Below are 288,358 nucleotides of genomic sequence, written 5' to 3'. Positions count from 1 at the left end.
TTTGGTGTGGGTTTGGCCTACTCTTCCACGCTGGCCCGACACCTTAGAAGGGGTGTGGAGTCACCCACACTTTACGCCATCGCATGCTACCTGCCGACGTATGTACCGTATGTTCAACTTCTTTCGCACCGTACGTTACCAACTGTGTTAATCGGAGGTGGTGCGGGGGTCCAACTAACTCTGGTTGGTACCCCATTTATACTGCAGAGTGGACAAAGAAGATGGGATTTATGAAACTAGCCCTTTGCTTCAACTGCGATAGAACTGGCTGCCTCTGGATTGCAACTGCAGTGTGCTCACCACTGCTCGATGGGCAGCGTCCGAGTTGCGTGGAGACGGATGAAGATCGTTCTAATGCAGAGATTGACGGGAAGTGTTTCTCATTAGTCGTACTCATTAGCTTAATGCGCTTCCTGAGTGCTCAATTATTAATTGCGCTCCCGACCAAAATTACAGCGATAAGTGAGTGCCATCAGGAGCGCCCACTGCTAAGGTGGTGGAAGATCAACGTCGAAGGGCGAGCGTCTTCGCACAAATTCATAGTCGCACTGTAGTCTTAGGTTTTTTCGGTAAAGTCACGTAGGTAAAAAATTCACATTAATAAAAGTTAAATAAAATAAAAATCACGACGTTTTTATTTTAATTTACTTTCATTAATTTTAATTTTTTACCTAAGTGACTTTACCGAAAAAGACCTAAGAATATGAATCCTTGCAGTCACGAAAGCTTCAAATCTAGAATTAGTCGCACTGTAGTCGCCGTCCGGGATGCTGCCGTGGTACAATAATTAGCGGAGTGGACTTTCAAACCAGGAGTTGCCAGTTCGATCTCCCAGCACGGCCACTGAAACTATGGACACGTTTCTTAACCCCCCCCCGCCACCTCTCTTCACCCAGAAAAATTAACCCGTAAAAACAAAGTTTTTCACTATAAATCCTTTATATGCGTGGCGGCTAGAGTCCTCTCGTCCTCTGGCTTGAGATGGCTGCCACCTATGGGTCAGATGATTGCCTGCCACCATTAAGCAATTGGTAATTAAATATAAAAAAAAAATCCTAAAAAGTGTAAAGTTATGGAAAAAAATTTTCACGAAAATAAATTGTCACGCACAACGAGTCTGTGTGCAAAATGTCAGCTCGATTGGATCACGGGAAGTGGGTTAAAAAACGACCGAAAGATTTGCACGGTCGTAAGCGCGCAAGCAAGCAAGCAAGTGAACTTAATATAAAGAATTTAAAAATAAATGAGTGCCCCAGTTAGACGACCATCAGGTCGCATGTGAAGAGTGGAAAAGTGTGGCTACTTCCACCGCTTGCAAACCGTCTGGCCAGTGTGAGACCAAGGTGCTCTGCAAACCTCCTGGCTACCATCAAAGGTTTGTACACGAAGCCATACAAATATACAAACACAGACATCATTTCAACCGTGATGATGGTTACAAACTGAGTAATCATTGGAAATATGTGATTAACCATGCAAAAAAGATTTAATTACACTTATTTGACAGACAACTATTACAGGTTATTGATAGACAGCCAGTTTTGTTTTACCAGGTTGAGTTTTTTCTTTCTTTTCTCACACTTTTGTTATGTAACTAACCTCGTCCGGTGTACAGGAGGCCAGGGGTTCGATCCGGATCCCGACCCTGACACCTGCATATTTGGTCTCTCTCCCCGTGGTCGCGTGGATTTTTCTCCAGGTCATCCGGGTTTTCCCTCCTATTTAGAAACATGCGTTTAGAGTATTTGGCTGCTATACATTTCTACATGCTAAGCCACTTCATTGGGCTATCATTTGTGGCCACATCGCGTCTGAAAAAGAGTTACATAGCTCAGTGGGCCTTACCTCATTAAAAAAAGATTGTTATTGTTGCATTAGCGGTGGACTAATGGAAATTTACCTTGCAAAGAATAACCCTTGCTCTGTCCAGCAGTGATGAGTGGCTGCCTAGATCATTCAACATGAACATCATTTGCACTGACAGCCTGTAGAAGAGTAATGGCCAACCTTTACACGTGTCTGTGTGTCTTTTGTCTTGCACGTGTGTGGATGTACGTGTGTGGATAGCAAAGTGGTTAGCAAACTGCCCTCCAAACCTAGCGACCACAGTTCACTTCCCAGCGATAGCTTACATCGGAGGTGAATATTTCAACCAGTTCTGGGATCTTCCCTCCATCAACTGAGCCTTGAATGTGTACGGCAAACCCTTGCCCATTCCGCAGGTTACGTCTATTAAAATAGCCGCAATTGGCAAATCCGCGATCCGCAAAATCAAAGACAAATGGGAAAACGAGGGTTTGGTTTATGCTTCTTAATACCCCCCCCCCGCGCGCACCTTCCTTTTGTTTTACGTTATCCTATATCAACCCAAACAATTAACAGGAAGTATATTATATTCTTGGTTCTTTCGGTAAAGTCACGTAGAAGGGAAATAATGTTTTATATTTGTATTATTTAATTATTTCCCTTATACGTGAATTTACCGAAAGAACCAAGAATATGAATCCCTGCAGTCACAAAAGCTTTAAACAGGAAGTATATTGTACGTAAACTATGATAATTTATTTCTATTTCGATGTAAAGCTTTCGCGACTGCAGGGATTCATCTTCTTGGTTCTTTCAGTAAAGTCACGTAGAAGAGAATTGTTTTATTATGTTTTATTTTTATTATTTTATTACTTCCCTTCTACGTGACTTTACCGAAAGAACCAAGAAGATGAATTTATTTCTAGTGTTAAATATAACTTGTACGGTAAATGTATAAAATGAAAAAAATAAGTGGAGCGTACAATATTGTAGAACATATCAGTGTACAGGACTGTACGACTCCATTTGCCTCCTCACTGGAGGCTTGGAACACGTCGTCTGGGATCCACAACGGGCCGCTTGGAAGACAAGGTGGTGGAGACAAGAAAGCGTGTGCGTTCTTCCGCGGCAGCATCGTCGCGAGCAGTGCAGTTACGACGCGTTCAGGAATCTCGCGGCCAACCGCGGATGGTGGAGCCACAGGGGCGCGACCGGCGAACCGAACCTCAATACATTTGGGCGTGAAACCGCAAAAGCGCGATAGCTAAACTTGCTGCCGTGTGTAAACATCAGCAATTGGGAAACAAAGGTTGGCAGGTATTGTGCTGGCCACACTCTTGTGCCACGCTGGCCTTAATAGGTGTTCATATTCTTAGGTTTTTTCGGTAAAGTCATGTAGGTAAAACATTTAAATTAATAAAAGTAAAATAAAAATACAATATTTTATCTTATTTAATTTTTTATTTTACTTTTATTAATTTTAAGTAATAAAAGTAAAATTAATTTGAATTAATAAAAGTAAAATAAAAATTAAATATTTTATTTAATTTTTATTTTACTTTTATTAATTTGAATGTTTTACCTACGTGACTTTACCGAAAAAAACCTAAGAATATGAATCCTTGCAGTCGCGAAAGCGTCAAATCTAGCATTAATAGGTGTTTTCAAACAGGATTTTCCCCAAAAAGTCTGCAGAAGGATTTTTTTCTTTATGGCCGTAACAATCAATTCTCCGAGGTTCAGAAATGTGAAAACACCGTAGAAGAGTTCTGATTGCCCTTCGAGGATATATTTCCACCCACGCTGCCATCCTTGCACCCCAGACTGTGATGATCGATGGCCTCTGGCAGCTTCTCCATTATGGCTGCTGTGGTGCTCCACAACGGGCACGCAATCTATGGCCGCTGCCGCAGCGCAGCGACCGACCGTGTAAATGCTTTACCAATAGCACAACAACAAACATACGAGCCTTGCTTTCAACACTGCTGGATATCTAACCCACGTGGCAAAAAGTTAAAGCGCAGCCTTGCAATTGCCTGCTCGTGCCACTGCTGGCAGAAGGGCCTCCACGAGATGGAGCTTTAGAGAGCCCCTGAAGAGAGTATTTGGTCTACTCTTTCACTCTGGCCAAACGTCTTTGAGAATGTCTGGGGACCCACACTTTAGCCCACCACACGTGACCAGCCGATCTACTGACTGTGGTATAACCATTTATATTTTTAAATCCTTTATATTAAGTTCGCTTGCTTGCTTAGGACCGTGCAAATCTTTCGGTCGTTTTTTAACCCACTTCCCGTGATCCAATCGAGCTGACATTTTCCACACAGACTCGTTGTGCGTGACAATTAATGTTCGTGAAAATTTTTTTCCAAAATGTTACACTTTTTAGGACAAAAATATTATATTTAATAACCAATTGCTTAATGGTGCAATGCAATCATCTGACCCATAGGTGGCAGCCATCTCAAGCCAGAGGACGAGAGGACTCTAGCCGCCACGCATATAAAGGATTTATAGTGAAAAACTTTGTTTTTACGGGTTAATTTTTTATTTGTGTCACAGAGTCGAACTGGCACTTGTTTAGATCTGAAATCTCAGACTTGTCCAGGGTGCCCTCCTAGTCTGCGGCTTTGTGAAGCTGCACGAATTCACTTTGACATCGACGCTGAAGTTGTTGGCATGGCATCTGCGCAGAGATTATGCCAATGAGCCCAGCACAAGTTGTTCAGAAAAGGGCGCTGTGTACAGCGACGTGGGCGAGGATTAGACTTTAGAAATGTTTTGGAACACCTTATCTAGACAGAATGATTCCTTTTATTTTTTTATGTTCTGGCTTTGTTTCTTTTATGTCTGTCTCTTTCCACAGTTAATGTGTGTCTATGTGTGTGTCTCTGTGTGGGTGTCTGTGTGTGTGTTTGTGGGGAGCGGTAGTGGAGTGGTTAGCGCGTTGCGCTACGAACCTGGCGACTCGAGTTCGATTGCCGCTCACGGCCAACACCAGTGACAATTATCTGAACCGGTTTTGGGCCTCCCCTAGGCAGACTCAGCCTCAAATGAGTACTTGGTGCAGTGTGTAAACATCACGACTGATACTGGCCACACATCCTCCCATGTGTCATGCTGGCCTGAATAGGCGCTCGCTAACAGCGCTCGACCCAACAGTCTGTTAATGTTCCACGGGGGATCTTTGTGTTATATACAGATGCAGTGAATTTCTCTGATACAGATACCATGCATCGGAGTGTTATGGATGACGTCCAAATATTGATTAAAGAAAAATAAAAAGCACCGACGACGAACTTACGTCGAAATCACTGGCAATGTCCCCATGTTGTTCAAACACGACGTGAATTGAACCATGAGCATGCAATGCAATGTAACACGTGGTTGCTCAACATTGTATGGCAGAAGTAAAATCTCAGTTTGGAAAAGTATTCCTTTTCGTAAATTCTCAATCTCTGGATTTAATTTAGTCATTCCCCGAGTCTTGTCGACTAAATTAGTTCAACATCTAATCCACTCTAGTTATTAAATGTTGGTGTAAGGAGCCAATATGAGGTCAACTAATTGTTGAACTCAGTCAATCTTTTATCTACATGTGCTGCTGTTATAGCCACGCATCCATGTTTGGCCTTCCTCAGTGCCTTGCTGTCTCTATTAACATTACGATATGATCTTAGTCTGTGCCTTCATACTGACTCATTAAGTCCACTCACAAACATCGTTGACTAGAATAAAAGAAGCACTTAGTTGACACATATATTGGTAGCTAATTTCGTGAAGAAATTAGCACCGGCGAGTCTAGGACTCGTCAGAGATACTGATGGGTCAGTGGATAGGTCTTCCCCACCTCTGCTGCACAAAAAGACCCGGGACATATCATAGGAAGAAGAATGTCACACAACACCGGAAGAGGGGCGAACTGGACGTCGGTGCAATGTATTGAGTGGTTTATTATTGCGTAACTGACAAATCCCCTGGGAGAGATTGTTTTTTATTTTGTTTAAAGTGCTGGGAGGATGCAAATTTCCCAGGACAGCTTCCATCAAAACAAGAGGACGATTTTGGGCAACCAGGACGGGTGGCAACCGCTCACCCGCTGCCCGTTGGCCGCTGAGTGGTGGCGTTATTCACGCGCAGACTTTTCTTTTTACTCCATCGGTGAACAACACCGAAACGAGCAAGATGTCTCTTGGCAACGTTTGTCCTTTCATTGAAGTTAAATTTTGTGCATATGTATTACGTGGCTTCATCACAAAGCTAAGCAATGTGTGTGTGTGTGTTTTTAAGTGAATACACAACGGAAGAAACGATACATTATTTTACAGGAAATGTGTTTGGGCGCGTAGATAATTGTGGCATTTAAATGCCATGCAAAATTTGCAATTACTAAAATACCACGAAAGTTAATGTCATGTACAGTAAAATATAGTTTGTAATTCAATTTTGTGTGTTGCACGAGTCGCGTCATGATCGAGAAAATGAATCATGGGATAGTAAAAATCAGAAGCCCCTCACATAATTGTTAGCGGAAATCTGCGTAAAATATCGCATCAAAGTTACGTCTGGAATCCCATCAATAGGTATGTCACTCAATACGACTCATCACTCACTCAACACGAGGCAGTCGTCATTTCCCCTGAAGAGTGAGTGGTTCGCCAAATGTACATCATCAGACCTGGACAGGCCAAATTATGATTTTATTTTACTCTATATAATGTTTATTTTTGTACTGGCTTAAGACCAGAGTGCCTAGATTTAAGCACAATATTCTATTGATTCTGGCTAAGATCAGGGACACGACGCATTAATTTCCCTAGCCACTGAGCGATTTCTATTGTGAAAATAATTCCCTATCAAAATTGCTCCACCTCATTAAAAAGCCACGAAATATTTGCTAGTGAGATTTAAAAAAATTATACCTTAAAGTGCTGCATGACAACTCTTGACAACTCACAATCACCACCACTGGCAGCAGCAGAATCCGCACCATCACTACCACCACCAGCACTGCCACCATCACCACCAGATTCACCTCCGCTAACAGCAACACCAGCACACTTTTCTCTATTTATCTGGTTCCTGCCATCCTGCGGTGCAGCCTGAGGAAAAACCCCTGCAGTCAAACAAATTTTCTAAATGTATTGCGTAATTATATGCTCGTGAAAGCCAGCTGAGACACGGTATCTGCAGGATGCATTTACATATGATTGAGTTTACTGGCGAATGGCCTCAACACGCTCTACAGGAGTTTACTTTTCCTCGGCTTTTTTAATTATATGTTTATTCTCTGACACAGTCGTGTGGTGCTCGCAAAAAGCTTATCTGACACACACACACACACGGCTTATAGCTAAGGTGTTAAATATGCCACGCTTCTTTGTATTAACGACTTTGTCCTTCAGCAACATATTTGATTAAGCGGGAATATTTTTCTCGTCGTTGAATGTTTCAAGTCGGAACAGCAATAAGTTGTCCCGACTTTGAAAGAGCGCTAAAGGCAGCTTTGCTTCACACACACACACACACTTTACGAAGCACTTTTCACACGAAAAAAATCAGTGACTAAGGGCAACATGATCGGGACTAAATGTCAAGCACATCTCTCTGGCTGATGAGAGGGATGTGTAACTTGTTCGCCCACCCCAACTGGACATCTGTGGAAAAGAGCTTCGAAGTTCATCGGATTCCTTCGGGATAAATACAGATTCTGATTGTGCTGATGAAGAAATCAAACAGTTATTAAAACAATGAAACAACTTATCATATATATACACAAAAAGATGTCTTCAACAGAAAAACCATATCAGTAGAATATCTGATGAATTGCCTCGTCAATGAAAGGGCTTAGATTTGGTTTGTTGCTGCCCTTAGGCTGTGTTACATTTGTACCCACAATACAGCGAGTGGGCTACCCAATGTAAGTTCCACAGGCAAAAATTGTGTCGGTAGAATGATGGCTATATTGCAATGATGAGCCCTAATTTGAGGATAAAACCGGTATACAATTGTCTAGTTGTGTTCATATTGGTGAAATAAAAAAGCCACAATCTCGGCTCTTTTGAGCTGTCGCTTTCACAAGGCCACATACAGAATGGGCGCTTGATTGGCGGATGGTATCCTGACATTCAAAGCAGTGTTGGGTCTTTTAGACCCATCATTAGCATTGGGGCCTCACTCAAGGACATTTTCCTATCTCATATTCCAGACTTTGACCTCTGGCCCCAGGACATGGCTTAGAAACACCATCCTTCATCAAGGCATCAGCCTGGAGGATCCGGCCTGGACAGACCTTGACACTGGCCTTGACCTCAAAGGCTCCCAGCCTTGGCATCATCATCATCATGAATAAACCATAATTAACATCTTCTTAAATGCAAAGAAAACGTATGCGCCTGTAATAATCACTGCCCACTGGTAGTTACAGATACATTCATACAATATAAAAGGTGACATTTGGCTGTTGCCTTCTTTACTCTGCCATGCCATGTAGAGAATAAAAGCCCAACGTCTGTTCACAATGTTTCCCCACTTTGAGATCGTTTATTATTTCCCCTCTATTTGATTTGCTACGGGGTTGCCTTCTTATGGTTCACTTTATTTCGCATTGGCGTGCACTTAAACGTAAATAATAGGATGACAGTGCCTTGAACGTCGCGTGCCATTCCAATGTTTAAATGCATTTTGTTGTTGTTGTTATCCTATCAATCGAAATATGAAACCTTACAAAAGGAGATTCCAGTGCGATTCATACATTACGCCTTTGTCCGGTAACAACGACGACGATGTAAGGCGAGGCAATGATGTGCAGGACAGACGCCACCTTTTGCCTTGCCCCAAGCGTCAGGGCCATCTGCGTGTTAGTTTGGGCCCCGATTGAGGGAGACGTGTAGCTTGAAATATCAACTTGGGATCGCTATTCAATTTCCAATGCCATTTTAAATCCCTTTGTTGTGTCGCCGTTATCTTCGCATAGCAGACTTCACTCTCCCTGCTAAAATAGCCCGGAGTCACTCCCGGTGGAGCGACTTCTCACCCGCCCTGCCCCCCACACACCTCGGTGGCTGTGAGCAAAGGGGGTATTGTGAGGGGGGCCGGGCAGGGTTGGCGCAGGAGAGGGCATTTTACGGAACCAATGGTGGCAGGAGAGCGAGAACCCCTTCTTGGGTGGGTGGGTGAGCACACAGTGCCATCAGAATTATAAATGAGGCCACTGTCGGACAGAACTGCATTAGCAAAAAAAATTGCAAGATGTTCCTACTTAAAACATTTCGCCAAATTATTCAGTTTATTATAATTGTATCGTACACGGTAAAAATCACCCATATCCCAGAGAAATAGCCTGCCTAGAGCCTACTAACTACTGGCTGTACATGTCAATTAAATATCATCATCATCATCATACGTGATCAATTCACGAGTGAGATTTAAAAAAAAAACCCACTCCGTCACGCAATTCAGCCAATGCAAATAATCCATCTGTCATCTGCACGTGAGTTGATTCTTTGCTCCATCTATGATATGGATGTCCTCTCGGGCGCGTGTCCTCCTGTGGCTGCCGTTTCGTCATTAGTCCTGACTATCAGCCATCATCCTTGCCAGTGACGTGTGCTGCCCATGCCCACTTACATTTCTGAACAGTCAATGCAATGTCTCTAAACTTGCGTACTTCTATGTTCCAACGTTAATGCTCCCTGCCTTCAATCCGTATGTCAAATCCACCACTGGATTTGACAAACGGATTGTACAGGTACATGTACACAATCATATTTGCAAGCGTGTTTTTTTTTAAATGATAGCTTTAATTAATTACTGCGCATCAAAATTAAGTAACAGAGGCATAATAAATTCGTTGGTTATGACTGACACATGGTATGAGCCAGCCAACGGTCCTCTTCATCGCAGCTTGGAGTTGAATAATAATAATAAGCACTCCTCACATAATTCTATCTCTTGGCCTGTCCTCCAAGGCTTGCTCGGGAATTATGACAATGGGGGAGGGGGGGGGGAAACTAATTAAATATATCCAATGACAAAATACTCTACACGATAACCCTTCTCTTATCCCAGGAATACACATTCGTTTTGCTGACTGGGTCGGTTTTGCCATTCTGCGATTTTTACAGAATGCAGCCTGCGTAATTGTGGCCGCGGGTTAACAGCTCTCAGAATAATTGCCATAATGCAAATCTGTTATGCAACGGCCTCCATAATAGCAATGCTTGCTCGATCAAAACTTTGGCAAGGCAGTTGCTTTGGCAGGGGGCAGCTGTTTGTGTTCGACAAACACGAAGTAATCACAACGCGAGCCCTCAACACATTCCACAACGTGGTAACGCCGAAACTAATCCACACTACTCTGCCAATCTTGCTCTGAGAGCGAGCATTATGACCTGAAATCAATGTCGCTTTATGTTTACATTCTTGTGCATAAATACGGTGTTAGCTGTTCATTTCAACGAGGCAATTAAAAACACGTAACTGTTATTGCCATGAGCAGAGTGCATTGCGTGCATTGAGCAGGACTCTGTGATGAAGGAAATTGAGAGAACTGACATCGATAACAACATCTCCACACAGAAATTACAATATAGTACATAGATTTGCATACCTCTGTCAATACACGACTGGATGTGAAATCTCCCCCCCCCAACCCCCCACGCTGTGGCGGTCATTGTTTGACCATACTTCACCATGCTGGTGAGTGTCCTGCAGTTTGGTGAATGGGAAGCCAAGGACTGGTTCTGAGATCAATTGCCCCTAATGTTAGTTTAGCTATGACCGGAATTCAAACTCGGGTCACTGGGTTAATAAAGCAGTGCGCTCGGCTACTGTACGTAATTGGGATTGCTGTTGTGAAACATTCAGTTAATAGCGGTTACAGTATAGAGAAGCACATATTTTTGTGGGCATCGTTTTTTTCCCCCCTTAATGTCTTGGCGATGAGCATTGCCCAGCATGAATGCCCGAGGTTTTTTTTCTCTCCCCCTTCAGTTTTTTTTCTTCTTCTCTCAGTTACATAACAGACTGACGGCATATGCAAGACAAAATGTTAACACTGTCGACCAATTCGAGTGCCAGGACATTGATTTAAACGAGCGGCGATAAATAAAAAAAATCATGGACAGGTAGCAAATCGCCCGGAGCCAGGTGCATTATGCACGGGACTCGCCGCGTTCGGTAAATATCCGCTGAGATATTTATGAAGGCACCACTGTCGCCCACTGTGTCGCAAAGTCATCACTCACCTGCCGTCTTGGCCCCATTACAAGTGTCTCACTTTAACGCCAACAATGCAGCGACGCCACAGGCGACGTGTTGCTCTCGCTGGAAAAAAACGCAGTTCACTAACGATGCTTTACGGCGCTCCGAGAATTGAATTTGTTCCATCGGACCACGAATGACTCGGTCCCAATTACATCTACAGCATCGCGCGCGCACACACACAGCGCACACAGACAATGTCCTCGCATTCAGCCTGACTTAACGTTGCAGAAAGTTTCGTTTGTGGGCACCCATCAAGGGCGGCACTGCAAATGGGTGAACGTGGTGTGACGGTGTAGAATTTCTGGCCACCTTTGTCTTCCCAGTACTTTACGATGATACGCTGTACCGTGTTTTTGTTTTAGGCTGACTTCATCAATGGGAAGTAGCATGTAATGGTGTCAAACTGCGTTGGTAGTGCACAAGCGCAAATGACAAAAAAAACGTAGCACGTTCGTCAATAATGCCGCGCTAAAAGGAACTTTTATATAGTGATAGCAGAGAAGAAGGGCCACTACCAATGCCATCGCCTATTATATTGTTTTTTCCTTTCAGAGCAGTGCTATTGATAAATGTGTTGAAATTTTTGTTTTATGGGAAGCACAGGCAAAACGTGGATGCAATTGTCACTTTCTGCACGGCTCGCAATTACATCAGGGTCAGTCTAGCGCGAGTGCGATAACCTCCTATCATTGGGAACAGAATGAACGAAGCATCCTAATCAAGAGCATTGTGTTCATTTACATGCAACTACGGGGGAGAAATAACCACGTGTCGTAAAGGTAAAGGTGCAGCCCTGCAACTGCTCGCCCACGCCACAATTGCTGGTGGAAAAGCCTCCAAGAGAGGGAGTTCGAGAGAGCCCCTCCAGTGGGATATTTTTTTGCTCACTCTTCCACCCTGACCAGACATATTGGCAGAGGTGGCAATACCCGCGCATTTCCCACCGCATGAGACCAGACGATCAACGAATTATGGTGTAGCCCTTGATACCGGTGGTTGGACAGAAGAGGGGTCATTGAAGAAATATTTCACCATTGTTCAACTACCACACTCGGAGATGAAATAAAACTGTCAATCTCTGGGTTGCAAGGCCAGTGTGCTCACATTTTTCACCACGGCAACATCATTTGTGTTGTATGTATGTTGAACTTCTTTCGCACTGTGCGTCGCCAACCGTGCAAATCGGGGCTGTTGCGTGTTTGTACAATGGGAGTTTCCAACGTTAGTCTTAAACAGGTAGGATATTCACAGGCTGTCTAATGTGAAGTAACAGACCACATATAAATTAAGGAGCTGTACAATAGACGACAGCGAACACCACTCAGGTTAATAATTCAGGAAAGAAAAAAACTCTATTGAGCTGGTCGTATCCCAAGAGTGCCAGACTGAGAGGGTTTTTTTCCGGGGTCACGTTAGTCCACTAACCAGGAGGAGAAACGCAGCGCGGATGATGGAAGAGGACGTGGGGAGGGCTCTTATTGAGATGAATTTGACAAAAACTAGGTTTGTCTAGAAGTGATATTGAAAGCAGCCAGCAATGCATACAAGGGGACCTCATAAATCATCATGATGATCATCATCATCATTACTATGATATATTAAATGGATTACAAGTTTGTCATACATTGTGGGATTTAAACTAACTTTTTACAGCAATTTCAGAGGCATTTTATATTCTATTTTCCCTGTTTGGAGATCCTGTGATTGCATCAACGGTGTCTGCTTAGTCCACTTCCAACCCCGAATTCCATTATCCGATTGACATGGGAAAATACATTTTTCTGACATAACTCAATTGGGTTTATCAGTCTGACACATGAAGTCACATAGCTCTGATCTATGCCGCTGTCATGCACGCTTGCTACCCATAGATCTCATTTATCACACAACACAAACATCGCAGAGATGTCTGCAAATGTTTATGTTATGACAGTTTCAGGCCATTGCTTCACACAAATTTGAGAAGTAAAATTGGCCCCTGGATTGGGGGTGCCATTTGAATAGCGAGCCGCATTCCATTCTGCATCGTTAGGCGCTCTACCCCGTGGAGTATTTCATTGAGTACCTTTCACATTCAACAAAGCTCATTTGAAATCTCACAGGGATGTTAGGAATGGTTCTGAAGCGCGGCTACGGGCACTGACGATCTTGCGGGCTCGTCGTGAATGGGTGACACGCACTCACGAACAGTTGCACTGGACCATATTACTCCAAAGATTAGTGAGTGAATAGCACACAAGCAAAAGGGGGGGGGGGGGGGGGGCACGCAAAGGCTGGTGAAACAGCTGATTTGGAGAGCCCAATCAGGGGCTTACCAGGGATTGGCTTAGGGCGATTCACTTGAGCGCATCACCCAATTAGCATAACCCATTAAATACAGATTTCTTTTTTTACTCACAAAGCAATGCAATAATAAACGAAATAGATTTCTCTAAGACGATGGTACTTTGCAAGCCTACTGGCGATCAACAAAGATTCGTTCATGAGCCATCCATATATACAGACACAATTTCCACCGAGAGGATGGTTATAAACTTTATAAGCTAAGCAATCATTGCAAAGATGTCATCAACCACTTTTGGTCATGACTTGCTTTGTGTTTTCTTGTCAACCTCCACCGTCAGCAGTGTGGGTGTGTGGAGCGAGGTGCAATGATTGCCTGGCGGCCCTCTGATTGGTGTAAACCTACTGCAGGTGTCGTTGTTTTCTCCCACATTAACAGCTGCCCCGCCCATGCTGCTGACACACTTGGGCTACGCCCATCTCTAAACCTTCATAAACAGTTTGCCTTTAGAGGCTAATCCTGCTTCTTCCTTATGACAACCGCTTGTGTTGCGATCGAAACGTCATGGTTTTTGTTTTTAATTTTTACTTTATTTTTATTACCGAAAGAACTAAGAGTAAGTCTACATTATAGACTGCCAGTACACTCACCAAACTTAAGAACCAGGCTACAGTCTACATTACAGACTGCCAGTACACTCGCTCCGATTAAGAACCAGGCTACAGTTCACATTAGTGTTTTGTTTTTTATATTTTTTTCTTCACTTTATGTTTTATTCTTATGTTTCTACCTACGTGACTTTTACCGAAAGAACCAAAAAAAATGCAATAACATTTAACAATGTTATATAGTTGTAGTAATATATACCAGAGACAAGATTTCGGCAAATTCTCCCCCCCCCTCCCTTTGTTTAATTTAAACTGCATTGAAATGAAATATTCAGGTCTAATGCGTGCATTGACACATTTGGTGACAAGTGGTACATTGAATTAGTATTATAATATTCATGAATATGACCGTTTTTCTTTCGAAAGCGGTTCCTTACTAACATAGGGCCATTACAATAAGGTCATTAGAACGGACGCGTCGTTTTAATTAAAAAAAATATAACGTCACCGTTGTATTTATTATTGCAAAGTCTTTTACCATTCCTCCCCAGGCACGTTCACAAAAGAGATAGCGAAATCTCAATATGCGCCAACCTTGCTCTAAATAAAGGAATTCATTAATTCACAGCAATGAATCACGGTGAGTGACTGCAGCTAGTTTGTGCTGTAAAATAAAAGCAGCACCGTGTTTATCTTCTCTTACCAAATGTTATGAGAATGCCACTGCACGGGCAGATAAATTCAGCTCGTCAAATGTAACATACTCGGTGTTTTTGTATGCGCGATGAAGGGCCGTTGCCCAAAACGTCACCTATTTTTTTCTCTTTTACAACAACAGTGTTAGTGACGAACGTGTTGAGTTTAGTAATTACATGTGCTATCAAGGGCCTTTGTCTGAAACGTTGCCTGTTATGTTTTTTCCTTTTAATGCCAGTGTTATTGACAAACGTGTTGAATTTTTGTCATCGCATGTGCTTTGAAGGAGGACCAGTTTTGTTGCTATTTGTAATATAGTTGGAATGTCAGAACCTATTATAAAAACACTTCATGGTTCGCTACGACACGTCAAGGTTTGGTCTCCTTTTGTTGACTTATTGCTTTGATCCACTCACCTCGTTGTGGAATTACCGCCCTCCACGCTCTTAATTTCCTCCTTTACTCTCGCTATATTTAATTCTACTCTTTTCTTTATTTCTTTGCCTTTCTTCATGCTCTACGTTTTCCAAGATCACAACTAGGGGCACCTACAGTTTCGTATGCTTATTCCACTTGCTCCCGTGCACTTTGCTTCCACTCTTTTGTGCACGTGTTGTTCAAATAAATGATCTAACACATATATAAAAGAAACCCCCCTTTAAAACGTAAGCCTATTGGAACTTAAACCAGGCATGTGCTGGAACATACGGGGAGTGCAGAGAGTGTGGGGGTAGCTTTGGTAAGGCGCCAGTTTAAGCTGCATTTGCTACGACGTACACCGCCATAAATGAACTCCCGTTTTTTTTTTCTTCTGTTCATGGCAGGGGAAATGGTCACCGGAGTGGCAGTTCACAGGCTTAGTCACGGGGGCTATTACTCGCGGTAATTGTTATCAATAATCTCGACGAGTTCATTACCAAGTGCGTCTTGCCTCCTCGAAAAAATTCCAGATGATAAAAATTGAGCGGCAGTGCAATTAAGCGAGGAGGCGTTCGCGTACTCAAAGCAATCCCAGTCGAGTTGATTGAACTCGTTTATTTGTTATTTGAGCAGAGCCGGGGCACGTCGGCAGCTCTTGCCGGGTCTTGCTGGCAAGAGCTGCTACGATGTCTACTCCAGGGGAAGAGGGGGGGGGCAAGGCACAAATTGTAAACGCCGCTATGCGATGACATCACCGTGTTGTTCTTTGTTGTTCGTCTTCGGTGGGGGAAAGTGCACGGGCGGTAGTTAAAGCGCAGGTGGAGGTTCATATTGAATTTCTCCACGATGCACGGTCAAAAGCGTCAATTTTAACAACCGAACGCACTTGCCTTCGCTCCAGTAGATGCGCTTGTCCGCCTTCGTTGTTGTTGTTGAATAGTGCACTTCAATTAGCTGCCATAATTAAAGGGGGGAGATTCAACCTGACAGCGTTTTTTCCGTGAAAGGAGCTAAATTATAAGGACGGATTATTCGGCTATGGGCTATGTAGAAGTAATCTCTACATGAGGTATAAACAAAAATTGTGTCCGAGATATAAAAAAAAAGACATGACAGTCGGGTATTAAAATTATTAATATCTTGCTAAGCACGCGCAAGTGATTTGCATTAATGCGATGTAATGCCGCTCTGCTTTCTCAGGCACACCAAAGTGTGGCCTCCTTTAGCCATGTATTATGCATGCACCGACGTTGTGTGTTTTTGTACAATTCCCGCACGGCCGTGCGAATAAATACAAACACAAAGTGTGTGTGTGTGTGTCGCACGAGTTTATAAGGGCGCGTGCGATCATGAATGAACGAATCAGCAAAGGGACGGCTCCATTAATACTTCAAATCAAAAGTGCCCGACGTCGAGTAGCTATGGCGCACATCGTGACTTGTGTGCATTTGCATGGGTCTGGATGAAAGCTGTGGCTCCGTGCCCTGTAGCGACCCCACGATGCTCGCCGCTTCAATTATGGAGGAGGAGGGATTGCATTGGGGCTCTCGCACTGCGCTAGAGCATGAAATACTGCCTTGGCCGCCGGTCGCTGTCCACTGGGGAGCGGGTTCTGAAACAGCAACCCGAAGCAGAGTATCCGCGCATTCTTCGCCCGTCATTACAATATTAAAACGCTGGAGTATGCTGCTGCTGCTCCTACTGCTGCTTGATCACCAATCGATGCCCCTTGATCGATGGGGGGGGGGGGGAGAGACCTTTGTATTAGCACCGGGCCCGTTTCTGCCGAGTTATAAAGAGATTACGTAAAACCCATGCAGATCCATACGCTGAACCTCAATTGTTGTTGTGCTCGGCTCAGCGAGTGCGAGCAACGGTGCGCGATTCCTCCAGGAGCGATTTCTTGGTAATTGGAGTTGTTGTGGTGGTGTTTGTAACGTAATATAAACAGAGGGGGGTGGGGGTGAATGCTATCATGCCAAGTTGGTCTCGTCTGCATGGTTGAGCAGATTGTGGTTTAGGTGAATGACAAAAGCGCGTTGCATTCTGCATATGCGGAGTCTATTCACTTGGCTAGGATGCGTGGTTTTATTGCGAGCGCCGTTCCGCACAATGAAAGCCTCCGTCGCAGAGTGGAAATGCAGATCGTGCAACAAGGACCTGGGGACGAGGCTTTGGAAACCACTGCTATAACGGTCACCTTTCAGGCTCCTCTGGCATTTAATACCGAAAGAAGATTAATTCGCCCCAATCAAATCACTCGCGCGTGTGGTATTAGCGCCAAGAGGGATGGACGGGGCAATGGAAGTTTACGGAGAGTTGGGCTGAAAGGCGGATGGTCGGAGAGAGATGAGGAACAGCGAAGAGATTGTTGAGCAGAAGGGATGTGGGGGACGTTGAGAGGCGCATGATGGGGAGGAATAAGAGAGATAGGCAGGGCGTGTATAAAGAAAGGGGGTGGAGAGGGAAGAGGAGAGAAAATCCGCCGCCAATTTTCATCTAAAAAAAAGGAAATCGATGTCTCAAGGTACTCTTCCACCATTACTCAGCGGGGGGGGGGGGGGGGGGGGTGGTGGGGGCGGCTCGGGGCCACGTTTAACCCTTTCGGGGGCCGTGTCCTCTCCCATTGTCAAAACACGGATGTTCCCATTCACACCGCGCACAGGGCGCACGGAGAGTTGCCTGTGCACGCCTCCTCCAACATGCAGAACATGTGGAGGCGAGGTGAGTGAATCACACGGAAAAGGAGCCATCCCGGTTATTTTTCGCCAGTCGCAATTACAGATATTGTTTTTTTTTTACAATAGTAACGTCGCGAACGGTGAGCGCAGGATGAGTGAGTATAGTGTGAATGGCGAGGTCATCACTTGGCAGAGAACGAACTTGAACCCACGCTATCGATACCACCGAGCACTGCACCTTCGATAGCTTTGATACGGCGCTGATCAAATACTGTATCATCTTGTACGCATCATCACTGGGGAAGAGCGGCTGCTCAGTGAATTAGCGCACCACTCGGAAAGCCGGCGAACCGAGTTCAATTTCACGCTTCGGCCAATATCAGCGGTGAGTGACATCGCATCCAGTCTCGGGCGTGCGTCATTCACAAACCCGCACGAGCTTGGGGGAAGGACGACAAAACAACTCGACATGACAGACAAGGCGCGGAAAGGGATTTACAATGGACCGTAAATTGTATGGGTGTACAGTATTTATTAATCGTGAAGTTTTAAAAATGGAAATATATTGTAACGTGATGGCTGTTGAATGTAGTTAAGGAATTGTCTTCCCAACGCTTATTCTCAATTGACGCTGAGGAACTGACACATGTAATTGAACTATATCAGAGCGCAGCACGCGCATTGCCTTTATACCCGAGGCTACCCGTCGCGTTGTACATCAAGGACCGTGCATATAGTCAAGGAGAACGCACGGTATCACACCGAGAGTCTGTGTCCGAATACTGCATCGGCTTGATAGCAGGTGTGCCGTATAGCAGCTCTCCCGATGTGTTCTGGGTTGCATTGGCTGTTCGGCGTATTGTCAGACGTTTCGCTCTACGTACTGGCAGCTTCAGGACCCCAATTAAACGAATCAAGAGGTTCTCAGTGTCAGCAGTTTCTGTAGCAGCAGTAACAACATCATCATCATTCACCAGTAACAGTAGAACAATAACACTGGTCAACACACTTTTTCTGGCATAAGGTATTCCAACGGTTTTAAGGTAATTTTGGGGTGCTGATTCCAAATCTGGCATCAGTTTTTGTCTATCACATCAGGTTTTTGAGATATCAAATATTGCATTTTCAATAAAAACTGCAGAAGAAAAATATTAAATAAATGTGGATATCTACATAAATGATATTATAAACACACTATCCTAAAAAATACAGCACCATATTTTAACACTAAAGCAGTCACTGACTCGCAACAACTTGCAATCATAAGTGACAGAGTTAATTTCGGGTAAAATCAATGAAAATGGGGTATGCCGATAGCATAAAAATGAGATGTGATAGAGCAAATCTGAGATCAGATTTGGAATCAGCACCCTGAAATTAGTCTAAAACAGCTGCAAAAGTCCAGGCCAGAAAAAAAGCTTTTTTTTGTTGACCAGTGTAAATATTCGTAGCAGGAACCGGCTTCAGTTCCGACAAGACACCGCACCTCCGGTAAGCACGGTTGGCTACGTACGGTGTGAAAGAAGTGCACCATACGTGCATCATGCCAGACAGCTCGAGGTGCACCCCGAACACTCATCGGGGCGCGAGGCTGCGTACTCTGAGCGGCTCGGCCACGTGACTGCGTGCGCGCTCAGGCGTCACTCCGCAGACGACTTTGCTCACGGCAACTTCTCTCTGCGCCAAAGCGCGGGTTGTGATCGGTGCTGCAGCGCAGCATCCCCCGGCTTAGCCCCCCCTCCCCCCACACACACAACCTCCCATCGCCCCCAGCCCCCCACCACCCTGCTCACCGACCCAACTCCCCACCACCACCCCACACTCTTCCCCGCCCCTACAAACGCAGCCACACGGGCTGAGCCCACCCCCTACGCCAAACCCACAACGCAGCGACGGCTGCAGTCGCGTCTCCACGGAGCGTTCCGGTAGCGGGGGGGCGACTCCAGCGCGGAGAAGCGAGAGCAGCAGCGGTTAGCGGCAACAGTGGCAGCAGTGTCATCCTTAGCAGCAGCAGCAGCAGCAGTGCCATCCTTAGCAGCAGCAGTATCACCATCATCAGCAGCAGCAGTATCACCATCATCAGCAGCAGCAGTGCCATCCTTAGCAGCAGCAGTATCACCATCATCAACAGCAGCAGTATCACCATCATCATCATCAGCAGCAGTGTCACCCTTAGCAGCAGCAGTATCACCATCATCAGCAGCAGCAGCAGTGTCATCCTTAGCAGCAGCAGTATCACCATCATCAGCAGCAGCAGTGCCATCCTTAGCAGCAGTATCACCATCATCAGCAGCAGTATCACCATCACCATCATCAGCAGCAGTATCATCACCATCATCAACAGCAGTATCACCATCAGCAGCAGCAGTATCATCATCACCATCATCAGCAGCAGTATCACCATCATCAGCAGCAGTATCACCATCATCAGCAGCAGCAGTATCACCATCATCAGCAGCAGCAGTGCCATCCTTAGCAGCAGCAGTATCACCATCATCAGCAGCAGCAGTATCACCATCATCAGCAGCAGCAGTATCACCATCATCATCATCAGCAGTGTCATCCTTAGCAGCAGCAGTATCACCATCATAAGCAGCAGTATCGCCATCACCATCATCAGCAGCAGTATCATCATCACCATCATCAACAGCAGTATCACCATCATCAGCAGCAGCAGTAGTATCATCATCACCATCATCAGCAGCAGTATCACCATCATCAGCAGCAGTATCACCATCATCAGCAGCAGCAGTATCACCATCATCAGCAGCAGCAGTGCCATCCTTAGCAGCAGCAGTATCACCATCATCAGCAGCAGTATCACCATCACCATTATCAGCAGCAGTATCATCATCACCATCATCAGCAGCATTATCACCATTATCAGCAGCAGCAGTATCATCATCATCACCATCATCAGCAGCAGTATCACCATCATCAGCAGCAGCAGCAGTATCATCATCACCATCATCAGCAGCAGTATCACCATCATCAGCAGCAGTATCACCATCATCAGCAGCAGCAGTATCACCATCATCATCAGCAGCAGCAGTATCACCATTATCAGCAGCAGCAGTATCATCATCACCATCATCAGCAGCATTATCACCATTATCAGCAGCAGCAGTATCACCATCACCATCATCAGCAGCAGCAGTATCACCATCATCAGCAGCAGCAGCAGTATCATCATCACCATCATCAGCAGCAGTATCACCATCATCAGCAGCAGTATCACCATCATCAGCAGCAGCAGTATCACCATCATCATCAGCAGCAGCAGTATCACCATCATCAGCAGCAGCAGTATCATCATCACCATCATCAGCAGCATTATCACCATTATCAGCAGCAGCAGTATCACCATCACCATCATCAGCAGCAGCAGTATCACCATCATCAGCAGCAGCAGCAGTATCATCATCACCATCATCAGCAGCAGTATCACCATCATCAGCAGCAGTATCACCATCATCAGCAGCATCAGTATCACCATCATCATCAGCAGCAGCAGTATCACCATCATCAGCAGCAGCAGTATCACCATCACCATCATCAGCAGCAGCAGTATCACCATCACCATCATCAGCAGCAGCAATATCACCATCATCATCAGCAGTATCACCATCACCATCATCAGCAGCAGCAATATCACCATCATCATCAGCAGTATACCATCATCAGCAGCAGCAGTATCACCATCACCATCAGCAGCAGCAGCAGTATCACCATCAGCAGCAGCAGTATCACCATCATCATCATCAGCAGCAGCAGTATCACCATCATCATCAGCAGCAGTATCACCATCATCAGCAGCAGTATCATCATCACCATCATCAACAGCAGTATCACCATCATCAGCAGCAGCAGCAGCGTGAATATCATCGCAGCAGAAGTAGCAGTATCTGTACCAGCGGCATAGAGGAGCAGTGTGTTCATGGGCCGTCCTGGAAATCTTTCCGAATCATCTGCACCCGTGCCTTGCGTGCTTCAGTAAAGGCTGCCCCCCCCCCTCTTCACAACCCGCCCCCCTTGTCAGCACGCGAGCTCGCATCTGCCGAGGTGCGCGCGACTCAAGCTACATAGAGCGACATTAACCCGCGGCTGCTGCTGATAGCGGGTGGTGGTGGTGGTGGTGGAGGCTTCCTCCCTCCCTTCGAGGCTGTGCCTGCAAACTTCACTCGTCGCGAACGCCTTCTCGTTATCCTCTCCCCGGGCTCCTCCTCATGCTGCAGATGCCCCTTGCTCCATTGCGGCGCTAGCAGTAGCAGCAGCAGCATCGCGCTCCATCTGCGCTTGAGGTGAGAGCTGTGGTGGACGCGAAGTTGTACACACACACACTGTGCAGTCGTGTACATACACTTGCATGCGTGCGTAAGAGAGAGAGAACACACTGCTAAAACAATTAGCTGGGCTTTATGCCATACTGCCGCAAGGTAATTCATGACATGGAGTGATAATGATGGATTAATGAATGCACTTTAACAGCGATGATGATGATGACTGCCGAGTCAGGATGATGATTGATGATAATGGAGAGTTGCCACAAGACAATGCTCCTGTGTGCACCTTAACACAGAGGCGATAACTACGACTGGATGATGATGATGATGATCACCGACTTCAGATTCGTTTATTACGAGTATCATGTCGTTCGCATCTACATTGTATACGATTCTAACATTTACAGATGGCAGTATAATAGCGAATACAGAATTCGTACCTTCGTCAAGACACCTTAATCGACTAAAACGGTGTTCAAACGTAGAGAGACCACGTACTGTCAAGCTAGTGGATACTGTATCAGTCAGTACTTGACACCGCTAGCGGGTATTGTGTGGTTACCTGTCGACTGTAGGGTCCCACTTAACTTGGTTTACCGATGACAGGAATATGATGTTTGTAATGGTTTAGCACGATACCTAAAGCAACCGAGGATCTAAGTCAACTTAGGCCGACCCTGCCACTCGGTGAGCAGAACCAAATCAACCTCTTGGCAGTAAATGTATATCTTTTGGCGGGGGACCCCAATTCGAACAAAACGGATTTCAACTTTCGAGACATTAAGAGACCCGGATAGAGTGGCCGGCGATTGACGACACGTTTACAACAACCCAAAAAAACCCAGATGAAATAAAAGTACAGCAATGAAGCAAAGATCAATCAGAGCAAGAAGCAACTGTGCCAAATGGGCAATATTGCACAAACATAAATCTGTGTTCTCGAATACATTTGGGTGCCGTGTCATCAGCCTTCTCCTATCCCTTATAGAACAACAAACAACATTAGAATTCAGTGGCGATGCGCTGCCCGTCCTATACGTGTGTGTGTGTGTTTGTATAAAAACATACCCTGCAGAGTTTTGCGCACACGGTTACATAACGGCCCTCGGTTCGTGTCACACTCCACGTTGATTCACTCGCGAGCGGGAGCCGCGCACTGCCTCTGAGAACTCTGCGTGCGCGCGCGTGTCTGTGTGTGTGTGTGATATCATGTGTATTGTGTGTGTGTGATAGTGTATTGTGTGTGTGTGATATCATGTGTATTGTGTGTGTGTGTGTGATAGTGTGTATTGTGTGTGTGTGATATCATGTGTATTGTGTGTGTGTGTGTGATAGTGTGTGTATTGTGTGTGTGTGTGATAGTGTGTATTGTGTGTGTGTGTGTGATATCATGTGTATTGTGTGTGTGTGATAGTGTGTATTGTGCGCGCGTGTGTGTGTGTGTGTGATATCATGTGTATTGTGTGTGTGTGTGTGATAGTGTGTATTGTGCGCGCGTGTGTGTGTGTGATATCATGTGTTTTGTGTGTGTGTGTGATAGTGTGTATTGTGCGCGCGTGTGTGTGTGTGTGATAGTGTGTGTATTGTGTGTGTGTGTGATAGTGTGTATTGTGCGCGCGTGTAATATCTTGTGTATTGTGTGTGTGATAGTGTGTATTGAGTGTGTGTGATATATAGTGTGTATTGTCTGTGTGTGGGGAGCGGTAGTGTAATGGTTAGCGCGCTGCGCTATGAACCTGGCGACCCGGGTTCGATTCCCGCTCACGGCTAACACCAGTGACGATTATCTGAACCGGTCCCTGGGCCTCCCCTAGGTCGACTCAGCCTTAAATGAGTAGCTGGTGCGGTGTGTAAACATCGCCACTGGGGAGACAAAGGCGGTCGGGCGTGGTGCTGGCCACCCCACCCCCTCGTGTACCGTTCCGGCCTCCATAGGTGCTCGCTAACAGCACTTGCCCCTACAGTCTGTTAAGGCTATACGGGGGGCCTTTATCTTTATTGCGTGTGATATCGTGTGTATTGTGTGTGTGTGCATATAAGGGGAGCGGTGGCGTAGTGGTTAGCACGCTGCGCTAAAAATCCGGCTGACCAGAGTTCGATTACTGCTCACAGGTAACATCGGTGACGAATGTCTGATCCAGTCTTGGGCCTCCACAAGGTTTACCCAGCCTTAAACGAGTACATGGTGCGTTGTCTAATACATCGGCATTGGAGAGACAAAGACGGCCGGGCGTGGTGCTAATCACACAAGCCCCTTTCGTGTGCCGTCCCTGCCTTAATATGTGCACGCTAACAGCACATGCCCCAACAGTTTGTTAAATGCTATATGGGGATATTTGTATTGTCTGTACAGATGCTCACGAACAGCACATGCCCTCAGTTCACACGGCTAAACGGGAGGAAAGAGTTTGTTGTGTGTATCTCAGTCCGTTAACCCATATCAACTTGTGTCTGTCCCATGATCTCCATCTAGCCAGCGAGGTTTCGACACTGCACGTGGATTTCAGAGTGCACCTAGCCTGGCACAAGGTCCATCTGGGGCGACGCCTCCGCCACTTTAGCGGCGAACGTCAGCTCTTGCTGCTGCGTGCTTGTATGTGTCGTAGGGGATGAACGTCTTGCACCTACGAGCTGAGTGATGGAGCGATGCCCTTGCGTGCAGATGCGGGAATAATGAACGCATCGATTGGAGGTTACTCACCGTGATCCGTGCTCCGGGATGATGTGAATGACGCATGGGGGGGGGGGGGTTCGTGCGTCGTAAAAGGCGTGGTTACACATATAGTACATATTTATTTTTCACGAAAAAATATAAAAGAAAATATAAAAAAAGGATTTTTATTTTTCCAGGTGAGGCCCATTGAGCTGTATAGCTCTTTTTCAGAAGCGACACAAATGATAGCTCAACGAAGTGGCTTATCATGTGGAAATGTGTAGCAGCCACACGCTCTAAACGCACGTTTCCAAATGTGGAGGGAAGCCCCGGAGAAACATCCACGCGATCACGGGGAGAGAGAAACTCCAAATATACAGCAGCAGGCGTCAGGGTCGGAATCGGACCCACGACCTCCTGCATACCAGGCGAGGGAGTTAACATCCCGCCACCGCTGTAAAATATCAATCCATATGCCATCTTCACGGTTAATACCATGAAGGACTGGATGCTGTATTGTTGCACATCGCTGGCGTGTTAAAGTACAACTTTAAGAGATTATCAAATTGATGAAGATTGCTTCTGTAGATTATGATAAAAATGAGCGTGCCCAGGCGCGTGTATGTGCGAGTACATGTGTCGATGCGTTTGAATGCTGTAGGAGCACTTGCCCCAATAGTTTGTTATGGCTATATGGAGGGGGGGATCTTTGTCTTTTGTATGTGTTGACTATGTGTGTGTGTGCGTGTTGTGCATGGACGTGGTGGTGTGTGTTACACGTTTGCGTGGTATGTGTACATTTTGTACGTGTGCCTGTGTTGGCTATGTACGGTACGAAATAAGTTCAGCATACATACATACTCGAGTTTAACAGTACTTGCCCACAGAAGGGAAAAAAATGTGGGGAAGCAACTCGAATTAAACTTGAGGAAGCTTCCAATCTCTGTTCGCGTGTTGAATACTGACCTGTCATTCTGTCTGCAGGAGTGAGATTTATACCCTCGACAAATTAGCTCTAATTAATACGGGACTTCGCCCACGCGACAAACGATCGCTGTACTAACAGCAGCGAGGAAGACGGATCACGTTTACTTAGCACAAAAGCACGACACGCGTCTGCGAAGCCGAGTTCAGATCCGGACCTGGATCAAGCCGGGCCATCATCCTTCTGCGGTCGCTAAAATGAGCATCGCCTGGTGACCGATACGCGAATTGGTAATAAGTGATTTGACAGACAACTATTACAGGTTATTGATAGACAGCCAGGCTTGTTTTACCATGTTTAGTTGTTTATTTTTTCACACTATTGTTATGTAGGCCAGGCTTAGTCACAAACCGTACCTCTCCATAACAAAGGCTCAGCCTCTTAAGCCTCACCTTACCATATTAATAAAAAGTGTGCCGTACTTGGCCCTTCCCCCCTCTCCAACCATTATATATACGGAGTGGTAGCTCCTGCAATCTCTCATTTACTTGATACAGCTGTCGTGGCTGTGACGGTTCCACCTGAAGACGGAAGCTTGTGTTGCCTCCGAAACGTCGTTATTTTTATTTTATTTTACTTTTATTAATTTTAATGTTTTACCTACGTGACTTTACCGAAAAAACCCTAAGAATAAGTGAGTAATAAGGACGAGAGAGCCCACGATAGGACCTGGTCTTGTCATTGGAACGTGGAATTGTATACTCACCAGTATAGAGAAGGAGGAAGTGGTGGCACCCGCGCTACGAACCGGGCGCCATGAGTTCGACTCCCAACCACAGACCGGGGCACGCGCACACCCCTCGACTATTCGCAATGAGAAGCTTCGTGAAGTATGGTCAGACTCCATGACAAATATTGAGTGGGAGGCCCTTCTCCTTCGTCCAGAAGTGTGGATTTACAAATACTCTTAGTTTTTTCGGTGAAGTCACGTAGGTAAAAAATTAAATTAAAATTAATAAAAAAATAAAATAAAAAAATTCACGACGTTTCGGAGGCAACACAAGTCTCCGTCATCAGGTGGGACCGTCACAGCCAGATTTGCTGTATCAAGTGAGGCTGGATTTACAAAGTTCCAAAGAGCATCCCAATTTGAGTGGCACTGTGGCATAAAGGCAGCGGGCGCCTACTTTGTGTGGTTCGGTCGATTTTTTTTTGGTGACCTCAAGGGAGGCTCTTATCCGGTGTGTTTAATTCAGGGGTTCTTACGTCATTTTCACTTTACAAATGAAGTCATTACCGACTTGATGACTGCTCGACACGTTCCACGCGATGTTACAGCAAGCCGATTGGCCTGAATAAGCGCCCGATAGCAGATCGCGCGGACGCACAACGGCCCGCTCAAGATCTCTCTCTGCCTTAAATCGAATCAGCTCTGGCGACATCACGTGGGAGACACAGACACAGACACGTGATCTCTTAATCCGACTCAGCACTCTCCATGGCACATGGGGTATGTTTAGCAATCATCGGGCGCGTGCAGCGTGCACACAATGTTGCATCTGAAAGTAGGTGAATTGGTAAACTCGAAAATAGGTACCGTGTTGGTGCGCTAGTCCTGGAGTGCGGGATATCTGGCTTCAAAAACACAAATATGGGGTCAGAAAATGTATTGACTTCGAAGACCCACGTTTCAAGTGAAATCTTATTTGCTCTTCCAAATGCCCGTGGCACTTGTTACTCGCACCGCACTCGAGTAGAGAGGGGGGCCCTCACGAGTGTGGACGTGGATTTGTGGGGGGTGGTGGGTGGGGAGTGGACGCGTTATTCTCTAGGTGAGGGCGACACGAGAGATCGATGGAAACGCCCGCTCGGGAATCCTGACGTTAACCCTGATCTCCAGTCACGCGTGTGTGTGTGTGTGATTGAACGTGTGGTGTGTGCGTGTGTGATTGAACGTGTGTGTGTGTGTGTGTGATTGAACGTGTGGTGTGTGTGTGTGTGATTGAACGTGTGGTGTGTGTGTGTGTGATTGAACGTGCGGTGTGTGTGTGTGTGTGATTGAGCGTGCGGTGTGTGTGTGATTGAACGTGTGGTGTGTGTGTGTGTGATTGAACGTGCGGTGTGCGTGTGTGTGTGATTGAACGTGCGGTGTGTGTGTGATTGAACGTGCGGTGTGTGTGTGTGATTGAACGTGCGGTGTGTGTGCGTGTGTGATTGAGCGTGTGTGTGTGATTGAACGTGTGGTTGTGTGCGTGTGTGATTGAACGTGTGGTGTGTGTGATTGAGCGTGCGGTGTGTGTGTGTGTGATTGAACGTGTGGTGTGTGTGCGTGTGTGTGATTGAACGTGCGGTGTTTGTGCGTGTGTGATTGAACGTGCGGTGTGTGTGCGTGTGTGATTGAATGTGCGGTGTGTGTGTGTGTGATTGAACGTGCGTGTGTGTGATTGAACGTGCGGTGTTTGTGCGTGTGTGATTGAACGTGCGGTGTGTGCGTGTGTGATTGAATGTGCGGTGTGTGTGTGTGCGTGTGCTCCTGTGTGTAGCGGTTAGCGCGCTGCGCTACGATTATCTGAATTGGTCCTGGGTCTCCCCTAGGACGACTCAGCCTCAAATGAGTACCTGGTGCGGTGCGTACACATCGCCACTAGGGAGACAAAGGCAGCCGGTGCTCGCTAACAGCACTTGTCCCCAACAGTCTGGGGGATCTTTGTCTTTGTAGGGCCTGGTGCTGGCCACCCACCCCCTTGTGTACCGCGCCGATATCAATAGTTGCTCGCTAGCAACACTTGCCCAGTCTGTTCAGGCTCTACGCCGGATATTTTTCGATGTGTAGTGGTGATAACTACTCGCTGTTCGCGAGCGGATCGTAAACAAGGTTTTCCCGCTCAATCAAACGGTCAGGGTCAAATGGGGTGAGGTAGGATCCAAACGCCAGATTGGGAAGGACCAATCGGAGGGTTCCACAAGGTGGCCGGGGATTGGATAACCCGGCCACGAACCGGTATAAAAGCCAGAGCGCTGAGAGCTCTTGGCCAGTTCTGCTACACGAAGACCCAAGTCGGCCAAAGACATCTAGGACCCTGGACCAAGCCCTCCAGCCCTTATCAGGGCTAGGGCTCAGAGTAACCAGTGGTCGGGGAGAGATCCCCTAGGTCCAGCCATAGGACGCTGGGATAGCAGGGAGATTAGATAGCCTGCAAGATCCGCAGGCTGTACCTCCTTAGAATAGGAGCTAAGCGTGAGTGGAGCTGTACAAGGTCCGGAGGCTGTACCTCCTCAGGGTAACGGGTGAGGGGACCATATACCCCTTAGTGTGATAGGGACTGTGTATTAAGACGATAAACAGTGTGTGCCATAAAGAAGTTTAGAAGTCAGTCCTTTACAACACTACAGATGTAAGGGAGCGGTAGGGTAGCGGTTAGCGTGCTGCGCTCCGAACCCGGCGAGCCGAGTTCGATTCCCGCACACGGACAACACCAGTGACGATTATTTTAACTGGATCTCCCCTAAGTCGAGGGCAGTGTGTAAACAAATCAACACTGCGGAGATAAAGGCGGACGGGCGTGGTGTGGGCTCCGCCACCTGGTGTTTATGATGACAGCACTTGCCCCAACAGTCTATTTAAGGCTGTACGGAGGATCTCTTTGCCTTTTGTGTTTGGGGGTGTACCTGTCCCAGGATATGTAAGTGGGTTTCTTGGCCTTAGTCTGTGAATGCGTTTGAGCGAAACGATTCTTAGAAGGGAAATCGTAAACGTTGCATAGACCATGTTGAATTCATAACTAGGCACACGCTATTCTGAAACAAATTAGCAATGTTAGAGACCATTATTTAAAAGAACACAGGGTGAGAGTGAATAGGTTCATTTTCAATCAGAAATATAATACACATCATTCAAAGCAGCAACATAATTTGAAACATCACCACTCCAAGTTGTTTCTTTGATTCCTTAGATTAGGAGTGGGAATCCTTTGTCTTACTGAGGGCTAAATAGTGCTTTCAGATAGCTTTTGGCAGACCACACATTAACACACAGACACCTCAATCACTTCTGTGACATCAAAAGGCCCCTTTCAACGACAGGGACTGTGTTGCCAGATAAAAAGTACTCCCCTCTCTTACCGGTACCTGAAATTACAGAGCATACGAGCAAACACTCTGCTGTACAGACGTAACAGCAACCTTGCTACAATGTGACATTTACTTGTGTGACTAAATCAGCAGCATTTATTTCAAATTCCTGATACCGCTGATGACATTCAGAAGGTCCAAACCGGTGCAGTGTTTGCAAGCTCAAACAAATAGTGCTCGATGAGATCGGCCTGAAAAGCCTAGAAGGCCAATAGCCTAAAAGGTTTGTTTCCCATTCATCTGTAGACAGGGAACAACACAATTACATTTAGAGTATATACTCTTTAGACAGAACATCGCACTACAACACTTGGGGTGTTGTGTGTGTGTTTTTTTTATAATACAACGTAATGAACCCAAACGTAGGTCCAGGTCACGATGAAGCTGGAGAGACATGAAGGGGATTGAAACACGGATTAGATCCAACACCACCCACCGCACATTTGACTTGTGTTGTTGTGGGAGTGTTAACGATGCATTTATTCACGTGTTTTGTTTCAGATTGGGTGGTCGAGGTGTACGCACTCTGTCTGGTTCATTGTGGAAATATATATTTCCCAGATCCTCCTTGTTTGGTCGGTTGGCCTCTAAAATGTACATTATTGGGCTCCATATGATATTCGTGAGCGGTTTAAATCCGTGTGAGAATAAGCCGAGGGTTCTAAAAATAGTTTTCATAAATTTTTGTTCTCAGAATTGACAAGAACGATTGCGCCATCATTCAACGATTGAGGCACTGCATTAATGTGAACATCTTTAATTGTTTCGATAGCTGGTCCCACTTCTTTTATGATGTCCGTAGTTATTCTACTCGGTCGAGAACATTTTCCTTTTTCACGCGATGGAAAGTGGTGACTACCATCATCATCATCATCCATACGTCACATTATGATACTTAAAGTTACGTAACACTTTCCAATGCGTGTCAGTACAATAACAATCACAGTAGTAGTTTAACCAGATGCATTATTTAATCAGATGAAAGAACACTGCACAATCTACTCTATTAGAGAGATTGCTGGGGGGGGAGAATATAAATATAGTCACGTGGAGTAACAGTTCCAGAATTTTTTTAATTTCTGAAATTTGGAGGCTTGCTCTTACAAATGTGCTCACAGTCTCTAAATGACACACAGATGGCATCAAACCGGTACATTTTCACAGGAATCTTTGGCTGCTGCCTACCGCAAAAACGAGCAGCCTGCTGAGTAAACCGACTTGGTGGAATGCATGTCAATCCTTGAGAGAAGGTCACATTGCCACGCTCCACGCATCCTCGCTGCACAGATTGCTTTTTGAAGCAGTTGGATCATGCACCTGTCACACCGCGCTGCGGGACCTGATGTGACGCATCACGTGGTATGCGGCAGCCGCTTGGGCTGTAAGCTCACAGACGACCGCTCCATAATGTACCCCAACCACGCGGCACACGCGCGCGAGTGTGCCGGAGAGAGCCCAGATTTGTGAGCCGCTACACAATCCTGCATGCAGATCAATCGAGGCAGGTTATCGATGCGTTGAGTCATCGACGAATTTGCCACTCGTGCAAATGCTATGCTATCGTTACATTTAGGCAAATGGAGCGGACACAATTTTACAAACGAGATGGAGAACAATGTACAATAATCATACGAATGAGATGATAAAAACGAGACGAGAAGCAATTGAATTGTGACCTGCGTCTCTTCTAAAGTATCCAATGGCCAGTTGCATTCAATTCCTTCAGTTACATAGCCCCTTTAACTTACACCGACTTATATTGCGTACTAGGATTAATATGACTTAAGATTTGTTATGCAACCCATCACAGACCAACTCTCGTCTCTCCTCAGGTCTCCACTCCCCTTGGCCGATTCCTCTCGGCGGGTCCAGACCATTTGCATTACTCAAAATTTTCAGGGGATAAAAGCCCCTTAGCTGCCCACCTTGGAGGCTCAAACCTCTTAGATTCCTGTGTCCCATCAGTAGTCCAGGCCCTTTGACATTGCTATTAGCCGCGGCTGTGAACTGAACTCAGCTAATGGAGTTTATAATGCAGTGCGCAGACCTCTGTTCCTCCGCCACCACCACCACCAGCAGAGTGATTAAAATGCCTCATTATTATACTCAGGATTCATACATGCCATCGTATGTTTACGATTCACGTCAAGTATATGGAAATGGTAAATGGTATGCTTATGTTCATCGATAGAGCAAACAAATGGGTAGAATAAAGCAGAATAAATAAATACAAACAAGAGAGTAAAAAGGAAACAAAAAATATTCGGTAAGAATCCTGAAGCTGTCCTTGGCTCAGTAAACCTTGGGAATGAGCACAGAACCCTAATACTCCTTGATGTATACCTTGGGCCCAAACTTCTGACTCTTGTCTGGGTCCAGGTCTCTTAACACTTCATAAAAAGGATGACAAAATATAAATCGTAAAATGAGTCACAGCAACTGGCTCTACGCCCACAGCTGACACCCACCATCCACATTCACTGATAGCCACAACAATGTACAGCCACAGCAACATACAGACAGAAATCCAGAGCTCAGAGTGAACGGCAAATGGCCAATCATCCAAATTCAGACTTGGTGAGATTTTCCTAGACAAGTAAATGACATCGCTATTACGATGTTGTTGTGGTTGCTGCTATTAAAGCCAACGACCAACATTGAACAACCGACAACCTATGGCTCACAACCTGCAGAAGCAGAACTTAATTAAGTGGATGTTTTAGTATTATATTTAAAACCAGATTATTCATGTAATTTGGATTTTTAAGTGTTTGCTATTAAACGTCCATTAATGGGAAACTGTTAAATGCCAATTAAACTTGACGCTGTACCGCCACCGCAGTCACGTGAGAGATGCCGACGGACTGAGAAACCCTTCTTCAGTCAGCACGGCTAAAACAATATTCCACTTTCTCTAAATGTGACTGTCCACAGGGCCCTACTTTGCCGAGTGCAAGCACACAGAGACAGGACTGTCTCTGTCCTATCTCTGTGTTGCGCACACTCTGAATAAGGGCCGCTGTTCAAAACATCAGCCTACCATAATCTATCTTATGCAAATTTTTCTCTAACCCCTCCCTCTCTCCGCCCCCGCCCCCTCTCTCTATTTAAGGCCTCGTCACAAAGACGTTCTCTCTCTGTGTGCCGATGCGTGTCCTCTCTCTATGTATCTTTGTGATATCTGCCTGCTTATATGTCTGTCTATAGTTTTCTGGTTAGATTTTTGTTGCTATTACTTTTATACCTGATGATGATTGCTTGTGTTGCAATCGAAACATCGTAGTATGCTATTATTTAATTTATCATTTCTAGATTTGAAGCTTTCGTGACTGCAATGATTCATATTCTCAGGTTTTTTCGGTAAAGTCACGTAGGTAAAACATTAAAAGTAATGAAAGTAAAATAAAACAAAACAAAAATAAAAATAAAATTCACGACGTTTCGGAGGCAACACAAGTCTCCGTCATCAGGTGGGACCGTCACAGCCAGATTAGCTGCATCAAGTGAAGCAATGATTCAAGATGTAATCCCTTATAAGCAAGTTGAAGGGGGGAGGAGAGGGGGGGGGGGGAGTTCATCAGAATGTGGTAGCCAATGAATGGAACGTATCGGGAGGGGGGGGGGGTGGGAGGGGGAGGGAGCCAACAAAACATTTGGCGACGGCTTGGACGCGGCTGCTGCGCACGCCAACACAATGGGCAGAAAGGGGGGAGGGGAGGTCTGATACACATGATAGAACAAAGGAACGAAAATGCCCATGTTTATACCAATGCAGGCTGAAAAATGAAGAGAGTACTGTTAAAAATAACTGGGGATGTTAACACTCGGTGAAGTAAATTAAAATAGTGCCTGTCAGATAAGATGGTCCAAAAAGTGTAATTAAGTCTTTTTTGCGTGGTTAATAACATCTTTCCAGTGATTACTGAGTTTGTACCCATCATCACGGTTGAAATTATGTCTGTGTTTGTATATTTGTATGGCTTCGTGTACAAACCTTTGATGGTAGCCAGGAGGCTTGCAGAGAACCTTGGTCTCGGAAAAGACAATTTCATGAGAGCCCGCCGAGTTGTAGCAATGATCGGCAACGGCCGAAGAATCAGTTCTGCCGTGTTTCAGATCTGACTTGTGCTCGCGGACACGATCAGCAACATGACGTTTTGTTTCTCCAATGTAGCAATCACCACAAATGCAACTCAATTTGTAGACTCCAGGATACTGTAAGTCAGGAACGACATCCTTCACAGATGGAATCAGATCACGGATTTTATGCACTGTGCTGAATCGGACTTGGATCTTATGTTTGTTTAGAATTTTGGAGATCTTTTTGGTCACGCCTGCTATGTATGGTAACGTGATAGTTTTGGTCGGAGTTTCATGTGGTTGTTTCTGTGTGGTGGGAGAGACAGCTTGGCGGATAGTACGGTCAGAGTATCCGTTCATCCTGAGGGCCCGATGTACATGTCTTAATTCATCAGTCAGGTGGTGTTGGTCAGAAATGCCATGGGCTCTGTGGTATAGCGTTTTGATGAGAGAATTCTTTTGAGATGGGTGGTGGTGGGAATCCGGTTTCAGGTAGGAATCTGTGTGGGTGGCTTTCCTGTAGACAGAATGTCCCAAGGATCCGTCAAGCCTCCTCTTAAACAGAATATCCAAGAATGGTAGTTTACCGTCTTCCTCCACTTCCATGGTGAATCTGATAGATGGGTGTCTAGAATTGATGTGGTCCAAGAAGTGGTTCAATGCTGGGAGGCCATGTGGCCAGATGACGAAAGTGTCATCCACATATCTCTTCCACAGGGAAGGACGCAGGGTGGATGTCTGGATGGCGTCTGATTCAAACTTTTCCATGAAAATGTTGGCTATAACTGGTGACAAGGGGGAGCCCATAGGGGTGCCCTCATTCTGTTTGTAGAAGGTGCCATTCCAGGTAAAATAGGTGTTGGTGAGGCAATGCCTAACCAGCGCAGGTACATCAGAATTCAATCCCTGTTGGACTAAGTCCTCAATTATTGTTAGGGTGTCCGGTACTGGGACTTTGGTAAACAAAGATACTACATCAAAGCTGACGAGAATGTCATCAGGAGATAGTACCATGTCCTTAACCATAGAGACTAATTGGGTTGAGTTGAGTACTGCCGAAGAGGTCTTGCCTGTGAAGGGGAGCAGAGTATCTGATAGAAAACGGGCTAGTTTGTACGTCGGAGAGTTTATCGTCGACACGATGGGTCGTAGCGGGGTGCCTTCTTTATGGATTTTAGGAAGACCATAGAGTCTGGGAGGTCTTGCCGCCGATGGTTTTAGAGAGGGACGTTTGCTTGGTTCGATTAGGGAAGTCGAACTCATGATGATACTGTTGGTTTTTGTCGTTAGGCTTTTAGTGGGATCGTTTTTAATTTTGGAGTAACTCCCATCATTAAGAAGGTCCAGGATTTTGTTGTTGTATGAATCTTTATCCATGATGACCGTGGCATTGCCCTTGTCTGCCGAGAGGATGACTATATCATCTCTCTTTTTTAAATTCGCGAGTTCAGAGCGTTCGTTTTTGCTGATGTTACTAGTGGGTTTCTTAGCATTCTTGAGAATAGTAGCTATTTCAGCTCTTGCTACATCAGCATGGATGTGTCCTATGCCTCTGAGGGCTACATCAATCTGAGAAATCATATCCTCTACTGGTATATATTTAGGGGTGACGGCGAAATTTAGTCCTTTGGCCAGTACCGTTTTTAGATTGTCAGAGATTGGAATGTTACTCTGATTAATCACGGTCTTGTTAACATCCAGCTTTGCGATGTGTGGCTCTGGTTTCTTTTTAGATAGGAGGTTGAATTTAGAAATCAGGTTAGCTTTGCATTTGGCTGACATTGAGTCAGCAGAAGCAGAAGTCATGTTATCAACGTGGTTCCAATCAGAAGGTGACATTTTTTGTGTTAACATTAGATGTGTTTGTAAGAGAGTCTTGTCTAAATTATCGAGTTCAGATCGGAGTAACCTTATTCTCTCCGAGATTAGTGATAGGCTAGCTTTAAATAAGATCTGTTAAATAAGATTGCAGTCACGAAAGCTTCAAATCTAGAATTAATGCCCTCTACGGGGAGGAATTCCACCTATCTGTTAGAGTTTTTAACAGACAACGAGACAAGAAGTCACAGCTTCTCGAGACGCTGGCCTTCCTCAAGAGATGCCGCGATAACAAGGTAATACCCATCGCTTTCACACTCACATCCGCTGCTGTGTCCTCACCGAACTCCAAACAGATCTTATTTAAAGCTAGCCTATCACTAATCTCGGAGAGAATAAGGTTACTCCGATCTGAACTCGATAATTTAGACAAGACTCTCTTACAAACACATCTAATGTTAACACAAAAAATGTCACCTTCTGATTGGAACCACGTTGATAACATGACTTCTGCTTCTGCTGACTCAATGTCAGCCAAATGCAAAGCTAACCTGATTTCTAAATTCAACCTCCTATCTAAAAAGAAACCAGAGCCACACATCGCAAAGCTGGATGTTAACAAGACCGTGATTAATCAGAGTAACATTCCAATCTCTGACAATCTAAAAACGGTACTGGCCAAAGGACTAAATTTCGCCGTCACCCCTAAATATATACCAGTAGAGGATATGATTTCTCAGATTGATGTAGCCCTCAGAGGCATAGGACACATCCATGCTGATGTAGCAAGAGCTGAAATAGCTACTATTCTCAAGAATGCTAAGAAACCCACTAGTAACATCAGCAAAAACGAACGCTCTGAACTCGCGAATTTAAAAAAGAGAGATGATATAGTCATCCTCTCGGCAGACAAGGGCAATGCCACGGTCATCATGGATAAAGATTCATACAACAACAAAATCCTGGACCTTCTTAATGATGGGAGTTACTCCAAAATTAAAAACGATCCCACTAAAAGCCTAACGACAAAAACCAACAGTATCATCATGAGTTCGACTTCCCTAATCGAACCAAGCAAACGTCCCTCTCTAAAACCATCGGCGGCAAGACCTCCCAGACTCTATGGTCTTCCTAAAATCCATAAAGAAGGCACCCCGCTACGACCCATCGTGTCGACGATAAACTCTCCGACGTACAAACTAGCCCGTTTTCTATCAGATACTCTGCTCCCCTTCACAGGCAAGACCTCTTCGGCAGTACTCAACTCAACCCAATTAGTCTCTATGGTTAAGGACATGGTACTATCTCCTGATGACATTCTCGTCAGCTTTGATGTAGTATCTTTGTTTACCAAAGTCCCAGTACCGGACACCCTAACAATAATTGAGGACTTAGTCCAACAGGGATTGAATTCTGATGTACCTGCGCTGGTTAGGCATTGCCTCACCAACACCTATTTTACCTGGAATGGCACCTTCTACAAACAGAATGAGGGCACCCCTATGGGCTCCCCCTTGTCACCAGTTATAGCCAACATTTTCATGGAAAAGTTTGAATCAGACGCCATCCAGACATCCACCCTGCGTCCTTCCCTGTGGAAGAGATATGTGGATGACACTTTCGTCATCTGGCCACATGGCCTCCCAGCATTGAACCACTTCTTGGACCACATCAATTCTAGACACCCATCTATCAGATTCACCATGGAAGTGGAGGAAGACGGTAAACTACCATTCTTGGATATTCTGTTTAAGAGGAGGCTTGACGGATCCTTGGGACATTCTGTCTACAGGAAAGCCACCCACACAGATTCCTACCTGAAACCGGATTCCCACCACCACCCATCTCAAAAGAATTCTCTCATCAAAACGCTATACCACAGAGCCCATGGCATTTCTGACCAACACCACCTGACTGATGAATTAAGACATGTACATCGGGCCCTCAGGATGAACGGATACTCTGACCGTACTATCCGCCAAGCTGTCTCTCCCACCACACAGAAACAACCACATGAAACTCCGACCAAAACTATCACGTTACCATACATAGCAGGCGTGACCAAAAAGATCTCCAAAATTCTAAACAAACATAAGATCCAAGTCCGATTCAGCACAGTGCATAAAATCCGTGATCTGATTCCATCTGTGAAGGATGTCGTTCCTGACTTACAGTATCCTGGAGTCTACAAATTGAGTTGCATTTGTGGTGATTGCTACATTGGAGAAACAAAACGTCATGTTGCTGATCGTGTCCGCGAGCACAAGTCAGATCTGAAACACGGCAGAACTGATTCTTCGGCCGTTGCCGATCATTGCTACAACTCGGCGGGCTCTCATGAAATTGTCTTTTCCGAGACCAAGGTTCTCTGCAAGCCTCCTGGCTACCATCAAAGGTTTGTACACGAAGCCATACAAATATACAAACACAGACATAATTTCAACCGTGATGATGGGTACAAACTCAGTAATCACTGGAAAGATGTTATTAACCACGCAAAAAAGACTTAATTACACTTTTTGGACCATCTTATCTGACAGGCACTATTTTAATTTACTTCACCGAGTGTTAACATCCCCAGTTATTTTTAACAGTACTCTCTTCATTTTTCAGCCTGCATTGGTATAAACATGGGCATTTTCGTTCCTTTGTTCTATCATGTGTATCAGACCTCCCCTCCCCCCTTTCTGCCCATTGTGTTGGCGTGCGCAGCAGCCGCGTCCAAGCCGTCGCCAAATGTTTTGTTGGCTCCCTCCCCCTCCCACCCCCCCCCCCTCCCGATACGTTCCATTCATTGGCTACCACATTCTGATGAACTCCCCCCCCCCTCTCCTCCCCCCTTCAACTTGCTTATAAGGGATTACATCTTGAATCATTGCTTCACTTGATGCAGCTAATCTGGCTGTGACGGTCCCACCTGATGACGGAGACTTGTGTTGCCTCCGAAACGTCGTGAATTTTATTTTTATTTTTGTTTTGTTTTATTTTACTTTCATTACTTTTAATGTTTTACCTACGTGACTTTACCGAAAAAACCTGAGAATATTAATTTATCATTTTATCTTTATACGTGACTTACCATAATCTATTTTTACTTTACACGACACCATGGGACGAAAGCAACGCTTACATCCAGTTGCTCACAGCTTACTCTCTTAAAACTAATTGGGCAGAAATGCACAAACAACATATAATGAATGACTTTTACTTCACCAATTGAACAGCTTTTGGAATGAAACTAAATATATATCAGGTCTCAAAATCAATCTATAGAGACAGCAATTTTGGTTATTTTTGAAAATAATTAATTGTACATTTTAGTGGAATGTAGCATTTCCACTATTACGTTCAGTGTTATGAAATACAACTCAACACGATAACTCAATAATCCACACATTCATAAATATGCAGATATTTTGCACACGCCTCAATTTGTTGATATTCAGGAATGGAGACTCTTTAATAACTCTGCAAAAGCCAAGGAGCTTACTCGCAAATCTACAAATCGTTATAGGCACTGATCCCTTGCCATCAAAGTGAAACAAAGTACGTGGTGGAATTGTGTTGGCATTGGTGCACAATCACAAGTAATAATAAAAATATTCGTCAATAACACTGTGGTCTTAAAAGTGAAAAATTCATATAACATGTGATAATTCTGGAATTGGCCTTCTTCACAGCACGTAAATTAAAAAGCCAGAGAGAAAATAAAAATTGTTGGAGATTGCAAGTATACACCATAAAACATATTACATTTTCTGATAAAATTTAAGTTCACATATGCAGTGTTAACTCTTAGCATTGTAGATACATGTATTATGTTAAAAGTATAATATTGGCACATTGCGTTGTGGCTAGCCATGTAGTCGCGTGATATCTTATTTAAGAGAAGCCCATTGCATCACAGTGAGTAACGGCGAGTGTGCTAGTTTTAAATGTATTTGGTCACACACACGAGTATATCCCCAACGTCATCATCATCCATAATCAATCTACTGCTGGATGGAGATTTCCCCAAGCCGTCGCCTGCCATCTCTCACGATGCCGTGATGTGATAATCCACCGAGCATCTACAGAGCGGATTTCGTCGCTCCATCTCCATGGTTGACGTCCTCTCACGCACGTTCCATCCCTCGGCTGCCACAAAGTCGTCATTCACGACCACTGTGCCATCATCTTTTATATCCCCCCACCCCGCCAATTAGCCCCATGCTTTGCAAGTTGTACAAGCTGTGTACGATCATTTTATTGGGTTTTTCCCCTTTTTTTTGGCAACAAAACTGAAACATTTTTTTACAAGGATTCATGTCTGCATTAACCACAATACTTGCAGTCAAAACGCAAACAAAAAACATACTCTGATAATATATGCATTTTCCTTGAAACTGATTGGTCCACACCAGGGACGGCTTTCTTTTTTAGCCTCGACCCAATTGGTGCTCGACCAAATAACGCCAAAAGGCGTAAAAAGGGGAAAAACCCCTATTATTATATTTTGGTACTGGCAAAGGAGGTCTAATGATGAAGCTGTGTACGCTCATGTACAGTATTGTGGCATTACTGCCAAAGCAATGGGAACACACATTATGTGTTGCTGGTGTTGGCATCACATACGCTAGGGGAAAAAGGGGCATTGCAATCATGATTCACCCCTCTATCAGGAAGTCCACGGAACAATGGCAATACATGCATCGCCCTTTACAAATGCGACATTAGCGATATTGACGACAAATCGGTCACGGATAATAGAGTAATTTGTCACCGGTTGAATTTCGCGTATGTATGTATATCATATATATACATTACGAATAGTATCATGTTCATACTATTGTGGTGACCTAGCCTTGAAACTCACTGGCAATTGGTATGCTAAATTAGCCTTCGCAAATACGACTGCATTAATCATCCACAGTTAATAGTATCATTTGTCACCGGTTGAACCGTATGCATATATACAGTATTACACATTCTAGATTTGAAGTTTGAAGTATTACACATTTATGTATAAGGGCACGTTACGAGAATGAGCCAAGCCAGGATGCACGTACAAGTGGAAGAAGATCGGAGGTGGGGGAAACAGAAAGCCTGGAGGGGGTACATACAATGGGAAAATACCGAGAGGACAAGGGATTGAGATTGAACACAGCGGTAATGCTGGCTAAAGAAAAATAATCGCAGAGATTGGTTTAGCCCTATCGTCGTTAATGAGCTGAGAGAAGGGAAAGATGATGATGATGATTAAGAATCGGCGGATAGCGGATAGAATCCTACCGACCGAAGCTTTAATTCCTAGCTGTGCAACTTGCTGCCAATTAATACGCCAACGTCACCTTAGCAAATATGACCTGCATGAATACTACAGTGTACATGACAGCAGGGCAGCCAGACCGAACGGCAGGTTTTACAAAATAAATCATTCGCAAAATAGAGAAGAAACCGCCGTTGTGACGCTGACGCCCATCGCTTTGTCATGGGTCACGCCTGGAACGTGAACCGGGTGATCTGGGTGCTTGGCCAGGGCACCCTACCGCCAGGCAGCCCGAATCCCACCCATTAGCACCTTCATTAACGTCGGCGCTGCTTCCCCTAATCGAATGGCCCGCGTGGCACGCACTCGGCACCTCGGAGGGACGCTTGGTTGCGCCGAGCCCATTTATATGATCGCGGGTGCGCGCACGCGGGCACGCGCGCGCGGACAGACGAGAGCGTGTATGCTCGTGTCATTATTGACGCGACGCGTGTTAAATTTCGATTTAAAGCTTTCGTGACTGCAGGGATTCATCTTCTTGGTTCTTTCGGTAAAGTCACGTAGAAGGGAAATAATAAAATGATAAAAAGTAAACATAATAAAATACAATTCTCACGACGTTTCGGCCACAACGCAAGCAGCCGTCCTCAGGTGAAGAACATGTCTGTCGAGAAGACAGAGTCTGAATGACTCTGAATGACTCTGTCTTCTCGACAGACCTGTTCTTCACCTGAGGACAGACCTGTTCTCCACCTGAGGACGGCTGCTTGCGTTGTGGCCGAAACGTCGTGAGAATTATTTTATCATGTTTTATTTTTATTATTTTATTATTTCCATTCTACGTGACTTTACCGAAAGAACCAAGAAGGTGACGCGTGTTGTTGAGGCGTCCGCTCGCTCGCGCCGGCCAGGATTGATTGATGTAATGAGTGAGCACGCGTGAAGCCCCGCGGCGCTGTCGTTTCGCCCGCCAGGCGCTTTTTGCGGAGGGATGAGACCAACTCCTCCAGCGAGAGGAGGCGGGTCGCTGGGATTGAACCTGGGTTCATCGATGGCACGGCTCAGGCTTATTGGTAGCACTGGGGAGCAATGACAATGCTCTGCTTGAAGCTACAGACCCTCAGAGGTTATTGGAGAACGAACACAAACAGGGCAAGTGACCGATGCTTCGCAACAGCCCACTTAGTAGGCACATTAACTATTAATTGATGAATTACTTATAAATTCAGTAATTATCTAAATATACAAGTGTTTTGTCTTTCCCCCCAAATATAATGCAAACTGTGCTATCGGCGTCATGCCACGAGGCAATAATCCATTCGGATATTTCTGTGTTCGAGAACAGCCGGTGGAAGCGGATATCACGTGACCTCTGCTGCACAACGCAGATGGTATGCTAGTTCTAGATTTGAAGCTTTCGTGACTGCAAGGATTGATACCCTTAGGTTTTTTCGGTAAAGTCACGTAGGTAAAAAATAAAATAATGAATGAAAATAACTCAATTAAATCACGACGTTTCGGAGGCAACACAAGTCTCCGTCTTCAGGTGGGACCGTCACAGCCAAATTTACTTGATACAGTCAATTTGGAGACTTGTGTTGCCTTCGAAACGTCGTGATTTCATTGAGTTATCTTCATTTATTATTTTTATTATTATTATTTTACCTACGTGACTTTACCGAAAAGACCTAATGGTATGCTAGTCTTACATGTAGTTCATTAGAGACATTAACACTGCAACAAATTAGTCAACAACAACAAAAATAACCAATATACAACGACACGGTAAACCGGAGATAGAAAATGAATAGATTCTTGATTCAACCGGCAACCCTGCATCATAATTCATTAAAAAAAAATCGCTCGGAGTCGAAATCATTCCGCGCATCCGAGCATCCCACTCCTCATCCTGCGGACACGTTTATGCAAATTAGGAGGAGAGGGATTAAACAGGGAAAAGTTGATGTGCAGAGGCTTTCCGTACCCAGCAATCATTCATCCGCTGGAGCTCGTACAATTTGACGGGGATGAATGCCTTTTCTGGGTTCCAGCGCTGGGCTGTGTGGTCCCAGTGAGTGTTCAAAAAACGCTTATTTTAAAAGTATTATAATTGCATGCAATTTTTCACATTTGGCACCGTGAGTGCCTCGCACTTTACGCCAATTAAAGTTGTACGGAAAATGGGCTGTCACGAGTCCAAAGCTCAATTTTTTTGGACTGCTAGAATTGATTTTCCATCTGGAGCACGGCAAGTTAAAACTTATTTAAATTTATGCCATCGACAAGATGTTTCTGGAAACAGAGATTCTATTTAGTCGACAACAACAAACAACAAACAACAACGTGTTTACTTTACTGTACCTGGAAAATGTTGTCTCGTTAACGGGTACGCGTGATGATGAAGACGATTTTGCGGGCGAAAAGAGAAGAGAGGAGGAGGAAGGAAACGGATCCGTTGGTGGCACGATGCGAGAAGTTGGAAGGCACTCTTCATGAGAGACACCGGAGATCACAAAATATGGAGAGCATCTGTCGTAAGCATCAGCCCTCAGTCACGATGAAGACACTCGACAGACAGAACGGGTGCATGGAGAGGACTTTCATATCCCAGGATGTCGTGTCAGACAATGTATTCTGAACCCTCCACCGCCTAAAGCACTGATGGTTTTTCGCGGTACAATAGCTCATCTCAAAGGGTTTGATATGAATACTGTCGTACAAATAAGACCCATTATCCTTAATATTGTTGGGAAGTCACCGAAATACCGTTTAAAATATATTGCTCATGAAAGAACAACTAATCATTTCACACAATTTCGATGTATATGTCATCTAATACAAAAACGTCACAAGACGTTGTACATGGGCATTACGTGGACAGTGATATACACACATTATATATTCTAAAGAAGTGACAATTAGTGATAGCCAAAGGAGATGAGGATGGTCCTGAGCCTTGACTTGAACAGGGGCCATGGAATTGACAGCACGTCTGGCTGGGAGGAGGAAGTTCCATATTGCGGGGGCAGCAGAGGAGACAGAGTGACCTTTAAACTCCAAACAAGAAACGGGTTGATTTGAGATGGCCTACATGGCTCAGAGCACTGAGCGAGCAGTTCCAAAATTCTGGGCTCACATCGAGAGACCGAAAGACGAAATGCATGGATGACAGAACAAATGAACAAGGTTAGAAACTTAATTCAAACAGGGATGCATGCACCATAATAAAAAAGGCTTTCTATTGAACCAGTTCAATGTTCTCAGCTTACTCTGGGACCTTTTTGCCAGTATCCAAAATGATGAAAAATAAGAAATGCCAGAAAGGGTAAAACCTATTCTTATGTTTCATAATTTTGTTCTCAGCCTGTTTACCAATTCCTTTACAAACAAACCTTCATGTATGTCTTTTTACTTAAGTTGGTATATGTCCAGGTCTCGCTTCTAAAAAAATGATTGTCACATGACAAACTCCTTTACAGCAGGGCATGTGAGACTCTGCACAGTTATCTGTAAAGAAGGCAATTGTTGGAACCTCAGTAGTAGTTCTATGATATCCCTTCCCAAGAGGCTATTCTCTAATAAGGGGTTGTGCGCTGCTTACTGCGATGGTTCCAATCGAGATTTCTTCATCGCGTGACATGATGCCGATACTAATAATCATCATCAGCCATGGCCACTCCACTGCTGGATGAAAGCTTTCCTAAGTCGCTGCCATCTCTTGCGATCCTGCAATGTAACAATCCGCCTAGCACCTGTATCACGAACTGATTGTGTTGCTCCATCTCCTTGGCAGACACACTCTTAGACACGTTCCATTCCTTGGCTGCCGATGATCCTCACCACAGCGAACTGTACTAAGTTTGAGTTGCGTATTTAAACTGCGCGTTCTTCAATCCACGTGCTCCTCTTCCGATTTTTGTTCCACTTCCTATTTCGTGAACGACCACGTTTCTGCGCCATGCGTCGTAGCAGGCAGCACGCACTGATGGAAATATTTATCGTTGTGTACCGATGGTATAATCGGTGATATATATAAAAAAAATTAACCCGTAAAAACAAAGTTTTTCACTATAAATCCTTTATATGCGTGGCATCGGTTTTATTGTATTATTCATTTCTGTTTTTCTTGAGTAAGAGTTTCATTTTTATCACATTGGTATTTTAAATTAAATATGAATTTTTTTTTTCCTAAAGAGTGGAAAATTTTGGAATTTTCTTTCACGAAAATAAATTGTCACGCACAACGAGTCTGTGTGCAAAATGTCAGCTCGATTGGATCACGGGAAGTGGGTTAAAAAACGACCGAAAGATTTGCAGGGTCGTAAGCGCGCAAGCAAGCAAGTGAACTTAATATAAAGGATTTAAAAAAAGACACCAAACAGCCGTGACGTGGTATTCACGGTTGTAGATGATGGCCACAAAAGGAGCCTACGGCTCAGCGAGTGTGCCACGCATTGCCAGGAGCCAGACTGCCATAGGAGTGAGTTTTCTTGGGCTGGGCTATGCACACACACGGTGCCCTCTGTAACCACACATCCAGCGCTGGCGCTTGCACGTCGAGGCCGTGTTTAGCTAATGAACGAGCACGACCGGGTGCAATTACACAGGTAAGATCGCCCGTTCCCCGTAAAAGATCCTCGGTGTAGAGACGCGCGCGGAGAGTTATGCGCGACGCTTGGCCAATGCCCTTGGGTTTCCTTTGGGCAGCGATTGGCACCGGGCCATTGAATCTCCTGTCAAAGCACACAACGTCAGCCCGCACATACAAATGCAAAAAATACCGCGGCTCTCTCCGGGAAATAAACACCGAGGCATCGATAGCATCAGCTTTATAGCTCAGGCGTGCAGTGTTAATGATAATGCTTCATGGAAACGGCCGAGGGCCTTTGGGGGACAGATGTGAACCCACGAACGTGGCTTCCCGTTCACGCATGAGGTGTGCTCAGCGTGAAAACTGGAGTGCCTGAGCGTGAAAACCAGCATGTGGTAGCCGAAGTGATGGAACAATCCATCTATCCCCTGCACACGGGCTGATTGCATAGCAACATCACTCCGCGCAGGTTCATGATGATGATAATAATGAGTTGTAGTAACTGTAGATGATACATTATAATGTACAGTAATACAATTTGGGTTTATGTATCTAAATGCATTGGCACATGAAGGCACCACACACATTGGGTGACACACGCATGAGGATGATTGGAAAAGAGCAATTTTATGTTTATTTTCGGAGGAGAGTGCAAAAATGGCACGGAGATGGCCGTACGGTGAAGAAGTGATGACAGTGTGGTGAAGAAGTGATGTTAGTGTGGTGAAGAAATGATGACAGTGTGGTGAAGAAGTGATGTTAGTGTGGTGAAGAAATGATGACAGTGTGGTGAAGAAGTGATGTTAGTGTGGTGAAGAAGTGATGTTAGAGTGGTGAAGAAGTGATAACAGTATGGTGAAGAAGTGATGTTAGAGTGGTGAAGAAGTGATGGTAGTGTGGTGAAGATGAGATGGTAGAGTGGTGAAGAAGTGATGGTAGAGGTGAAGATGAGATGTTAGTGTGGTGAAGAAGTGATGGCTGTATGGTGAAGAAGTGATGACAGTGTGGTGAAGAAGTTATGTTAGTGTGGTGAAGAAGTTATGTTAGTGTGGTGAAGAAGTGATGTTAGTGTGGTAAAGAAGTTATGTTAGTGTGGTGAAGATGAGATGTTAGTGTATGGTGAAGAAGTGATGTCAGTGTGGTGAAGAAGTTATGTTAGTGTGGTGAAGAAGTTATGTTAGTGTGGTGAAGAAGTTATGTTAGTGTGGTGAAGAAGTTATGTTAGTGTGGTGAAGAAGTTATGTTAGTGTGGTGAAGATGAGATGTTAGTGTATGGTGAAGAAGTGATGTCAGTGTGGTTAAGAAGTGATGTTAGTGTGGTGAAGAAGTTATGTTAGTGTGGTGAAGATGAGATGTTAGTGTATGGTGAAGAAGTGATGACAGTGTGGTGAAGAAGTGATGTTAGTGTGGTGAAGAAGTGATGTTAGTGTGGTGAAGAAGTTATGTTAGTGTGGTGAAGAAGTTATGTTAGTGTGGTGAAGATGAGATGTTAGTGTATGGTGAAGAAGTGATGACAGTGTGGTGAAGAAGTGATGGTGGTGTGGTGAAGAAGTGATGTTAGTGTGGTGAAGATGAGAGGTTAGTGTGGTGTAGAAGTGATGGTAGAGGTGAAGAAGTGATGGTGGTATGGTGAAGAAGAGACGGCTGTATGATGAAGATGCGAAATTAAATGTTTTAACATTTGGGTTTCGTCAATAAAGCACACACGCTCCAAAAGATGAAGCGATCTGATTTAAAACGTCTCTGGACAAGGATGTGCTGACTTTGACACTTGAACAGAGACGGTGATAGTCGCCGAGGAAACATCTTGAGCCTGGATTTGAATTGGGCAGATGACGTTAGCGTCACAGCGATGGATTCATAATGATGAGCATGATTAAATCAGACAATACTCCGCGTGTGTTATGATGGCGATGATACTACTTTGTTTTCATCGTGTTGATGATGAGGATTGAATAACATGCTTGTAGATGTGATTTCATGATTACGATAATGGTTACTTAAATTACTCACAATGACAACACCATGTTTGTGCTTTTCGCAACGATAATTTGATGAATGGCTGCTGCTGATGATGATGCAATGAAAATATTAAACATTAAAGTGGTGAAAATTATGATAATGTTGAAGATGATGATGATACAAAGACACGTACGTCTTTGGTTTAGGCAACTAAAAATAACGGAGACTAACAGAGGCCATCCATATGAAGGTGGAAGATTTAAAAGATAAAACGTAGTTCCACAAGAATCAATCGCCGTGACGAAAATAATGGAAGGAGTGAAAGAAGTTTGTGTAGCCTCATCGTCAGCCGCCGTTTGGCAGCTGACGAAAGCGAAGCGAGATATATGAAGATGGGCAGGCAGGTAATTCAAGCTGAATGTTGTGAAGAGCCACATTAATCAGAATATGTATTTATACCGGAGGAATCCGATGAGCTAGAAAGCTCTATTTCACAGATGTCCAGTAGGGGCACGGGGTAAGAAGGTTGCAACAACAAACGGTACAAACACACGACAGTAGCGCAAAGCACAAGGGGGGTAAACAGATCACCTAAAACACACAAACACACACAAATACACAAACACACAAATACACAAACACACACAAATACACAAACACACAAATACACAAACACGCAAATACACAAATACACACACAAATACACAAACGCACAAACACTGGTGGGGGGGCTGGTGGATGGGTGTGTGGTGGGGGGGTGGTGGGGGGGTGATGGGTGGGTGGCTGGTTGGGTGGGTGTGTGGTGGGGGGGTGGTGGGGGGGGTGGTGGGTGGGTTGGCTGGTTGGGTGGGTGGGTGGTGGGTGGATGGTGGGTTGGTGGCTGGTGGGGGGGTGGTTGGTGGGTGGGTGGGTGGCTGGTTGGGGGGGTGGTGGGTGGGTGGGTGGCTAGTGGGTGGCTGGTGGGGAGGGGTGGATGGTGGGGGGGTGGATGGTGGGGGGGGTGACTGGTGGGGGGTGGATGGTGGGGGGGTGGCTGGTGGGGGGGTGGATGGTGGGGAAGTGGCTGGTGGGGGGGCTGGTGGGTGGCTGGTGGGGGGCTGGCTGGTGGGTGGGTGGGTGGTGGGGGGGTGAATGGTGGGTGGCTCACGCAAACCACCGCACATCCAAGCTCCGCGAACCAGGCATGAGGCCGCACGACCGCAAATTCCGGCTCTCGAATTAAAGAACGTACGTTTGACTTCTTTCGCACCGTACGTAGCCAGCCGTGCTCATCGGAGGGCCTACAGACATTTTGATTTTCCGCGGCATTTGAACGACCGGTTTTATACCGTGCTGGTTGTTGCTTTTATTACAGCAACACGCGAGCTCGTTAGTGCGCGCTGCGAAGCTCACTCATCCAGGCGACAGTTCGCGGAACACGATCCCAACGCAACTAAACAATTTAAGAGAGGTGGGGGAGAGGGGTTATTCTGTTTAATTTGTTATAATAACGACGGTAATACGAATCATTATTTTCAACTCGTTGTCAATACACTGCTCGTTAAGCGCCTCCCACGCCATGCCAATCGTGGGTGTTGTGTGACCATACTTCACCACATTGGTCAGTGGGAGTTGGTGAATGGGGACCTCACGACCAGTTCCGATTACACTCTCCACTGATGTTAGCTGCAATCAGGAATCGAGCTGTCGCCGAGTTCGTAAGTGCATCCCAATTATGTCGACTGCCATGGAAATAGTTCTCCACGATGTTGGAGACCTGCTGGCAGTGAAGAATTAAGCAATTATTTTAGTAATACATGGGGGGCATATAATTAGATTTCTCCCTTGAAAGAGAGCCTGTTAGTCTCAATGGCCTCTAACCGGGTGTTATATGAGGGTCATCTATCTTCCGTTAACGTTGTATAGGACCAGCTGTTACGATGTACATGATGATTATTGTGTGTTGTGTACGCGGGTACCGGTCTGCGTGTGTGTGTGTGTATCGAATGCCCAACAACGTGCTTGGTGGCACACGAAGGTGGTCACGTAACCACAAACACGCAACTCAGATTCGCTCACCGCAGAGACAGTCAAAAGCGCACCGAGTCAGAGCCATTGCACACCCAAAAAAAATTTACCCGTAAAAACAAAGTTTTTCACTATAAATCCTTTATATGCGTAGCGGCTAGAGTCCTCTCGTCCTCTGGCTTGAGATGGCTGCCACCTATGGGTCAGATGATTGCCTGCCACCATTAAGCAATTGGTAATTAAATATTTTAAAAAAATTCCTCAAATACTGAGAATTTTGGAGAAAACAATTTCACGAAAATAAATTGTCACGCACAACGAGTCTGTGTGCAAAATGTCAGCTCGATTGGATCACGGGAAGTGGGTTAAAAAACGACCGAAAGATTTGCACGGTCGTAAGCGCGCAAGCAAGCAAGCAAGTGAACTTAATATAAAGGATTTAAAAAAACAACCACACGAGCTCATTATATTCCGTCTTTTACAATTACAAGGCAGCGTTTTATCAATGACACGGGTGCTGCGGCGAGCCTATTTGTATACACAATAGCGCACGTTGCATTTTGAACTCTAACCCCACTACCCATTGAGAGCGTGCGAGCACTGCCCACGGCAGAGATGGAGCCAGGAACTCGACCCACAACGCAGGTGCGAGGTGGCTTGCTACTTTTCAGGACTGTGAGAGCTGGCGACGGCTTGGGGGAGGCCTTCATCCAGCAGTGGATTGATCATGGCTGCTGCTGATGGTGATGGTAATGATGATGATGAACCCCGCGTATAATGCAGGCAGCTGTGCGTCTGCGCTCGCAATGTGCATGTCCACGTTGTGCACCTACGTGTAATGTGTGCACCGCACGTGCAGCACAATGTGCGTGCTTCACTCCACTAACCCGAGATGCCTCTTCCTGTGTCGCTGTCGGGTGAAGGGATCCCTGGAGATGGATTTGAGGCTTCATCAGTCCACCGGTACGTAACGGCCTGGGGGGGGGGGGGGGGGGTGTGGGCGAGACGGGAGGGGAGGCACGGCACCCTTCATCTGTTTCATTCTCTGTGCCCACCGCAATCCCTCTGCACCTCCGATCATCACGGTTGGCTACGTGCGGTGCGAAAGAGGTTCAACGTACGTGCATGCACTCCTAACCATCCACCCTCTAGCGCGAAGGCTGTGAGCCAGGACAAAGAGATTATTGTTCGCTCAGTATCGTTCACTTCTTAAGCTGCTCTTCCCAAACACCCAGGCCATGCTCATGTGTGTGCGTACACAGCACAAGTAAAAAATAACTCACGTGCGCGTTTATACGCACTATTTAGAAGATCGAATCAACGAAGGAAAATGCAACCGCTTGCGAGTTGACAGTAAATGTGCGTGCCGTTTAAAAAGTGAAATCTCGCTGACCTCAAAAGCAAATAAAGCAATTGCCAAAAAACAGCGGGGATGCTTCGCTGCATGGAAGGAAAACAAATTTAAATCTTAACAGCTTTGCTCTAAAGCACAGGGGACAAAACAACTTTGGGTTGCTTTAGTGATTGCTACAGTCAGTTAATTAACACTGAATCCAAGCGGTCTGGCCATGATAATTCCTTACGGCAGGTGTTGCCAAGACAGGTGATTTAAAGAGCTCATATGCTCGGCACGGTGATTCGGTGCACTTCACGGAGAGCAGGGTTGCGTAACAATACGCGCGGGCTTCAGCATTCATCTTCATTTACCCTGACTGGAATCGAATATGACGCGATAAATAAATTGGGCCCCCGTGTCCCGGTGGAGCGCTTTTATATTTATTTTAGGTATCGATCAAAGCGCGCGGGTGGATTTGCGATGGAACTGGTGATTTTATTGTTTTAATTGCGCAAAAAGCCAGCGGATCTATAGGGACACGCGTGGGGAACACTCCGAGGCATCCCCGACGGACGGTTCAGTCGGAGATGTCAAAGACACACAAAGCGCGGGCATCATTGGGGCTGTTTCCACTGAAATATCTCAGAGAAATTAGCTGCTAAGTGCATCTAAAATCAGACAGCATTTTAGGTGGTTACCTTTTACGCACACAAAACTATTTTCATGAACGACCAATTTGGATGGAGCGGTAGCGAAGTGGTTTGTTTCACTATGCAGTGAATTTGACACCCTGAGTTTCGATTTAAAGGGTTTCATCTTCTTGGTTCTTTCGGTAAAATCACGTAGAAGGGAAATAATAAAATAATAAACATAAAACATAATAAAATAATTCTCACGACGTTTCGGCCACAAATCAAGCAGCCGTCCTCAGGTGAAGAACAGGGCTGTCGGAAAGACAGCATCTGAATGAAACTTGTCTTTCTGACAGACTGCGATGGTGTCAGGTACAGGAACTTTGGTGAATAAGGAAACCACATCAAAACTGACAAGCAGGTCGTCTGAGGACAGGGCAATCCCCTTGATTGTCGATACCAGGTCAGTAGAGTTTAGTACCGCAGAGGTGATTTTTCCAGTGAAAGGCCGTAGGATTTCAGACAAAAAACGAGCCAGTTTATAGGTGGGGGAGTTGATAGTCGTGATTTTTATTTTACTTTTATTAATTTTAATTTTTTACCTACGTTACTTTACCGAAAAAACCTAAGAATATGAATCCTTGCAGTCACGAAAGCTTCAAATCTAGAATAAATGTATGACTTGGAGCAGTAACAAAGCCATTATGCACATTGTGTGGTGGCTCCTCGGGTTGACCTCAGCCGTAGCAATGAAGGCTCTTGGCTGCCGACAGTAATTGTGCCAACGGATTACCGGCAGCCGGAAGCTACTGGCTACACGGTGGGTTTAACCGGCCCCGGTGCCTCGGCTGTCATTCGTGTTGACGTTATCATAACAGTGGAGATGTCAGTTTTGTTGCCAGATAAAAGGGTAAAAAAACAATTCTCATATTTTTTTCTTCTGGCAAATGAGGTTCCGATGGTGTAAATGCTTAGCCCCGAGCTCTCATACTCTGATGGTGCGTTGTCTTTGAGTTGTGCGCCTTTTGGCGTCATCTGGTCCAACACCATGTGAGACTAGGCTCTAAGAAAAGCTGTCTCGGGTGTGGACCAATCAATTTCAAGGACAGTGCATACATTATTAGAGTTATGTTTTTTGTTTGCATTACGACTGCAGGTATTGTGGTCTATGCAAACATGACTCCTTGTAAAAAAGGTGTCAGTTTTGTTGCCAGATAAAATGGTAAAAAACCAATTATCAGTGGAGATGTATGTATACTTTATTTATTGAATGACACTGTTGGGATACGTGAATTGATACCATTCTGATGAAAATTTGGGAATACATTTTCAGGGCATTGTCAGTGATAAATCGAGTGTACATCAAAGGTTGTTCGGGCTCGTTCACCTAACTGGACTGGCTTGACAATTTGTTTCTCTTTTGATTTAAAGCTTTCGTGACTGCAGGGATTCATATTCTTGGTTCTTTCGGTAAAGTCACGTAGAAGGGAAACAATAAAATAAATATAAAACAATACAATTTTCACGACGTTTCGACTGCAACACAAGCAATCATCGTTAGGTAAAAAAAACACAGCAAGAAAAAAATCTTGCTGTGTTTTTCACACCTGACACAGCAAGAAAATGTTTTTTTCTTGCTGTGTTTTTCACACCTGATGATGATTGCTTGTGTTGCAGTCGAAACGTCGTGAGGATTTTATTGTTTTATTGTTTTATATATTTTTTTATTTTATTGTTTCCCTTCTACGTGACTTTACCGAAAGAACCAAGAATATAATTTGTTTCTCCTTTGGAGTGTGTCCACCATGAGTCAGTAGAGCACACTTAGGAGTTACACTTAGGTGTGCGCCGTCCTTCAGAAGGGACGGCGAAAGGTGAAAGCAGCGTTTTTGGCGTCTCCTGACGGGACATTTTTTTTGCATCTTTATCGGCCATCGCATTTTCGTTTCATGGTCTATTTAACCGAGTGTAATAAGTAAAAAATCACTGACATAAGCAAGAGGCCCTTTGTGGGCAACATTTAGAGCTACTTATAATAAAGCTGCGCTGCACAAGTATAATCAATCAATAAGAAGCGTTTATTTAACGCCAAGAAATAATTTCATATTCCGTCGCTTCGACGAATGTATGTTGTTGTCTAGATCGTTGGTTAATAGAGGCTTGCCTGCGATTCAGCTTTCCTTGTTTGCAAATGTAATTGCACTCGTAATAGCGGGGTGAAACAAAACAGTGGTTTTAGATGTATGAACACCCATAAAGAGATTGGCTGAACAATGATATTTTTAGATTTAAAGCTTTCGTGACTGCAGGAATTCATCTTCTTGGTTCTTTCGGTAAAGTCACGTAGAATGGAAATAATAAAATAATAAAAATAAAACATAATAAAATAATTCTCACGACGTTTCGGCCACAACGCAAGCAGCCGTCCTCAGGTGAAGAATTCTTCACCTGAGGACGGCTGCTTGCCTGAGGACGGCTGCTTGCGTTGTGGCCGAAACGTCGTGAGATTTATTTTATTATGTTTTATTTTTATTATTTTATTATTTCCCTTCTACGTGACTTTACCGAAAGAACCAAGAAGAACAGTGATAATAAACGCGCCTCCGTGTTTGTGGATTGCGCTACGGTGTGTGAGGCAGTAGCATCTGAAACTAAATATCATTGTCATTATGCACAGTTCATTGACCTGAAGTAGAGAACAAAATACCCTAATATCTCACCATACGAATTGCAAGTCCCTTTTGCTTTGTAATAAAACAAATATTTGAATCGAGCGAGTGAAATAAAGGCCCGGAAACGGGGTACGACAATATTTTATTGGAATTTTCTTTCGGACAGCACATACCAGGGTTTGTTTCAGACACCACTGTGGCTATGACACGAAATCACCTATGAGTTAATGTAATGAAACTATGATATATTAAAAACATTTCATTACAATCCACTGCTGGATGAAGGCCTCCCCATGCCATGTGGATTGAGGTTGTTTAACCATGCTTCACCATGCTGGGCAATTTGGGTTTTGTGAAATGAGGCTCAGGGCGTTCAGATATAAGCTTGCTACTGGTGCCAATTGGGGTCAGAAATCGAACTCAGGTCGCTGGCTTCGCAGTTCAGTGCACGGACCACTGCACCACCGCTCCACCCTCAATTCAAGAATACTGAACATTAACCGCATGGCATTGTTGATCGTCGGACGTGAAAAAAACGGATGCGTGCACTGCGTCACCACTTAAAATATTAGCATTTTGGAATTTCCACGGGGAGAAGGGGGGCTGTTTGAAAGTAGAGATTTTAAATTTGATGCGCTTTCAAAACGGAGCTCTTTGCGTTGAAACATTTGAAGGGCACGCTCGTTTTTAAGTCAGCGTGCAGCTATGAAAGCTCTTGGCCAATAACCGTGCAAGGCGTGCGTGGATGCGATGGAGAAAAATAACGGACAGGTCTTTGAAAAATATAAATTGCAAGGCATGGCAAAGGAAAACCTGGAACACGTCGACGCATGAGGATGTACCGTCAGACACCTGCCGCTTATATTCAAACATGAAACGCTTTGTCAAAATAAGCTCTTCTCAAAACACACCCCATAAAGCATCGGCGTGTTATTTTCACTGGGATCAGTGAATATCGAAGCGCCCTTTGAAAGCCTCATATGTTGGAAGTTGGCTTTTTTTCATCAACATGGGTTATTTGCATTTCTTTTATGTACACGAATAGAGGACGTGGTGTGTGTGTGAGCAGCGGTAGTGTAGTGGTTAGCGCGCTGCGCTATGAACCTGGCGACCCGAGTTCGATTCCTGCTCACAGCAAGCACCAGTGACGATTATCTGAACCGATACTCGGCCTCCCCTAGGTCGACTCAGCCTCAAACGAGTACCTGGTGCGATGTGTAAACATCGCCACTGGGGAGACAAAGGCGGTCGGGCGTGGTGCTGGCCACCCCACCCCCTTGTGTACTTTTCCGGCCTTCATAGGTGCTCACTAACAGCACTTGCCCCAACAGTCTGTTAAGGCTATACGGGGGACCTTTTTTTCGGTTTGTTTTGTCACGCGTTGAGGCCCATAACAGACACACGGCAACGCACGCGTGCGGTCTGTTTTGTTGGTTGTGTGCGTTTTGTTGCGAGGTCCAGATTTTATACGACCCAAGCTATTGGCGAGTCGGGATTTGCCCCTTTTTCTAAGCACATTTGAATGTCCCTTTTCAAGCCGTTAGCGTAAATGAGAATCTGACTCATCATTCATTCATGAGAACAATTTGCACACGGGTATTAATGCATCATATATTTATAACGTTGCTGATGGAGTTCACGAAGGCCACCCATCGTTGAGGTTCTCTGAGGAACCGAATTCCAACAAATGTGACCAAATAACAGAAAAGGCCCTACTTGGATGATTTGTTTAATTACAATTTGTTATCGTATTTTTTCCCTCGTGGGAGGAAAACAAAGGTCTGGATAAAAGCCTACACATGAGGGGGAAACACTCAAACCCACACGAAACAGCTCATCAATAGATCTACTTGCTATACTATCCCCATTGTTCAGGGGTTACAAATAGTACGGTTAAGTTTCGAGTGTAAACACAGAGCGCAGTTCAAGCGATGCATGAAAGAATTCCAGTTGCCAGGTGGATGGATCGGAGAGATGGTGATGAGGTGTTGATTGAGCAACAGCTGTGAAATCTGGCAGGAGGAATGAAGGTTGCCGACATTACAAGGTCGTACTCATCACACACAAAGTGCTTGCCACAAATGAACCACAATACTTTGATGATCTCGTCAAGGAGTATAAACCATCACGCGAACTCCGGTCATCCTCGCAGCGGCTTTTGGCTTCGCCATCGAACAAAGACGGTCACCGCATCGCGCGCTTTCAGATGCGCTTCTGCGGCTGTCTGGAACGCAAATAACTGGAGCTATGCACTTTTACATCTAGATTGAAAACGTATTTCTTTAGAATTTATTTTTGTGTTTAGATTGTTGTCCTTCCACCACACCTCCGATTACCACGTTTGGCTACGTACGATGCGGAACAAGTTCAACATACGGTGTATATACGTAAATAAAACTTAACAACGTCTTGTTTTACCAGATAAGACTCACTGAGCTACACAGCTCTTTTTCAGAAGCGACCTGGCCACAAATGATCGCTCAAACAAGTAGCTTATCACGGGGAAATATATCGCAGCCAAATACTTTGAACGCAATGTTTCTAAATGTGGAGGGGAAAAAACCGGAGGACCCGGAGAAAAATCCACGGGACCACGTGGAGAGACGCGGCAAGTCCACCGCAGCGTCCCTACACACATTACCATTCTAGATTTGAAGCTTTCGTGACTGCAAGTATTCATATTCTTAGTTTTTTTCCGTAAAGTCACGTAGGTAAAAAAAATGAAACATTAATAAAAGTAAAAAAAAAATCACGACGTTTCGGAGGCAACGTGACTTTATCGAAAAAAACCCAAGAATATGACACATTACCATGGCCAACACTTTCATCAGCTCGACATCCCCTTGTTGGTGGTGGAGAGAGGCATGTGAGTGGCGTCGGGGGGGGGAGGGGAGTGGGCACCAGCACGCTCGTTTGTCCACGACTCCACCGCTCCACGTCCGTGTGTGCGATGCCCACCGCAGTGGTGCGAGAGGTGGGCGGCTGGGAGGCGCCCGTGTTGGCGCTGGGCGCGCTCGCCATCGTGCTCGTGGCCGCCGCCAACCTCTGGCAGTTGTGGCGCTCGGGGGCCTCCACGCCGCGGGCCGCCCCCTTCACCAACTTCGACTGGCGATACCTGGAGGCCAAGTACGGGCGCGCGTGGGCCTCCGGAGCTCAGAGAGTAAGGAGTGGGGGGGGGGGGAAGGTGGGGAGGGGGAGGTGGGGGGGGAAGTTGGGGGGGGGGGAGGTGGGGTATGGAAAGGTGGGGGGTGGGGGGGAAGTTGGGGGGGGAAGGTGGGGGGGAAGGTGGGGGGGAAGGTGGGGAGTGGGGGGTGGGGAGGAAGGTGGGGGGTGGGGGGGAAGGTGGGAGGTGGGGGGGGAAGGTGGGGGGGAAAGTGGGGTATGGAAAGGTGGGAGGTGGGGGGGAAGGTGGGGGGGGGAAGGTGGGGGGGAAGGTGGGGTATGGAAAGGTGGGGGGTGGGGGGGAAGGTGGGGGGGGGGGAGGTGGGGGGGGGAAGGTGGGGGGGGAAGGTGGGGGGGAAAGTGGGGTATGGAAAGGTGGGAGGTGGGGGGGAAGATGGGGGGGAGGTGGGGGGGAAGGTGGGGTATGGAAAGGTGGGGGGTGGGGGGGAAGGTGGGGGGGAAGGTGGGGTATGGAAAGGTGGGGGGTGGGGGTGGGGAGAACGGGGGGGGGGGGATGTGGGTTTGGGAAGGTGAGTTGGGGAGGGAGATGGAGGGCGGGGTGGAAGTGGGGAAACACCTCTGAGCAATGCTGTGTGTATTCTTGGTTCTTTCGGTAAAGTCACGTATTATTTTATTATTTCCCTTCTACGTGATTTTACCGAAAGAACCAAGAATATGAATCCCTGCAGTCACGAAAGCTTTAAATCAAAATTCAATGCTGTGTGGTTGTTTTTTTTATTTTACCATTCAATAAATGATCACCATTGAGCCATAACGTGCATCACTGCGAAAACCACACGCAGGAGATTCATCACCACGATAAATACGCAATGCACTGACAGGTTATTGTCACATTTTCACTACCATCGTTAAGAGCGTGGTCGAGAACTGTGCATTGCCATCATCATCGTTTTAATCATAAACTTACGTATCGTGGTTTTTAATCAATTATCGTCGTCATCATCAACATTCTTATTTGACCCACTCGTCCAAACAAACGGGCAGAATACAAATACACAACCAACGACCCGCCAATTTAAAGCATGCGGCTCGTGATGAATGAACGAAGCTGCGCTGATCCCCTCCCCGCGGTCTCCCACCGCGTCTTGCGCCATCAGTGCCACGCGGCCAAGCCGGCGCATCATTCCCGCGACCACGCGGTGCGGGTGGTGGACGGGGGACCGCCGTACATCCTGGACCCCGCCGCCGCCGAAGACGACGACGACGACGGCACGGACGTCGTCGGCGAGCTGAGCTCCACCGCCCTCGACAGCTCCTTGTCCCGCCGCGGCTCGCTCGGCCGCTACGGCTCCATGGGCCGCTCCTTCTCGGCCGAGTCGCTCAATTCGGTGTCGTCAATCGGCCAGGACTTCGGCTGCTCGGATGGCCCCGCGGCGCAGCTCGAGGTGTGCGTGGAGATGGAGGCCCGCGCGGGCCTCCTCGCCGTCACCCTGCTGCAGGGCAAGGAGCTTGGGGAGGCCGAGGGAGTCCCCGTGCACCGCTGCTTCGTGCAGCTCGGCCTGAGGCCCGGGAACCGCGTGGCGTGCACCTCCAAGGTGGGGGGCCCTCACCGGGACGTGGCCGGAGCCGGCCCAGGTTTTCTTCTTACCACCCGCCGTGGTTTTTTGTGAGCCGGGTTTCTCGACCTCGACTCTCTTGGCCCGCTGGACATAACCCAGCCTCATGGCTTTGGGCCACGACCATCGTGAGATGCTGTGATTTTGTAGGCTTGGGCTGAGATGCGGCGAGGAGATGGCAGAGCAGCTATGGATTTTGTTATTCCGTTTGTGGAGAGAAATATGTAAGCTTCATTCCATGTGTGGGGGTTTCCGCAGCTTCTCCAGTTTTCTCCTGAGGAATTGGCCAAACATCCCAACGCAGAAAAAAAAACTCGATGAACATTTTAGCCATAAATGCTATGTTTAAATTGATATCGCGTCATTCATGCCAACAGCAACCCACAACAGATGTAATATTAATACTAGCATAAGTACCCGGCGTTGCCCGGGTGAAAAATATATTTCTTAATAACCTTACATATATACACAGATGGGCTGCTACCCCTGCCCCCCCCCCCCCCAGCCACGATCTCCTGGGCCGCTGTGCAGTAATATGTACGGCCTATAGTGTGGTGGGGTGTCGAGGCCTAGTACCGTGCAGAGCCTCCGGCCTCGCCTAGATTGCCCACCCGGCTGAGGCTGGGTACCGGGGCCGTTACCCCCCCCCCCCCCCCCGCGCTACAATAATACTGTGTAATCGCTATAATTTTATTATCTACCGACCCTATAATAGTAATTGCACACATTGTGGTGGGGGGGGGAGTGAAGAGGACGTGAAACTTTGATGAATTTACCTCAGAGTCGCGTGTTAATGCGTGCGCATATTTTTAACGGGAATTAAAAATGGAGTCCACCCCGCAGCGAATGCGTCGTTACCCGTTGCCAGGGGCAACCGCCGTCCAATGAAACTGCGTATGGTCCGGCGACACACAGACACACACACAGACAGACAGACAGATTTGCGATTTTATATATATAGATTAAGACAACATCCAAATTCACAGCGACATAGCAAGATTCCCATGGGCCTTGGTGCAAGGTAATCAGAATCAGAAAGGGTTTTATTCGCCATGAAAGTTGGCACAGACAAGCAATTTACTTTGGCAGGAAGGTGCATACATTCAACATATAGGAATCTTAAATAAGTGGTGTACAAGTGTACAAGTCTAACTAATGAAACGGGTCCAACGGTGGCCGGCACCTGTGCGCCCAGCGCAATGGCCCAGGGTGGCACAGTCGACAGCTTGCTCTGCTCCTACGACACCGCACGAGGATCCGACCCCCGTGTGTGTGCCCGCGCGCGCGTGTGCAGGTTCACCACAGCGCCGCGTCCGTGCCGTTCGATGAGCGTCTCGTGATGCCGCTGGATGCGGCTGCTGCGGACGACACGACGCTCGCCTTCACCGCTCTCGGTCTGGACAACAACGGCCGCCAGTTGAGCATGGGGACCGCCGAGCTGAGGCTCGGAGACCTGGATCTCTCCGTGCGGCCCTTCAGCACCTGGCTCTACCTGCAGGACTCTAGCCAGGTGGACTGCGTCCCTAATGCCCACACGTGAACGATCAGTTCCGCAGCCAGATCGCTCTCACAAACGCGTAACTTAATCAACAGCATCTTCTTGGTTCTTTCGGTAAAGTCACGTAGAATGGAAATAATAAAATAATAAAAATGAAACATTTAATAATTCTCAAGGACGGCTGCTTGCGTTGTGGCCGAAACGTCTTGAGAATTATTTTATTATTGTTTTATTATTATTATTTTATTATTTCCATTCTACGTGACTTTACCGAAAGAACCAAGAAGATGAATCCCTGCAGTCACGAAAGCTTTAAATCGAAATTTAATCAACATCTGCAACTGCTCGACTTACGCGAGAGGGAATGTATTATTTAGCATCGATATATGTTCGCGCTGTACTGTCTAATTCTCGTGCGACGCAATTGTTTTTGTTGTTTTTCCGATTTCCCGGACGCAAGTGAATCAATGTGCGGTGACATAAACTAAGAGGCGTTATGTGAGCAAGGGTTGCACCGTGTGCGCGAAAACTGCACAGGTTTCTTTTTTTTAAATACACACGCGCGCGAAAAAGACAGGCAAGAGCATCGCTACTGAATTCTAATGTTGTTCTAAAAGGGATTGGAGGCTGATGACCCATCACACAAACACAGTCGAGAATATTGATTTATTTTATGTAATATTCTACAATTACCACATGACGCATATGGTTTTATTCAGATATTTTATTAGCTCCATTTGCTGTACGTTAATTTAATCTGTTTTGCCCTTGTCATTTTGGTGACCCCCAGTCACGCTTGCCACTGAGACTTCTAATCCTGGTCTCTTGAATTATCACCTGGTTAAACAAAATAGCACTTGAAAAATAATCGGTTTTACAGTCTCTGGCAATAAAACAGGTATTCATATTCTTGGTTCTTTCGGTAGTCACGTAGATAGCAAATCAAAAAATAAATTAAAATAAATTGAAAATAATCAAAGCCAAAAAAAACACAATAAAAAATAGTGAAATAAAATGTATTTTTTTGATAATTTTATTTGAGTATTTTTATTTGGTATTTTTGCTTTTATTATTTTATATTTTTTTCAAATTTGTAATTTTAATTGTATTTTATTATTGTTATTTTCTATCTCCGTGACTTTACCGAAAGAACCAAGAATATGAATTCCTGCAGTCATGAAAGTTTTAAGTCAAAATAAATTTTTTTTAAGATGTTCAAACACCAAATAGAAACATTTTGACAAGGAATCAAGTCTGCATTAACCACACGCGGTACTGGTGGTGAACATGCAAACAAACACACTCTGATAATAAATGCATTGTCTTTTAAACTAATTGGCCTACACCAGTCAGCCTTCTTTATGGCCTAGTCTCACCAGTGCCAGGCCAGAGAACGCCAGAAGGCGAACAGCACAAAGACAATTCCACTATCAGAGCATTCATAGCTCGTGAGTTAGCAACTACAAAATGGGACCTCTTTTGACAGTGTCAAAGTATGAAAAGTAACAATAGGTTTTACCCTTTCTGGCCAATATTGATATATTTTATTTGTCCGCATCCGAGCGAGCAGTTGCGCAACAAGACAATTAAAGAGCGCGTTTAGGATTTCAACGACCAAAAATCACTCAGCGGATTCCTCTGCTCGACGCAACTGGTTCATCAACCGCTCGTAACCGGTTGCAGATGTCCACGAATAAGCGTTTCAGTTGCATGCAACCAAGTTTGCGCACTGGAGGAAAAGGCAAATGAAAAAAAACTGAACAATACTTGTAAATGTTTGAGTTATTAAGTTTACAAGATAGTATGTGTAATCATACGAGTGATTGCGTGACATTCCAGGGACATGACTAAAGTGCTATAATAGCGCGTCTGACTGTAACGTCAAAATCTGTTCTTCTCATGAACATAACTTTAAACATTGTCAGCCTGGAACACAGCCTAGGTTACTCATCTACAAGCTGAGACACTGTGCGTGCTTTGGGATGTTGCTTCCTTGAAAGACGTAAAAACTAACAACACATTTGTTTTAGTGATTCGCTTACCGTTCCTATACTTTGCATTCCTATCGGTTGTTTTTCGTATTGTTTGTTGTTCTAACTTTCCAACCCTTCCCCTACTGGACATCGGTGAGAAAAATATAATAAAGAGCTTCATAGCTCATCGGATTTCTCCAGGATAATTATCAGCGAAACGTCGTACTACTCAAATTTTAAAATGCTGTTGATTCTCTCTACAGCACACCGGTGCTAAAGAAGTGAATTATTTTGTCCTTTGAAAAACGTGACACATTTTTTACTGTTTGGCCGTGTCGGGTGGTGGAGGGTTACGACACATTTATAAATAACGCGCTCTGACCCAAAAACCTATATTATGAATAATATTGGTCGCGAAAGCCTACGTGTTAATCTTCTTGGTTCTTTCGGTAAAGTCACGTAGAATGGAAATAATAAAATAATACAAATAAAACATAATAAAATAATTCTCACGACGTTTCGGCCACAACGCAAGCAGCCGTCCTCAGGTGAAGAACAGGTCTGTCGATAAGACAGAGTCTGAATGACAGACCTGTTCTTCACCTGAGGACGGCTGCTTGCGTTGTGGCCGAAACGTCGTGACAATTATTTTATTATGTTTTATTTTTATTATTTTATTACTTCCCTTCTACGTAACTTTACCGAAAGAACCAAGAAGATGAATCCCTGCAGTCACGAAAGCTTTAAATCGAAACCTACGTGTTCAATTAAACTTTCCCGACTGACGTTTACCCCCTTGTCATCGCCGACGTTCATTTTATTCAAGTTCATTTATTCAAGTTCATTGATTAGGTATAGCCCTGTGAGCCATTCGGCTCTTGAATCGGGTGCAACCGCAACAAACAAAAAACAAAAACATGAACAAAAAAACATCTTAAAGTGAATATGTGACTGAGTGCAAACAGAAAATCCAAGAAAAGACAGCAAAATATTGCAGAAAAAAACACCGTACACCAACGCTGTGTGCAAAAATCCCAGTGGGATGCAAGTCAAACAACAACAACAACAACAACCATAAGACAACTTAGATTAAGGCCATCAGTCTAACTCTGTACTACAACAAAAAACATGGCTAAACCAATACACTTTTCGAAATCACCAAAATAAAGCCATGAAAGCAACGAAAAAGCAATCATAGGAACGTGGGCGACGTCTGACTCCGCGGCGGTGCAGGCGGAGTGCTGCGGGGAGGTCCTCCTCTCGCTCAGCTACCTGCCCACGGCGGAGCGTCTCACGGTCGTGGTGGTCAAGGCAAAGGGCCTCGAGTGGCCCCAAGGCCGAGAGAGTGGCGGTGAGGCGTCGCTCTCTCCTACGTTCGCGATGCGTGCATCTGATCACGGACGTGTGCGATGTCTTTTGATTGCAATGTGTAACAATAACATGTTTTTGTTCCTGGGTAGTGTTATTTTCTAATTGCTTATGCCTCAAAAGTACAGAACATTGATATTATTCCCCCACAAACTTTGCTTTTGTGACCAGGACGCAAAAGCAAAGTTAATAATCCACTCTATTAATAACGCTGTGTAACACATTTATTAATGTTTTGTTCCTAGGTAGTAAGTGTTATTTCCTAATTGCCTATGCCTCAAAAGTACAGAAAATGGCTATTATTCTCCACAAACTTTGCTTTTGTGACTAGGACAGTGCTATTTTGAAACCTACCTATTTTCAATGACAAAACGTGTGCATTTGTGTCATTCCTTCACGTAAAGTCCCGGTCACAAAAGCAAAAAATCGTGTGACATAGTGTGTTATTATACGCTGATGGTGAGCGGCGGAGAGTGGTGCATGGCGCTTCTCTGCTCTCCTGCCTTCACTAACTCGCGCTGACCAGCGTGGCGCATGATGGGAAGGTGATGAGTGATGATGTTGTGCTGTTGGTAACCCCATCCATTCATCCACACGAACCCGTGTGCGCGTGTGCGTGTGTGTGTGCCACCTGGGAAGCGGTAGTGTGGTGGTTAACGCGCTGCGCTTACTGCCAACACCAGTGACGATAATCTAAACCGGTCCTGGGCCTCCCCTAGGTCGAGTCAGCCTCAAAATGAGTACCTGGCGCTGTGTGTACTGGGGAGACAAAGGGGGTCGGGCGTGGTGCTGGCCACCCACCCCCTCGTGTGCCGTTCCGGCCTTCTTAGGTGCTCACTAACATCGTTTGCCCCAAAAGTATGTCAAGGCTGTATGGGAGATATTTTTAAATTCTTTATATTAAGTTCACTTGATTGCTTGCGCGCTTACGACCGTGCAAATCTTTCGGTCGTTTTTTAACCCACTTCCCGTGATCCAATCGAGCTGACATTTTGCACACAAACTCGTTGTGCGTGACAATTTATTTTCGTGAAAAAAATTTCCATAACTTTACACTTTTTAGGAATTTTTTTAAATATTTAATTACCAATTGCTTAATGGTGGCAGGCAATCATTTTTTTTTCATATTTAATTAAAAATACCAATGTGATAAAAATGAAACTCTTACTCAAGAAAAACAGAAATGAATAATAAAATAAAACCGATGCCACGCATATAAAGGATTTATAGTGAAAAACTTTGTTTTTTACGGGTTAATTTTTTTATCTTGCGTCTGCCATCTGCCCTGCTGCACGCAGCCCCCTTCGTGAAGGTGTACCTGCTGCAGGGCGGCCGCAAGGTGAGTAAGAAGAAGACGGTGACCAAGAGAGACGAGAGGAATCCCGTCTACAACGATGCCATCATCTTCTCCGTGCCCGCCAGCACACTGCAGGCGAGCGAGCACTCTTCTGACGCTGACGGACGCGCATCCCCCGTCCTGCTTGACAGACTATTGCGTCGAGTGGTGTTTGCGAGCACCTATAAGGGCCAACGCAGCACACAAGGAGATGGGGCGGGGGAGGAAGGCACCACACGTTTGGGTATGGCCCTGGAAGACGATATCATAGGGCGATTTCTGGATTCACTTCTGCATTAGACCGGTCACTCAAAGCTATAAGCTGCTCATTCATGCACATCAAATATCTTTTCACATTGTTTGGAACCAGTCCATAGCGCTCTCTCTCTCTCTTATGTACGGCTGTATGTTGAACTTCTTTCGCACCGTACGTAGCCAACCGTGCGAATAGGAGGTGCGGTTGAATGAATAGCAACTGAAAGTCTGTGTCTGGATTAGTTCGCAGCCAGGAAACGGCTTGGGTCGATGGCTGCAGGTGATGTGTGGTGGAGTGCTCCGTTTACTCTCGATGCTTCCACAGTGGTTCACTGCGTGGTCGATGGTCTGGTCAGTGTGAACGCAATCACACGCAGGGCTATCTTTTGTCGAGCAATGGGTGTGCAAATTGGACAGCAGCATCAATGGTGGTGCTCTACGTAAGTAAACCAAACCAAGGCGTAGGGCCCAATTAGCTCAGGGTTGAGGGTCGGAGCTGGGTTTAATGACAAAAATAGTGGTGTATCAAATATCAGCTCCAATTCATACCGTGATAAACATATCAAGCGAATGCATTTTCTCTCATTCGCTCCAGCTCTATTTATATTTATCTCACTGCATTTCTATCGCTTGTCGATATCTCTTCTTTTGATTTAAAGCTGTCGTGCCTGCAGGGATCCATATTCTTGGACGGCTACTTGCGTTGTGGCCGAAACGTCGTGAGAATTATTTTATTATGTTTTATTTTTATTATTTTATTATTTCCTTCAACGTGACTATACCGAAATAACCAAGAAGATGAATTCCTGCAGTCACGAAAGCTTTAAATCGAGATTTCGGTTAAGTCACGTAGAAGGGAAACAATAAATAATAAAAATATAAAACAATAAAATTCTCTCTTCTGTCATCTCACTAGGATTTTCATTGCGTAGCATGAAGGTCATCGTCACGGCTTTTTGAACATTTTACCAACGTTTTTTTTCCCCCTCCATGCAGGACATCTCCCTGCGGGTGACGGTGGCTGACCACAGTGAAGGCACGAGAGCCGAGAACATCGGCCACGCGGTCATCGGCCCACAGAGCTCAGGGGTGGCACTCGCTCATTGGCAGCAGATGCTGGCCACGCTGCGCAGACCCGTGTCCATGTGGCACCCGTTGCGTAAATCCCACGCATGAGCCACAGCGCTCAGCCAGGGGACAGGGCGGCTCCAGCCACCACCCAACCACCCAAACACTCAGCGCCCACCGTCGTTCATACGCACGTCGGGAAGACGCGATCGCCAAGGGGAGATACCACCTGCAGCCAGAACGCTGAAACGACAGCGTCTCGCATCCCCCGAGAGACTCGCTGATGATTCGGGCGGTGTGGGTCGGGATGAGATTTGGACTGCTCGTCATCGGGCGCGAAGAGACGAGCGCATCGCAAGTAAATCGTTGCGGTCCCCTGCCCAACACCCGCGCGTTGCTCGGTGGGCTTTGCTCACGCCCGAGTGCAACGAAGCAGAGACTCACGAAACTCGCCATCAGCACTTTGTCCCTGGTAATAACTTAAGTCCAATGTGTTATTGCAAGGGTGTCTAGCCAGGAGTGAGCAATGATATTAGTTCGAACTTTCACGTTCTCGCTAATACGAGAAAATGACATAAAATACGACGGAATCCCAGCGGTAACTTTTCAACCTTTGTTTTTAAATTAAATTTTACTCCGAGATTACTTTTTTTATTGATTTTAAATACCGTCTCATCTCAGCTGATGTCTCAGTGATGTTATTCTACAAAGCCCATTGAAGATTTCAAGAATGTATTGTAACACAGACTTGGTTAAGTGTGACTGGAGATAAAATGTTCTGTAACAACACTACCTACGAAAATGTCCACTTTAAATGCGAGTTTAGGATTTATTCGTTAATTTGGTCACTACTTTATGGTTGATAACAGATGGCCCAGTTCTAATCCTATATAATTAACATTTGCTCATTTCCCCAGTTACCGTTTGTGCATCTTTCACTTTCTTCCATCAGTTACCCTGTGTGCATTACAATTTACCCCATTCCAAATCGTCCATTTACATTGCAGTGTACGTTTTAATCAGTCAACTTTGCTCACACTTCTATCAGAGAAGGAACAACAGGATACATGTTGCCTTCTCATACACACGGAGCATTCAAGAACGACAACTCTCACCACTACACCAAGGGGTTGTCCGGAGTCCACAAGGCAGAGGGCCTCACAGTTTGACGCCGCATACGAGCCACGTGACATAAAGAAATGTCCACTCATTAGCAAGCAAGAGGGCAAAAAGCAAGGCAATTATTTTACAGTTGCAACGAAGGGAATGATAACCTGAATTCCACGTATTCCCGAGGTGCTGTGATAAGCACGGGCGTGTGCTGCTCCACAACTCCTTTGGTGACATTCAATTACAGCAGCCCTAGTTTTTTTTATCACTTGTATGCATTAATCACAAACAAAGGGACAAAGAATAGTACAGTGGTTGGGCAGTGTGCACTCAGCGCATCGGGCACAACACGATTGGAAAGAAAACAATTCAAGTGGCAATACCCAAAGCCAAATGAAGTGCACGAGTGATAATTTAATCAAACAACATTTCATTAATTCTCTAATTGCCAAACACAAGCCATAATAGCAATGTGCAGGGTCTGCCTGCATTAGAGTATTCATGAGAACGTCCTCATTGTGTGTGTGAATAAAGCCATTATTTTAAAGAGGGGGCCTTTGCTGAGTACCATGGTCACATCATTGTTTTGGTTTCCAGTGGTTAAGATACATTTATCAGTCGCCTGCTAAACAGGGATTTAAAGCAGGGGCTGCAATGTGACACTGCTACACCTCTTGCACTGGCACATCTGAGCTCCAACGGCGTGGGGCTCTCGTTGTACGTATGTATATTGAACTTCTTTCGCACCGTACATAGCAATTCATGCTAATCGGAGGTGTGCGGGAAAGGACAACAAACGAGACATGAAAAGCAGTTCTAAAGAAAGGGTGGTTTTCCACTGGCCAAGAAAACGAACTCTGGCCTCACAGGACATCTGGATTAATCATTATGATCCAGACTCGCGACTCATTCATTACGTGTGATGACTTGGATCCTGCAGTGGGGAAAAAAACAACCTATAGCGCCTCCTGTAGATGCGATGGACAAGCTCGGCATGGCCCCAGCGTGGCTTGAATGTGGGAAAAAGAGGTGTACACCTTTGTTTTTGTAAGCAGGCAGTCCTTGCAAAAATGCACTATTGCGGTTAAACACAAGCTTTCAAATGGAATTTCTAATATGGACACAATTTTACTCTAACAACCCACATATGCTGAAACTGGTGTTTTATGTCAAACTGTAAATGGTAAAATGTTGTGCTGTTTAAAAAAAAAAAACAATACTGGTGCTTAATATGGTAGTTTCCTAATCGGTATTGTATTCAATACTAGACACTCAAAATATTCCAATGGAATACTACAGACGGTGCAGTCTATAACACCTGTTATGCATGGTGGTATCCCATCTTATCACAGTCCAGGTTCAAACCTGATTAGGTTCCAAGACTGGATGAAGCCGGGCACATCCTATGTGGTTTGGTCAAGGTATAAAATTGAACCAAAATAACTTTTCTACAAATGATCAAACGAGCTTTGTGCAATGCTCACAGTTAATTCAGAGCTAGTGATGGAAATTAGACTTTCCTATGGCACTGCCAATTCCGATATCCACTGGTGGTGTTTGTTTTACTGACCCTGGCGGAATCATGGGCTGGATTGGACCTGGCAAAGTTGGAAATTAACTACAGTTTTTTTTTATGAATGACAAAAATTTCGCAGTCTCTAGTTACAACAGTAGTCGCGTTACATGTCAGCTCCTTAATTATCAAATCCATACGTGAATGTTAAGAGGCAGAAAATATCAGCTAGGTAAACAAACTATTATGAGATAATATCCAGTTTTGATAAATTCTGGAGAATAAAATCTGCACTACAAGGTTTTGAATTTTGTAATGTAGATAACGCATTGAAAGTTGATACAGTAGTTATTTTGCTGTTATAGACACCTTTTACCTACTGAATGTCTTGTAATAATGTATGGTATAATGATGTATGGTAGATTATATAACATTTCCTTGATTTTTTTTGGAGAAATATATTTAACGATCCATATTTTATAAATAATGTACATTTAAATATTGTGTACGTAAAATCTCCTTTGGAAATATACCATATACACGATGCAGAGGTTTACAATGTTTTCATTTGTATGAATATATTCAACATCATTGATATCTATAACGCTCCCACAGTACTATCATTTACAGGTGTCCTGCAAATTTGTTCTGCATGAATGTCTGATGGTGTAAGCGATAAAGGCCATTAGCAGTGGAATGGTGGCTTCTGTCATGAGCTTTTCACCCAGTGCAGTTCGCGAGCAAATGTTTAGTTTAGTCTGCACCAATTTTGTTCAAAATTAAATACATCTGCCACCTCAAGACAGCAGCTTGCGTTGAGGCTGAAAATAATACATTCGTCCTTGGGCCAGACCAGATATGGGCACTACCCAAGGTGTCAAAACGTCATTGGTGCCATTTTATTTGTTACATCAACAGAAGTTAAATAGGACATGATAACCTTTCCAAATGAGAAGCTGTTTAATTTTTCTCGCAGGAAAACCTGTTTTTGCACCTCTCGCAATCACGCCTATTTTCCCGGACGTTACAAATAAAACATTCCAACACCTCTGCTTTTAATTAAGACAATAAATAATTTACAAAATGGATGTTTGTCCCCAAGGCATGTATTTCATACATATTCTTGCATTTATTCACGCTTGTTCTTCAGTTTCAGTGACTTAGTTAAGTCTGGAATAGATTGGCGCTATCTGTTTTCATTCTGTTTCTAGAAGCTTGTTTGCTCATGATCATTTACTGGTAGGTTAGGCAAGTACTGGTGGTTTTGTATTATTTCTGTTCAGTAAAGATATCTAAAGTGCTAACTTTACCCTCAATGTATTGTTAATGTACCTGTTAAGATTATTAGTTAAGGCCAGGGACTTAACTAATAATCTTAACAGGTGGCTCGCTATGGGAAAGGTCCGGCATGTTGCGAGTTCATATCCTGGTTGGGGGTTGACTCAGCCCATCATCTCTATGGGATCAATAAAATGAGTACCACTTTGTGGGGAAGTCAACAGTGGTTTTGTCCTTTGAATAGACTCGCCCCCCCCCCACACCCTGCCATAGGAATGTGGAATTTACATCGCTGGCTCAGGGCTGTAAACGGGAGATGAGCACCGCCTCAATTCTCAGCTGAGCAGGACATCGCTTTGATAATTGTTCAACGTCGCGATGTATACATCTCGTAGTATCACCACATCTATGGCTTGTCGAATTCAATAGAAGTTAGACCAGGTCAGTGCCCATCAGCTGGCCTTCAGGATGCTGTTTGTTCCTCCACGGTATCGTTGCGGTCAATGCGGAGTACACGCAGTGCCAGCCGCTGATCTCGGTCCGCGACAGGGGGACACAGAGGCACGTGCATGCCAGACCGGTAGGGGTTGCCACCTCTGAGGTCCGTAGAAATAAATCTGGGACGTAAGCACCACGGGCAGAGGAATGCCTCACAATTCCCAGAGGAGGGGAGAGCCACACAAAAAGGGCGCCGTTTTGACTGTGGCAATGTTACACAACTGGCAAAAAAAAAACTGGGACTTTTAGCGTTCCAGAAGACTTAAACAGATTTCCCTGGGCAGCGGTTAACCGGAACAAAAATAATGTTCCTGGGAAAACCAGGGCAGGTGGCAACCCTTGGTGACCGGCTAGACTCCTTGACTTCACTCTCAAATTACGTCTGGGACCCCCGTCAGAAAGGGCTCCTCTCGTCCAAGGAGGGCGGCAAGTGACCGTGAGTGATAAAAACAATAAACGCATCAATTCAAAACCCGGCGTGGATCTGCTTGGGCTGTCCCGTGAATTTCCGGTCCGGGAAGTGTGGGGGAGCCCAGGGCCACGTGGCCCCGGTGGTGGCCTGGAGACGGCGTGAGTCCTCGATAGGTCCATGCAGAGCTTGGGGAAGACGGTGATGATAATGGTGGGGTAGCAGCCGGGGGGGGGGGGTGCGACCACTTCCCTCCCAGGCAAGAAACAAGCATATCCCGGGCGCTAGCCAGCTCCGTTTTGTTTCGAACAAAAAAATATCCAAGCTACGTGGATACAATTGCACTCTCATAGGTGGGGATTTCGTTGATCGAGTCTTGCCTGAAGTTTCGTCGCCGCAGCACCGACAGTTGGGTTTACGACTAAAGTCGTGCACGCTATTTGTGTTTTCTCGGCTGTACACCAAAGAGGAGGTTTCCAAAGAAGAGGTTGCCAGCAATGAAAATAATGATGCTGCAGCCCGGTACGAAGCTGCTGTGAATCAGTCATACAATCAGCTGTTCCTCTTCATCAGGATGGAGCTTTTTGGCAATCCTCAAGTGATGACGATGACTGATCTCACTTTTAGACTGGTTGGTTCAATGAACTCCCTAGGCATTGTCCAAGTCAAGGAATCAACAAAAAAGCACATAATGCGAAAGCTGGAGAGTGCATTTGCTGGAGCCTTGCACATCTTCCCTGATGGGAAAGGAAAACTCCTCCTCTATCCAGATAACCTGTCCATTAGGGAACTTGGCAAATAAAATCAGTCTCTCAAAAGGGAGCCGCGGACCCTGAAAAGTGTTGGTGCTCAAGATGTTATAGCCAAAGCAGCCATTACATTGAGAGAGGACAGGCAAACCTGTTCAGCCCCATGATCCTGGTGGCTGAAAGCAGGAAGGTGAATATGAAGGATGTGCTTGCCCACCCACTGGGCCCACTGCCATGGGCACTGCAGCATGCTGATGGGTCCCTACGAAAAACAAACAAGGCTGCACTTGCCAGAGAGCTTGAAAAGAATGTGTCTCCTGCAGAAGACATCCCAACCCCATCTACTTCCATCATTGATGGGATGAGCCTGGTCCAAAAATTAATGGCAACAACAAAACCTTTGCACAAGTGGCAGAGTCAGCCCTGACCCAGGTCCTCCACGAGGGGGCACAGAGTGAGAGGATTGATGTTGTTTTTGATGTCTACCGACAGACTTCGATCAAAGATGCTGAACGACTGAACCGGGGTGCAGACACCACTCTCCAGGACAAGAACCTTGCAGGGGGACACCACGTCCAGCAGTGGAGGAAATTCCTGTGCAGTCCCTCCAACAAGACCAGTCTCATCATGTTTCTGGTGGAAGAGTGGAAACTCCCACGATACAGAGAGATGCTGCATGGCAAGGTGTTGTACATGACCTGTGAGGAAACCTGCTATAAGTTGACAGAAGATGATGTGTGAGGAAGTAGCAGAGCTGCACTCCACGCATGAAGAAGCTGACACCCGTCTGCTCCTGCATGCATTGCATGCGGCAAATGTGGACTCAAAGGCAGTTATCATCACAGCTGAGGACACCGATGTCATGGTGCTTTGTCTTGGCTTCCAGAAGGACATCACCTGTCCCATCTACCAGAAGTGTGGGACACAGAACCGCACGCGGTTTGTCGATATCAGCAAACTGGCAAGGTCACTTGGAGACAGCATCTGTGACAGCCGAATTGGCTTACACGCATTCAAAGGCTGCAACACTGTCGGTGCATTCGCCGGTCGAGGGAAGCTGAATGCCCTGAAGATGATGAGAATGGACACTTCCTGCTAAGAAACTTTTAGTCGACTGGGGCAGTCATGGAATGTGAGTGATGAGCTGTTCCAGAAAATTGAGCAGCTCACCTGGCGCATGTGAAGTACCGGTGAAGACGCTGGACACCCAGGTTGAGGCACACGTATATTTATTTCAGCTTGTCGGTACAGGACAACACTAGAGGGGGTAGCGGCCCCCTCACCCGGATAACTGGGGATACCCCCTAGCTAATCTCACCTATCCCCAAGTCCTCCTCTAACGGGCTAGGGGAGGCTAACTGGCCCGACACTGGTGAGTCGGGCTACGGTCTCCGGAGTCCCAGGGTCTAACCCTGGTTCACGGAACCACGCCTCTGGCTCGATCCTCTGCAGCCCTGACAAGGGCGGCGTCGAGGGGAGTCCAGGGCTCTAGCTAGAGGATCTTCACTCTTCCTCCTTCGTTCCCAGACTGAGCCCCGAGCTCTCTCTGTCCTCCCCCTTTATACCCCTCACCAGGATCCCAACCCCCCAGGCTGCCTGACGCGGACGTCGTTGCGGGCACCCCCCCCCCCCGTGTACTCCCGTAACTCCGCCCACTGTGTTTGTTACCCATTGGATCGTATGCACTTACAGCCCTCCCGTAACAGCCCTACATCACCCCCCCCATTACAGCTCGCAGCCGTCCCGGCTGCAACAATTCCAAATAAAGGAACATTTACCCCTCGACCCCGTGTGTGCCTCATTTTTTTCAACAAAATGCAAATTGAAGAACAACAACAAGAACAACAACCATACCCCCGAAAGGAATGTCCGACGCACCCCCCCCCCCGCATAAATACGAAATCCGTAAAAGCACGTATATACAACTAGCCAGGAACTCCCCCCAGCACACACAGCACACCCACGACACACACGCACCCACAACACACACACCGCGCCCACACAACACAACACACACAGTGTGCAAGGAGCACACCACCGACGCAGCATACAGTAACCATGACACGTGAAGGAAAATAAATAAAAAAAGTTTTTTTTTTTTTTTTTTTTCTTCCTGCTGTATATTATAAGAGTCTGCGCATTTTAGCGCGCGTCCTTGCCGCAGGCCCGTCACACGGGGCAACCCCGGACGGCGGACCATCCGGTGGCGGCTGTCCCATTCGAGGTGAGGTCGCGATTGAAGTCGCGCGACTGTCGGCATCACCTGTGTGGGTTCCAGGGCGTGAGCCCGTCATTCCCGGTGCACCTGTGGGTGGGACAGCCGGCAACACATCAGGCGAGAGCAGCGACGGACCCTCCGAGTCGGTCGACCCCCCACATGCTTGGCCTCGCGTGCGTGGCGTGGGCCCCCGCACCGCAACAAACGGCTTCAGCCTAGAGGGGTGTACAAACCACCGGCGCCTCCCCCATTGGATTCGAACGCACTGAGGCCTCAAAACCTCAACAACCTCGACGGGGCCCCGCCACGGGCGTACGAGTTTAGAGGAGGTCGCGAGTGGTACCTGGGGACAGTGCAGCCATGCCCTGTCCCCCGGCTTCCACTGCAGCACGTGCGCGCGAGCCAGTCTGAGGCGCTCGTTCGCCTTCTGACGCCTGTCAGAATTTAGCCTCGCCGCATCCCGCGCCTCAGTCAGTTTGTCAAGGTTAAATTTAACGTGATCGTCCAATTTAGATTTGCCCAGCGGCACGGGGATCTGCAGCTGTGCCCGAACAGGTGGGTCGGGTTCGCGGCCATACATAAGAAAGAAAGGTGAAAACCCCGTCGCAGCATGGGGAGCCAATCTGTATGCCGCTAGAACCCCTTGAATTTGTAAGTCCCAATCAGCCTGTGAGTCCGAAACTTGCTGCGACAACATAGACGTGATGGTGCGATGCAGACGCTCGACCATCCCGTCCGTTTGCGGGTGATAGGGAGAGGTTCGAATTTTTTCCGTTCCTAGGAGATCACAGACTTGTTTTAGGAGTTTCCCCGAAAAATTTCTACCCTGGTCGGTCAACAACCGCTCCGGGGCACCTTTGTCCATGACATAACCTTGGACAAAGGCGTCGACGATGGCTGCTGCCGACTGATTCGCCAGGGGCCAGGCCATAGGCCAGCGTGTAAAATATTCGACCCCAGTAAGCAAATATTTATTTCCCCTGGAGGTGGCGGGGAATGGCCCCAGAATGTCCAGTGCGACCAGTTCATTTATTCTGGAGACCTGGATGGATTGCAAGGGCGGGTTCGACTCCCGTGCCGGTGGTTTGCGCTGCGCACACTGAGGGCATGCCGCCAACAGATCAGCGACATCCCTTGTCATACCCGGCCAAAAAAAATTCAGCTGGAGCAAGGCGAGTGTTTTCTGGGTACCTAGGTGGAGGAGGCGCTCATGAGCAGCCCACACCACCTTACCCCGTAGGCCAGAAGGGACCACCAGCCGGTGACGCTGGGATTTCCCGTCCCAATGCATAAGCAAGCCCGCATGGGTTTCCCATGCGTCGGCATGACCCGTCACACGCCCCCTCTCCCCGGCGCGACGACGCAACGCGAGGAGGGAGGCATCCTCCAACTGGAGGCGCCCCCATTCATCAACGGGCAATCCAAGCAGGGAATCTCTCCCCTGTTCGGCGATATCAATGGGGACCACCGTTTCATCGTCGGCGGCCGCCGCCAGGACCGGAACCATCATGTCCCCTACTGGCTTGCAACGCCCCGACCCCAGGAGGCATGCGCATTCGGAGGCGGTTGGCATCCGCGACAGAGCGTCAGCGTTGGTGTGGCGAACGCCCTTACGATAAGTGGTTTCAAAACTGAAATCCTGGAGGACCTCCAACCATCGGGACAATTGTCCCGATGGCTGTTGAACCTTCAGGGCGTACTGCAGTGCCGCATGATCTGTGCGGACGGTGAAATGCCGACCGTACAGATATGGGCGATACTGTTGGATGAAATAGACGATTGCCAACAGTTCCCTACGGGTGACACAATATCTTTGCTCCGTTGGAGACAACACCCGACTGCCGTACGCGACCACCCGTTCCACGCCGTCAACCACCTGGGAAAGCACGCCTCCAATACCTGTGTTGCTCGCGTCGGTGTCGAGCAAAAACGGCCTCGAAAAATCTGGGTAAATCAAGGGAGGAGCCTTCACCAGCGCGTCCCGAAGGGAGCAGAAAGCGGCTTCCTCATCCTGACCCCAGTGGAACCGGACCCCTTTAGATGTTAACGCGTGTAGGGGTTTTGCAATCGTTGCAAAATTAGCGACGAAGCGTCGGTAATATGATGCGAAGCCAATAAAACTCCTGACCTCTCCCACCGTGGTGGGAGTCGGCCAGGAGCTGACACACTGCGTTTTGGCGGGATCGGTAGCAATACCCGAGCGCCCTACGATGTGCCCCAGATAACGCACCGACTCGCGTAACAAATGGCATTTCTGGGGCTTAAATTTCAAATTAGCAGCCCGCATCTTTAGGAAAACCGCCCGCAACCTCTGGAGATGTTCGTCAAAAGTTTTACCAAAGACAATAACGTCATCCAAATAAATCAGGCACGACTCCCATTGCAATCCAGCCAAAACCAATTCCATCAATCGCTGGAAAGTTGCCGGCGCTGAGTGTAAGCCCATCGGCAACCGGTTGAATTGGAACAGGCCGTGCGGTGTACGGAAAGCAGTTTTAGGCTTAGAATCATCGTCCAGAGGAAGCTGCCAGAATCCCGAAAGTAAATCTAGTGTGGAGAAGAATCGCGCTCCCGCCAAGGCGTCCAGCGATTCGTCCATCCGTGGGAGCGGGTATGCGTCGGCAACCGAAATTTTATTAAGGCGCCGAAAATCCACGCAAAACCGCAACGAGCCGTCCTGTTTTTTAACCAGGACGATCGGCGCTCCCCAAGGGCTGGTGGAGGGAGAAATGATGTCGGCGGCTAACATGTCATCAACAGCCGATTTGACATGGTCCTTTTCGGCGGGACTTAACCGAAACGGATTTTGGCGAATTGGCGGGCTGTCACCCGTGTCAATATGGTGACGCAGCAGGTGAGTGCAACCCAAATCATATTTATCTCGACTGAAAACGTCGGAAAATTCCCTCAGTAGCGTTCTAAGCTGTTGGCGCTCTGAATTTGTCAGGTCCGTCGATCCCGCACAAAGCGCGTCGATCCACCCTTCATCGCTGTCTGAATGTGGGAGCATCCGGGAAGCAGTGCCAACGTGGTTCGCGACAGGTTCCTCGCAGGGCACTGGCGTCGCGTGAGCGAGCACCGTCCCTTGAGGAACCACCACCGTCTGCGATCCCACATTGAGGACCGCGATGAAAGGGTCCCCGTCCCCTCTTACGACGGTCTGGGCCGGAATCAAATGAGGCCCATTAACCCCGGCCCTAGACGGTCCCAGCAAAACACCCTGATCCCCTATGCCCTTAGCGAAGGGCTTACGAAGTTTCAGAGGCACTAGCATTTGAGCTCCCGGCGGCACACGAACAGTTTTAACGACGAACGCCGGTACCGTCGCGAACGCCGACCGAGCCGCCGCAGGGGATGGCAGGAACGCCATGCGCCGCCCCGATGGAAGCTCAATGCATCCTTGGTCGATCAAAATACGAATGGGCATTTTACCTAAGAAATCCGTCCCCAGCAGGCACGGAACCGCCAGCGAGGAGGAAACGAAAATCGGCCCCGACAATTTGATGTCCCCAATAGAAATTTGCGCTCGAATCTGTCCCATGATGCCGAGAGAGCCCCCGTTAGCGGCATAGAATGGGACGTTAACCGGCAGTAAAGGCCGGCTTTGTACGGGCAGAATATTGTAAATTAATTCCGAAATGATTGTCGCCGATGCCCCCGTATCGACCAAGATGCGTACTTCTACCCCGTCAATGTGTCCGACCACGGCCGACGACCCTGACGACGCGGCTACCACGCGATGGGCCAACACGGACCACTGTTTGGGCTCGATTTGAGTCCCCGCAGTGATCCGCGTTGGCCCCTCGCAACGCGACATCGGCCCCCCGTTTGTTGTGGTGCGAGAGCGTGCAACGGGTAGGTGCTTTGGCCAAACATGTGTGGTGCCGCGACTCGCCGGGTCATGTTGCTGGAGCTTGGGAGGAGGAGGCCCGGCGTCCCGTCGAGGCGTCGTCCCGCGCTGTCGAGGAGAGCGGCACCCCGAGGCGACGTGGCCCCGGACGCCGCAGTTGAAACACCGCGGGAGCCCCGGTGGAGACGACGGGCGGTTGAAACGGCTTGACCCGTCCCGGGCCGACCGTACTTCTTGCGCCTGTTGCCGTCGATGGTCGACGGCGAAGAGCTCCTCCGTCGGAAGGGTGGCTGCAGCCACCGCACGCCCTGCCGATGCCCTGCTGGCTTTCCGCCGCAGGGACAGAAGGTTGGCGTGAAGGAGGCGCGCCGCCTGAAGAGAGGTCATCTCGGCGTCCTCCTGTGCGACGACAGCGATGTCCAGGTCGTCTGCCAGGAGGAGTATTTTCTCCGTGACCATCGCGTCCACGCCATCGTCGTCCATACGGGGAAAAGCCGTCTTAGCCAGCGCTAGGAGGCTCGTCCTGTATGCCAGGGGCGACTCCTTCTCACCCCGCTTGCGCTCGTAGAACTGCTCTCTGCATTCCGCTGAAGGTCCATAGACCCCGGCCAGCAGTTGTAGTGCCTTCGGCAGAGTAGACCGCTTCTCTTTCGGCGCCGATGTGAGGGCGGCGAGCGCGTCTGCGTCGAGGAGCGCCGGCAGCGCGCAGAGGGCTTCATCGTCGGACCACCTTGCCATTTCTTGGTGGGCGATGAAGCGTCGCTGGAAGCCGCCCCAGTCGCCCTCTGCACCAACAAATTCTTTCAGCGGAGGCAGCCGTTGTTGCAGCGCAGCGTTCGCCTTGGAAGTCTGTAGGCTGCTATCCCCGGGACTCGGCTGTGCGTCGGCGCGAATGGCAGATGGAATCGCCTGTCGCGGATGTGATGACGCTCCCTCCGCTGGAGATGACGCAGCTGTCCCAGCGAGAGCGGTGTCGGACCCAAGGTTGAGCCCGGCCACGCCCTCCGCAGCTGCCGTAACGATGGCGGGAAATTCAAAGTTGGAGTCTTCAGAAATGGCGGGAAGGCGCTCAGGTCGACGACTCCCCTCGCCCCGTGGTGGACCACCAGCCCCCAGCCGCGTGATGTTTTCCAGCGTGGCGGCAGCGGCGTACAGTAGCTCCGCCAGTCTCTCGTGAGCCAGCCGTAGCGCGTCTGGCTGCGGCCCCTCTTCATGCCGATGCCCCGGTAGGAACGCGTCGGCCCCCGGCTGCGCCATGTCTTGGTGAGCCGCCTCGGGCTCAACGACTTCAGCAGTGTCCTCCTCCGGTACTCTGGCTCGAGCTGTCTGACGTGTTTCCATGTCCGTAGTACTTCTGACACCAGATGAAGTACCGGTGAAGACGCTGGACACCCAGGTTGAGGCACACGTATATTTATTTCAGCTTGTCGGTACAGGACAACACTAGAGGGGGTAGCGGCCCCCTCACCCGGATAACTGGGGATACCCCCTAGCTAATCTCACCTATCCCCAAGTCCTCCTCTAACGGGCTAGGGGAGGCTAACTGGCCCGACACTGGTGAGTCGGGCTACGGTCTCCGGAGTCCCAGGGTCTAACCCTGGTTCACGGAACCACGCCTCTGGCTCGATCCTCTGCAGCCCTGACAAGGGCGGCGTCGAGGGGAGTCCAGGGCTCTAGCTAGAGGATCTTCACTCTTCCTCCTTCGTTCCCAGACTGAGCCCCGAGCTCTTTCTGTCCTCCCCCTTTATACCCCTCACCAGGATCCCAACCCCCCAGGCTGCCTGACGCGGACGTCGTTGCGGGCACCCCCCCCCCGTGTACTCCCGTAACTCCGCCCACTGTGTTTGTTACCCATTGGATCGTATGCACTTACAGCCCTCCCGTAACAGCCCTACACATGTATGTTGCTAATAGCAGCACTGGTGAGGTGAGCGAACTGCGCTACCAGCTCTTCTGCACCAAAAGGGGAGAAGTCGAGTCCAGCCAGCTGCCACCATGTAGAGACTGCCTCTTCACGCATGTTCAACGAGCCATCAGGCAGCAATCTGGAAGTGCTGTCTGCAGGCTAACCCTGTGGTGCCAAGCCCTGCTGAGTGTGGATAGACAGATGATGATGGCAAGCTGGCCATTTACCGGATGCGCTCCCCAGCCGCACCAGATGTGGTCTTGGAACTGCTAGCAAGCAAGTGTGTGCATTCATGCAAAATGCCAAGTTGTACGTGTCTGGCAAATGGACTGACATGCACAAACATGTGCAGGTTACAGACCTGCAGTAACTAAAAACTGCAGGATGATCCAGAACCTGACTTTGAACTCGGAGAGTCAGATGACGAGATAGACGAGCAGTTTGATGAGTGACACAAGGTGGTGATTCTGATGGTATTACTGTGGTGGTAGTATACATTGATGCACAGTGTGGTGATTCTGGACTTGGTTACCCTTGTTAACACCATCTAAATACACACAGAGCTTGATAACAATAATGTAACCTTCTTCACATATACCCATCACTAACGATATGTATGGGATTACATGTATCATTGACTAAGTATATGCGGATGTCAATGTTTATCATATTCAAGTAGTTCCTTACCTCACTATAGTATTCCTTATTATCCTGTGTTTTCATTGTGTATTTAAACCAATGAAGACCAGTTTGTGACCTAACTGGCTTTGGTCCAGGTAGTATTTCAGTAACAATGCCCATTGCATCGTTCCAGACGCCTGTCATAGGGTATGGGTTTAAAAGTCATCGTAACTACAACTAAGCTGCCACTCCGCAAAGGTTATCATATCAGAATGTCCCACACACATGGAGGATTACAAAAATCATTACTAGACTTTGCCACCTCAGGTGGTACCAATAAGTGATTTCCTTTTTTTGGTCTCATGGATTACATCGTGGCACGCATCCTGCAAACCGAAAAGGAAATTTCGATTTAAAGCTTTCGTGACTGCAGGGATGCTACGTGACTTTACCGAAAGAACCAAGAAGACGAAAAGGAAATGTTTACTTAAAATGTGCCCCGCATCACATCAATGTGACACAACGCATTTGCAGTCTCTTGTCTCATCGTGCTCACTAAAGCCCACGAGTCACCCCAGGCCAGCAGCACGTATGTATGTCCTTGCGCGATGCAATGTTTTCTCTGCAGGTCATTCCAAGGCAAAGAGAGGATTTTTTTCCCCCCCTTAAACCAGTCAATATGTTTTTTTTGTTGTTGCGAGAATGTGTCTTTGGTTTCCAAAATCACATTTAGAATTCTGGAGACGTCACCAACCCTGGGCTTGTGTAATAATTGTTAATGTATTAAAAACAGTGTCTGTGCATACCAATGTGGAGGTAATCTACCCCAACCGATTTGCGTAGCAGGGAAATATGTTTGCAATATGTTAAATTCTTCGTTGACGTTTATTTAGTTTTTGCTATTGCCATTTTTGTGAACCAGGCCACTCTTGCAAACGAAACTATCCCTGTTTCTTGAGTTATCACCTGGTTAGACAAATAAAGTGAACTGAACCTATTATATACATCACGATAATGAGCCAGGATCCTGGTGTTTGTATACCTTGAATATGCTCTCTCTTAACACCAATACCTAATAATAACACAGCCCTATTTCGATTTAAATCTTTCGTGACTGCAGGGATTCATCTTCTTGGTTCTTTCGGTAAAGTCACGTAGAAGGGAAATGATAAAATAATAAAAATAAAACATAATAAAATACAATTCTCAAGAACAGGTTCTTCACCTGAGGACGGCTGCTTGCGTTGTGGCCGAAACGTCGTGAGAATTGTATTTTATTATGTTTTATTTTTATTATTTCCCTTCTACGTGACTTTACCGAAAGAACCAAGAAGAACAACCCTATTTCTTTTCCATCAACTCATTAAACACAGAGAAGCGCTCGCCCACGTAAATACTTTATCCACTCTCACGTCTCATGTCTTGTCACTCCACTAGGCTGTGTTAATTTACTCGAGTGCGTATGGGGATTTCAACTGTTCCCTGCACCTACTCAACATGATGAACCTTGATTGATACGACATCGACGCTGGTGGTGAAATATCTGTGCAAGTATGCGCACCCTTGTCGGAATCTTTGGGTTTGTGGAGCTTATTTGAGAAAGATCCAAAAAGCTAATAAATCTTATACTCTTATATAAGCACACAACTTTATCTGTGATGAACGCTGCACTTTCCGTCGTTTTCATGCAGGGGGCGCTGCAAACCTATGCGCCCCCTGCATGAACGACGGAGGCACAGGGACAGACGTTCGATTACGTTGCAATCGATCTGCAAACGGCGGTCTTCTCGCACGGCCAGCAGCTCCATGTCGCCTTATCTCGATCCCGCAATCCCAAACAGGTGAAAGTCCGCATCGAACCGAACCCCCAGCAAGGCCATCGACTTAACGACGAGAGAAAATTCACACTAAATATCGTTTTCAATTAAGTCCTCCAGATGTAAAATGAGATAAACTTTTAATGAACAAATACAATTATCTAATTCAAAACATAATACAATTAAAAAATGTTTCATTTAAAAACTTCACAACGGAGCATCGGGTGCTTGCGTGAATGCGTCGTTCGTGTGAATTTTTTTTGTGACATTCCTGGCCAAATGGTTGTGAGGGGCACCACAGGCGCCCGCAAAACAACCCCTAGTTTTATAGATATTGACCAAAGCGATGTGTCCTGGGCTGTTCAAGGTAAGCATGACGCTTGGTTAACAACGAAGGGGAAAAATCACTTAAAGTTATCGGTGAGCAAGATGCCAAAGCATTGTGGGTAATTACTAAATGTCCACACCCAACCGTTTTGTCAATCCACTGCTGGATGAGGGCCTTCAACATCCCACGGGAGCCGTGGGAGGCTACGTGGCAATACTTCTCCACGCTGGTGAGTGCAGGATGGTCGTGAATGGACGATGGTGCATGGCAGTACACTACAATTTTGCTGCGCTACCCTCTGTTGTCCAGAACGTAGCCCTGAATTATTAATGATGCTGAGCACGTAAAGTACAAGAGTGGCGCTACAGTGACATGACTCGGTTGGTCGTGACTGTGACTTTAAATATTTAATCTCATTCACAAACCTTCCTACTCCTGGCGACCAACCCAGAAGACGGAGCCTGGATGCTAATCTACAATTTTAGAGTTTGTTTGTATTCTCCTTTGTGCTTTTCCGCAATATTGAACAATCTGGTCACCTTAAGAGCTGGCTGAATAAAGGCTGGGTGAAAAACAAACCTCCGAGACAAAACGGTGAGAGTGGGGTCATTGTAACAGCGTGTGCCAACAGGGTCAATCTGTATGCTCCTGTTGCGCAAAGACAAATTGGTGAATTCACCAGTGGATGTAATCCATCTCCCAGAACAAATGGTACTGAAAGGGCAACATTGTGCTTCGACTTAAAACATTGCTTTGCAGTTCAGGGCGACTTGATGAGTTGATGGTGTGCGGCATAATTCTTATTTTGGACCAAGCTGAACTACTGGACTTGATTTACAGATTTCAGGTCACCGATTCCTGAAAGCCTGCAAGCAGCCACATCCGTAGATACAGGCTACAAATAGCATCCACATGTCACTGGGTATTTGAGTCAAAGACTGGACTTTAAATAGTTATGCTCCAAGTTTGAAGGAGGTGCCTGGTACTGTACAGTAAACAGAAAGCCAAATAGAGGACATGGCACAGAATCCATGGGCCAGAGTAGAGACTGATGATGCCAGCTAAGGGGACGAGACTTTACTTGTACTGAATGTTTTGATTTAAAGCTTTCGTGACTGCAGGGATTCATATTCTTGGTTATTTCGGTAAAGTCACGTAGAAGGGGAACAATACAATAATAAAAATATAAAACATAAAATTATCACGTTTCGACTGCAACATTTGTATTATTTTATTGTTTCCTTTCTACGTGACTTTACCGAAAGAACCAAGAATATTGTACTGAATGCTTTACATGTAAGGTGGTTCGGGGATGGCATGAAAGCAACAGATTCTCAGGATTGTGCAGAGGTTTGAGTGCTGTCCTATCAGATGTGTCGGTGTCCTCCAGGTACTCGTCGAGTTTCCTCCCACACGTCAGAGGCATCAATAAAACCGGCCAAATCTACTCACACAAGACCCTCCTGGAAAAGAGTCACGGTCAAAAGTGTGTTAAGAAGACAGTGACTTACGGGATAACCCACTCATTCCTAAAATTCACCTATATCTGTCATATAAAGATCATTAACCATTCAACTTTTAGCCTCCTCAGGTGGTAGAAAGGGAGATAACGGGGTCTGTGCCCATGGTGTACGGTGCTTTTTTCTGGAAGACTTTGCAGTTTTTTCCTGGATTTTTCTGTTTGCGCATAGTCACTTTAAGATGTTTTCTTGTTCATGTTTTTGTTTTTTGTTTGTTGCGGTTGCACCAGATTCAAGAGCCGAATGGCTCACATGGCTATACCAAATAAATGAAACTGAAAACTGAAACAGCACAGAAACATTCACCAGACGACACAAGGCAACGTTTTTGTCTCTGATGAATACATAAGAGACAAAACTGCACCACCATGACCCGTTCTCTCTGGTGGGTGGATGTGACGTGAGCAGCGGTGGTTAGCATGTTTTGCATTGGGAGATTAAATAACCTCAGTGTTACATGTTGAATTGCCATCGAAATACTCAGCGTGTTCCTGTCAGTGGGAGTGCGGTGGTTACAGTTACTGTTCCGAGCTGAAATGTACAAAGTGAAGTCTTTTTAACAATTAAAGACCCTCATCCAATGCCACGGACTGCAATAAGATTTTCTTCGTTATTTGTTTTTGTGTATTTTCATACACGTGTAATGAGCGACTTCCACGACACGTCGTATAGAGAGTACTTCTGTATTACTCACACTGGGCACAACACAGGCCAACACGTGTTCTTCCTCACACTTGAGTATAACTCGAGGTAACGAGCCTTTTGCCCGTCCAAGGACGGGTGTATTGCAGTAAATCTGAAACTTGCACGCGAAAAGCAGACCGCGACGTGATATTCATTGCATCAATTGGTGTGCACTTTGTAAGGGTGGGTGACACAAACTTATTTCATGTAAAGGTTATAATCCCTTGTTCATCATGACGTTCTTTTTACTTCTATGTCTCAACAGCGTTACGGAGATCACGTGACGTGAGGGTTCTGCCTTTGTAGTGAGGGTTGTAAGTTGACGCCGAGGGGGGAGGAGGCGCCTCGCCCCCCCATGTGGAGTGACGTCACCTGCTCATGAATATTAATTAGGGGGCTGTTAGATGTGGAGTGACGTCACCTTCTCCTGATTACCGAGGGCTGGGCCCATGATTATTAATAAGGGGGGGCTGGTCGACGTGACTGACGTCACGCACGTTCCACACTGACATTCTTGGGTAAATATAGTACTGTAGCATGCAAACATCTGTCAAAACTTGACCCCCCCCCCCACCTGCGCACGTACGCTTGACGCACCCCCCCCCCCTCCAATCCTATAGAACAGCCGATATTGAATCCACGCAGAAACGATCAAGAATTAATACAGTATTAACGTGTTTAAGCAAACAGATAGTCCACCGCCGAACTCATTTTAAGGCCGATATAGACAAATTATTATGGAGGCTTCACCCCCCCCCCCCCCCCGTTTCCTATGCGTAGTCAGTAGACCCCCCCCCCCCCCCCATACGCAAGCGTACGCATTTGGGTTAACCCCCCCTCCCCCCTCCCATGCATACTAAATGGATGGTCCCTAAATAATAATGGGGGGGGGGTGTCCATTTGGAGGACGTCACCTGCTCATGATTATTAATGAGGGGGGCTGGTCGATGTGGAGTGACGTCGTGAGCGTTAAGGACATTCCTGGGTGATTATAGTAGGTATAACACCTCCACTGGCTACACTGCAAAACCGATCACGTGGTCCTCTTGCCCTCGGCTACGCCGCTGGCTGGCGGCGTGACGATAACGGCGATGGAAACCACGCAGATCCTCCACGTGGCCGGACGACGGAGCGAGATGTTGGTGAACAGCGACGCAGCCAGGACCCAGGACCCCACTCACGAGCCCCGAGTTCCGCTCCCCCTTATATCCCCCCAGGCGTGGCTAGGCCCCACCTCCGGCCACGCCCTCTCGTGGAACCTTCGAGCAGGTTCCCAGAGTATCTCGGCTAGCCCCACCTGTTACCTTTGCCCCAGATACTCATCCTTCCCTGATTGGTTGTTACTTCTATGCCCGTGCCCGTGAATCCCTTCCCAGGCCAGCAGGTGTCACCCTTCACGACGGAGCGAGATGTTGGTGAACAGCGACGCAGCCAGGACCCACTTTTTAAAACTATTTTTTAATAGTACTAAAAATGGATGTGATGGGCCTGGAGATAACAAGGAGTTGGTAGTACAGTAAATGGCTTCTTAAATCCTTCTGTGTGGAACTTGGGAGTCTTATCTCCCCATCTCATATTAATGGGTTTTCTCCGGATTTTCTGGCTACATTCCAGAATGGAATTTTGCAAACAACTCAATGCAGCACAACCCTCCTCTAAAAGAGTCTCGAGACTCAGTGAGGCTTTCCTAGAAAGGGGACATTATTTTTACAAAACAAAATCATTACAGACACCTTTCAAAAACACCATTCTCCTTTTAAAATCAAGCAGCAAATTCTACTTATATGCTACTCATATAACGCACGAATAATGTTAATCTGCATATAACTTTATTATACCGTGTACATAAATTATACATTCGGCTTGCAATTGTAATTGTAAAAAAAAATTGTGAGTGAACATCTCAATGTGCATTGAAAGTGACACAGGTAACCATGATCTGATTGCCGTTCCACGTCACCGTGGTCACCATCTAAAATGTCGTACTTACCTGCTCTCGATTTTCTTTGATAGGTCTCAGTTGCTCAATCTCAGCTCAGGCGAAAATTAACGGAGTGGGAATAAATGTACAGGTACTCGTGCAGCCCTCTTTTTCAATCCACTGCTGGATGAGGGCAAGTTTGGTGAAGGTGGGGAGCATACCCATGGGAGCATAGTACAGTACAATGGATTTTTCTGTACTGCCCCCTGCTGTCCACAATGTAGCCAAACTGTAGTCTATAACGCCTGTTTTATGCACAGTAGTTGCTCATGCAAGCACTATCCAGGCTCTTGCCTGCTTAACTTCGATCTGATGAGATCGGGTACATTTCAGATGATATAGCGAGAGGCATATGGATTAAATATGCGGTTGCAATTCAAGCCAAACATCAACCAAGAAGCAGACACTGAGCTGCGAAGTGGAATGAGTTAAACTTGGCGACATTTGGCTGAGAAAAGAAACTCAATGCAGAGCTATATTTAGGAAGAGCCTGGGGTGATGCTGTCGTTAGATATACTGTGTGGCCCTGTGCTCATTTCATTAAACAACTACTGGGAGTGTTTCCTTGTCCGTCTTCATGACATCCATCCTTGCTGAGTTATGATCCTATTATGTAATGCCTTTAAAAACCCCAATTTTAAGAAGGCAGCATTTTCTATTGCAAATGAAAATTCACGTAATCAGATTTGAAGGCGTCCAAAGAGAAAATACAAACGGTACCATGCATTTAAAATGTACAATTTATTCAACAAAGTGCAAACTGTCTTAAATTCCTTTTTTTAATCTACAGCCTTTTTTCAAACAACTGCCGGATGAAGGCCTACCCATGCTGTGTTTGTCATGGGGGTTACTCTGACCATACTTCACCATGATATAAAGCTAGTTTAACATTGTGGTGAGGGTAGTGCCCTCTAGTGGCTGTAGAGGGCAATGTAAACCCATCCCAAGATAAACTAAAACAAAAATAATGTCGATGGTTTTATCACTCCGGGATGAAGGCCTCTCCATGCCATGCCAGTCATGACGGTTGTTCAACCATAATTCCCCACAATGCAGTGCAGGTTGGAAAAGAAATGGGGAGGGTCCAGGAACAGCTCATTTGTCACTCTCCACCGATGTCAGCGCAGCGTGCGAACCACTGCGCCTCCGCTCCCCACCCCTTAAGTGAGTAACATTTAGCAGATTATACCTTCGCTGCTGTTCAAGAGCGGTGCACCTCTGACTGATGCATCTTAAAAACAACAGAAACCAAATAACAAAAATTGAAAATCAAGAGACCTGCGCGGAAGCTGCCTAAGTGGGCACGAACTACGGAGTGCTCTGCCGCTATTTGTCCTTGTCCTTTTGCTTGGGCTTGCGCTGGCTCGCCATCTCGTTCATCTTCTTCTCGAAGCGGCGCTGCAGCTGCTGGCGGCGCGCCGGATCGGAGGCGCGCTCCCTGGGACCGCTGCCGGGGTAGAGAACGCCATCGCGCAGCACCGCACGACGCGCGTGCACCCGGGCCTGCTCGCCACAGCCATGCACCTGTGCGTACGAGTCCCGCGGGGACACGCGGGCAAGCGCACGAGTCACTGGCTTGTCACGCTGGCGAGATGTTAACTACATCGCCTGGTATACAGGAGGCCGTGGGTTCGATCCTGACCCTGACGCCCGCTGTATACTCTTCCCGTGGTAGCGTGCAATTTTCTCGATTTTTCCCTCCACATTTAGAAACATGTGTTTGGAGTATTTGGCTGCTATAAATTTCCACATCTTAAGCCACTTCGTTGAGCTATCATTTGTGGCCAGGCCGCTTATGAAAAATAAATATGTAGCTCAGTGGGTCTGATCTGGTAAAATAAGAAATGGTTTAGTTTCAGTATAAAGGTTAAAGTGCAGCCATGCAATATCGAGCTCACGTCAAAGCCCTCCCTGCCGCCCCCCTCCCCATGTGTGACCTTAATAGATGCTCGCTAACAGCACTTGGCCCAGCAGTCTGTACGGCTATACAGGATCTTTGTCTATGCATGTCCTTCTGTGGAATTCATTTAAGCCGATAATTACCAACACAGTGGCATTATCAGCTGATATTACCATGACAATTGGACTGTGGTTGCAATTTATTGTGACAATTGCAATTGTAACGAACCCCAGATCTAGCAAACTGCACTACAAACATGTCGGGGAATGGTTTGAGGGCATGTCTTGGGCCTGCCCTAGGTTGGCTCATCCTTAAAAGAGTACCTACTGTCATGCGTACACATCAGCACTAGGGAGACAAAGGTGGCAGGGTGTGGTGCTGGCTACATCAACCTCTTGTATGCTGTGCCAGCTTTAATAGGTGCTCACAAAAAGCAGTTGCCTCAAAAGTATGCAATGTCCACATGGGTATCTTTGATTTTATAGTCTCAAGTGTTCTTGTTCAGGACTCCCCAAAACCCAACGCCTTATGGACCCCACTGAGATTTTCAGATTATTCACGATTAACAACTAATTCACATGCATTGCACACACGAGATAACTGGTAAAAATGGAAACGTATGAAGTGTGATGGGTCATGAGGACTACAGTTTGGAAAGTCCTGAGCATGTGTGCATGCAATAAGTCATTATTACTGCTAGAATGTTCAGCACCCTGGAGCAGCTTGACATGAAACGAGTTCTAGATGTAATACTGCATGTGCATGTTGTTTTCTGGAGGTGGAGGAGAGCTTTTTTTAAATGAACACCTCAAAGCAAGGCAAAGGTCAGGAGAGGAAATCCTGCCATATGTTGTTTACATCGGCCAGATGCCAAGGTGCAGACTGTGCTCTCTGAATACATTATCACACAAATGTGCCCTTTAGTTGTTACTTTATTCCCGTGAATTGCATCTAAAATAAAAAAAAGGCCAATAGTTAGTAGCAATATGATATCAAATTACAATAGAAGGCCACGCTTCGTTCATAATGAGGCACAAATATTGCAACATCGTTGCTTAGTTCCATAGAAATCTCAAAATGCTTCTGTTTCACAGATACAGGCACAGCCAAGCACATGCATTATGAACCACAATTTGGAATTCATTTTTGTGAAATGATTAATGTAAATCGCATTTACAAGCACAAACGAATAAGTTACCAAAGCACAGTAACTTCTTTCATAATCTCTGTAGCTGGTAATTTGGTTATAATCCACGAACCTGCAATCACAAAGTGTTTTTCAAATCCTTCAATAAGTCCATGCTACCCCCTGGGGATAAGATCAAATGAGGAACGTGTTACGGCAAATTACCATTGAGTATCTTATAAAATGATTTATTCCCGTCATAGGAATGTAGAACTTCATTCATGGCCCAAGGTTTCAGACAGGAGATGAGCCATTCCCCACCGCTTGTTTGAGTTTTTTTTACTTTTAAAGTCAAACACGAGTGAGATGGCTGGGTGACTCAGAGCACTGAGCCAACACCATTAGCAACCTGGATTCAAATCTGGATACTAGCCACTGGTCACTAAATTAGCTTCTCATGTGTTGCCAGTTAATGGTCTCAGCTGGTCACTGGCCTGATGATTAAAAAAAAACCTGACTACATTTAATTTGTAACTAAATGCACCTTAAATTTAGATTTAAAGCTTTCGTGACTGCAGGGATTCATATTCTTGGTTCTTTCGGTAAAGTCACGTAGAAGGGAAATAATAATATAATAAAAATATAAAACAATAACAATTCTCACGACGTTTCGACTGTAACACAAGCAATCATCATCAGGTGTGAAATCCACAGCAAGAATTTTTTTCAAATCCACAGCAAGAACATTTTTCAAATCCACAGCAAGAAAATTTTCTTGCTGTGGATTTCACACCTGATGATGATTGCTTGTGTTGCAGTCGAAACGTCGTGAGAATTGTTATTTTTTACATTTTTATTATATTATTATTTCCCTTCTACGTGACTTTACCGAAAGAACCAAGAATATAAATGCACCTTATTCCAGCTCAGAGAATTAGAAATGTTGGTTTAATCGACTTGCAATGCACCCTCTTGGCACGGAGCACAAAGTTGTGCCCCCCTGGTGCAGATAAATAGGTGACTCCAAAGCATAATACTCCAAAACCTTTTCTCTGACACAAGTGGAGCACTGCTCGCTGTATGAGTTACAGATGTACATTTCTTCGTCTCATAACACGACTTCAAAAGAACAATTTTAATGTAATTGAGAGGGATTTTTTCTTAAGGAACTCAGGTGCATTCACAAAAAAATGTCACCTGAACTTGAACTACTTTCGCCCCGTACGTAGCCAACCGTGCTAATCGGAGGTGCTGGATGTCGACGCGTGAAATTACCTCCGGAATGTGGTGACTCAGGCAGTAGAGGCTCTTGCAGAACTGACAGTGCTGGCCGAGTGTCTGCACCGACGTCTTGCACTTGGCAAACGCGCACCTGCTGTTCGCCTTCACCATGGCGGCGAACATGGCGTCAAAATCCTCTTCCGCCTTCTCGCCCGCAACGCCCGTCTTGCCGCTTTTGCCTCCCACTTCTCCTGGGTGGGGATGCAACACGTACAAAGCAACGTGGTCAGTGTGTAACTCTACACTACGAATATTAGGAGTAGACTGACGTGCAACTTTTCTTACGTGACGATACATATGGAGTTTGCCGAGCAATGACGCACTGCGCTATCAACCCGAGTTTGGTCCTTGGCCATGACAAAAGTCAGTGGCGGGTGACATCCGAACCGGTAAAAGGTCCTTTCCCACATTCACCACCCTGCACTGACCAGAGTGGTGAAGTATATTTAAACAGCCCCCATGAGCGTCATGACATCTACAGGCCTTTGTCAATCTACTGCTGGATGGAGAGGCTGTGTATCATGTAATTTGCATCACCTAAAAGCTGTTTGCTGTGTGGAACTTTGAAGGGGACTGTATAAATGAATGAAAAAACAATTTACCTCTGTGCAAAAGAAATTACACCTTGAGCTGTTTTTACTTTTTTGCTGGCCAAAGCCATTTTTGCAAATATAAAAAATGCTGACCCAGAATTTAAAGTGGTAATGTACACCAGAAACAATGCAATACAATAACTTTCAATTGGGCACATAAAAAAATGTTATGGCCAATTTCACTATATCAAACTGCAATGAATCAAAGACTTCCACTTGCATTGGATAATATATTAAGAGAATACATGGTGCACATATAAAAAAATATAAAGCTCACCATGCTAATTATAAACTACCTTGTCTATGCAACAACCGTCTCTATCTCAATTAAAAACTGTTCATATCAACGCCTCCTTCAAAGTGTTGATGGCACACATCGATGTCACAACTAGCAATCCCCACTCGAGAATAAGGAAACGAGGAGATAACGAACGAGACAGATTAATTAAATATATAATGACATTGAACAAAAGGGTACAAGTAAGACTGAAGCAACAAAGCTGGCAAAGGGTAAAGAGGATGGAGTTATTTGACCCCATCGCCACCGCTCTTGATCTGAAGTGAGGGAAAGGAAGACAGAATAGAGAACTTCAAAGTGTCTTCCCTTCATACAAGCCGGACAATCTTTGTCCTCCTTCTACTCTCTCTACTCTGTTCATAATGGACCATTTAAAGTAGAACGTATATAAAAATTATCCCCTATTACAGCAAAGTGTGTGTGTGCGTGTTTGTGTGCGACTACCACCTTTGGTGTGAGCTGGCCGGGTCTTCCCATTCTTGCCAGGGTCCTCATTCTGCTGCTTCTGCTGCCTGAGCTTCTCCTCCTGCCTGGCATGCTCCCGCTCCACGCGCTCCAAATGCAATGATTTCAGGTCGACGCCGCCCGACGCGGCGGTCTGCTGCCGACTGCTTGCGGGGGAAGCTGGTTTGATGTTCGTGGAGGCCTGCAGGGGCTTTTGTTCCAAAGGCCCCCCCACCAATGCATTATTTTGCGAAGGGTCTTTCTCCGAGATATCCCTGCGCAAGGACTTCTCTTTCTGCAAGCCGCCCGCGCGTAGGGACTCGCTCTCCACGCATTGCCTCTCTGCGCTCTTTTTCTGAGACGCCTTTTTCTTTGGCTCCTTCCGCGAGGACTCCTCATCTAATTGTTCGGCCTCCGAGCGGCCCCCGCGTGTCTCACCGTTGGCGACACTGGGCTTCGCGACGGCGGGCGCCCCCTCGCCCTGTTTCCACGCGGCGACGTGCCGCTGGTTCCCCAAGCCAGTGCTCGCGTGGCCCAGCCCCAGCTCCTCCGCCAGCTGATGAACCAGCATTCGCTCGTGGGAGTTCAGCGTAGCTGGGAAGTCAAGTCGATTTCTCGCCGGGTCGGCGACAAACCCCTCGATACGCTTGCGCAGCTCTTCCAGGGTGCTGCTGGAGCTCACGGACGGCGCTATTTGCGTCGCAGTTTCTGCGCTTCCTCTCGGCATCTTATGCGTTGAAGCGTCCACTCGTTTGTCCCGAGTTGCGGACACAGCCGCCTGTACTTTGGAGTTTGGCGCGCGACCCCCGCTGGTCTTGTCACGGATTTGCTGAGGCTTTGCCCTCGCACCACCGCCGCCCTCTTTGTCGCCTTCGGTGCGAGGCTGGTCTGCGGACTTGACGTGACTGAAGTTTTCTGGTACGATGTCCTGCCCGCACAGAACCCCCCACCCACCAAAACAATACACCAGACAACGCTAAAACACCAGCAGCGCTGGAAACCTCACTGCAACGCGGGAAAAACAAGAGAGAGCCGAGACGTTGTACCCGGAGTGCCAGGCACTCGGGACAAACCTGCAGGTACTCGTAGGCAGTTCTCGTCTCGCCGCGCCGTGCCATGTGGTCGAGCAGCGTGCCCAGGAAGCCGTGCCTCCGCACAGTGCAAGAGTCGCACACCACAGCGAGATGCCTCCGCGCGCGAGTCACCGCCACGTTGATGCGCCGATCTTCCGCCAGGAAGCCCACCTCGCCTGCATGACACGCACGGGTGGCACTATTCACTTCCTGCGTGTGCCGGCAATCGCAGCAATGCACACCACTGGGTGCAAATGCATTGCCCTCAATGAGCACAACCGTTGGATCGGCTTCATGTGTTGGTGAACGTTTCTTCGAGTAAGATAAACACTGCTGATTGGCACAGTTGGCTACGTACAGTGCGAAGGAAGTTCAACATGCATACACCTCATAATTCAACCATTTGAAAATCAGCCACTCCTTAACCATGTACAGGGTTCTAAGATACATTTCATTTTTATGTATATTTTTTAAACGAAACCTCAAACTTAAAACCACAACTGGCTCTTCCTTTAGCAGCTGCGCCAATGGGAGATAACTCGGTTTATGAGCTAAAGTTAAACCTATGCAAAACCTTTAAGAAAACATTGACAAAACAGGTCGCAAACCCTGAGATCATTTTGACTTTTCACTTCCATCACTGCCAGTGAACCAATCGTGCTGGAACAAAACCCCGGCCTCCAGATCAGCGGCATCACCGGTACCTTTGCGATTCGAGCGGACGAGAGACAGGATGACCGCCTCCTTCTCCCGGCCCTGGAAGCCATCTACCGAGCGAATCTCCAGCTCCGGGTGGCGATCGGACAGCTTCTGTCTCAGCATGTCCACCTGCATGCACACAGGACACAGGGAGCTAATTCATCATCAGGCAGTGTTATGGGGTCACGCACGTTCCCTCCACCTCATCCAATTGCAAATCTGTTGCACGAGGTGCTGTTGTTTTTATTGTAGACATGCATTGTGCCGAGTCTCTGTCTGCCACGTCTTCCCATCTGCTCCGAGTCCTTCCTCACTGTCTCCCGTATGTCGGTTGCTGTTGCATCAGTTTCCATGGCAACCTCATTGCGGTACTTGTAGATCTCTGTGCCATTGTAAATTTATTCTTCTTGATAATCAGAGTGACTGCCTCCTGTCTCGTCCGCTTACCGACTTGTTCATTGCCTACTTTCGTTTGTCAGTTGACTCCTAGAAATGCATGCGTGGAACTTCATTGTTTACTGAAGCTTTTGTTAAGCATGACAAACGAATATCGACAAAAACGTATTTAAATATACATGAATGACAATGACATGCTGGCAGTACTGGAAATATACAGTAAAGAGATGGAAATTCATGAGTAAATCCGACAGTGTTCGAGTTACATTTTTATTTGAAAAATCCTAAATGACTCAAAATACTGGCAGTGCCAGGTGAGGTTGCTTGTGAGCGGCACTGCTGGCTGCGAACCTCAATGGTCATGTGTTCCGGACAAGACGGAAGAGGTGGCAGATCATAACGATGATTATGAAGCAGGAGTTCTGAACCACTGACGAACCTGCAGGTTGTAGGGGGCGATCACTGCAATGTCTTCCGCCTTCACTCCCGCATCAATCAGAGCTTGCACATGAGCCGAGACAATGTCAACTTCCCCTGCAAATGAGTCGACAATTTTACACATTTTTTTCCTGTTATTTTCTACACAATTTATTTCCATTATCAATAACATCATCATTCACAATCATTAACGAGTGCACATGAATTACATTCAATCTGTATGCAAATGAACTACATTCTGTTGAATGAAACTTTTTCCTATTATTATGTATGTATCTATGTTGAACTTCTTTCACACCATACGTAGCCAACCATGCTAATCGAAGGTGTTACATATTCAGGTGAAACTTAAGCCTAAGCTGTATGGCATCATGGGTAATAGCCACAAGCCACAGCACATTTATGCCCAGCAGCTAAGGGCAGGGCAGGGCCGCCTCCTCACCGGGATTGCCCTTTGACTGCTCGCCCGCCAGCTCCGTCTCCAGGAGGCCACACCCGGCAGTGTCCACCAGCAGCAGCGCCAGCGCCGTCTCGTCCGTCGTCTCCACGCCCGGCAAATCCCTGCCGGAGAAACACACAGACGTTCACCGCCGTGCCCCTCCCCCTCCGTACTGCCACCTTTCCCTTTACACCGGCGCTTGGTTCTGCGACGGGTTTTGCTGGCAGTACATGCAACACAAAGACAAAGACCACCTATATAACCTAAACATAGTGTTGTGGCAAATACTGTTAGCGAGCGCCTATGAAGTCCAGAGCGGCACACTCGGGGTGGGTGGCGAGCACCACTTCCGGCCACCTGAGTCTCTCCAGCGGTAATGTTTATACACCACACCAGGTACTAATTTGAGACTGAGTCAACCTAGGGGAGGCCCAGGGCTGGTTCAGATAATTGTCACTGGTGTTGGCCGTAGGCGGGGATCGAACTCGGGTCGCCAAGTCCGGAGCGCAGAACGTGACGCACACACGGTGGGGCACTCACTTGAGCAGATGTGAAGCCACGGAGGGGTGGGCCTCCAGCTTGCCTTGGTAGACGTGCTGTGAGGCCCAGTCCATGATGGCCGCATTCATGCGGTACTGCACGGTGAGCATACGCACGGCACTTGAGCCCAGCCGCTCGACCAGACGCTCCATGAGGCTAACGGCCAGCCCGCCCTCAGCCGCACTGCATGCACGCAAAGACAAAGATCCCCCGTATAGCAATACCGTACTGTGGGGGCAAGTGCTGTTAGCGAGCGCCTATGAAGGCCGGAACAGAACACGAGGAGGTGCATGGCCAGCACCACGCCCGACCGCCTTTGTCTCCCTAGTAGTTTACACACCACACCAGGTACTCATTTAAGCCCGAGTCGACCTAGGGGACGCTCAGAATCGGTTCAGATAATCATCGTTGGTGTTGGTCATGGGTAGGAATCGAACTCGGGTAGCCGGGTTCGTAGCGCAGTGCGCTAACCGCGACACCATCACTCCACACACACTTGCACACACATGCATGCAGGCACACACACACTGAGGTTAAAGTTTTTTTGTGAATGATAGCCGACCTAGGCTGCCAACACTTATCAACACCAAAAGTGAGGATACTTGCTATCAGCATGTGATAAAATTATACCACGAATATTTGTATAAAAAAGTGTTTGTAGGCGCTCTGTTTTACTAATTCATCAACCTGAGTTCGATTGCTGCCTATGACCAACATAACTAGCAAATGTCTGCATCACCTAAGTTGACTCAGCCTGAGACCAGCCTTAAATGAGTACTTTAATCAGTGCTCAACACTCTGCCACAAAAGTCTGGTAAAGGATGGTCTGTGTCTCACGCATACATCTGGGCATCTTTCAAATGTATGTTCAACTTCTTTTGCACCATACGTAGCCAAACATTGGAGGTGCGGGGGAAGAACAACAAACTAAACACAAAAAGCAGTTCTAAAGAAATAAGTTTTCAATCCAGATTTAAAAGTGCATCGATCCAGTGGTTTCCTAACATCGGAAGGAAGAGCGTTCCAGACGGCCGCCGAAGCGCATCTGAAAGCGCGCGATGCGTGTGAAAGGCGAGAGGGGGGCGAGCACCTCTGGGACACGATCGTGGGCGGGAGCTGCCGGTGGTCGCCAGCGAGCACGCAGCGTGGGGCCTGCAGCAGCGGCAGCCACGACGCAGCCTCCACGGCCTGCCCGCACTCGTCCACGACCGCCACGGCAAAGTGCGCCGGGGGCAGCAGCTTCAGCGGCCCCCCAGCCCACGCGCCTGCATCGCACCGCACCCACCGTTACGACACACGCGTACAGGCCTTTCCAACCCAGCTTATATATATGCTCCAAGCACGTGTGCTGTTTCATTCAGACGCTGTCGCCTCGACAGACCTGGTTTCACCTGAGGACGGCTGCTTGCGTTGTGGCCGAAACGTCGTGAGAATTATTTTATTATGTTTTATTTTTATTATTCTATTACTTCCCTTCTACGTGACTTTACCGAAATAACCAAGAAGAAGCATACAGGCCTTTTGCCCATCCTCTGCTGGGTGAGGGGCTCCCCACGCGGAGAGGGTCATGGGAGATGTTTGACTGTATTTCACCAAGCAGGTCAACGCGGGTTCGTCAAGGCACAAAGCATAAACGTTACAGGTATAGTACAGTCAAACAATGGCTTTTACCGCATTGTCCTCTGCTGACAATGTACCCTGACCTCATCGTAATTATAAAAATTGTGGAATTTATTTATCCAGGAAAGCTTCACTGAGAGACAAGACTCATTAAATACTTTATATTAAGTTCGCTTGCTTGCTTGCGTGCTTACGTGCTTGCTTGCTTGCTTACGACCGTGCAAATCTTTCGGTCGTTTTTTACCCCACTTCCCGTGATCCAATTGAGCTGACATTTTCCACACAGACTCGTTGTGCGAGACAATTAATGTTCGTGAAAATTTTTTGTTAAAATTTTTACACTTTTTAGGCAAAAAAAAAATGATTTTACATTTATTCAAATACAACTCATTCATGGCTTTGGCTGAACGTCACAGTGTAGGAGCCCAGAGCATAACCCCTCCACAGGCCGTGGCGGAGTAGCGCAGTTGGTAGCGCCCTCGCTTCCCATGTCAAAGGTCGCGGGATTGATCCCCGCGTCCTCCACAGGCGAATATATTTTTAAATCCTTTATATTAAGTTCACTTGCTTGCTTAGGACCGTGCAAACCTTTCGGTCGTTTTTTAACCCACTTCCCGTGATCCAATCGAGCTGACATTTTGCACACAGACGCGTTGTGCGTGACAATGCATTTTCATGAAAAAAAAATTCCAAAATTTTACACTGTTTAGGGACATTTTTTTAAATATTTAATTACCAATTGTTTAATGCTGCCAGACAATCATCTGACCCATAGGTGGCAGCCATCTCAAGCCAGAGGACGAGAGGACTCTAGCCGCCACGCATATAAAGGATTTATAGTGAAAAACTTAGTTTTTACGGGTTAAATTTTTTTTAGATTGAGATGTTTGCACATTTCCTACATAAGGAGTGTGTTGTGTGGCAGGAACCTAGACAAAACCAATGCAGGTGAGGGGATAATGTTCACGCACATTGGGATCATGAACCTTGTGGCCCAGCAGGTTTGGGAGGTTCACAAATTATGAGCCACCAAAGCACTGGATTACTTGAGTGCACCAACCCTGGCTTAACCATTGATGTCTCGACACAACATCATGTGGAGCTCTCATAAAAGAACAATGGATTTCCATCAATAAATGCCTTTCACTTCACCTGACAATCATCTATTTACACACATTATCTTTGTTCTTACAAGCAAGACCTGACAAATCATAGTAACATATTTATGTTTTAAAATGTTATCAATTTAGTTTTGTGTGGCAGGGACAACGTAATCGTCTTTCATACCCTGAATTTCGCGCCCTGAAGTGTGCATGCAAGGAACCATTACTTATATGATTTAGCAGATTTTATACTCAGGCAAATTGAGTGGAAAAAAACTGATAAAACACGACGGAAAAAATAAGAAACAATACAAATGACATTGTGAAAAAATGTACAATAAAGATTTGTTTTTAATTGAATCACGATACCAATTCAATGCATCGCTGAGAGCACAGGCTGAATCATTACATACGTGCTGTATTCTTTGGAAAAAAAACATGACAACTCAATAAAAACTCCGGGCCTGACGCCATCACTAAAAGTCAATAAAATAAATCACCTGTCGGGCATACCAGTTTAAGCTTGTCAGTGACGACAGCAGCTTACTTCAACCCGGTCACCTGGTGGGCGTCCTGATTTGTGACGCCCGTGAAGTGTGAAGTTTAAATGTGACAGACGCTGATGAGGAGGAGGAGGAGGAAGAGGCTGAGTCACCCGTGGTTGTAGCGAGGATGACGTCAGCACCCTGCAGGATGTTCCTCATGGCAGTGTCTTCGCGCTCCCGCAGCTCCTTGCGGAGGCTCCTCATTTCCGCCTGTAGCCGCGCGCGCTCCCCTCGCTCCGAGCCATTTCTCAACTTGGCCTGCGTGAGCAGCAACATACGCACACGCGTACGTACACACATGCACAAAGAAAAATATCACCCTTATATCTTTAATATACTTTCGGGACAAGTGCTTTTGGCGAGCACCTCTGAAGGCCGGCATGGTACACGAGGGGGTGGGTGGCCAGCACCACGCCCAACTGCTCCCCAATGGTGATGTTTACACTCTGAACCAGTTACTCATTTGGAGGCCCAGGATCGGTTCAGATAGTCGTCACTGCTGGTGGCCGTGAGTGGGAATCGAACATGGGACACCGGGTTCGTAGCACAGCCCGCTAACCGCTACACTACCCACAAACATCACACATGCATACACACACATATGCATGAAGATCCCTCGTAGAGCCATATATACTTTTACATAGTAACACAAACCTGGATTTAACGTAGACAAATACGATTATCATTCGAACTAATCACACATTGGCAGAGGGCTATGTAAGCCTCATGTAGGGTTCCAGATCATGGGAGAAAGCGGACCAAGCTTCCCGCCACGCTTAACTGGCCACAACCCAACGGGTGAACCGCACCGCCGTATCCACGTGCACTTGGCGTGGTGAGGATTCGTGCCCTCGCGTAGAAGTGATGGTGCCCAGCAGGAGGGCTCGGCGTGGCTCCTCACGTGAACCTTGTCCATGTCGCTGCGCACGTCGCGTACGATCCCCGCGTCGTCCCCGCGGGCAAGCATGGCGTCCAGGCAACGGCTGCGCACCGAGTCGAGCAGGCGGGCCGGGTGGCCGAGCCGCAGCACTCGCACGCCCGCGCACGCCAAGCGCTCCACCAGGTTATCCACGGCGACGTTAGACGGCGCGCACGCAAGCACCTGCGGGCGCAACGGTGACGTGAACGCACGTCCGATACGGGTGTGGTGGTGCGAGCTGAACAGGTGCAGCTTGCACGGTGAGCATTGTGTCTTGGTATGAGCAGGGAGAAGTCACCAACAAAGGATTGAAAATTGTTATTATTTAATCTTTCCAGCACGTACGCTACCCCAGAGGCTGCTGGCTACATGAAACAACACAATGTAACTCTGGAATACCTTCTCTCCACGCCGCACTGTCTGCTGGATGATTTCCACCACGGTGGTCGTTTTGCCCGTGCCCGGCGGACCGTGGATGATGGCCACCTCTCGCTGGGCCAGGGCGAAGATCACGGCCTCGCGCTGAGAGTGGTCGAGAGCCGTGTTTAGAAACTCCACCTGTCCTGCATGATGCACAACAATCAAGCAAGGATGATGATGCACGAGTACTTCATTAACCCGAGGCAAGTCAGAGCTTGCTTAGATAATGTATGATACCATGTCTCTTAACACAAAGGGGTGTAAACCATGATTATTATTGTTAATATTTAAGTTACTCCATCAAAATAAAATTAGTAAAATGGTATAATTAGCAAATTGTTAATAAAATAAGGAAATTTGTATAGAAAGGAAGTTAAGTTATAAAGCACAATGGATGGATCTTGAATCTTTATAAGTTACAATGGATTAAATTTTAAAATGAATTTAATCCAATAATTAAAGACATGACCTGATCAAATTAGTCTCATACTGGTATCCAACCGGTTACAATTGTTGGCCATGTGTATTTTGATCTTGACCTGGGCCTCCACTAACATTGGCACCTGCACTGAGAACACAAAGGTGACCTCATACGGTGCTACATCCAGTAGCATAGAGTGGTTTTCATGGGCATTGGAGTAGGAATTAAGTTAGGCCCTGTGTAAAATACATCCCTTTCTTCGTATTCCGCTGACTGGATCCCTCCTAAGCTCTGTAAGCCCTGGTGCAGTATGGAGCCTGCATATTCGATAGCTACACCGCTGTGGTGATGCTGATAAATGTTCAGAAACAGCATGTTGTCTGCAACGTGTGAACGCCGCAGGGCACCTTTTGTCCCTGTACCTGTGTGTGCCAGAGGAGCACTGGGCTCGGAGATCCCAAACAATACGGAGATCATCTGTCCTGACGATCCCCCATGGTGATTATTGAGGGCTGCGAGGGCACTGCAACACAAACAAGGAGGCACAATTTACGTTTCATTGTCACAAACACAAAGCAAGGAACAACCAACAAAAGCTGATATTGCTCATCTAGCAAGATACGGATGTACCGACGCTGTGTCCCAGGCTGCCAGAAACAAGTTTTGAACGTTATAATTGACAAAGCTGCAGACACGTCATAAACCCCATAGTGCACAGCTAAGCTACATTGACTTATAGATCCGACGTTTTTTTCAAGAGAATACATTCTCAAGATAAAAAAAAAAAATTATCAGAAAAAACTGATGAAACTTAGCACATACAAAGTACTTTTCATAATTAATTTACAATTTATGTTTTATTCCAAAGAACACTGTGAAATCATCGGATTATATAAAGTTAATCTGACATGAACGTGTCAAAGTAGCAATTAAAGATTCTCCATGAACTTCATGGCCATTAGGATTTTATTCAACCCACTTGAATTTGTTTAAACATTTAACCCTCAGTAAGAGAAAGGTTATTTCGGTAACCACATAGTACTACAAGACATTGGCAAAGACACCTACATTTAATTATCGAATATCACGAGAATATCATTATAATGAGATTTATTTACATCCACTAAAATATACTTATGTAAACAAATACATTCACTCATGTTTCCACAGCATGCTATAAGGGCGCTAAGGATTGATTTCCAATCTCTTAACCCATAATGACAGCAACAACAATAACGTTATTTTTCGATTTAAAGCTTTCGTGACTGCAGGGATTCATCTTCTTGGTTCTTTCGGTAAAGTCACGTAGAAGGGAAGTAATAAAATAATAAAAATAAAACATAATAAAATAATTCGCACGACGTTTCGGCCACAACGCAAGCAGCCGTCCTCAGGTGAAGAATACGGAGGACGGCTGCTTGCGTTGTGGCCAAAACGTCGTGAGAATTCTTTTATTATGTTTTATTTTTATTATTTTATTACTTCCCTTCTACGTGACTTTACCGAAAGAACCAAGAAGAAGAACAATAACGTTATTGATCAAATCACCCGGAGTGGGCACAACGTGTGTGTGACGCCCGTGCGAGCTGCAGGCGCGCACGTTTTGAGGCGCTTGTAGGTGATGTCGTTGGCCAGCTTGAGTAGGCTGTAGGGCCCGTCGTGCTTCAGGTCGAGAGCGTCGTGTGCCTCGTCAAACGCCACCGTGACGGCCGACGCCGAGACACGCGTGACCACGCCGGATGCCAGCTGCTCCTCCACCGCGTCGCATGCGCCCTCGTACAGGCCCACGATGTCGCCTGCAAACGCCGCCAGCGCCAACACGAACAGCGTACGACAACTGATTTGACACGTTGCTTTCGCGACCAATATCATGATTCTTGGGTCAGATCACGTGGGGAGTAAATTGCCAATGTGTCGTACACATCCTCCTCTACCCGACACAGACAAATTCATAATTTCTTCAGCAAAGCCAGTACGTTAGAGAACAATCCACAATATTTAACACAACAACACACCACCACTATATCCCCTTTACCACATGCATGAATACCATGAGCAACACCGCGAGCCCCTTACCACCACCAGCACAACCACCGCTATAAACACAACAGCTGCCACGCAGCAGTATTGTACCCTACCTGGTCCGAAGTCATTGCTGGGGAGCTTGGAATCAGGCGCACCGCCCCGCGCACCGAATTTCAGCAGCTGGCGGCCGTAGAGGCCGGTCCGCCTGTTGCAGAGGTGTAAGCGCAGAAGGCAGATACCACGGCGCTGCAGCTCCTTGAGAGGCACTCCCTGCTGCCATGACCTGAGAAAAACAGTCAACATGAATGAGTTGTACAGCATTTTAGCTCAATAATGTCAGCGTATATAACGTATTGCACATACAGCCGTGCTTTTTTGAGGATAACTCAACTATTTTTTGGAAGAAAAACGATTGAAAGCAGCACTCCCAAAGATCACAAACTGAGTCGTGTAGTGTGCAAAGCAAAGCTGACACGTTGTAAGCTGTCTCCACACTCTGCAGAAGTGGCACATGCCATGCCGTCCTAGTTTATTATCACACAGTCACGAATTTTAGCAGTGGATAGTGCATTCCAAAAATCGTTATCTTCAGTGTAATGTTTATATTTTTTATATTGGTTAAAAAATAATATAGATTTGGTTTTCATGGAAATAACACTCCACCTTTAAATTATCCCTGTATTTCCAGTGTAACTAAAGCATCATTTTATCTTATCATTGGAATTCATTTAACCCAGGACCCCATTGCCAATACGAACTTGTTTCACTCTGTCTTCACGGTTGTTTTTCATCTGCTGCAATATGAATCCAGACTTAACACCACACAAACACGTTCAATGCATGCACAAATAAAACTATCAGCCACATCCAGACCACCAGCTCAAAACAATTGAACGCGTGGCCATTTGATGTTTTCTAAGTTTTGACCAACAACTCAAAGAGTGGCCCACTGTGAACCCGCTACAAAGGTGAGATTCTCGGCCACGGATTTAATCAGTGGCGACTTGTATCTGAAACAATCCTGCCCCCCCCCCATTCACCAACACTGACCATAGTGGTGAAGTATGGTCAAACAACCCCCACGGCCGAAACGGCGTGAGGAAGAAAGCATCCAGCAGTGGATTGACAAAAGTGATCCCAAGTTATTGGGAACTCATCATGAAATGTGGACAATGGCAACATGAGATGATTACTATTGTACATTATAATTACAGCATTGTGTGTGATTACATTGTACAGCATTGTTGTGTATAATGATACATATTAACGCAAACATGTTGAGTTAAATTTTGATTTAAAGCTTTCGTGACTGCAGGGATTCATATTCTTGGTTCTTTCGGTAAAGTCACGTAGAAGGGAAATACAATTGTTTTATATTTTTATTATTTTATTATTTCCCTTCTACGTGACTTTACCGAAAGCAGCAAGAATATGTTGAGTTAATCCATGAGATTATGGTAGTTGTTGTGGTAAATTGACAGTCCACGAGTTTACAACTATTGTACGCAATGTAATGTGATTTTTAAGAAGTGTATACTATTATAAGTGTTGCTACATTATCATGGCATTGCACATTATACTTAAACATATCACAACAATAGAATGAATGACTGCACAAGCAATTAAAGAGTCAATAGAAGGGCCTTACTTGGCTTGTTCTATCTCAGCTTCTCTCTCCTCCTTCAACAGCTCCTGCCACTTCAGAATAAAGCTCTCCATGGACACCATCGTTAATAATGTTATAACAGTTGTTGTATGTTTGTTACACGATATAAGAGATCAGGTTAAACGAGTTAAAATGTTTCCCCTTCTGTCTACATTGTACAGTACACGCACATCAGGGCACTTGCGATGTTTTAACACTCAAAACGAAACTTTAACTAAAAACGCGAACAATATTATTATTTAAGAAAACAAGTTTAACTGTGGTTATAATTAACTGAAGTTTTTGTTCAATAACTTAAAGATGTTAAACCCCGTTAAAGACTTTCAAAGATATCGGCCAACAGCTGACCCGGAACCTTAACACCGGTGTCTGTAAAACAGCGCAGTGCAGCACACAAATACAAATAAATCGTTTACATTTACGGATTTAACTCTGATAAATATACATGTTACCGATACCCATTGCAGGTGCAAATTTACACCGTTACGATAATAACCAGAGTAATTTATTTAACGCTTTAAATAAATTAATGTGCATTCATAACCCTATAAACAGAGCACTGGGGGTCGAATGACCTTGCCAACGGAAACCGTTTCCGCCAGACAGTGCGAGGTGGTCATCCGCCATCTTTGTAAGGGAAGACGATCCCCCACCCGCTGGCGCGTGCTGAGGGGGGTGGAGATGGAGGAGAGGGGGGGGGGCAGAGGGGGGGGGCAGGGGGGGGCAGAGGGGGGCAGAGGGGGGTGGGAGGAGAGGGGGGGGGGCAGAGGGGGGTGGGAGGAGAGGGGGGGCAGAGGGGGGTGGGAGGAGAGGGGGGGCAGAGGGGGGTGGGAGGAGAGGGGGGGGCAGAGGGGGGTGGGAGGAGAGGGGGGGGGCAGAGGGGGGTGGGAGGAGAGGGGGGGGCAGAGGGGGGGGGGGCAGAGTGGGAGGGCAGAGGGGGGTGGGAGGAGAGGGGGGGCAGAGGGGGGGCAAAGGGGGGGGGGCAGAGGGGGGTGGGAGGAGAGGGGGGGGCAGAGGGGGGGGGGGCAGAGTGGGGTGGGAGGAGAGGGGGGCAGAGGGGGGGGGGTGTTTAGGAGGAGAGGTGGAGGGGGTGGAAGGAGGGGTGGGAGGATAGGTGCACGAGGGTTGGTAGGAGAGTACTCTTAGGTTTTTTCGGTAAAGTGACGTAGGTAAAAATAAAAATACATAATAAAAAATAACAAAAATAACAATAGAAATAAAATAAATCGTCTACGTGACTTTACCGAAAAAACCGAAGAGTTATGAATCCTTGCAGTCTAGAATTGGTAGGAGAGGTGGCGCGCGACACTTCCGGTGACGTCACCCTCCCTTCGTCTCCCTGAGTAAGATGGCGGCGGCGGCGACGGCGCGCGTCTCCCCGTGGTGCCCGTGACACGTGCGGCCACTGTCACTATCGCTGCTTCTGCTGCCGCTGCTGTCACCGCTGAGCTCTCACACCCGGAGGAGATGTCTACGCCGGGCGTGAGGCTCGTGTCGTTTGTGCTGAGGCCGCTCTGCTCCCGGGGCCGCCAGCTTCTCGCTCCCCTGCAGGCGCCGCAGCAGCGAGGTGAGGGGGTGGTGACGCAGACCTCAACCCGCCTGACCTGACCCCAAGGGCTTGAACCTTAACCCAGGGTCTTAAGTCATAGCCGAACACCATCACCCCATGACTTAACCCTGACCCATAAGCCCCCCCCCCCCAAGCCTTCATGTTAAGCCCTAACTCCGAACCATTTCTCATAGCCCGAAGCCTTAAACCCAAACATCGGATTCTCAGCTTTAACCTTAAACCCCCACACCCGAAGAGTTAACCTCAATCCTCAACTCTAAATCATAACTCGTAGTCCTTAAAACGTGACTTTAGCCCCAAACCTTGACTTTAAACCATAACGCAGAACGCTGACCCATAGCCCGAAGCGTAAACGTATACAATCTGTCACTAATTGCCATCAGCCCTGGCTCTTATTTCATAGCTCCATCCCCTAAGCCCCAAACGATGACCTTAAACTCTAGATCTGAACCCTAACGCAGAATCACAGCTTCAGGGATAATTCGTAGCCCCAAGTAATCCTTAACCAGAGACCTGACGACCGACACGTGAATAGCAGTGGATTGACAAACTTCCTGTACATTGTTTTATTGCATTACCATTATTGTACATCTGAAAAGACTGATCCCCGTCATCATAATGTGGAATTGCCACTACTAGCCAAGGGCCAGCTACCCTTTGCCGGCATGAGAAGGGAGAGTTTGACCTTTTTATCCACGTCAATTGCTGATATGTGAATATAAGATAAGATTGCAAGACTCTTGAGTGATTTGGACAGGTTTGAGGAGGCCTGCATTTAGCAGTGGATCGATCACGGCTGATGATGAAGCTTACAGTGGTTGTTGGTCCACAAATGCCATTGACGGTATGACTTGTTAATCTGTCGGTCGTGTTGAGCCGTGTATGTGTCCTTGTCCTCCGCAGTGATTGCGAACGTGTTCGTGAGCAGGCATCAGTGCTCCAAGAGCTCACAGAAAACCATCACACTGCCCATGTGAGATCATCCCCTTCCTTCACCTATTGTAATTGTTTAAGGCGATCCGACAGAATGGAGTTGAGATTAATTTTGTCATTGTTGTTATTAAAATACTAGATAATTATTTTATACAAAAGTGCCATTTTTTATATTGTCATTAAAAAAAAGATTTCGGTTTGGTCAATGTTGCTAATGTGCAAATGTACTCCGTTAAGTAGGCTCATAATGATTATTTTATTGGAATTGATGGATATGCTCACAATGCATGAGAATAATTGTCCTTGTAACACTCGCTAATTAAAAATAATACAAACCACACGGATATCGGTTGAAATTATATGCTAATGTCACACGCTCAAGGAGAGAAGACAACTGTGCGATTAATACAAAAACCAGAGTATTGAGAGGACACAAAGAATCAATTCTTATATAAAATTACGACCCCCAAATAAAGAAAATTAATTAATTGACTGACCGCTAAGGTTTTCGCGTTTGTGCTGTATTTATCTCTGCGATGTCGTTCTCCGGTTGTACCGCGTGTCGTTCGACACGATGAGTGATGAACACGATGTCTGATCAACCCCGTTGTAACAAGCTAAAATAACCCCCTGCCCCGATTAAACCCGGGTATAGTTTGGCCCAGGCCAGAGTATACCCGGGGGGATAAAGTGTCCTAGGCTAAACTATACCCGCGGTTTCATCTTCTTGGTTCTTTCGGTAGTCACGTAGAAGGGAAATAATAAAGTAATAATAATAAAACATAATAAAAAACAATTCTTACGACGTTTCGGCCACAACGCAAGCAGCCGTCCTCAGGTGAAGAACAGGTCTGTCTGTTCTTCACCTGAGGACGGCTGCTTGCGTTGCGGCCGAAACGTATTTTATTTGTATTATTTCCCTTCTACGTGACTTTACCGAAAGAACCAAGAAGATGAATCCCTGCAGTCACGAAAGCTTTAAATCGAAAAATATACCCGGGGGTTTAAACTAGACTGGGCCAGAATATGCCCCTCCAGGCCAGAATATGCCCCATGTGAAAGTTCAAAGGCAATTATCCGTACAGAGAATAGCCGACAACGAACTTCAATCGATATCTAAAAAGCGTATAAATGGAAGTAAGAATCTCAATTTGATCAATTGAAGCATTTTTAGGGTTAGGGTTATTATTAAAGTTTTTCTGGTTGAAGCAATCAATGTCTGTGTTTACAGTTTAAAATAAAATGTTGCAAAAAATTCGTAATTAATGTATTTCGCTCAACACTTACTATCATGGGGGAGTGATTTGGCCTAGAGGGGTATAATCTAGCCGCGGCCGCTTTAACCCCGGGTAGCCTACGGCCTGGGGGATACTACGGCCTGTTACACCGGGTTACGACCTGAAAAGACATCGTAGAGATAATCATCGGCTCGTTTTGGGGGTTGAGTCGTTTTTTGGAGCATATGTGACGATAAATGGTGGTGTGCTTTGTACAGAAAAGAAGCTGTGACATCCCTCTCCAAACCTCCGTGGAAAAAGGTGACTTTACCAGACCCAGAGGAAGAGAAGAAATACCACCAAGGTAATAACCGTGCCTTCCTATTTCATACAATGACAAAATATGAACACATACATTTCACTTGTCGAGTAAGGGAACAGTGGTAATAAACTAAACTATTTCAGTTATCAGGTACAGCCCACAGAGCTATTAGCTCTTTTTCAGAGGCAATCTGGCCACACGGGACAACTCATCAAAGTTACTTTATTATCATATGTTGGAATTTATTGTAGCAGCCAAATACTCTAAACGCATATTTTTTTAACGTGGAGGGAAAAAACCAGAGGACCCGGATAAAATTCCATGTAATCAAATATACAGGCAGCAGGGTCGGGATCGAACCCACAACCTCCTGTATACCAGGAGAGGGAGATAACATCTTGCCACCGCGTGTTATGAATCCGTTAACCCGAGTTCGATTCCTGGCCAAAACAGACGTGAGTGGCGAACTATTATTTGGCGCACCCACCCCTTGACTCGCATGCACTATCCAGTGTGGTGAAGTATGGTCAAACAACCCCATGACTTACGCGGTGTGGGAAAGCCTTCGTCTAGAATTGGGTTTAAATAAGTAATATTTTAAAAATACTTTTTTCAAAACACGCTTTAATGAAATGTACCGTACGAGTAATGGCAGAACTTCACAACTCCAGGAAGTGGCCCCGAGGCTTGCCATAAGTAAGGGACCCTGGTGATTTACAGCCAACGTGAGTTGAGTGTGGACAATTCGACCCAAGCCGAAACATAACATATAAAAATGAATGTTTAAAAATACTTTTTTTATTTTTTTGGATAGATTATAGTATTGTCATCAGTATGACATAAGTACTCCAAGTTTGCAGCCGATACCAGATTGGGAGGTGGGTTAAAATTTAGTTACAAGACTTGAGGATACGACAACAACAACAGACAGAGTGAGTTAATAGAAAGCGTGTAAAAAGATTGTTTAAAATATATGTATATATTTTATGATAGAATATAGTATTGCCATCAGTAAGTCATAAGTTTACCAAGTTTGCAGTCAATACCACATTGGGAAGTGGGTTAAAATTTAGTTCAAGATTTGAGGATACGACAACAACAACAGACAGAGTGAGTTAATAGAAAGCATGTAAAAAGATTGTTTAAAATATATGTATATATTTTTGTTATGATAGAATATAGTATTGTCATCAGTAAGTCATAAGTTTACCAAGTTTGCAGTCAATACCACATTGGGAAGTGGGTTACAATTTAGTTCAAGATTTGAGGATACGACAACAACAACAGAGAGAGTGAGTTAAATAAAAGCGTGTCAAAAATCTGTAATTATTCTTGTCTTAATAAAGTTCACATTTCCCAAAATCTGTCTCAGTTATGCAACGCTTCTTACAATGCTTTTGGGTACTCCATTACATCACCGCGATGAACACCAGTGTTCCTTTTCATGCATACAAATAAAAATATACAACCGTTTGGTTCTGAAGAAAAATGGTTTATGGATGAACATGTGCTTAAAATATTTACAGTACAGTATAAGGCAGTTTTAACCTCTAATATCATGGCTCAAAAGTGTGCCAATTATCGATGGCGGTGTAGGTAAGGGAGGTCGTTACCGTGCCAACACACTAAACCGGTATTGCTGGTAGAGTGGGTTTGAATCTGGATAAACGCTCGTCATTAACAAGGGTTTTTAGGTGTAGTTGTTAATGGATTACATTGTTGTATAGCGCTTTCGGCAATCCACTGCTGGATGAGGGCCTCTCCACGCCGTGCGTTCCATCGCCGTCAAGGGAGTTAGTTGACCATACTTCACTACTCTGGTCATGACGACGCCGCGATGTTTGTGTCGCAATACCGTGCGGTTGCCCAGTGGTGGTCCAGACGGTGAACGACCAGATCGCGGGGGGCGATTACGGCCGCCTCTTTGCCGTGGTGCACTTCTCGGGGAAGCAGTTCAAGGTGACGGCGGAGGACCTCATTTTGATCGAGCACGAGTTTCAGGCCGAGTGCGGAGACCGCATCCGCATGGAGAAGGTGAGGGATCCCGGTTGGCGGTATTTGGTTAAATTTGAAATGCCCCTCGCAAGAAACACGTTATTTAAAGTTGAACGATGAGAACTTAAATATGAATTAAATATTAATTGGGAACGCATTGATTTATTCAGAAACAATGGGAACGTAATTATGCAAAGGGTGCAATGTGTTTAGGGGAACATGTGAATATGATGATTAAATGTGAGCATAATGATTCTTTAGAGCAATGGGAACATAATGATTCCCTGGGAACATTGTAAGCCATCATTTCGACTACATTGAAGTCATACCTGATCACATTAACAAGAAACAGCATACGCTGGAAAGGACAAACACTGAACATTTTAAAATCTGAAACTGTGAACAATTTACATTCGACAGATAGCCTTGGTACAAGCAGATGATGCATGAGTAACCCTTGAAATATATAATTGACATGGACAGCCCTTTTGTCAATACAGAGCTGAATGAGGGCCTCCACATGCCATGAGGATCACGGGGGTTATTTGACTGCACTTTACCATGCTGATGAGCCTGGGTTTGTAGATCTGGGAGGATAGATAGTACAGTACAAGTGTGTTTCACCACACTATGAAGCCTTACAATCTGCTGTGCATAGTGGTCATCCTTCTAAGCAGTCCAAGCTTAAGAGTGCTTAGCTTCTGAAATCTTAACGAGCTTTGTCGCATTTTGGGTGATTTAGTCATAGGCTTGATGTCATTCACATTTACGACATCAATGGTCTGTGACGCATTGGAGGGTAAAATACAGGAACATGTGCACATTGTTATGGTTTATACAATAAAAGGATATTTTTTTATGACGGGATCTCAGAGGTAGGTCTGTGATATCTGCTTCCCGGGGTCATTCTCTAACATGAAGGATTGCACTTCTCTCTGTGAGAGAGATCGCAATGGATAGTTTGTCCCATGACATGCTGCAAGTAGTGCAATTTGGATAAAATGTGGAAAACTGTATATTTGTGTTATTTACTGTCATGCTAGAACATCATTTTGTGAAATGATTATCGCGTGAAAACGGTGTCTTTTATTGTCAAATATAAAGCTTGACTGATTTTGTTATGCTTTGGTCTTGTCTTCTTTTGACATTAATGCACAGGTCATGCTTGTGGGAGCTGAGAACTTCACACTGCTGGGCCGACCACTGCTCGAGTATGTGTCCAGGCTACTGACTTGTGCGATAAATATAAAAAAAACGAAAACGTATAATCGCTAAGTTTACACACTAAGAAAAACGCCAACATGCTAGTCGGAAAGATTGTCAAAGTCGCACATCAATATTTGCACACGAACTCGCCCAAGACTCAAATTTCACTTAATAAGTTTGCAATATACATCTATTATAAGTTGATGGTGTGGGTTGTCACATTTTTTTTCCTGGAAAGGAAAAGTTGCAATGGTTAAGAACTATTTTACAAATTGATTTAAAGGCGACTTTATGTGCTTTAGAATCATTGCTTCTGCCATGGAAATGGATAATGTTGCGTAATATTGTCTTTAATAAGTAATTTGTTTAATGCCATCATAATGATCATGACCATTTGAGGGCCCAGCTCGTGTAGCTGGATGCATTATTGCGTCGCGGGACCTGAACAGATGCCGATGGCGATGGCTTGGGGAGGCCTTTATCCAGCAGTGGATTGGCCCTGGCCGAGGATGGTGACGTAGAGTCCACTAAGAGCTGGGTTTAACCAAACCAGTTCTGGGTGCAACCGTTTTCAATGTGCAGAGCATAAATAGGCTTTCAGATTGTGGCTGCACTGGCTTAACCTGAGCCTCGAGGAAGCATCTGTAACACGGACAGCTCTTAACACTGCGCTACGGAAACACAAACACGCGCAGCCGAGTGCGACGAGCCGTCAACGGCAAATCACGCACGTGCCTGCCATCCTGCCGCTTTCCAGGATGCCCGGGGCAGTGAAAGATTGATCATTGTGCCTGCTGGGCTCGTGAGAATTGAGCTAGCAGTTGCCCCCGGTACCGCAGAGGCCAAAGACAAATAAGCTCGGCAGATACAGCTTCTTAAAGCTGCAGCCGTGCGCTCGCCTCCCACTGTACGTTGGGTCACGGACCTTTTTGGTTGTTTCTGAATGCACGCCAAGGCCGCGAGGTTTTCCCATGCCGTTTATAGAGAAACCATTTATAACGAGGCTCCCCGGTGTACAGCACACCAGGCAGTTGGCACTGGCCAACTCCTCGCAGGATAATTGTTTTTGTTTGTTACGGTTTTTTTTGTTGTCAATGTGGGAATGGCCACAGGTATGCTTTTGCGTGTGGTGATGTGGGCATGAGCAGGGAGGTGTAATTTAAGGTTGCTAAATATTGTGCCCCTGCATTATGAATTGGCAGATAGACGACGGTTCGTTCAATGCTGTGCTCATAAGCATTGTCCGTTGCGTATTTATGTTAATTGATGTGCCCTTTTCTCGTACAGTACTGAATAACCAATTTAAACGACTATTTTCAAACAAAAACCTGGCAGAAAAGTCGGTGGATATGAGCCGGCAAAAACAGAATTAGTTCTGAAGTTTTAGATCCATTCCCTGACCTTCAAAGGAAGATACGTACCACTGCCTTGGTATGTGTTTTGTTGATATTTACCTTGCCAGTGCACCCAAGGCTGCTCAGAACAGATTATGTAACTTACAACCTTTGTCAATCCACTGCTGGATGAAGGGCCTCCCCACTCAGTCTCAGTCATGGAAGATGTTTGACCATACTTCACCATGTGAGTGTTGGTTGGTGAAGGTTGGTAGTATACACAAAGTAGAGTATTAAAATGGGTGTTGCTGTACTGCCCTCTGCAGTACACCACTGAGCCCCGCAGTAGCCCGCAACAACTGGACACATGCTGGTCACCCATCCGATCACTCCAGACTGAACCCAGCTGAGCTTATGAGATGGGGCGCATTCCCGGTGATTTAGTCAAAAGCCGTTCGGGGGGTGCACATTTACCCCCTGTGTATTAATAAAGAATTCTTCACCAGTACTCTTAGGTTTTTTCGGTCAAGTCACATAGCTAAAAAATAAAATTATTTTTATTTTTTACCTACAAAATAAAATTATTTTTATTTTTTACCTACGTGACCGAAAAAACCTAAATGAAAATTAATTATATTTTTTACCTACGTGACTTTACCGAAAAACCCTAAGAGTATGAATCCTCGCAGTCACGAAAGCTTCAAATCTAGAATTAATTATTCACCAGCTTGACGCCACTGATGGCAAATGCCGCGTGTTACGTGTGCTGTGCGGTCCGAGTAGCAGGGACCTGGTGCGCGTGGAGGCCACTGTGATTGAGAAGACGCACTCGGTAGAGAAAATCCGCATGTTCTTCCGCCGGAGGAAGCGATGGCAGCGCAAGTACGGTGAGTGCCGCGCACTGCAGGCTGCGGCGAGCAGTGCCGTACGCTGACAGTGCCCGACGACACGCTGCCGAATTACCGAGAGAGTTCCTGTAAAGATACCTATTGACTATTTTGCCAGGTAAGGCCTACCGAGCAATATAACGCTTTTGCAGAAGGGACCTGGCCCCACATATGACAGCTCAACGAAGTGGCTTACCATGTGGAAATTTATAGCAGCCAAATACTCGGTGCATGTTTCTAAATGTGTAGGGAAAAATCCGTGTGACAATGGGGAGAACATGGAAACTCCAAATATACAGGTGTCAGGGTCGGGATTGAACCCGTGATTTGTATACCAGGCGAGGTAGTTAACGTCTTGCGACTGTGTGGCACCTAAATTGGAGAACTCATTCAGAGTTCATCTCTTGTGTTGTTATGGAAGGGGGGAAAATACTTAACTTGTATGCTTACCTCTACCTTAAAACAGAAAAAAAGCCTGCTAATGTATTGGGCACTGGCCAAAACATCAGTGGGTAACAGTTGCATTAAGTAGGAAATCACCTGTGTATCAACACGAGTGCTGTATCCACTTCTAGCATTTTAAACACATTTGCCCGACTGTGCAAGATTACAGCAGTGGTGCTGGACCGCTGCTTTCACGGCGAATGTTTTGTCTTGGTGACAGTGAGGACCACGCCGCAGACCGTGCTACGGATTAACTCCATCGACATCGCTCCCACACTCGCTTGAACCTCCAGCAGCACACGCATCGTGACAAAGCCTGGCTCGCTCTCTCTGTTCGTCCCCCGCTGCAACTGACCAACAGGGACCTCCCACGCACGCACGCGCTGGCACGCCCGGCAGTTTCCATTCTCCACATCGCGTTCGCTAGGACATTTGTATCTTGAAGGTGCCTCATAAAGAGACTTGTGTGTGTGTTCTCTGTGTCAGTGGCAACATAGGACTGACTGTCTCATTATGGCCAGGCCACTTTGTGGCCATTGACATTATGGTAACTGTATCGTATAATGTTGTCTCGTAACTCCCGCTGTTTCATAAAAGATGATTTTCAATGCTTCGCCTGTTGAGGTATGTTCGATGAATGCCGTCCATGACCATGTTACGTAATGCGACTAAAAGTTTGCCGTGTGGTGGTGGCACACAGTTTTAGTTTGGGATTGTGAGAGATGGTGGAGGATTGGGGAGGTCTTAATCCGGTCGTGCATTCACCATGGCTAATGGTGAAATTGCACCGAGATCGTGTGCACAACACATACCCACCTGCAGATGCTCGTATGTTTGATGTGAGATGCTCGTATGTTTGTTTTTCTCCAGGAATTGCAGTTTTCTCCCACACATGTAACCAATAAGGAATTGGCACAAAATCATCCCAAGCAGGACCTAAAATGGTTTTGGGAATCACTGAAGCTATTCTGGATCAATAGAGTTTGCTTGTTTCAGCCAACATTGTAATGACATAGGTAACCTACTGTGTGAGTGGACTAGTGGCCACGGGAGGTAATGACAGGGGAGTCAGCCTGCAGTACGAATGGACTGGTGGCCACGGAAAGTAATGACAGGGGAGTCAGCCTGCAGTGCGAGTGGACTGGTGACCACGGGAGGTAATGATAGGGGAGTCAGCCTGCAGTGCGAGTGGACTGGTGACCACGGGAGGTAATGATAGGGGAGTCAGCCTGCAGTGTGAATGGACTAGTGGCCACGGGAGGTAATGACAGGGGAGACAGCCTGCAGTACGAATGGACTGGTGGCTACGGGAATGAGAATAGCATAGCCAGGTGACGGAAGAGGACAGCCGAGTGCTGCTAGAGCGAGTGGTCGAGAACCAGCGAGAAGATTCGGGAATGGGGGCGTGGCCTCGGACCGTATATAAAGGAGATGCGTCGTAGACTCGGGGCTGTTGCAGTGGGGGTCTCCGCCTGTTCCGAGTGTGATCACGTGACTCCTTAAATACAGAAACCATCACAAGACAAGTGTATCGAAGTCGTCTTTACACAATCATTACACCAAAATGCTGCTTCAGTGATTTCAAATCATATTTGCCCTCGTTAACATTAGTTCTCCCAAGCCACACACAATGCATCCATTCCAGTCTAACGGGCTCACATTTACCTAGTACAGTATTGTATTATGACTTAACATTGTGGATCAGTGGCACGGATAGCGCACTGTGCTATGAATTTGGTGGTCTGAATTTCATTCCTAGCCATGGCGAACAGTTGTGAGTGATAGCTGAAGAGTTCCTGCCCCCCTCCCCCCCTGTTTACCATCCCGCATTAACCTGCGTGGTGAAGTATGGTCAAACAACACCCACGATTAACAACGTACTGGGAGGCTTTCATCCACCAGTGCGTTGATAAAGGACTAAATTCCAATGTATATGCAGTGTCGTCGCCCCCCCCCCCCCCCCCCGAGGCAAATCAGTCCGATAAGAATTTGGCAACTTAAGCGAAGAGTGCAGCTGGGTTTTTTTTACTGAGATTGCTTTTTTTCCCCCAGCCAATATGGATTCAAGTCAGCCAGAAAGGACGTTAGTGTGTGTGTGTGTACGAGCGAGTTTGTGCATATTTGGACTGCGTGATTACATTATCAAGTATAGGCATGCGATCTCGCTGCCTTTTATCATCAATTGTGCATATTGGTTTGCGCATGTGGAATCCCACCAGTGATAAACATGCTGTGCCGTTTTAGTACCCTGTTTTGAAAATGCCTTGCACACAAATTGCAACATTGAAGATGCGGTGAAAATGGCACGGCTCGAAGAGTATAATGAGCCATCGCAATTACACAAATCCCCGCGAATGCAATGCAGCAGTGGTTTAAGTTCAAAGCCAGAGTGGAGATTGATTATAGAGCTGGACTGGTTATTTGAGTAATCAATGACAAGCGTTTATCAGTTTGATTACTCGACGAATCAGATAACATTAATTAGTTGGAAAAAAAAGTCTCACCGCGTTAAGTTTGTTTTTCAGTACTTTTCGGAAGTGAGAGATTAAAGCTGATTTTTTCGTGTCCTTCATCATACCAACGTTTTAAAGCCGAGAGAAATTTGGCATAGCCAGCTGGCGGTTACGAGTACAACTTGCAAATAGAATAAAATAAGTATGCGCGATTCAATGCATGTATTTCAGGCTCAATAACTGATATTGATGGACACATCGGTGCATTTTTCCACCGCAGCTAAGTAGCTGTTACCATCTCCAACAGCAGAATTGATCTAACAGTGCTAATAAACTATGACATAAAGCCCATCGAATTTTTTTTTATTAAAACACAAGCCTGCATTAAAAAAAAACAAATTCCACAGGCAAGACCGCAGACAAATAACATTGCATGCCAAGCTTTAGAAATAAATGTGAGCTTGCTGGCCAGCAATGAATAAAATTAGATTGATAATTATCAGTTGCTGAGCAGCACCAATTTAAAATAACCTGCTATTTGCTGTGAAATGAGTGGGGCGTTTATCGTCAATTTGCCGACAAATGTGGCACGGTCATTATTACTGAATAAGTGCACTCTGTCTCCAAAGTGCGTCGCTGTAAATGGTCCCCATGGCATGAATGAAAAGAGTAAAAGCCATTGTGTGCTGGTGTCCTGAGCAGATCTCGAGATTTGCCTGCAATTTGAATGCTGTAAATTGCTATAATGTTGCACACATCGTACACCAGCTGCTGTTTGTAAATCAGTTTACACAAGAAGCAAAACTAGCAACCCAGGTCTACGGTTTCGGAAAACATTTCCAGTAGCAATTAGACACATTCTTTGAATGCAACCCCAAGACAATGTCAGACGCCAAAATATGATCGACATGGCACTAGCCAAGCAATGTGCTGGAACACAAGATAGAATGTACAATAATCATGAATCCGATAGGGAGCCTCACCAGCAGAATTTAGTTTGACCTTGTTCAATGGATACACAACACATTTAATAGGAGGCATTTAATCGAAGGATTGTTTTGTGGAAGTTGACACTTTGTAATTCAGAAAAGAGGGAAAATTCAAGGAACTTTCAATCATGGTTCTTATAATAACGCTGTGACATCGCGGTGCTTATGTAAAGCGTCCGAGGACATCCGAGTCGAGAGGAGATGAAGCGATGAAATTGGTTCGTGTGCTGGTGCTACGTGGACTGTTACATTGCAGGGTCATGAGAGATGGGGACAGTAGGGGTAGGCCTTCATCCAGCAGTGGACTGATCAGGGATGACGATGGTGATAATAGGAGCGCTGACGGAAATGACCCCATCAGTGCGGCCAAGTGCAGTGCAGATCTCCACCAGACAACGTCACGCATCGCCTGTGAAGAATTCACTGCCACTGACCCAGCCAAGTGGGCGGACGGCGCAGCGTCACATTGTGGGTCCGTCAACGTAACGTTCAGTTCTAAATAGAGAAAAATGAGAAGACGCTGCAAAACGACGAGGACCAGGGGTTGTCGACCTGCGGCTCCAGAGTCGCGTGCGGCTCTTTCAGGACTGCTTTGTGACGTTTTTATTAAGGACCACCACCGTCTTCTTGGTCCTTTCGGTAAAGTCACGTAGAAGGGAAATAATAAAATAATAAAAATAAAACATAATAAAATAATTCTCACGACGTTTCGGCCACAACGCAAGCAGCCGTCCTCAGGTGAAGAACAGGTCTGTCGAAAAGACAGCGTCTCGTATTCACCGCAGGGCATCGCGCCTCTTGAAATATTGAGAGGGTTTTTTTTTGTTTACCGAATTCGTACAAAAAATGGCACTTCTTGTTATTTAAGAGTGAGGACAGTACAGCTTGGGCCAGATGTCTTGTGACCCCCCCCCCCAATTAATTAAACCCTAACATTGTTTCCTCTTTGTATATTCATTTATATTTTAAATAAACACTACTTTAAAATATTTTTTAAAATTCAAGAATTTAATGGTGGTCACAAGACATCTGGACTACCCTGGACAGTGAAATTGAGAAAGATGAAGATTGGACAGGATGGAGGCAGTTTGAGCCAAAGATTTGACATTTATCCTTGGGGCGATTGGCCCAATATGATTATTGGTACCACCCAGGGTACCAAATGCTCGCATCAAATTTTTTTACGGCACGTTATCTCGAGATAACGTATATTTATGATAGCAAGGCCACCGAGGTAGTTTTTTTAATGACAATGTCATTGAAGGGTAACCGTAGCATTATTGACAATACCATTTAAGCAATTAAGGAACGTGATATGAAACATCTGCGGAATATGAAAATACGTGCGTCTCTCTCTCTCTCTGCAAACGTTGTACCCAACAATCCTGTCGTCCGGGACTAATTGGGCAGAGGACGAGAGCTGATGGCATATTTTTTGTTTTTTAATCTTCCGTGGCCCTAAAAAGGCGACCAGCTGCCACCAGAGGGCTCTGTCACTTGGTGCCTACTCGCCCGTGTCGGCGGAGAGCCCAGAGGTGGCGGTGGTGCCCCCCCCCCACCTTGGCTCCTCGTCCTCCCAGGCGTTCCCCGCCTCCCGTCGGCACACACACACACAGACACACACACACAAACCCACACTCCTCCGTCGAGCTCCCATTCACCCGATTCCAGCGGGTTTCTAAGTGGCGCAGCTCGTCCTCGGCTGTCCCGCAGAGAGAAGAGCAACTCCTCGTCACCGTGACCTGCACCGAGGCCCCCTCTCCCCACCCTCACCCTCGAGAAAACAACGAGTCCTTTTTCACCGCTGAACCTCCCCGTTCAACAGGTGTGGCATTGGATCCTCGCCTTTGTAGAATGGGGGTGGGGGGTGGAGTGCCTCGGGTTTTCATGCGAATCTCTCTCTCTCAGGGCGGCTCTCCCGTCAAACGAGGATGACTTCTTGAGCAGAGCGGGTACATCGTCTCCGTCGCTGCTGCGACGGCCACACATGTTCTGAGCCGAGCTGGCGAAGTCGGCATGCGACTACGGATCTTCGACTTCTCTGCACCTGTGGTATCATCATCAACATCATCATAAACAACAACAACAACAGAGTAGCAGTCGGAACGTTGCAGAAGAAACCGGCTCCACTACCACGGGACGTTCCTTTGGACACCTTCTGCAGGTGTCAAAGCAGAGAGACAGAAGATCGTGAATTCGTTTCGCTCCTTCTCCGAGTGTCGCTGCTTGTTTTTTTTTCATTCACGATTCACTTGCTCAGCCATAAAACCACCAACCTCCCACTCACTCGGAGGAGTGAAGTCTCCGCGCCTACTGGGTGGACTTTACACACCGGGGTGGTGCTGGTGGTGGTGCTTGTGGTGGTGAAGAGAAAATAAACCCCGGCAGGAGAAGAAGCAGCAACAGCAGCAGCAATCTCAGCTCGCAAAAAAAAACCTCGGGGGAAAGGCAGCACCGGCACCATGAACTCTCCCTTCCCGCTGCCCAAGCCGCTCAAGCGAGGCTCTGGGGGGGCAGCTGGGAGGGCAGCTCGTCTCGTGGTGCTGGGGCAGAGCGGAGTGGGCAAGACAGGTGGGTGAAGGTCGTTCGTGGTGCCACGTGCTCCAGCGCTCGACGTCTGCACGCCCGTCAGTCTTGCTTGGTTTTAGAGCTGTTACGCCTCTCCATCCGTGTGTATGAGAATGTGTACATGTAGATCTATCTGTCTGTCTGTCCGTCTGTGCCTCAAGCTGTTATATCTGTCCGTCTGTCTCGTGTTAAAACTGGTATATCCGTCTTTCCAACAATCATTTTGTCTTGAAACTTCAACTGCTATATCCTTTCGTCCGTGAGACTTAAAACTATACTCTTAGGTTTTTTTCGGTAAAGTATGAATCCTTGCAGTCACGAAAGCTTCAAATCTAGACTTACAACTGTTCAAATCGGTGTATCTATCTGCTTGTCTGTCTATCTTGTGACGAGCATGTATGTCCATACACCCATGAGTTTGTCTAAAACACTGCGATGTGTGTCCATCCTTTTGCCAGGGTCTTTCTCTACCTTCACACCGGTACAGCTTCTAGTCATCGTCTTTCGAACTATCAATTCGTCTTTCTGTCTGTATTACAACTGTCTCACACCTGATAATTGGTTTTTTACCCTTCTATCTGGCAACAAAACTGACACCTTTTTACAAGGAGTCATGTTTGCATAGACCGCAATACCTGCAGTCATAATACAAACAAAAGAACATAACTCTGATGATGTGCACTGTCCTTGAAGTTGATTGGTCCACACCCGAGACAGCTTTCCTTAGAGCCTAGTCTCACATGGGTTGGACCAGATGACGCCAAAAGGCGCACAACTCAACGACAATGCACCATCAGAGTATGAGAGCTCGGGGCAAGCATCTACACTATGGGAACCTCATTTGTCAGTAAAATATAATTGGTTTTTTACCCTTCTATCTGGCAACAAAACTGTCTCACACCTGCCCATTCACGTGTCTGTCCCTGCAGCTGTTCATCTGCCTGCCTTCCTGCCTGTCTGAGATGTGGTTATGCTCATTCACGGTGGAGTCGAAGATGTGTCAACCAACATTTATGTCTTTTGTATTTCAACTACATCCTATTAAGAGCGTGCCTGTTTATGGCAGCAAAGACGTTTGGAAAACACAACAAATGTGTTGTGGTAAAGAAACGTCTGTTTGGTACACACATAGATTCATTATCTTTGACAAATGGCAATTGTGTTAACATTTTTTGTTAAATAACATTTTTGTTTAATAATCAGCGAACAATTGCATACAATACCTTATGCTGAAATGCTCCGTTTGGAGCACTCATGTCGAAGACGTGATGTGCAAGCATACGGCACAAATTCCACGGCATCTCGAAACGAGCCATGTCTCAACGTAAAAACGATACACAGACTTCACTAGGGGGACATGCAAAGGGAAAATAATGTTGAATTACGCCACCAGCCACTGGAATGTCACTCACATGTCGCTGTACGCACGGGTTTTCTGGTTTGTTTTAGAGCAACTAAACTCGATCCTGAGTTTAAGTAAACAACAGCACAGGTGCAGTATACTTGAATGGTTCTGAATAAGTGGATAACCGTCGTCTGCAATGCTGGTGTTATCTAATTTGACTCGAGACCTTCAGACCGTGCTACACAGTTCATATCGGCGAGTGATAAAATAAATCTCTGTGTGTTTGTGTCAAGATAAATTAACACATCTTGCCCGATCACAGTAGCGTGTAGACATATGGCTCCGTGCAGAAGTGTGCGAATTAATGTTTCATGTGCATACACAAAAGCTCATTGTGCTTTTACTTTGAAACACAAATGGCGTCGAAACAATGTCACGTTTTTTAAAATCCTTTATATTAAGTTCACTTGCTTGCTTGCTTGCGCGCTTACGACCGTGCAAATCTTTCGGTCGTTTTTTAACCCACTTCCCGTGATCCAATCGAGCTGACATTTTGCACACAGGCTCGTTGTGCGTGACAATTTATTTTCGTGAAATTTTTTTTCCAAAATGTTCCACTTTTTAGGAAAAAAAAAATTCATATTTTATTTTAAATACCAATGTGATAGAAATGAAACTCTTACTCAAGAAAAACAGAAATGAATAATAAAATAAAACCGATGCCACGCATATAAAAGATTTATAGTGAAAAACTTTGTTTTTACGGGTTAATTTTTTTGTTCCTATTACAAAAAAATTTAACCAACCCAGGTCATAAAATGTGGTAATTGAGTGCCAAACGGTGCCATAAAATGCAGGCCATTAATACAGGACTTCGGACTTTTGTCACTAACACTCATTCCGTATGCTATGCTCGCCATAAATGAACCACAATACTTTGCTGATCTCGCCAAGGAGCATAAACCATCACACTAACACCGGTGATCCTCGCAGCGGATTTTGGTTGAGCCATCGGACAAAGACGGTCACCTGCATCGCGCGCTTTCAGATGCGCTTCTGCGGCCGTCTGGAACGCTCTTCCTTCCGATAACAGGAAGCCGACTGGAGCTTAGCACTTTTAAATAATCCAGATTGAAAACTAATTTCTTTATAACTGACTTGTGTGTTTAGTTTGTTGTCCTCCTCCCACACTTCGGATGATCATGGGTGGCTACGTACGGTGCAAAAGAAGTTCAACATACATAACATAGAAAGAGACTCGCCACATTCATCACTACCACTGATTTAAGATAGTCAGTAGCAAGCTGACATTTCAGGCAACGGCGCTGTCTTCAGAACAGAGATTGACTGGATTCATAATTCGTGATGACAATTAAGAGTTTCGATTTAAAACTTTCGTGACTGCAGGGATTCATCTTCTTGGTTCTTTCGGTAAAGTCACGTAGCAGGGAAATAATAAAATAATAAAAATAAAACATCATCTTCATTCAGACGTCTTCATTCAGACGCTGTCTCCCCGACAGACCTGGTCTTCATCTGAGGACGGCTGCTTGCGTTGTGGCCGAAACGTCATGAGAATTATTTTATTATGTTTTATTTTTATTATTTTATTATTTCCCTTCAACGTGACTTTACCGAAAGAACCAAGAAGACAATTAAGAGATTGGACATCGCACTTCCCGCTACGCTTCAAGCCGCGTGTTCGATACTTATTGTCTACGAATAGAAAACTGTTCACACGTCAATGCAAAAAAAGTCGTCTAAGTTGTCAACTCTGTTAATATTTTTCAACTTGTCAGAACCCCACAGCGCTGGTGTTCGATCTCCGGCTAGAAAGTCAATCTCCCGCTAAGGCAGTGGCAATGGCTGTAACACAAATAGCCGACTGCATATTGTTCTGTTATGAATCAGCGATAAATGACAGATGTGTGGAGTTGTTGTTCCGTGTGACACTGCTCTAAAACAACAACAATACGCATGCATCCCTGGGCGAAGTTTTGGCCACATGTCTCTTCTGCATATCTCTCTGCGATGAAGATGGGTCCTTTCCCGAAACGTCGCCACCCACGTCTCTTCTTCCGTGTGGCGCAGTGCTATTGAAGAATGCGTTGTTGTTGTTTTAGTTGATTGTGCTCGTGTGCGCCACCGCTAAAAACAAGTTGACAAAAAGAACAAAAAATGTGTTGATGCAAAGAACTGCCGATGTAGCCGCGTGTGTTATTCATCAGACAGTGGCAACGTGTGTTGACACCGCACAATCATTGCAAAGCAGGCACAGCCGTTTTCGTTACTTTATATTATTATCGTCGTCGAAATTAACAAATGTTATTCATCACATGTATTTTCGTAATATAAAATTTGGAAATGTCAAACTTCATCAAAAGAGCAAAAAATCGATCTCATCATGGGACCTCCTTTGCCAGCACCAAAAATATGAGAATAGAGTTTCCCCTTTTTGGCGTCCTCTGGTCTAACACCGTTTTGAGACGCGGCTCAAAAGAAAGCCGTCTCTGGTGTGGACCAATCAGTTTCAAAGACAATGGCAGTATATTATCAGAGTATGTTTTTTGTTTGCATTCTGACCACAAGTATTGTGGTTAATGCAGACATGATTCCTTGTCAAAGGTTTCAGTTTGGTGTTTTAACATCTCAACACCTGTTTTGTTGCCAGAAAAAAGGGGAAAACCTATTCTCACAATCTGTCTCGGCAAAACCCAAAAAATGTGTACGTTTTTAATCATGTACTGTATTTCATATAATACATTGAGTGATCGTGATTGTAGTGCTAAGATATGTTTACCAGGAGTGAGAGTGGGTTTTTGAATCTGTCTGTACCGAGCTTTGTATGTTACCCCCTCGTGTGCGTGGGTTGTCCTCACACACGAGCCAAACACTCGTAAATAAACACACCAATGCAGGGCCATAATAAAAAGAAGTGTCTTGAGCCACAGTGTGGCTTTTCTGGCTAAATAAAGGCCATAATTACGTCTGTGTTTGCAGTCAGCTATACATACACATGGCGATCCTTTTATAGATACCTCACTTATATAACGGAGAAAAAGAATTCAATTACAGATTGTGATCGGCGGCTCTTAAGCGCGACATCCTGTACCCGCAACGTTCTCAGATCTTGAAGTTGTTGCTCTGTTTTACATTTCTACGTAAGCCGCGTCACAGAATTTGCGATACAATTAGTAAATAATCTTACTTGCGGTGGGGTTCATATAGGTCCTGGAACAGACATTGTGTGTGTGTGATGCCACAGATCTGTGAATCTCCATCCATGCTGCAATCCTCTCTCTGTGCCTCCGTTGAGAAGTGGGTTATTATAATTTCGTCGGGTATTTATAAATGGATCACCCTGTGTATGCGAATGGCTTTTGAACTGTCTCGCTGGTAATTGTGTCTTGCAGCGATGACGGTCCGCTTCATAACCAGGCGCTTTATCGGGGAATATGACCCAACGCTAGGTAAGCACGGTGCTGCAAACGTGGCCGTCAAAACGGATAGCCGACTTCGGCGCAACGCACGTGCCATTTAGTCGCATGTATCAAGCGCCTACTCAAATTACAAATGTACGTTTAAAAAAAAAGTTATCAAGGCCGACATATTCGATTCTCTCCTTTGGCTGCCACCCCATAATTTTTTTTACGACACATAAGAAAATATGCTGTACAAAAGCCCAATGATTAGCAGATCTGTTAAGGATAAACTGTGTGGGGTGCTTGAGATGTGGGGTTACTCACCCTTACTTAATAGCAGGTTGCATTCACAGCGCAACACATCTGACCACGAGTTATCGATTGTATGTCAACTGGAGTAATCAAACCATGGCTGCAGTCAGCAATCTCAAACCACTGCCATCTTAAATCATTCGCTGACAGAATCTCAGATATTTACCAGGCTACACATGAACTTTAGTGATCAACACCCCGCCATACGACAGAAAAATAATCTTTGCCATCATCCAAAGTGCTGGCGTTGCTCTGAGTGGCAAAACCAAAGCCACCGAGTCTAGATTTTAAAAAATATGTACATGAAAAAATATATATATCATACCGTACTCAAAATCATTCTGCAATAATACCCACAGCACCAGTATAGAAAGTCACGGTTATTAGTCAGTGATCATCATGGTATTTATCTAACCATCTCCAACGTTTCAGATAATTGCCAATCATTATGATGAAGATTTTCTTTTAATGTCTTTAACTATGAAGGAATCCGTAGCGATAAAACTACAACAACACATTAAGAGACTGGTTTGCCAGTTGTGCACAGGCACATTCAACAAACATCACAACACAGTCACCATTACCACGCCCTGCAACAGATGTTCTAGGCCCATAGTCCTTATCAGAAGTGAGAGAGAAAACAGAGGGATGAGCTTACCCTTGTTGAGACCCTGTAAACACAACATTTTGCATCGAGGTATAAACGGTTTACCATTTAAAACTAAAATCTATAAATTATAAAACGAAGCGAAACTAAAACTATTTATATTTTACCAGTTAAGGCCGACTGAGCTTTACAGCTCTTCTTCAGAAGCGACCTAGCCACAAAATGGTACATCAACAAAGTAGCTTATCATGTGTAAATGTATAGCAGTCAAATACTCTACACGCAAGTTGATTCTAAATGTGGATGGAAAAACCGGAGGACCCAGAGAAAAATCCACGCAACCACGGGGAGAACATGCAAACTTCAAATATACAGGCAGCATCAGAGTCTGGATCGAACGCATGATCTCATGTATACCAGGCGAGGTAGTTAACATCTCGCCACGCTGACTTGGGGGCAATCCCTTAAAAAGTAAAACTAAATGTACGCATAAACTGGTTTGAATTAAAATGCTCAACCGGCGACGTCCAGTATCTGAGTCGCATCATCGTGACTTGCCGCGTGTTTCCGCATGTACTCCAGAAACCATTTACCGCCACTCGACGGGCATAGATGGCGAGATGGTGCAGTTTGAGATCCTGGATACAGCGGGACAGGCAAGTGATGGTCACGCACCAGCTCACGCCACTTTTCTCGCACGGTGCCATGTGTTACTGCTTGCAAACGGCCGGCTTGCATGACATTTGATGGACAAACACACACACACAAGATTACAGTACTGCAAACGTTTCGTTAAGCATGGGATCTTTAAACGGTCAATGCAATGAGGGCACTCTTTCAGGTTGCATGCATCATATGAATACTGCATTCAGCACAGACATGCAGACAGACACAGACACCTGTAGGCAAAAAAGCAGACCGACACAGCCAGCTGTCTGTATCTATAAAGACAAAGATCCCCCGTATAATCTTTAACAGACTGTCAGGGCAAGTGCTGTTAGCGAGCACCTATGAAGGCACGAACGGTACACGAGGAGCTAAGGGGCCAGCACCACGCCCGGCCACCTTTGTCTCCCCAGTGGCGATATTTACACACTGCACCAGGTACTCATGTGAGGCTTAAATGACCGAAATAAGGCCCAGAACTGAGACTTTTATATGTGAATTGACAAAGGTGTATGTTAAAGATCCATACAATGTTGTAATAACAACAATGCCCTTGGAGTACCGAGCAAGGCCTTATTGTGTCGAAATACTTTTTTGTTTGTTATCAGGGTCCCACATTGGAATGTTTGGCCAATTTCATTCATAAGTGTTTCGCTTCTGGAAGGAAACCAGAGAATCCAGACAAAACGCATGCACGCGTTGTCCTTCCTTCGCACCTCCGATTAGCACGGTTGAAAGAAGTTCACCATACATACGTGAGGGCATCCGTCTGTGGACCGAACCCACCACGGCTGTACTACCATCTCCTAGCCACCTCGCCGAATCTCTGCACGCTGGCCTCGTGTGGTACTATTTTTTTTTAACTATTTTTATTTTACCAGGCAAGGCCCACTGAGCTATATAGATTTTTCAGAAGCGACCTGGCCACAAATGATAGCTCAACGAAGTGCCTCATCACATGGACATTTAAAGCAGCAAAATACTCTAAACGAGTGGTTCTTAACCTGGGATGCACTCACCTCCTGAGGGTGCGAGATGCCCTTTCTGGGGGTGCGAGACATGGTCATATATTTTTTATAAGGTAAATCATCAAAACAAATTAAGCACGGGCACATAAATAAAACTACTTTGTTTAATTAAACCTATATAGCTATTAACATTATACATGTTGTAACGATTCAGAACCAAAGGGGTGCAAGCCTGTAGTTAATGTTAAGAACCACTTCTCTAAACGCAAGGGGAAAGAGAGAGACACGCAAACTCCAAATATACAGCAGGGATCAGGGTCGGGATTGAACCAACGAGCTCCCTGCATGCCAAGCGAGGTGGTTAACGTCTCGCGTCTGACCCCCAGGAGGAGGACAACATGCTGCTGGAGGAGAAGATCAAGTGGGGCGAGGGCTTCCTCATCACCTACTCGGTGACCGACCGCTGCAGCTTCGACGAGGTCATGCGCCTCCGCTTCCTCGTCAACCACGCGCACGCGTGCGGCCGCCGGGGCCCCTCCGCGGTGGACCCGCCGCCCGCCCTCGTCGTAGCCAACAAGCGGGACCTGCAGTTCGACCGCATGGTCTCCGTGGCCGAGGGGGAGGCCCTCGCCGCCGCCCTGCGCTGCCCGTTCGCCGAGGTGTCTGCGCGGGACTCGTACGAGGAGGTGCTGGCCGCGTTCGAGGCGCTGCACCGCGAGATGCTGCGGCAGAACGGCGGATCGCCTGGCGCCCACAAGCGGAAGATGTCCTCCAAGATCATGGACCGCATGCCCCGCTTCCCGGCGTCGCCGTCCGTCAACGGCACCGGACGGACGTTCACGTTCAGCTCCAACTGAGCCCGAGGAGCAGTCGGAGGGGAGGCAGCAGCGGAGATGGAGGAGGTGGTGGGGGCGGCGCGGCCGTGCAGCCGCGTGGCTGTGATAACCACAGCCACGTGGCTGTGATAACCACAGCTGCGGCAGCATCAGTGGCACACAGGGGATTATGATGCTGGATAAATGTGGCTTTGATGGAACACGTCCTTTGCATGCATGCACTTATTGCAGCGCTGGGAGAAGTGAATGACATTACAATGCAATGTGATTGCGTCTGTGGTCTATGTACGCACAACTGCGTAGACGATGCTTGCAGGTGGCAGGCTGTGTTTATTGCACTGGCCAGGTCATTGGTACTGTCCTGTATATGTTAAGTACAAACTGATTGTATATACTGTAGTTGTGACATCACAGCCAAATGCCAGGGCTTCCCAAACACCATCCAGCATGTCTCACCTTCATTGGATCAGCAGAGGCGTTCACTGTGTAACAGAACTCTGCATTTGAATGTCGATTTGTGAAAATGGGTTAAAAAAAAATCAGTAACCCAAGTTATATTAGTAGGAGCACCCTAAATCTCTTGAGGGTTACGTGGTGCGAGCTGGGGGCATGCAAATAAATAACGAATGTTCAGTGTCTTGGGTGCCCGGCATGGGACAGAGTTCATGTGTTAGGGAGTAAGAGTTCATTTTGGGGAAACCGCTCTTGATTTAGTGGAGGAAACAGGGTTGTTAAACACGTGAGGGCGAGCCAAAAGCAATAAGCACATATTAAAGCAACCTAAAAAGGCTGTTCATCTAACTTAAGTGAAGCACCAAATTTAAGTATTGGAAGTTGTTTTGGGAAGTGCTCCTTTTGTGACTGGGCTGGAACCACAGTCCCACTAAATTTGGGAGCCCGGTTTGATCGGAGGCCGCTGCCCAGATTCGAACTCCGCATCTTAACAGCAGTGCCCAGCTAAGCACTCTGACCTCTGAACCACCCGGTCATCTCTGCCATTCACTCGAGGTGGCAGGAACAAGGAGTACAGATATGCCACCCCCCAAGCTTAGCTTTCCTGAGCCCCGAGCAGGCGTTCAACAAAATATGCCTTGTTTAAGTTATTGTATTTTCAAATTTGGCAAATAGAGAGTCATGACACTGAAAAACAGTGGAACACTTTTGCCAATGATGTTATTAACATCATCAAGCCAATTTCATCTGCTGAAAGGAAAAAAAAAACGGGGAACCTTCAAAACTGCAAAAATCTTCTTGGTTCTTTCGGTAAAGTCACGTAGAAGGGAAGTAATAAAATAATAAAAATAAAACATATTACTTCCCTTCTACGTGACTTTACCGAAAGAACCAAGAAGATGAATCCCTGCAGTCACAAAAGCTTTAAATCGAAATTTAACTGCAAAAATAATTCCCATCTCTATCTGTGACCTGATGTTATCATGCAACATTATCAACATTAAGTTTCATCCACTTACCCAAGAATGTACAGTATGCATGCTAATATACATATGATAAAGCTTTCTATGATAAATTAACACCCGAACGTATTCTATTTTTGTGAGAGATGGGAACAGATATGCTAGGTAAATTTGCTAAAATGCTGATAATGTTGAACAATCCCAAACAGATTTTTTATCAGTTCCTCGGCAACTCAATTGTTCCACCTCTCACGCATTACAATGAATTCAGTGGAGGTCGTTGGATTAAAATATCCAGGCACAGCTGCTACGTGAACACCATGTTCTCCTGGAAAGCTGCTTTGTACGAGTAGTTTTTGTTTCTCGGGAGCTAAAATATACCTTGAGAACTCTTTCATTTCTGCCTTTTATTATAATAAAGGGATTGGAAGAATGTGTTTTTTTCTCTTTCCAAAAATCCTGTTCGTTACTGCCCTGCAGACTGTCCACTTAGCTCAGTTAGGGCACCAAACACCTTGAATGTTTGCGATGCGAGACAGGGAGTGTGTAGCCGACAGTCATAAGCGATACTATTATTGAGCCATGATGATGAGGGTGGGAGACCAATGGGTTTGGATTGGTCTCAAGTCGACACTGCAGTTCACTTTACTGATGATTCATCATCCATTTGACACTTTGTTGAGAGGCTTGCAGAGTTTACCTTACAAAAGCCCTGAGGAAATTCTGTTGGTCAGACTGATACTCACTTTCAGCATTAACCTACTGAAGTTTTAAAAGATGTTTTTTTTACTCAAGTCATAAAGACTTCAAAGACGACCGCATTTATGAGACAAATGGGCGTCTGCCCTAAAATTATTGAAATGTTCAGCCTGTCAATCAATGATGTAATACAATCTACAATGCATCTTCACCCCAAAATTAAGCTGGTCACTGGATATGAGGATTTACTTAAATACAGCTGTGTAAACGGGCAGCCACTTCATTTCTTACTTTGATGTGAGTTTTGTGTAAAAGATGACTTGAATATTTTAAAGTGGTGTAAATAATAAAAAGACAATCCAGTCCATCTCCGACAGTTTTATAGATTTCGCTAAGGTACATCAAAAAAAACCCGTCCGTTCGCAATCCGACGCAAGCCGTTGACGCAGAGTGGGCGAGAGCCCGTCAAAGAGTTTTCCGAGACCTGTGCGCGAGGTGACCGCATCCTCGCTTTTACGAAGAGAAAAAAAAACATAAGACGTGCGAGCCACTGGCCGAATTACAGACATGTTCCGAGGGCAAGAGGCAAGGTAATTGTGGGCTTCATCACGGCAGCACTTGAGACTTCTTGATCCAAAAGTTAAATCCAATGGGGCGGATTTAAGAAAAAATAACGACGCAAAAAAAGCAAGAGCTAACGCAAACCAGTTTCCCATAATTTAAATTGAATCACATTTTGTTTCCGTGTCTATGGTAATGTGTGCATACTATGTACACCACTCCAGTACTAAACGTACTAATCTTGCCAGGATTCTATACAAAGACCTTTGCTTGAGATTCTGAATTGATGATACACAGTACGTCTCACTCAATTTTTCATTCAAAGCCCGCCTTGATTTCGTCTTCTAATTCTTAAGGAAACCCGAATGACGATCAATACCGTCGTGACCACAGCACAGCAATCGTAAACGCCGCTTCGTGCTAAAAGACACAAAAAATTATAACTAACGTTGTCGAAGAACGTGAACGGGGAAGAAAAAATAAACATTTGACAGTCTCAAAAAAAAGAATTAAGGAAGCTCAACGTTTCGCAAATCTGCGCGCGCACCGCTTCTCTTCATTTTCCACCTGCCGTCAAAACAAACTCCCCACCGGCCGATTCAAGCAACAGGGGGGTTTACAACAGAGCGAAGGTGCTCACTTTCCCAACATTCCAGTTTAATGTACAAAATATTACTTTTGCACTTTCACATCTTGGAAAAATAACTTAAATGCCACACGCTTTTAAAGTTAGGACTGACACGAGCAAAGTTATGGGCAGCCACTGGACCAGTGCCAATGTTGCCCATGAAACTGTGCTCTCGAATGATATGCGAAACAATGTCAATCATTCTAATCCTGTAAACGGCTATCTCTCTTTTTCTGGCTTTGCATTTAAACGAAAAAAATAATTTCTGCAGAAATGTTTCAATTGCTTGTTCCTATATTTTGCACAACTCCTAGCTTAATTTTAACATGATTAATCAGCTTTATTTTATGTTTTAAATCCTAATTAAATAAAGATTCAAAATACTTCCAAATAAAGGGGTCCTCTTCAAAAATACGCTTACAACCCAAAAAATATATATATATCTTTCAAATCTAAAAAAAAACACTGTTTAATGTTGGAATTCTGGTTTGGTTTTGCCCAGCTGCGCAAGGGACATCAAGCACGCGCTGTGGGCTAGGAGCTGGCAAACAATTTCCCGAGTCACGCTCAACGCTACTAATTTATGGCACTGCAAGGTTGGAGGTGTTAACGTACACACGCGTGCGCGCGCCGCCTATGCATTCTTTGTTCTAAAACGCTCCTCTAAAACGTATAAAACTTATCTCCCCGCTCATCGCTCGTTCGTACGCGCGTTGCCCGAATCGCCGCCGTGTCCGTCACCGCTGTGTGACCCGTTCGCGTGCGTGTGGCGACGGCGTCGTCTCTCTCTCTCTCTCCCTGTGGTGCGCTCTCGTCCGGAATGCACGCGGCAAAGGCAATGGGGGGGAGGCGATAGCGGCGTTGCCTCGCCGTGGCAGTCAGAGCAGCAAGCGGTTATGGGAAATGCTGACAAACCGACGCGAACAATCGCCCCGCGTGCGCTGCTCGTCGGGCAGCAACAGCGCGTACTCTAAGACCATAAAAGCAAGGTGTGTTGTGTCTTCAGCTCGCTTTCAATCAGGCCCACTTCGCTCCCCAGTGTGCTCCTCCTCACTGCTTAATACCGCAATATTCACCCTCCCTTTCTCTCCCCATTTCCAGCCTCCATCAGCACCTGCAATAACTGCCCTCTTGTATTGCTGCCCCGCCCTCCAAGCCGACGAGTTTTTCACGTGCATTCTATTTACACCCAATGTCCGTGTCGTAAAGGAAAAGGCTCATCCTAGATTGAGATGCGTTCAAGGTGGTCTAACGAACTGTCCAGCGGCGCGAATTGTCGTCTCGGTGAGGAGTCAAAATCCCTCGCCACACTTCATTGTGGCACCAAGCAAGGCTCGTTGCAGGGTCAGAGGCTGCGGAGAAGCAGCTCGAGGCCACCACCTGCCACGGCAAACCCTGCGCCAAACGAGAAGAGGGCGCCGTCAGCGAGGCGATTGCACGCGCAGCAAGAACGCCACCAAGAACGTACACACGGCATCAATCGTCATTCTTTACTTAATGCCTACGTTGCTACGTCGGACGTATTCAGCACAAAACAGCAGTCGGTAGCACAGAATGTATGCAAAATTACAAACAAAAACACTACAGTACATGTGAAATCATTAAAGAAAAGCAATTAATTGGATTAGAAAAACACATTGCAAGAAGGCAGTGAGTCATTGTTATTAGACGTAACTTTATGATGGTTAAAACCTCAAAAATTTGGACATGTAATGGTTATTTATTAAATAACTTACTTGCCCTAGGGTTTTAGCAGAAGATTGAGCCACACACGCACACACAGGCAGATCATATCAGTTTCATATTAGTTTCTCTTCCCTTGAGCCACAGAAGGGGGGGGGGAGTGGATGATACACGTTCAACACCAGGATGTACTCATCAAAAGGCAGGCACGTCCAATCATGACCAAACTGACACTCCCTTTTAATTAAACCAGTCAGGCCTAGCCAGGGGGCATTACAGAGAACACACGGGGGAAACTCTCCGCTGCTCTCGCAGGTCTGCCCAAGCCCGCATGTTTCAGCCAAGTATCGTGCAGCCCTATGACCCCATCTAACGCTGGTGAGCAATCCCAGCCCGCTCGTTCATTTTGATCAAATGAATAACTTGTCACAGTTACGCTGGCAACTAATCCTCAAGGGCCTTTGTAGTCTGAAGGGGATGAAACAGTGGTGGTTGGAGTCACGCCAGGCAGGATGCTTGAATGTGGCCGACGCTCAGAGCAGCAGCCGGCGCACGCATGGAGCACAAAGCAACCCGAGGGTCAGGCGTTAAAAATGGCAACAGGCTCGACTAATAACGATCATAAAAAACTAGTCCAGATAATGTCAAAATGTCCGCGGTAATTGCACGACATCCTGCTACGGAAAACATATTTTGGTGTTTAAAACATCTGCTTGCCATTACAATCATCACCGGCTGGGGCGGGATGTTTATGCCACACGTCCAACCCCCTGCTGCGGCAAAGTAAGCAGTCACAGCGAATTGTCGGACCGTTCATGAAGACAAGTCCTAAAAAGATCACGCAATGCAGGGGAGACGGCAGGTGTGCTTGGGGAGGCACTCGGATTAAGAGGCCAAACCAGGTGCGCTGTTCTAGACAGGAGCGGAGCCGAAAATCTGTCGCCGACACGCAACCCTTTGTGTGAAATGCCGCACATTCCCCTCCATTAAGCTACAGATTACAGAGCCTCTGGCAAGATTGGTCAATGTTGAGTTCATTCTATCATCAACACCAGGTACAGTTTTATGCAAAGAAACATACAATACTTTGGCCTAGCGAAGAATATTTTTGAGTGAACAATTACCGTACACATTCTATATGATTAACCCAAGGTCATGGGGGTATAAGTGCAATCAATAAGACTGTGTAATTATGCAGCAATACCTCCCAAGGTTTGATATCCGTTACCTAACAATGCATACCAGTTGAGGTTACAAATTAAACAACGCCTCAATGCATAACATAAATAGCAACGTGCGGATGGGCTGGGAAGGGTTTTCAATAAAATCCACTTTTATATGTGACACTGATTTGAGAGCAACATAAACTAGGTTTAACAACCACAATGAAACACAATTCAACGTAAATTCATACTTACTGGAACCTGATTTTTTTTTATAGTAGACATAAGACGAATGTTCATCAGATTAATAAATCAGCAACACCTCAGATTTAATTCCAACAACTTGTTTCTAAACAAGATCATCTTTAAAGAATTATAAACATTCAACATTACATTCTTCCCAAACAAATGGTTAGGCAGAATTAAATCGAAACTTATAACGCAAAAGTAGTTGGCTTAGATTTCACCAGTGCCTAATTAATACCCGAATTTATTTTTGTTTCATAAATTAAGCTTTGAAGCCAAAACCTATTCACAAAAAAATAAAAGCTCGTACCTCCAGACATTCAAACAGCCCTGAAGGATCTGAAGCAATATTAAGGATGAGCCCAACATCAAGGATGCCATTTACAACAAAAATAGTGGCACAAGACTGCAAAATGCAACGTGGAACATACTTTCGTCTGGCAGAAAATACATTCAGGGGATCTTGAATCATTTGGAAATGTCACTGCATGCTATCATGCAAGAATCTTTAGCAATTATTTTAGTCTGTACTTCTAAGCATTTTCCAAGTCAAGCTCATCAAGGAACAATTATGGATATGAATTAAACTTGCCTGCTGTATTTCTACAGCCAATGCTTTTCGACAAATTTAAAATGGCCCTGACATTTCAAACCAATTACTAAACGCAGACAATAAAACGAGACGAGCAATGCACCATGACAACAAAATATCGTTGCACTGCTTAACTTTTGAAGAAAAAATGAACACGACAAATGTAATTGAATTGAAAACATCTACAACGGTAATGTTGTGTATTCCACCATTAACTCAATTTCAGGCAGCATGCACTGTGTGGTCAAATTAGTCCGAGGTAAAATAAACCAACATGAAAATAAACATTAAAAAACTGGCTCAAACGTGGTAGGAATACGTGTTTCACTGTGCTATGTAAATAGGTGTGGTTAACGCACAAATAAGCCGAGTTTATTTACACTCTAGCCCGTGCAATGAAACTCCACCACATGGATATGAAAGCAACGTTCAGTGAGAATGCACGTTGCTCAGGCCAAGCCTGGCAATTTAATGCACAAACGTGCGTGCGAACACAGCGTCATGCACTTGCGCGTGCGTTCCCGTGCAGATGTATGTATATATTACTTCTTTCACACCGAAATAGCCAACTGTGCTCATTGGAGGTGCGGGGAAGGACAAACTAAACACAAAAAGCAAGTTCTAAAGAAATTCGTTTTAAATCTAGATTTAAAAGTGCATTGCTCCAGTGACTTCTAAATATCGGAAGAGCGTTCCAGACGGCTGGAGAAGCGCATCTGAAACCACGTGATGCAGTGAGTATCTTTGTTCGATGGCCAGCCTAAAGTATCTCCACGCTCAAATGTACATGGATTCCTCATCTTGGGCAGGGGCCATGAGGAAGTGGTGGAAATTCCACATTCCGATGTAAGAGGCCCAGTCTATCCATAGAGCCACCACCATAGAGTTCCCTCTCACTCAGCGGCCATTTATTGCATGGCTCCAGTGGCTTCCCCTAAATCTATACAACCAAACGTGCTAGGGGAGATGATGACAAGAGCCCCATCTGGAGACTGTGCGGAGGGGACAACCGACCCGTCTGGCTGTTGCAAGACAAGCAGTTTAAGTCGACTGGTCTCTCCGGGGGAGCAGCGAGTTTTCTCGTTTACCCCAGCACGAGCAGCACCACTCGCTCCGTTCCGAGCCACTCGCCTGCAGCACTCCACGCGAGCTGCTGCTGCTGCTTAAGACTTTGCGAGTGCCACTCACAGGGGGGGCCCCATTCCTGTTGTGGCACATTCTTGCCTGCCCTGCGTGCTCGTATACCCGGTGGGCCCATTCCTTAACCGCCAAGCAGGGGCCCAATAAGTTGATGTTCTTCAGATGAACTTTTCGTAAAGGTCAGTGTGTTTTTGAAAGCAAGCGTAGCAGATAATCAGCAAGAGCCTAATTGAATTTCATTACCACATCACAGGCAGTGATGCATTGCTTAATTCACGTTTCCAGAAGTATGGGTCAGGTAGTCATCATTAATCTGTGGATCGATGGTACTCGGCTGCAGGTTTAAAAAGGTAAAGACCAGACCGGCCAATTAATAAGAAATGCATGTTGTAATAATCGGTGACTAACAATCGCATACAAAGAGAAATATGCAGGCACACATGAATATTTTGCATTCCTCAAATGTCGTTTTTCGGTTTTATCGACAGCCAACCAAGCTAATCTGCCCAAAAATCCCTGGCAACTCGGAATAAATTATAACAAATTATAAACATTGAAAGTTAGACAATACATTTTATTTTTACCACGACTAGAATGCAAATCTCGTACAAAATAGTTCAAATGGTAAAATAAAATCACAATAAAAAAATAACTGTTTGCAATCAGATGCACATCTGTTAGCATGCCACGAACCCCAGGGGGGTTACAGTACAGTAAATAAACACAACAGAAAAATGCAGCATTCGCTAAATCCCAGTTTACAAAGTTAATGCATATTTAATGAACAGAGTTAATTCAGGCATTATGCACTTGGCAGGAAGATTGAGGACTCATTCAGAAAGGTGCTCCTGTATCTTGGCCTCCCAACCATAACGGCTCGCAATTTGTTTTCCGTCGGACGACCCTGAATGCACGTGAAAGGGGCTTTTGAGTCAAACAAGCGGATACCAGCGGCAAGCCAGAGTGAGGCTAAATACAAGAAAGCACACGCGTGCTTTCGTGTACTGTAGCCTACAAAGGGAGTGCAATCTAAGAAAATATTTTGTTTTGTTTATTCCAGACCTGCAATGTCATGTGGTATAAATTTTAGCTGCCCTATATTGTTGTCTGTGTTGTTTCCGCCTGTACTGACTATTTTCTGGATGTTCGTGCTGTTAAACTGTAATTTAAACAAATGTCATGGAATATTTAGAAATTTAGGCAAAATTTTGTTATGGAGAAATGTAAATAAAGTTGTTTTATCTTCATAAAGCTCGAAATTGTCTGCTTCAAATTTATTCTTTTTTTGTATGCTGCAAAAGCCCATTTCCAAGATGCAAATCAAGACTCATCAGTTTTAACAAGAGCCTTTGCAAGAATTTCTTGAGCATCTGCCGCTAGCTGAAGCAGAAAACTTGGCCAGGAAAAACAAGTATTTACTACAAAGCTCTGATAACGATCATCTGTAAAGAGTTATTCCACCCTTTTCAACGTGGACAATCAGCGTTAACATAAAACATGGACATTCAAGAAAAGGGCATATTTTTTGGAGAGTTAAAGATTGCGCTCGGCCCAGTTTGTGAATGTCGTTTTAGGCTACTGTTGGAAAGAAGTCAATAAATCATACAATGATTCAGTGACAATGGCCAACACAGCAGCAAGACAGTACTGGGAAATGAAACAGATGGAGAGAAGAGTAGAAAAGAAAAGGAAATGTAATCGTTTCGTGCACATGCGTCATCCGCTCAAGCTACACCAGAAAGTCATCAAACATCTGCATGGTTTTGCTTCCTATCGGGCAAATTCAAAAACCACAAGACAAGTAGGAAAAATCAGAAAAAATCTACAGCATCTGTGCGAAATAATCACCAAGTCAAATCACTGGTAAAAATGCGCGTAAACAGTCAGCGGCTGGAGCTATTCAAACACTACTTACATTAGGTAAAGTCACGTAGGTAGAAAATAATAGATCACTACGTTTCGATCGCAACACAAGCAACCGCCGTCATCAGGTGAGATGTGTTGAACTCAACCAAAGAGGATGGATTCCTGCAGTCACGAAAGCTTCAAATCCAGACTACTTACATTGCATGGTCTGCACAAATTCAACAAAGTTGAACAAATATCTGCAGCTTGTACAGAAGCTGAATGCTGAACCAACCAGAAACTTATTCTAAAAAAAAATGGGTGCAGCTTACAGCGAACAAAAACTTATTACAATAGCTGTGCAGTGCATTACAATGTATTTAATTTCAAATGACTCCATGTAAACAGTCAGCTAGAATTCCTCATGTTATGACCAAGAACATAATGGTACACGTTTATTTTAAATTAACAAGAATGTGTGACATTTACAGAAATACAAAGATCCCCCATGTAGCCTGCATAGGCTTTCAGCCAAGTGTTAATAGAAATCGGCTGTGAAAGCTGCTGCTAACTTTTCTCACCCCAGTGCTCATTTTTACACACTGTACCATGTACTTGTTTAAGGCCAAGTTGACCCAGAGGAGGTCCAGGAGTGGTTATATTCACCAATGATGTTTGCTTTAGTTGGGAATTGTATGCAGGTTGCTGCGCTCGTAGCGAATTGTCCTTACCCTACCAATATATGTGTACACACACAAAGATAAAGATCCCCCAAATAGCCTTTAAGCAGACTGTTGGGGAAAGTGCTGTTCACGAACACCTATGATGTCCAGTACAACAGATGAGGGAGTGGTATAGCCAGCACCACATCCAACCACCTTTGCTGTCTTGCCAATGCTGATATTTACACACTGCACTAGGTACAGCATTCATTTAAGCCCGAGTCAATAAATGGAAGGCCCAAGACCGGTTCAAATATTCATCACCCATATTGGTCGCGAGCAGGCATCTAACTCGAGTGACCAGGTTCGTAGCGCAGTGCGTGCCAACTGCTACACTACCGCTCCCCACACAAACACATATCATGACAGTTTCAAAACTCAACGTAATGTGACAAGATGCCTCATTGGGCACCCATTACAGGTTCAGGCACGAAGTGGCTTCAGGGCGGGGAGGCAGAAAAAACAATGAGGTCAACAACGGCGCCTGTAACTTGGGGCACTCACCCATCAGTACGTCCACTGTGTGGCTATCTGTACAGCTTGGTGAACTCTCGCAGAGCCCAGGTCACTGTATTACAATCCTCTGCACTGCAAGCCAGACACGCGCACACACACAGGCATCATTATGAGCACACCGTTCTTCAGCTGCATTCGCTAACCACTCGGATGAGGAGTGCGGCAAAAAATAGTAACCAGTAATCGGACTTCAGTATGTTCCATTGAAAGGCCCAGCACACGAGGAAGTATTCACACGATAACGATTATGAACAGAAAGCACCTGGGTTTCCACAAATTTACACCCATTGAAAAAGACAAGACTATATTATAGTGTCTTATTGGCTTTATCATATTTGGTCAGATACCCTCTGTGACGAGAATACCTTTGCCTAATTTAGTGGACAGTTGCAGACCACAATGACTAACGCCAGTAAAAAGTTGAACAGTTTCGAACCCATATAATATAATATAAACACCATACACAAAAGGCTGGAGAGGAAAAGAGAATGGTAATAGGGCAGAGCAATTGTTTTGGTTACACTCAGGGGTCATCCCAAAACTCACCTACCAAAAGCACTTTGTTTCCACTGAGCAAACCTCATTTTTCCAAGTGTGGTCTGGGTGTGTGAGAAAGGGTCTGGCCATCATCTCAGAGACAGCATGTTTAAATTACACCAGGTCCAAATGAATTAGCTATCTAACAGCCATTTACACAGCACAAAAAATATTTGCTGCATATAATACCATCAGCGAGCTCTGCGGTGCGGGTTACAACTCTTTACGTGTGTCCAGGCACATCCCGTCTCCGCTTGCGTGACACTGTAATAACCCCGAGCCTTTGACGCATAGGTAATTAAGTAAAGGGAGATGCAGACGGTAGCTATGTAGAGCTCGACTCTGACACAGAGACCCAATGTATAAAGGGCACTCACATCGGGGCCCAACCTCACGCTCTGGGCCAAAAGATCCAGAGGCACAATTTTCAATTTGCCTAGACCATGCAGCTATTCACAAAAACACTGAAATCATATACAAGTCAAAAGTTGTCTCCATTATCCCTGGATTCAGCGCTGAATGCAACATAAAAGGCACGCAGAAGTCTGCGCCGAGTACTGTACAATGGTTGGCAGCAGCACCTGCAATGGAATGCTTGCATAATTCTGGAATGTTTATTTTTAATGCAAGCCGTGTATTAAACGAATTATCGTTCCAAAGAATATTTTGATAAGCCGTTATGTTTTAATCCTGCAATAAAAAAAATCAACAGATTAAATCGGCCTAAGAGTGACAAATTACTACAGATTATATATTATGGTATTAACGTGGGAAGAATTACAGTATTGCGTGCACGTGAGCAGTGCGCAAAGACTCCATCAATTGCAGGCATGTGGGCCATCCAATTTGTGGTCAAGTGTTAAACACCATAAGAACCAAAAACACACAAGCACACACAAACACACGCAGTCTACAGACAAGGCAGGCGAGCCATCACTCACGTTTGAGTGAGAGCTAAATGAGGCGCTAAATGAACAATCAGGCAGGATAAAAAAGACATGGAGCTAAGGTCGGCTCACCTTGTGACCTGTTTGTGGAAGTCTGTCAGCTGTTTGTGGGTGGCAGTGACGGCTCCTCCCGTCGACTCCTTGGGAAGACCCTTGAGGGAATGCTCCAGCCACCGGCAGAAGGTCTGGTCAACAACATTCCAAAGTGGCTTTGGTGATTGCTGTATAGCAGAGACAGCGACAGTTTTTTTGTTGTTGTCATCCCTCGTGTTCCTGCACTAGGTACGCCAGCAGTGTGTTGCCTGCCAACCGTGAGTGCGAGTGTTAACGTGCCTCGAGGAACATTTGGTGAAAGAACTGAATATCCACAGTGGCTTCAAGTACAGAGAGTAAAAAACACACTGCCCCACTCTACCTGTTGTGACAACGGAGCATCGCTGATAATTCGCTACCATCACATTAGACGGTTTTAGACCGCACTCATTTGTATGGAGGTCACCATTCGTTCTCATACAAAAAAAACGAAAGCATCTATAGCCGAATTGTCTTCGAGCAGTTAAGCCCAGAAGGTGACACCTCGGAGAAGAATGACAAAGAAACCCCTGCACATTGACAGGTGCTGTGTCCGGTGTACGGCGCTAAAAAAAACACATGGCACATTCGACTCGCCAGGTACTGACTTATAGGCGAATATGTTGAAAACATCAGATTAGTTAACATCCGTAGAAAGTAACAGTTTGAGAGTTGTTGTCGTATGTGTGACGTTCTGTACACAATTTTTCAGCATCTACACGACAATGGCATAAAGCCATGCAGTCCACTTTGATCTATAAATACTTGGGAGCAACTATGTGCTAAACAAAGCTGGGGAAGACGCGCTTGACGTAAATCGTATGTTTATACAGTGACCATTGGTTAATGTAGAGCACATCATGCAAAATAAGGTATTTATTTGGGAAATTCATAAATACTGAGATAAAAATTACGATTACAATTAACTTAAATGAAACAATGAAAATGTGTTTTTCTATGCAGCCTCATGCATTTTCTTATGAGATGCAATAACATTCTTTAAAGCAATGTTTATGCCAACTGTTGTTATTGCCCATCACTTCTAATTTCCACAAACATGACATTCAGTTGTGTAACCAGACTTAACTACCGTAAATGCAACAGAGCAGAGGCAGACAGACTTAGAAGCAATGCTGAATATATTATCGGAGCATTCAAGCTCAACAGCGTGGGCCCTTAAATTTGTGGCATTGTGCCAATGAAGCTCGTCCAAAGGCTCTTGTGGTAAAGAGCGGGTGGGTGGATATGCAATTGTTGCGTATAGGCTAATAAATCAAACGTTTATTGTACAAACCAAAAAAATACATTCCTATATCGAATCGTGACAATCAATTGATTGAAGCACTGCGGGGAGCTGCATCTTTGAATGAATACTGCGCAGTTTCCGAGACAGGGGCATATAGGGCACAATCAGAATGACTCTGATAGACCAAAACGTGGAGCAGGATAGCCAGGATAGGGTTCGTCAAAGCAAGGCAAAGAAAGGGATGACCGACCAGTGTTAATTCTGTGAACTTAAATTTGGAAATGCATATTTTTGTCAACAATGCATTTCTTTATTTTAAACAATGAATGGGCAAAAACCTCATGTGACAATGCCTACGTCTATCCACCAAAGTCCGCAGCACGAGTGACTATGGAGAGACAAAATTAATTAGACTCAAAGAAGCCTCAAACCAAGATCATATTTTTGACCGCAGTTGTCTACGGAAGACCGAATATAGTAATTGACGATATATTTCTATAAAAATGACAAAGTTCACTGATTGACTCATAGCAATATTTATAAATGAAGAGTGGGCAACGTTCGACTGCTTTAGTAAATTACACTAAGAAAATGACTACATGAAATTCACAATTTAAGATATGACTAAATTTCCACAGGCTTCCGTCGACTATACTAACACCGACGATAATAAAACTACGATGACTGTACCGTGACGGCAACGTCCTAAGCCAGGGCAGGGTGCCACACTTACGTACCGCTCGGTCGAAGAGCTCCAGCTCCCAGAGCACCTCAGAGAGGTCGGAGAGTGTCGACGGGGGGAGGTAGAAGCAGGCGGCCTGCAGCAGGCGATCCACCAACACCTGTCCATGCTGCTGCAGAATTCCGTGCACCAGCTCGCGGCGCGCCTCGAAGTCCTCCTTGTGCTGCACGCAACAACACGGCGGCCACGGCGCACCGATAAGTAAAACCCGCGCGATGGACGGGCCGCGGCCACGCGCTGCTCGGCTATGCCGAACCAATTCTTCAAGGTGTCGCCTAACGAGGCGGAACGCAAAGCAACGGCGTTGTGCTCGCTTGGCCCGAGTGAGCACTGCGTGCCTTTCAAGTGGCGCGTGCATTCACGCGCACGCCGCGCGATGTGCTCGAAAGATAGGGTCCCACACACAAACATGAAGGCCACAGATGCGAGCAAACATGTATACGGTCAACTATCAATGATCTGAAAGGGCAAGTGTTATGAGTGAGGGCGAGTTTGCGGTTAACACCATGCCCACCCACCATTGTCTCCCCTGTGCTGATGTTTACAGTGCACCAGGTTCTCATTTAAAGGCCGAGTTGATATAAGGTACAGCCAAGAAATCCACCACTAATGTTAATCGTTATAAGTGCAACACTTCTAACGACGAACATACAATGCATTATATAAGGATTCACACACAAACACATAACAACAATGTCCATGCAATGAAAAACACTATTTTGGTCCTCGCACACACCCTGTCCAATGACATTATCTGTGAGAATGCCTAAAAAAACGGCACCAGGATGGCTAAATATAATTTAGTCATTCCAACACAATGTGCACATATACAGTACCATTGCTGTGCACACTGAAAGCACATCAAAGATGTCTGTAACTTTCGATTTAAAGCTTTCGTGACTGCAGGGATTCATCTTCTTGGTTCTTTCGGTAAAGTCACGTAGAATGGAAACAATAAAAATAATAAAATAAAACATAATAAAATAATTATCACGACGTTTCGGCCACAACGCAAGCAGCCGTCATCAGGCGAAGACCAGGTCTGTCGGTGAGACAGCGTCGTGAGAATTATTTTATTGTTTTATTTTATTATTTTTATTGTTTCCATTCTACGTGACTTTACCGAAAGAACCAAGAAGATGTCTGTAACTTTGATAAGGAATGTTTTATATTAGTGTTGACCTTATAGTGGACTTGCCTGCCTGTGTTTTTCTGGTTGGCAGAAACCAGCCTCTGCCTATCTGGTCACTTCAGACATCCCATGTCAATGTCACAACAGAAGGTCACAGTGTACTGTAATGCACACAACATTTGCAGAAAAGCTGACTTGCTGCTAATAATTCTCAGAATGTTCTTTCATCATGAATTATATTGACCTTTTGTGGAGCTAGGATTTCCCAGTCAAAACAATAGGGAGATGATAGTGAACATCATGACCATTTCTGCCAGAATTGTTCACATCGTCAAAATAAACCAATTTACACAACACACTGGTGCAAATGAGATTAATTTGTAGTGGCAATGGTATTATAAACAGATGCAGATGCCCGTTCACTTTATAGCCGACACACTGGCCCTCCCATGTAATTCAGTACTTTGGAGGCAAGGGTTGGTTGATGACATTAATGAATAAAACAAGTCTCAAGGCAAAAACACCCTTTCAGATGGAACTAGACCCTATTAACGAGTCTTGACAGTGAGGCTTTCTTAGATTAATAAAATACATTACTACATGAAGCATAAATAAATCACATCCTAAAATCATTGACTTATAATTATTTAATGAAGACGGAATGCCAGATAAGTTCATTATTAGGGTGGTGTAACCTTTTTAGACTACCCATTTCATTCGTAAAAAAAAACTTGCACTAAAACCCAAGCCACGTTTCAAGCAATGCAATATCTGCACTTTCTAGCTGTAGTTAAAATTTAGCATGCGTGGCCTTCAAATGTGTTATCTCTAAGCTGCCTCCAGCCCCTTCTTCGCTGGGTGTGAATAAACACAAATTTGGCCACGTGTGCGTACATCAACACCTAAAAATACACCGGGTGCCAGCGACTGCGAAAGGGCATGGAGCCACTCCACGCTGAGCCACCTCCAGTCCCCATCTCACGTCGGGACCTTCATACATTATTAAGAGGATAGACGCAATCTCACGCTTGGGCTTTTGAGGGCGAGGGAAAGGATAAGAAGTGGGTTTTTACTGCTTACGGTGCTTCAGGTTACTGCTGTGTTCCTCAAGCAGAGCATGCGCCAGGTGACAAGCAAGACAGTGGCCTCAGCCTTCTCTGCTCGCGATTAGCACGGTTGGCTGTGTACAGCGCAAAAGAAGTTCAACATACATTCGGGGCCAGACAGCAAAAGGGGGGGGGGGGTGTCCATCAAACCATGTAATTACTCTGAAAGGGGAGTTCCAAAATTCACGTTCACCTCAAGGAAGGGTTGTAATTTAAAAAAACACAACGAGACGACCGTTTGGCCGACCTGGCCTAGATCAGAAGGCACCGGGGCCCAACACACTTGCTAATTTTGTCAATTACAGCGGCTGGGAGTTTCATTTTTCATAGTTCTTTTGTCGTGATGTAACAAAAAGATGTATTGTTCATGTCATTACATTTAATCAAAGATGACAAGGCCTGAACTTTTTTTGAGGGTGTAAGGGCAAAGGTGGAAAGATCTTGTAAACCGTCTGATGATTTATTTCTTCCAAAAGCTATTCATTATGGCCAAGGGTCTCCACTTGGTAATAACTAGTAGTTAATGTCTATTAATTAATTTGTTTTCAAACGCTCTCACTTTCAGGTTATTTCCTACTCTGTCATTAAACACTGAGAAACACTGATTAAAATTCTGATGCACTGTTCTCCTGATTTAGATATCTTATTGATCAGTGTTAAAGTGGCCTATTGGCATACACGTATCAAACGGCGCTTCTTGAATTCGTTAATAAACACAACAGAGGCGTGCATTATTGTTGCCATCGTGGTTCGACGTGTGTGGCGTGTATCACTCATCTGCCCCCACATGCCATCTGCTGTCAAATAGAAACAATGTCACGTTTTTATATTCTCAGCTTGCAGGCGGTAATGATCAAAACCAGAGCAACTGGGCCTTTCAGACTATTTCGACAACAACAATGTTCATGTGCCATTTTATTGAGGGACTGTGTGATATCTTGGTGCGGTCTGGGACTGTTTAGTTCTTGTGTTGCCATTCGGGTTTTTATAATAACTTTTTAGTTACTTCCTCACCTTTGTATCTATTTTGCACTCCTATCGGTATTTTGTATTGTTTGGTGTTTGTGACTTGCTGACCCGCCCATACCCGACATCGGTGAAAAAAAGCTCTAAAGCTCATTGGATTCCTCCTCTTGCAGTCTAAATAAAGATTCTGATACAGATTCTCAAGCCTGTCAAGCCACTGTTGGCACGCCTGCTCACTTTCAAGGCAACACAACTCAGAATAACAAAGTGATTGTTCTAACCAGATGACACGTTAACTCCTGCCCTCTCCTCTGGGATATGGGAACTGCTAACAAAGGGGCTACACAAGCGGGTACAATTACGCTGCGATGTTGCAAATTGCTATCGCAGGCGGGTGGCGGCAGCGGTGGCCAGATAAAACAAGCTTCGGGTCAAATTGGCGCGCAATGACAGTAATTCTGCCCTGCAAATGAAATCACTTTAACACAGACTGGGCAAGGAGCTGAAGACACACAGAAATTTCTAATAAAATACATTTATATAGCTACACTAAATTGCATTTTACATCAGAATTAAGGGTTTGTGCAGTGATAAATGCGTGAACAGCAATGATCCCATAACTACCCATGTAACAATATTTTCTATTTTTGTTTTTAATACATGATTACAAACACTTTTGCGAGAAGCATGCTTCCATTCTATCACCAGATGCCCAATTTACCAAAATTTCTGATTGCTATACCGTGATGAATAAAAGTTTTATATATGTATATTTATTTTAAAAAATACAAATTCAATAATGTGCACAGCAAGAATTAATGCACACTACAAGTGAGAGAGATGCAAGCTTTAATGAACATAATTATTGGCAGTGGTAGAACAGGGAATTTTTATTTAACCTCACTGCCAACCGCTGTGGCATTCAATAGAAAAGCACATTCAATTCAAAAAAATACAAAAGTCTATTTTCATATTTTTTGCATGGTGTACACAGTCTGGAAAGTACCCACATGGCAAATTCCAAGTTTGTTGCATGTTGGGAAGTACGCTAAACATTTTTAACAGACACACATTCACAAATTTCCCTTTTATATATATGTAGATAAATAATAATATTAATGATACTGTAAGATGTGCCAGTACTGGGGAGCTTATCATTGCAGAACATACCACCCATTAGTGCAAAATGTATCACTTCCAAGCAGAGTTCACAAAAAAACTACTTAGCATCTGAATACCAAGGAAGGAAAAAAAGTGTTGCAGTGAAAGTATTATTTTTTTGCGTCGCCAAAGTGTCAAAGGTGTGTTAACAGCATGGGTGTACAGATGCATGAATTGTTTAATATTGATTCTCATACAAATTGATGGTTTTATATTTGTACACCCTGGATGTAGATAAGTTCCCGTCACCCCCATCCATCCACAAGAGACCATTAAAAGGTAAAAAAAATCGAATCACAACAATTCAGTGAAAGGCAAGGGAGTGACTCAATACACCACGAGCCAAGAGCACGCATTTTTATTATACAGGCTATTTACAAGTACTCCTCTGAATTTTAATGATTCCTTAACTCTGCTCTGAACAGGTGACTGAACACTGAGAAAATTATGGCTCCATATATCATAAGCGTATAATGAGGTTGGTGGGAGATTTGTAGAGGCCTTGCAATAAAAAAAACGTCTCTATTTTCTCCCTAATATTTTAGTGGGGTACAGTTAATAGTGCAAGTTTACTTTATTTTATTATATATGCGTTTTTCTGCTTCTCCCAATAAACTGCATAAATATTATTCTGGCGCATATTTATATGCAGTCTTCATATCATTCGTAGAAATGTCTCTCCATACATAGAAGGATTCCCACCATTCTTACATGCAGGGAATTTACAATTCTTTTTCGAGCTCTGAGAAGTATTTCACGTGAGCACTCAAACACACAACACCTAAACAACCCGAGAAGATTCGTATCCCACACTTCCGAGCTGAGGAGTTAAACTTTCACCCGGCACTAATGCAGTTACAGCAATAACCCAGGCGAGGTCTGCGTATATGAACGAACCGCAAATCACCACAGTGCGCTCAAGCAAAGTGCCATTTCAACACGACCTGGGGGCAAGCCAAGCTGCGAAAAACCAAACATACTTCTTTTCAGAAAAGCACATGGGGCTGCCCAATTAACAGGAAATCGAACGCATCGGGAATTTTCCCCCGGGTGACCAGACAAACTCCGATCGCTGGGTTGGTGCCCTCGTACTCCGAGGGTGCGAAGTATCGGCGAGTGAGTGAAACGATAGTGCTCAACACACACCGTTCTGTGGCAGCGGCAAGCAGCATGGCTTCATCTTGCCTATCCCCTATCTCGCTCCGTGTGAATAGCAATTGTTTAATGGGACAGTAAATACCGCTTCCCTTATCTGCGCTGATGCACTGTAATCAGGACGGGCTGCCTACAGCGTGTCTTTTGAATATTTTCCATGAGGTCTAATCTTAGTCTGTTTTATCTTTACTCCCTGCAGCTGGCTGAAGGTGAATTATCAAAGACGTTTAATGGTGACCAACGGGGAGATTGTTTTTATCAATGCTCTCATGTTGTGTTTCGCTACCCCCACTTGATAGAATACAGACATGAGAACCAAAATAAATGAAAGCCCCGTGCATATAAGACAACACCGATTTGATGTTACAAACAAACATAGCACCGACAACTGTGGTCCTTTAGTCCCAGCCTTGAACGCTCCAATGGGTTTGAAAAGCCTTGTTCACACCAACTTATTCTGACGTGATGGTATTGCTGCCAGTGACCTGCAATGCCCTTTCTGTGTATTTAACAGGTTGGTTGCCATGTGGCATGCTGTATTGCGTATTATGAAGCCATTGCAGTGCATACACATAACACAGTTTAACTCATTACCTTATATTACACGAGCATGACCAGACTATAAATGAGAATGTGCTTCCTTACTTTATACTGTATATTTATTTAAAAAAGGGGGGCTGAATTTATACTGTATATGCAACCCGAAGCAAGCACATGTGCAAATACCGTCACACAAACTAGGCTACAGTAATATACATACTGATGCTCAGACCATCTAGGCAGAGACTACTAAAATGCCCAAGAGATTTTACAAAAGATAAGGGGAAAAAATATTTACACAAATCTGACACTTTGCCTATTGTAGAGGCTCATTTATGTGCAAATCATAACAGAATGTGTGAAGAATATAGTGATTTTGCTGAAAATGAGGACAATTTGTACTGTAAAGCCGATGCTTTGTCGGGGCAATCTTTTTTTTTTAATAAATCGTAGAAAAACGTTCACATGGGCACAGGAAGATAAACAAAAAAATCTGAATCAAACAATGATACAAAGCAACAAATAAAACTACACACACAGCAGCACTGATTACACCCAAACATGTATCAAAGTTACAGCACGAATGGCAACGGTAGGATGCATCCAGGATGCAGTTTCTTTGTTGTTCTGCAAAGAAACTGCATCCACATTTTCAGCTATTTCAGGCTATGAGCAGAAGACCATAACTTTGACATGCAAGCAAGCTGGATATTCCTGTTGTGAACTTCCTGTCAAGAACACATTTACATATATTATTATAAAGGTTTTTTTTTATTATACTTCACAACGTTGGTCAATGTGGGTTGGGCAATGGGGAAAAGGAGCCAGGGATCATTTCAGATATCTCTTGCCATTGATGTCAGCTGTTGTCAGGAATTGAACACCAGGTTTATAGGGCAGCACGTTAAATACTGCACGAATGCTTAAACCCCCATGATTAGCCTGGGCAAGGGGAAGCCCGAAACAAGCAGTGAATCGACAAGGAGCTTCAACAAAAATGATTAAGGAAGATTTCATTCCTAATCAGACACAGACTCGTTTGCTTCGGGAGAAAAAAACGACATGGGAAATAGCCGCCATGCAATCGACGCCTTCTTCCGTGGATGAGGTTTGCTCAAGGATGACGGCTACAGGACAATGCAGAAAATGGTTCTAGATTTGAAGCTTTCGTGACTGCAAGGATTCATACTCTTAGTTTTCGGTAAAGTCACGTAGGTAAAAAATGAAATAAAAATTAATTTAAAAAAACGTCGTGATTTTATTGTTTTATTTTTATTAATTTTAATTTCATTTTTTTACCTACGTGACTTTACCGAAAGAACTAAGAGCAGAAAACGGTGTGGTGGTGGTGGTGGTGTTGGTGGTCGCGACACTCACGTCATTGACGATGCCGGTGTGCACCATGTCGCGCACGAACTTCATCACGCTGCAGTTGGCGTCACGGTGGTCCAGGGTGGCCGCCACGAGAGCGCACTGCAAGATGGCCGGCATGGCCGCGCTCTGCAGAAGCGTCACGGGGCTCCGCTGGATGAACCTGCGCACGACACGGCAGGAGGAGACGGCCATCGTTGAAATCACTGCTGGTCGCTCCGTAGTGGGGTGGGGGGTTGGCCCTAACTGTGTGAGAGTGGAAGGCTCTCAAATAAGAAGTCGTGTGTTTGTGCAACATTGGGGATAAGTTCACCAAATACTCCTTCTGGGGGGGTGCGGGATCTGTAAATATGCACCATCTGAATTGTAACTCAGTATTTGTTGAATGGCAAGTAAAACAGTGGTCCATCTTCCATAAGACTGTGGATTGTCAACTATTATATCAGAGCCAGCAAGATACGAGCTACACCAAACATTAATTAAATCATGAGCAAAGATTTTTTATTATTAGGTGAAATATTTAAAGTGAAGGGTGGGGTACAGGTGCGGTGGGTCTTAAACTATGCTGCAAATCTGGTGACATGAATTGGAATCCCAGCCACAGTTAACATCAGTGGCGAGTGGTATATGAACCGTCTCCTACCTGCCTTAACCAATCTGCACAAACCAGCATGGCAACGTATGGAAAATTGCACACATGACTGATGGTGTGGAGAGACCTTCATCCAGCAGAAGATCGATAAAGGGTTGGAAATTATTAATTAGTTATTACATTGAAACCTCAATCTACCATTCCTCAAGACGGTGAGAAAAAAATCTTGTTGGATCCAGGAAAATATTAAATCAGAGAATGCTACCTCCTATCATAAAAAGCATATATTAATTTATGTATGCTTCTTAAATTCCGCTATTATTTCTCCCTCAATGCCTCTCTGATCTGTGCTACAAAAGCTTGTCACTGCATGTCTATTAAGCTGTTTGCTTCTCTCTCAATGCGGCTGCCAATCTGACGTCTCTCTGCTTCTCTCAATACATATATCTCTGCGTCATGTGTCTCTTGGCGTCGCACTCCATTATGACGCTGCATCTACCTCTGCTCGTCTAACTCCATACATCTCTGTGCTGCGTCTCTGCTTCTCTCACTTTATGCATTTCCCGTAACATGGTCAGACATACGCTAATGATGCATCATAGGGGCCCCTTATCATCAGCCGCATCATTGAGCACCAGGCTGCCTGGAAAGAGGTGGAGATAGACGAATCATAGGGATGTCTGAAGCGAGAGAGTGAGACAAAGCATGGGGAGACGGAGTATTGGAGCGAGAGAAGAGAGGACACGGCACAGATGCATGGAGCAGTGCGTCGCTATGCATCGCTATGACACATATACCTGACACGGGGTGCATGCCGTCGCGTCAGATTGTGCATCGTGTTTTGAAAAACAGGTAGAAAGATTTTTTTTCCGGGATATATTAACCAAAATATTACACATATGCTTGTAGCAGAAACATTTTAAAGTGTATCCATGGGGATTGATTGTGATCTACAAGATGAGACCACATGGGAAAAGACAAGAAATGGGAATCAAATACAGATGTCTCATTGCATCATTAATACATGTGCAGGTTTTATCAGCACTGTTTTATAAATAACTCAACTCTTTAGCAATGCCATGATGGGAGTATAACAAAGCTTTCATTAAATAATGTCTTCGTATAGAATTTTAACAAAGAAGAATACAGCGAAACTTCTCTGGACAAGGCCAGTACTTCCAACTATCTCGAAGGAGCAGTGAGGCATGCATTGTAGATTAGAGGGTCTGAAATTTAGCAAGTAAGGGGGATCCGATGTCGGGAAGCAACGCCCCAGGTGTTCCTGCTAGAGCCCTACAATCCCAAGATAAATGTCAGTGCCGGGTGCAGCGGTGCGTGTCGTGAGCCTGCTCAGACATCCACGCCGCCGCTTCTGTTCAATCGTGGTTGGGGGGCAGGGCCCGAGGCAGCTTCACGTGCACCAACATGCCAACATCTCAGTCACTGGGAATAAGGTGGCATAACTCTGTGAAATTAACAGTTGTGAAACAAGCACAAATGGCAGACAAACGTCATGCCCGCATACACGAATAATGCAACTGATCAATGACTCACTCATAAAAAGCTAACAAAATTACTGCAAATCAGTGTTTGATGGAGCTTGTTTGTATTCTGAGCTACTGCCAGTTTTTTAAGTCAAAGAGGATAGAAAAGTGAACTTGAATGTTTCTTTAAGATTGATATATTTTTGAAACATTTACAGAAATGTGATGCTTGGCTTATTTTATAGCCTGATCTGAGTGCTAATCACATTACACAGAATTCTGTTGAAAAGTTAAGAAAAGCGTAGAAAGTGTGAACAGTTTAGAGGTCAGTTTGTGCTTCCTAAGTTAGCTCTGCAGACAAAGTGTGAAAGATTGAGTCCTTTACGTTGTGTCACTAACACAGGCACTTCAAGTGTCCCTTACGTTTTGTGACCGAGACATCCGATCCTTTTGACAGGTCATGACCACAAGTAGGTGCCTATTACTGCCACAGCCACTACTTTGCATGGCGCGTCAAGGATTTAACCGTCTCTATGTTTAAGAGTGCACGTATATACGTACGTCAACATATGGCATGTGGCATAGGAAAGCTATAACTAAGCCAAAAAAGACGATGGGAAAGTTGCCTTATTGGGTGTGTATGTTGCAGTGATATGAAAGAGGCTCATCCTATTTCCTTTCAATCTGCCATTGAATAAAAAAAACTCGATGACAAAACATTGCTTTGATGATCCTTGTGATAGCTCTGGTCGCTGCGCTTATAAAAGCTGGGGGTATAGGGGAAGCCGCTCTACTACAGCGGGCCACACACATGTGCGCAGAAGCAAGTAAAATCTTATTTCAAGTACATTCGCTTATTTTTTTTATCAACAGCAAATAGCGTTTGCAAGATCGTAGATTAACACCATTCTGAATATTCAAACACCGCGGCCAAAATGTACAAAAAACAAAACGGACGCAAAAAGAAATGAAAAACAAATATACCGCCAATGAAACTGCACACTATGATTGCACAGTAAGTTTTGGAAACGTTATATTACTGTTTTAAGAGAGCGAGCATATTTCACTGGGAAAATTTAACTAATATTTTTTTTATTGGCACTTTTAATAATAGCAAATCCTGTTTCACTGAATGTTTGTGAAATGCCACCAAGAGAGAAAGAAAAAAACCAGTCCACGCATACATGGTGACACTGGGAAGCACAAACTGTATTCATGACACCAGACACACGAGTGGCGGGCAGTCAACACATCTTCAAGGTGTCATGTCCTCACCTTGTGGCCAGCCGGAAGAGATCATCCACCGTGTCCGGGTGATTGCGCAGTCCACTTGGCTGCTCCAAAAGCAGGAATGTGGGGCCACAGAAGGCCTAAGGAATCCCATGCGTGCAGACAATGTACGTACATTTCACTACCAATACACTGCCGTTTGGTGAACAAAGACCGACCACAGTAATTCATCGGAAACAATTTAAGACGCCGTCTTTAGCTGTATTTCAATTATTGCATGATGTGCTTAGCTCCAGACTTGTAACTAAACATTAGTTTGTAACAGGTTCCTCTGTGTATGCCTCCTCTATGCATGAACATTGATATATATCTGCACCTCCGATTTGCACGGCTGGCTCTAGTACGGTGCGAAAGAATTTCAACATAAATACATGTAACATGACACTGTTTAAGCCAATTTTTTGCTGTAGGCATGTTTGGAGAAACACAATAGGCTTGATTCACATCCTGAGAAAAACAGCTAAAATACACAGCCCCGGTGATTTGCTCTGTTGTGGGTAACGGAGACATGGGGAAGTTTTTGCCAAACACGAGATGAAAATAAACAATGGCTGACACATGAATTTGACCCAACGTCTGGCATTACACCTGACATCAGGCCACACCTCAAGGTAAGATGTATGTAAACTTCTATAGGAAGGGCCCTTGAGGTGTGGCCTTATGTTAGGTGTAATGCCAGACGTTAAGGACAAATTGTGCAACCGCAGCAAAGTCGAAGTCTGAGGTTTCCACATTCACCCATTGAAAACCACCCAACTATGTTATTTCAAGTCTTCCAATGTTCTTCTGTGCGTCCATGATTAACGAAATATATTTCATGCCCTACCAAGGGTAGGGTGCACAAGATCTGAGAACATTCTGATAATTGGGCTTAGGCAACAATGGAACTGCATGCATTTTTGCAGTGTACCATTTCTCCCATTAGAGATTACTTTGGCACTAATCGCCAAGAGCTTCTATTTCGGTAAACTTAATCCGAACAACAAACTGCATGAATGAGTGTGCTGTTTTACAAGGATTTTTTTTTTACTTTTAGATCATGACAGAGTTGCCGAGCGGTACTTCCAAACTGAATGCGTGAAGTCCCTTTGATGTACAAGGCACAAGCCTCTTTCGTTCAGTCTTTTGTTAATATACTGTTGGTTATGGCCAGAAAGACCACTGCATTTCACACTGTTTACTGTTTTGACCTTCAGCAAGAGCCAAATGAAACACTGGGAGGAAAACGAGAAGACACCACATGCTGCTCTCAGGCAGTTGACTGCAGCTGGGAAAGGCATCCAACATTAAAATCTGCATCAAAATAAAATAGCGTACTACTCTGCAACAGCCCACACTGGTATGCTTAACATTTTTCTACATGGTGTGTGTCAGCTATGGGTTGCGGTCAGTTCTGTTTTGTGTTACAATTCTTTTTTTTAAAACGTCTTAACTTTCTATGGGCTGAAGTGTAAACTCCGCAAGTTTTGCTCTCCGATGTGTTTTGGGGTTGTACCACGGGTTGTTCGGCAGGACAGGCAGCGTTTTGCTCCTTGTCCTGGGAGCTTCTTCACGAGGAGCAAAACCGTAGGAGATGGTGTCGAGCGGCATGCAGTGCAACCAGAAAATGCATCACAGCGCTCTACAGCACAACCACGAAGACCTACGCAGCATGATCTCTGCAAGTGCTGTTTGGCTTACAGATGAAGACAATGAGTTTAGTTTCAATCCAGGTGGGTTTAATTTAGGCAAGGTTGTTAGTGTTTTGTTTAACATTTTATATTGTCCATAATTAGGCCACCATATATTAAAGTAACCAAACGGAGTTTGGGCCTCAACAGTTTTGTACACAACTTGCTCGCAGAAAGCTGAACGGATCATTAACTTATTCCAACACTCACTTTTTTGCGAGGAAATGTTTTCGCAGAAATCCATTTGGAAGAAATTAATTACGTGTGCCAAAATATGAAAATATGTGTAACCAAAACAAATGTTTCTGGGAAGCTACATTGATGACAAATGACCCATTTGCTTTGATAAAAGTAACACATGTAGAACACCGAGACTAGGGCTTATGCACATTCGTGTTTTTATATTGTCCCAAGTTGACAAGACTACATTTTTTCCACCCTCCCGAGGCAATGTGGTGCAGCAGCGAACACCCTACAGGAATCGTCAGCCACCTGTTCTCACCAGACGTAGAAGTGATGGAATTTTAATCAAATTAACGCAACTGGAAAGGAACACGGTTCCAGGGAGCAGCATAGAAGACGAAGAAAAAGCCGTTATCAATTAAGTGGAGAAACAGCAACATTGCAGATGAGGTAGGATATTTATATGCAGTGAGCAAACGCTTGACGCAGGTTATTCAACACCACAACCATCATCATCAGCCGTGGTCATCCACTGATGGATGAAGACATCTCCAAGCTGCCACCATTACATTCGTTATTAGCACTTGAGAAAACATATATTAAAAGAGCCGACATTTCAAGCAGTGGCCCTCCTTCGAGGGCTAAGAAAGAGCAGGGATGTTGATTGAGTTGTACTTGGGAGAATGCACTTCACAACGTGGGGCTCTGAAAAAAATTGGGCAATTTCATAAAGTTCAAGAAGGTTTCCACAACGCGCAAAGTGCAATCTCCACATAAAAATCAATGTTCCCTCCCTCTTTAACTGCTCTGAAAGGCCACTGCCTCAAATGTCAGCCTCAAATACATTCTTCTGTTGTAGGCAGTGCTATTCACACAAATGTGATGAGTTTTTTTGGTTGATGCTTTTTAAACAACCGCCAACAAAAGTCGCTCATTTACAGTACCGGATAATGTAACGAGGATGGGCAAGTTGATGAAAGACGGATCTACGACTCATTACAGGTCACCAAACACTTATCCAAGTCCTTTTCGACTGGCACATCTGAGCCGAGTCAGAACGGGGCCCCCAATGGTACGGATGGCATTCCACTGGCTACTTGCGGTGCTGAGCAGGACCCAAACTGTGATATATGCTGGCTTCACAAGACACGTCACATCTGGCGCAGGGTCAAGCAGGGCCACTGGTGGGGGCTAATGCCCATGCTCGCTGCATGTGAAGCCATTCAGTACCCTTGTGAGGACACGGCGTCATCGACATGCACACCTCGACCCATTCATTGCGTGCGACGTCAGCGGCACAGCTCGGCTTGTGTTGTGGAAAAACAACCCGCACCGGGCTGGTTCAGCACTGCTCAGTTGTACAGTGGAACAAAGGTAAAAACTGCAACCACAGCCAGGTCAGCTGTGAAACAACAAGGGTGCAGCAGGCCGTTGTGCACACCTGCAGCATGTCGTGAAGACCCTGCCGGCAGCCCTCTTCCATGCCGTACTCATCCACCAGAATGGAGCCCAGGTAGAGGAAGCAGGAGTGCGGATGCACCTGGTACACGCTCACCATCTGGTTCCAGAGAAAATAACGTTTCAGCGTCAGGGTAGCCCCACCCCGCTGGCCTCGCTGTAAAGCCAAGTCATGGAGACTGTAATGGGTTAGGGACACGGGCCTCTATGCTTGCCAGGCGTGGCAGAAAGCGCATGGAGGACGGGATATTAGACCGAATGCTATGAAGATGAAACACTTTGGAGGCGGGTGGAGGCGGCAAAGGAAGTCGTTGGATTAGTTTGTGGTTCCGAGTAACTGGGGCACAGCACAATTAATGGCCTGAGCAGAATACAGTAAAACCTTGGATTGCGAGTAACTTGGTCTGCGAGTGTTTTGCAAGACAAGCACATTTTTTAAATAAATATTAATTTGATAAACGAGCGAGGTCTTGCAATACGAGTAGTACGTGTATACGCTTTGTCTGCCGAGCGTCACGTGATCACAACTGATATACGAGTGCTTTGGATTACAAACACGTTTCCGGAATGAATTATGCTCGCAATCCAAGGTTTTACTGTACACATATGGATGCGGCATTAAAGTGAGAGGCGTGCACGCGCACGCGCACGTGTTCGTACCTGTGTCACGAGAGGGTGCAGCAGGCTCGCCGAGCCCTTGCCCACACAGCGGATGGCGAAGCGGAGGCAGCGGCAGCAACGCTCCACAATGCGGTTGTCGGCCTGGTTCTTATTGAGCGTGTCTGAGAGCACGGGCCAGATCTGTACACACACACACAGATACGACGTGCCCAGACGATCAATGCGGAGGGTGCACCCGCCCAACGGAGCGACATGCAGCCATTGCGAATCAATGACCCTGATATTGATACCTACTGCCCTTTGTCAATCCACTGCTGGATGGAGGGCCTTCCAACGCCGTGTTGCTCATAGGGGTTGTTTGACCATACATCACCACGCTGGTCAGTGTGGGTTGGTGAGGTGGGGAACCCTGAGACCGATTCATATATTCACATTATTTTATTTATTGCAGGTCAGAACTAAACAGACCATGCAAGAGTAACCTGGGGAATTGGTACGCCAGTAGAGGTGATGATTGCTTTATTTATCATGATTCATTAACATAACTCGTATCACTGATGTTAGATGTGGCTGGATATAAAACGCAGGTTGGCAGGTGCAGTGAAGTGAAAGCAATACCACTATGCCACAGCTCAACTCACTGTTCTAAACATTGCAAATGAAAATAATTGGGATTTGGAAAAGGGAATAATAAACACTGGCACTAAAATTGTAGATAAATAGGCAATGGCTGTGGCCCTTGCTATATTCAACATGTTTTAAATGTTTGTATCATATAATTTCCCAAACCAGTGGAATCGCAACTTAGTTACCAAACCAGAAAAGAGACCACCCTTTTTATGGAGGTTCAACACAAACAGATGCTTGTCAGCTAGTGGGGTATGAAACTAAATCTCTGCAAGAAAACTGATAAGCTAACTTTAAATGAGTTTTTGCCTCGTAAAAGAGCCTGTACATAAACCACTAATGATTGAAGTACTGCACAAGTCTCCCTTGCAAGAGGCTTCTGGTGGTCTCTAGAGCCTCTAATGGCCTTATAACTAATTAAATTAACGACTATTACTGGCTACCAACAGTAACAATTTGTGGCTGATAGTCGGCAGGCTACATTTTAAGCAACAATAGTGGCATGTAGCCACGGTATAGCGCCAAGTGGCTCCCAGAGTTTTGAAATGCCTGTGTGTTTGTAATTATTTTGTCCATGGAGAATTGGGTCTTGGTATTTTATGGGTCAAACACCAAGAGCATTCACAGAAAACAGTTTAACAGAGATGAGCAGGAAAATGCTGCCTTATGCTTTGGCGTGTAAACCATCATCTACTGTAGTTGCTTGAGCCAATGAAATTCACAACAAATATTCCGATTCTGTTCGTGGTTACATATGGAAGAAAGAAAATACATTTACAATTATATACTGATCAAAATTTGAGGCAATTTAAAAGAGAAAAATTTGAAATCCATGTGTTGATACAAATCAGATTTTAATTCATCGTTATTTGACGTATGTGTTTTTATTCTGTGGGTTGTACACATCAGTTTAATCCCGCGCTTGCCCATTCCTAATTGTCCTTGGAAGTTGTTGTTTGTCCAATACAACCTGACCGTGAATTGTAAGTGTGGTAATAATTTATATTTGGCTCAAGTGGTAGCACAGTCGTTAGCTCACTGCCCCAGAAACGCAGCCAATTTGATTAATCTTCATGGCTAACATCAGTAGCAAGTAATATCGGAGCCAGTCCTGAGACCCCTTCGCCAACCTGCGCGGTGAAATACAACGCAACCACTTTGACCAGCATGCTGTGTGGAGGCCTTTATCCCCAGCAGTGAGAAAGGCCTGTATGTTATTGTATTACTAATTGATAAGCTAGAGCTCAAGCATAAACACACAACAGCTGAGATTTTCTTATAAAATGCAGGTGTATGTAAAAAAGATATATCCTCCAGATGCATCTGATAAAACACCACAGGCTGTACCTAAAACTCTGTATTCCAGACATCACTGTAATAGAAAATTGCAGTTGCCAACAGTGCCATATTTGGTCATGTTAGACATGAGAAAATATTTTTTTCATCTGCCAGTTTTTAAAACATTGAAAGGTGACGGAGCAACACACAGATCACTCAACATCTCCCAATGAACAATAATGATCAGACTCAATGTGTATTTATCCTGCTGGAATCCAATGAGCTAGAAAGCTATTTTTCACAAGTGTACTGCCAGCAAAGCCAGCAATGTGGACTGCGGCAAGAACAGAATATTTGAGCAAATGTTTGGAATTCTCCAGCCAACAACACAATGCAGTAGCACTATTTTAGCTCAAGTCAAAGACTACAATTCTTTCCTCTCTTTTGACAGCCAATGTGTACATATAATCCAAATACTGTCAAGTCAGCCATCCATCACCATTCAACTGTACACAATGACTGAGAAGTAACAATGTTTATTATGCTCAGTTTAGTTATCTCTGCTTTCTAATCAGAGATTATGGTGTTTTGTTTTGTTGAGCATTTCATTTAATGCTACAATTTTCTCCAGAAAGGTAACTTAAGCCATACTGGCCTCTGCTAAGCGAGAACATGCATCCAGGTGTTGGAGACAGCTTGTACAAACAATCCCACTTCCTGCTATTTGCTTGTCAAATATGTGAAACTAAACATGGCAGTCTCCTGATGGAAGGCTAAAAAAGACTGAGCTTGCATGAAAACAAGAAAAGAGGAATTTGGGGCTGCAGTGATAGATTTAATTCCCCATGAGTGACACCCAAAATCCACGGCTCTATTGAGACGGATATATTCCTTACACCACAGCTTCTTAGCAGAATACACCTCCACTGATGGATGCCAGGCACCTGCGAGGAGCAAGACCCTTGCCTCAAGCAACAGCGTAGGGCCAAGGAATCGGAAATACATTTTTTTTTTTAATAACGCTAATATGTACCATAAGCCAACTTCAAAGTCATGCATCTACATGTATTACATAACACTTTTCAACACACGTTTGTCTTCGGAAGCATTTAGTGAGTGTAAAAAAACGAGAAGTGTCATGCCGCACAATGAGCTGATGCTGCACCAAATGACTTCATGGCATTGGCAGGCAAAGCTACTCCGCTCTTCGAGCTGCTTTTGCCATGTTTTGTTCAAACCATTTATCACTAATAGCAAAAAAGTATAATAAAACTTCATCAACGTTGCATCATCTCTATGAGTTATCATGACCTCCTGTTTACAGATGTCCAGATGCAGAGAGCCAATGCATCAAGAGTTTTAACCTTAGGTTGTAAAGCGCTCAAAAATGAGAACGAAAATCAATTGACACTGTGCCCAGCTGTTTAAGTTTTTAGGGGAAAAAATACGTTTTTAACAATATGCAACAGAGATGATGTGAAAAAAATCTGACAAGAAAAATTTTAATCCTTAAAAGCTGTGGTTGAACATGCCTACAGATAGTTTTGTTCAACATGAAATTAAGCTAAGTGCACCAATTTAGGAATTAGGCCCCGGGCTCACTCTCATGCAGCCACTTCGCCAACACTGGCCACGTGTTATTTGTTACTAACAGTCAAGTGATAATCCTCAGCATTCGGACGTGACAATCACCAAATGCAATAGCAACATAACTCGACTGCAGATTGCTGCAGGAGCTCCACTTACCTCCTGGATGACTGCTTGGCACGGGTGGAGCTGACCATTCTCAACGATGGGATTCGTATGCCTGCACACAGTCGAGCCCAGCGATTACTATTTTTTCGTCAACACAGCTAGACAAAGCTCAGCTGTAGCTTTAAGGTGATCACTTTGAAGGTTTGTCCCAGCTGGGCAGCGTGAGTGTATGACATTTTGCACCCGAGTTTAAAATACACAAAGTGCTTTCCCAGCAGATTTATCTATTGGTTTGGTTAATCGCACACATTTTGGTTAATACCAGACAAAAAAAATCTCTCCGTTCAAATGTATTTGTTACACATGCCCATGTAATGTCATGAATCCTGATTCAAATTGATAGAGTTCTTGTATCAACTAATCACCAGATGCATGCAGCAGGTCAGCAATTCATTTATATTTTCACGAATAAGAATGTTGAACATGGAAAAGGCCGACCCGCGGTGGGTCACAAGGATTAGACTTTGGCAAATCCTATACTAACCACCGGACAAGTTGCTTCCACCACCATTTTCCTATCTCTAAGCGGTGGAATAATTTGTCAACTGAAAGAAGCACAGCGGTCAAACACATTTAGTGATGCAACTGGCTGGTGTGGATGAGTGGACTATAATAAACGTGCTTAGAGAGAGGATCTGCATGGGGTGTTTGGCATCACGTGCAGGGAATTCCTCCCCCATATTTACATTTTAATTTATCAATGGCTTAGAATACTTGAGTAATGTGATGGATGCCAAGAAAATCGGCCAAAATGTTACATGATAGTCAGAAGGGACGAGGCGGCCATTGGCACCAATGTTGCAACTAAACAAACACGAAAGTTTTCCAGAGCAATAAACTCTGAGCTGCATCAGACTAAACTTAAACATGTCTACTGTACAGAGCAGTGCTTAAATCAGAGATGCATCAGGGATTCACCATGCTCGACAAGTTTTTTTGGAATGTAAGCAGCTGTTGAGCTAATGATGAGTAAAGTACAAATTTCCTGTGAAATATTGATGGACCTTCTTCCAAATATGGATAACAAAATTTAACACAAATGGCATTATCTACTCAAATCCAATATCCAAGATAATGTAGGGTGAGATGAGATTGATAATTTGGCACAATTGAAAATTCCTTCTTTGTTAACACAATGCATGCATTGTTGCAAGTCTAATCTGTGGTCTAGCAGTGACGTCACTGATAGCATTGTCAGATACAAGTCAGACATTTCACATTGTCAGATTGTGTACTTAAAAAACACTTGCCAACGGTTCACATTCAAGTGAGGCACGGGAGCATGTGCGATGGTGTTAGCGATTGGTTGAGGAGTGAGACATACATTGCTAAACTTCTTTAAGTCATTGTGTAAAAAAACCGAAACCCAACTAAACCACAAGCAAATGTAAACCAAGCAGTAGCTACACGGAGCTCACACTGATATGAAAAAAACCACCAGCGCTTCTTCTTTCAAAAACAAGCCTGTCAAGCCTTGCTCTGCTTCTGTGATAAAAACTAAAGAAAAGTGATCGTGTGTATCACTCGTAATTTGAACCTCGTGGCTAAACACGGAGTCTATCGTGCACTAGTGCGCCATGGTAATTTTTTATTTTCAGCTATTATGGCAGATCTGTTTAATATTCTTTGTGTTTGATAGCCAACTTTTGTGAGAACAAGTTTACGAATGAAACTTTTTCCCAGAATGCTTAATAGCTCTTTGGAAGTGGATATTGCCACTTTTTAAATCCTTTATATTAAGTTCGCTTGCTTGCTTAGGACCGTGCACATCTTTCGGTCGTTTTTTAACCCACTTCCCGTGATCCAATCGAGCTGACATTTTGCACACAGACTCGTTGTGCGTGACAATGCATTTTCGTGAGAAAAAAATGTCCAAAATTTTACACTGTTTAGGGAAAAATAAATAAATATGTAATTACCACTTGTTTAATGCTGCCAGACAATCATCTGACCCCATAGGTGGCAGCCATCTCAAGCCAGAGGACGAGAGGACTCTAGCCGCCCCGATGCCACGCATATAAAGGATTTATAGTGAAAAACTTTGTTTTTACGGGTTTACTTGTTAAGACCCTCTGTTCCAATTAGTAAGGAGGCAGCCACTGTGTCGATTGCTGTAAAAAACTTCGTGACCGCCGAGATCAATGAAGCTTAAGAGATTCGTAGTTGAAGGGAGGTTGCTGAGCTGCCTCCATCAATCCACTGTTAAGCAGACAGGCCGTTTAAGCGAATTGTGCTGTACATTAAACACTCAATAAAAAATATCTATAAATCAGTCGCACGGCTTCATTAGACATGCACTTCGTAAGAAGCCTATTTCATTGCCTTTGTGTGAATGCAACTGGCAAGTGGTGGACACCCCGACTGGCCCTGCATTTGGGGAGAGTGCCACGGTTCTTTTATTGAACACGGCAGGATAAAGCACACCAAGCAGCATAGCCTCGTGTCTAGGAGGATAGCAAGCTCTGAGACAGGCTTGGAGTGTGGCTCCAGTGCTGCTCCTTACAGAGCCACATGTGGCTCCGGAACCACGTGCGGCTCTTTAAGGACCGAATCGTGATGTTATTTATTAAGGGCCATCGTCTCATATTCGCATGCATTGCGGCTCTTGAAGTAGTTTTTTTCACCGACCTCTGGCCATCCCCATTCAAAATGTCAGCCTGAAGCATACAGCTGCTGCACAAATTAATATATCTTATAAAAAAAGATGGTTAGAATGCAAGTAAAATGTGCATTTTAGGAGAATAACTTGATGATATTAAATTCATATTTTTTTACAATTTCGTTTTACTGTAAAGCAGTGCCCCAATTTCAATAATTGCTGCCAGTTTAGTTGACATGCTTAAAAAAAAAAATCCATTTTGGAAAGTACTAGAACACGTAATCATTTGCGAGGTCATTATATTGCCCAGTACCAATCGTTCAGTAAAGTATATTAAAATGTTCAAATGGATGAAGCGATAGCCGACCGCTTTACATACTTTTCTCTATCTCCATATCAACAAAATGAACCGTAGTCATATAATGTGGGTCTCCTGGTATGATAAAGCACCACTGCAAGCACGATATAGAGATCACATCTGAATACCTGCATCCATTGACATGCCACCAAAACAAATCGATAACAGTGGCTCACGTTTCCTAGCGGTTGGGAACATCAGAAGCACCCATGGCACAGGAGAAACCGACACACAAATCCACTCACTCACCTGAAGATTGCTGCCAGACGATCCAGCCAAATTGTCGGATCAGTAGAGACACCGTTGCTTGCTTCCAGTGTTAACAGCTACGTGGAAGCACGCGAGATCCAAACATTAGTTAATGAGCAAATAAATTCGCCCATGCTTTTACTACCAATTGCCACAACGTTCAATACGTACATTGGGTTTGTCATTTGGGTTTTTGGCTAAAAGGTGAAAATATGCAGCATATAATTATGAGATAGAGACCATCACTAGATAAGTCACCTACTTTGTGTCACTTATAATTTAATATTTTATCCAAACCAGCACACCTACGGAATTCTAAGTTCATGAGTGCTTAAAACCGTTTAACACAATCATACTAACGTTATTCTAAAGATCGTAAGTGCTTAAAACAATATTTCACGCCATTTGTTTTAAGTGTTTAAAAAAAGAGGCACCGACATCCTACCGGGGTTTAATTCGCGCTTGCTGGAGAGAAATTAAGATTAATTTACAACAGTTCAACTCTTACATAATTCAAGGCCAGACACAGACCAAACCGTGGATAAAATTGGCTTGCAGACAAGAGGCGGCCACAGGAGTTTGAAAACAAGACAATACGTTTATCTAGGTCATCCAAACAATATGCAGCAGTATTACAAACGTATACTTTGTAAGAATCGGAGTCATGTCATGTATTATAAACTGGGTTGGGGCAACTATCATGAACTACTATCCACAACTGTTGTCGGCACTTCAAACAAAAGGTGTTCATGACCCCCAGTCACTCTGTGGATGTATAAATGGATGAAACTGCAGGTGATGTACTCGGGTACATGGGAATACCTTGCTAGAAGAGCTGAACACTATCAGGTACATTGTTTAGGTCAGAGCTCACCTTTTTTAGTGCGTTCACTTGAACGGCGCAGAGATCTTTTAAACTCTCCGAGATCTTGTCCAGAGGCAACCTTGCCAGAACGAGTGCGGTGCCTGCAATAATATAGAATGTCCAAGGCAGGCCAAACACTTCCCAAAACACACATCCACATCTACAATGTTAAATCGACCGCGAAGTCATTTATTGCTATCTTAGCAGCTTAAGACATCGCGTAACATAACATAGTGGTACCTTGAGTTAATAAATATACTCCCAGCAAATGTAGGGGCTTTTTTGTTTAAACAAAACCACTTGCACACACAGTCCAGACCGACATTTCCTTCAACACATGTTTTGTTGCATGGAGAGTTAATGTAAATTGAGATGGCTCCTGCAGACACGTCAAAAGCTGTTTATAGGCAAGATTAGTGTATCATTTGAAAGCGCTAAGGGAACAGAATCAAATCTCAGGATAATTTATTTTAGGATAGAATCAGCTGCTGTTTCCCAAATGAAAAATAATATTACCTGCAAACTTTTGCAATCTTCTAATTAACAGTGTAAAATATAAGCATTGGCGGGTTACGTGTATTTTTCATAACTTTCCCCCAATTTTATCCCGACTGTGCCATTGGCATTATTTCATGAGACCAAGTAACCATTCAGATCTCCACCAGCGCAGTGCAACTTCATGTTATAGAATGGCCCACAGGAGCAGACACCCGACAGAGCTACCTCTGAGATCCCTCCGTGAACTCTGCTCACACAGCAGAGAGCCACACTTCCCCATCTGCTCCGCATATGAGAGTAATGTTCATCGCATGATAGCCAAAAACCGATATTAAAATGTTCAGTGCTGGAATTTAGCAAGAAAGAGTGAAGTGCCATAATTTAATGCAATACAGTCATTGGTGATGGCAAGCGAAACTTTTTTTTTGGAGAAGGCAGGGGCAGGCAGTATTGCGTCAAGTGCACGTACCCTTGAGCAGGCCGATGGCAGACTCGTGCGACAGGCCCAGGGTGTCGATGGAGCGTGCGATCTGCAGGAGCCCCTCAAAGTGCACGGCCATGTGGTCGCGGCACGCCGAGCAAATGCTCTGCACGGCCGACGCAGCCGCGGACGCCAGCTCCTTCTGCCGCAGGCCCTTGGTCAAGAAGTTCAGCACCGGCTCTGCACGCACGCACAGTGTGCGGGTCATGCAAGCTGTTGAATGGCAAATAACTACAACAACAAATGACGAATCTTTCCACACATAAAAAAAAAATCTACTGCAGCCTTGTCCATTACCTTCAACCCTATGAAGCAGCCATTAAATACTCATCACTGTTCCATTGGTTGGGTCTAATGCCCATACAAGCAATAATGCTAATTTGCTCACAAAAGATGATGTATTGATCCTTTGGTGTTAAATGTTTTGTATAAGGTCATGCTTTCTGACTTCATTAAATGGGAAAGAAGATTATTGAGTGTACGGTCAGGCACAGCCACCACAGCAGTCAATGCATTGACGTATTACAACACACAGGAGTGACATTGCAATGACGTTACCAGTGCCATAAAGAAGTGCTCTTCATGCCAGACAGCCCAGAACACACAGCCTGGGTATGTACAAGACCGATTATTCATTTCATATTGCATCTCTGTTCAATAGTGCGCCAGCAATAAAAAAAAAAAGTCCTCCTGGTGGTCCGTGTCCCCATCGGCCATTGCAATCAATGCTCAGCAATCTGTTTAGGCACACTGACAGTAGCCGACTGCTCCGTGTGTGTCTCGCGCTGAGTAACTGGTTCCTGCTGTCACGAGGCCGTACATAACCACCTACTACAACCTCAAAGCAGATGGCAGCTCACAATGGGGAAAAAAGTACATATTTGCCAAAGCATTTAAGCTTCTTTTAAAAAAATAATCTCATTTCAGTTTAATGTCACGCGTATTTAGTGACAGCTTCCGTATTAATTGCAATTATTGCGTCCTTCATTGCATTTTCATATCGTTAACGTAATTTGTGGTAAGGACATTCAACCGCATCCGGTGATTGTGTCGCCTAAAACACTGTAGAATAAGGCAAGTGAGCATCGCCTCAACGCTCCTTCCCAAGTTACAATTCGAGAACCCAAGCGCTGAGTGCAGTGTTGCAAGGTTAAGAAGGTGCAGCAGGATCAGACGGAATGAAAGACGCTTGGAGCCATGGACCCGTCATTGGGACAGAGAACCCGAGAGAACAGCAAACCATGCGCAACCTCCTTTTGATACCAAGATCCAGGATGGTCATGTCTATGCGCCGCATCTCGGTGGCAGCCCCAACAGTCTGGAACGCTATCCCTCTGCACATTCGCAGCATCACCTCAATCGCCTCCTTCAAGAGAGACTTAAAAACTCACCTCTATAACCATGCTTTCGAGCGACTCTGAGCTTGGCTCCGCGCCTCTGAGTTGCGGCCGTAACATCCGCAAATTTGCAAGCGTTATAGATTGCATTATTATTATTAACCCCCAGTCTCATCGCTCATCTTACCCAGGAAGTGCGGGTTGCGGTCAATAAAGTCTCCCAGCTCGCCGACCAGCTGTATGCTCGTGTACTGCACGGCGAGGTGTGCATCATCCGGCAGCGTCACCACGGCCTGCATCACCTCCGCCAGAGTCTGCGCGTTATCTCTGCACACGCAGTCACAAAACAACCGTTACACCCACGGACAGGCAGTCGCAATCCCACTGAAACCCCTTGTAGGTCAAGGTCATTTCTTTTCTATCCCTCAGCGATCAACACAAAGATCAACACAACGATGGGAGTCTGTGCGAGGAGGAACCTACCACGCTGACACCAGGTGGCACCGATAATTGAAATAAAAACATTTTAAGAGGACACACCAATTCCACTGGATCTCCATTGTAAATTAGTATTTGTTGTGCTTCATATGCCAGGTGTCCCTTGTTAAAATGGACACGTAATCTCGATGGGTACTCTCATCATTCTAAACAAAGGCACTGATTGTACAGACGATGTGATTGCCATTAATGAAAACACAAGGGAATTATAGGGTCTGCCAAAAAGAAAGAGCACCTCGGGCACATTTTTGGCTAAAAGGCTTTCATCAGCATTGTCTGGGAGATTAAAGAGGCTGATGTTCAATTCTCATCTGGCGCTGTATTATTCCAAGTACAGAATATCACATGCTGCGACTTAGCATGTAGACTTAGCAATCCTGCTTTTTGCTTTAATGACTGATAAAAAAAATTATCAGTGACCTAGACCACATTTGTCCGCTGGCATGTCACACTAAACAAAGAGTGACGTCAAAAGGAAAATAGGTCCCTTGTGGGTCACGAACAAGCTTTCTTGAACAATCAGAAAGTCTTAAACACACAAGTGCACGCCCGCTAAAATGTTGTTTTCGACAGAACTTGAGAATTCCTATATATCTTCATTTGAGGCTTTCGTGACTGCAGGAATTCATACTCTTTGGTTCTTTCGGGAAAGTCACGTAGATAGAAAATAATACAAAATATTTTCCTATATATCTTAAGACAGCCACAGCACCCTCTTACTGAAACATTTAGAGGTTGAATCATTGACACCAGTTGAAAATAATGTTGTTGCTGTTTTTTAAGAGGAAAGTCAGGCATGTGCTAAAAATGGCTTATGGCTCTAAAAAATATAAGAGTCAAGACGGTTAAGGTCAGTTTTGATCAACGACAATGTGAAAAACACACCGCTTTACTTGGATGCCGTTACAATTTACCCAAAGAATCGTGTGCCCGCAGTAAAAAAACTTTGGCTTACTCTCGTTTACTACGCAGCATATGTATACACCAATGTTGCATTTACACTATGAGATCTCTTTTACCAGTGGCAAAATATAATGGTAGGTTTTTACCCTTTTAACTGGTACAAAACTGATACAAAACTGTGTCAGTTTTGTACCAGTTAAAAGGGTAAAAACCTACCATCAATGTTGCATTGTCGATGTTAAGCTCTCAGCTAAATACAATTTTATGGATATGACTCCAAAAGGGAGACAAGGGTAATGAAATAACAAAAAAAACTCCATAGGGGGGCTCACGACGTTATGGTAGCAGTGGCAGCCCTCCGAGCAGGATGTACACTGCGATAAATATTTAAACATTTGTTCGATTACATTTGACAGCGTGGTTTGTCTTGGGCGCAGAATCTAGGGCCGGGGTTTAGAGAAGCCGTGTGGAGAGCTCGAGAGCATTCCAAAAGTCGTGGACGTGAGTCACTCGGGAAAATGCACTGTCAAATGTAAATCTGCTCAGAAGATGAGATAAGGAAATCAATCAGTTGTTGACGAAAACTACAGATTCAAGTGGACTGACAGAGCCACCGGGACAGGTGGCCCAGGACCACACAGGCAAGTTGGGCCTTTCCAAGGCACTTAATGACATCTGCCTGTTACAAACAGCGATATCTACACAGTGCAAAATAAAATAAAAAATGGTGCCATTTCCGTATTTACACCACAAACGCTATGACAATAAAACGAAAAACATATTTTAAGCTCATGTGCAAGTAACTTGTAAAATATTTTCTCTTGGTGATGCTGGCACATAATAATTAAACATGAGTTCAGTGTACTGGCTGAAGTGTAATTAAATTTACATGGTTGCTATTTTTTCCCCTCCAGTTGGACCTTTGGACACTATATGATATGCAAGCTTTTGAAACTAATTTTTTTATTGTTTTTTGACATTTTTGGGCACCAATGGTGCAGTGGCAGCATTTGAGAATCAGCGTTTTAGATGTATAATTATCATTATTAAATAATGCCACGGTTATTGAAAAAAAATCCAATATATTCAGTCTAAGATTCTAAATTCACACCAGTAAGTACATGTCCTTCGGCCGATATGATAGGTCTCTGTGGATGGAAATAAAAAAGAAAATTACTTTCAAATTTTGTATCTATTATCTTTTGGATAGAGAGCTACTGAAGTTTGTGTAAAATGCCAACAGCAGAATAAATGACACCAGTAAAAAAAGACTTGGACTCACAAGTCTCCACACTCATGCCTTTCGTTTCATAACTAAGAATGCTGCCACTAGACCACCCAGGCAGAAGGGGCGCCTGCTTGACCCAGCACGCATAACACAGAGGCTCGGGCGTTTGGAGAGAGGGCAGGACAGGACGGATCACTTACGAGTCAATGCTTTTTCCGATGGCAGACATGATGAAGAGCACGGCCTCCGTGACTTCCCAAGGAGGGTTTGAGTCCTTCAGGGTGGCAAAGAGCTGTACCGGATCAAGAAATCACAAGTATGCACGTTAATAAGTTCGATGTAAACACACACACACACTGCATTCAATGTACAATATAATTGTATAAAACTACGGTTGAAACAAATTATCCGAGCGTGTGTTATCATACAATTTTAGTTTAAAAAAACTGGCTTTGGCCAAGCATATAATTTGTGAAGGCATGACAATTTCAAGGCATTTAAGGAATGTTAAAAATTAATTTAAACACTACCCATACAAACGATACCCATGATTAAGTCACAACTTTACAGAATAATTTAATGGAGTTATTTTCAAAATATATATAATTGATGCAGTGTTGTGATCATGGTTGGCTGCAGCGGTCAAGTAAACGAATTAAATACAATATATATTAATCAAAGAAAAATATAATGTATTTATGGCAGGCTGACCAATCAATAGTTATGGATGGATAAATCAATGCACGCATCTTTACAACTTAAATTTTCTGGATAAATTAAAGCACACTTAACAAATTAATATACAGTACTGTATTTCCACATTTTCTGTGTTTCTTGCCCTATAATACATGTGGGGAAAATAAGATATTGCAGGCTAAAGGGTACTCATTGAACTTTAATGTTCTACTTGTATAAGAATGGCAGTTATAATCGCCAATTAAGTGATTTACATGGAAGTACCAATTGTGTATGCATTCACTTTTGAGAGATCTATATGTAAAAGCTGGTCATTTAATGCATTCTCTGTGGGCTCAGTTCAAGTGTAGAACCTTCATGAAGAGACCATATTTAAATGAACTCTTTAAGTTATTTGAGTAACATCACCGCCCACAGAGTGAAGTGCAATCCTACAATTTAAACACTACCCATACAAACAATACCCATGATTAAGTCACAACTTTACAGAATAATTTAATGGAGTTATTTTCAAAATATATATAATTGATGCAGTGTTGTGATCATGGTTGGCTGCAGCAGTCAAGTAAACGAATTAAATACAATATATATTAATCAAAGAAAAATATAATGTATTTATGGCAGGCTGACCAATCAATAGTTATGGATGGATAAATCAATGCACGCATCTTTACAACTTAAATTTTCTGGATAAATTAAAGCACACTTAACAAATTAATATACAGTACTGTATTTCCACATTTTCTGTGTTTCTTGCCCTATAATACATGTGGGGAAAATAAGATATTGCAGGCTAAAGGGTACTCATTGAACTTTAATGTTCTACTTGTATAAGAATGGCAGTTATAATCGCCAATTAAGTGATTTACGTGGAAGTACCAATTGTGTATGCATTCACTTTTGAGAGATCTATATGTAAAAGCTGGTCATTTAATGCATTCTCTGTGGGCTCAGTTCAAGTGTAGAACCTTCATGAAGAGACCATATTTAAATGAACTCTTTAAGTTATTTGAGTAACATCACCGCCCACAGAGTGAAGTGCAATCCTACAAATCACACAGCATCACATGCATAAAACACTCAGCTGGTAAAGGCATGAACTCAATATTTACCACGATTACATGCAATAATGTCCTGTTCCTGTGACTGCATCATTTCAAGGAAGCAATTGAATACATTTGAGCTTTCCAACACCACAACGTGCTTCTGCCTGTAAAACTGTCACCGTACATCATGTTTATGGTTCCAGCTTGCGCATAAATATTTCCAAACCATAAAAAAAGCCATAACCGTATACACGCGCAACAAACCTGAGCGAAACACTCAGCCGGGCCAACTAAGAAGATGACATCCTTTACGAGGTCCGACACACGCAGGCGAAACTCCCAAAAGTCATCCGCTTCATCCGGAACCCCTTCCTGTTCGACGATATCGTGCACCACCACCATCGCTCAAGATAAAAAGGTCAGCATGCTCAAAACCAATGTATCACCCCACATCCAACCAAAGTTTTCTATCTTCTGCCAGATCCTGCAGCTGCTGCACAGTAAGAACACGACTTCTAAAGATCTAACCCAACAGTACCCTACCGTCTGGTCTGAGGTTTTCCCTTTGGTCGCAGGTACTCATGGAGACCATTCTAATGCCCGTCTCGGTAATCAGTTATCCTGCTTCCTGGACACTTCATACACAGAAATCCCTTTTTAGCTTAATCATTTCTGCAACACTCGTTTCTCACACTCGACCTATTTGCGCTGCGGATAAATGCTGAGCTCAGCACCGTTCCAGCAATTACAACTTAAATTTAGAAAGCATTTTATTTGACCACATCTCAAAACAATATGCAAATAGGGGGTAGACGAGCTCAAGGCAAACAGGCAGCACAATTAACGTAGTTGGCTATGTAAAGTGGGAAATAAGTTCAACATACATACATACATGGTAAGTTGCAGCTCAAGGCCACTCAGGTGAAGACCACTCCAAGTCAAATTGGTGTTCATGTGTCTACAAATATTCGTCATCTAGAACCAGGTAACCATCTTGACAAATTGATCCGATTAAATCTGTTTTGCCATATTGGTATGTTTTTGCAAAAAAGTCGAATGAAAATGCACTTTTGTCATGGCGGAAATGTAGTCCCTACGGTTTGCCATTTTCAATTAACTATTAAATGACTCAGAATACTGCCAATTGACATTCATTATTTTGCTAGCAAGGAAGATTCTGACAACTGTAATTACATAATACTAATTTCAACTTGTAATGTGCACAGTATTCGGTCATTCCTGAAGATAAAGAACATCTCAGGCACGAGTAACCACACGAAAGCAGGAAAGGCAGCTGGGCAGTGAGCTATTGCAATCCTCTATATATTAATGCATTATAGGCCATTGAATGAGTTTTCACATGGAGGAGGAAACTGGAGAGTAAAACATTTTCTGCAGTCATCCAACTTATAATATGGTTGACCTTGTCATATTTTGATTTCCCAATTTCTTTCAGATGGTCTGATGGGCATTATATCAAAACATGAAGTGTCCATTCAAATATCTCAAAGCACTGCACCCTATGTTAAAGAATGGCCTGTGGAAGGTGATCCAACAGACCTACTTCTGAGAGGCTTTAAAATGCACTCTAATTTCCAAAACACATGGACAATGAATGCAAAATATCTTTTTTATTGTAAGATCTGAAATTTTTGACAGACTACATGAAAAAAATGTTTGTGCAAGCATTAATTAGTGGTCGAAGTCTACCCATTGCAAAAAAAAGTCGAATTATTTATTGCTTGGATGATTGTTCTAAAAAATCAAATAAGCAAATAAAACAACTCTAACCTTGTAAATTATTGTACAACAATGAGCAATAAGCACATAGATCTATGACCTCGTATATTGTTGTACAACAGTTGTTGATGAGCACGTGGGTCTACGAAATAACTGACAAGTTCAGCTTGGTTCAGTTCAGGGTAAAAGCGCGAGGGCCAGAGAAGCGGGAGAGGTAGCGGTCGTGGCGGCGGCGGTGCCACTTACGTGGTCAGGGTCCATCTGGCAATGCCGGCAGAGCGCGTGTATCAGGCGCTGTGCGTACGGCCGGAACACAGCGTTCAGGTCGTTATCCTTGAGTTGGAAGAGCTGCTCGCAGAGCCGGTACCACAGGTTAAAAGTGATCTCCGCCACCTGGAACACATGCGCATGTCCAACCACATTTACACACAAACAAGGCCAAAGGGATGGACAAACACGGTCATATGCGCACAAACACATGCAAACAAGCATACAAGTCGATGACTTGCAATCTGCTAGTTAAATATTTGAATAAAATAACAACACATACAATAATGTACAACTTTGTGGAACAATAACAAATTACAACGTTATATCAACTGATGTGCAATTACTTTTTTACATGGACAATTACTATTACTCTCATAATGTGAAATAATCACCACATTCACCAATAACAGAAGGTAAATGCATAAATAAAATAGGGTCACGTTTAAAAGATGGCAAGGTTTCATTATGTGCTCGTGCACCACTGCAAACTTAGCCCAAAATAATTTTTGTTACATTCTTTTTTTTCTTAACTTTTCTTTTTTAACAATCTTTACACCCACACAATGATACGATGGCTTGATCTTGTGAACGGGTTGAACAGTACAATTAATGACATTGTAACATCAAGTTGGAGTGAGAAAAAAATATACAGAATTGGCAACCCTATCGTTAAATCACCATTGAAATCAAACGAAAGCCCATTGGTTGAGACCAAGAGTCTTCTTCTTAGGACCTGAGTCACAAAGCAATGCATTACAGATTTAGTTCAACTGTTTATTTAGTCTAGTGGAGGAATCGGATGAGCTATGAAGCTTAACCTATGAAATTAATGTTTCGCCTCTTAGACTCAGTTGTAATTCCTTGATGTACACAGGTAAGCAAGCAAGCAAGCATGTGTTTGCATTTCGTTGGTAACAATAAAAGTCAAGAATGTGGAACCAGCCCATGGCTGGAGCTGTGGCCTCAAAATAAAGGTTATTTCAGGCGTGTGCATTTCTCAGCGTCTGCATTTTTCAGACCTCGTATTGGCAGTGCCCAGCGCAGGTCAGCAGCATGTCCAGGGTCCACAGGTTGCCCAGGCCGTGCCCCGGTGAGAGCACGATCATCTCCAGGAATGTCTCCGCCAGCTCCGTGAACACCCGGCAGTAGTTTAAGGCCCTGCGCGAGACATGTCATGCATCAGATGATGCAGAAAAGGTGTCCGTTATTGTCTGCGGTAATGTTTACCACCAAATAGTGTAGCGGTAAGCGCGCTGCGCTACGAACCCGGCGACCCGAGTACGATTCCCGCTCACGGCCAACACCAGTAACGAATATCTGAACTAGTCCTGGGCCTCCCCTAGGTCTATTCGGCCTCAAATGACTACTCTGTGTGGTGTGTAAACATCGCCACTGCGGAGACAAAGGCGGTCAGGGAGTGATGCTGACCACTTACCTCCTCATGTACAGTGCCAGCCTTCATAGGTGCTCGCTAACAGCACTTGCCCCAACAGTTCATCCAGGCTATACAGGGGATTATTGTATTCGTCTTTGTTTACCAAATGCCCATCTTGATGAATGCTCATTGCCGAATTCTTGTGCTGCACAATGTGCTGGCTGGTACACGGGTAAATGTGCATGTGCGGTGGTGATGTCAGCGCGCACATCAGCGTGGTGACGTCACCCGCATCCCCAAGGCGTTGAGCCGGGCTTGTGCATTACGTGTATTCCGTGCAAATGCGATAGAGGAAAGAAATGGAGGGGGATGAGGGAAGAAGATGGAGACGGAGAGGCACGGAGAGGTGAGGGGGCAGGGGGTGAGTGAAAGTGCATGAAACGGAGAGGAAAGAGTAGAATGGAAAGAGAGCAAGGGAAAGCGATGAGCAGTGGGAAGATTATGGAAAGGCAAGAGAGACTGAGATGGGGAAAGTGGAAATAAGGAGAGTGAGGCTGAGACGTGAGAAAGATTTTAAAAAATGGTTCGAAATGTGGGGAGAGAAGTGGGTGACATATGGTGGAGAGGAATATAGAGGGACGTAGAGGTAGAAATGACAGAGGGATTGAGCAACTGCTGTATCAAGTACTGCTGTATCAAATACTTGATACAGCAATTGTGCTGTGACGGTTCCACCTGAAGACGGAAGCTTGTGTTGCCTCGCGATTTATTATTTTATTTCTATTATTTTTTCTATATTTATTGTTCTTTATTTTTATTATTAATTTTTTACCTACGTGACTTTACCGAAAAAACCTAAGAGTATGAATTGTTGCAGTCACGAAAGCTTCAAATCTAGAAGGACTAGCCATTACTAGAATTAGGTAAATTGCTCGTGTCATGTCACAACAGAGTATTTATCTATAGAAACTGATTACATCTGGACCATCCATTTGGACTCCAAGGGAATTCTACATTCCCATCTCAGTCATAGATCATAACCAGTTAACATCTCACCATTAAACCAATTAATCATAACCTATAACCTGCATTCCTGTTCTGTGCATACAAGCACATCAAGCCTTCATTTTCAACGGACACTTATATTTCGGCAGAGCAAGAGATTACTCGGGAACACGCGTTTGATGAGAGCCAGGCATCGCGACCCAAACGGACGTTCGTCTACGGCGCTGTGTGTGTTTAAGTTTCGCCAAGTAGGCGCCCGTCTCCGCATCTCACTTGTCGAGGTCCTCACGCGCCACCGCCATGTGGTAGCCGTTCTGCAGAGTCATGACCCCCTCGAAGAGCTGCGTGGCGAGCGGCAGCTCTGTGTGCACGTTCTCCAGTCCGTAGAGGGCTGAGCACAGGCAGTCGCAAGCCGCCTCGTGCAGCGCGCTTGGGGCCTGGTCGTGTTGCTGCAGCAACACACATTTAAGCGAACGTGTGTATTTAACAACAAAAAACACCACTTGCCGTCTAAGCGACAGCGATTTCCCCATGGCGCTTGTGCCAGGCTCAATATATTGAGGGCACATGAAATTCTGAAGGCACACTGGCAGGTCATTGTACAGACCCAGGTGTTATTGGTTACACTTACTTAAGAGGACTCCCATTGTGCCATCTTGCTGTATCATTGTTGAGCGTCACTCCAACACCCTTAATAATTGCTTGAGAGCGGCAGCTCCAATTGCTCAGTTGCATATTGTATTCGCCTACTTCTCTACAGGAGGCAGATCTTGATACTAATTATACCAGCTCTCAACAAGTCTACTAATCTCTGCATCTTCCTGCACTATATGAGCCCATATGCTCTCTGGCCCATGCCATGACCATTTAGACCCCTCTACCTGGCCAATTTGCTTGGGAATGCAGTCGCTGGGCATGCACACACATGCACACAAAGCTCTTCCATAAAGTAACACAGGCTGCTGGGACAAATGCTTTCAAGCAAGTACTTGAGCAAGCACACGAGGGGATGGTTTAACTCGCAACAAGCTCCACTGCCTTTGTATTCCCAGTGCTCATGTTTACACAGTGCAACAGATACGAATATAAGGCTGAGGTGACTGAAGGGGGTGCTAGTCCTAAGTTCGGAAAACGCTTGTAAGCCCATGTTACCTGTGGCCATAAGCCAAAAGCGGTTGCAATTAGTCAGAAATACGTGTAATTGTGGCCTCTCAATGAAAATTTATTCTGGGTTGCTTCACAAGGAGAATCTGCCAGCCTCAATACTTTCTCTATAGAGGAGCAATTTCAGTCCCCTGACATTGCAGCCTCATTTACCCATTCATCGTGCCCCATTACGCCAACCAACTCGTATAGAGTATAACACCCAACGTATATGCAACATGTATCATAAATACATATGCTTCACTCCATTTTTAACATTTGAAATAAATACACAAACACACAAAGAGCAAATGTAGTTATTCTGCCTTGGCACGCCTAAGTGCCAAATTCCATGCTCCTTTTAATATAAATAAACACACACACTGATGCATGTGTGTGGGCACCAATATCCAACATTTTTCCCCGAGCGAGTTCTATAAATAGTATCTAATAAACGGGCACCAATAGGACACATTAATTCAACCAATATATCTCATAATGAAATAAAATGTAACCTCATTTTAATTCACTTATATGGCACATTCTAAGTTACATTCAATTCAACTGCAGTTCTCATGCAATGCTGAACGGTGCCCTGTGTCCTTGCAGTCGAGAGTCAACCAAGGCGCTGCCAGTGCCTCTAAGCAAGGCGACAACTGCCATTCACCTACGCGCTGAGCCTCAGGTGGACATGGGACAGGTCCCTTTGTTGTTTACCGCTGGGGAATTAAATTGAACCCTTGCGGGCATGAGCCTGGCCTGTCACACGTGTCATACGGTGAACATACTTGCATGTGTGCCCTTTGCTCTACAAGGGATTAACTGCCCATGCAAAGACAATCCCACATCTGGGATAAACCAGGATGCCAACCAACTTTTGGTTTTGGTTGGTTTCTCCATATATATGTTTTGTTATTCCACTTAAATATGAGCATCATTATTAGGTGTATTGTATTGCATTTGATTAAGGTCTGTGAACCCTCCCACGAAAGTCACTCCACCTGCTTTGTGCCCTAAACTGAACCGAGCAGCACAGCTACCTGATAATGATGCTCACATTTAAGTGATTGATCGGCCAAGCGGAACACAATGTTCTCACCGTGTCAATCAATCCAGAGGACACGAAATCAAACGCTTCAAACATTTCGTACCTTCTCACCCCAATGTGTGACTTTTTTAGTGATGTGGAAGGTGTTTTTCTATAGTTGTAGCATCACAGTTTTAGATAACACATGTATTTAATTATATGAATATTGTTTATTTGCATCATGATCGTTTCAACTACCATTATTATTTTAATCTCTCATGAGAGATGGTAGCAGATAGGGAACATCTCATCCAGCAGCAGATTGATCATGACTGATGATGGTGAGATGATGATTATTACAATCCTGGATCCTGAGCTGCACAATGCCGTGCTGATTGCCCTCCGATCGGTCGGCTAATTGTTCATTTTAAAAGAATAATTTAACCATTTTGCTTTGAAAAAATTTGAAAATACTTTTCTTTTTACATTTAGCTTTATGTTCATGCGCCTCCAGAATTATGTATTAACTACGAATTGAAAAATCGCATCCACGCGATGTTACGTGGTACTTTTCGATTGACTAAAGATTTCTATAACACTGCAGTGAGCGTAGTGAATGGTAGCTGTGGGGTCACGTGAACTCAACATACGTACATTAAAAAAAACATGCTTTTCTTACACCCATAATTTGATGTTTGTGTCGTGAAGCTTAGAAATAAATAGAATTCGATGAATGCCTGCACAGATCCACAGCGATGAAGACTATATACTTCTGACCGGCACTGAATTGAACGGCCAGGCGTGGGAAGAATACCAGCACTTGGAAGAGGATGAGCAGCAGTTTGTTGTTGGCCATGAAGTGACAGTCAAGCACGGCCAAGTTAAACCAGCTGGCCAGGCAGCGAAACACCTTCACGAGCGTCTTCTCGTCCGAGCCACAGTTTTCGGCACACGCCGCCTGTACACACAGGGGGACACGGCGAGACAAGGGAGGGACGGAGGATGGTTGAGTGGGAAGGTGGATACGCAAGTAAGAAGGTAGATGGGTATTCAGATGAAGTGAAAGGTAGGTAGATAGGTACAAGAGGATGAGAGCCGAGTGATATATAGGTAGGTACGTAAGAAGATATATCGGTAGGTAGATAAAGTGGAAGGTAGGTAAATAGATAGATACATGGTTAGGTAAAGAAGGATGGGGAGGGGCATAAGATAGGTAAAATTGAGCTGAGAAGATGGATAGAACTTTAGCAGGAAGAGGACGAGGGAGAAAGTGTCACGTCCACACAGTCAAAAACCGCAGGATGCACGTGCGCCAGCTGAGGTTCCATTCACCTAGCCACGCTGATTTAGGACGGGTGACGCAAACATTACACCAAGCTGTTGAATTATGCAGCCAGAAAAAAAAAGACATTTGTATGAATAAACGAAGGTTTAGACACTAAACACCCACAAATTGCAGGTAATGATGGACAAGGCCAAAATACCTCCTGGAATGGTCACTTTGTAGTTGGCCTAAAGTAAACCACTGGCACAATATTGCTCATTCCATCCCAAGCAGTGAATCTGGGTTGACCATGGATAACCTGGCATTTTGAATTGTTACACGTTTCCTTCAGTATTGAAGCTCAACGGGCTCTCAAAGCTTTCTTAACAGAATCTTCTTAATAAAAAAAACAGCTGTTATCCCTTTGGCTCATGGTTAAATCCATAGCAATGTTCTCATGAGAAAATCAAGCATTTGAACCTAATACATGGGATACCTGCCAGGGATGGAAGCCACAGCGCTAAAATCAGATGTCCTACTCTGTCTTTGCTGCGACTTGGATGTTAGGTGCCTTTGAAAGGGGCAGTCAATCTGCAACCCAACAAGCACTTTTCTACCCAAATGGACCCTTCTCCACCTGTGACTCGTCTTAATAAAAACAAAAAACACTCCGGCCCACATCTATGTAGCATCGACATCATGTAACCAATACCCTGGCATGACTAGACAGTGGACATTATAGAGTCAGGTCACATGATGCAGGAAAGGTTTTAAAAAAATGGGAACAAGATCAAGTACGATGCAGTTTTTGAAACGTTTGCTTGCATAGGTTAAGGAAACAGTTTATGGCATGCACCAAATCTGAAGAAGGGGATATTTAAGGCAAATGTTGGGAAATTATCAGTTATCTAAATCTTTGTACGCTGGTATTTGGAAGAGTAAAAGTGACACTTCAACATATTGCACGTGATAAGTGATTTTCCAAGCTCCAGTTTTTTCCTGTAAGAATGAAAATTAGGCAATTAGCCGTCAACATGTGCAGGGCCCATGCTGCACTCACAAGATGTAGGGCTTGAGGATGGCTTCCAACTGTTCGGCGTCAAAGGATCAGACCGATGGGGCCAGGGAGGACAGAGCATGGGTCACGTTCGTAATGGGAATGAGAAACAGAGCTCTTCGCTTCCCTGTTGTTCTCACAACCACCACCACCACCACTTCTCACCAATGTACTTCAAGTGAAATAATGAAGCATTATAATGCTGGGTGAAGAGGGGTGAAGAGGAGTTTGTGTGATAATTACCCTGCACTCTGAACCCAGTGACGAGTGATATCTGAACTGGTCCTTCACCGACCTACCAAAAAGTGTTGGAAGACCTACTCGTAGTGGATTGATAAAAGTCTGTAATTCATTATTATCAATTACTTAAACGCTCGACCTCAAAGACACTCTTCAGAAACTATGAAATTAGATAATCAACAAATACTGTAATGTTGTAATTTAACTTTAAATCAATATACACAAAACTCAATAATTATATTTCTTAAAAGGAAAAATATATATATAATAGGTGACATTTCAGGCAATGTCCCTTCTCAATATTGCATGAAAGTGTTATTGGTGAATGTGTTGGCTTTTTCATTTGTGCTTGTACACCACTGCCAACGCAGAAACACAAAAAAAGTGTAAATAAATATGCGCTATCTAATAATTATTTTAATTTTTCTAATTAAACACAGCATACTTTATTACTTCACAATAATCATTCCAAGGGTGCTTAATAAAATTTACAAGTGGCTTCCAAAGCTCATATGTAACGTCATTCTGATTACCAAGCCAATCAAAACAGCTTTGGCCATTCCCCTGGAACGGGTTTTTTTTGACAACTGAAGAATGAACGACTGATCAATGCTCTCCCATGCAACTTTTACGAAATGCATCAGCCAAAACTCACTGGCAAACTGGAAAGACCAGGCACTGTTCATGTGAAGAAAAACCAACAGTGTTGAATTAGGTCTGTGCTTATCCAGCTCATATATACGCACACACACACCAATGCTTTTATGCTTTCAGCACAAACACCACATCTGTCCTCACTGCCTGAGTGATTTTAAGTTTCTAATGGAAACTTTCCTCCACTGCCCAAGCTTTTCCTTTACAAAATCTCACTTGTGCCATTATTCAGTACAAAAATGAATTCTTAAAAGCATCCCATACACCATACACGTAAAATTCATGCTCACTGTTCATACAATATATTTTGAACAGAACAACGTCAATAACGTTTTGTAATCATTAAAGTGCATATGGCTACGATTTGTTTTCCAGCGCTAAATCAGGGGCATATAATTCCAACAATCACAGAGTGTACCACTACAGCATAAATTGTAATTACAAAGTCATTCGTTTCCAAGCTTAAATATGTTGTATATAATAATTTACTATAAATATTTAAGGTTCACCTTAGTATGAAATGTATGGCTTTTAATCAGCTCCTCCAAATGGCAATCCAAACAGAATACATCATGCAACTGATAAATTATTCAACCGGTCACATTCCTCTGGCTCTTACATGATGAGTCATGAGAACAGCGCACACCGGATTGAGAACACAACTTTACCACACGACACTACTGGCTTACTACCACGGGGCCATGCCCACACGTGATTATGTAACCTGCTCTTCTTCAATTCAGTCCCACCATATGAAGTGTGAACACGCAACATTCGTCCAATTCACGGAAAAATTACGTGGCTCACTCAAGTGGAAACATTTAATTAAGAGGCGACTCAATACCCATTGATTTCCACGCGGTAACAATAACCACAAAATGTAACAAACCCCAATAATTACAATTTGGATAAGGTGCTCAGCACCCACACAATATAATAAAAAAAACATCATTTACAACCACAGAACCAACACAATATAATTATTTACTTTTCAATCCACTGCTGGATTAAATACTTTCCACACCTCAAGGGGATTTAGAGGGACTCGGCACCAGTTCAGACATAATTCACCACTCATGTTAACCACATCCCTGAATTAAACACAGATCATCAGGTTCACAACCACTGCTCCCAGGATATGTAAACAACGCGGACTACATTTACACGACATTCTAAGTTATATAGGCTTTAGTATCACACTCCACATAATCCAGTCTCAAATTTGCTGTGGATTTCAGTCTGGAAGCAGTGTTCAATGTTTTGCTGGGTGCTTAAGGTCTTCCTGAGAGCCAACTCTCGTGTAAATAACATTTTCAGTAATTTAAAACAAAGCTCATCGCGTACTGGAGACATGCGTATGCTTTAGCCTGCAGAACATTGGCTTGTAGTACTGCATGCCCTGCTGAAAAATTACACTGATCTGGCTTCTCATCCGTGGTTAAATATCACTACGTTTAGTGTCTTAAAAATCAATGACATTGGAAAGGGCCAAAGTGCAGGTCAAAATGTTTAACAAAATGCTGATAGTGACATTAGGTTGCTGGAAGCTGGATGACCTTGCCATGTTGCACAAAAAATAATCATTACAGCTTGCCTGGTCATGCCACCACCGATTATCCTTTGACCTTGAGGCCAAAGGCTAAGGTCACAATATAAAGAAAAACATTTTCTTTAACATTTGCCAAGCAGTTTGAGGAACCATGCAAAATGTCGCAGAGACTTGCCGTCTTGTGTTATTACCTGCAGTTAAATTATTCTAAAGTAAAACGTTGCGTAAACACAAACAATGCAGGCATATTGCACATTTATTTGCTTTCAAAAAAGTGGCTGAATATGCTTTCCGTCAATCCCTGTTGTGCTTTAATGCCAGCCAGTATGTGTTCATTAATTCAACAAAAATTACAATTTCTCAATCAGATCAGCGAAAGAAAATTGCTTTTCTTCTAAATTTTTCTTATCCTCTGTATCATCACGAGCAAAACTCCAATGTTGCAATATAATACACGCACTATATTTAGGTAAACTTCCAAAAAAGGCCTCTAGAAAACGCTCGAAAACTGCCCTTCACTTATCGAGCACTCATGCAGGGCCTCCTTAATAAACACAAGCCCGCCACACGCACGTAAGCCGAAACACTGACGCACATGCGTACGACAGCACCGACGCCCAGCTGCTGACATGCACTCAGTAAGTCGCAGTTGTTTCCACTGGGCCTGTCTGCGATATCATTTTTCACGAAACGATATCAAATTTCACAATATGATGGTTATCACAAAATCGGTTTTCCATAACTTCGTAACTGCATCTTACAATTTTATTGCACTGTGGTTGTGCTTTGCTGCATTTCCAGTACAAAAGGTGGCTTGAAAATTATTCAACTGCAGTTCACTCAATTTAAGCCTGCCATAAGTAGCCCAATTACTTACAACCTTACGATCTAACACGCTTATAACCAAACATTTTGTTATTACGTCACAATCGCCATGCCATTAATTTCACAAGAAAACATTCTACAATTTAATTACAGACTTAATTATGGAGTTAGTATTTTCCTAAAGATTTCGTCAGAAAATAATGTTTAAAAAATGTTTTATGAGCAATGTAAGCAAAACGACGACATTTTGGAAAACGGATTTCGCGATCATTGTGAATCTTCCATCATACGAAATAGCAATATGGCCATATCACGGCAACATGAGTTTCTATGCTACGGACAACGTTCACGTGCCCAGGTGGTCAAGGAGAGGTACTGGCCAGCCAGAGGCAGCGCCACATGCCAGCGCAGTTCACCGCAGTTCAAACCTCTGGAAGCCCGTCAAAACACTCAACCGGCTTACTGCGAAAGCCCGTCTGATGACAGCTTTGGCGTAGTCAGAATATCTCTCAGAGCCACTCTTTGAATGGGACCCTGTGTCAGAAGCGGATTTTTTGTTCACGCTCGCATTCGTGGCATGGCGGGAAATACTTGTACCCGGTGAATGCGCTCGACAGAAGGCGCCAAGCCGGCCCGATGCCCTGTGTCAACACAGACGTGCGAAATATTCGGGACCGTAGCAGGTATCACAACGTTGGTTCCCATCCTGACCAACTACATTTAGAAAGGCACGAAATGAAAACAAGCTTAGGGGGAGATAAAGTGCATGTGTCTGCACGGCGAGGGCTACCGATAAAAATCGGGCACATCAGTGTTGATCCAGGTTTCTTTCCCTCGACCCATTCTAAGCATGCAATCCTGACACAAAGACCTAAAGTCAGAGTTAATTCAGCCGTTTCAATGGGGATATATGAAAACCCCACTGGGAGTGTCTCTACAAATGCTATGGCGGTTTTGTTTATCAGTCCTGGACATTACTTTGTAGATTTTCTCTTAACAACGGCTTGGTAACAGGAGAACAAGAGCAGTACACACTACCTTTGGATCTAGCTGAGCGTGATAATGAAAAGCAGCATAGCAATGCGTCTGAAGAAAAGCATTTTCACTCGGTACATTTGCCAGCAAAGACATATGGATCAGAAACATGGACAAAAAAGAAAAGTAAGCAAAAAGCCAAAGAGTGCACAAAGAAGCTTACACAGGTGCACGGTTGAAATTACAGAGCTAGAAAGATTAACACACTGCTCAGGGAACAAACTAAATTCAGAGACATAATAAATAACAATTAACTGATTACTAATCTGTTATGTAATTACAATACCCCCCCCTCTCCTCCTCTGATTTGGTTAAATGATGACGTCACCCTGCTGCTCTATTTAAGACCGGGAGCAGGTGGAGGGCTTCATTCACTATCCTGGCAAATTGCCCGATGATGCTGGATGTAATTACCAGCGAAACGTCGTACTACTCAAAAATTGTAAATGTTGTGGATTCACTCTTCAACACACCAGTCGGCTAAAGTAGTGAACTATTCGTCGTTTATCAACGTGACACTTTTTTACTGATTGGCCGTGTCGGGTGGTGGAGGGTTGCGACACATTTATAAATAACGCAATCTAACCCAAAAACCTTTATTATGAATATTGGTCGCGAAAGCCTGCATGTTAAACTGATCATAATGACAACTAAATAAATTGGCTCGAGCAGGACACAATGCTCGACGGGATGATGGCCGATGGACAAGACTGGTGATGGAACGGCAGACTAAGGAGAGAATGCGCCGAAGAGGACGGCCATCGGCGAGATAGAGCAATGAGATCGGTTAAGGCACTGGAGTCAGATAAAAGGTAGAAGCATGGGCCTTAAGGATGGTGACATCTAGCAATGGATAGACAACGATTGATTACGTGACACACGGGCTCCTTGCAAAAGGCTTATGGTGTACTTTAGATTTCATGTAAAGATATTTAAGAAGAATAAAAAGTCACAAAACATTGGCCCAAAGTACCATAGTGCTTCAAGGGAGCAGCCCAACATACAGCTATTTTCACGGGATTATTTCCACAAATCTGTGATGTTTTTGACAAAGCAGCCAATGCTACGTTTTAAACAATGGATAAATCAAATCACCGAGGAAGACAACATCCCAAGCGGTCAGGGCAGTGACGTCCACGGCTTTAGCCATGAGCAAAATGTTCACTGCCAAGGCTCTGGGATAATTCCTACACCATCCTTCTGCTAATGCCTAGCGAACACGAGTGTGACAAAAACACACAGCACTCATCAAGTGCCGTGCGTTTAATTGGCACCAATTGGGGCAAGAACTGTTTTTGTAATTATTTTGTTCATGTTCTTCCCCTTGGCAGAGGTCATCCACCAATGTCGCATGCCACTGCATACGCAACAATGTACTTTCCACCCCCCCCCTCCCTAAAAACCGGTGTGGCTGCTACCACATACATTATGAGTGCTCTGGCCAATGCCAAGGAGCCTGAAATCTACTTGACACAATGATTGAAAAATAACAGTCCCTTCCACGACTAGATAGCCAAATAATAAAACATTGACATTTGTTTACACACACAGGAAAAAGCACCCTTAACAATAGGTGTTTGCTGTCAGTTTGTTTTCTTCCTGGATATGTCAACGTGTCCTTTGAAAGTACGAGCAGGGTTGGCAATGAAAGGGTAGACAGGGCAGGCTTTGCTGAACACCTTTAAAAGGTTGTGGTGTTCCTGACTCCGGCAAAAATCTCAGCCCTGGTCCTTTCAGACGCACAGCATCTCAAATGGCACCTGCCCTTTATGCGTGACGAGGCTGGTGTCCCATTAGCCTTCAAACTGTTGTGCTCCCAAAGGACCTTTCTGTAGCAGTGTGGACCCTCTTCAATTTGCCAGGGCCATGACCCAATTAACCAACACCCTTTGTCTGAACATTGGTATGGCTTGTAGATGAGCCGAACGCAGTGCAATGGAAATATGTTACTCCTATCCCGCGCAGGGAATACACACGTAGCACACTTCCGTTTTTGTCAATGGGGTTGCTATAGGTTTCCACCGAAATAATTTGCAAACAAGGCTACAGAAAGCGATCTGGAAACCTTAATCAGCTTAAACATGCTGGGGACAATTCAGCAGCACACTTGATACTATCAACAGCCACTGCTGGTATGAAACCATAAATAGACGACACGAGAGGCTGCCCAACTTAGCCCTACATCAGGTTAAATCACATTGAGTTCTGAACAGACGGGAAGGTAACGAATAGAAGCATTTGTCGGCGCCTGTCACCGCACACAAGCGCAGCAGCATTATTCCTCCACGATCTCTCCATGTAAACGATGCACAAATGCTTCACGCTGCATGAGCCACTGCGCCCTACTCGCATTTCACGCCACGCTGCTCACCGTTTCAGATCGCACAGCTCCCACTGGTGGCCATGCTGAGAGCGCAGAAAGAACATTTCGTTTGAATGTCCGAATCCAATCCACACACACTTTTGTGGCCTCTGTGTCGCGTGTTCAAGCCTCTCTGTAGTGTCAGCATTGAAGCCATGCAACTGAATTGTTTATTAAGCCTCTCTCCCCTTTGCAATCAGAATTCTCACATTATGCTTTTTTCTAACAATTTCGCACCTTAAGTGGGAACATTTATTTTGCGAATTTCACAGATAAATTAAGTGCTTTCATTTGCCAGCAGTGTTGGTTCATGCCAACTGCCACACTTGACGGGAATTATATTTTGAGAATGTAACATGAAAGAGCAATTCTGAGCTATCCTGCTTCTAAGAAAAAAAATACCGAGGCATATAAACATCTGGAAGGAAGAGAGGACTTTAGTTTATGCTCTTCTTCAATAGCAGAGCACTCTCAGGGACCATACAGGATTGCCAACTTTGGCATGCTGCACAGTCATCATTCAGCAAGTTTTTTTTATAATATAATTAATAATCTTGGTTCTTTCGGTAAAGTCACGTAGAAGGGACAGACCTGGTCTTCACCTGAGGACGGCTGCTTGCGTTGTGGCCGAAACGTCGTGAGAATTATTTTATTATGTTTTATTTGTATTATTTTATTATTTCCCTTCTACGTGACTTACCCGAAAGAACCAAGAAGATGAACCACTGCAGTCACGAAAGCTTTAAATCGAAATATAATTCATATTTCCCAACATAACTCTCAAACTTTGCCCTCACAAGAACATTATGAACAAACCAAAAAATACTTGTCTTAATGAACAATAGACAAACCTCCCTGTATAATGGGAGTCAGGTCACCGGGTGGATGAACGCAATAAAGATAGCCGTAGTAAACGCCCAGGGTTAACGTACACAGGGGAGGTGGCAATGAGGTTAAAAGGTCAGAATGCCGAGCTGGCACCGCTAAAACTACTGGGTACGAACCTATACAGCCGCTTGTTATGACCCCGAGTTCTCAAGTATAGTAAATGTATGATCTCAACCTTGTTAGCAATGACTGCATACTTACAAAAATATTTAATTTGGTTAAGCACTTCATATTGCTTTGAGAATTACAAAATATTGGTTTGTTGTGCGATGAACATTGCTGTCGGTGGCAATGCAGGTAGGAAAGTGCTGCCATCTACTGGACCAGACATCACTTGAAGGGATCTCAAGAGGTAGTTGTGTTATATCGACTTCCGTGAGCTGTTCTCTAACATGAAGGGCAGTATAATACTCTGCGAGAGATCCGAATTGAATCGTCGTCGTATAACATAAATCCAATAGCACAATCAGAACAAAATTGGGGAAAAGTTTAAAGGTCCAGCTCTGTTTTGCTCACACCACGACTGATGGAAGGGCCTCCCACTAGATAAATTTCAGAGTCATTCTGGAGAGTAATTGGCCAACTCTTCACACTAGTTAGTCAACCTGCCGATCAAACAACCGTGACGTCCCTAGTTATACTGCTGGGTGGACAGAGTTGGGGCGATTTATTTTAACTGCCATGCCAGAATAACTTAGCCAGCTATCTCTAGATTGCAAGTCCAGTGTGGTAACCATTACGCCAGAGGTCGCAACCGGGTACCCGATACCCGTACCCTACCCGATACCCGGCTACCCGTACCCGGCCGGGTACGGGTACGGGTACCCGTTTGTGACCCTGGTGCGGCCGGGTACGGGTAAGGAATCAAAACCCGTTTGCGACCTCTGCATTCCGCCCCGGATAAATACATAAAAAATGAAGTAGGAGGGTCCCTCACCAGCAAGGTGACCACCACAGCCGAATGGTAGGCCAGCTCCTCGATGATCTCCGTGCGGCGATTGGCACCGATGCGCAGTGAACGGCTGTGCACCTCCTCGGGCAGCACGGTCAGGATCTCCAGCAGGAAGGGCAGCGACGACACATCGTTGCCGTACCTGGCTCAGCCATAAACACAAGTGGGTGACAGCAACTACATGAGCTGCGCGCACACACACACACACGAACGGCCTTTGCGTCGATTCACCGCTGGATGAGGGTCTCTCCAAGCCGTGGTTGTCTTTGGTTTTGTCTGGTCATTCTTCACAACGCTGGTAAGTGTGGGGTGGTGAAGTTAGGCAGTGTTGTGCAATGGGTTTTGCTGCACTGCCCTCTACTGACAACATAGGGGACAAACAAACCTAATGTCCCTTTTTAGTTTTGGAGATTGTAAAGGCAATGCTGTTAACAAGGACCTATAAAAAACAACAAGGCATGTGACTAGATGGCATGGCTAACACCATTCAGAGCCAATTTTGGCTCCCCCATGCTGATGTTAACGAACTGACTAGAAACTATTTTAAGGATCAGCCTATCTCGGTGAATCTCAGGACAGGTTGGAACACCATATGATACTGATGTATCAGTAGATAACTGAATCAAGCCAGGTGAGATCGTCGCCAAGTGCACAACCTCTGCACCAATGCTTGCCAAACGCCCACATGCCATAGACTGGTGTTTAATGTAGTGAAGACCAACGTCATAAAATGTACATGCTGAGAAAGTATCTTAATTACATTATAAACTTTCAATTAATATACGAGTGTTAAGAATCAGCGTGATTTGATGACTTGAGCATGGGATTGCTGTATAAGCAATTTCTGGGTTAAATCACCACTATTTCACAATCATTATATTTTTACTTATGTAACTTCCCATGCTTTTGCATTTCGCAAACCACACTTGTGTCATCTTGGCTCCAAACTTACTTTTCTATAAGGGTCTGCACGCAGCCCTTCCAAGTTGCCATCTGCAGGGCCAGGTCCGCTATCGCCAGTGCCAGCTGGGGATTAAAACAAACAAAAGTTCCATGAGGACAACCACACAAAACATTACAACACAATCCGCAGACTCTGGCAAAAAAGCATGTGTTACACTGGAACACAATCGTGGAAGTCCACAGAATTCTGAAATCATGTTCAAGGATTAGAGTATTTTTTGATGTTTTTGTTACGCCTCGTGTATTGAAGTTAAGCAGGTACTTCAAGCAGTAAAAAAATGCCCTCTTCTGGAATAAGTTCTGTGAATAGACAAACACAACTGGCACAATATGATGGGCAATGTAACTGGAAACAAAACTTTAAAAACTGAGGTTATGACATATTACTTAATGAATAATGAAAAATGTTGCTGACCTTTTGTTCACCGATGTTCATAACATAAAACTCTTTTCATCATGCAACCGTTAACAAAAATACACACTATGTCATCATAAACAGTACCTATGCAAAATTTATATTTAAACTTCTTAAGCTAAATGCTGTTCCACATTTAAAACAGCAAAACTTTTCACAGGCAAACATGTACCCCATACCAGTTCAATAGCCGTAATCATTGGAATTCACAAACATTTTCATGGACATTAATGTAATCCATAATTTATGCTGTTAAGTAAGGCCATTCTCTCCACATTTCACTGTCTGCTGTAAGGAAGAGATTGTGCATTGAGTTTGAAATGACTCGACTTTTTCTTCAAATAATACAATGCAAACCTCACCAACGACAAACATTACAAGATTTAAAAAACAGTCCATGATATTATCTTTTAAGTGCTGTGTTCTCAGGTTGTCTTGATGAAGGGAGCTATGTATATTCTAACACTACGGACATATTTAAGTGACAGCTGATGCCATTAGTTTTCATGCAAAAAAACTTTCATCCTAATTACCGTATGCGTTACATGTGATTAACATATGTACAGTCATCGGTTTACATTTTCTTTTTAAGCTACACTTTTTCCAGTACTTTGTCTGCTATGGCGTTTCTCTTTAAAAGGAAATGCAATGTTTAGAACTCCTTCAGCTGGGTAACACTAATACTTACCATGAAATTTCTGCACAGATTAAACATTAAATTCCGCTGAACAAAATTACGTAAAGAGCTCAATATGCACAAACTTAACGTTTAAGAGAATACATCATGTATATAGATTGTTTAGAATTAAGCCTTAATAACCTAAGACTTCTGTTAATCCGCTGCTCGATAAACATAACCTCTCCCAGTGTCAGTCATGGGAGTCGTTTTACAATACTTCACCACGCTGGTCAACGAAGCATCAATAGTGCAGCCTAGGATGTTAGTCAAATCCAAGAATCAAACTAAGGTCGCATGAATCATGTTGCAGTGCGCTAACCACTGCACCACCACTCTCCCAAGCCCAAGTATAATAAGAGATATATGCAGAAGCTGGGTGATGGAATGTTTTTCCACATAGCTGTGGCAGTGGAAAGGATTACTAAAGTAAGCAGTGGAAGATTGAGGATGCAATGTTGGCTGAAGCAGAAACAGCAGGAAGAAAATCCAGCAAAATTAGCTCAGAACTCTTAATTGCAAGAAAATGAAGAATCTTTAAGATTATAAAAAAAAATATTATAAGCAGTTATATCCCACGTGATGTTCATTTGATCATCTAACTAGCTAGCGTCCAGGACCACTGTGGTATCATTTTCAGAACACATAAAATTGCATGATCCGATATTAGGAAGCCACTGGAGCTATGCACTTTAAATTTAGACTGAAATCTCCTTTCTTGAGAACTGCTTCTTGTGTGTAGTTTGTTGTCCTTCCCCCACACCTCCGATTAACACGGTTGGCTAAGTATGGTGCAAAAGACGTTCAATATACATACATAAGCCATATTTGCGGGGCAGTGATGGCAAGTGAAGGTGAATGGATCACATGTCACAAAACTGACTTCCCATGGGCATCGAGGTTGCCATTGCCTGACTCGCGAGGAAATGACAGGGCAGAAAATGTGGACTAATCTCCATTTGTTCCATCTGTATGGGATAGCGTGTTGCCACTACATATGAACTTTATCTGGGTGCTCCGTTTGCTCCCACACATAAACAATCATTAAATGGCTGATACAACCTCATCATACAGGAGATCAGAGTGGTATTTGGCACCGACTCTCCCTGGCTGCCTTTCCCGCTATGCTGTCATTCTCTCTCCAACAGCGAGTGAATGCTCTGCAGGACACATTGAAAATTGAAATTATCAATTGCGACATCAGTGTTCCACACCTTTGTATTTTTTTTTAAACGTCTTATGGCTTTGCTGTACTTCTTATATGAATAAAAAAATATTACTTAAAAGTTCAAGTGTAGTTAACTCTGAGACAAGCATGTCTTTATAATGCTTACATTCTGTCGTGTTTATAATGCACATGATGCATTTTGAATGATAGTGGAATATAATTGTCATTGTGTCAATTATTCTGAAAACAATTTTGCTTTGCACTCATTTTATGTATAATAGCTATTATTTACAACTTTATTTATAGAGCATTACATTTAATTAATATCTTGCAAAAGTTTCCAAAAAATAAAATTAATGCTTATCACTATATTTTGAAAAATGGACAATGGAATTACTGTGGATATTATTTTATATATTAGTTTGATCATATTGCTGCAACCTTATTAATGAGAGAGATTCAGAGGCATCGCTGATGGGAAGTTGTTTCACATAGTTGGTGCAGGAGTAAGGAAAATCAAAAGTAAGCAACTGAAGATTGAAGTGGTAGTTGTCGTTGAAGATCAGGAAAAAAAAAACAGAAGGTATTTAACCCAGAATATCTAATAGCAAGGTAATGAACCAAAAATAGAATAAATGGTAACATCACGCATGACGTGCATTAGACCCTCTAATTGGCTAGTGATTGGCTAGTGACCGAAGCCACAAACACAACTGCCCTCGGTAGGAAACTAAACTTTTACAGCAAACTGTGGTCTGGACAAGGCAACTGGGGCCACCTGGGTGACGATGACGGGTGACACGTCCTTGAGCGTCTCGATGTGCGTCAGAAGGGAGTCGCGCAGGGAGGCATGCGTGTCAGCTGGCAGCTCAAAGAAGGCGAACTGAATCTTCATCTTCATGGTCTGCGCCGCAAAGTAGCAAGACTCCACGTCCCGTCGCATCTGCAGCAGCTGATCCGAGATCTCCCACGCGAACATCTGCACGTGTGTGGCAAAGGGAGGGGGGGAGCGATAGAGGCATGATAAAACCACTGCTGGATAAAGGACTCCCCCACACCATTGCTCTCACCATACTGCAATGTGATCATCACGATCAGAGTACACTCCTGAACAAGGGACTCGCCATGCCCTGTTGGTATTATTAGCCCATATTACACAAATATGTTCAGTGCAGATTGCTGAAGACGGCGAATGTAATTGTGGTAGAACAGAAGTACAGTGCAGGTGGCATAAATATGGAGCCATAGCAATACAATGAAATGCATATGTACTGCTCTCTGCTGCCCACACTGATGTCCAAGGGGGCCTATAACAGTTTACCCATGCGGTCACCTATCCAATCACGATCCAGGCAAAGCCTGCTTGGCTTCTCAATATCTAATGAGGTTAGGCACATTCCAGGTGATTTGGTACTAGGCACGGCCAGCTCCAACCATATGTGCAAGCACTTTGCCGGCTGAAAAATCTATTTTCACGTTGGGTTATTGTGCTTACATTACCGATATTTAGCTATATTATTAATAAACAAGCACTGCAAAACTTAGTGAACCTGGCCAAAACAAGAGATTATATTTTATGTGCCTTAGGTTCTCGTCTTATCCACCCAGTTTTTTTCTTGAAGTGTGGCTTGATCAGACGGATTTGAACAAGGAATGGATCCAAATATTAATTTAGTTCGGAACTTTTGTCTTGGAGCAGTTTTTTTTATTTTAAAAAGTGGCCTAAGACAAATGCAGGGTATGATGAAACCCAGCAGCTGCTTATGAACCCACTAATTTACACAAAATACCTGATACCAATGCCAACTCCTAGCGATTAGTGATAACATAAATTAAGCTTCAGCATATATGATATGCCAGCCCACTCATCTCGATCAAACCACGCTTGACGCAAACAAAAATCTGCCAAAAATATTCCTGCATCACCGAGTCACATATTTGACCAGAAAATTAACCACTTCTCTAGACGGAATCGATCGCATAAGGCACAAATATACAGCAGTACTTGTAGACTTCATACAATCTGCATTACAATGGCGCACACAGCAAATTTTCAAAGTTCAGCCATCAGACACATGGGAATTCTATTGGAAAATGGACAGCCTACAAAACACTACCTTGCACTTCTTGCCAATGGGTATACTGGTGTAAGCGTAAAATCCATAAATAATGGTCCACACCACAGCAAGTACATTTAACACACTGCAGTGAATGTTAAAAATGGCAGTCAACAAGGGCTACTGCGCATTATTTTGCATCATCCCATAATCATAATCGCACATTGGCAATGCATGGCCATCTGTTCACACTGTCAAAGGCCACATTTGGACAATGAGCATTCACAACTCCACCTCATAATTACAGTCCTCTATCAATCCACTGCTGGATGAAGGCCTTCCCATGCCGGGTCAGTCATGGGAGTTGTTTGACAATAGTTCAATTAGTTGGTCGATGTGGATTGGTGTAGAGGAAATCATATCAGTGATGCTACATTTTAATTAAAATTAATAAAAAAAAGGCATATTAACCAGCATCTGGCAAATACTCAGCGAACACTGAAATATTAGTGCATTTTCCATCAGCGAAGAGATAACTCCATACAAATACTATATACCGGTTAAAGTTAATGGCGAAAGTTAGGGTTTCTGTTTGAGGATAGATTTAGGGCTGAACTAGATTTAAGGCTTGGATTGGGGCAATGTTCAGGTCAATGATACAATCAGGAGCCACCAATTGGGTAAAGCTATAGTATTGCCAAGGCATTGTGGGAAATTAATGTAAGCCATTGCTTTGGAGGCAAGGTTTAGCGAATCACACAGATTTGTAAAATTCCCAAACCCATAGGGCTGCGAGGTGGCCTGAATATGGCATAGAAACTCATAAGGTCTGTCAACCCATCTCCGCAAATATTTGAGCATCATCACCTCTGGGTACTCTTGGTTTCCTCCCTGCATGCAAAATGGACCTTAAAACACCTCAAGTGGCCTTCCCTGCTTTAATAGTTAAAAATGCTAGGGATGTTCTACAGCAGTAAAGGGATTCAACAGCCCAATGGAAGATGCACTTATTTGGACTATGGTAGATTTCACCAGAGCAAAATTATCGAAACAACCCTCATGAGATATGCTCAAATAAACTGTTGGAGACAAACTGATTTCATTGCTCCATTTGTTAGTCTTGACCATTGGCCATCATCCTTTCTGGTGACCTGTCCTGCGTCAAAGCCCAATTACATTTCTTAACAGTCGATATGAATTTTACATGTGTTCTCAAATCCATGTCCCTCTTTTGTCTCTCAATGTGATTCCAAGCAACCACCTATCCATACCTCTTTACAGACTATTGAGCGTTTATTCAACTCCCGTAGTCAATGTCCATGTTTATAATACATAGGGTATTGCAGGTGCGAAATGCAATTATGAGAAACGTTATTCTTGAGGTACAATGATAAGTTTCATGAAATTCAGATTCCCAACAGCACCCTAACCTGCTCTTGTCCACCTCTATTTCATTATTTATACTAGTTCACCTTCATGAACTGCCATAGTTAAACACACTCCGTTGTCTGGTTTGTCAATGCATTTTAGTGTAACAATTAGATGGTGTGAAAAGTAGGTATATGTGACTGGATGTTTATCATTGGGGTTGCAGTCAACTACTTTGCAGGACAAAACAGCACATTTACTTCCTTTAAATATTTCACTCAAGCATTATTTTACAAATACAGGTACTTTTTTATATATAAAATGCATTATAGGAACATTTATGGAATTTGTTTTATATTATCATAATAATCGACATCATCAGTCATGGTCTATCCACTAGTGAATTAAGCCATAATGTTGTGATCTTTCATGGCCCAAAGAAGCCACAATCCCTCTCTCTTCTATTCTGTGTCCACAGTGGTCAAGCTCTCAGGTACATTCCTGAGTTTGGCTGCCATTCCATCACCAGTCTTGCCCATCGGCTATCATTCTTTGCAGGCAGTATCCTGCCCAAGCACACTTATTTTGTCAAGTTAATAGGATTCTGATTTTAGTGCCTGAACCATACGCTCCTCTTCCTCTGTTTAAATTCCTGAAATGCATATCGAGTGTAGATGCTTCTTTTCATATCACTGCAGAAATTTCTCCAACACTCCCTTTCATTAGAAACCCAGTGTATAATGTGTAGTATGTACGACAGCTATGGGCACAAGTCAATAAAATAAATTTGAACGCATGAGTCCGACATCGAAAAGGCACATGTGGAGCAAAGGAGTGAAATTGTCTCAGCCAGCCCTTATTTTACAAAATGTACCAAGACGGTGGTCTGAGACTTTTCTCCACGAGTTTGGTGCTGCCCAAATAAGAAAACGTTAAAGTGACTTTCAGGAACACCAATGTAGCTATATACCGTAGTAGCATCACTGCAATGGTGTGCACTGAAGAGTATGGTAAAGATTTGTTTCTTGGGTTGTTTGCCACTGGTGTGAATGCATCATGGATATGAATTATGCGTTCAAGCAAGCGCATGCGAATGCGTGTCAATGTACAGAGGATATTAATATACGTGAAACCGACTGTAAATCAGAAGTGCTCGCTTACGGCACTTGCCCCAACAGTCTGTTAATGGATATACGGGGGACCTTTGTCTTTGTAAATCAATGTATTTACGTGAAAGCAAGTTAATGTTATTTATGTCTTTGAATGCACAGCCTATGAAAGTCTGTACATGGAAACGTATCAATGTACTGTATATACAAGTATATTCATGTATAGTATCAACATCACCAGTCATTCTCTACCCCCACTGGTGGATAACCGCGTCCCCGTGCCAACCATCTATGACGATCCTGCGATGCAACAATTAATCTCGCATCAGCACACGAGCCAATTCCATCACTCCATCTCTGAGACACGTTCCTCCTTTGGCTGTCAGTCCACTGTTAGTCTCGACCACAGGCGATGATCCCTTCTAGCGATGTGTCCTGCTCATGCCCAATAATTGATCTTTATAAAGTCTATGTTCTCTGATCCATGTATTCCATTTGCTGTACTTAAACGTAATTCCAAGCACGTGCACTTTTCAACATTTGTTCGATTTACTTCAATGTCCACGTTTCTGATGAGTCACAACAGGCAACGATACACAGATTTGTTTTACTTCTTTACACATGTTCGTACTTTATTGTCTTTAAGTTTAGTTTTGCTAAAAGTTACTCCAGTCTGCACTGCCTCATCACTCTTCAATTATGTTTATCCTCGTCCACCTTCAAGAACAATCCCAGCGGTTTCCATTTGTATCCCTCCAACAAATATCTTCATCTGGTGGAATTACAGGTGACCTTTGTTTTGCTCATATCCGTCACTTTGCCATCGTTTTCATTAAGTACCTATAAAATTCCCTGTGCTTTCTTTGCACTGGTTTCATGGCCATGTCGTCGGCAAACACAAGATGTTATAACGCATTTGATGCTGACCCGCCCTTTGACATCTGTGAAGAGCTTCATAGCCCATCAGTGCTCCAGTCTATAAATTCTGAACATGACTGATGTACAATAGACTAAAGTATATTCTGTTGTACGACAGGATATCAATGTACTCTCTATAAAAGCATATTTTATGTATCGTGCTTACTGTAAATGCATATGAATATATCAGTGTACTTGTGATTGTAAAGAAAAACATTATTTCCATACATAAATGTATGAATATAATGAACATAACGTGATATTAATAGCATATACATATCTTAAGTACAGAAAAGTATCGATACAAATGTACACTTTGCGACACGTTTAACTTACGCGATATGACCGACAAAAACGTTTTCAAATATGTACTGTATACATTAAGTTAACATCATATGCTAGACATCAGAGTATTTATATACACGGACAACGGACTGCCTTTCAATGAATGATTCTCAATTTAAACATTAAAACATTAAAACAAACCACAGGCCTTGTAAATCCGCTGGTGAGAGTTAAGGCCCTACCCACGCAGCGTCTCGCATGGGGGCTTGTTTGACCATACTTCACCACGCTGGTCAATGCGAGTTCAAGGGTGTGGACACCCAGGACCAGTTCAGACATCACTCATTACTGATATTAGCGATGGTTTAGAATCTAAATCAGTTCACCGGGTAAATAGCGCAGTGCGCTAACCACGTCGCTACCGCTCTACCGAAACGCACGCAAACCGCGTATACATCACAAACAAACGCACGCTTAAGACAAGACGCCACGTAAAACAAGCACATAATCATACACCTCAAGACACGCACGACACAAACCACACCAATGACGAAAACAACGCGCGGGCCAAAGAGGATAAGGAGGAGGAGGTGGAGCACGCGGCCGCGGTAGGCCAAAGCCTGCGCCCTCTCCTGGACGCGCCGCGGGCCGAGAGAGGGGGGAGGGGGAGGGGACACGCACCGATCGCTGAAACTCTCCGAGCCAAACGGAGGCGCGTTCCTTGCCCGCGGGCTCGGGGTCGTGGTACAGCGCCTGTATGGCCTGGTACACCACGTCGATCGACGGCTTCCCGCCTCCCGCCGCTCCTACTGTGGCGGCAGCGGCGGCGGCAGCGGCGGCGGCGTCCATTGTGACTGTACGGGGTGCGAGTTAACGCGGTGGCGTGGTGGAGGGAGGGGGGTGTGGACGGATGGAGACGGAGCGCGGCCCGGGCGCGGTGGTGCGGAGGGGGTCGGACGGTGGAGGAGGAGGAGGAGAAGAAGCCGCCAATGCCGGTGACCAACCCCCCTCCACTCTGCGCGCCCTCCAAACTGGGCTCGTTGAAGCCGATTCAGGCGGCCATCTTACGTGGGGACGCCCGCACGAGTTGCATTGAATTAGCGTGTCACGTGCGCGGTGAGGGAGGGAGGGGGAGGGGTGGTGCCGTTGGTTGGCCGCACGCGGTTCGAGTTCTCGCCCTTTACCAATATGGCTGTCCGTTGCGTGACGGGTCTGTGACGTCGCTGCAACGGCTCACACACCGGCGGCCATATTTAGAAAGGTGTCAAGATCCCTCCCCCCCCAACGGCTCCCTCACTGTGGGAGCCATCTTGGAGCGGGGTAAGGGCGGCTGGGAGAGGAACACCCCCCCCCCGTCCAAGATGGTCGCCGGCGCGTGAGCCGTTGGAGTGACGTCACAAAGGCGGAGTTAAGATTTCCATATTTCAACCACCCATGATTAAACTGGCTTCTGAAATGCAGCGTTGTTGGTCGTGATATGCACAGAAAAATATGTATATTCACCAGCTCTGATAATGCAGGTTATACTCTTTGGTTCTTTCGGTAAAGTCACGTATAAAGAGAAAATAATAAATTAAATACTAGCATACGACGTTTCGATTGCAACACAAGCAATCGTCATCAGGTATAAATGAAATAAGAAACACAAATCTAGTATACTTAGAAATGTAATGTAATACAACAGAGAGTCGGATAACAACAGTCAACACCCTACCTGGTTGATTACGTTCTTCCTGAGAATGCTACATTTGAGAGATAAAACACAGAACCAGAGACATATAGACAGACATATAAGTAGAGACAGATATCACAGAGATACATAGAGAGAGATGTACATAGGTACACAGAGAAACCACGTCTGTGCCGAGGCCTTAAATAGAGAGGGGGCGGAGAGAGGGAGGGGTTAGAGAAATTAGCATGTCAATGAGTGGCACGCTGCAGAAGCTTGGAAAAATGAGGAGACAGGGAAAGACACACTGAATTAAATAACCTAGCAAAATTTTCGAAATGTTATGTAATGCAACACAGAGAGTCGGTCAACACACAATTAACGCATAGACTGGTTGATTACGTTTTTTCAAAGATTGCTAAGTTAGAAGTTAAGTGTGAAATTTTAAAGAGAGACAAGACGCAAACACGAAGAACAGACAAAAGCAGAGGGAGAGGGACAACAGCCGAGACACACTTTCTGCAGCGTGCCACTCATTGACATGCTAATTTCTCTAACCCCTCCCTCTCTCTCCGCCCCCTCTCTCTATTTAAGGCCTCGACACAGAGGCGTGGTTTCTCTGTGTGTCTATGTATCTCTGTGATATGTCTCTACTTATATGTCTGTCTATATGTCTCTGGTCCTGTGTTTTATCTCTCTCTCAAATTTAGCATTTTCAGGAAGAACGTAATCAACCAGGTTGGGTGTTGACTGTTATGTTATCCGACTCTCTGTTGTATTACATTACATTTCTAAGTTTACTAGATTTGTGTTTCTATTTCATTTATACCTGATGATGACTGCTTGTGTTGCAATCGAAACGTCGTATGCTAGTATTTAATTTATTTTCTCTTTATACGTGACTTTACCGAAATAACCAAAGAGTAATTCCTGCAGTCACGAAAGCTCCAAATTAAGAATGAAGGTTATGATTGACATCGAATTAACTTTTTCAGGGAATATTAAAGTCTGCCCTTCATGTGGATACAGAGGTCTATTGATGGGACCACAAGTACTTTTATAACATCTTCCTCATACAATTTATGACAAGGTGGACAACTGCTTGTTTTACAATTTTTAAAGTGCATGAAATATCAATGCCGACACTAAAACTACCTCACAAGCATCAAATGCTTAAAAAAATTAACCCGTAAAAACAAAGTTTTTCACTATAAATCCTTTATATGCATGGCATCGGTTTTATTTTATTATTCATTTCTGTTTTTCTTGAGTAAGAGTTTCATTTTTATCACGTTGGTATTTTAAATTAAATATGAATTTTTTTTTCCTAAAAAGTGGAAAATTTTGGAAAATGTTTTTCACGAAAATAAATTGTCACGCACAACGAGCCTGTGTGCAAAATGTCAGCTCGATTGGATCACGGGAAGTGGGTTAAAAAACGACCGAAAGATTTGCACGGTCGTAAGCGTGCAAGCAAGCAAGCGAAATTAATATAAAGGATTTAACAAGTAAACCCGTAAAAACAAAGTTTTTCACTATAAATCCTTTATATGCGTGGCGGCTAGAGTCCTCTCGTCCTCTGGCTTGAGATGGCTGCCACCTATGGGTCAGATGATTGCATTGCACCATTAAGCAATTGGTAATTAAATATATTTTTGTCCTAAAAAGTATAAAATTTTGGGAAAAAATTTCACGAACATTAATTGTCACGCACAACGAGTCTGTGTACAAAATGTCAGCTCGATTGGATCACGGGAAGTGGGTTAAAAAACGACCGAAAGATTTTCACGGTCGTAAGCGTGCAAGCAAGCAAGTGAACTTGCTACCCTCAAAATTGTGTTCTCATTAAAGTTAATCTTAAATGACGAAAACAAGCACAACTTTCGTGATCACAAACACCATAAGTTTATTCCCAACATTGCTAAATAATGCCACAGTTCACAATTGCATTGATCAGACAGTTAAACAACACAAAACACCCCATGTGATGATCTCAGTAGCTTCAAGGAAGTAACCTATAACTTGAGGACAGGAAAGCACACAAGCCAAATATGATGTGTTCTATTATCATGTTTCTTTTATCAACAGCGTCACGTATGGTCAAACATCCCTCACAGCCAGAAAGTTGTAGGGGTGGCTCATGTTGCAGTGGGATGCTGATAAAATGGGCCGGGCACGATCTATTGTTACCTGCATCACAAAGCTTCAGCAGGAGGTATCAACTTTGAATTATCACTGCACAGGTAGTTGTGGTCCTGGCCCTAGGTTACAGTGCATGGTAAAGCATTGAATGGAAACACCAAAAGCACCAAACACCATTCTATTCCTCCACCTTAAAATTCACAAACATAGCATGAGTAGCATGAGTGGACTTAAAACGGGGCAACGCAGAAAGTGTGCAAAAAAAGAGTCCGGTTGCTTTAATATTACAACTAAATTGTGTTAAACACTAGAAAACTACTTTCAGTCGATGCGTTAATATTTCCGATGTTGAACCTTTTCTTAAGCAAGCACAATTCAATCTGATGTAATTTTGCTTAGAAATGGGATTTTAACTATGGGTGTCAACACAACTGTAAATAGTATTACAGGAATTAACCATTTACACATTTTATATTTACGCGGTATATTGACATGTTCATGTCCATCTCAGTGAATATGCGAGTCATGTTCAAGGAGACACACTGCTGTTAATGTTATCATCTATTACACCCTTGAGATTGGAATGAGGTGGCAGCATGGTATTTGCTGTCAAGACAAAATTTGAAAAATACCATAGAAATTGTGATAAAATTCCATGTAAATGTAGCATGGGAACCTAAATAAAATAAATCTATTGTACAAGCGAAAATATAAATCAAGCCATGGTCAAATCAGTCCGTATCTTCACTTGCATTGTTGTTTTCTTCTGTGCACATCTAACATTGTTCAAGATTACAGGATCTTCGAATCATGCAAGCCACGGGAATAACTCACTTTGCACACATTGCACGACTTTGCTTTAAGACAAAACACCCATCAGAAATCCAAGTCTTTGCATTGCTCTTGCATCACAATAACACACACATTTATATAACATCTAGGAATGGACACTACTCGTCGCTTGCATTGAACGGCTTTTCTTGTGCGTCGGCGATGTGAATAGCTCCAGCAAGGCATGTGTTAGCGAAGTTTAGTCTCTTAACTTACCAACATTCCACTTCAGGTGGAGCTAATTTAGTCCGTGCGATCATTCAGTAACTTCAAATAGCTTTAAGAGTAGCATGAATGGTAGTAAAGACAGACAGTACTCCCCCTCCTATATGACTTCTAACTAAATGCAATCGAATGGCTACATCTCAATGTGGCTCTCAGCGAAGTGTACATTTTCTTCATTGAAACTCTGCGTGCACTGGGAGAGATGTTTTGCCAAGTCAGCCAAACGATGACATTTAAAGTATAGCAATACAATTTATGATTTTATATGCCGAGTGTGTTTCATAAAAATGCAATTCTTTAGTGGGGAAAATGCATATGGGATTAGCATTGTTTACATCGAGTAAAATATTTAGTTCTTAAAACGTGGAAGTTTGTATAAGTTACATTTACTTTAGGTTCTCATCCAAATTTTACAATATGGTAACTGTGGAAGACCACAAAATTCAAACACCGCATTTTTTCGAAAACATTCCCTTTAAATTAAGTTTGTTGTTTTAAAACAGGACCACTGGGGAGTTCCTGGAAGCCTGATTCACATCAGTTTGCATCGTGTCTAAAATATAGGAGTGTGTCTCCAAATGTAAATCTTCAGGGCAATCATCGAAGTTTAAAAAGAGAAAATATAATGACCAACATGAGTACAAAACTATAAATGTATAAACATTAAATCTGTTGAGTCCGAAAGAGTTATTTATACATTTATAATAATCGCAGTATAACCCCAAGTTGAGTGACATTCTTTTGATGTTTAACAACAGAAGGCATCTATGAGATGACGCATTTGTATAGACACCCAAACAGTGTATATACACTTGAAATGAAAGTACTACAAAATAAAACATTTCCTGCTAAAATGTTCATGTTGCATTCACCAACAGGATGCTGGTATTATTACATTACCTGTATACAACAAAGTTTTGAAGCAATAAGAACACTTTACAATTATAAACGTCAACATTAAATTTGTTAAACATCCATAAAAAAGTATGCTTTACGTAACAAGTTAGCATTGCATACAACTGGATTTTCTTCCAATGAATGTTCAAACAAAACTTGCACACGGATGTTTATTATGCATGTCTATTTCCACTGGTGGTAAAGAAAAGATGCTACGTCATTATTGCGTTCCTATTGGATGTATATAGAAGTTATTTCGCACCATACGTAGCCAACTGTGCGGAACAAACCGTCTGCTGAAATTACATGCAACCCTCGCCTATCCACCCTGGAAAGGCAGCATTCAACCATATTCAGTCACAAGCTCCAGAAGCCTACAAGGAGAGGCTGGGAGTTTGCCGACAGATGGTATTGCAATACAAAAGGGGCCAATACTGCGATTAAAAACTGAAAGCCATCAGTGCTGGCAGAAACATTTCAAAATTGAAGCATTGACAGCAGAAACATTTGGGATAAGAATACACAAGTAGGATTATACATCATATGCCGAAATACTAAAAAATTGGCAAGTACATAGTAATTATGTGGTGGTGTAATTTTGTTTTGCACTAAAGTGCCACAACGACCATTACAAGCTGTGCTCTGTAACGCTCTTGCAACATTTCTAAACCCAGTTTCACAAAAGTACCAACTATCAAGCAGCTACACAATCACAGGACTATTGGGTGCATCCCGGGATGTGCATGATATAGACTGCATGCCGTTGGTGTTGATGATATGCAAAAAAAAAAGTCCCGAGTGTTTATTTGGAGACACCTCTCGACAATATGAAAATTACATTTTTATAGAACCATTGCATTTCCACCACACAGTCCAACAACCGGGCTAGAACCAGTGCCCGTATCGCTAAATATGTTCACGAGGGATGCGTGGACGCTAGAAGGCAATCACGATGTGCAAGGGTTTACCAAGTGCTGTTAGGTGCTCGCTAACAGCATTGCCCCAACAGCCTGTCAACAGTCTATCCGGGAGAGCTTTGTATTTGTAGCACAAACCTGTTGCCATCTAAATCGTCGCACCCTGTAGCCATGGTTGTGTATTTTGGCTCAATTTTTTACAAAAATACTAACTTGGTTCCATATGAAAAAAATCTATTTTGTAAACTTTTATTTAGCATTCTCAGCTTTAAAAGATACAGCATAACCAAAACCGAAGGCACAATGCGTTTTAATAAATGCATTGAACAAGCAGTGAATTAATTTAAAAAGATAAAATATTTTATAACATGAATAATGCCCACTTCCCCCACTGAAGCAAGAGAGAAGAACTCTATGCACTGTTAGTATAGTGAGTGTTGTATTATATGCTGATGTGGATAAATAAATGTACGTGTACATTTGTGTCATCACTGCTTAGATGCCCACCTGCTTAGATGGAACTTTACCGAAAACACATATATCGTTATTATGTACTGGCAATTCTACTTTAATGCCATATTAATGCCCAATGAATGTAACACTCCTCATCTCACCAGTAACCAGTCATGCCCACCTACGCTAAAGTTTTGGCATTCATTCTGTATTTGAGATATATTTAAGTTAAAAAAAAACTACAAAGTGGCCCTTCTCTGTGAGCACTGGGGATCTGCATGCTAACAAGGGGTGCATGTGGGTATGCAGCAGACAGGCTGCTCACACCCCTACTTAGACTTTAGCTCCGATTCGATCATGTCCTTCAATTCCTGGAGCACCTTGCGGATGTTCTGTCCGAACCGGCTCGAATCCTGTAACAAAAAACACACAAAGTCTGTTCCACAAATGCTCTCACAGTCCCTTATTCTCACAAGTAATAACTGCTTTAAGTGCCTGCACAAAGGCCAAGATCACCCATATGGTCATACAAACTGTTAGGGCGCCTTCTCTTTAGTGAGAACCTACCAAGGCTGATATGGCACAGAATGAGGTTGGACAGCACCACGCCAGAGATGATATGTACACTGTGCACGAGATACTCATTGAAGGCTGGCTAAATGTTGACCTCAAGGGAGGTCAAAAATATGTTCAGACATCACTTGCACCACCCACTCTTACCCTATTCTAATTCTGGGCCAAGTGCTCAACAATTATCTATTTATATAATTGGGATTTTTCCATGATTAAATGTAGGGTGTACGGTGTCATTAAAGAAATTACATTAGCAGGAATATTAATTCAGGAAAATTTATAAACAGGCTCAAGACCGAGAATATTTAAACCAGTCTTTAAAAAATATATATACAGTATATATACACACCAACTTCCCCCACCCCACCCACGATGCACATCCCGCTATTTTGTAAATAATTTTCAGATACGGTTGTATTTAGATGTGTTATAAATACAAAGTGGAGTTTAAATAGCATCAGTCAACACACATCCACAAGCAGCACATTGGCATGTAAGCAAAATCAATGCCATTTACATTCCTCAAATACTCACAGTTTCCTTGCAGGAGTTCTTGCTGGAGATGTGAAAGTTGATCATGTTTTCTCCAATGATGATGTAAGAGACACCATACCCATCATCAGCAACCTATATACAACATAAAATAACGTTAGTAAATCCATTACCACTGCATGCTGCTTTGCACAATACATGAAAGCACAACTGCTTCGAAATAATCGGTGGAAAAAAATGGGGAAACCAAACATTAACTGAAAAAATCACCACTTCTTTTTGAAGCACACTTTTATCACAAGCATTTTACCATTACCCATCTGACATTTAATAAAGGACATTTTACAAAGATTTGAAACTTGAAAAAGCAAGGACATCCAGAGAATCCTAATGTTAACCATCTTGATTAATCTACTCGCAAATTAATAAAGTGAAGACAACTTTTGAGTATAAACAGGATCATAGCTGGTAAGCAACGAGCATTCAAGGATGCCTCTTACCGCCACCATCTGCGACCGAACCAGTCCCTTGCCTCAAATTTTCCCCACCAATCATCTCTCTTTTCCCAAGTTCTTATCCCCCCTGCTCAATTCAAGAAACATTATAACTATTATCGATTACACCTTCAACAGTGCGCTTATTGCGTTCCGCTGAGCGTTTTGGGAACGCGCTCTGCAACCGCGATTTAAAAACATAAAACTTACAGGGCCAAATCCTCCACCGCACATGACGTAATCCGGCTTCTGGTTGGGGTCAAACATCTTGGTTTGCTGCAGTGGCGTTTGGCTTGTGGACAGACGCCAAGGCTCAGATAGGACCTGCAGCACATGTACACACACCATTACGAACGTGGTTTCTTTTATACGTCATCGTATTTCATTTAACTAATCCACTCTCGCACAAAGTTACATTTCCTCAAGACACCACCAACTTACGTTTTATTTTGAAACTGCCACTTTAACAATGCCTCCATGTCAGACACTGCGTGAACAAACTTTTAATGATAATTGGTTTTTTACCCTTCTATCTGGCAACAAAACTGACACCTTTTTTACAAGGAGTCATGTTTACATAGACCACAAAAAAGGTGTCAGTTTTGTTGCCAGATAGAAGGGTAAAAAAACAATTATCATATTTTTACTGGCAAATGAGGTTCCAATGGTGAAACGTTTAATGAACAAATAAATGGTGTCATCAAGTTTGCGCAACCTTATAAACAGAGCGATAAAAACAAGGCACAAAAGACTTGCTGGAAACAGTTCGTTCAACGTCCACAGGCATCGCACCTCCTTGAGGAAGGGCGACTCCAGGCCGAGGTAGCGCGACACGACGTAGAGGCAGAAGAGATGGCGGTCGATGCCCGCACCTGTCATGGCCAGCAGGTACATGCTCTGGTGCTTATCCATGGCGGTGCGGAACAGGGCCACCCGCTCCGCTGCCTGCACAACCACACAGTCCACCGGAAACACCATCACCAGTGTTGGCATTCAAATTTTTCTCACTGAATTTATCTCTGTTGTGCTCTCAGGTTACGCGGTGTGCGGTAGAAAGCAGGGGCCTTGTCAAGTTGCACGGTTAGCTACGTACGGTGCAAAAGAAGTTCAACAAACAACAAGCCCCATTCGCCACTAAGTGGCAGTGACGTCACCACGGCGCTTGTGCCAGGCTGTGTGTACTTTTAAGCCACGTGAAGTGTCGAACCCCCGCTGGCAGGAGGTCAAAGGACAAACTCAGGTGCCACGAGTTGACTGAATGAGATGACTACATAGAAACCACTGTCACCGTTGGAATTAATTATGAATGTGGCACAATCATACAATGATCATTTTCACAATATCTCCCTTAAGAGACTTCTGGTATCATTGGGCTCTTACCTAGTCATAAGCAAAAATAATATAGCAAGATATAAAAGAAGACATGCTTGGATAACACACTACAGCACCACTGACTCCAAAGTAGGATGAATAAACGTTTGTGTAAATACTGACCACTACGTAAATACCAGTCCCATTTCCATCCTAATGGTTTCATCATGGCACTAAACCTATATGTGGGTTTTGGTAAAAAAAAAAAGGGTTGTCAAAATCAAATATAGCACTTGTTTTTCTGCCCAATTTTGTACAATAACTTTAAATGATCAGTGCTTATTTTAAATACAAATGAGGTGATTTAGACAGCACTTAGTATAGAAAACAAAGATCACAATTCATCACAATAGCATGTAGAGTGCTGACATGCAAGCACACACAAGCTTTATTAAGTCCATGACAAATTCTGAGTGCTTTGGGGAATTGGTAATGATATACCACCAAGCTACTAAAATAAAAATAAAACACACTAACTTCATTGCTGCCCATGCCAAAATAGAAAGATGAGATCAGGCAGACACTTGGTTAATCACGCGACACTTTTTAAATCCTTTATATTAAGTTCACTTGCTTGCTTGCTTGCGACCATGCAAATCTTTCGGTCGTTTTTTAACCCACTTCCCGTGATCCAATCGAGCTGACATTTTGCACACAGACTCGTTGTGCGTGACAATTTATTTTCGTGAAAATTTTTGTTTCTCCAAAATTTTCAACATTTTAGGAATTTTTTAAAAATATTTAATTACCAATTGCTTAATGGTGACAGGCAATTATCTGACCCATAGGTGGCAGCCATCTCAAGCCAGAGGACGAGAGGACTCTAGCCGCCCGTTTCGAAGACCAATGTGGGCTGGGGGTTGTGGCCCATTGAACACGTACTGTAATTTATTTGCCACGCATAAAAAGGATTTATAGTGAAAAACTTTGTTTTTACGGGTTAATTTTTTTTAAACTTCGATTGGATGCTGTCTTAGCGGCATTGAATGAATTTGCTTGTAGGTGCGACTGCAATCACCAATCCCGAACCATGGATCACATTGCACATCACTGGCCACTTCGATAATTCACTGGCAGCATTTCAGATATTTACCAGGTTACTCCTGAAGTCATCCTATTTATTTACCAACCTCATCAGGAACATAAACATTGCCAATCAATTCCCCCACCTGACGAAAGAAGACAAAAACATGCAGCTGCTGTTTGAAAAAACTTTTGGTGGGCCATGGATGTCTTTGTTGTGGCATTGTGTGTGAACCTGCTGCAGCAGCAGCATGTGGGGAAAAAAAACAACTCACAGGGATGTTGGGGTCCTGCATGGAGTGAACAAATGCGCAGGCCTCGCTCGTGCAGGATCTGACGGTCTCCGTGCGGCCCTCCCTGAACAGCCGCGTCATAGACGCCTCGTACGTCAGGCAGAACTTTCCCATGTCCTGCGAGCAAACACGTGGGTTTTACTCAAAGCGACAATGTGTTGCGATTGGCGGTCGCTTAAAATGGTATCGTTCGAGTCAAAGGGATTCCCCTGCTCAAACGAGCGTTACGGCGGTGCTCATCTCCTGTTTATAGCCATCAGCGAGTGGTAAATATTTTATATTCCTATGGTGGGCAGCGAGTCTATCCATAGTATAGCCACTCTTGACATCATCAAAGTGGTTAATCACTTTATTGACCCCAAAGAGATGATGGGCCGAGTTAACCACCAACCAGAATTTGTACTCGCAGCCTTATATTTTATTGTAAGCCACCGAGACACCCTCCTAGCTTGGTCTAATAATGATAGAATCTGCAACGCTGTACTCGGCGCGCTTTGACACCATAACTTGATATCACTTGCACTGCAGCCACCACCGTAGATACCTAACGGACACATACAGCACTGGAAGTTAATCATTATATGGTTCACAATCCCAAGCAAGCAAACAGGCATCAGCGTCCAATGGGAGGTGCCGAATGTGTAATTATGGTCTCTCCGCCTATGTTGACGGTTTACCGTGTGGGTGAGATGCTAACTATCTCTCCTGGTATACAGGAGTTGGTGGGTTCCATCTCGCCCTGACGCCTCTACGTTTGGGGTTTGCATGTTCTCCTCAGTGGTCGTGTGGATTTTTCTCTGGGTCCTCCTGTTTCTCCCTCCACATTTAGAAACGTGCGTTTAAAAAGTATTTGCCTGCTCTCCATTTCCACGTAACAATACTCCTCGTTGTTGAGCTGTCACTTGTGGCCAGGTCTCTTCTGAAGAAGAGCTATACAGTAATCCCTCGCCACTTCGCGGTTCAAGTTTCGCGGCCTCAGTGCATTGCGGATTTTTCGAACTGATTTAAAGGCCTCATTATACCTGTGCAGTAACACCATCATTATCATCATTCATCATCACATTCATCGAACTGCACAGGTCTGTCATCGTCGTCATTGTCATCGTCATTGTCATCGTCGTCGTCGTTATTACTGGAGTCAAGTCTCAAGATACTACTGTCATTGGTGAGTGTAGAACACCATAATACGTATCGTATGAGAGAGAGAGAGAGTGAATGTATAATATTAAGGTTTTATAATTAAATAGATTTAAGTAAAATATGTATATAAAGTATAATTATACATATTTTAAACATTCTGGTACCCACACACACATATACGGAAATTTCTAGGGGGCCAATCCTACTTCGCGGATTTTCACCTATCGCGAGGGGTTCCGGTCCCCATTAACCGCGATAAACGAGGGATCACTGTATATAGCTCAGTGGGCATTAACTGGTCATATAAATTGTCTATAATTTTGCATGTTTAGACGTGTGCGAGAGCATACCCTGAAGTGTGCCAGCTGGAGCACAACTTGCACGAAGGCGTCTGGGCTCGTGCGGCACTTCTTGATGAAGCCCTTGCCAAAGTCGGTGAACGCAAAGGTGCAGCAGTCGACGTCATCGGCAAGCGCCTGGGCCACGCGCATCGAGTCCTCCACCACCTCCTGGCACTGTGAGCCGGAAATAAACACGATATGAAACAAGCTGGCAGTGTAGACTGCAGGTAGCGAAGCGCGTATGCCAATCAGCAAAGTTTTTCAACCCCTAATACCCGTGTCAACTCTAGGACTTGTTATTAGCAATATTTTACCTCTAAATACGATTTAATGTGTAACCTGGCCAGCCAGAGGCTATAGCGAATAGCAGGGGCTGTTCTTGGTGCACAAATGCACAACAGGCAAAACAAGATGGAAATATACATTTTGGGTTGATTAATTTTGCTCGTTCATCAGAGAAACTAATACTTTATATAAACACACAATGAAAATAAAATTTGTACCCGTAAAAATCGATGTTATCTAGCCACAATCAGCATACACAGTATATATATAAGTTGGTAAAGGTCAAGTCCTGCAAGTATTTTGCTCACTACTTCTGGAAGGGCCTCCAAAAGAGGAAATTCTAAGTGCCCTTCAAGAGAATATTTGGCCTAATCTTCAACTCTCATCGAACATCCTGGTGTATATAATATACAATGTGTGTATTGCACACTTACTCGCTTCCATCATTGACAAGACCATAAAAATTAGCCCAAAACATAACTCAACGAGGCGAATATTACAAACGCACAAAAGAGTAAGTTTTCATATTTCTGTGGTTAAATGCAGTCATTCACATGAGAAGCGGTTACCTACAAACTGGGAGAAAAAAACCTCTGCAGTGTGCGAATGTGGTCATCCAGAACAGAGCGTTTAACATAATGACACAATGCCCAATCCACAAATACAAATGAGACATTACAGCAATACTCTGCTGATAGAAACATTATTTTCGATGATTTGGCTGCATACATTTAATGGGATAAACCCACTTAATTGAGTGATCATTTGTGGCCAGGTCACTTGTGAAAAAAAAGAGCTATATCTCAGTGAGCCTTACCTGGTAAATAAAAACGTTTTTGTTTTCATGGTTCCTGATGCAGTTATTTGTCTTGACCACCTGAATGTAAAATCTTAGTTGTTGCTATGCATATACATCAGCCATACAAAAGGAGAAGATTGACATCCCTACAAGTGAACTGCAGGCAATGTCTCTGCCACTTGCCTCTTCTGGGATGTCCCACTGGAGGCGACGTGGGGGCGGCAGGCCCATCTCCGTGTCTCCGTGGCAGTTCCCCTCCGCCGTGTAGCCCATGTTGAGCGCATCAGTCACCATCACGTACTGTACGGTGCCAACACGACCCATCGAGAGACGTTAAAGCAACCACTTTTTAGGGATCGGCAAACATGCACAAGACCTCTTCGTTCAACCCGAAGGACTGTGACGTGGAGCTCGGATAAATTAATGTCATTGCAATAGAGCAAAGATTCACACACGGGTCCATCGCAGCAATGTACGATCAGAAGCATGCAAATAAATTCTGCAAAAAAATATTTTCCTTTCCTTGTTTTAGTAACCGCTCATGCCAAATCGGATTGCCTCGACAGACCTGGTCTTCACCTGAGGATGGCTGCTTGCGTTGTGGCCGAAACGTCGTGAGAATTATTTTATTATGTTTTATTTTTATTATTTTATTACTTCCCTTCTACGTGACTTTACCGAAAGAACCAAGAAGATAAAAGTTCTTGTATACGTATAGTTACCTCGACTTACAACACATGTGGCACGAGTAAACACATGCAGTGGATGTCCCAGGGCTTAACTTAAATTGTGCTATGAATGTCATTCACATTGCTCACCAAGGTTTAAATAAACACTAAACCTGTCAACATGATATTGAGAGCTACATGGAACTTTGCAATCCATCACTCCAAACAGAGCCACATTTTTGTACAGGTAAACGATCTCTTCTGGGTGGCTTGGTTTGGGTCTTTTAGCCCAAGGCGTTTCTTATCTGGAACCTACGAATCCAACTGACGCATGAGTGGCACAGTGGTGGCTGCTTTGCCACGGGGTGGCGCTATAATATGCACTTTAACTGGGTAATATGGCCTCAAGGGGGTTTGAAAAAATCCAGCACTTTATTAATCTTTGTAGCCCCACATTAGTCCCCATCATATGTTGCACTGCCAACACGACCCCTGTCAAAACATGTTGAGGCAATCACATTGTGGTGTTCAGAAAACAAGCTTAATACCTATTCATTCAAACCAAAAGACTGGGTTACTGTGACTCAGTCAGTCATGTCAGCAGAATGAGCACGGATTAATGTCAAAGAGTGAAAATGCAGTGTTAATGAGGCCAAAAAGGTTCTCGTTGACAAAACGTTTTTTTTTGTAAGTAAAGTCAGAACAAGACACTTCCCAAAAATACAAATTATTGCACCGTTCAGGAGCAGCATATGGAAGTGTCTGGGACTTCATTTCGGGGAAACTTTGTATTCTTTGTGTTGGTGAATCACCCATGCCAGGTCCATCCAATTGGATTCACGTGAAAGCAGAAGTTAGCGGCGTACGAGCATTGGTGACTTCAACTTCCATTACATGCATTGTGACAGATTCAGTTTCAGTTGCATTTATTTGGTATAGGCCTGTGAGCCATTCGGCTCTTGAATCGGGTGCAACCGCAACAAACACTCAGCGGATGACAGCGTTTTTGGAAACTTAACGCTAGCTGTGCTATTATAATGCCTTTCATGTTGCTAGTAAGAATTTGATTTACAAATGCGAGCTAAACCTGTTGAACATGACATTATGAGACCCATGCAACCTTGGTCTAAACTGGGCCACTTTTTTGAATGTGTAAACAAATCTCTTTTGCATGCCTTGGCTTTTCTAGCCATACGTGCTTATCTGGAACCTGTCCACCCCACACGTACTCGGGCATGTAACATCGGTAGGTGTTTGGCCACCAGGTGGCGCTGTGATAAGTAGCGGCGTAACTGGGTGAAAGGGCTTGAAGATGGTCCAAAAATCGACCTCATTATACAGTCCAACGCGACAATAGGAATGCAATGGGATTAATGGTACTCTACAAAAAAAAATTCTGGTTATGAATGCATAGACATGTGGAGGTGGAGAGGAAGCTCCAACATGGTGCTCAACAGTTCTCCTGTCTGAAAGGACTCAAAAAGTATATATAATCCAATCCATCTTTTCCCATCAACCGTGTCTCCTCCATTGATGTGGATGTTACACAACAAGCATTAAATAGCCTCTTAGTTGGTGTACATGAAAATCCGGTCTGGATTCAGCTCCCAGGAAAAGGAGTTGAATCGCTACTTTATAGTGAAAATGTACAGGGATAACCATGTTTTGTCCTGACATGCGATGGCTCCTGCGTGACAAAAACTGCTATTTAAAATAGCCAGACCAAAATCTGTGGCAGCAGAGTAGCTGATCCCTTATCAGGATTAAACCAATACAGCTGCCTTGCTGCTTTACTGTCACAATCGTTAAAGGTAGCATCAGTGACCAGATGCGGATGGCCATGATCAGGCTGCGAGATTCCAGGTAAACTTGATTTATGCAAGAGTGACCTCGTAGTGGCCTAGGCCAGGTTCAGGTGCCAAATGGAAAACGTGTGGGGCATGGCCAGGAATCAAGCCTTGGTCGTTGGGACTGTAGTCAATTGCTCTGCTGCCAATATCACTACACAACCCCGGAGAGTGTACATATTTGGGGTCGGGGGGAGGGGGTATTTTTAGTTTCTACTGAATCCTCGAGAACCCACCATGAAGGCTTGATGTGCATTAACATAACCTTTGTATCCACCACATGCTCGACGGCGATTAGATCTTAATTTCACCACAGTTAGTGTTGTAAGCTTCTTTAAATGGGCAGGGCTGGTAGGGAGAAATGAAAGTAACATATTCTTGAGTCTAGCAGTGTGCAACATTACACCCCCCCCCCACCCCACAAATGGGCAGCGTTTCGCCAGGTAAAGCAATATTTGCCGACATGCCAAACACTCATTAATTGTAATTAGCCAAATATTCCCATGCAGGACCCTCCTGTAAAAGGTAGGATACTCATTATGAGTAGAGCAAGCTTCTATTCATTTATCCTTTCACAAAAGCTGATTGATAGTTCAGATTCAGGCACTGGATCGATGCAAATTACATTTTAACAACAAATGTCTCCCGGAACATTTCTGCCACCATTGTTTCGTCAACAAGCTGTAGTATACATAACTGCAGGTTGTTGTAAGTTGAACCAAAGTAAATAATTGAGCAGGGGGCTTGGTAGAATTGGCGACGTGTCACTGACCCATGAGATGCTGTAAAACATCACCATAAAACGGTATTTGACGCCTCACTCCACACTACTCCAGCAGTATGGACATAACTTCAATACCTAATTCAAGTGATGCATAATTGCTTTTATACGCTAAAAGGATGCAGCCACCATAAAAACCTTCCAAATTTAAAGCCCACTTTCAGTCTTCTCTTAACATCCGCAAACCCTAAAACAGTTGCCGAATATTTACCGAGGGCTTTACGAGTGGCAATGACGTCACTTCAAGGAAAGTTTGAATCATCTCGAATAGTTGTCATCCTTGCAGGATGGACTCTTACGTCCATGGCGGTGGTGGTTTATTGCAGACCAAGCAAGCGTGCTGTGCTCCTTGTGCAATGCAATGGCTGAACGCCCAGACACGGGGGGCAGGGGGGGGGCTTGAACCTCTACAGCCGCCAAGTGGGTCTATCCAGTCCAGTAACGATGGTCACCGTGCGTGTGTTGCAGTGGTCAGCGCACTGCGCTACAAACCCGGTGACCAGGGTTTGACTGTCGGCCATGGCTAGAATAAATGGCTAATCATATCTGAGCCAGCTATGGGCTCTCCAGCTATTGTAGGTCGAACGAGCCTTAAACTAGTACCTGGTTCAGGGTGTAAACATCACGACTGGAGACAAATATGGTTGGGTGTGGTTCTGGCCAAACTCTCCCCCTTTTGTGCCATGCCGACGTGAACAGGTGCTTGTTAACAGCACTTGCCCCAGTCTGTTACAAGTCGAGATGAAATGACTGTCAGTCTTGTACGGGACCAATAAAAGTGTGGTGGTGGCGGTGGTGGTTAGCTTAGTGTGCTTACTATACCACCGATACAAAATAAGTACAGTAAAAACAAGGACAGTATTGCGTGGGAGGTGCGTTGACTCAGGTGCGAAGGAAACAAAGGCAAATAGCTGGGTGTGGTGTTGGCCACACCAATGCCATTGCGTGCTGTAACAGCCAAGGGGAGTGCCAGCAGTCTGTTTTTCTCGGGTAAAATGAGGACCTTTTTTATTAAATCCTTTATATTAAGTTCGCTTGCGTGCTTGCTTGCTTACGACCGTGCAAATCTTTCGGTCGTTTTTTAACCCACTTCCCGTGATCCAATCGAGCTGACATTTTCCACACAGACTCGTTGTCTCGTTGTGTGTGACAATTAATTTTCGTGAAAAAAAAATTCAAAAATTTTACACTGTTTAGGGAAATTTTTTAAAATATTTAATTACCAATTGCTTAATGCTGGCAGACAATCATCTGACCCATAAGTGGCAGCCATCTCAAGCCAGAGGACGAGAGGACTCTAGCCGCCATGCATATAAAGGATTTAGAGTGAAAAACTTTGTTTTTACGGGTTAATTTTTTTAACAATGTAGTTGTGATGGTTGCTCACACACACACACGTACCTCAAACATGTGAGCCACAATCGGGGCGTCTGCCCAAGAATGTTCGGCGTTAATACCCGCCTTGCCATTTTTGAAAATCACCAGGCTGAAAGATTTATCAAACCACCTGCAACACAGCACCCAACAAACAAGCGTGAACAATGAACTGGCTTAGCCACATCCTACTATGCTGCCTCACACAAAAAGCATCTAAATAAAATAATTAACGGAGCTTATGCGAATTTTACAACATTTGCACGAAATAGGCCAGCTTTAAAGCATAAGAGCTGTTTTGGGTTAGATCGCGTAAATATATAAAAGTGTCACTAGTACAGCAAGCTCTCCAACACACCGGTGTGCTCTACTAGTGACGAAATGTCCCGTTCTGTTTACGTGACAACCCTTACTAGTTGGCTGTGTCGTGTGGTGGCGGGTTTTAACGACACTTTTATATATTTACGCGATCCAACCCAAAAAACCTCTATTATGGATATTGGCCGCGAAAGCCTATGCGTTAAATCAGTCTTAAAGCAAACAATTGTTACATTCGCTCTTAATTGAATGGAAATGAAATACAAAATTTAGTACAGTTGTAAAAAAACACAACAGGCATCTGCTAATAACGTGGAGCAGGGTGATCTGCATGCGGATGGCCTAAGGTGACCAATATGACATTGCTAAGGGAAACTGCAGGCGCTTTGTGCCACTCAACCATCAGCCGATGCAACATCAGTGCTGACTTCTGGAGACGATGGTCGACGTGCAAGACAAAATGATCAATTATCTCTAACGGATAGGAGGACATGTAAAGAATGAGCAACCCAAAACCGAACAGCTGTTATCCTGTAGATACGCACTTCGGCTGTGCATCCCAGGATGTCCGGCAACAGTTAAGCTTCATTAGCGAGGGGAAATATTACTTGCGGGTCGACTCAGAAACGTTTGAGTGACATCACTCCCAAAAAATGTAATACAAAAAAACTACAGTGACTTCACTAGCACATTCCGTTAATGGACTTGAAAGCCGATGCCCCATCTCTGTACCCCTACTGATAAATATTCGCATCTCCGCTGGCCAACTCCAAACATACGGCCAAGGTACTACTTACAAGATGAGATCTGTGTATTTGTTGGGTTGCATCTGCCTTCTTTAAGTCAAGCGAAAGTAAATACAGCAGCCTCATGCTAGCCGCTCACAACAGGAATTGTTTCGCAGATTTCTTCTACAGAACACAAGTGGGTGTTGTCATATTGTAAGCAATGTCGTGTTTGCGTACAGATTCACAATCTTTTTTCCGGTATAATAAACACTATTTTCTGTCGCAAACACCGTTTGACTTGTTTGTTTTGGATACAAGCATTTTATTTACATTTTATTTTAAATACACAATGACACGCTTTGAATGCCAATTTTGGCTCCGTAGCTATATTCTGAAACAAACATAAAAGGTCCAAACGAGAAATTCTTGCAATGATAGAACTACATTACCACCCAATACAATTTCATAAAAAAGCACTCAAACAAAATGAAGCAACTTCTTGGTTCTTTCGGTAAAGTCACGTAGAAGGGAAATAATAAAATAATAAAAATACAACATAATAAAATACAATTCTCACGATGTTTCGGCCACAAAGCAAGCAGCCGTCCTCAGGTGAAGAACAGGGCTGTCGGAAAGACAGCATCTGAATGGCCATTTTTATTATTTTATTATTTCCCTTCTACGTGACTTTACCGAAAGAAATATCGATTTAAAGCTTTCGTGACTGCAGGGATTCATCTTCTTGGTTTTTTCGGTAAAGTCACGTAGAAGGGAAATGATAAAATAATAAAAATAAAACATTATAAAATACAAAGAACCAAGAAGATGAATCCCTGCAGTCACGAAAGCTTTAAATCGAAATTGCTTCACAAGAAATCAAGATTCGTGCAATGCCAGACGCTGTGAAAGAGGCTGACCAATGCTGACTCCACTGACTTTTGGGTAACTGACAATATCCTTAATAGATTAAGTTTCAAGGTGTGCAAATTCCAGCGATAGCTTACACTGCCCTCCAGAAGAACCCATGGGCTTCTCCTCTTAAGTTGGCCTCTTCTTCATATACCATCAATTGTTATCCATAGTCTGTCCAGCCACTGCTCAGAGTGAGACCCCTTACACAGAAGTTTCCACTTCCATCATTCTGTTGATCAGGGTTGGCTGACCCAACCTTGACTCCATCTCTAGCAATGCAGACTGGACCACAACCCATGGGCCTTATCCAGTCTTTATCACCACCCAACACTGTTGTAATGGGCTATCGTATTAGCAATATAATTCAAGGGCAATGGTTTTGCTTTACAACAGTACACCTCTACCTGACCCTAACACAAGTCTCCCAGCTGCTGCACCCAGATAAGCACTCACAATGATCTCAGCGGACGCCACCTGGATTTCTATTCTTCCCACTGCAGCCATGGTTTGCCATTAAACATCAAACAACTTGAAGGACACCCCCTCTAATTAGGACTTTCTTCCTGGTGTCATTCTCAATTCTTCTAATGCAAGAATACCTACAATCGCTGTTATGGCCTTCGTTCCTTTGGGCACCCAAAAGAAGTGTTAGCGTGAGCTCTCCATGGGGGAGAAGGTGGCTTTGATGGTTCGTCATGCCGTGTCCCTGGGCGTTCCACGATTTTTCTAGGACCCCAGGTATATCTTGGGGTCCGATGTCTCCACACCAGCCAGTGATTTCTGTCTTCTTTTCCTTGATGGCGGACGTCGTGGTGTTTTTTTTTTTATTCCGGGAGTGTGACCATTATGTGAACTAGTATCAGTACATGTGTCTTCATGCTTTCTGCGTAGTCCAATACAATCTGTCAGTATCTACTTCCCTTTCCCACACTGCACTTCCATTCAATTTGCACCCTGTTGCAGTCAATTTTGGTCGTTTTAACTCTACTGCTCTCTCATGTGGTTTCATTATTTCAAAATGATCCGTCCCTTGCGGTACGTTATTTTAATCTACTGCATGCGTGTGGCACTCCCTTAAATCCTATCTTTAGTCCACGAAGATTCATGATGTTTCTTTGGTTTTTATCTCATTGCCACCGAATCAGATCACTTTACTTTCTTCATCTTGTCCTATGCTTCAAAGCCTTCAATGAAATGTGTCCATTGTATGCCACTTCTCCATGCCACTTATTTCAGTGACACAATACGCAATGAATGGTTTCATGTAGCTACAAGTGAGGTTGGTTTCATGTAGCTACAAGTGAGGTCACCTATGGGTAAACCGAAATTAACAGCTCACCACACCTCTCTAGACTTACACACATGGCATCTTATCTTCCTGCGTCGTTTCCTCTGATAATGCACCAGCCTACCTCTTGTGCAACAGGTTGAAAAGTTGAGCAGATTACACAACCGTTTGCAAACACCATAAAGGCGGTGGTAAATATCACTGGCAAACGAAAAACCTAACGTCGGTGTGTATAAAGTACCAATGGTATAAAGTGCCAATGGAAGCAGAAGCAGCCCGTGGAAAAACAAATTGAAACAAATGGTTATTGTTGAAAGAGCCAAAGCTTTCTGTTTGGGTGAGTCTGTGTTAGAAAATAGAGAAACAACTTGCCAATGGCAAACACACAACAGCTTGTGACCCAAACAAACAAAAAAAGAGGCATCCCTTTAACCTGAACGCTCAAACACATTTTGTTCTGCTAGCTTGGCTAAACCATAGGACGGCAATACATCCGATTTATGAACAACCGTTGGAGCTGAGGCCACGCAGGACTTTCTCGTCATCTGCCTCAATACATTTTATACAATCTGGTCTTGGGTTGTCTTGTAAAACACCATTTCCATTCCACTTATTTTTACACCATCACAAGTGACTACAAATAAAACAAATGCATGCGTCACTGAGTGCTATGTTTGCACAATCTTAGCTCAATGGTCTCAGACAACCAAACAGACTCTTTTTCGGAGCCCAAGATGAATGAGTGTTTGCGAAAGAAAAGAAACGGAGGTAAAGTCGAGGTGCGAGGAGGGGTGGTTTCGACGGCCGTCACCAGTGGCAGATTTCATCACTGAAATTAGCGTCAAACATTTTCATCGCCAACAACTACAACTACCCACCAAAGCGTGACTATGACGAGACAAAAATTAACGAGTCTGCACGAAGACGCAATCTAAGATCATTGTTACAGTATTATAATGCACCAAGGTAAGAGCTATATAGTAATTGGCTATAAAATTAAAATTACTGATTGGCTAACGTGACAATCGAGGGCAGGGGATGGAATTGCAGATCTCCTCCACCAACAATTAACAAAATCGAGGGCAGGGGATGGAATTGCAGATCTCCTCCACCAACAATTAACAAAATCGAGGGCAGGGGATGGAATTGCAGATCTCCTCCACCAACAATTAACAACCCAAGAGTGGCACCCACCTGTCATAGCACTTCCCATGCAGCAGCGACTTGGAGTAGTCATTAAGCGAGCGCTCGGGGTCGTCGGGCCGGTAGCCCTGCTCGTCGTCAGACAGCGTCAGGAAGAAGGCAGCCTGCTCCACTGCGTCCAGCGATGCACGGTTCACGCCGCTGCGGAAGAAGGCATGCCGAGCCTTCGCCCAGGGAACCCTGCGAACAAAATGACACGAAAAATAACATGCGCACTCGAGACGCGATTGATGTTCGATCGTATCGTGAGGTCTTGGAAGGTGAGCAAATGAGTGCTTGTATTGGTGACCATCAAGCACAACACAGGCTGCCAGGGCGGCAGCGCTGCATCAAGAGAAGTGCAGCTAAATGTAATTGTTGTACTGTTTTTACAATCTCCCACATCTATGCTCCCTGCCTTCACCAATACAAACCAGAAAGCAGCAGCCAAGTAAAAAAAAAACCTGCAGGGGCATAAGGTAGCCCTCATCCAGCAGTGGATTAACAAAACAAATGTATATATACACATAATTTTCCGTGTCTTCATCAATCGAATGCACGATCAATTAAAGGTGCTTGAGAAATGTATTTAAAAATGTTCTACTTAACTTTGTGAACCATACTTATGCTAATATGTACCATCCCCACATTCTTATGAAGCAGTTGATGCATATCTACCCAAGTCTTTTCCCATAATGGCAGTGGATAGAATATTCTCGAAATTAATATTTTAAAATGGAGTTAATTGCATTACCTCCTATATTTTATCCATGAAAAGTTATAACGAGAATGTGTTTTTCCTATAACATTTTCTTGAAATGTTCTGTAAATATTAACATTAATAAACAGCATATAAAGCAATGGGGCATGGATTACACAAATATGAAGTTAACAAAAATTATATATTTTTCAAACTGTTAGCTTTGCCTTTTAGCTATAAACTGCTGTGCATTGCATGTTAATTACATTGTATGATGCTTCAAACCTTTGCTAAACAGCCCCCTACAGATTTCCAAAACCTAGATCCCGTAAGCCACGTAAAAACCACAGTGGGATTACACTGGATTTAAACAATTAAAGTATAGTTAACAACTTCACTTGTACAACTACATTTATCTACTGCTACCGCTTAAAAGTAATTTGCTAAAGTAAACCTCAATCACACGGTTAGATGTAATGACCGACATTATGCTCAACCTCAAATCCGAGGCAAATGGGACAAATCAACGTGTGCCAAAAGAGCAGCATGGAGAAATGATTGATGCAATGCGACGTGCAGAGCCCAGCCAATATAAGGATTCTAACATATACGGTCATGTTAACATCGCAGAGTATTGCAAAAACTGACCAACGCTATTTTAAACTAAAATATTTTTTTCTTTTACCAGGTAAAGGCCCACAGTAGGCACAAACGTCAGTCGTACTATATTTGCAATATAATCCTATACTATAGCATACACATCTTGCGATTCTGCGATAGCAATTGTGGTGCACAAGCATAACCAACACAACCCTTTAATTCGCCTTAAAGTGAAAAGTTTAAGACTGCTCTTTCAACACATTCATCACTAACACAACCACCGTTTGTTATTAATTGAAATCAGGTCAATGGGTTCATAGCAAGTGCACTAATCACAGCTCTCCATAAGGACCTCAGTTTGATGATAATAACAACTCTGAGGTCATGACTAACAGTGTGTTCAAGTTATATTCTGAGGATGCAGCACACGAAAAGCAAAGAAAAAAATCCCACATATAGCCCGAACAGATTGTTGGGGCAAGCGCTGTTAGCGAGCACCTACGAAGGTCGGCAGGGCACATGAGAGGGTTGGGTGGTCAGCACCACGCCCTGCCACCTTTGTCTCTCTAGTGATGATGTTTACACAACGCACCAGGTACTCATTTCAGGCGAGTCGACCTAGAAGAGGCCCAGGACCGGTTCAAATAATCGTCACTGGTGTTGGCCATGAGCGGAAATCGAATTCGGGTTCGTAGCACACGCGTGAACCACTGCGCCACCGAAGCACGCACACACGCTCACACCATCACGACAAGCGCAGCAAACGACACGTGGCACGCACCGATCCCCGGCCGTGAGCGCCGCCAGCTTCTCCTCGCCGGTTTGTGGGGAGGAGGGGTCGTCCAGAATGCGCTGAAACTGTTTCTGGAGCTCGCGGGGACCCAGCAGGCGCTCGCCGTGGTATATCCAGACGCGGAAGAAGCGCCCGCGATGGTACACCACCAAGTGCTTGCTGTCATTCAGGTGCTGCAACGTGTCTGCACACCACGGACGAAAATAACCAGGTTAATTTGGATTAAAATGTGTTTTTTTTTAAGTAGAGCAACTTATCCTTTTCCAAAAGTGAATTGTTTATTTGTAATGGCCAAATAACAACTGTGCCGACACAGGTATATAGTACTTTTTCAAATTTTCTTGCTGTGGTTTTCACACCTGATGATGATTGCTTGTGTTGCAATCGAAATGTTGTGAGAATTTTATTATTTTATATTTTTATTATTTTATTGTTTCCCTTCTACGTGACTTTACCGAAAGAACCGAGAATATGAATCCCTGCAGTCGCGAAAGCTTTAAATCAAAAGGTAGACAGTAGTTTCCACAGCAAGATCCTGATTAGAGCCATCTGGATGGAATTTGCCACATGTAGCTTGCTTTTTTTTCCTCATTCACTGCATCTTAAAGACACGAATTAAAACATATTCAAAATGTGTCTATTGTATTTTTATATCCTGGTTGTGAGAACACAATTTTTTAAAGAATATATATAATTTTACATCAGGGCTATGTAATGGATTTGACAACTTTGAATCAAATAAATGGCTATCGAATACGTAAAAGTCTTAAACACTTTATCGTAACTTCTAAACAACCGCCACCACCATGCAGTGCCAATATACTGCCGGAGTTATGAAGGCCACTCACAGCAAGATAAAAAAAAATTGTATTTATACCGTTGATAACTGGGGCACAGAGGCAAACTTATGGAACTAAACCATACTAACATATACACTCATGCACAAAACCTAATTTCAGCTTCAGGCAAGATCGAAAAGCAAAAATCGAATGAACATGATGCAGTGATTACTTCTTTAAAAACATTCTGTTAAGGGGGAATACAATGCGCGAGTACACACATGAACATATGCATGCAAGCACACAATTCAGTATAGCTTAAATGTAATGCCGCCACCACCTCTTGAATACGGTGTAGGATAGGCATGTGTGCGTTGAAACACAATGCATACCCGTCTCTATGCCTGGGATTCGTGTGGTGTTGAATATCCTTTCCCACTGGGCTGAGCACAGAGGGATACAACTGTTTGGCAATGTAAGCTGCAAACAACACACAGAAAAAGAATACAACAATAAATTAATGAACCAATGGTAAACTAAAATCACATTCCACTAACCCAGGGGTCTGCAACCTTTAAGACATAAAGAGCCACTTGGACCCGTTTCCGAAGGAAAAAATAAACTGGGAGCCGCAAAACCATTGCAACTATTAAAACAAATATAACACTGCATATATTGTTTCTTACCTTATTGCTATATACAGCATCGTGCAGTCAGCTGTCAATCTGAATAAAAAAATGACTTTTTCACTTAACAATGTAAAATATATTTTTGCAAATTAATAGCTAAATTACCTGGTTAATGGGATTTTTGCTCCTGAACCTCAGTGCACAGTGTCTGCACATCAGGGCTGTAAGACGTCACCTTCATTTTCACACAGGCTTGCAAGCTGTCATCTGTGAGGCGTGATCGATGTTTGTTTTTAATATAGTTCATGTTGGAGAAGACCTGCTCACATACATATGTGGAGCCGAAGATCGACAGGACTCCAAATGCATACTTTTTCATGTTTATACAGGGTGACCCAAAAAAAACGGGCCCCGTGTACACTTTATGTGATATCTCCTTTATTTATTCACCGATTGCCCTTATTTTACAGGACATGGCAGAATCAACGACCGTGAGTACACCAAGACCCCAGTGGGAGCTGGGACAAAGAATACACTGTGTTAAATTTTACTACAAGACAGGCTCGTTTAAGAAAACCCAGGACAGTTTCATGCGTCAGTTCGAATGTGAAAAGGCTCCATCCAAAAGCAGAATTCAGAACTGGGTGGCCCACTTCGAGAAGTATGGGACCGTGGAGAACCTCAACGCTGCCAGTGAGAACCGTCCAAGCCACTCGGGACGTCCCAAGAAGCGAACAGCCGAGCTGGTCGAAAGTGTGAGAGAGTCTCTCCAGCAGAGTCCGAAACGCTCTGTGCGTAAGCGAAGTCAGTCCCTCGGTATGTCCCGTGAGACTTGCAGGAGAGTGCTGGTGAACGATATCAGGGCTTACCCATACAAAATACAGACGCTGCAGACCCTTACAGCCTCAGACAAGAAGCAGAGGAGCGCTATGGCAGTCAAGATGCTCGAGAAGATCGAGGAGACACCAAGTTTCCTTAACCTCCTTTGGACCTCAGATGAAGCCCACTTCCATCTTGACGGAAAGGCGAACTCCAAGACAAATGTCTTCTGGGGGTCCTCCAGACCCAATGAAGTAGCCACCAAGCCCTTGCACTCTCCTAAGTGCACGGTGTGGGCTGCAATCTCGGCCAGAGGCATCATCGGACCAATCTTCATCGAAGAATCTGGCGCAGCAGTGACAGTCACCAAGGAGCGGTATGTGGAGGTCCTCAAAACCTTCAAGAGTGAGCTCCAGACCCTCTACCCGTCGCTCATGAGCAAGTTCTGGTTCCAGCAAGACGGAGCAAGTTCTCACACCTCAAACCTGTCCCGAGATTGGCTGAAAGAGAACTTCGGAGGCCGAGTGATCAGTCTCAAGACTGATTTTGAGTGGGCACCCCATAGCCCGGACCTAAGCCCCCCAGATTTTTTTCTTTGGGGCTATCTTAAGGACAGAGTCTACGCAGGGAAACCCAGAACCATCACGGAACTCAAGGAAACCATCAGGGAGGAGATGAGAGCCATTACCAATTCAGTCTGTAAGAACGTCATGGACAACTTCGTGCTGCGCCTCAAGAAATGCACGGAGCTAAATGGAGGCCATCTAGAGCACATGCTGTAGAACGGAGAAAAAAAGGCCAAAGACCCTAGTGTTTTGATTTGATGTTTTGAATATAATAAACTAGTTATGACCAAAGTTTCACTTCATTCGGACAAAACACTAAGAAACGGGGCCTAATTAGAGTTGGGGCCCGTTTTTTTTGGGTCACCCTGTATAAGTGTTGGGGATGGCATTCCATGTTTCGAATACAAGTTTGTCCTGTTTGGGAAGGTTTTCAATATCACTCCATTTATGATTCTGAGCCAGAATGGCCTTCTGACGGGCAACATCCTCAAGAGTAGCGGTCAAGCATTTGAACTTGGACACCCATATATCTTTGTCGGCTATATCGGCCAGTTCCATCTCAAGATCAGGTTGACTTACACCTGCAAATGCAGTCATATTCAATAGGGATGGATCGATCGCCAGGGGAGTGACAGGGAAGGATAATGTCGTTTTTTCCTCTCTGAACTCACAGAATCGTTTCCCAAACGAACTTTGCATTGTGGTGATTGCAGACTTGAAATATTCCAAATTTATCGTATCATGACTTTGTTTGAACTCTCTCAAAGAGGGAAAGTGAGACAGTGTACCTCTCTGTAAATCTTTGACAAACACTGTCAACTTGCGCTCGAATGCCAAAACCTCCTCCAGCATGTGCAGGGCTGTGCCTCCTTTCCCCTGAAGGGTTGTATTTAGCGTGTTTAGATGTGCTGTCATGTCTACCATAAAATGTAATTTTTCCAGCCACTCTGGCTGTTCCAGCTCAGCAAAGGTGAGCTCTTTGCTGCCCAGGAAGGTTTTTACTTCTTCCAAACATGTGACAAAGCAACGGCAACGTTATTGCCTGTCACCGGGCGGGCAGTGTGGAGCTGAGCGGCGACCTGTCAGCAGCGGCAACGCCAGAGCAGGTGTCACAGTGCGCCTCCTCCCCTCGCTAGCATCCGCCCCGGAGCCGCGGTCAAGGTTCAAAAGAGCCGCATGCGGCTCCGGAGCCGCAGGTTGCCGACCCCTGCACTAACCCATAACCAACTAAGTAATAGTAATTCGGCATGGCAGTTTGCTCCAAACCAACGAGAAATATCGACTGAGGAAATGCTTTATATTTCTAGATTTGAAGCTTTCGTGACTGCAACGATTCATACTCTTAGGTTTTTTTCGGTAAAGTCACGTAGGGAAAAAATAAATAATAATAAATAAATAATAAAAATAATAGACGGAATAATAGAAATTAAATAATTATTTTGGAAATAATAGAAGAAATAATAGAAATAATATTTCTTCTAGTATTTTTATTATTTACCTACGTGACTTTACCGAAAAAACCTACGAGTATGAGTAGAAATGCTCTACAGCTGAACAATTCTCCTGCTTCGTCAACTTTTTTGAACACCACCAACCCTTTACGCACAGCTCTTACATATATTTTTTACAACTGCTTTACAAGAATAGTTATAACATATTATGGCTGCCAAGCAAGAGGAGATAAAATTAACTCTCACCCGTCGCTGTATATGAACAAACCGAGCGCGTGCCGATATTGCGCACTCCACTTTGGACTCCTTCCAGTACGAAACATGCCCCGTCAACATATACGTGATAAAACAGGCTGCCATGCTCAATAATTTGTACTTGAATTAGTTACCGATGCAGAACGTTGCGCCGAAGTTCTTGAAACGGACAACAGTTACTATGGTTTGACGAATATTTGCGCTTATTGTGTACGTTGAAAACAGATGTTCTCCAATTTTAACGCATTGCTTGTTACGAACTGCTGTGGATCAATGAACAGTTATGGCCACACCTGAAGCACTGTATGTACTTGGCATAGCAAAAAGCAATGTTTTTTTTCAATGAATCACTGAAAGGAATTAATAGGTTTGCTCGCCATGCCACGATATGCACTCCATGACTGAGCTCACTAAAGCCCTGTGAAGATAGATTGATTACGTTCCATCTGATTAGTCACAAATATGCGTGGATAAGCAAATGTGGCACAAGAACACCCTAGCAACCCCAATCCCTTTGCCTCGTGTTGAATGAAACCCTTGTAGGGTGGGAAGTGGATGGCATTGTGGGCCACAGAGGAGGACAGGCAGTCCTGTGCAACCACCACAAGCATTACGCAAATGGCTTTCAAACGCCCCCCCCCTCCCATTCCACACTTAGTGAGGAAAGCGTGACATCAGCAGCTATTTCAACATCACCTCATTCACGTTGGTTTTGCGCTGCTTGGAAAGTCACATGCTGCTAAGTTACAGTCTTAAGTACTTTCGAGAATTAAAACGTTGTGCTTATTCTTCTGATCATTTCCAGCCCATTGTCAGTTGACTGCTGGATGAAAGGCCTCCCCCCCATGCCTTCCCCCATCCCTTATTGTCTAATGATGCAACAATCCATCCAGATTCTGCACATGAGATTGTCTCTCAAATGCAATGGATATCCTCCCGAACTTGTTTCCCGTTTGGCTGCCACTCTTGCTTGTCGTAACAGTCAATATAGTGTCTCTCACTTGCATGTGCTTAAAGCAAGCAAAATAATTCATCAGTAGAGGTTTAACAAACACCTCCCTTTAATCACCCCAGTGCCTAGCGATGGAAATGAAATGTAGCGATTCAGTCACAATTAAATAATACGTTATATTTTTAACAGTGCTGAAAATAGGGGCCCACAGGTGGCTGTTTCTATTCTATTCTTGCTTAGGAGCCAAGCGCCAATGTCGAGGTATGCTAGCCGCGAGAGGGCTTCAGGAGAAGAGTTGGTGTAGCGTTTTTATTCCTCCATTGAAGGATCGCAGACTACAGTCGTTTCCTATACGGTCGATACAATATGGGTGGAAGACGTGAGCCTTCTTGCAGCCCACCTGTTACATGTGTCTGGGTTACTACCTTAACACAACTAATGCGGTCACCTCAGCAAAATTGACTTATTCAAATCCAGACATGATCGGTCAGTTGAGGTCATGAGAAGCAGTTACATACAACATATATACGAATATAATATACATCAATTCTTACGTGCAATTAAATGCACGTATATATTAACGCAGTCATCCATATTATATTGACCAATTGATCCATCTTTCTACCTCTAATAAGAAACAAGTTTCCGCAACAATTTAATTCTGCATGGACACACTGCCCATCAGATCTATTTAGAAAAAAAATGTCAGGACATTTTTTTAAAAATAGGGCCTTGCAAAGTGGTCCCAACTGTGCTGGCCTGGCCGAAAATCTCAGATCTCCACACCATTTGTTTTTTCACCATGTTTTAGTTTAGGAACGTACAGGAGTGCAGTGGCTGTAGGCAATAGGTTATAAGTGAAGATGTGTTAAATTAGAGGGATGGGAAATGCATTGCCGATCCTATCCACAATCTCCTTAGGTCATCTTGCACGTCTTCACCTATAACATGCCTTCAGCCACTGTTCAAAAAGACACTAAGTTACACCCAGAATGATTGTACACCTAAAACACGCACTCAGCAACTTGCTCCCTTCTAATAGTCATACGCTCACAACAAAATAAAAACGTGCAAAAATCCACTTGAGCTACACCGAGATTGCAGGAAGAACGTGAACAAAATACACATTGGAGAAGCAAAATCTGGCAATGAGATATTTTTCCTTAACGTTACATTCAAAAACAATATCACAAACAAAAACAAGTGTCAATCTTGATTTGAAGCTTTCGTGACTGCAGGAATCCATACTATTTGGTTCTTTCGGTAAAGTCACGTAGACAAAAAATTTATAGATCACGACGTTTCGATCGCAACACAAACAACCGTCATCAGGTGAGACAAACACAGCAGAAGAACTGCTGACGCACTATTATTATCTATCTATTAATTTTCTATCTACGCGACTTTACCGAAAGAGCCAAAGAGTATAAAAGCAAGTGTGTTGCTTTTTTCATGTAATGTGTGAAATGCTTCCAAGGGCGCTATGGGGTGGGTTCACAAGAGAGAAAGGACACTTCTTCATATACAAAAATATTTCGGCCTAGAAAAGCACACAATGAACTGGAACAAAATGTTTTCAAAAGGACACAATATATATGTTACAAATAAAGCTTTAGCTACACTGCTTCTCGCCGGGTGCAAAAGAGAAGAAAATATTTAGACAAACATGCCCTGCCAGCGCAATGAAAACAACATTGCTCTCAAGTGCACAGGCGTTGTCGCCCATTTACACTTTCCAAATACGTCCAAAGGCCAATCCACATTCACCCACATTATTCTGTGCTGCAATGTCAGCTGTACTGGCATACCACAATGATATTGAGGGTTGAGTCACCTAATTCGCAACCGAAGGAAACGTCACAATAAACCCGAGTTTCCACCTACCGATTATATAGTTATGAACAGAGGTAATGAGATTCCAAGTCATTTGCGAAATGTTGAGTCAATATTGACAAACATTACAACACTAATTTCCCCTTCATTTATTGGGAACGGGTGTTATTTCATAAGTGTGGGCAGGGGGAGGTGTTTGTAACAGATATTTTTAATTACATGAGAAATGTAATAAAAACGGAGTTGTACACTACATGAGTGTAGCACATTACATTTGCTAATGAAGTCAAATATAGGTGACACACATGAGTGGCCTGTGTTTATGAATAGACAAAAGGACAATGAATAAATATGGGTGGCAATGAAGAAGAATAGAAGATAATGCTTCATCATTTTCCAGAGGGTCATCGAGTCCATTTGGTTTCTCTTATGTATCTGGCCGTTCTGTTCATCGCATAAACTAACTCAGCCAATCCCACACAATGCCTATTGCCAAGAACTTATTCAGCTGCTTCAGCTCATGATATTTATAAGTAAAATACTTCCAAGCAATCTTCGACGATCTTACAATTGTCCAATATGTTTTCGGGTTGTACCACGTGGTTTGCTATGATGTTCAACGTTTGGTCCCACGTGATGGGAACTTTTTAAATACAAGCTGCCAGCATATGGAGCGAAACGTCTGATATCATGTCAAACAACACGTCACAACCCGGAAACACATCCGACAGCTACACAGCACATACACAAAAACCTACGCAGCAATATCAAATTCTCCATAAACAAAAGAATGGTCAGAGAAAACAAAGTAAGCGGTAAACGAAAGGGGAAATGATAGAGGGGACAAGAAATAAGCAGCTATGAAAACAATAGAGGGGACAACAAGAGGAAAAAAAGGAGACAATTAGAGGCTGACAGAGAAGAGGGCACCAGCAGATAAGTGAATGAATAATGTAGAACACAAGGAGCAAGAGAAGGAGAGTATGTATGAGCCACAAACCGGTTGGAGTTCCTCCAGTTCCAGCTTTTTGCGGTACATGAGAATGGCATACACCACATTTCCAGCACGTGCAGCCTGGATGCTCGTTGGTGTCACATACAGGAAGTCCTGTGGCAGTAAAGGGGAAGAGGGATGCGTGTCAAATACGCTGCCTCCTGAATGGACAACTATATTTCAGACGCAATGCTGCAATTCCTTTATTTTGATATCACCAGTGCTGTTTTCAGATTATAAAATGTAATACTACGAACTTTAAAAATTCAGGCTCGATGCGTTATTATTTCTTATTGTTTTTGATACAATTATGTTCATTTAATGCTATGATAATAGCGCATAACTTATTAAAGATAATCATTAACATTATATTACAGTGCATGTTCACTTTCATGTAATTACTATGATTGATTTGCTGATGAGCATTGACGTAGTCAAATGCCACACAAGTGTATATCATTTGAATGTTACCTCTCCCATGTGAATTCTTATGAGACTAAGTGCTCAACAACTATTATTATTTCCAAGCAAGCCCATTTATTGCTTAATTTTACTTTGGTAGTCACATAGATTTGGTCACAGCACTTGTATACATCTGCCCGACCATGCCACCAGGTGCACTAAAAGGTCAGCGAGTGTGCAGTCACCATGCCATAGTAGTTGCTGTTGACCATGATGGGTCCACGGCCACGGAGGTAGATGTACTCCTCCCACCAGTCACTCACCTAGATGAAACATCATGTACAAAAACAGCCCATTCCACTCTATGACAATAAACCACTGTTAGCCAAAGTACACTTTTTTTTTAATACAAGAAAAACACTGCCACTGCCTTTTGCCGGTATATAAATAAACACGCTTTCATGAAATGTACTAGTAATGGCAGAACTCCACGACTCTAGGTAGTGGCCCGAGGCTTGCCATAACGTAAGGGACCGTGGCCAATTACAGCCAACGTCAGTTGACTGTGGACAATTAGACCCAAGCCGAAACATAACATATAAAAAAGAATGTTTAAAAAAATCTCTATTTTCTTTTTTTTATGATAGAATATAGTATTGTCATCAGTATGACGTAAGTATACCAAGTTTGCAGTCGATACCACATTGGGAAGTGGGTTAAAATTGAGTTACAAGATTTGAGGATACAACAACGACAACAGACAGAGTGAGTTAAAAGAAAGCGTGTAAAATAAACGCAATGATGCCGAGACTCACGTAGTTGGAGGCCCACCAGGACTTCAGCTTGAGGTACCACTGCAGTTTGGGCGCCAGGGTGTTCTGAAAATCTGTCGCCAGTGCCTGCGTTCGCTCAAACTTCTCATCGTCCATCAGCGGACGCACAGACTCGAGGTACTGCAGGAGACCAGTAAGACACAGCACACACAACACTTGTGTCACATGATGTTAACAAGGAAACTCCATGCTTGCAAAACAAAACTTTGCCTCGTCTCCTACCATTTTCTGTTTAACTGTTGAAGCCAAAACAAGCAAATAATATTACAGTACATAAATAAATGGGCTTTCTATAACAATGCATTAATTCCTACAACCATAATTATGCATGTAACTAAACAGCATAAAGACAGTGGATGAAGATGGTTAAAAACTGCGGTTTGATAAAAAATGTTAAGTTGATAATGAACTACATTTTCTATTGGCAAACGAATTGTTACCACAACCCTAAGCAACAGTTGAAAAGAAGCCTTGCATTTCCACGGCTTCGTTTATCATGAATATAGGTTAGCACATTTCACAACAGGTTTCAAAATATTTTACTCTGCCACTAGCTGCAAATGAAGTGATCAAATAGATTGGCTTGCCTCAAAAAAAATCAGGGATACTGGTTGAATAACCAGCAAATATCCATGTAGAAGCAGTAATGCCTGTGCATATGTAGCAAATGCAGCTATCTAAAATAGCTCATCCCACAGACGTTGGATTTAAGGCAAGTGTTCTTACACGGCGCATGGTGTCAGGGATGGTGGGAACGAAGAGCCGTGGGAGTGATGCCTGGTGGCTGTACAGCATGGCCTTTCGGGAGCAGAACAGTTGAACCAATCCCTGCAAGAAAACGCAGTTAGCATCATCCCCATCAACTATCCCACCCCCCCCGTGTAGCCTTTAACCCAATAGCAATGTTTTCACACGTGGAATATGTCTAGACAAGGTGATATGTCAGTCACGTTGTTGGCCTACAATAAAATGTTTGCACCTGGTGAATAGCTGGCAAACCTTTGTCTGGTTGCACACGTTTTTAATGATAAATTATGCATTAGCTTGAGTGCACTCAAACTCGTACATACATGTACAAGCCGTTAATCCATATGTAATGACAGGGTGCCACCTATCGGCCTGAAGGGGTAATCGGGCTTGTGGGTACATTACATAATGCTTAATTATGAGGAGGGCATATCTGGGGTAAAGGTGAAAGGCGGAGTCAGTCGAGAAGCTCCGGGAACCTGCTCGACGGTTCTAGAAGGGGGCGTGGCCAGAGGCGGGGCTTGGCCACGCTGGAGCGTATATAAGGGGGACCGATCCAAAGGTTCGGTGCTGTTGCGGGTCCTGGCTGTGTCGCTGCTCGCCATCATCTCTCTACGTCATCCGACCACATGGCCGATCTCCTGCAAGGCTCTCACCATCGCAGTCTCTGCGCTAGTCCGGCAGCTGCGTAGTCATACTCCTTTGATGCAAAGTTCTGTTCTATTCAATACTAAATTCAGCAGTAAGTTCATAAATAAAGCACTGCACTCTACAGTAATAGAGGGAGTTGTCAAGGTAAGGTCAAGGCTGATTATATCCTTTACCAATGTAATAGTACCTGGATAGCAAAGAAAACTGATGGCGCAACAAGTGGATTCATTATTTCATATGAACAGCCAGTGTATTCTTACCAAATGCTAAAATAACACTGCTTCTTCATAACAAAGCAATAACATTAAACTCAAATGCATGCAAGCAGTTATTATATTGCCCATATGCAGTTGAGATGTATTTAATTGAAGCAAGTGTCAAAGATTAACTACCCACCATCCAGATTTTAGTGGAAAGAGACATTTTTTTGTGTCTCTGCAGCATCCAGCTGTGGTAGGAGAGCAGCAGCTTGAGGAACTGTCTGAGAGCTATAATAAGCCCCATCCACAGTCCAGTAGCCAACAGGAGCCCACTGAGCACATCCTTGCTGTCCCGAGACAGATATTCGCTGCTCACAAAACAGCAAGAAATGACAGCATCAAAATATACTTGAGATTACAAAAATAAGATTGGCTTATTTTCAATAACATTAACACATCAGTGGAACATTTGCAAACTACAATATCTTACGATGATCAATGTATCCACAAACATCAAGGACACAGCAATGTTTTTTTTTAAATTGTAACCCCGAAAATGCCAGTTCACCTTTGGAACATCAGTTGGGTTTGAACAATGCCATATATTTAGAATCAAGTAAAAAGCCCATTTAGTACCATAGTGTTTTCACAACCAGTTATGGAGAGCAGACTTGTGTAGTTTGTAACATGATTCGCGTGGTGCATGATGTCACTGACGTGGTGGGAAGGCTCTGCTGGATGGTGTCAATCATGCCCAGGGAAGGCTCCATCCGTGCGTACTTGGTGGCCATGATTGCCACCACCACGAACAGCCAGCTGGATGGAGTTGCTGGATACATTCCTGACACAATGTTGTTCTGTTGTGGAAAGTGATAAATCAAGACAGAAACGTGGACTCAGTCGCAGTGTCCTATTATTAAATAATTATGTCGTCAAAGGGTAATTAACCTCTGCTTTATAGCAGACAGCTTACTTTCATTGACAGTCAACACCATGCTCACTCAATGGATGACACAAAACCCAGTACTGTATATAGAGATGGTCCTCTGTTTATATAACAAAGCTAAGTGCCGATTCAAAGAAACCTGCATTTATTTCCAGCATTCTCTCATATATATCTTATCACGAGCTATAGAAAATGCTAATTCACTTATAATACTTTCAGGCAGAAGTTACACCAAGCCTCATCTGAATGCCCTCATTTGAATTACAATGACTGTTAAATAGCCATCTGCACTTTTCAAATTTAAGCTTGCGTTACTAAAAACATTGATCTGTAATTGTGAACTTACATGCAGTACACTACATAATCCATTACAAAACTATTTTATTGAACATACACCTAAACTTAATGCTTTAAAGATTTCAACCTTATCCTCATTGTCAATTTCCGATATATATGTTTTACTTTGGGAACCTTATCTTCAATGGCTCACCTTGAGGCGAAGAGCACGTTTTTTCCAGGAGCGCACCCCAGACTTGAAGACCTGATTGAGGGCCTCATGGCTCAGACGTAGGTCAATACCCTCAGGGGTCACCGTAAACTGGAACGCCACGGCCTGATGGGCCTCCGCCATTGTGACAAAGCACGCTGGCCCTGCATGGCAATGGGGACGACAATGAACACCAACTCTCTCCCTCACAAAAACCCGGGCAACGTCTACTGTTAAGAAAAGTTCTGGAAGTTCCCAGAACTACAACCAAAACATTATTCTGAGTTATAATTATCCGGCCAACTTTTAATCGTTATCTGACCAAAGTTCAGGTGGAAATACCACGAGAATAAAGTTACACTTAAAACTTAAATGTTGGTGAAAACTACAGTACAAAAGAATATATCTCATGAATGTTGACTGGTTGGGAAATACACAACCGTTTTATAGAACCAGTACAGGTATGGTACTTAACTATTTTTTGGTCTTCACATAGTGCACACGTAATAATGCAACTCCATGATACCATCGCATGGATCAAATTAAATGCAAAAGAATAAGTGCATAACTCTCATTTTGAATAGTTATACAAGTGGATGAAAATATGAATTGTCTCCTCCATATGGCTGTCAATCCTCAATATGGCTGTGCCAACTATCGACTTTCCCTTCCCCCCAACCTCACCCCTTGTCACCTGCTCACCCTTACCACGACTGCTTTAAAGTTTACAGTTAAATGCACCTCCAACGTGCAATTCTGTAAAGTCTCATTCATATGTCAAAAGAACCCAAGGTTTGCATGAGAATGCAGCTGATGTGAAAGATAGTTTTTTCAATGAAAACAAACAGAAAACTGATCTTTACCCTCCATTAGATTGAAAACTCATTTCTTTCTAACTGCTTTGTGTTGTTTGTTGTCATTCCCCCACACCTCCGGTTAGCATGGTTTGTTAGCATGGTTTGCTACGTACGGCGCGAAAGAAGTTCAAAGATATTACAGTACATCTTGATTGTTCACTTTGAAAATCAATGCATCTACACTCATGGTTGGCCATGTCTTACTTCACGATTGTTGCTACGGTTCAAATAATAGTGCGGAGCAACAGTACTACAATTGAATGTCAGTGGGTCTAATTGGGTGTTCCTGAAGCCACCTTATATAAGATATCAATTCTCCAAACACGAAACATAATACCGTACAGTAAGTTAAACAGATTTTTTTTTAGCGTCTATGAACGTCACAAATGAAACTAAGGCTCAATTGAAATATGCAAGGCTGCGGTTTATACCAAAATGTTTGACAGTTTTGCCGGGAAACGTGGATTAAAATTAACCGTCGGAGCATATTGCTTGTTAAAATATTAAAGTAGAAAAATATGCGAAATAAAATTCACACAGGACATTAGCTCTCTTGATATCTAAATATCAAGTCATTTACCCTACAATTAATTAACTCACAATCTCCATCACAATAATATACTGTACAGACCACACATTTTCAGCACTTAAATGAAAAAGCAATACATGGCACCTTAAAGTGTCAACCCACTGGTGGCACACCATGCTGTTTCAAATGTTTCAACAATGCAATGAAACAGTGGAAATGGCAATATTCCAAAACAAAGAAAATCTACATATTTATGAGCTCCGTAACGCTTTCCAACATGCGTTTGTCCTCAATGGTATATTTTTGTTAATATAGCCGTCGTTTGGACATCATATTTGACTGTTAAGACGCGTTACTCTTGATCGTCCGCCATCAATCTTTCTTGAGAAGGAACTACGAAGGAGTGGTGGCCAAGGAAATGGAACGCATCGACAGTACGTCAACGAGGTGTTGGTCTTAAGATATCACTCAAGCATAACAGCTACAACATACAGCCCAGGCAAGTACAGGCTGGTCCAGATGTCTTGTGACCCCCCATTTAATTCTCCAAAACGTAATATTTGTTTGTATACCAATGGGTGTGAAAACAGAAATGAATACGCAAAGTGAAAAAAATTCGGGGTCAATTAATTGTGGGGGTTAGAAGACATCTGGAGTACCCTGTGCTGTAAATGCCCGAATCTTGGGAGGGTATATGGGGGAGGGTATGGCTACATCGCCTAAATTACCAAAACTGGCACTAACTCGGCCATTTTCGTCCACAATGTTTAAAGACCACGTCAGCATGAAGAGCATGATTACGGCGAGCAAAGTAGCAGCACACCATTCAAGCTGTTTGTGCAGAAGCATTTAGCAGTAAGGTATGGGGAGAATGTGGAAAGGCTGGCTGAGCCAGCCGGGGCCAATGATCACAATCAGGTGGGCAGGGCACCGAGTTTGGAATGTACACATTGTTTGTAAACTGAAGTTTCCTTTCTTATTAGCATTAAAACATTCTCTTTAGATGCTACAGCAGTCGGCATATACATTACAACATCTCAGAATGCATTTACAATATCTGAGAATGCATTTCAAGTGTTAAATGTCCTGAAATGCTGAGTGATACCGCACGAGATATTATATTCGGGTCTATGGTGCTGTACAGGGGACACACCCCCTTCTCACATCCCCTGCTGATGACGAGGGTGACCTTCTCGGCGGATCGCATCATTCGGAGAAAAACATTAGTCGCAAAGTTACCTGCGGATGAACACGAATGAGGAGGGATTTTGCTGCCACTTTGAGGTCTCAGAAAGAGGAGTGTCACTTAAAACTTCCATTTTGTCTGGTGGGGTTTCGTTATGAACGCTTTAACGATTCAGTGCCCGTGGTTGTTACACTCAAGAACAACTCCATTGCACAACTCCCTTGTTGTATTTGTATGTTGGGCTCGCTTATAGCTGTTGCATTGTTAATTTCATTGTTGACACAAGGGAATCGAGGTTCCCGTGCCTTGCAGAGAACTGCACGCTTGTAATAATGCCATATGCTTGTTAATGTTGAATACGAGCACAAACGCAACGACCCACCAGGAACGGTTCATTTTCTTTACACAATCACCAATGTACCAGTCATTGCTAAAGACACATCAATGACTGCATAAGCACGGTGTGCTGTATTACCAGAGCAGATGTTCGCTACTAAACTTTATTCTTCATATTCACTGTCCGTATTTGGATCATAAACGGGTCCCGGTATTTGGATTATAAACAGCAATAATGCCACACCTGAAGGGGAAGTGAACGTTTAAGGTTGAAAAAGCACGTGTCACTTTTACATACCCTAATTCTTTAAACCACTACACAGCAAAATATTCACTGGGAGACGATAACCCGTCAAACCCGTTTAAAAAATAAAGAAATGATGGTTATCTTGACATAGCAAGCAAGTTACGTAATTGGATTCCTTTTTTTGGGCCCAACAAGCATCGTCTTTAAATCATGCCAATGGATTTCAAAGATGCGGCTTGAAAACAATGGGACTTTAATCACTGTACAGTGTTAATCTATAGTCGATAAGACAGCCGAGCAGCTTAGCACCGGCATATACTGTCACCTTGCCAGATTCACAGCACTTCGAATTTCATATAAATGCCCTTTTTAAAAGCCACTCCTTACAACGTTCGCCAAAACCACGGTGTTTTTGGACCACGTTTCATTCCGGATAACCGAATACGCCACGCATCGTTTAGTTCATAACGTGGTTTCGCACCAAAAAATATATTTTTGCCCCCTTTGCGAGATGTATCGTGAAAAGCAAAATACACAACACAATGCCACATGGCACATCACGTGTGTGTGTGCCTGCTACAGGATGTGGTGGAACGGTGGCGCAGTGGTTAGCGCGTTGAACTACGAACCCGGCCACCCGAGGTTGATTCTCGCTCACGGCCACCAACACCACCGGTCCTGGGCCTTTTCCCCTAGGTCGACTCGGCCTAAAATGAGTGTCTGGTGCGGTGCGTCAAAAAAACATCGACACTGGGGGGAGACAAAGGCGGTCGGGTGTGGTGCTGGCCACCCACCCCCCTCGTGTGCCACAGTGCCGGCCTTCATAGGTGCTCGCTAACAGCACTTGCCCCTACAGTCTGTTAAGGCTATACGGAGGGGAGGGATCTTTCTCTTTACAAAATGTCTTTGGGCACGCAGGGGACAATGTGGTTTCTTCATTTCTCCAATTCGACAAAAGCCAATTTCAACCATACGGTTATCATGTTTTATTTAAAAAATCCACATTAAAATCCTGGAATCCACCAACACCCTGGTTGGTGTGGCGTTCATTGTTTATTGGGGTTCAAATCGGAGCCTTTCCCAAGTCCCTTTAGGCTCAACATGGGACCTTTTTTGCCAGTAACAAAGTATAAAAAAATGTGAATAGGTTTATACCCTCTCTGGCAATAAAGCACGTGTTAAGACGTTCAAACACCAAATAGAAAACCTGCCTGCATTAACCACACACGCTTCTTGTGATGAGCATGCCAATAAAAACATGCTCTAAAAATGATAAATGCAAAGTCTTGCAAACAGATTGGCCTGCGTCAGAGGACAGCCTTCTTTAGGGCCCAGGTCTCACCAGTGCCAGACCAGACAATGGCAAAAAGGCGAACAGTAGAAAGAGAACACGGGATCTTTCTTGCCAATTCTCTGGTCTAACACTAGTAGTGAGACTAGACCCCCAAGAAGAATAAGGCCGTCTCTGGTGATGACCAATCAGTTTCAAAGACAATGCCATACACATTGCCAGAGCATGTTTTTTTTTGCATGTTCATTACAAGACGCGTGTGTGGTTAATGCAGACGTGATTACTCGCCAAAAGGTTTCTATTTGGTGCTTGAACATCTTAACACCTACTGTTTTATTGCCAAAAAGGGTCAAACCTATTCTTATAGTACCAAAAGACAATGCACTAACAGAGCATTTACAGCTCTGGGCGTGAGCAGCTCCATCATGGGATCTTTGGCTCATCCAAGAGGATAAATGACAGTAAACGTTCTGTGCTGCGTATGCCAAGCACTGTAAGTGTACTGCGATAAAAACACTGTATGCACATGCCATTACAGCACTGTGTTGATACAATATTGTATTAGTGTTAATTATATAAACCTAAGAAACGGATTATCGCAGCACTTAAATACTGTAGCACTGTACAGGATCGGTCCACATGTCTTGTGACCCTCCCCCCCCTACCCCATGAATTGACCCTAACATTTTGATTTAAAGCTTTCGTGACTGCAGGGATTCATATTCTTGGTTCTTTCGGTAAAGTCACGTAGAAGCGAAACAATAAAAGAAGAAAAAAAATATTGTTTTATAAAAAAATATATATTGTTTACATTTTTATTATTTTATTGTTTCCCTTCTACGTGACTTTACCGAAAGAACCAAGAATATGACCCTAACATGTTTTCCCTTTAAATTATTCATTTTTTTTAAATAAACCTTACTTTAAAAAATATATTAAGTTTTAGATAATTAAATGGGGGAGGGGGGGTCACAAGACATCTGGAGCACCCTGTACATACACACACACAAGATTGTTCTAGAATATACACCGTGTTAATAACACACATGCAATGTGTACACCACCTATGTAAGTCTCCCCGCCACCCTTGTTCCATCCACTGCTGGATGAAGGGCTCCTTCCCAAGGTCAGCCTGACAGTGGGGGGGGGTTCTGTGACCATACTTCACCACGCTGGTCAGTGCGGATTGCGAGACCCAGGGCCGTTTCAGATGTACTCGCCACCGATATTTGCCGTGACAGGCAATCGAACTAGGGTCGCTTGGTTCAAAGCAGCATGCTTCACCCATCAATATCCTTCACCCACCAATATGCTTCACCCATCAATATCCTTCACCCACCAATATGCTTCACCCATCAATATGCTGATACCACCAAAATCCTTCACCCATCAATATGCTGATACCACCAATATCCTTCACCCATAAATATGCTGATACCACCAATACCCTTCACCCATCAATATCCTTCACCCACCAATATGCTTCACCCATCAATATCCTTCACCCACCAATATGCTTCACCCATCAATATCCTTCACCCATCAATTTGCTTCACCCATCACTATGCTGATACCATCCATACGCACAGTACTGTGGTGACACAACCGGGTTTTCGTTAGCACGCGCTTGCACTTTTTTGTTGAAAGAATCACGACTCAATTTCGTTACACAGTCGTACACATCACTGCAGCAAGCTTCATGCCATTGTTTTCTAAGTTAACGATATTGCACGACCTATTTTTCTTCACCAGGAACATGACATATACATTCTCCAATGCACCTTTTGCTATGGAAAGACAACCACCACGTGGGTGTGTGGATCCACACAGTCGATTCGCAGGACAACACAAACGTGCTACTACCATTATCCTTACACACAACACATACACACACATCTCTATAGAGAGATAAGCCACGCAGAGTTCCACACGCTTAATGAATGAAACCCACCTAGAGACCTCGCCAGAATGTGGAATTATCTACAATTGTGGCGAGGTTCTCGTGTAGCTTGGGGAAGGGAGGCAAGAGAGGGCTTCCCTTGGCTACTTTGGTGAACAATGGGAATGGCTGTGATGTTTTAGCCGAACAAAACTGGGTTGCCTTTGCGGGCACAAAGACAAAGATCCTCCGCCGTGTAGCCTTGACAGACAGTAGGGGCAAGTGCTGTTAGCTAGCAGCACCTAAGACCGGCACGGTCACACGAGGAGGTGGGTGGTCAGCACCACGCCGGGCCGCCTTTGTCTCCCCCACTGGCCATGTTTACACATCGCACCGGGTACTCATTTGAGGCTGAGTCGACCTAGGGGAGGCCCGGGACCGGTTCCGATAATCGTCACTGTGATGTTGGTCGTGAGCGAGAATCGAACCTGGGTGGCCGGGTTCGTAGCGCGCTAACCGCTGCACCACCGCTCCCCACTACACACACGAACATAGCGCAAACGTCGTTTTAGTTGTCGCGTTAAGCTTTTGTAATGAAATAGGTGGTTATTAAACAACACACACATTGTGTCTACAATGAACAGCTTCCGACCATTGGGGCCTTCAATGCACAAGGAGATGCACCCCCCCCATCCCATCATGTGTAAGGAATTATTGTGTCCAGCTGTGCATCGCTTGGAACAGCTGCTAAGGGTTGATTCTTCTCTTCTCTCTCTCGAATCGTCCACGTGTCCTCCTCTTACTGTCATTTGGAGATATTTACCAACGCGCATGTCTCGTGTTGATGTCAATAATTCAGCAGCTGTATGCGTTAATGACTAAACGTACTCTGGATGATTTCGGTAAAGTCACGGAGATAGAAAATATTTTTTACATTTTATTTTTTATTTTATTTTCTAATCTACGTGACTTTACCGAAAGAACCAGGAAATATTAATTCCTGCGGTTACGAAAGTTAAAAGTCAAAATTTAATGACTAAATATGGCAACAACCCGCCGGTTTGAACCCGTGCTACTCATTATCGATAGGCTTTGAAATACCAACAAAGTAGTCCATTCACATCTGTTGAGACACGCAGTTATGTAACCAACGCAAAGTACATCATTAACCCATTGTCTATATTCTCAATTACAGTGATGTTGACATCACACATTAACTCAACAGTACCGTTCCAACCATTTCGTCCAAAAACGTGTTGAAAATCGTACTCTTGCCAGTAACAGTATCAACTTTACAGCACGTATGATCCAAGTTAATATTGTAGAAACATTAAAACACTTACCAGCACTTTACGCACGATGTAGTTGGATACGATTCAGAGAAGAAGCCCCCACACACACACAAATGTCACTCAAAAAAAGCCTTAAACTAGAGCTTCACTGGCACTTGAGTTGTAGCACAACAACGTAGACAACTTCGTCTCTTGCATGTGCACAGCTCAATAACAAGAGAGCAGCAAGCCGGGCAGTATCACCTGCCCAACAAAGCCCAGGGAGGTCCTCCCTCTGGCTCCTGCTCACTGCCTGCCGGCTGCTGGGACCATGTGCAGTGTGAGCCACGCCCCCAAGTGGCTGGAGCCACGCCCCCAAGTAGCTGGGGCCACGCCCCCAAATGGCTGGAGCCACGCCCCCAAGTAGCTGGAGCCACGCCCCTTGTCTGTGTGTCATCATCATAGTGGTGGTGGTGGCTGGGACTCTTCGGGAAGGAGGGGGGTGGGGGAGCTCCACTCCCTTGCTGGTGGTGGTGGTGGGGTTGTGGTTATTGGGGAAGGAGGGGGTGGGGGAGCTCCACTCCCTTGCTTGTGGTGGTGGTGATGGTGGTGATGGGGTTGTGGTTATTGGGGGAGTAGGGGGGGTGGGGGAGCTCCCCTCCCTTGCTGGTGGTGGTGGTGGGGTTGTGGTTATTGGGGAAGGAGGGGGTGGGGGAGCTCCACTCCCTTGCTTGTGGTGGTGGTGATGGTGGTGATGGGGTTGTAGTTATTGGGGAAGGAGGGGGTGGGGGAGCTCCACTCCCTTGCTTGTGGTGGTGGTGATGGTGGTGATGGGGTTGTGGTTATTGGGGAAGGAGGGGGTGGGGGAGCTCCACTCCCCTGCTTGTGGTGGTGGTGATGGTGGTGATGGGGTTGTGGTTATTGGGGGGAGGAGGGGGGGTGGGGGAGCTCCACTCCCCTTGCTGGTGGTGATGGTGGTGATGGGGTTGTGGTTATTGGGGATGGAGGAGCTCCACTCCCCTGCTTGTGTGATTGTGATGGTGGTGGGGTTGTGGCTATTGGGCAAAAGGAGTTGGGGGAGCTCCACTCCCCTGCTTGTGTGATGGTGGTGATGGTAGTGGTGGCTATTAGGGAAGGAGTGTCAGCTCCACTCCCTTGCTTGTGTGGTGGTGGTGGAGCTGTAGCTATTGGAGAAGAAGGGGTGGGGGAACGCCACTCCCATTCTTGTGTGGTGGTGGTGGCTATTGGGGAAGGAGGAGCTCCACTCCCCTGCTTGTGTGGTGGTGATGGTGGTGGTGGGGTTGTGGCTCTCAGGGAAGGAGAGGATAGGAGGTCAATGGCTGCTCGCCGTCGGCAATGGGGGTGGGGTTGATGGTCGTCTCACATGGGTGTGCAAGAATGCGGGGCCTGTGTGCTTGCTGCTGCTTCAAGAAGAAGGGGGAAATGTGATTGATGATGCATTTATTACTTAGGTACGTACGTACCGTATATGTTTTGGGAGACAAATGCATGTTTGGTTAAACGCCCAACACAATTCTTAACATCTAATCCCCATTGTATAAATGTTTGGGGATTTAGCATCATATGTATGGGGAATCTAGCTTAAGCATCATATGCATTAGTACTTACTCTGCATGTAAGATTATATGTTGCAGAGGATATTTAAGATGCATTATGAGTCGTTATTGTCTATACAGTGCACTATCCGTAGAAATGTAGATATATTTTTGTAGGCAGAAGGCAGTACAGACAAATCCCATGTTGTACTGTAGTGTATATGCTCCCACGTCTCTACTCCCCGCCTTCACTATGTTGGTATTCAGCATGGTGAAGTCATTGTCATCAGGCGTTGCCTATCCACTGCTGAATTGCAAGTGCTGCCTACGCTGTTTATCCCTCAGTTCAGTTCTGCTACCATCCATCTCACTGGACATTAACTGCTCTCTCATGGCTCTACATGTCCGCTCATAGAATGTCGTCCTGGTTGCGTTTTCTTTGGTTGAAATTCCATGCAGTGTTGGTCGTTTAATCCCCCACAACCCACGGCGCGTGAGGAGGCCCTCATTCACAGCAGTGGATTGACAAAGGAAAGATGAAATAATAAAATAAAATAATTCTCACGACGTTTCAGCCACAACGCAAGCAGCCGTCCTCAGGTGAAGAACAGGTCTGTCGTTGAAGACAGAGATTCATTCATACTCTGTCTTCTCGACAGACCTGTTCTTCACCTGACGACGGCTGCTTACGTTGTGGCCGAAACGTCGTGAGAATTATTTTATTGTTTTATTTTTTATTATTTTATTATTTCCATTCTACGTGACTTTACCGAAAGAACCAAGAAGATGAATCCCTGCAGTCACGAAAGCTTTACATCGAAATTTAAAGGAAAGATGCACAACAATTCAATGTGCTACAGAACAATTCGCAAATATAAACATAAAAAATCATGAGCAGGAATACCAAATAATACAAATAAAGTTGTTATATGTAATAATATACGTGCAGTACTTTCCAGTATTACATAGTTTAAGTGTGGAGTCTGTATGGAAATCCAAAGATAAGGTAAGGCATGTGTACATACCTTTAACCTTTAGCCCACATACACATAGGAATGTGGGTTAGAGGTCAAAAGCAGTGACTGCCATAATTATGTCACCGTCCCAACATTGCTATGTTTACACATGATGTCCACCAATTTTCTATGGAAATTGTGCATTTTGGAAAGCATTCCAGCTAAATTGTCTTGTTAAAAGCAATAATGTTTACATGGCACACCGAGTATGTACTCGTATGGACTAATACATACGGCATTGAAAAGAAAGTTAATTATGGCACATTCTATAATGTCCTGTGATTTGAAATCAAAAGTTTCCCTGTTCACATCAATAGACACCCCCAATTTTTAGTTAATTTTGTTGGAATGAGTGATTGACATGTCCTTTTTCTTCACAGCATAGATACACTATTGTGTGCATTTAGTATTTCATAAGTATAGTAAAAGACCGTAAATTTAAACCTCTCATAAATCGTGACTCTTATATTATGTTGTCCTATTCTTATTTGCGATTATCCTGTTTTCCCCCATTCTAAATGGCTTCCGATTACAAGATCTGCAGAACGGCCTCCTATTCACGTGTTTTTACTCACAAAAACCAGGAGTTGCACGGTTAATTCATCCATTTTTCAGAGCGGTGCCAATTCAGCATATTGACCTTTGAACCACCCTCAATTTATATTACTGTATTCTTTGGTTATTTCGGTAAAGTCATATAGATAGAACATATGAATTCCTGCAGTCACGAAAGTTTTAAGTCGAAATGTATATTATCGTATCTAATACATTGTATTGTAAGCTAAAATAGCATAATTTATGCGACAACATTACGATCTGAGTATTCCTTCCTGCTTTTATGGGCACACATTGATCGCATCGCAATATCTAATTGAGGCCCAAGATTGCAGTACATTAAAACAATTCTGGATTCTGCCTGATGATGCTGGTTGTAACTATCAGCAAAACGTCGTACCCAATTGTTAAATGCTGTGATATTGCTCTCCAACGTATGAATGTTGAACTGCTTTGGCACCGTACGTAGCCAATCGTGGTAATCGGAGGTGCGGGGGGCAAGGACAACAAGCTAAACACATAAAGCAGTTCTAAAGACATGATCCTCAACGCGACGCAGCCTGACCACGGAAAGCGTTCTACAGATCACGAGATACATGTACATGACTACATACCGTACCCGGTCGCGTTTACATACTCGCTCGTCAGCATCGACGCACGACTCGAGACAGCCTGGCGTGCTGGTACACGTGCATGAATACAATTGGCAAGTTCACGTGACAATTTTTTCAATTGGCTGTGTCGGGTGGAGGAGGTTTAACGACACACATTTTACACAATCTGCCATCATAATGTATTATTATTCAAGCTAAGCATGCCCTAAAACTGTTGGGATGGTACTCAGGTTTCTTTTCACGTGCCAAGAACTCAAATGTAACCGACCACACATCATAATCCAGGACTCTACCTTGGAGAATCAAGGCAAACATTATAGTACAGTAGAGTAATATTGTTACCACAGTAACGTGGTAATTATTTCCTGGGCAACAAGGTGGTTGACTTAATGGAGAAGACCAAAAAGGTTATGTGTGAGAAAAAGGTAATATGTCGATTAATACGTACATTCAGAAACAGTATCACAACTCTAAGGACTTCCAAGTACATTACTGCACCACATCGCCACCGACAAATATGCAGTAATCCTGCACGCACTGTTATCGCCAAATATTTTAAGGCCCCTTGTATCCAATTTCATAAAGTGTAAAAAAACGTATGCAATACAATACTCCAGCATAATGCACAAATGATAGACTCTGCAGTTTACATTGTTTAGCACTTAGACATGCTTTCACAACCACTCTTTACTTTATAAAGATACATGTATACGAGTTTACTATATTGGTGTGTGGTCTTTGTTGAAAATGGGTAATGTTGATGCGGTATACTTTATATACTGAAGTCATAGGAATACTGTTTTTAAAATGATCAATCACTGTGTTTATGAGGGCGGGAGGGGTTTTTTGGAAAGACAAAATAAGTACCATACCTCTAAACTCAACACCGGCGCCTACAGCTTAAACCAACATCTAATCCATGCAGTGATTGTTGTTAAACTGATTTTAAACACTGTAGAAAAACGAAAGGACACTGCATCTTTGTACTTCAGCAAATCCCCATAGCAATGGAAGTCAACCCACTATAAAGGGTCAACTCAACATGTATGACCTGTATGAGTCTTTTTAACAAGCCTTTTTTTGTATAGCCAATAAAGTCACACTTTCATAACATGTACGCACATGCCCAAGGTGCAATCACCGATATGGCTCTTATTCATACCTAAACATGTTGTGGGAGCCTGGACACCCACGACACCAGCAGTGACTGCAATGCCCTTGGTGCTGGGTACAGAGCAAACACGTGTCCCACCCAACACACAGTTAAACACTGGAGCATGGGGCTTAGTGAGCACAGGAATTAACACGAAAGGTTATATATACATCCAGGGAGGCCGGATTTATCTCTGACCCTGAGATACCAAATCAGAGGAGACACCCACACCCCCGTCCCCTTACATAATTTAACAAGGGGATTAAAAAAGCATAATCTAAGTGTACGTACTACAATACAGTAAATTATACCAGGAATAAACAGTCCTGATAACATTCTTAAACATTTTCTTTACATGCAGTCAAATTACCGAGGCCGCTCTGATTTCACGTGTTGAGAGTGCGAGATCAGTTTTATTTTGAGAAGTACAGCATCGTCGTGAAATCATATCACTCACAAACTTTCAATAGTATTTTTGTTGCAATACACGCCCTATCTAAAGGATACATGTGAACGGTAACAATTATTACAATTGACTCCGGAAATCCTATTGTTATCCAACCCTCTTTTGGTGAGGATACTGCCTGAGATATTCGGCCACTTGACGAGAAAGATGCATTCTAGATTTGAAGCTTTCGTGACTGCAATGATTCATATTCTCAGGTTTTTTCGGTAAAGTCACGTAGGTAAAAACATTAAAATTAATGAAAGTAAAATAAAACAAAACACGACGGTCCCACCTGCTTGATGCAGCTAATTCGGCTGTGACGGTCCCACCTGATGACGGAGACTTGTGTTGCCTCCGAAACGTCGTGAATTTTATTTTTGTTTTGTTTTATTTTACTTTCATTAATTTTAATGTTTTTACCTACGTGACTTTACCGAAAAAACCTGAGAATGAGAAAGATGCAGTATTGGCATGTGTAAAAAGGAAGTAGAAAAAACAGTGTCATGAGAAAACGTATTCATAATAACAAAGATGATACTGCAAGTCCTGTACTGGGATAAGGTCATACTTTTGCTGATTTGGATGCCACAAAAAGGGTAACAACCAAGTCCAGTACCGTGTTTATTTTTTTTTGTTCTAAGTGACAGACTGGCTGAGACTGCCCTGGAGTATCAACACATCTCTTAAAACCAGGTCACGTTGCATAAGCTCCTTGGAAAATGTGTATCCATTCCACTTGCGTGTGCTTAATATCAGGAGCATTAATTAACGCGTGGAATTTGCAAGCCAAATAGCACTGTATGAAATTTGCAAAACTTCCTTGAGTATACGCTGTTTGTTTCGAATACAAAAATGCATGTGGTATTTCTTTTTGCCTTGCCAATGTCTTTTATTGTGTTATCATGTTTGTGTGTGGTATATATTATCATCAAACATAATATTGAACTCAAACTTTGCTACCAATGTTATGCCATAAGTTTACCCATTTTTTTTGTACGAGTCCATGAAGTGGTTCTCAACAGTGGGATTGCAAAAGCCATTGCAGGGCAGGGCCATAAATGTCGAACGTCAGCGCCACGTTGGGACGACAACACATTCCTGCGGAGGGAGCTGGTAGGAACGTTGGGTTGCTCGGTCAATGGCCAGGGTCAACGGCGGCGTGGTTTATTCCGCAAATATGCCCGACTGTGAGGGCGGGCACAAGCCGGCGTGAGTAGGTTAAACGTTGAGTTTTATAAGGGCACCACGGGGTGAGCAGCCCCTCCCCACCCAGCCCCACCCCTCCCTCCCCCCACCCAGTCCCTTCCCACCCAGCCCCAACCCTACCCATCCACACCCCTCCCATTCCCACCCAGCCCCTCCCCTCCCCACCCAGCCCCACCAACCCCTCCCTACCCAGCCCCACCAACCCCTCCCTACCCAGCCCCTCCCCACCCAGCCCCTCCCCTCCCACCCCCACCCAGCTCCTCCCCTCCCCACCCAGCCCACCCCCCACCCAGCCCCTCCCCACTCAGCCCCACCCTCCCCACCCAGCCCCTCCGCACCCAGCCCCACCCCTCCCACCCAGCCCCTCCTCACCCCACCCTCCCCACTCAGCCCCTCCCTCCCCAGCCAGCCCATCCCTGCACGACGGACACAATAACCCCCTGTGGGCTGGTGTAACCAGGAGGTTCCTAGCAGTAAAACACACTAACACACAACGCCAGTGGCGTGGAAAATGTGATATCTCGCTCTGCTATAGTGCCATAGTTGTATTGATCAGGGTGGGTGGGGGACGCAGTGGTTCTCAAACGAAAGGATTTGACATTCAACTGCGCTCGATCACGAAGCAAGGCAAGAATGGCAGGCATGGATGTATGTACGTAGTCAGCGGTCCATAAAGCTGAAGCTTGGGTTTCAAACGCGTGCAACCACGTGTTGGTTGTTGTGTAAGGTCTGAAATGCTCAACCCAACCAGGATGGTGCGTGTGACACACGAATTGATGTGTTCTCTCGGTGACATGGTGCCCCCTGGTGTTGCACACATGGTGTAGGGCATTTAGAGTCAGTGGGGAGCGTTAGTGCCAACGTTTAGCACGCTGCGCTACGAACCAAACAACCCGAGTTCGATTCCCACTCACGGCCAACACCGGTGACGATTATTTATCTGAACCGGTCGTGGGCCTCCCTTAGGTCTACTCAGCCTCAAATGAGTACCTGGTGCGATCTGTGAACATCGCCACTGGGGGAGACAAAGGCGGGCTCGGGTGTGGTGCTGGCCACCCACCATCCCATAGATGTTCGCTAACAGCACATGCCCCAACAATCCGTCAAGGCTATATAACACGTGATCTTTGTCTCTGAGTCAGTGACAACTACAGTGCAGATGGTAATTCCACTCTCCGTGCCTCTCGACAATCCACATGAATATTTTAACAACCAACAGATGCGCACAATGTATAAAGTATTGTAACAGGCTTGCTTCAATAATAAGAGGACATTGGGTAAGAAAACCTTGAATTCACATCACGAGTTCTCCCCTATTCAACGCTAATTATAATACAATAAATATGCTCTTAGGTTTTTTTCGGTAAAGTCACGTATGAAAAAATAATTAATAAAAGTAAAAATCATATAAATAGTAGAAATAAAATTATTTCTATTATTTTAACGTGTATTATTCATTTTTAATTAATAATAAAAGTACAACTTACAGAAATAATAATAGAAATACAATTATTTATATTATTTTTACTTTTATTATTTATTTTTACCTACGTGACTTTACCGAAAAAACCCTAAGAGTATGAATCCTTGCAGTCACGAAAGCTTCAAATCTAGAATGCAATAAATATGCCACGTAAATGTGCCCCGTGTATCACCACTGCCACAATTGGAACTTCAACAAATAATTATTTGCGCACCTGCCAGAGGATTACATACAACCGGCTTGGACGTACAAGGTGCCTCGCCAGCTAGCTGGCTTACTATTGTGGCTGCAGCGATGGATAATGACTCTACACACACAAACCCTTCCCCTTCCTACTCAACATCCACCCACTTGAGCTTGGGTTTCACGCAACGTATCGCACCCTGTTTGTTCACAGCAAGCCTTTGCACGCACCAGTGATGGGAGCGTGTCATTTGGACGGAGGGAATTTATTGTGATAATCGTTACTGGGTTGATAAGCGAGCTTTTCCTTTGGGTTTGTTGTTGATTTTGACCCACGTTTCTCGGTGTCTCCTCCCCACCAACCCATCTCTCTTCTGTTTTTTGGGGGGGGTGGGGGTGGAGAGTTTGTTCATGCGCGTGTGCGTATATTTCTCCTTGACATCTGGAAGGAATTATTTTGGGTTCTTCGTACAGTCGACAACAGAAGTACGGAGAGAGAGATCAGCTTGAATAAGCAGAGGTAAGCAGTCTGCATTTAATACACTCTACTACTACTGTATGCGTGCTGTTTAGTGTACGTTTATATTGTTTGTGTTCATGAATGGTACACTTTGAAAATGTATATTTTGGAGGCAATGTTGCAAAACCTACAGAATTGTCTTTTGTTGAACTACTGTATACCAAATTGAAGTTACGCTTTATGCCATGTAAGATACAAATGTAAAAGCACACGATGGTGATTACAATCTAACAATTACAGCGGTTTTATTCAATTTCCTTCTTATAACTGGCAGATGCAACGCCTTGAACATGCCAGACGAGTGCCATTAAAAGTGGCTTCAAAAGAACGCAACACGAATTGTTCACAATGACACTCTTGATTAATCTTCGTTACCCACCGCTGAACGCAATGTTTGCTGCGTAGTGGGAGGCGACAACCACATTGTGTGTCTGTGCTGAGCGACGTGTTTCCTGTGAGAGCAATGATGCCCGTTGTACTGCGAGCAAAGCTATTTTTGTGGCAGTAATGAGTAATCATGGCATGTGACAGCTCGTACGTGTGGGTATCCCGTGTCCCCAATGGAGCCATGGCCTGACACGGTGGCCAACCCTATACCCTGTGCCACTCATCATAGACACTTAATTACTGTACACGTGCGTGTGCGATCTCTTGTGTTTCGTTGAAAATAAACAACTGAATTAATGTACCGTGCAGTGTTCTACAACCATTCTGTCTGCGGTCATTCTGGCATTGTAAACTAATCTCACGCGGGATATATTTAGTTGCAGTGGGGGCTCACAGAGATGTCCATTAGCACTGACCCAGAGGTTCTCAACTTTACGCACTACGACACTCTTTCTCTCAAGGTTCATCATGCCCTGTATGATTTTCAACAAGGTAGATGATGCAATACACATTATAGTGCTGTACAGGTATCAAAGCTTTATCGCAATCATTTGTCAACTCTTTTTTTTGGCCTGGGATAGTTAGCCAAATACAACGTGAATTTTTCAGTGTCATTATTATGGACCGTTTTACCCACAAACTGTAATTTCTAGAAGTGTTTGTTTTAGAACTTGCGTTGTCTCGTACATTATACAATATTTGTTTTTTGACAGAATATATATCATGAGTCACGAGGGAGTGTCAGCTTCTGTAAGCACGATCAACACATCAGATAATAATATAAAGGTAAGAAAGCCTCACCATGCGAAATAATACTGTAATCCATCACAGCATTCCAAAATGATGTTTACAATAATAACACACTGTTATTGGCATTGCATTATATTTTACATTCAGGAATACAGTTTTACAATACTGTTATCTTATTCATGCTCTTGTGTTTATATTCAGACGGATGAAATGTTTGACAAAAGCCAAGATAATTTGTGTAAAGTAAAACTTTACCAGTTTTCATTGACAAGTGAGGAGGTAAGAACGTGCATCATATTTTCAACTCGCCTTCTAAATACTTTACGGTGCCTTGAGAGCGTTGGAAAGAATATTGTTGTACGGTAATGTGTTTTTACGAAGTCCACCAAATTATGTAAGAAAATACTAAACGCTTTTTTTGCATACTTATACATATTTTTAAATCATAATTCTCACGCGAGGTGTGATTGTCAGAGGTATGAGGGGTATTTGGAATGTTGCCAATTTGTTGACATGATAGAATACAATGTTTACAATGCTAAGAGCTTCATATAGTTTTATGAGAATAAGTTTTCCCCTTTTTTCTGGCAACAAAACAGGTGACAAAATGTTAAAACACCAAACTGAAACCTTTTACAAGGAATCATGTCTGCATTAACCACAATACTTGTGGTCAGAATTCAAAAAAAACATACTCCAGAGACAGCTTTCTTTCGAGCCTAGTCTCAAATGGTGTGAGATCAGAGGACACCAAGAGGCGTGCAGCACAAAGACATCTTAACACCTGTTTTGTTTCCAGAAAAAAGGGGAAAACCTATTCTCATATTTTGGTACTGGCAAAGGAGGTCCCATGATGTAGCTGCTCGCCCCGAGCTCTCATTTCTCTGATAGTGCGTTGTCTTTGTGCTGTACGCCTTTTGACGTCCTCTGGTTTAACACCGTTTGAGACTAGGCTCAAGAGAAAGTTGCCTCTGGTGTGGACCAATCAGTTTCAAAGACAATGCATATATTATAAGTGTTTTTTTTGCATTCTGACAAGTATTGTGGTTAATGCAGATATGATTCCTTGTAAAAGGTTTCAGTTTGGTGTTTTAACATCTTAACACCTGTTTTGTTGCCAGAAAAAAGGGAAACCCTATTCTCATTTTCACATCGTTTTCTTTAAAAAAAAATTATTCGGTCTTCGCAACTTTGATAGTCTATTTCGGTTTGCACCGCAATATACTTTTTTTTGCAATTAAGTAGCTGCAATGTTTAACTTATGAGGGGCACACTAGGAAAGGTGCTCTTTTTTACCCGAATGCCTCTTCAAGGGAAAATATTTCACCACGTGGAAAAATGCGTCGTGAAACTTGGTGAGGCTAATTCAAAAGCTAACATGAGCCTCTTTCGAAAGTTCTAAGGGTAGTAGCGGTGAAGTGTCAGCTGCCGTGATGTTATTTTCAATGACACTCCGCTCTCACTTTGTCACTTTGCCCCTACCTGCACACAGCCCTGTCGGTTCCTGTGCGAGTTCACATTCAAAAGTGGGAGCACGGTGCAGATGTGCAAGCAGAAACTCCTGCCAGGCCTCAGGCAAAGCCTCGATCCACAGCTCACCACAGACAGGTTGGCAACATACCTCCAGTTTTACGTGCCACCAGTAAATCACATTTCAACCGTACCCCTGGGGATGTGCCTAACAGCCGCCATTCGCGTGTTTTAATGGGCAGATGCCTTCTGAGCTCACTTAACTTTGGCACATAAATTCCAATGTGAGCTGAAGTCGTTTTAAAAACGTGTTTTTCATTCCTTCTGGTATAGCATGTAATCTCATACATACTGCTGTGTGTTTACGTCTTAAATTGTCTGGCTGTATATTGTAAAAAAAATACATATTTATGACTTGTAATTGTATAGATATGGACTGGGATACCTTATTGAAACATTTTAAGAGGTAAACATTTTTTTGTAGAAAGTTAAGCCTCCTGTAAAACGTTGCTTACAGCAAGGACGCATCTCTAACTGTACAGTATTTTATGAACAAAAACAATATTGTACAACTTTTTGATGTTTACAAAACTCCCATCATGGCCACAGCTGCATTCCAACACACCGCTCTCACCTAAGTTTCTCACATTGCTTGTAGTGTGGTGTGGTGGCCCCTAATCTCTGGAATAACTGAGTGAAAATGTTTGGTATAAAAACATTCTAGATTTGAAGTTTTCGTGACTGCAAGGGTCCATACTCTTTGGTTTTCTCAGTAAAGTCACGTAGGTAAAAAAAGGAAAATAAATGATATCACGACTTTTCGGAGGCAACACAAGCCTCCGTCTTCAGCTGTGTCAGTAATTTTTCTGTGACGGTTCCACCTGAAGACGGAAGCTTGTGTTGCCTCCGAAACGTCGTGATTTAATTAATTTTCCTTTTTTTACCTACGTGACTTTACCGAAAAAACAAACAGTATAAACACATTACCGTCCTCATCCTACTTTGAATCACTCTTGGATCTCAGACTTTCTTTCAAGTGCACGTGCAATTGATTACTCTGCTTTGCAAACTTCACTTTATGAATGTTATTGTTTCTGTACGGAATCTGTTCTATTAGGCTTGTATTTTTTTGTGCTTGTTGTACCATGTTGATGCACGACTTTGCTATTTGCAACTTGATCATGTACAATTGTATTTTGATAGTTTTGTTAGTTGATTTTTTTTTGCTGTAACCAGGTTTCTGTAAGCAGGTCCCCATAGAAATTTAGCATGTGTTGTCTAATGAGTTTTACCTGTGCCAAGATGCTTTCAGACCTCTGAGATTGCCCTCCAGCACTGAAAAGTATCCATTGTATGCAAAACAAATCCACATTCACCTTTCTAAATTAATAATGCCTGATTTAGAAACCTAACAGACGTTTAACCCTTTATGTAGTATCTCTTGTACATTAGTCGTAAACTTTTATTTCATCAGGAGAGGGAAAAGAACCAATGAAGACAACATGATACACGTTCTTACAGTCAGGGTGTTCTGGGTTTAATTTAACGTTTGTTTTCAAAATCATGCAGGTGAAACAAAACATCAATAAGACAAATATGAACAACAACAAACCCTATAAACAAATGTTGAATCGCAAATTGAATTCGGAATACATGATAATTATAATCCAGTATTACATCACATTTAATTCGTAAAAATGTTCAAAGTTCAGTATACAATATGTAGAAAATGTATAAGCAGTTGCATTTAGAATACATAATAATTTATAATCAAGATGATCGTTTGAGGGAATTATTTAACGATGGAATTTGGATGCAAAGTTAGTTATTGCAAAAGAGTGGCTGAAATATGAGAAGGATTTGATTTGAAGCTTTAGTGACTGCAGGAATCACTCTTTGGTTATACTTTGGTTCTTTCGGTAAAGTCACGTAGGTAGAAAAATAATACAATAAAACGAAACATAATATCTCACGACGTTTCGATCGCAACACAAGCGGTCGTCCTCAGGCGGAAAAAATAATCCAGCAGTGGAACTACTGAACCAACGAGAGATCTGTTACAACACAGAGAGAGAGACACAGGTTTCTGTAAGCAGGTCCCCATAGAAAATTATGGTATCTAGTGTACATTAGTCGTAAACATAGACACACTGTGTGTCTATGTTGTGTATCTCTCTCTGTGTGTCTCTGTTGTCTCTCTCTGCTTGTGTGTCTGTATGTCTGTCTGTGTGTCTATGTTGTGTGTCTCTGTCTCTGTGTGTCTGTGTGTCTGTGTGTCTGTGTTGTCTCTCTCTGCTTGTGTGTCTGTCTGTGTCTGTGTTGTTTCTCTCTGCTTGTGTGTCTGTCTGTGTGTCTCTGTGTGTCTATGCGTGTCTATGTTGTGTGTCTCTCTCTGTGTGTCTGTGTTGTCTCTCTCTGCTTGTGTGTCTGTCTGTGTGTCTCTGTGTGTCTATGTGTGTCTATGTTGTGTGTCTCTCTCTGTGTGTCTGTGTTGTCTCTCTCTCTGTTTGTGTGTCTGTCTGTGTCTGTGTTGTCTCTCTCTGCTTGTGTGTCTGTCTGTGTGTCTCTGTGTGTCTATGTTGTGTGTCTCTGTCTCTGTGTGTCTGTGTTGTCTCTCTCTGCTTGTGTGTCTGTCTGTGTGTCTGTCTGTGTGTCTCTGTGTGTCTATGTTGTGTCTCTGTGTGTCTATGTTGTGTGTCTCTCTCTGTGTGTCTATGTTGTGTCTCTCTCTGTGTGTCTCTGTGTTGTCTCCCTCTCTCTGCTTGTGTGTCTGTCTGTGTGTCTCCGTGTCTGTGTTTTGTCTCTCTCTCAAATTTAGTTCTACCTGATGACGATTGCTTGTGTTGCAATCCAAACGTCGTCTTCTATTATTTAATTGATTTTCTTTCTAAGTGACTTTACCGAAAGGACCAAAGAGTATGAGAAGGATGTTTAACCAAAATGGTTCATGCCCTTTGGAATAGGACATTTAAATGGAGTATTTTCTCCTTGCTGGTTCTTCCTGTTTACCAGACTGCTCAGACATCCATTAACCAGCCCTTGATACCACCTAGATGTTATCTTGAGTTACAGCAGTGTTGTTCGGAGTGTCTGGAGCTTATTCCCAGACTTTCTGTTTTTTTAATTGACCGACTTTGTATCTCTTTACGTGTGTTTTCAAATAATGTTTGTATTTATGTGTGAGCATCAATCAATAGATTATGGACCGTTTTCAGTACGCCCCAATATATACTCATAACCTATGCATCTACAGTACGGTACAAAAATAATGCTTGTTATTGATGATCAAAATAAATGCAAAGAGGAGGATAAAGCACAGGTGAATGTATTATATGCTGAAATCAAGTGTTTTGGACTCCAATATTATTGTCTTGTATTCTTTTTTATGTCCATGACAATCACAGGTTTTGGCTGAGGAGCAAAATGGGACTGAAGCCGGGAACCATATTCCTGGAAAGTGACGTCTTTGGGAAAAATATAATTTTGATGGAGGATCGTGAGTTCTTCCTGGAGCTTTGGACCGGTAAAAGGCTTGACGAACAGAGCATTTAGATTGTGCACTCGTAAATGCCTCAGGTTTACACCAATACAAGGCTACATTCTCTTGGCAAAAATAAAAGAACTCTTGTAAAAACAAAGACTTGCATGTGGTGTAGAAATAGGACGTAACGTATCCCACAATACACTTTTCAAATGCATGTGTTGGCATGTTTGCTGATTGCCAAAGAGTATATGTTTACATGCTTGAATGTATTTCAGTCTCAATATGTAATGTTATATAAGTCGTATATTATTATCATTGTATGTTTTGCCAATGGTTAACTCCACCACTGTTACATATGAGCTGACGAACATCCATTCATATATTACACAATTTGCTTAACATCAATTACGAATATATTAATGATATAAAAAGTAACATAGAATGTGATATTCAACACAAGATACTACTTCAGTATATTGAGAACTGGCACAGTAACTGTACAGTATTTCCTGTGGAAACTGGCTAATTTCCTGAATCACACTTTCGAACGCACGCACTGTTGCCGTTCAAAATGTGTTCCAGATGGATTTGGACGAAACCAACTTGAACATATACCGATGGAGGGATTGGTTTAGTTCTTCCATTAATGAGCACTTCGTTTTGAATTATCCTATAGTGTTACATCTTACATCCCTGTCATCACAGGTCACTTCTGTCCATGAGACTATTCTCGTCACTTCAGTTGTCACCCGGTTCAACAAAATAAACCATGAAACGTGAACTGTCATAAGACTGGGATTAGCTGATTGTGTGATCTGGCACAGGGCTTATTGATTTCCCACAATATTTGTGGCAAACAGTATTGACAAAAAACTGAACAGTTAATTCACGATATTCACGTGGATATAGTGCTCTTTACTATGATACATAACAAAGCATTGTGGAAAATAAAATAATAACCTTCCCATAGTTACCTATCCGTTTAAAAAAAACTTAAGTATTTTTTTACACAATTCATCAGTTGGAGTGCATCTTATCAGCAGCATTGGTTCAATAACATGCAACCTCTGGACTGTTTTTTTCATTTAGTGCCTCATCAAGAAAGTGAATCTTGCTTGAGCCAATGCTGGGGAATGAGGACTATATCGTATGATCCAAATTCAGAAATGTACCTTACCACTTAAACCACGACAGAGAGGACCGCATACAGTCTGTATGCATGTTTAACTTCTTTCTCACCGTACGTAGCCAACGGTGATATCTTGAGGTGCGGACAGACCACACTTGAAGTCTTTCAGGAAGGAACAGCACCTCCGAGAATGTTCACACCCAAGGCCAGACAATGTTGTTTGTCTCTGCTCTCCAGCACTGAGTGTTAGTTATATAGTATTTACACTCTCCATTGAACTCTGCTCTGCCTGGTGTGCAGGGCCTGCCAAACGGAAGGATAGCGTTCTCAACCTCATGCTGCTGGTAAGGAGGTGGAGACCCTCCATCCTCCAGCTTGAGCCGATCCAAGATGCACTCGCTGTTCAAGTGGGAGATGTGGAAGCACTCAAGAAACAGGTTTTTTAGTTTTGTTAGCATTTAAAACAATGCCTATAGATGATGATAAGAGGTTTGGCTGCCTCGAGGACTGATCCTTGTGGCGGCTTCTTTGAGGCCTTGCATCGATGTCCCAGGTGGCCACGGGGTGGGGGTAAAATGTCTCAAGGTGCATCGACTTTGATGGTCTTAGACCAGTCAACAATGAATTCTAAAATCCATCAATCATTGATTTGTGGCGTTGAGGTGCCAATGATTACAAACTCTAGGAGGAACTGTTGTATTCCAGGCCAACTCCTTGTAATGCTGTGGTTATGGAAAGTGTACAAAGTTACATCGTGTCAGTAGAGATGGGTGCGTAACTTCGGATTGGGCATTTACAAATCGTTGTTGGTAAAATCAGATATGTTTCAGTCGTGAGATGACAGATACAATTGGAAAACCGCGAAGAACTCTGTGAAATCACAGTGCAAATACAATGATGCAAACATTTGGTGTATTCTGATCGAAAATTATCAAAGTACTGGAAAAAATGGCTGGGTGCAGTGGAGGGGTGAATAGAATGGGTACAGCAAAGGAGAAAGGCAAGGAAGATGCAGGCTGATGCTACAGGGATTCCTGCAATTGCAGTCGAGGTTTGTAAGCGTGTGTGTATTGTACATGCGTCTGTGTGCTGTATAGTATTTGGTGTGCTGTAAAGAAAACACTTCAGCCCTGGGGAGGCAAAGGCGGTTAGATGTGGGGCTAGCCACATTCACCCCCTTGTGTGCTGTTCCAGTTTAATAGATTAATTAAAACCACTTTCCCCGGCATCTTGTGTAGGCTGTAGGGTGGATCTTTGTCTCGTGTAATTATACGCACCTAAGATTCTCACTTTGAAAATGTCCTCTTTTGATTAATGATGCAGCATATCTTGTACAACTGATGATTGTTCTGCTTTTACTCAGATCAGTAAACTCAGTGAAATACAGCACGAAGATATACAGCTGGTCATGCTGAAGGTATTTGTGGTTATTCAATTTCACAATCAATTGTTGCAATTTAGAATCAAGAAATGCTTTACAATGTAAACATTCTTAACAATCTCAAAATGCTGTACAAGGACGGGGTACATATGAAGTTGCAAAAAAAGGGTGTAGTCAAGAATGAATGGAAACTTGAATTGCTATCAGGCACTTAAGTAAGTTATCCTGTGCATAAAAACTAATGGGTCTACACATATGTACACTGCTTGGGCGAGAACGGTGTCCTTGTATTTTCACGAAGCCTTAAAATACATTTATTTAGTTTGGAATAAGTTTTCGTGGACTAACATATCTTACAATAACACGCAGCAGGGTACATAACCAGGCGTCATCGCTATGTCATTTAAATGTGTGAATAACCCTGTAAAGTATGTCAAAAAAATTAACCCGTAAAAACAACGTTTTTCACTATAAATCCTTTATATGCGTGGCGGCTAGAGTCCTCTCGTCCTCTGGCTTGAGATGGCTGCCACCTATGGGTCAGATGATTGCCTGCCACCATTAAGCAATTGGTAATTAAATATAATTTATTTTTTCCTAAAAAGTGTACAATTTTGGAAAAAAAAATTCACGAAAATAAATTGCCACGCACAACGAGTCTGTGTGCAAAATGTCAGCTCGATTGGATCACGGGAAGTGGGTTAAAAAACGACCGAAAGATTTGTGCGGTCGTAAGTGCGCAAGCAAGCAAGCAAGTGAAGTTAATATAAAGGATTTAAAAAGAACCACGCCAACCGTGAAGAGAAGAAGAATACATGTGACATTTCCCCAATAACTGGCTCATTGTGCCGTGTGTGTGTGTGCGTGCGAATCGCGCCCCCTGCTGCTGTGAGGATGTGGCGAGCTCTCTGGACGGGCAAGGAGCTGCCGCCCTTCAGCAGCTCGGCTGGGCTGGCGACCTGCACAATCTGAGTGACTGGGATGATGGAGATCTCGTTCTGTACAGGTCCGACATTTCGCCAGGCACGTGCCAAAGTTGCGGTCACAGCGTTGCAAAGCCGGCTTCGATTCGTTTCTTTTTGTCGTTCATCTCTGTCAGGGACAAGACGGAGCGCCTTCCCAGCCGGATTGACAAGCACGCGGATGAACTATTACTCAAGGAGATGCGTTACACAACGCAGATATTCCTTCCAGAAAACACCCAGGTAGAAAATAAGGCAAAAAAACAAACTTTGTTTTACAATTACAATTTTTATTTTTTTATGACCTTGTGCTATTGACTTGGGGACCTGGTACAATGGTGACATCTGATTAATTTCCCCCCTCTTCTTAGCCCAGCACATTAAATCCCTCCAGTGCAGTTGCATCACCACGGTGCAGTTGCACCGCCTACACACTCGATAGCTATGCCACCAAATTCAATATTGCATTGCTATAACCAAGTGTGTTTAATGGTTTGTGGCATTTTAATAGTTAATGCTGCGTGGTAATTTGAGAGCAGTGGGTTTTAAGCATCCAGAGCCGGTGGTCTGTACGTTATAGGTATCCAAGCAACACTCATGAGTAGATGTACAGTACACAATGTAGGATATTCCCAGTATTTCACATATACATTTTATTGAGAACTGCCTTACATCAAAATAAAGCTGAAGACATTCATATACTTTATACATAACCAGGTACGGACCCATTGAGACTATTCATGTAATTTTCATAGAAGGCATTGGTTGACCAAAGCTATACAGAAAACATTCAAAAAGGTCAATGACATGAGTACATGTAGAGCCCAATGGTAAATCCATGACTGGATGAGGGCCTCGGCATGCCATGTCAATCGCGAGAGCATATTGACCAGACTTCATCACGCTGGCCAGCGCGGGTTAATGGTAGTTTATAGAACCTTAAAATAATTATTTTCCACATAAAACAACAACAATAACAACAAAGCCTAAGATGATTATACAGCTTCATATTTAAGCAAATGTGTTTTAACATTTAAATGATTTGTGGACTTGGGAGCTCTGCAAGTGTACTCTTGTGTTACGCGTGGGTTTTCGCAGCCACTCGTAATCGTCAGGAATCAACTGACTATTGATTGTGCGCGTAGCCGTGCATACCGAAAGCTTGAAAAAAGAAATGCTTAATACGGACTCGAACACAGGAGACCACAATTGTCGAGAGGGTGATCATCACACCCACGTGTTGTGGCGTTTGTCTTCCTCGTTGTGGCCAGAATGAGCAGAGAGTGCACGAGTGCACCGTGAACTTCCACCTCCTAGAGGGTGACCATCTGCAGGTGAGCTATTGGGAAGCCATTGGAGCTATGCACTTTTCAATCTAGATTTAAAACACAATTCTCTATAAGTGCTTTCTGCGTTTACTTTGTTATCCTTCTGATTAGCACGGTTGGCTGCATCCTCCTGCCTCTGGACTCATTACATTTCCCTGTAATTCTTACCATAGCCATGTTTGTTTGTTGTAGTACAGAGTTAGACTGATGGCCTTAATCTAAGTTGTCTTGTGGTTGTTGTTGTTGTTGACTGGCATCCCACTGCGATTTTTGCACACAGCGTTGGTCTACGGTGTTTTTTCTGCAATATTTTGCTGTCTTTTCTTGGATTTTCTGTTTGCACTCAGTCACATATTCACTTTAAGATGTTTTTTTGTTCATGTTTTTGTTTTTTGTTTGTTGCGGTTGCACCCAATTCAAGAGCCGAATGGCTCACAGGGCTATACCTAATAAATGAACTTGAACAACACAACGTGATTATGTTCATCATTTTAATAATACTGATTATACCAATAGTACGTGCATTTACATCGCGCTGATAATGTAACAAAACGTTTCAGAAGGCAGTGTTTAGCCTCCGCCCACAATGCAAGCAATCTCTCTGTGCGGCACAAGGTGAACACAGCAGTCGCTTGCAAGGCATTATTTGGCCAGTAGGGGGGGGTGGTGGCGATGGTTGCTCTACGTGATCCCAATTGAGTAATTGGGCCCGATTGCTATGTGTAGGGCATCTATTGGTCTCTTCAGGCAACGTCAGCCCCGTAGCATCATGGGGACTTGGAGGGGACTGGGTTTGCAGCAGAGGGGCTCAGCCCCACCAGCTAAATTCTTAAATTCAAGTAAAAAATTGTTGCTGCACTGGATAATATATCATATTCTTACTCATTCCGTTTAGCAATTGTTTAAATATTGTTTAACATTTCTCTTCTTGGTTCTTTCGGTAAAGTCACGTAGAATGGAAATAATAAAATAATCGAATAAAACATAATAAAATAATTCTCACGACGTTTCGGCCACAACGCAAGCAGCCGTCCTCAGGTGAGTTTTTGTACGACCCACCTTTAAACAAGTGAATTGCTATATGGGTGGGCTACATCCTTGTGAAGTCCCTTCCTGTTTAATTGATCTCATGCCCTATTGGCATTCATATATTTAACAGATGCAGCTGGGCAGACTGATGCACAGCTGCCTGCTGAGTGAGGGAACCACAGTGGCACAGGTCAAAGAGCAGCTGCTGCCCTCCCTGCGAGTTCAAGGCTTCCCCCACCTCACAGGCGACAGGTCAGCACAAGGCTCTGCCTGTTCATTCACAGCTCGCAATTGAAGGCTTGGTTATTCTTTACTGAATGGTGCAGGTGTGAGTGTTTCTTACTGTACAGTGAGCCTAATATTCATAAATTAACATATTGACCGGTTTAGACTGATTCTCCAGCTTGTCAAGTATTTATTTTATTTTTCCATCACTAGGTGTTGTCAATAAAGAGAAGATTCATCTTCTTGGTTCTTTCGGTAAAATCACGTAGAAGGGAAGTAATAAAATAATAAAAATAAAACATAATAAAATAATTCTCACGACGTTTCTATTCAGACGCTGTCGCCTCGACAGACCTGGTTTTCACCTGAGGACGGCTGCTTGCGTTGTGGCCGAAACGTCGTGAGAATTATTTTATTATGTTTTATTTTTATTATTTTATTACTTCCCTTCTACGTGACTTTACCAAAAAACCAAGAAGATGAATCCCTGCAGTCACGAAAGCTTTAAATCGAAAAAGAGAAGATTATTTTAAACATTATTTCATAATCATAATTTATTGTGTAAAATGTTTAATCTCTAAAGTTAACTAACCAAACCACAAATATACAATGAGTAGATAGATCACTTTCTGTTTACTTCCAGGAATGAGATTATCACTCAATTTTTTGTATGTATTTTTTTCAATTCCTAAGTTCATTAACCACATTCACCTGAGGAATGAACAACATATTGTGGACTTCTCTGCCCCCCTGAATTGTTACTTCCCCCAATGTTCCTATCGATTTATCAGCACATTTCCTCCATATCTTGTGCAGTTTGTGTCTCTCAAGTCCTGTGTGTTATTGACGCATCATCCTTCAGCATTCCTGAAAATGTCATGAGCAATGTTCTGTCCTGCTTTGCAGCTTCTGTCTGTGCAAGAAGAATGGGGAGATCCTTGTCGATTACGAGGTGTTTGGCCGTTCCGTGTGCCTCTGGAATGACCGGGATTTCTATATCGAGATTGTCTCTGGTGAGTGCACTATATATTTTTTAACTATAAGTACGAGGGAATTCTTGTATAATGATGTTATTAGTAATTTTATAAGGGCATTACTCTTCATTGAACAAATACATGGGGTGATCATGCTTTTGCCAGTGCAACTCCCAGACTATGGAAAGTTTTGCCTTTGGTAATAATACAGAGTCGTTAAATCTATGTATATATGTCTTAAAAACTCACCGCTTTAAACTGGCATTTAGCTCATAGTTCTGGCCATTAACCCAGGTTCTATTTATTTACTGCTTTCCATACATGGTGCAATTGGGATATATGGATGGAATGACCTTTACAATTGGAAATAATTATTAATTACTTTTATAGATATTGATGTACACATGTCGACTAAAGCTGTGGCTTAAGTGGAAGCAGGCTTATTTGAAGGGCCATCTGGAAATATTTAGTGGCTAATTTCTTCAAGCCGAGACGACAGCCATTCGTCTGATGCAACTGTTCTCAGCTGAAGTCCTTATATGGTTCTATTTTGATTTAGAAATTTTTCATATAAAATCACTAAAATTGTGAAGGTGGCTCTCACCTCCAATTTCTGAATTTCTGTACGTTGAATTTCTTCCGATTGCGGAAGAAATTCAACATACTTACAGGGGTCAGGGTGCTGTAATCAGGCACCACTATACTTTAGGCCCTGGGATTGAATCCGGGCAGATGTTTGTAATTGACATAAGGCTCTCCAGTGTAGTGAGTTGATGGTCGTTGTTCAGTGACCAATAATACAAACAAAAACTCTATCACATTGGGTTTTCTACGCGATTTGGCTAAATAACAGCTCAGAAAAAATATCAGTTTTAATTTCATGTGACAAATAGGACAAAAAGGCCACTTGAACATTTTTTCAGAGGTCCTGTGAAAAAAAATATTCCAGGGGTTTGTTCTCTGATACATTGGGGACACTAAGATGGGGCACACTGTTCTGAGGTTTCCAAACAGATTCCTCTCGTGACATGCCATCCAAATAGGAATTGAAATAAAAGCAAAAATACCCAATAATCTTTTGAACGTAAAAAGTTGGACCATAATGCAAGAGACACAAACGTTTTGAAACCACTGCCTTGAGTGTTTGTTATCACTGTTCGCACGTTATTAGCATTATAACGCGTTTAACAGTGGGTTCCTTAGTGGCATAAGTATCTGTTCGAATATCTTAAAATGAAAGCTTTTGCGAGAGCGTGTCAGTTTTTAACATGGAACAAACCTGGTGTATATGGCCTAGTGTATATATTGCTGTTCTCATTTTCTGACCAGCTTTGTTTCCAAGCCCTGAGGGCTGGATGCAGTCCACCTTTTCACGTCCAGCAGTGTAAACACGCGATATTTTACGAGCATTACATGAATGTAGGTGACAACAAGGTGACTTGTGCGACGCTCACGGCACTTGTTATGTAGGAGGGTGATGACGCCTTCCCAATGATCGTTTCTATTCTGAGTCGCTGTGTTGTGGTCCCGGCAGACCCTTCCAAGCTGAAGCGCAGTGTGCTGCAGGTGCGTCTGCACTTGGGCTCGGTGCAGCCAGCAGATCGGGTGCCAGGTCCCTTCCAGGACCTTCTGTGGGATATCCATGGCATGCACAAGCTACCTGGCAAGGTGCAGTCAAACAACCATTGCTACTTCTAGATTTGAAGCTTTCGTGACTGCAAGGATTCATACTCTTAGTTCTTTCGATAAAGTCACGTAGGTAAAAAATAAAATAAAAATGAATAAAAATAAAACAATAAAATCACGACGTTTCGGAGGCAACACAAGTCTGCAGAAAATCTGGCTGTGATGGTCCCACCTGATGACAGAGACTTGTGTTGCCTCCGAAACGTCGTGATTTTATTGTTTTATTTTTATTAATTTTAATTTCATTTTTTACCTACGTGACTTTACCGAAAGAACTAAGAGTATGAACCACTGCTACACCAACACTTTTACACTGCACGATGTTCTAAACCATTGTCACCAGTGACTCTAAATTTTGATAGCCTGGTTTAACTTCATGTTTATATAATTGCGAATAATTAACTGTCCCAATTGAATGAATACATGAATGCATTTGCAAATGTAATGTGACACTGTGAAATATAAAACGTGTTTTGGATTTTAAGCATCTCTTGCAAATGTTTTCTCTTCTTTTTAGATCAGTGACTTGAGCGGAATTCCTAAGGAGAACCTAATATTTTCGTACTTGAAGGTATTTTTTTTACATGCTTTTCCTACCTTATTAATATTTTCAACTTGTAATGCGCACGGTATTCGCTCACTCTCAGAGAGAGAGAACGACTCAGAGGCGCGAGGTAGAACCACTGACAAGCAGGAAGGCAGCCATGTATTGAGCTGGCGCCGACAATTACCCAAGCTTTGTGGTCCTCTATATATGAAGGTGGTATCGGCCAATTAATGGGTGCTTAAATGTGAGAAGAATCCAGAGCACCCAGAGAAATTCCGCTATTGAATCGGGTGAAACCGCAACAAACAAAAAAACAAAAACATGAACAAAAAACATCTTAAAGTGAATATGTGACTAAGTGCAAACAGAAAATCCAAGAAAAGACAGCAAAATATTGCAGGAAAAACACCGTACACCAACGCTGTGTGCAAAAATCCCAGTGGGATGCAAGTCAAACAACAACAACAACCACAAGACAACTTAGATTAAGGCCATCAGTCTAACTCTGTACTACAACAAACAAACATGGCTAAACCAATACACTTTTCGAAATCACCAAAATAAAGCTATGAAAAAGCAATCATAGGAACTGTGACGGAATTTTCACAAAACCCACGCGTGCGAGAGTAGAACACAGACGACATAGGTGGAGTCCACATTTTGACTGGACTGCGTTTCCCTGGCAAGCCAGGGCATGGCACCTCCTTGAAGCCCACGGGAAAGGAGTTTCTCAAATTTTGTGCGATCCACAAACCCTCGCTTCTACAGTGCTGCATTAGAGGCATGCGTCACCACCACCTGGCTAAACTGACATTTAATATTAAAAGGCAAATGCAATTGACAGATAGTCATATGTCTCATGTTTGTGAAAGTTGCGTTGTGTTTTATCAGTGTTACGGTTGTATGCATGTGCACATAGTTCTATGTCATATATTAAATTATGCCCTACAGTGTGCCATGTATGATGATTGCTTTGTTCTCATTACCCAAATCCGGCTCTCACCTGTTTTTTTATGGTCTTTATCCCTTTCGTTAAAAATGTAAAATTAGCATATGAGACAATATGGAACATATCACTGTGGAGAGGAATGTTTAGTTTGCTGAATTTATTATGTGCATGGAGGGCGGGGGGGTGCGCAAGGATGGCACCTTGCCCCGGCCGCCAATATTTCTAAATGCGGCTCTGATAGTTCACATTACATATTTCGGATGATGCCGTGGCAGAATGGGTTGCAAACTGGACGTACAATCGAGAGGTCGCCAGTGCGACCTTCTGGCACGGGAGTTGAAACGATAGGCGAGCCACATCTGGCCAGGAGGGAAGAGCAGGCCAAATTCCCTCTGGAGGGAGTCCAGTGGAGGCGATTCTGCCAACGTTGGCGTGAGCAAGACATTGCAGGGCTGCAACTTTCCTCTTCTTTCTTTTATAATATACATATTTGTCTGCATTCTGGATACAGGGGCTGCATCCGTTTGAAAGCCTCAGCCAAGAGGTGGTGGCAAGGCTCAGCTGGATTCAGGGGTTTGAGGACTTGGCTACACACATGGATGATGGTGACATCATTTTATACAAGTGAGCACAAACACCAACAAAAGCTGCCTGGTTTCAGGACCGTATTATGTCCACGTTAAGGTGACATGTTGCATTACGTGATGGTGGTATTATTATCTCTGGTTGTTTCGGTAAAGTCACGTAGATAGAAAAAATTATAAAAGAACACGACGTTTCGGTCAATATCCCTGGTCTTTTTAAAATAAAAACAATTCCATTATTTGTGCATTTGGCTGTAATGCAGGATTAGTCTTTATGCTGGAGTTTGAAACGTACAGTATTACATTCCAATAATTAATATTTTGCTCCAATGAAAAAAATAAGGCCAATGTGCCAGCACATTTTCATTAAAACATTATCGATGCTTCCATTTTTATGCCCACACTGAAAGTCACTGTTTGGCTAACATGAAACAGGACTGAAGGCTTAAAGCCACATATTAACATAAATGCATTTACGCAACTGTATTATACAGTACTTGTAGGCTTTTTAAATATCAAACAGCAAACCTTATTACTCAGCTAGATTAAAATGTAACAAGGTTTTTTTTCACTTTAAAAAAGGCAGGAAAAGTTGTTGCAGATTCTTTAGGACTGTGATAATTGGAGTATATTAGTAACACACACAGTCCTTGTAATAAAAATACAATGGGTGTCTGTTATGTGGCTGAAACAGCAGTCTTGTCTTTAGTGCACCCATGATAAAATCTAAATTCAACGTCTTCACAGCAATGAGGTTTTCTGAGAAGCCTAAGCAAACACATAATAAAGAAGGTTACATAGTGCATATGATTTGTACTTTGTAGCATAGGTTATGGTTTTGGATGATATCATTATGGTTCTAAGGGGGCATAAGCCCTAAATTTGCTTCGTGAGGCAACACAAACCACTTTGTAAAAAAAAAATGTTTTATAAGTTTAAGATTCAGTCCAGTGTGTGAACTTTGATGGACTTCTTGGACTTTTTAAAGTAATTTAAAGGGCATCAATGTTGTTTTCATTGGGTAATTGTGGGCAATTATTTAATAATTATTTTTCTATTTTAGTGTTTGATAAAGTGCATGATAATTGTCATATTGGTATCGGGTCATAAGGTGAATAAAGTTAAATTCGGATATCTTGCAGATAGCATTAAATTAGACAATGTTACAGACAGCCTCTTGAAGATGATACCATAGAACCACATGTGATGTCTCTAGTTGGTTATTATCGACACTATGGATCTATCTTCTGACATGTCCTACTATAAATAACTGTGTTTCATGGCAATAATATTGAAAATTCTCAAAGCTAGAATAAGCCAAATTCAGGGAAGATCATATTTAATGATTTTTGTGTGCAGTCATTGCTGGCCAAGCTGAAGTTATCAATTTGGTGCTGGTTCAGTAAGAGCCACCCAGCAATCTCCAGATGCCTGTTGTTAACCATCTTGGCAAGATAGGTAATTGAGTAAATCCTGAGACATTATTGTCTTAATAAAAAATATATGCAGATGATTTCACTATAAATAACATGTTTTTGATAAGCATTGTGACCCAACACTTCGTCTTCTTGAAATGTTGTTGCCTAACTTTAAAACCTGTGTTTTATTTCCAGCCATTGCTATAACATTTGGTAAATTGTATAGTTTGTTTTTCTTGATAAAAAATAATCGTCAAACACCATTTATATGGGGATAAATAAAGGGATGTATACGCCGTTTCAAATTATTCAGGCTCCCAACCAGAGATTCACTCGTTTATCTGGGGTACATGATAACAGATAAACCCAGATAATTGGAAGTATTTGCCGAATAACTCCATTCAACCGTGATCTCTACCCAGGATATTTGGATGGGTACGCCCTTTGGATATTTGGTATAGAGAACCAGGTTTTGCTGAGCGAGCGACCTTGGGGCATACCATGATATGTTTGATATATGTGTAGGGTTAGTTTTTAATTCTGCATTAATATAGATTTGATGTATTATTCGTGTCGCTTGCAGAGATAAACAGAGATGCTGAATGGATGATGTGACATGGAAGATTCCAAGCTGGGGCTCAAGGAACTTCATATTCAAATGTTACATGTTGTTAAGACTAATACAGGTACTATGCCGTTAACGCCAGTAGAACGTTAACTTTAGCAAAAAATATATTTGAGCAAAGTATTACTGAAGGGCATTTATGCATATAAAAATGAAATAAAATGTTTATTTTTGGATACTTTAAGTTTTGGACATTGTAGTGACTTTACAATGTAGTTGAACTAAAATAGAGCATGTAAAACGGCTACATATACAAAAATATGAATAACTTAACCAACCCAGCTTAAATATACGCTGCCAAGCCTGGTGGTGCCCATTCAGACGCTGTCTTTCCGACAGACCTGTTCTTCACCTGAGGACGGCTGCTTGCGTTGTGGCCGAAACGTCGTGAGAATTGTTTTATTATGTTTTATTTTTATTATTTTATTATTTCCCTTCTACGTGACTTTACCGAAAGAACCAAGAAGATTAAACAAAATGTACTGTGTGTTTTATGAACCTCTCTCTGACTGCTCTGAGACAAGATAGCATTTGTCCCCATGCATCATCTGCCTATTTTCCGGCCTTACAATGCCGCACTGACATTTGCGATGTAGTCATTACAATCCAAACACTTATATTCAAAAAACCTTTCATGGACTAATATTCCCAACAAATGCTTCCAAATCCTTGCCTGGAAGCTGTATAGCTGGAATTATATTACATTTTTATTCGATGTGTGATTGGGAAGAAAATAATTGTAAGGCTTTAATGCCAAGGTAGAAAATGTGGCAGGCATTTGATGTTACTGGTGGATCCGTTTTCAGTGGACATCATTGACCAAATACACCTGTTAGCAGGTGTAGTTAATAGGTATGTAACAACGCAAGGTTATGTTTGAACCAATTCTTACTCTCGTGATTCATGAATTGTGTGAGGAAGCATTGATTACATATTATATACAATGAATGCAAATTGTATGCTGATTTTACATTTCGACTAATAGAGCAAACAAATTGCACAAACATGAGAACACACAAATATGGTTAAAGTACATTTTATAATTGTACCCTCATTTGGTGACACTTGTGCAAATCACTTGGGGGGGGGGGGGGTACATTGGTACGTGCCTAATAATTACCAAGTGATGTTATGGACTGCTAGAAATCAATTTGTGATATTCTATACCTTGAAGTATAATGGGGTGCCCCGGTGGGGAGATGTTAACTGCCTCGCCTGGTATACAGGAGCTTGTGGGTTCGATCCCCACCCTGACGCCTGCTGCTGTTGTATATTTGGCGTTTGCGTGTTCTCCCCGTGTTCACGTGGATTTTTACTCCTGGTTCTCTGGTTTTTCCCTGCACATTTAGAAACATGCATTTCGAGTAATTTGGTGCTATAAATTTCCACACGATAAGCCGCTTCGTTGAGCTAGCATGTGTAGCCAGGTCGCTCCTGAAAAAGAGCTGGATAGCTCAGTTACAATCATAATCCCTGCACTGTTGCATGCAGACAAAGTGGCACCTGGGTTCAGCCTGGTTGGTGTCCTACCCTCTCCCACTGTTAAAAGCTTTGGCTGCCCTATGTGGCCCCCAACCCCCACCCCTTCTCATAATCTCTGCCTAAGCTGACTGTAACAGATTACACTGCATAAATACACTTGTGTTCCAGACTTAATAAATAATTGTATCCGTGTACAGGTTGCCGTATGCAGGACCAAAATGTGCATTTACATTAAATGGTGGCGTTGCTGAACGTGTGTGTCGTGTAAATCATTATTTTGCGTAAGGTGTTCATTAACCACGTTTAGTCTCAAGTCTAAATTAAACAACAGGTGGCAACATCAATGCAAATGGAAACCAAGATATACCACGGGACTTCTGCAAAGGTAATTCGTTGGGATTTTTTTTTCTCAGCCACAACCAATACATTGTTTCGGCTAAACAGATGCATTTCACGGGACTAAAGTTAAGTTAAGATTTTCCTGAAATTTATGAATTTTGTGTCACTAGATAATATACAAGTGGAGATTGGGGAATGATTGTTATGGGGTAAATATGGAAGGCATTCCACTCTGCTCTGTTTTGACAAATCCATTCTACTGTACTTATTTTTCTAAAAGAATAGGATTGCTCGACAGGGATTTTAAAAGTTATAACGGTGAGGTTTAAAGATCCGGCCATAAAATCTAATGGTTTAGAATGCACTCCAGATTCTACATTAATTTAATATTAAAGCCAATTATCTTAATATGTGGTGCCATGGTATTGCCAGGTAATCACAAATAACTGAGGCTATTAGCAAATGCCTTTATAGACTAGATGTAGACATGCCTTTATGTATAATTAATGTACCAGCATTAGATGAGTTTGTAAAATGTGTTACGATTTTTTTTATATCTGAAAACTGTCGGCTAGCCATTATATCATGAGGAAGGATGATGAGTCGTAAGGACTCAATAGAGGTTGGAGGCGATTAAAACGTGTTCATGTGTGATACAGGGATCATCGGTGATGGACGGGATCTGGTTCCCCTTTGTAGATTTACAACAGACTTATTTGATTTTCCCCTGTCACCATGTTATCTTTTGCTTTCAGTTCAACTCTGTCTTAGCCTCCTCGCCTTTCTCAGTTTCCCTGCACTCACAAAAGGGTAACGCCGATTTCATACATCTATATTGGACGTATATAATCAAGAAAAATAACGGAGCGGCAGCTAAGGAATGGAATGCATCCGAGAGGACGTCCATCTCGTCGATGGAGGGATGCATCAGTTCATGTGCTGGATGGGGGAGACCATGAAGCAGTGGAATAATGTTTGATGACGCAGGTGGCCATTTGTTGTTTACTCTGGCTTTGCCGGCTTCTGTTGTGAAAAAGATAAAATATATTTTTAAAAACATTCACTTGAAATGAAAACGAAGATAAAAATGGGGGAAATACTGTACAATACAATATAATAAGTATTGGCCTGGTTGGTTAACATATCAAGGTATAGTCAAACATTATTTTGGGAAATTAAACGGCAAGGAATGTGAATAAACCACTTTAGGTGGATCAATGTTGAGCTGGAAACAGTCCCGCAATTACAATTATTTGCTGATAGTCCGTTGGCAGTGCGGCACAATCACAAAACAACACATTTGTCAATAACAGACTTAAAAATGTAAACTGTTAATCCTAAAATGTTGCTACTGTTATGCCAGGTGGCTGCTTTAAACGACACACTCTATTTAAATATATCTCACAAACATTGCACACTTACCATATAATGCATTCTCTTTGGTAACATGACACTTTTTAAGTTTTGAAACAAACACAAAAACAGATAAAAGGCACCCAGCCTTTGCACATTATGCAAAAAAAAACAGCAGTACTTGAGTGTGTGTGTTTTCTCGTCATTTAAATCTTTTCACAAAACCTTTAACCAAACAACTATCAGACTCGGCAAGCTTGCTCACAGTGCTGTGACCACATCGTTCCGAGAACACTCTCAGAGACACATCAGTGCTCTCTGTAAAGCCACTCTCTTCTCAGGATGTCGCTACTCATGTTGCTGATGCTGCTTACATGTGTCCACCATTTGAATGAAAAAGGGGGCAACGGGCATCTTCTGTTTGAAATCCCCGCCCAGTGCTCCCTGGGTCCATATCAGGGCAGGGCTTAGTGACGGCTGCTGCCATTGGAAGTTCACAAGTAAATGTGCAAGCTGTGTCAATAGAAGCACTCACTCAACACAAGCCAGCAATGTGTGGTCCGTGGCTTGGGCGAGTCTCAGGGTCAACAGCAGCCTCTGTGGTAAGAAAGCATTGACTGTTAGCTGGTCTAGAAGGCGTGCACCTTTTTGCTTGTGTGTGTTATTCGTTTGTACATGGGCTGTGTTTAGAGGCACGGCCCACTTTGTTACTCTTGTATCATCAACACCATGACTCGAAGCTTGCGAGGCCGGTAAGTGAATGGATACTGCAATGTGTACGTTTCTAAAATCGTTTGCAGATTTTAAAAAATACGGAATATTCCCCACCCAGTACTACTGCGAACGTCCGGCTCGCGAAATCAATTGGCAGTTCCAGCCATCACATTCGGGGTGAGTTAATTAAATGTTTGACCAAATATCACAGGTTAATCTTTAAGTTGATACTTTTGTATGGCCCGCGAATGATGGTATAAATGTCCAAGTGGCCCTTGGCAGAAGAAAGGTTCCCTACCCCTGTTTTACAGGATTGCAACTTAAAAGCAAATTGGGTAGGGTTTTAAGTGACGAGTTTTAAAACCCCACAAACTTTAAAACCAGGGAACAAATTGATACAAATAATAAGAATAGATGTTACCCTTTCCGGCAATAATTACAGGTGTTAATATATTCAAACACCAAATAGACAATCCTATCGCGAGGTATCGAGTCTGTTTGAACAACTTAACGTCGGTATAATTACCAGAAATGGTAAAGCCTATTCCCTTTTTTCGTCATCTTGATAAAAAAAAAACGCGCCCCATAGATAAGAGAATAAATGATTCGTTGATGATGCTGCTGCGTTGGCAGTGGTGTACAAGCATTAAGTACAATGGACATTCGTCAATACCACTGTGTATGGCCTTAAAAGAAAAACATTTAAAAGGCGTCGTTTAGAGCAATTAAACGTCTTCACAGCACGTAAATTACAAATTAGTTAACAGTATTTTGGGAAGGGAACTACTGTAGTTCTAGAAGGATCCGCATTTTTTTTTTACAAACCACAGCCACTCGACTGTGCCCGGCTCCTGGTAGAGAGGGTCGTCGTGTTGTGCCACTGAATGTGTTGGGCCCTCTTCATGTGCATGGCAGAATTCTTTGTTGTTTGTAGAAGTTCTGTTTAATTTGGACGGTGCCCCATTTCAATTATTGTGTGCATTTGTGTCTGGACCGCAGGCCGTTTGTATTTGAGTCGAGGTGATTGGCTGCTCAACGAGTGTATCCATTTGAACAATTCCTGTTGACTTTTCCACGAAGTGGTGTTGGTTTTTATCGACCTCGGATGATGATTGGCCGAGTCATTCCCCAAACAAGATTTGAACTCGCGACCTTCTGATTGAGAGGCATGCTCTCTGGAGGCTATATAATGATTTGTTGTTGTATTGGCAGTCCCATGACCACATCTGGAAGCTCTAAGCAGGTTTGAGCCTGGGGTCGGGTGACCACTATGCTTCCCACCTTTATCCCTCTGTGACCAGCGTGAAGTATGGTCAGATAATCCTCATCACTCACACGGTGATAGGATGCCCTCATCCAGCAGTGGACACTCAAGTTCGTGGTGTGAAGATGACGTCATGGAGTGAAATTACTGGTTTAGAAATGTAAAACTTTAGAATTAGTTGGTGAAATATGGAGGGATGTACAGTCATGATAATATAAAGTAGGTGTGTGATGCCCAAATTAAGTTACTTTTGCTGTGTGATTGCCCATATAAGGAGTTATGGAACAATAAATGATAGAAATAATAGCGATTTCGATTCTATGTTCAACCCCATTCTAGTTCCCATGATCTAGCTCATAACAGCTCGATCCAAAGTTCGACCCCATGCTAGATCCATATCCTTCCATATTTCACGGGCTCATTCTGGGGTGCCACAGTGCCAACCCAGTAAACGTACCAACATTGGAATGCGGTTGGAACCGTTGGCCCGACGTTTCACATTTACCGCGTACAGAGAAAACAGTTCAAGAGTGGAACACCAATAGGACGTTGCTGCAATTCAATTCTCTTTCTACTGCTGTCTCCCTCTGTCTCCGTGTTTGTAGAGTACTGAACTGGTGTCCACGTGTGACACAGCAGTTGTTGTGACCCTATTCATTATTCTGGGCACAATTGTTTTGCATTCGCTTGCAGGACTTAATCTTGCTACTGTGGTTCCGAGTGTCACGTTTTTCACATAACATCCACCTGCAAAGCAGTTTAAGCTCCACAGCTGGAGACCGAGAACGCCATGACTTGTTGTAATCTAGCAATTGGGCGGTTTATAATTCTGGTTCAAGTTAATAAGCTACAGTAGTTTATTTAATTTCATAACGAGGAAAGTGGTATTTAAGGAATTGTCTGAAAGACATTACGTCTCGTTTTTATTTGACTAATTTTCGTTGAATGTGCCACCTTTAGAATATTGAACATTTTAATTCTATATGGATTTAATAATAACAGAATTGTGTCCTATAACTGATTGACTTGGGTTTATAATTTTGCAATCCTGTTTTTTTCTCATGATTAAAGTGCATGGATACTACTGTACTACGAGGAATGCAGCTTCATCATTTGGTTATTGATGTTTGAAAGATACTTGTCAAATGTAGTCTCAAGATGATCAATTCACCAAAAATCTGAAGAAAATATTCTTTCCATAGGTGCAAGTTTATTTTTTGAGGGCATGAGCTGATCCATTTTGGTTTAATGGACCAAACGGTTGGCCACAGTTCATCGCTAGAGGCACATATTAATGGATGGCTGAATTACAATTAAAAAAATATATATCATCCTACTATATTACAATATCGATGTGTTGAAAACTAGTTGTCGTTCCGATTTTAACGCAAACCAAAAATAGTACCAAACATGGGCCCCCATGTACACCGCAGACTTCCTGTGTGCACGGCTATAATGGGCACCTTCGAAGCTTGTTACAACCTATACGGAATTACTTTTGTTACACGGTAGCAATATCCACTGGTAATAGCACATGTAATAACAGTAAAACCTAAGCATCTTCCAGCCAGTCATTTGATTTATTTAGACCTCGTGACCAAGCTCTTCCATGAATATAGTTCTGTGTGTGCTTGATCCGTTGTGCCCAGGCAAAGAGGACAAGGGGAACTGTCTCCGCCACATCTGTCCCAAGATAGGCAATAGCCCCAAGCCCAGACCTCACGCTGACACTCTCGTCTTGGTGGCCAGAACCCAGACGAAGCCACCACAGCTTTTGCCGGTAAGCCCAGGCACAGACATTCCCACAACCACCGCACACGCTGGACCACACTCTTGCCAAAACCCTTGTACATCTACATACCGCTACCCACAACAGTGCAGTATATTGTAATAAGGCCATTGACAGAATTATCCAGAATGTGCCTGATACCATCGGATGTCACAGACAGCTAAACAGGGTTGAGGTCAGATGATGGAGGGCGAGCGCGCGCAGTAAACAAGTGTTTAAAGTTAATAAAAGTAAAATAAAAATAAAATAAAAATCAGGACGTTTCGGAGGCAACACAAGCTTCCGTCTTCAGGTGGAACCGTCACAGCACGATAGCTGTATCGTGCTGTGACAGTTCCACCTGAAGACGGAAGCTTGTGTTGATACGGCTATCGTGCTGTGACGGTTCCACCTGAAGACGGAAGCTTGTGTTGCCTCCGAAACGTCGTGATTTTTATTTTATTTTTTATTTTACTTTCATTAATTAAAATTTTTTACCTACGTGACTTTACCGAAAAAAACCTAAGAATATGAATCCTTGCAGTCACGAAAGCTTCAAATCTAGAATTAAGTGTTTAAAGGCTGTTGTGGGTCAACGTTGTGGTAAGCAGAGGGCTTTGCAGTACAATCCATCATTGTACTGTCTTTTGCTCCCATGTTTGAGCTCTCCGCCTCCACCAACCTGCACAGACCAGCGTGGTGAAGTATGATCGAATAACGCCCTAGATCCACACTGTGTGGGAAGACCCTCATCCAGCGGTGAAATGTACATTGTGATGGGGGAGGGGTTTATTCCACAGTTGGGCACTATGTGAGACTAAAGCATACAATCAATTATTATTGTCGATGTTATGATATAATTTTTTATATTGTGGGCTTATCACAAGTTGGCCTGATAAAACAACGGGGGAGTCCTTTGTTTGTGTGTGTTTAGAAATGCATCCGTGCGCGCAGTCAATCTCGGTGTAAGGTAATTCCTGGCCTCGACGTACCGCACACAAATCATGCTTCTACTTCTAGAAATGGTAATGAGCACATCCGTAATGCTATCTATCACATTGCGTACACATTTTGCAACATACAGACTTGGCATGAGACGGTTGTATGGGTGGCAGCCAACTAAAAATTTCAAAGGTGCAAGTGTGTGTTTTTTTATCCACAAATATTATTTTCATTTGACTACTAAAAGCATCACTGCAGTGTGACATATTTTAATAATTAAGCAATTATGCTTATACACTGCATGTTTATCGTTGTGGGGGTGTTTTCACTCCTCTTCTGTTCATAATGTATTGTTAACCAATGCCCCCTGGCCATGTCCGTGAACTTAACTGAAAAATACGAAACTCAAAGAGATTCCTGTTGGATTGACTACGAGGCGACATTTATCTCCTGTTTGCAATCCTAAGCCAGAGTTGGAAATTCCACATTCATTTGGTGGCAGTGAGCCTCTCCATACTGTTCACTTCCCTACAGAGTGGCACGATACTTATTTTATTGACTCCAGACAGACGAAGGGCTTAGTTGACCTCCGACTGGAATTTGAATGCTCTTACTTCTGATTGCAAACATCATGCTTTATCCATGCGTGATTCTGTTGGACATATTGCACAAGCCAGGGCTGTAATCCTCCCTCTTACCAGTGGAATGATTGTGGTGCTCTGTAGTGCTATTAAAAATGCAATTAAGTGATGTAATAATGTGTGCATTGTGATTAATTGTGATAAATAATGTTCATTTAATGGGATATTTTTCAAAGCAGCTGTACTGCATTGTTAATTTAAATGTTAGGTTTTTAAAGATGCTGTCAGATTTTTCAAATGCTATGTTTAAGTAAAAAAAGGCCTCATCGTCCTGCAGGTAGTATTATTGTTTTACGTTTTACAAGGACGACTTTACACTACAGTACTGTATTACATATCGGTGTTTGTACATCAAGCTATGCCTTGCTGATGATTCAAAACAGCATACATAATTTCCATTGACAAATATTGACATTGACGACAATATTATTTCTCCTTTGAAATGAATACATGCTTCAATCTTGTACTGAGCTTAACATTCCATTGGGAGGACTGCATTGCGCAGTACTGTATTCATAAAACCATGATAAGCTGGCCTGTTTCAAACGCAGTGCATGTGGATAACTGTATATTCCATTTTTAGTGGGGAGCGGTAGTGTAGCGGTTAGCGCGCTGCGCTATGAACCTGGCGACCCGGGTTCGTTTCCCGCTCACGGCTAACACCAGTGACGATTATCTGAACCGGTCCTGGGCCTCCCCTAGGTCGACTCAGCCTTAAATGAGTACCTGGTGCGGTGTGTAAACATCGCCACTGGGGAGACAAAGGCGGTCGGGCGTGGTGCTGGCCCACCCACCCCCTCGTGTACCGTTTCGGCCTTCATAGGTGCTCGCTAACAGCACTTGCCCCTACAGTCTGTTAAGGCTATATGTGGGGATCTTTGATCTTTGATTCCATTTTGACGTGCTAAAGTACAGCCCCAACAGTCGTGAGCAGCGTGGCTCATTCAGGCCAGATTTATGCCGCACATTAAAAGGCTGCATGGTTTGGCCTGAGCAGTTTTCAGATGATCGGTGCTGCCCTGAGGTGCCGGGCGCGTAAATCTGCTCGTGCCTCCACTGCTTGCATAAACATATGATTGTTTGTGAATAATGAAATGCAAAGCCACGTGCGAGTCTATATGTATGTGGATTCTGTGCGTTTCGGTTTTATTTTGTATGTGCATACTTAACCTCGGAGTTGCAGTTTATTGCGGTGGTGGGGGGTGGAGGGGAATGAATTGCATCGCTTTCAGTGTGTTGTGAAAATGTATTCATAGGAAACGGGCAAATTTAGCATGATTCTGTTGTGTCTACTGTGTTTATCACAGCATCATACAAATGTTTATTCGTGTGAATATAGTACGATGTATACTATGATGAAATTGACACTAAAAGGCCGAATGGATATACCCAGTAAGGGATGGTGTGCGTGTTTGACAATCTTTCCTTTTTGTCGGTACTGAGCCAGGCACTTAAATCAACTGGCAGACAAGCAATAAATCTACAGTAACCCATAATATCTTCCCAACATATGCAGTACTGTAATGGAAAGCTAATGACATTGCAGGTAGCGGAGCCGTGGCACAGTGGTGAGAAACACTGCCCAGTGAACTCGAGTTTGATTTCAGGGCATGGCTAACGTCAATGGCGAGGTAATATCTGAACCAGTCCTGAGGTTCTCGCTTAACTAACTCGCACTGTGAGGTATGGCCAAACAACCCCCATGACCTCATCTTCTTGGTTCTTTCGGTAAAGTCACGTAGAAGGGAAATAATAAAATAATAAAAATTAAACATAATTAAATAATTCTCACGACGTTTCGGCCACAACGCAAGCAGCCATCCTCAGGTGAAGAACAGGTCTGTCGGGAAGACAGCGTCTGAATGAAACACCCCAGGCTTGGAGCGTATATTTAAGCTGGGTTGGAGGGGGAAGAGCGCCTTGACAAAAGAATCCTGCATAATGCACGGGCATAATATTCAGACCTGTTCTTCACCTGAGGACGGCTGCTTGCGTTGTGGCCGAAACGTCGTGAGAATTATTTTATTGTTTTATTTTTATTATTTTATTACTTCCCTTCTACGTGACTTTACCGAAAGAACCAAGAAGATGAATCCCTGCAGTCACGAAAGCTTTAAATCGAAATGTAACCCCCATGACTAACATGGTATGAGGAGGCCCTCATCCAGTAGTGGGTTGAAAAAGGGGCAAAGCATATTAGATCGGAGCATTAGGTTATTGTAGGCTTTTATAGGTTTCCCTTCAATAATTGTTAACAAAGACATGTTGAATGTGCACCGTCGCAATGTGGTTGTGAATATGATATACGCATCGGATTATTTTATTTGTTATGTAATAAAAAAAAATTCCGCTGCGATTTATTTTATTTTTAGGGCATTTACATTCCACATTCCAGTATTGTGCAGAGCAGCGTGAAATTTGGGATTAACCAAAGTTTGTCCCAATTGTGTAAGCTGCCAAAGCCCATTGTGCAAACTAGTAAACGTGTTTGTGTTGCTTGTGCGTAGAAGAAATCCGATTTATTAGAGTCTCATGTTTTCTGCTCATTCATTGGTAGGGCATATTTGTTGTGCTTCATTGACAAATCTCAAATCAATGGCATGCCCTGCATACATAACGGTGGGCCCAACTTCATTATCACAAATATAATAGCTCTTGGAAAGTTCTTGGAAAGGAGAAAATGGGAGAATGATTATCGCTCCTGATGGTCAGAACGTCTTGGCTCCGGAATCAAGGATAATGATTGTGTTGTTGAATATGACTGCGTTATTTAAAGTCTGAGGCGTGAAGAATTGTAACCACTGAACGTAATTGTTTAAATCTGCCTGCGCCACAGACTAAATGTAGCACATGTTGTACATGCATCTAGTACAGCCAAACCCAGAGGCTGTGTAAGCATGTCATGATTTTGTGCGGAGACTATATTGCTACGTTTATGCACATTTATGCCGACATCCTCTTCGGCTAAAAATAACTTCCCCAATATCTGGAGGAGAAAAAAAAATAATGTCGTTAAGCAGCTTATGTCTTGGCATACATTTTGGCTTAATTACGCTATGCTGATTAATTATCAGCATATACAGATGCATTTAACGAAAACATATTTTCCATACCGGTGTTGTGTGAGATCTCGACACGTATATTATGTGCAAATAAATACATGAAACAATACCAAATGACGGGCAAGTCTGCTCAATGCAAGACGCTCTGAGCCTTCTGCATGAACCTGGCCACCCGAGTTCGATTCCCGCTCACGGCCCACCAACACCAAGTGACGATTATCAGAACCGGTCCTGGGACCTCTTCCTCCCCTAGGTCGACTGGGCCTCAAATGAGCACCCGGTGCGATCCGTGGTAAACATCGCCACTGGGGGAGACAAAGGCGGCCGGCTGTAGTGCTGCCCTCCCCCACCCACCTCCCCCCTCTACTCCGTGTGCCGTTCCAGCCTTCGCAGGTGCTGCTCGCGAACAGCACTTGCCCCAAGTCTGCCGCAGGCTACACGGGCACGGGGGACACCTTTGTCTTTGTGAGCACGCCACTTGTTCATGCAGCTCAAGCAGCGGTGAGAGCCATCACGGTCAGCGCGCCGCGTTCTTCCTGTAGCAGCAGCAGCAGCAGCGTTTGCTTGTCAGCGTTGGGGCTTTATGAGATCTTGGGCCCCCAATGGCACGGTTTTGACATTTGAGTCGAACCGCGGCTTCATTTCACCGGGAGGTTTCAAATAAAAGGGGGTGATTCCAGCTCCGGCGAGACGGCAGAGAGAGAGAGCGACGGGAGAGAGCGACGAATCTTCCCAAAGGCGATCGAGGTATTGCTGCGATGCCGGCCTCCTTAATTTGTAAATGTGGTTTAAAAAAAAAAAATCCATTATTTTGTGTTGTGCTGCTGCTGCTGTTGTTGTATTCCTTCCCTTTTTTTGTGGGTTGTGTTCACCCACAATGGTTGTTGGGGTGTGGCTTGTATGTGCAGTCTGGTATTTGTGTATTTGTGTGTATAAATGCGTACGCTGCACTAACGCTGTTTAATTGTTATCGCGTTTATCGGTGCATTTTCTGCAATGCACGTTTTAACCCTTGTAGGTTTTTTTTTTTGGGGGGGTGTATTTATTATACAAACGTGTTTTTGTTGTTGTTATGCGGTCTACATTAAGCGTGTAGATTTTTCGACATCTGAATACATTTTTGTGACGTAATATTGCATATTGATCTCAGGCCATTTGTTGTGTCTGTGTATATATATTCAACGTACGGGCACTGTGTGTGTGTATACTGTGCATGCACAACATGCTTTATATGCACCCCTTGTCATGTACTGTATAACACACAAGATTGCATTATGTCACAGAACGAATTGCATGCAAACGCGTGTACAGCCATTCCCGATGAAGACGTATCAAGGTCACACGCGGCACAGAATGCGTGAATTATTCAGGTCTATTTCTGCCTTTTTGACGTCTGTAACAGTTTTGATTCTTTCGTCGTTCTCCACCCAATGTGTGGGGTGGGAGTGCATTGTTGCCAATCGCCCTTGTCACCTGCAAAGAGCCCTTGGTTTAAACGTTGCGCGTTCTTTCTCTGTGTGTGTGTGCGTGCGTTTTCCATTCACCCCGGGGGGCGGTGGGAGCTGGACAGCGTGGCGAGGTTGTGGATGTACACGTTGTGCGCACAAACCACCGGGTAGCGAGCGATCTGACCGGTCTTGAGATGAGCGGTGTTGTGCGTGAACAACAACATCAACACCATCGTCGGCAACAACATTTCTGGACTGTCAAGCGGTGGGAAATTCGATTTTTGAGAATTCATTTTGCAGCTGGCCAGAAGAGCGAGCCCGGTGTTTGTGTTTGCGTGATGCGTTTTGTCGCTTTTTGGTTTTTATGTCTTCTGATTGTACACAGACAAAGATTCTCCCCCCCTGTACAGCCTTAACCGACTGTTGGGGCAAGTGCTGTTAGCGAGCAGCACCTAATGAAGGCCAGGAATAGCACAGGAAGGGTGGTGAGTGGCCTGCATCACGCCCGGCCACCCCAGTGGCGAGGTTTAACACTGCCATGCCAGGTACTCATTTGAGGTTGAGTCGACTTAGGGGAGGCCCAAGACCGGTTCAGATAATCGTCACTGGTGTTGACCACGGGCAGGAGTTGGAACTCGGGTCTCCGGGTTCGTAGCGCAACACACTATCCCTTACGCTACCGCACCCCATGTACAAAGACACACAAACGAAAAGATCGAGACAACGTGGCCGGATTGCCACGTTCAGACTGTTTAGGTTAGCCTTGTTATTGTGCATCTAATAGGGCCGGTACAATAAATGAGAGTATCAGCCCTGCCTGCCTTTGTCTCCAGCAGTGTTAGGCACGCATGTATCTGTGTTTTGCTTAGAACTGCAATCACGTCCATTTGTGTTAACCTCCGAGTTCTTGACTTTGCGACATAACAGATGGACTGTGGGTAGTGGAGGGAGTATACGTACACTATAAATTTACTGTGCTGCCTTCCTCCACATTCACATTTATGACCATTCAAGACGTAATAATTGGTCTACTTTACCGTGACGGCCACCCCTTTGAAACAGATGCATTGTGCCACTTACAAACTACACGCGCATGTGTTTATTGTGGTTATTAAATCAACGTGGCTTTACACAAATCTGCTTAAACGGGCAAGATTTTGATGTGGCTATCAACAAAGGAAGGATTTTATTCCCTTGTAATTGAACAACTCCGGTTTAGCAAAATACTGGAGCTGCTCGTGCTGCCTGTCTCGGCCCATTGCCCAATATCCGGCGTTGCCTGTCAAGTTTATGAGATTTGCAATGAGCTGTAACGTCATTCATTCAATTAACCTTATGACCCCGCCTCGTGTGCTAGCGCTGCTACAATTCTTGGATATTTATTGACTTTGCTTGGTTAGGAGGCGTTGCCGGACGACATCTCTGGCTTACCCCGACGTAAAATGTTGCGAGGGTTTGTGAACAATCTCGCGTAATAAGTTGTGCTTGGAATTAGAAACAGGTATACCCGTCGATTGAACGAGGCAGGAAACTTAGGATTGGTAAGGTTAGATTCTTAATTCTGTGAGTTCAATTTCAGGTCAGGGTTGATGCACCGCGATATCAGTCTCGGATGGGTACGATTAGAGCAGCACCAGCAGAGATTATTGCCGTCCGTTGGCAAGTTAAAAAAAATCGTCCATCTGTGAGTTGTGTCAACCTGATTTTCAACTAGAGTCCAAATAAAACATTCAAGAGTTTATAACTGTTTTGAAGTGCACCCTTTTGAAACTTGCGTTGGTAGTAATGAAAAAAACATACACATGGATATCGCGATGGGTTTGTATATTTTAACGTGTTTTATATCCAGTCTGTGGCTCCTGACATTTGTGGCACACAGATGTTATTGCATAACACCGATGCTTATAAATGAACAGCTATGTTTATAGAACGTATAGCTTAACATTATCTACCTAACAAAAAATAATTGCATTAACATACTGACGTCATACTGCTTTAAGTACAGATGGGGAGCCTTCATATACATGTTTTTTAACCAATCTTCCACACCTGCATCTTATTACCGTGTGATGCAGCCTAAATGGCACTCCGTTATAGCCGTGTTCGTTTCTTGTGGTAAGTGCGCTAAGTCCAAGGACATAAAGTCGATCTGCTGTAGCAGTAACCTTTGAGATGCAGTGTGCTGCCCTTCAAGTCGTCAAGGATTGCCGAGGTTAAACATTTTTACATCGATCATATTTCATAAATGTTTCACTACCGGTATTCCTTTGGCTCTGTAGTGCGTATCACTGAAATTGCGGTCGCGACAATGAGCTTCTCACGTGAGCCTCTATTGTGAGGTCGGCACGGATAAATATGTATCTTTGGTCAGAGATGTTTGGGACAGATATCTCCAAAGGCACCAGTTGAATGTCTTACCTCTCTCTATAGGTCGGCACACTTGATGTTTTACCTTTCATATTTTCTGCTGAGATTTCGCTATTTACTTCCCCACCCCACCCCCTCTCTGCTCAGTGGGTGCTGACCTTTCGAGCAGTCTATATGCGTTTGGGAATCGGAAAAGAGTCCCAGAGTTATTTGAAAATGCACGCAAATAATTGCATGACATTCAGATTAAATGTGAGTCTTTAATGATTCACCCAAGTCCGTCCTGTACAGGAATGCAGGGGAAGGGTGTTGTTTGGCCTTGTTAGACTCATTTGGATGTCTGCAATTTGCAGCCTGATCACCAGAGGTCAGCAGACATCAATTTGACACTTTTATTTGTCTTGGTACTGTACATTGTGTGATGTGCAGACACCCTTCCCCTGCATTCCTGTACAGGACGGACTTGGGTGAATCATTAACAACTCACATTTAATCTGAATGTCATGCAATTATTTGCGTGCATTTTCAAATAACTCTCGGACTTTTTTCCGATTCCCAAATGCATATAGACTGCTCGAAAGGTCAGCACCCACTGAGCAGAGAGGGGGTGGGATGGGGAAGTAAATAGCGAAATTTCAGCAGAAATATGAAAGGTAAAACATCAAGTGTGCCGACCTATAGAGAGAGGCAAAACATTCAATTGGTGCCTTTGGAGATATCTGTCCCAAACATCTCTGACCAAAGATACATATTTAGCCGTGCCGACCTCACAATAGAGGTCCACGTGAGCAGCTCATTGTCGACGGCAATTTCAGTGATACGCACTGCAGAGCCAGAGGAATACCGGTAGTGAAACATTTGAATGAAATATGATCGATGTAAAAATGTGTCCATACACTGCTGGATGAAGGTTCCCCATGGCACGTGCCATGTCACTTGTGGGAATTGTTTGACT

General features: G+C 44.0%; 7 protein-coding genes across 13 annotated transcripts; 4 read left to right on the top strand and 3 right to left on the bottom strand.

The window, feature by feature from the left end:
- Positions 1–57,037: 57,037 nt before the first annotated feature.
- Positions 57,038–69,506, top strand: SYT12 (synaptotagmin 12). Its single transcript, XM_078596842.1, has 6 exons — positions 57,038–57,260; positions 58,381–58,818; positions 60,134–60,358; positions 63,550–63,661; positions 64,977–65,110; positions 66,266–69,506. The coding sequence occupies exons 1-6, from the start codon at positions 57,051–57,053 to the stop codon at positions 66,443–66,445; spliced, it is 1,299 nt and encodes a 432-aa protein (XP_078452968.1). The 5' UTR covers positions 57,038–57,050; the 3' UTR covers positions 66,446–69,506.
- Positions 69,507–87,545: 18,039 nt separating this feature from the next.
- Positions 87,546–105,450, bottom strand: IGHMBP2 (immunoglobulin mu DNA binding protein 2). 2 transcript variants are annotated; one of them, XM_078596830.1, is made up of 16 exons: positions 104,748–105,450; positions 103,213–103,382; positions 102,675–102,870; positions 101,497–101,597; positions 100,633–100,796; positions 100,216–100,416; positions 99,425–99,572; positions 97,137–97,311; positions 96,047–96,229; positions 95,510–95,628; positions 95,069–95,163; positions 94,239–94,362; positions 93,535–93,710; positions 92,465–93,389; positions 91,121–91,314; positions 87,546–88,343 (listed from the first exon to the last, which is right to left on the bottom strand). In XM_078596830.1, exons 1-16 carry the CDS (start codon positions 104,825–104,827, stop codon positions 88,146–88,148), a joined length of 3,249 nt encoding a protein of 1,082 aa, XP_078452956.1. In that variant the 5' UTR covers positions 104,828–105,450; the 3' UTR covers positions 87,546–88,145. The 2 variants fall into 2 exon arrangements, with proteins under 2 accessions (XP_078452956.1, XP_078452955.1); XM_078596829.1 differs by having other exon boundaries at positions 91,121–91,317; positions 104,748–105,449.
- A 624-nt stretch (positions 105,451–106,074) lies between these two features.
- On the top strand, positions 106,075–115,283 carry MRPL21 (mitochondrial ribosomal protein L21). The gene is made up of 7 exons (XM_078596841.1): positions 106,075–106,332; positions 107,239–107,308; positions 108,764–108,849; positions 110,678–110,841; positions 111,961–112,013; positions 114,126–114,229; positions 114,894–115,283. The coding sequence occupies exons 1-7, from the start codon at positions 106,233–106,235 to the stop codon at positions 114,956–114,958; spliced, it is 642 nt and encodes a 213-aa protein (XP_078452967.1). The 5' UTR covers positions 106,075–106,232; the 3' UTR covers positions 114,959–115,283.
- Positions 115,284–116,189: 906 nt separating this feature from the next.
- On the top strand, positions 116,190–131,320 carry LOC144720253 (ras-related and estrogen-regulated growth inhibitor-like). 4 transcript variants are annotated; one of them, XM_078596837.1, is made up of 5 exons: positions 116,190–119,940; positions 120,024–120,686; positions 125,442–125,498; positions 126,952–127,025; positions 128,390–131,320. In XM_078596837.1, the coding sequence occupies exons 2-5, from the start codon at positions 120,578–120,580 to the stop codon at positions 128,858–128,860; spliced, it is 711 nt and encodes a 236-aa protein (XP_078452963.1). In that variant the 5' UTR covers positions 116,190–119,940; positions 120,024–120,577; the 3' UTR covers positions 128,861–131,320. The 4 variants fall into 4 exon arrangements, with proteins under 4 accessions (XP_078452963.1, XP_078452962.1, XP_078452964.1 ...); XM_078596836.1 differs by having other exon boundaries at positions 116,190–120,686; XM_078596838.1 differs by lacking the exon at positions 116,190–119,940 and having other exon boundaries at positions 120,603–120,686; positions 121,613–125,498.
- On the bottom strand, positions 131,317–200,117 carry TNPO3 (transportin 3). The gene is made up of 23 exons (XM_078596835.1): positions 199,767–200,117; positions 194,127–194,327; positions 191,079–191,152; positions 190,112–190,268; positions 180,115–180,258; positions 177,404–177,579; positions 175,770–175,908; positions 174,727–174,873; positions 173,005–173,112; positions 171,199–171,290; positions 168,557–168,696; positions 167,021–167,212; positions 166,063–166,154; positions 165,189–165,265; positions 161,974–162,034; positions 158,362–158,502; positions 157,685–157,801; positions 154,376–154,470; positions 151,031–151,187; positions 143,589–143,756; positions 141,606–141,718; positions 140,038–140,121; positions 131,317–133,537 (listed from the first exon to the last, which is right to left on the bottom strand). The coding sequence occupies exons 1-22, from the start codon at positions 199,932–199,934 to the stop codon at positions 140,061–140,063; spliced, it is 2,820 nt and encodes a 939-aa protein (XP_078452961.1). The 5' UTR covers positions 199,935–200,117; the 3' UTR covers positions 131,317–133,537; positions 140,038–140,060.
- Positions 200,118–202,635: 2,518 nt separating this feature from the next.
- Positions 202,636–244,692, bottom strand: LOC144720251 (carnitine O-palmitoyltransferase 1, liver isoform-like). 3 transcript variants are annotated; one of them, XM_078596832.1, is made up of 19 exons: positions 244,434–244,692; positions 236,769–236,929; positions 236,050–236,189; positions 235,529–235,700; positions 234,461–234,562; positions 233,717–233,854; positions 233,147–233,224; positions 232,506–232,613; positions 225,393–225,480; positions 224,210–224,405; positions 222,141–222,329; positions 217,728–217,833; positions 213,214–213,330; positions 211,956–212,120; positions 210,448–210,582; positions 208,571–208,723; positions 207,989–208,102; positions 207,327–207,419; positions 202,636–206,632 (listed from the first exon to the last, which is right to left on the bottom strand). In XM_078596832.1, the coding sequence occupies exons 2-19, from the start codon at positions 236,907–236,909 to the stop codon at positions 206,549–206,551; spliced, it is 2,319 nt and encodes a 772-aa protein (XP_078452958.1). In that variant the 5' UTR covers positions 236,910–236,929; positions 244,434–244,692; the 3' UTR covers positions 202,636–206,548. The 3 variants fall into 3 exon arrangements, with proteins under 3 accessions (XP_078452958.1, XP_078452959.1, XP_078452960.1); XM_078596833.1 differs by lacking the exon at positions 244,434–244,692 and adding an exon at positions 243,163–243,293; XM_078596834.1 differs by lacking the exon at positions 244,434–244,692 and adding an exon at positions 240,550–240,572.
- Positions 244,693–252,695: 8,003 nt separating this feature from the next.
- Positions 252,696–273,757, top strand: LOC144720249 (uncharacterized). The gene is made up of 16 exons (XM_078596828.1): positions 252,696–253,095; positions 254,196–254,268; positions 254,434–254,511; positions 255,725–255,840; positions 259,107–259,225; positions 260,616–260,752; positions 261,679–261,732; positions 262,590–262,702; positions 262,796–262,901; positions 263,930–263,992; positions 265,146–265,267; positions 266,147–266,253; positions 267,749–267,882; positions 268,418–268,471; positions 269,908–270,020; positions 271,982–273,757. The coding sequence occupies exons 2-16, from the start codon at positions 254,206–254,208 to the stop codon at positions 271,998–272,000; spliced, it is 1,398 nt and encodes a 465-aa protein (XP_078452954.1). The 5' UTR covers positions 252,696–253,095; positions 254,196–254,205; the 3' UTR covers positions 272,001–273,757.
- The last annotated feature ends 14,601 nt before the right edge of the window (positions 273,758–288,358 follow it).

Source organism: Lampetra planeri, chromosome 8 (genome assembly GCF_965212315.1).
Source record: "Lampetra planeri chromosome 8, kcLamPlan1.2.h2, whole genome shotgun sequence".
In the NCBI taxonomy this organism is placed as follows: domain Eukaryota; kingdom Metazoa; phylum Chordata; class Hyperoartia; order Petromyzontiformes; family Petromyzontidae; genus Lampetra; species Lampetra planeri.
This window is presented reverse-complemented; position numbering and strand designations above follow the sequence as displayed.

Coding starts and splice junctions, on each gene's coding strand:
- LOC144720253 (XM_078596837.1), top strand. CDS start 120,578: ATGAACTCTCCCTTCCCGCTGCCCAAGCCGCTCAAGCGAGGCTCTGGG. Junction 120,687..125,441: donor GAGCGGAGTGGGCAAGACAG/GTGGGTGAAGGT, acceptor TGTGTCTTGCAG/CGATGACGGTCCGCTTCATA. Junction 125,499..126,951: donor GGAATATGACCCAACGCTAG/GTAAGCACGGTG, acceptor CATGTACTCCAG/AAACCATTTACCGCCACTCG.
- TNPO3 (XM_078596835.1), bottom strand. CDS start 199,934: ATGGACGCCGCCGCCGCTGCCGCCGCCGCTGCCGCCACAGTAGGAGCG. Junction 174,874..175,769: donor CTGGGCACTGCCAATACGAG/GTCTGAAAAATG, acceptor CATGTGTTCCAG/GTGGCGGAGATCACTTTTAA. Junction 140,122..141,605: donor TTCCACAAACAGGTCACAAG/GTGAGCCGACCT, acceptor TCTGGCTTGCAG/TGCAGAGGATTGTAATACAG.
- LOC144720251 (XM_078596832.1), bottom strand. CDS start 236,909: ATGGCGGAGGCCCATCAGGCCGTGGCGTTCCAGTTTACGGTGACCCCT. Junction 222,330..224,209: donor GCGCTCACGGCCGGGGATCG/GTGCGTGCCACG, acceptor TTTTGTTCGCAG/GGTTCCCTGGGCGAAGGCTC. Junction 217,834..222,140: donor CATGGGAAGTGCTATGACAG/GTGGGTGCCACT, acceptor GCTGTGTTGCAG/GTGGTTTGATAAATCTTTCA.
- MRPL21 (XM_078596841.1), top strand. CDS start 106,233: ATGTCTACGCCGGGCGTGAGGCTCGTGTCGTTTGTGCTGAGGCCGCTC. Junction 106,333..107,238: donor GCAGGCGCCGCAGCAGCGAG/GTGAGGGGGTGG, acceptor TGTCCTCCGCAG/TGATTGCGAACGTGTTCGTG. Junction 107,309..108,763: donor AAAACCATCACACTGCCCAT/GTGAGATCATCC, acceptor TGCTTTGTACAG/AAAAGAAGCTGTGACATCCC.
- LOC144720249 (XM_078596828.1), top strand. CDS start 254,206: ATGAGTCACGAGGGAGTGTCAGCTTCTGTAAGCACGATCAACACATCA. Junction 262,902..263,929: donor TCCTTCCAGAAAACACCCAG/GTAGAAAATAAG, acceptor CGTTGTGGCCAG/AATGAGCAGAGAGTGCACGA. Junction 265,268..266,146: donor CCCCACCTCACAGGCGACAG/GTCAGCACAAGG, acceptor CCTGCTTTGCAG/CTTCTGTCTGTGCAAGAAGA.
- SYT12 (XM_078596842.1), top strand. CDS start 57,051: ATGCCCACCGCAGTGGTGCGAGAGGTGGGCGGCTGGGAGGCGCCCGTG. Junction 58,819..60,133: donor GCGTGGCGTGCACCTCCAAG/GTGGGGGGCCCT, acceptor GCGCGTGTGCAG/GTTCACCACAGCGCCGCGTC. Junction 65,111..66,265: donor TGCCCGCCAGCACACTGCAG/GCGAGCGAGCAC, acceptor CCCTCCATGCAG/GACATCTCCCTGCGGGTGAC.
- IGHMBP2 (XM_078596829.1), bottom strand. CDS start 104,827: ATGGTGTCCATGGAGAGCTTTATTCTGAAGTGGCAGGAGCTGTTGAAG. Junction 93,711..94,238: donor CGTCCGCTCGAATCGCAAAG/GTACCGGTGATG, acceptor CGTGTCATGCAG/GCGAGGTGGGCTTCCTGGCG. Junction 93,390..93,534: donor CTGCCTACGAGTACCTGCAG/GTTTGTCCCGAG, acceptor CTGTGCGGGCAG/GACATCGTACCAGAAAACTT.